The sequence below is a fragment of the Talpa occidentalis genome, unplaced genomic scaffold, assembly GCF_014898055.3.
Source record: "Talpa occidentalis isolate TD23 unplaced genomic scaffold, MPIMG_talOcc4v2.1 talOcc4.9, whole genome shotgun sequence".
In the NCBI taxonomy this organism is placed as follows: Eukaryota; Metazoa; Chordata; class Mammalia; order Eulipotyphla; family Talpidae; genus Talpa; species Talpa occidentalis.
The window spans coordinates 94,465,122-94,693,367 of NW_023605305.1; the positions used below are offsets into that span (position 1 = coordinate 94,465,122).

At 40.5% G+C, this 228,246-nt stretch overlaps 5 protein-coding genes, 1 long non-coding RNA gene and 1 pseudogene across 10 annotated transcripts; 3 read left to right on the forward strand and 4 right to left on the reverse strand.

Annotated features, from left to right (window-relative positions):
- Positions 1-16,712: 16,712 nt before the first annotated feature.
- CUNH1orf146 (chromosome unknown C1orf146 homolog) lies at positions 16,713-35,729 on the forward strand. Its single transcript, XM_037500119.2, has 6 exons — positions 16,713-16,810; positions 23,902-24,012; positions 33,161-33,254; positions 34,062-34,230; positions 34,585-34,663; positions 35,566-35,729. Exons 2-6 carry the CDS (start codon positions 23,944-23,946, stop codon positions 35,698-35,700), a joined length of 546 nt encoding a protein of 181 aa, XP_037356016.1. The 5' UTR covers positions 16,713-16,810; positions 23,902-23,943; the 3' UTR covers positions 35,701-35,729.
- On the reverse strand, positions 26,294-27,995 carry LOC119236322 (protein sprouty homolog 2-like; annotated as a pseudogene).
- A 999-nt stretch (positions 35,730-36,728) lies between the features above and the next one.
- Positions 36,729-66,102, reverse strand: GLMN (glomulin, FKBP associated protein). Of its 3 annotated transcripts, none has more exons than XM_037498652.2 (19): positions 66,063-66,102; positions 65,158-65,232; positions 64,626-64,751; positions 58,482-58,601; positions 57,280-57,388; positions 56,039-56,273; positions 54,636-54,738; positions 52,571-52,758; positions 50,500-50,553; positions 49,105-49,135; positions 48,918-49,007; positions 47,969-48,010; positions 47,792-47,865; positions 46,882-46,966; positions 46,333-46,439; positions 44,953-45,016; positions 37,758-37,869; positions 36,972-37,054; positions 36,729-36,879 (listed from the first exon to the last, which is right to left on the reverse strand). In XM_037498652.2, the coding sequence occupies exons 2-19, from the start codon at positions 65,194-65,196 to the stop codon at positions 36,763-36,765; spliced, it is 1,779 nt and encodes a 592-aa protein (XP_037354549.1). In that variant the 5' UTR covers positions 65,197-65,232; positions 66,063-66,102; the 3' UTR covers positions 36,729-36,762. The 3 variants fall into 3 exon arrangements, with proteins under 3 accessions (XP_037354549.1, XP_054546980.1, XP_037354550.1); XM_054691005.1 differs by lacking the exon at positions 66,063-66,102 and adding an exon at positions 65,746-65,768; XM_037498653.2 differs by lacking the exon at positions 66,063-66,102 and adding an exon at positions 65,638-65,739.
- Positions 65,598-66,473, forward strand: LOC119236883 (translation initiation factor IF-2-like). Its single transcript, XM_037500827.1, has one exon. It carries the CDS (start codon positions 65,598-65,600, stop codon positions 66,471-66,473), a length of 876 nt encoding a protein of 291 aa, XP_037356724.1.
- A 128-nt stretch (positions 66,474-66,601) lies between these two features.
- RPAP2 (RNA polymerase II associated protein 2) lies at positions 66,602-144,748 on the forward strand. Its single transcript, XM_037501397.2, has 13 exons — positions 66,602-66,816; positions 66,911-66,953; positions 71,466-71,580; positions 73,310-73,408; positions 73,939-74,004; positions 76,971-77,059; positions 91,977-92,012; positions 93,991-94,915; positions 99,351-99,433; positions 102,879-102,959; positions 109,710-109,778; positions 140,518-140,656; positions 143,087-144,748. The coding sequence occupies exons 1-13, from the start codon at positions 66,804-66,806 to the stop codon at positions 143,090-143,092; spliced, it is 1,764 nt and encodes a 587-aa protein (XP_037357294.1). The 5' UTR covers positions 66,602-66,803; the 3' UTR covers positions 143,093-144,748.
- Positions 127,249-179,974, reverse strand: LOC119237248 (uncharacterized). 3 transcript variants are annotated; one of them, XR_005123232.2, is made up of 5 exons: positions 160,197-160,246; positions 147,925-148,138; positions 139,088-139,277; positions 127,959-128,183; positions 127,249-127,390 (listed from the first exon to the last, which is right to left on the reverse strand). It is a non-coding gene; the product is annotated as an uncharacterized LOC119237248 (long non-coding RNA). The 3 variants fall into 3 exon arrangements; XR_008550431.1 differs by lacking the exons at positions 147,925-148,138; positions 160,197-160,246 and adding an exon at positions 179,924-179,974; XR_005123233.2 differs by lacking the exon at positions 147,925-148,138.
- A 22,837-nt stretch (positions 179,975-202,811) lies between these two features.
- Positions 202,812-214,421, reverse strand: GFI1 (growth factor independent 1 transcriptional repressor). The gene is given in 9 exon segments (XM_037498651.2): positions 202,812-204,141; positions 206,420-206,585; positions 208,187-208,324; positions 208,425-208,626; positions 208,628-208,763; positions 208,766-208,909; positions 211,319-211,501; positions 211,804-212,018; positions 214,371-214,421. Coding segments are annotated over 8 exon segments (1,263 nt in total). The 5' UTR covers positions 211,919-212,018; positions 214,371-214,421; the 3' UTR covers positions 202,812-203,962.
- Between the last annotated feature and the right edge of the window lie 13,825 nt (positions 214,422-228,246).

Consider the following 228,246-nt stretch of genomic DNA (forward strand, 5'->3'; position numbering starts at 1 on the left):
TTATGTGTTTAAATAGTCAACACCCCAGGACTTGGTAAGCATTATGTCTCCCTCCACTATTTGTTCATTTATTTTTATCTTTTCTGAAGTGGATAATCTGTTTTTATTTACTTGGGAAATAATGACTTAAAACTTCACAATGGATCGTTATCAAAGTTGCTTTTTAAGTACTAAAGTAACATAAAAGGTGTCTTTTAGAAAAGTAACTGTCAGCAGTAATAAGGAGGACCTGCTTTGGAGAATTGCCTAAATATCAGAATGTAATTAGAATAATTTTATCAACTTTAGAAATGGGAATAGAAGAGGATTTGGTATCAGATATTAGATAAACTGAGATTATAGAAGTTGATGAATGATTAGTTTGTGGAAGAAGACAGGAAGAAATTTTTCAACTTATCAAAAATACCAATTCCACACATATTTGAGAGTCAAGTATAGTCCCAGAACTATGTTAGTACTGCAGTTAAAAAGGTAAGTGGCATAGTATCTGTCTTTGGGTGTTATAGTCTAGTGAGGGGATATTGTTACACAAAAATTGCAAAATTTTGATGTTAAATGTCATAATAAGGTATAATCGGTGTATAAAGAAAAAGGAAGCAATGGAATGATCCTTGGATAGGAATCATAAAACAAAGGAAGAGGCATACTCTTGGCAGAAAAAGTTTACAGGCAATGGGATATTCTGGTTGTTCCATATGACTAGATAGGAGATGGGTAGAAATGGAAAGACGAGATAAAGTTGGGCAGGGACACAGAATCTAGACAATAACATGATCAGATTCGTAAGACCTAAACTGCATTTTAGAGAGATGACTCTGGAAGTAGTACGGAGGATGGAATGGAGGATGCTAATGAAATTAAGACTAGTGACAAGTGTTACAATAAAAACTTGAGCTAGAGCAGTGGTTGTGGAAATAGCAAAGAATGAGCACATTTGAGAGATTTAAAAGGTGGAATTGAAGAACTTAATGACTGATGTGGGGAATGCGAAGAGGGAATCACCTTAAAATACTCAGGTTTCTGAGTTACGTACCTGAGTGGGTGGTCAGTGATTCATCAATCAAAAATTGAAGAAATCTTAGAGTCAGGAGAACTTTAATTTAATTAGGTCATAAGTTTGAGATGCCTATGGGACATTCAAGGGAATGAGGACAAAGTGCTGTGGAATAATAGAAAAAAAAAAAAAAACCTCAAGAAGGGATCTGTGAAGGATTATCAGAGGTAAGAGAATTAGGAGGCCAAGGTGAGTAGAATGACTATAATCTCACTAATTAGAGAAGAGCAAATAAACACTGTAAGATTTTCCACCTATCAAATTGCAATGATTTTTTTAATGCTTTTGTTTTGTTTTGTTTTGTTTTGTTCAATGTTAGCCAGAGAATGATAAGAGGGATTCTCAAATATTGCTATGGGAGTGCAAATTACCTTTCCAGTAAGTAACTAGACAATCTGTTGATATGATATAACAAGAGTATTTATGCTTTCCTTCCACAACCTGGCCCTTTCACCCCTTGGATCTAACATTAAGAAATAACCTCTGACAAATATTTTTCTGTAAAAATGATTTTTGGAGATCCAGATATATTTAGTGAAAATTTGAAATTAGTTAAATGTCAACAGCAGAAAAGCTAAATAAACTGTGGAGTACTTCTATATAACAGTGATATGCAGTGATTAAAATTACTTCAAAAAAATCTGCTTAATGCTAAGGAAGGTGCTTGTAAGATAAGAAATTCAGAATATACATTTATTAATCTATATTACTGAGTTTTCTATGCTTACAGGTACCTAGAAAAAGAAAGGAAAACATTTCAATGGTGTTACACGTAAGTAGTGCTCATTTTTATCTTTTAACTCATATTTCCATGCTTTCTGCAAATCACAGAAAAATAGGTGGATTGGTTTGTTTTTAGGTAAGCAGTGATTAATAGTATCAATTGCTGCTTGAGATATCAGTAAGATACATATTTGGAATAGAACACTGGATTTAGACATAAGGACTTTATTGGTAGTTATTGTCAATTTTCTTTTTTCTAGCAGTGGCTAAGTGCTACTAGACTACAGTGGGTTGAAAAGTGAGCAGGAAGTAAAGAACTTAGTCCTTAAAAAAGTGTGACTGAAAAGAGGGGGTAGTCACTTGAAGATACTGCTTTAAAAATAAAAGTAACTAAGACACTTTGAAAATAAGTTAGAAATAAACAATGGATCAGGGATCATGAAGGAATAGGCAGAAGGAGGTAAATCAATCACAAAGAATACTAACTGAATCAGGATTGTTCAGGTCTTTAATGTAACTCAAGCACCAAATGCCTTGGGAGATAAAGCTGGAACAGTGCAGGCAGGCCAGGCTGTGAAGAAGCCTGTCAGCTGTGCCAAAAATCTCAGCATAACATTTAGGCAAAGCATCTTGGAAATTTTTAAAAATCAAAGGTAAACAGGACTGTTACTAAGATTACCCTTGCTGATTGGTATGAAAAATATCTTAAAAAAGAGCTAGCATAAAGGCCTCTATGGGAATCATTGGAGTAGCAAGGATAGGAAGTAATAGTAAGGCTAGAGTGCCTCCCTGGTAGCCTAGGGGTTAAGTGTCAACTCTATCACTGCAACAGCCTGAGTTCCATGCGATCCCAGGCCAGGGAGCTAACACACTTATGGTGCTACCGACCTCTCCCATCTTGTCAGCTACTCTCCTTGGCAGTATATTTCAGTAGATTTGCCTTTCTGCTCCCCACCCTATCTGATGAACTCTCTCACCACCACCCCTCCACAATCCCCTCCCCCTAGCACCTCTAGCCTACATCCCAGTTTTTCTACACAAAAATAAATAAATAAATAATAAAATCTTTTTAAAAATAGAGCTGTTTTAGAGTTGAAATTATCTACACACTCTTTTCCAGTGATATTTATATTATGTATTGTGAATTCTGATACCAAGACTACTTTGAATCCAGCTTAGAGATGAGACAGTTCAATCATGTTAATATTGCAAGAGTTGCTTTTAGTGCCCAGAGTTAGTCTCATACAATGGTTTCTTAATTCTAAATTTAGTCAATATTACCATACATTTTTAATTATTTGAGAATTTCAATTCTACTGATTCTGGGTTTTTTTTTGTTTTTGTTTTTAAAGATTTATTTATTCATACATACAAGAAATGGGATATAGGTCAGACACGTGGGAGGGTGAGAGGATTCACCAAAGACAGAGTGGGGAACAGAACAGGCAGATTGACAAAGTACACTGCTGAGGGGAGCAGCGGGCATGACAGGAGAGGTCTGCTTCGCCATGTGGGACCCTTGCTGGCTGGCCGGGATCGAACCTGCACTGCAGAGGCTGCGGACAGCTTCACAGTGTGGTGCTCAACCGCCTGCACCACCAGGGGAGGCCCTGATTCTATGTTTTTATAAAAACTTTTTCCCAATCAATTAAATAATGAATTTCCAGATCAGGAAGATATTAAGAAAAAGTACGTGGACACAAAGTTGGTACTTTTTGTTAGTAGGATTTTAATATAAAATGTACTGAGGTGACTACTTTTCATTCAATTTTTGCTCAATTTTAGCATAACAAAAAAGCTTAGTAAGTCATTGAGATAGAAATACATTTGCAATTAAATAATTACATGCTTAACAAGGGACTATGATGATGGCACACAGGTGAACTGGTGGTGGGAATTTCACCGGGACTACACCTGAGAGGAGAAAGCATATGTTGTACAAAAATGAAGAATGATGTAAAATATATATAAAATTAAAAATAATTAATTAATAATTATATGCTTAAAAGATGTCCAACACCCTTGCAAAACTGACCTTTTACTTAGATCCATGCAGCTCTGAAAACATGCATAATCTACCTTTATTTTACTTCTTTTTAAGATTTATTTATGCATAAAAGAACTAGGGTACAGGCCACATGTGTGGGGGATGAGAGGATTCACCAGAGACAGTGGGGAGCAGAACAGGCAGACTGGCTGGAATACACTGCTGAGGGGAGCAGCAGGCAGGAGATGTCTGCTGCGCCATATGGGTCACCTCCCTGGCAGGCCGGGGATCAAACTCGTGCTGCAGAGGCTGCAGATAGCTTCACAGTGCTGTGTGCTTAACTCCTTGTGCCACCAGGGAGGCCCCATAATCTACCTTTAAAGTCAAGAAAGTAAAATATTTTCCTACAACTTTCTGATTTAGAATAATTATAGAGAACACTTAATTCAAGAAGTTAGAAAATTAGCATCAAATTGAATTAAAAGAAAGAAGTTAATAGAGACAATAGTGGAACTTAATTAGAACTGAGAAAAACAGCACAACTGATAAGAGCTGATCCTTAAAAACAAAACAACCCACACACTAGCTTAAATGGAGCGAAAAGCCTAAATACACATTAGAAAGGAAATAACAGAAATTAACATCATAAGGTAGTATTTTGCAAAAGTGCATACAAATTTCATCCAGTTGAAAACATGGATGAAATGAATAAGTACTAGAAAATAGAAGTTACCAAAACAGACTAAAAAATAGACAGAAAATCTATCTATTAACAAAGTATTAACCTTGGATAACACTGAGAAAGCATTCATAATTGACCCTTAAGGGAGTGCTATATGTTATCACTGTTTACTTCTTTAAAAAAAAAAAAAAAAGATTGGGGCCTCCCCGGTGGTGCAGTGGGTTGAGTGCTGTGCTGTGAGGCTGTCCGCAGCGTCTGCAGCGCGGGTTCAATTCCTGTTCGGCCTGGGAGATTCCCACATGGCGAGACAGACCTCTCCTGTCACGTCCACTGCTCCCCTCAGTAGTGCTTTCAGTCCGGTCTACCTGTTCTGCTCCCCACTCTGTCTCTGGTGAATTCTCTCACCCTCCTGCACCTCTGACCTGTACCCCAGTTCTTGTATAAATAAATCTTTTTTAAAAAAAAAGATTGATTGATTGATGCATACAAGAACTGGGGTGTAAGACAGGTGCTGGGAGTGAGAGGATTCACCAGAGATAGCGTGGGGAGCAGAACAGGTGGATCTACTGAAATACACTGCTAAGGGGAACAGCAGGTGAGACAGGAGAGGTATGTACCATATGTGGGTTAGCTTCCTGGCCAGGGATCCAACTCAGGCAGCAGTGGTGATAGCGCTAAGCCTTATCCCCTAGGCCACTAGGAAGGCCCTTTTTACATAATTTTGAAGAATGGATAAAGGTAAAAAAACCTTGCAGGTGTATTTTAAGAAGGCATCATAATGTGATCACCAAAGTCTGAAGATATAATAAAAGAGAAATGATGGAATAATATTGTCGTGCCCAAGATCAGCAGACTTGGCAAGCATAGCCTCTAAGAACCCAAAGACAGCCGATGCAAAAGGGAGTTTATTACAGACTCGAGTCTGGGTTCACGGCACCTACTAACACAGCGGCAGGTATTGAGAGCCCAAAACAAAGGAAGCAGGGGTTTTTTAATAAGGTTAAATTATGCTGGCAGTTACTCATTGGCTACGAGGATGCATTCTCCAACTTTGCCCGGCTATAATTCTAAGCTGACTGGCCCGGTCAAGATGCAGCTCCAATTACAGCAAGTTCGCCCTCATTGGTGACCGGAGGGAGAGGGTGGAGTGAGGGTCGAAACTGTTGAAATTATCTCTGGAATGCAGTCTTTCCCGGGACAGCAAAACCTAAAATTCTAAAATGGCAGTTACACACAAAATGACAAAGCAATGGCTAAGAATACTTATGCTTGGTTCCACAAATATCACTCACTTAGAGTAACCAATGCAAAAATCCTGAGATCCAGAAGTATGTGAAAATGGTATGTGGCAATTTATTTAAGGAGTACAAGACAATTTAGTGTTGGTAAACCTATTCATATATACATATATATTAATAAAGCAAATCAGAAAAACAGTATCTCCATAGACAGCAAAACTTAACTTGAAACAATGAAGCCAATGGAGTATTACAAGAAAACATGAGTGATATATTGATATAATCTTGCTGTAAGGAAGTACATAAACTCAGAAAAAAATGCATGGAACTCTGAAATCATGGAACATAAAACTGATAATTTGGTTATGTAAAATGCAGAATTTGGGCTTACCTGGTGGCACGAGGGGTTAAGCACAACACAGTGAAGCTATCCACAGCCTCTGAAGCATGAGTTTGATCCCTAGCCTGCCAGGGAGCTACCCACATGGCGCAGTAGACCTCTCCTATCTCACCCACTGTTCCCCCAGCAGTGTATTTCAGTCAGTCTGCCTGTTCTATTCCCCACTCTGTCTCTGGTGAATCCTCTCACCCCCTGCACATCTGGACTGTACCCCCAGTTCTCATACGCATAAATAAATAAATCTTTTAAAAAAATAAAATTCAGAATTCAAATATGTCAAAAAAAATGAAAAAGCAAAAGGTAAACTGGGGAGAAGCTTGTGGTTTTTAACAAAAATTAAAATGCAAATAGCTGATAAACAATGGAAAGTTTTTTTTAACCAAACTGGATTAAAGAAACATTAGAAAAAGAACTTTGAAAAAAAGGGGTTTTGAAAATATGAATTGAACACTTCTATTACTATTACTTATATTTACTTGTAGAAGTAATAAATTTAGATAGTGGGCATATAAGTAAATAAGAAAATATTCACTAACCCATTTTAATCACTTAAGAATTACAAATGAAAGCATTACAGCAATAATTGGAGTTAATGAGTTTAACTAAACAATTAAAATATAATAATGTAGAAAGATAGTAAATACCAAGTATTACTATATTATATAAGCTTAAATTATTGGAATTCAATTTCATTTATAATTTTGAAAATCAAGCAAAAATTCTGGGCAGGTTACATTAAAACTCAATCCAAGAACAGTGTGTGGGATAATTGTACTTTTCATAGTCAATGAGATAACAAATTCTAAAAATTACTAAAGAGGAAATTGACAGTTTTGAGCTGTCATATGTGGCACAAATGCCTCATTCCATTTTTATCACCACATAGATATATTTGCAGCATGTCAATGTCATGCAGTTTCTCCCATCATAGATATAACACACATATTTACTGCCTTTTAATTTCTTTAGAAAAATGTAAGAAATCATAGTTCATTCTCCTATAAATTTTTTCTTAAAAATACAGATCACCTTGGGGCCTCCCCGGTGGCGCAGCGGTTGAGCGCTGGGATGCGAAGCTGTCCGCAGCCTCGGTAGCGCCGGTTCGATCCCCGGCTGCTCTCCGGCCACCAGAGGAGGGTCCCACATGGCACGCAGACCTCTCCTGCCGCCCGCTGCTCCCCTCAGCAGTGTACTTCGGTCCTTCTGCCTGCTCTGCTCCCTGCTCTGGCTCTGGTGAATTCTCTCACCCTCCCGCGCTTCTGACTGTACCCAGTGCTTGTATAAATAAATAAATACACAAATCTTTAAAAAAAAAATACAGATCACCTTAAAAATTTATTTAAAAATAACACTGGCTTGTCACTTCTTAGAAACAATAATTCAGTCCATAGATTCTAAATTTAGTAGTACTATTTTGAAGAAAAACATTACATATGTAAGAATTCTTAGGGAAAAGTAATTCCCAAAGTACTTTTTTTGGTAAGACGTGACTAGTTACCTGAGTCATCCGTGGGAGTGATACTTTACTTGTGTATGAAAATAATCTCATTTCCATCTTTTACTTCCCTTTATTTTAGTCACCAATGAAATGATTATATCTTTATTAACTTTGATTGACTGTTTACCCTAAGTGAAAATATGAAGTATGTATAGTTTCTTTCATCAAGTAATTTGTATCCTAAAAATCTTATAATATGAAAATTGTAGGAAAGCAAATTAGTAATCATATTGCAAGTTATATGACAAAGACATAGCCTCAGCATATAAATACATTATATAGTATTTGGAAGTAGTGAAACTAGGCAAAAAAAAAGGCAAAATTAACCAAAGAAGAGATAGAAATAGTCAGTAGCAATGCAGGGAATGACAAAATGTTTTATATATTAGTTAAAGAGGTAAAAAGCAAAATGCCCATCTATTTAATTGATAAAGATAAAATTATGAAACCTAATGCAGTTTGGAGCACAGTGAGATTAGTATTGAATTCACATAATGTTAGTGTAAGTATAAATTGGGTTCAAACTTTCTGGAAAGCACTTTGGTAGTAGAAATAAAGGCCTTAGAAATCTTTATCATAATTAACACAAGAATTTCACTTTTGAGAAATAAAATGAATAGGGGCCTCCCTGTTGGTGTAGGGATTAAATATCAGTGCTATCACACTATCACCACTGTGTTCCCAATTAGGGAGCTCACCCACATATGGTGCAGTAGACTTTCCTGTCTCGCCTACTGCTCTTCTTTGCAGTATGTTTCAGTAGATCTGCCTATTCTATTCCCCACTCTGTATCTGGTGAATCCTCTCTCTCTCTCTCACACACACACACACCCCGCACCTCTGGACTACACCCCAATTCTTCTATGCATAAATAAATAAAAAGAAATCTTTTTTAAAAAAGAATAACTATTTCTGATTATTCATACACCTATGAATAAAACACACACCTAAAACATACACCTATATATGTATATGATGTTTAAAGTCCTGAAATGTAGGAGTGGATAAATAAGTTATTTTATTCTTTCCATGTTATGATATTAAACCACTTAAATATTATGTTTGATAAGAATATTTGATGAAAAGAAGCGCACAACAAAATAAAGGAGTTAGGACCTCTGTGGTGGCGCAGGGGTTTAGTCTCAACATTGTCAATCTATCGCCAGTCACTGCTGCATGGTTCAATTCCCAGCCAGGGAGCTGGCCCACATATGGTGCAGCAGACCTCTCCTGTCTTGCCCACTGCTCCCCTCCCAGCAGTGTGTTTCAGTAGATCTGCCTGTTCTGCTCCCTGCTCTCTGTCTCTGTCTCTGTCTCTGTCTGTCTGTCTGTCTGTCTCTCTCTCTCTCTCACACACACACACACACACACACACACACACACACACACACACCCTCTGGCCTACACCCCAGCTCTTGCATGCATGCATAAATAAATCTTTAAAAAAAGAGTTAGATGTTAATGTATATGTAGTATAATCTATTTATTATAAAGACTGCTGTGATTATCTTATCTGTCACTTTTGCTAAATAATAGTCCTCAGTGATTTAACCACATAGTAATTTACATGTTGCTGTGAAGATATCTGTTGATGTATTTAATCTTTACAATCATTTGGCATTAAGTAAAGGAGACCATCCTTCATAATGTGAGTGGGCCTCATCTAACAGTTGAAGACCTTTAAAGCACAAACTGAGGTTTCAGGGAGAAGCAGAAATTTTGCTTTAAGATTGAAACATCAATGTCTACCTGAGTTTTTAGCCTGCCCTAGGAATTTCAGAATTGCCAGCCTCCACAATACCAGGGGTCAACTCTTTAAAATAAATCTCTTAATTTATATATTAAGTTCTGCTCCTCTGGAGAACCCTGACTGGTACAATTCCTAATATCCTGTCCTAATAGGTATTCCTCTCCTTTCCCTTACTGGTAAAGCCTTGAACTTTTTAGGTGTGGCTGCTCAGAATGAAGACATACATATCTTTGCATTTTGCAGCTAGTTGTAATCATGTTGCCACTGCAGCCTGGGATCTGGCTGGGAGACTAGACCTGGAAACCTGAAATTAAGATATCAATATGACTAAGATCTGACAAATGACATATAAATAGAAGTATTGAGTGGCACTTCCTAAAAGTTTCTCTAAGGTGGATGGGGCTTCCTTCTTTCTGCATCCAGCTTCCTGAAGCACAAATGTGATGACTGGAGCTCTACCAGCCATCATTTATGCCACAAGGATAAAGGTGACACCCTCGAGCTGGTAGAGAGGAAGCTGGCAGGAACCTGGTCCCTGAATACCCCAGAAGACCCCCATACCAGCTTTGGACTTTCCATCTCCTGGCTGCTATCCAATGAGGGGAAATATGTATGCTAAACTTAGTATTATAAACTACAGTTGATTTGAATTTTCTCTTATCTAGCCAAACCTAATTCTACTTCATATACAACATATGAATATACAACTATAATAAATATACAAACATAATGGCAGTGGTTAACCTTGGGTTTGGGGATTTATTGTTGTTATACTACTCTTATTTATTTTCAAAAAGATTTATTTATGCAGAGAGTAACTGGGGTGTAGGCCAGAGGTGCAGGGGTGAGAGGATTCACCAGAGACAGAGTGGGGAGCAGAACAGGTGGCTTGAAACACTGCTGAGGGGAGCAGCGGGCAAGACAGGAGAGGTCTGCTGCACCATGTGGGTAGCTCTCTGGCTGGGGATCAAACTCATGCCTCAGTGGCTGGCAACAGCTTGATAGTGCCCAGACTTAACCCCTTGCACCACTAGGGAAGCCCCAGATGGTTTCACTTATATGTGGAATATAGAAAAACCAAAGGGTCTAAGAAAACCTTGAAGACATGAGATATCCATGAGGAGAGGGGGAAGGATATTATATGGGAAGGTGTGAAAACAGATGTGGGAAGAGCACAGGGGAGTATGGTGATGGAGTATGGGTGCTTTGGTGGTAGGAGAACTACAGTGATCAAACCATTGGACAATTTTATTGCCCAAAAATGAATGATGTAAGAAAAAAGTACTACATTAAAATTTTTTTTTAATATAGAAAAAAAGGGGGGAAAAATTAGGTGCACACCAAACAAATCAAATATGTTTAAAAGTGAGAGCTAGGAGGAAAAAGACCCATTAGTTTTTATTTTTATCAAAGTTGTATGTACATATAGTTTAAAGAGTGATGTGGTACTGCAAGTTTTAGTAAAAATCAAACAGAAAATGCTTGTTTAATATTTGTAATTGATTACAAGGGGAAAATATTGAAGTACATTTATTATCATAGATCTATCAAAGTAAAGAAGCAAAGAAACCTCTAAGCAAATAGTTGTAAAAAGTCCCCTGAGAAAAGCACCCTAACACAGGAGCAATTAACACTTCAATACAAATACAATTAACAAGTTTGTTTACTTACAAATCCTTCCTTAGAAGAATTCATCGCCAGGGCCTCCCTGGAAACTCAAGGGGTTGAGCTCAGCACTGTGAAGCAGTCTGCAGCCTCTGTGGCATGAGTTCGATCCCCCGCCAGGGAGTTAACCACATGGCACAGCAGACCTCTCCTAGCTTGCCCGCTGCACCCCTCAGCAGTATACTTCAGTTTATCTGCCTCTTCTGTTCCCTGCTCTGTCTCTGGTGAATCCTCTCACCTCCCACACCTCTGGCCTGTACTCCAGTTCTTGTAATAATAAATAAATATATCTGAAACAATCTATCAATGTAACAATTATGTATGAAAAGGACCCTCTGTCTTTAGCCAACTCTCAGACCTAACAGGAACTTACTGGTCTGGGTCCACATGCATGTGAATTAAAAGCTTTCCTGACCTCACCATTCCTAAAGTATTGCTTGTCTTTTCCTCTGCCCGGGTAAAAGCCAGATTTCTGCTACAAAAGCAGCAAACCACGAAATAGATTAGAAGTTCACTATGCTTATGAAATTAAGGCATCTTTCAAAACACGTGAAGCTATTCGTTGTAGACTAGAGCTTGTTCTTCTGCAACTAAAGTGGCAATATGGCACTGCAAAGTTTCTGAAATACGTATTTTTAATTGATTCTGTTTTCAAGTTGAAGTTTACTTTTTCAGTCCAAGAATCAATAATTTATGGAATTAATTTTTCATTATAACTTTCTCACAGCTGCTGAATTAGGAATGTTCTGACACTAAGTAGGAGTATAAACTGAACATATTTCTGTGTAGGAATTCCAGTGAGTAATGAATCAGGGAGTTGAGCTGTTATGAAATGCCAAATATATTTGTGTATTCAATTTCAATATATTTGGGCCTGCATTGTGTAACACCTTTAAAAGCACAGCTCAAGCAGCCTTATTTGTTCCAGTAATGAATGAATCATAATACATAAGCCTTCCAAATGAAAACTTGTTAGCAAAGATAGCTGTTAAAGGTTTATTTCCTGCAAATATTTCTCAGACAAATTAGTTAGCCTGGACCTGTTACGGGGCAACCCCGATATAAAACAGGTTGCCTGACTGTGGGTCCTCACGTGCGCTTAAAGGGTACTTAAACTGCAGGCACACACCAAAGATTAACAAAGGTCTGTTTACAAGGGAAAGGGAAATGAGGAAATGTACAACTCAGGGAGAAAAGAGGGAGAAAAATTCTTAAATGTGTCCTACCTGTTCCGACGACCTGGAATCCCAAATGACCAGCCGAGACCAAAGCTGCCTGGCCAAGAGCACCAGACAAGTGCCTGAAACCCCGCTAACATGGCTAGTTTTTATTTACAAACAGAGAAAATGGTTGCTTAACTCCACCCTTAGGTCCTCGCAACTTCCCTTTGGGGCTCATGGGATTTGTAATTCCCAGTGTCTTGATGGAGTAGGGGTGGCATCTACAAACCCTGTATGGAGTTTGCTCAGGACATCCTTTCCCCCTAACAGACCCAGAAGATCTAAGCTTGAAATAAACTAATTCAAGTTTGAAAATAATAAGCCTAAGAATTTCAATAAAAATAGATGCACTCATTGGCACTATTTATCTTATAGCTTCTAACATTCAGTGAAGTTTGATATGTCACCATTAAGACAGAAGGAATTTAAAAAAAAAAGAAGGAATTTATATGTGAGGGTGAGTGATATTTCAACCTTTGACTAAGTTTATTAATGGTCATTAATATAACTTACTAAGTACCAGACATTGTTCTAGGGGCCAGATTCATTAGCAAAACAAAACACAAAAATCCCTTCCTTGTGTAGTTTATATTCTTGTGAAAGGAGGTTGTAACATTAAATGTAATACTTATATAGTATGTTAGAAGGTGACAAATACTATGAAAAATACAGTGCAGCCTAAGAGGGATCAGGAGCAGCTCCAATTTTATTTTATTTATTTATTTTTTAAAGATTTATTTTTATTTATTCATATAAGAACTGGGGTGTAGGCCAGAAGAGCAGGGGAGGGGGAATGAGAGGATTCACCAGAGACAGAATGGGGAGTAGAATAGGGGATCTACTGAAATACTCTGCTGAAGGGAGCAGCTGGCAGGACAGGAGAGGTCTACTGTGTGTAGACATGTCTGTTGGCTCCCTGGCCGAGGATCGATCTCATGCTGCAGTGGCTGCTAATAGCTTCACAGTGCCCACAAGTTCCAATTTTAAGTGAAGAAGTCAGGGTGGGCTTTACTGGGAAGATGAAATAGTTAAGCTAAGATTTGGAGGAGTATTACATGAGATACGAACATATCTAGGGGAGAGGACTTTAGACAGAAAGGCTGGTACAAAAGCTCTGCAGCAACAGCTTGTCAAGCAGGTAGAAGGAACAGGGAGGGGGCTAAGGCTGGGATAGCAGAATCAAGAGAAGAGCCCTGGAAGTGTTCAGATAGCTGTCATGCACCATCCGAAGCCAGATAGGTTCATTGTCACTTCTCACAGATGAAAAGAAAAATTGGGAGTCTTTGGTAGATTTTTGTAGTCCTTTAATGCTGAGCCAAGGGACCACACACACAGGCAGGCAAACAGAGCAATGGAAACTCCAACAGAGAAGCAGAACAACTCCCTGCCTAACCGCTTCACACTGTTAAATGCCCATAGCTGCACAACTGACACACTGTTGCAAACACAAGGCCCATCTGTTGTTTGTTGTTTTCCCAGCGCTGGAAAACAATTTTTTCAAGGTATGGGCCATCTGCCATGTGCAAGGTGAAAAATAGCCTGTTTTTAACTAATATAATAGCTAATAGGGAAATTGGGTCACGCCAAACTTTGTAGGTCATCATGAGGACTTTAGCTTTCTCAGAGGAGAGCCATTAGAGAGTTTTAATCAGAAAGATATAATCTGACTTCTATTTCAACAGGATTACCTTAGTTGCTATATTTGTAAAAGGACTTCAAGGGGCAAGGCATAAACAGGAAACCTGTTGGGAGGCTATTGTAATGATCCAAGTGAGAGTTGACTGTGGTTCAGAACAGGGAGAGGTTAAGCTCTGGATCTATTGGAGGCTACCAACAAGTGGGGCATGGAGGAGATAAAGTACGTAACTTTAAAAACAAGGAAAAAAACATCATTAACTGAGATGGGGAAGAGCATGGTGGTACAGGTTTGCAGAGGGAAATTAGAAGGTCAGTTCTGGGTGTGTGGAATTTGAGATATTTGTTAGTGAAAATATTAAATAGGCAGTTATTTATCAATTTGGAGTTTGGGGAGCGTCTAGGGTGAGAAATAAAAATTTGGGATATCTTAGAATATGGAAGATTTCTAAAGCCTCTAACTCATGATTTCACCAAGGGAGTGAGTAGAATCAGAGAGAAAAAGGGGTTCACTTGGGGCACTCCTAAGAGGTTGGGTATTGAGGAAAAAACAATAAAGAATGTTGGGAGTGATCAGAGAGGTTAAAAGAAAATTTTGAGGCATAGGAAGAAAATGTTTCCAAGAGGAAGACGTGATCACCTGCAAAAAAACAAAAACCAAAAAACCAAACCAAACCAAACCAAAAAAAAGCACAACAAAACAACTGCTGATTAGCCAAGTAAAATTCCTATTGAAAACTGTCTGCTGGATTTAGCAATGACCTTGACAAGAGTAATTTATATGTCATGATGGAAATGGAAAAGCTTGATTGGAGTACATTTAAAACATGGGGGAAGGAGTATTAAAAACAAATTATAGACAATGTTTTCAAATTTTACTGTGAGAACAGAGAATGGGATGGTTAACTGGAGTAAGAAGTGGGATCAAGAGATTTTAAGGTGAGAGAAATAATAGCATACTTATTTTCTATTGAGAATGGTCAATAAAGAGGAGAAATGTGATGTTTTAAGAGAGACAAGAGAGAATGGTTGGAACTATGCTTTTGAGTAAACAAGAAGCAATGGGATCTAATGTTGAGGTGGAAGGTTAGACTAATATATGAATATACACAGTTCAGCTAGTATAATTGAAAGGAAAACAAAATCTGTGGGTACAGTTGATGGCAGATGTGCTTGTGGGCATCCCTTTCTGATGTTTTTATTGATATCAAATGACTTAAGATCTTCAGTTGAAAGTGAGGACGAAGAAGAAAGGCTAGCGATTTGAAAAGAAGGTATGAAAACTTTATCTAGGAGAGTGGGAAATGAATGGACTAGGTAGATATAGTACAATAGCAGAGATAACATTAAGAGAACACTTGGATAATAATAAAAATAGGTTTATACTGAGTGCTTCTGTTTTAGGCACTGTTCTAAAAGGCTTATATATCAACCTATGAACTGGCACAATTATTGTCCTTATATTAAGATAGGGAAACTGAGTTGTCACTTATCAGTGGTCACATAGCTAAGTAAATGGGGACACATGATTTGAAACCTGGCAATTTCTTCTACACAGATGTTTGTTAATTGAATGAAGAAAGGAAGGACAAATTAAAGGGAGGAAGAGAGAAGAACAATGAATGCCATCTCCAGCGTTTATAGCTTTAAGTCCTTTTTGCTTCTCGTGTGACTTACAGTGTCTCCTAGATCTTGTAACTGGGTTCAGGTGTGGAGGAGTTGCTGTAGAGGTTAAGGATATGGCCTAGATATCTGATAGCCTTTGGTTTGAACCCCAGCTCTTTTTTCACTGGCTGTTGTTTAGACAGAATGACATAATGTTTTTCAGTCCCAGTTTCCTTATCTTTAAAATAAGAACATATACTTTACAGCATTTATGGAAAACATTTATAAAATCATGAATGTAAAGTATCCATCATAATGTCTGGTACAAGATAATTTGTTAATGAGTTTTCTTCTCCCTCCCTATTCTGAGTATCCTCCTCAGAAAGCACTTTTCTTTGCACTTGGCATTTTCACTAGCAGAACTGAAGTCCTGGCCCTCAACCAAACTAACTTTCCTTGTGATACAGTGGAGAGACGGATTTACAAATCTGTGCATCTACCCCGCCCGCACCCCTAACACCGACCGCCTTCAGTCAATTCCTCGAATCCTTTAGTTTTCTGATCTGTCCTGGTTTCCCGTAACAAAGTCAACAGAGGCAGCAAAAGAGTGCATCTAATTTTAATAATGTAAATTATACGAAACTCCAAATTTAAAAAATGGTTACTTCAGAGATTAACAATTACGGCACATGACAAACGTGCTCCAAAGGATTTTTCCTGGAGCACTTTTTTGTTCAGTTATACATATTTTATAAAGCGATACTAAGTAAGTTTTGTATCCTAAACATCAGGCTCCAGGCAAATGATTTTACTTTTTCTGCCTTTTAAAAATTTTATAGTCCTCAGCACCGGTATCTAATAACTTGTGGAGCTCCAATTAAGTCTGAAAACAATGGAGCCCTGAAGAACAAACACATGAGCAAACACAAATATTTTTATAGCCATTACTGAAAATGTGAGTATTATCTTTCATGATATGGAAACTCCATCATTTGATTTTTATGCTTTTAGTAGTAGCAGTACAAGAACTGAGCCTACATTTTTGAAGACTCTGAAAATTCCAGTCCCAATTCCAGTCAATTAAGTCTACAACAAATAAAAAGCACGCTTTTACTTAACCACTTAGGGGCTTCTGCAAACTGCATTCTAAAGAGGCAGAAACGCAGGGGCGGGGCCAGAGGGCCTGGGCGGGGCCAGAGGGCCTGGGCGGGGCCAGAGGGCCTGCACCTGCGCAGAAGCCTCGCGGGGGCGCGCTCAGAGCGTCGTCTGCTGGCTGGGAGCTGCGCCAGGTCGCTCGCGCTGTCGCGGCGCTGGTGGAACGTTCTGGAAGCTTGAAAACTGCTTGCTGAACAGGTGTGTTTGCAGGCGTGGGGATGAGGCTGCTGAGAACCCGACTCATCAACTGGTTTGGTTTTCTTTTTTCGATTTTCTCTCTTCTGCCAGTGTTGTTTTTTCTCCAGGCTTGCCCAGACCAAGTATTTACCTCAGGGCGGCGGCGTGAGCGGGGACCCGCCTCACCTTTTTCTTTCGTTGAGACCTCGGGCCTCAATTCTGTGTGGGAAGGGGTTTCCTTTCACGAAACATTGTGGAACTACTTCCCTTTCAGAAGACCGGTCTTCCATCCTGGGAATTTATATATTATTTACTTCAGATGTGGGTCCTGGCTTCCCCTCCCCCTCCTGGGGCGGGGTCCAAAAAGGCAAAGAATGGGAGGGCCTTTGAAAATTGAGACCTAACCTTTTACGTGACGGGTGAGGCGACTAAGCGTGAACTTTCACAGGAGTTATTGTGCAGTATTAGATTGATTTAGGCTCCCTGCTGGCCTGTTGGTTGCATCTCAGCACTGTCACGCCTTTGGCTGGAGTTCAATCCCCGGCCAGGGAGCTGACTTCGTCCGCTGCTCCCCTCAGCAGTGTATTTCAGTCAGCCTGGCTGTTCTGTTCCCCACTCTGTCTCTGGTGGAGCCTCTCTTCCCTCCCCCATCCCCTAGACCTCTGGCGTACTCCCCAGTTCTTTTACGTGCTGGGGAAAAAAAAATTGAAAACTTAAGAAAAATAAAATTACAGCAAAATCCAGAATACTAGGGTTTTGTGGCTGGTAAAGGCTTAAGAGGCATTGGGGTGAGGCCTCTTTTTTTTTAAGATTTATTTATGCATACAAGAGCTGGGGTACAGGCCGGGAGGTGTGAGGATTCACCAGAGACGGAGTGGGGAGCAGAGCAGGTGGATCTACTGAAATACACTGCTGAGGGGAGCAGCGGGCGAATCAGGAGAGGTCTGCTGGGCCATGTGGGTAGCTCCATGGCCGGGGATTGAACTCTTGCTGCAGTGGCTGCGGATAGCTTCATAGTGCTGAGACTTAACCCCTTGCGCCCACAAGGGAGACCCTGAAGCCTTTTATTTTCGGATGAGAAAGCAGGCTAGCTGGGGGTGGAGTGGTTTGCCCAGTTACATAGGCCTGAAGTGGATGAGCCTTGCACTTGGCTGCTAGTTCTGGAGAGTTCCTCAGGTTCCCTTGCTGTGGTAACCCCAATTTTCTGATTCATGTGTAGTCATTAGCCGTATACTGTTGGGATCTACTTGACCCCAGTTCCTTTCTCACTTATTAACGCACAAAATTAGCTTTATTTAAATTGCTTATAAAGGTGTGAAGGTTTAGATTTTTATTAATTTTTAAAATTTATATATATTTTACATCACTGTTCATTTTTGAACAGGGCATGCTTGTATGCGTTCTCCTTTCAGGTGTAGTCCCGGTAAATTCCCACCACTAGTTCAGCCATGAGCCATTACCATAGTCCCTTGTGCTCTTCTCATCCCAGTTTTTTGATTCCTCTACCTCCCCTTCCCTTCAGAATGTCACTGATTTATAGTTGCCTGCTAATTTTTTCATTTGGTTTTTCCCGATAAGGGTGTGAAGACTTAAATAACTGTATATTGTGTGGGTGTTATCGGGTGGGTTTTCTTTAGCTAGACAGTAAGTTAAATTGTGGGAGGGGAAGGGAGATGGTGAATAAAAATTGCAGCTCTTTCCCAGCCAGCTAACCATTCTAGTCATTCCAAAACAAATATTTTTTGATTGCTGTGTGCTAGGTACTGGAGATAGAGTATTAGGTAAAACAAAAGGTGTCCTTTCTCTCATAGAGCTAGTTAACTTATTCATTCATTCATGCAATAAATGAGGAAATTATAGAGCAGCTGGCTTCAACCCAGCAGGAAGAACTTTCTTATTAGAGTTGCTCAAAAGGAGAATAAAACTGCCTTAGGAGAAAGTAGCTCACCATCTCTCAAGGTGACTTTCATATGGATTAGTTGGTTTCTAAATTTTACTTCAAACTAACTTTGAATTAAGTAACATGGAGAATATGAATTTGGCTGGTACTTTGCTTATGATTTAATGGGGGAAATATGGTACTCAACAGAGGTGGTATAAGGCAGAGTCCAAGGAAAGAGAGGCCTCCTTTAGTTTGAGGGGATTAAGGATAGTTTCTTGTAGGAGATTAAGGACCTTGAAGAAGTAAAATAAAAAAAACAAAAAACCCTAGTTGTACATTTATAGAAAATTTGAGAGTATAGAGTATGCTCACTATTCTTTACCTAGTTTCCCCTGTTATTGACATCCTAATTAGTATAATACATTGTTATTATTATGAACTAATATTACTATATTGTTACTAACTGAAGTCCATAGTTTGCTCATATTTCCTTAGTTTTTAATTTTTTTTTTCCTGTTCTAGTATTCCAACCAGTATGCCAAATTACATTTAATGGTAAATTGTCCATAGGTTTCTCTTGGTTGTGCTAATTTCTCAGACCTTTTTTGTTTTTGATGACCTCAACAACTTTGAGGAATGCTGGTCAAATATTTTGTAGGCTGCCTTACCATTGGCATTTGTTTGGTGTTTTCTCATGATAGGACTGGGGTTATTGGTTAGTGAGAAGCAGACTACATCATATCAATAGCACATACTATTGACACAATTTATGATTGTTGATAGAGACTTTAACCACCTGGCTGAAGTAGTGTTTATTAGGTATAAAAGATAAAAAAACTCAGTTTCATTTCTTCATATAGGAAAAATCCCAGCTCTTCCCTATGGTGTGTTTCTTTCCTGTGGGTCTCCTTTACTACTTATATAAAACACTTTACTTTTTTTTTTTTTTACTTTTTTTTTTTTTAAAGATTTATTTATACAAGCATTGGGTACAGTCAGAAGTGCAGGAGGGTGAGAGAATTCACCAGAGTCAGAGTGGGGAGCAGAGCAGGCAGATGGACCAAGGTACACTGCTGAGGGGAGCAGCGGGCGGCAGGCGAGGTCTGCACGCCATGTGGGACCGTCCTCCGGTGGCCGGGGAGCAGCCAGGGATCGAACCAGCGCTGCAGAGGCTGCGGGCAGCTTCGCAACCCAGCGCTCAACCGCTGCGCCACCGGGGAGGCCCCAAAACACTTTACTTCTGGTCACCAAATGTGTGATGGTTTTTTCCCATACCAAGCAATTCTTACAAATACCAACTGAGCTGGAGGGAGTCAGGGAATGGTCGTCTAAAGAAACAGATTGGATCACGTGTCCTCACGTAGGCTTAAGCCGGGTTATTTTAAACACCTGCCATCCTACATCTCAGGGCTGAAATCAAAACAAATGAACACTTGTATAAACCAGAGTTTAAGCACCTGCAATAACAGGAGCAGATACACACAGTCTCAGGATAAGGCTCTGTGCTAGAAAAGAGGTATTTCTGGTCTGTGACCCCATATCAACTATATGTGTGGAAAACTACATCTTGCTCAGAAACAGTCTCGAGGTGAATCACTACCATGTAAGTTGGTATCCACAGCACAGTAGGGAGCTTGAATCCCTGCTGCTCACTGGAGGTGATCCTTTGCTGCCTATTCAGTCCTTCTTTTTTACCTACTGTCCCTTATTGGTACCAGTTGTCTGATTACTTCAGTAGGTTTAAAGGCTGAAATTTGAACCGTCTATCCCTGTTACAACCCATGAAAATTAAAAATGTAGAGACAGAAGATGATGTTACAAATGTTGTAGAAAAACATTCCAGGAGGAGTTACAATCCTATGGAGCATGGCTGAAGAGGTGCTCAAGGTAATAGTTATAACACTGTCTGGAAATCAAAAAACAATGGAGAACGTAAAACAACATCAGAATGAAGGCCAAAAAATAGATGGCAGTTAGAAGTAATGAAGTCAAGAAATACTGAAACTGAACTAAAAAATAAAGTGGAGGACCGCAACAGTAGATAGCTGCAAGTAATGAAGAGATTTAATGAACTTGAAAACACGATGTCAGAGAAAACACAAATAGAACAATGGAAAAAATACGAAAATAGTGAAAATGCCTTTTGGGATAACCTAAAGAGAAATAGCATATGGGGATCCTAGAAAGAGGTGACGAAGAGAAAGATAGAAAATTTATTTAAAGAAATAATTGTTGAGGGCCTCCCCGGTGGCGCAGCGGTTGAGCGCTGGGTTGCGAAGCTGCACGCGGCCTCTGCGGCGCCGGTTCGATCCCCGGCTGCTCCCCGGCCACCGGAGGAGGGTCCCACATGGCGCGCAGACCTCTCCTGCCGCCCGCTGCTCCCCTCAGCAGTGTACTTCGGTCCTTCTGCCTGCTCTGCTCCCCGCTCTGGCTCTGGTGAATTCTCTCGCCCTCCCGCGCTTCTGACTGTACCCAGTGCATGTATAAACAAAACAAACAAAGAAACCAGCAAACAAATAAATAAAGCATGCCTCTATTAAAAAAAAAAAAAAACTTTGAAAAAAAAAAAAAAAAGAAATAATTGTTGAGAACTTGGGAAAGTTGGAAGCAAGCCAGATATTCTGAATCCCAAGAGGCCCGAAGAGCCCTAAACAAGATAATACTAGACAGACACACATCAAGTAACACTGTTGAATACATGACAAGGGCAGAGTACTAAAAGCATCAAGAGAATAAAGGGTGACTTAAGAGGGAATACCAGACTGCCAGTGGACTTTTCAGTGGAAACATAAGCACAAAGGGATTGGCAGAAGATATTTAAAGTACTTAAAAGAGAAAGTTATCCAACCCAGAATCCTTTGCAAGATTAAAATTCAAGACCGGAGTTTCACTGAAGAGCAAAATCTAAAAGAATTTATCAACACCAAGTCACACTTCAAAGTCTTAAAGGGTTTATTATAAAGAAACAAAACAATGAATTTTTTAACCTTAAGTATAAAGTTTTATTTTTTAATTCATTTCCCATGGTTTATATGGCCATCTTATGCCAAAACTATAGTCTCTCGTTTGTGGTGCCTTTATGTTTAAGTTTTGAAATTGAATTTTCCGCTTTTTTCTTCTTTTTCAAAGTTGTCTTGATTATTCCTGGTTCTTTACATTTCATATAAATTTTAAGATCAATTTGACATTCTATAAAAGTCAAAGGGAGACAATAAACATAGGAAGAAAGGAAGAAAATTTACTAGGCTTTTGGTAGTACTTTAATTTATTATCTGTAGAGATCAATTTGGTGAGAATTCCTTTATTGAGTATCTAATCCATGAACTGTGAATATCACTATTAGATCTTCCTTAATTCATTTTAGCAATGCTTAGTTGTTCTCAAGATATATCTTGCACTTCTTTAGTTAAATCTATTTTTTAAGATTTTATTTCTTTACTGTTGTGAAGGCAGTTTTCCTAATTCCATTAAAAATTATTATTTGCTAATATATATTGATCTTATATACTTCTATCTTATTCATTCTAGTGAATTCATTCATTCACACACAAGTGTGTGTTTCTTAGGACTTTCTAATACAGATTCACGCCATCTGTAAATATAGGTAATTTTCATTTCCTTCCCAAAGTATATTTGAAATATAAAGTGTCCATAGCAGGTATCTTTACCTTATTTCAGAACATTAGATGAAAACAATGAGTTCTTTCACCATAAGTATGATATTAGCTGGAGTTTTTTTTTTAAAAAAACAGATGCCTTGTATTAGGCTGAAATTTCCTTCTAGATTTGTTGAGTGTGTTGTTATGACTGTATTGAATTTTAGCAAATACTTTTTCTGCATTTAATCAGGTGATCATGTAATGTTTTGTCCTTTATTTTATTAGTATTGATATATTACTCTTATTTATTTTTGAACCTTGAACCAATCTTGTATTCCTACCATAAATTCTACTTGGGCTTAAAGGTCTTTAATTCTTTTTAAAAATTGTATCATTTTTTAAAATTGAGGTAACATTGGTTTACAACCCTGTATGTGATTTAGGGGTATAGCTTCACACTTCTTCAAATACATGTTACCACACCACACCCATCATCAAAGCACCAATAATCCTCCACCATACTCCATTGGGTCTTTATCCCCCTTTTCTCCTTCCTACCCTTCTAAAAGGTCTATAATTCTATTTATATATTTCTGGATTCTGGGTGCTGATACTTAGTTAAGGACTTTCAGGTCTTTTTTCATGAGGGATGTTTATCTCTAATTTTTTTTTAAGATTTATTTTTTTATGCATACAAGAGCTGGGGGACAGGCCAGAGGCGCGGGAGGTGAGAGGATTCACCAGAGACAAAATGGGGAACAGAACAGGCAGACTGACTGAAATACACTGCTGAGGGGAGCATCTGGCGAGTCAGGAGAGGTCTGCTGTGCCATGGGGGCAGTAGCTCCCTGGCTGGATGGGGATCGAACTCATGCTGCAGAGGCTGTAGATCGCTTCATAGTGCGGTGCTTAACCCCTTGCACCACCAGGGAGGCCCCTTACTCATTTGGTTGCTAGTGTTCAGTGCTTGCTGTTACCTGAAATGTTCTTCCTTCTCTTAGTGGGGTGGTTATTAAAGTGTAATCCCAGACCAGCATCAACAGTGTACTTGTTAGAAACGCAAGTATCCTAGCCATACCCCTAAACTGTCTTTTCAAGGATGTTTGTATAGTAAATGACTATATAAGTTAGAGATAGTAGTTCTATCTAGAACAGAAAGCAGATTTGCTTGTGGCCCATTATAAAAGATTGGGGGTTCCTAAGCTTGGGAGTCATGCACATCAGGATGTGTATGCTGATTTTATCTGGCCTTTGCTCCCATCACCCTGTGGGAATTGGATTCAGGAAATTGTTGCAGGAAAATGATACTCTTATAGCTGTGAGTATAAAATTATCTTTTGTCTCTAACTCAAAGAGTCTTGTTTTTTGCTGTATCCATGAAACTCTGGCAGGCTAACTTTTTAGCTTTTAAATAGGTTATAATCTCAGACCTTTCATAGTTCTTGGTACCACTGCTTTTAATAATTAATAGGAAACATAGTATTGAAAACCTTAATGCATTACAGTAGGGATTTTTTCCATGTCAGATTTTGACTTTCAGTTACTCTTTGGAATGTCTACATTTCCCTAGTTTAATTTCTCTCTTTTTTACTCATTTATCAAACATTTCATGTGCTCTTATTTTTGCTCAGGTTGTGGCACCATTAGAAACTGGTTGATCCAAAGACAGACAGATGGCTGAAAGTGATGGAAAAGAAAAAATAAAATGGACAACCACCATCATTATTAGTTCATCACTTAAGGTAAAGAGGCATTTGGGCCTCTAATTTAATTAAAAGCAATAGAACAACATATTAATGCATCTTTATCTTGATTATACAAAATCAAATGTTTCATCAACTACAAAAGCTAAATGTATATGAAAGATAAATTATAAACTTTACTGCATCCATTTTCAGTATCTTCCCTAAATATTTGAAATTTGGAAATATTCTAAAGTTCTTTTTTTTCCCTTTTTTTCTCTTCCAGCCTCTTCTAATAGAGATGTTAGAAAATTCCAGAAACACTCATACATATGTACATCTGTATCACTTAAGGATTTTTGAGAGATAGACAACAGCTATGTCTAGCTTTACTGGCATTGGGAGGAAGCTATCAACCTACAGTTTGGAGGGGTAGGGATGGGAATTTGACTCTCTGAAGGCAGTTGGTCAACCCACAACTGTTTATTTTTTTAATTTTTGATTTTTTTTTTAAATATTCATGCATACAAGGACTGGGGTACAGGTCAGATGTGCGGGAGGGTGAGAGGATTCACCAGAGACAGAGCGAGCAACAGAACAGGCAGACTGACTGAAATACACTGCTGAGGAGAGGGAGGCGGGCGAGACAGGAGAGGTCTGCCACGCCATGTGTGTATCTCGCCGGCCAGCCGGGATCGAACCTGCACTGCAGAGGCTGCGGACAGCCTCACAGCGCTGCGCTCAACTGCCTGTGCCACCAGGGGAGGCCCACAACTGTTTTTAAATCCTCAGCCAACAGGAATTCTCCATTGCCCTGGTATTTATCTGATGGACACTAGATAACATCTAGAATGAATGAATGGAACAAATGAATGTTCCATGTAGGAAGAAGAGAGGCAAGAATAAGACTTTTAAGATTTTTAATGCTGCCTCAAGCTGCATTTTGCCCTGTTGGTTTTAGAGTATGAAGCACAAAGGAGTTGAAACATTACCTGAGGTTTTATTTGGTGCATTAGGACAAGAGTCTCAGTGAAAGGTAATGGGAGCCAAAAGGTATAATTGCTGAGGTTACACTTTACTCCAAACTGGGATCATCCCAGGACCAAATGTGAATTATTCCTGATTGCACAAATGAGATTATGGTCTCAGTATAGCATCCAGTTAAAAAGAAGCAAGGGACATTGGAAGGAGAGTTCAAAAATTTGGACTCAGTGGGAAACATGCAAGATACAGGGCAACCCTTGGCACCACACCAAAGGTTCTTTTCTATGAATTTCCACCTTTAGTTTAGCAGATTACCTTGTTTTATATTGGAAGCAAGTGTTTGAACTTTAAGTGGTAAATCTTATAAATTACGATGCTGGGTTTGGTGTAATATTACAGGATAATTAGAAGTAGTTTAAGAGGGTAGTCTTAGTAGCAGTATCAACAGGATAGCTGCCTCTGCTATCTGGGTCATCAGTTTTTGAAAATAGGGCATTTATTTTATTGCTCAAGATTTGGGGTTTTGTATAATATCCAAAAGGTCAAGGACTCATTGCTTGCTTATATGTTTTTTTGTCAAACATTAGTATATTTTCTATTTTATATGGACCATATGTTTCTGTAAACCCATTATTTGCAGCAACTATCACATCCTCATAAAAGGGGCAAAATTTGTAAGATGCCTCTTAAAATATTCTTTTTTTACAAAATAAGAAAGTATTTTATAAGAAAGTATTTTTATAAAATAATAAAGCTTCACTACACTGAACAATATGTTGAAAAAATTAGAAAATAAAGATTTTTACTGTGACTATATAATAAAGTCCAAAGGGAAATCAGTCTTACAATAAAAGCTTTCTGTAAGGCAAAATACAATCTAAAAACATACTGAGTGATTGACATTTTTCCGAATGTACAACATGTTAGTAAAATATGTTGTGACTGTGCCATGTAGTATGGCATGACTTGTTTTTCATAGTTGCAAATGTTATTGTATATACAAAATTATAGCACATTATTTCTGGAGAAAACAATGGAAAAAAGTCATTTGCTAACTTACAATTTTTGCAAGTATTATTCACAAACAAAAACTTTGCCTAGGTGTGAGCTGTTGTAGCTTATGCAACATGTGGGTCTCCAACTTGTGTATTCCCATACTTTTGAGTTCCATTAGCTGTGCTCTAACAAGCATATCAGTTAAAATGGTACGTGAACAAAAGGCGTTTCACTGCATATAACAAAGAATATTCTAATCCTCTATTTTAGTGCTAAGATTCTAATTATTTAGTCAGTTGCATGTGTGTGTTAAAAAAGAAAAAGAACAATCCCATTACTGTAATATTCCCAATTAATGATGCTATGTTGGTTTTTCAGAGTTTTGGGGCAAGACAGTGGGAACTTTGCAACAAACTGTGTTTGAGTTTTTACAGTAGCATCCAGGCCTGTTAACTGGTCATAACAACCCATTTAAAGTAACCCTTGTCTGGAAGGTAACACCATAAACAAGGCAAAAAGAGGGACATGGCACCCAGGGCCGACCAACCTGTACAACAGTGAGACTGGCTGCAAGAACACAGGTTGTCAGCACAATTATCCTCGTCATCATTAGAACAGTAATAGGAGAGACCTTTCACAAAGGTCCCATATTCATTTACGTGATGGGCTGAGCACAGGCACTGCTTGTCACAGATCCATTGATGGCAGAGGCCTCGGGAGGTGCACTCCTTGCACTTATACTTGCCACAGTCCTCATGCCTGTGGGCATGCAGGCTCAAATCTTCCTTGCTTAGTGGCTTTTGCTCACCTAGCTTGAGCTCTGATTTGGACTGCACCTGGATTATACCATCAGCAACAGGTACTGAGAAGGATGATCTCAATAGTCTGTTCTGAGGAACTGCTGCTGGTACGCGCCCTCATACTGCAACAAGACCCCAAGCTGGACCTGGACAGAGGGACTTGTGCAGAAGAATGGACCTGTAAGTGTTGGAGCCTGGGAGGCTGGCAGTGCTCAGGCAGCCATTGAGTCTCTCATGTTGATACAGTGTGGCAGTGAGCACTAAAACTGGCCAAGGACAGTGCCCAAATAGTTTACTGGTCACTGTCTGAGTTCTTCACCAGCATGCACAATTGCAAGACTACTCAAGTTCAGAGAACAACAATAATGGGATTTATTTAACAAACAAGGAAAAACAAAGAGTCGCTGAGGCCACAAATGGCCATTGATCTCACCCAAAGCAGTGTCCGGTGTTTTATAGTCCTAAACACAAATGCTCCCAAGATGGCATCTTCCTGTCACTGAGGACCTGGAGTATGTGGCAGCCAAAGTATAGGCCAAGATACAGCTCTTGATATGCAGAAGACACAACAGGAGATGCTCATCGTTGCTGCTGAGATGTGCCATCACAGCACCAGACAATCAACAGCAGCTGCAGTAGCTGAACAACCTGACACATGGCCCATATGCAGCTCAGCGAGGTGTCTTTTCCTTTTCTTTCCAGGCTCTAACAGCAGCAAAGCTGGGAACAGTTTCAGTCACTTGGCTACTTGCAAAGCCTCTGATGTTTTCTTCAGAGATTGGCTGCTAGAAGTCTCTGCATGTCTTTCAGAGTCCTGCAACAACCTTCTGGAAAATTGGTATGGTGGAAGCAGAAATGGCTAATCACCCCAACGCTCAATCCTGGGGCTGCTGCTGCAGTCCCTTATATTTCTAATCAGCGTCTCTACCACCACAGGCACTTTGTTCGCATCCCCCCTGGGGCTATCTACCCTCATCAGCACCACCTTCTAGGAGACGACACCTGTAACAGTCATTGGCTTCAGCCACCAGTTAGTGTTTGTGCTTTGTGGAGAGGAAAGGTGAAGGCTTCAGCCCAGGTCTTGGGACCACAGTGAGTCCCTCTGTGTACTCATTGGTGTTTCACATGGCTTTGATCTGATCCAGAGACAACATGTACCTGCGAGATGAGGGTTTCGCAGGGGTTGGACTCCCCATGCTGCCTACCATTGGGTGCCTGCAGCAAGGGCTGGGAACCACCGCCACTCTGACCCCTGGCCTCCATCAGCTCTTAGAAATATGGTCACTCCAGCAGGCTTAGAATACATCTGAATTCCATGATAGATTTGCAGCAACCCTTCTCTCTTGAATTCTCTTCTTCCTGCAAAGGATGTGCAAATCAGCCCCGATGCAAACATTATCCTCTTCTTTCCGAACTCTGCTTCCGTCTTAACTTCCGAGCAATTGGCGGGAAGGAACATAGCAAAATCCAGAGCCAAGTCCCAGCTGATGAACACTGGGTTGGGACTTGGTGGGGGGACCCCGCTTCTAGATGCATAGTGGAATATTTACTTTTCTCAGTGAATTGGAGGCCGAAGCACCAGTGGCAAGTCTATTCCTGGCAGATGAGTGAATGAGAAAAGCAAATGGTCTTCCAGAGCACCTAAAGCCAGATGGCCAGGTTGGATGGTGGCAGCATCAGATTGGAGGGGGCGAGGATGAGCGGCCCAGCTGAGTGGGTGTGGGGGGCCTGGGCGGCGTGCAACTTTAAGCAGTGCAGATTCACTTGTTGCTTATTTTTAATGGTTCAGCCAGTTGAGTTTAAGTAACACTGCTGTATAACTTTGCCTTGAAATCATGTGTGATTCCAAATGCGTATGTGCCATTTGTATAAATGCTGTCTGTCTTTCCCTGAGCTAGTTGATATGTCTGCATTAATGTGATCAGTTTGGCCTGTTGGGCAGAGGTAGCAGAGAGAAAAGGGTTGCTTTCCATGATTTCAGAGAAACTGAAACGGTGCCAAGGTGGAGAACAGGTCACAGTGGGTTCTTACATGTGTGGTCATAATTATAAGGATACTACTCAGGCTTATTCAGGCTTAGGGTGCAGCAACAACAGGGTTTACTTGCTGGGGACCAGCCTCTGGCAAAATGTCGTGTCAGGGGTTCCTGAAAGGATGAGGCGGCGTCGGCGAAAACAGAAGGGCTAAGGGGAAGGGGATGAGGTAGAATGAGGAGACACTGACACTTGGTGAGGTGTTAGTATCTTTTCTCTAGAAGCTCAGCAGGTTATTTTTTGCAAGCAGTGAGATTACATTATCATGTGCATAGAAACAAAGCAGAAACAATCAGTGCATCTCTTTTTCCATAGGCTTTTGGCCACTAGGTGCTCTCAGTAAGAAGGCAGACTTCAAGGTTAATAAAAAACTAAGCCTTACACTAAAACTCATTGTTTCAGCTAAACAATAACATAAGACAGTAGATAGCCGCCAGTACATCCCTATCAGCCAAAGCCTAAGCAAGAAAAGACTTTTTTTATTCGCGTGGCCTTCAGCCGGGGACCGGCTACTACTCAGCTATCAGAACTTTTTCTACCTAGAAACTCCTAACTCAAATAGCTTCATTTAAAAACTTTCCCAAGAAACTTCAAAAGAAGGCAAAAGAAGGACCCACTACAACTTGTGCTGGATTGCTTGTCAGGCATGCACAACAAACCATCTCCCATTGTCAAGTGGGCCAAACGGCCCAGCAACTAATTTCTTTCTTTTTTTTTTTTTGAAATATTTATTTGTTTGTTTTTTGTTTATACAAGCACTGGGTACAGTCAGAAGCGCAGGAGGGTGAGAGAATTCACCAGAGCAGGCAGCAAAGCAGGCAGAAGGACCGAAGTACACTGCTGAGGGGAGCAGCGGGCGGCAGGAGAGGTCTGTGCGCCATGTGGGACCCTCCTCCGGTGGCCGGGGAGCAGCCGGGGATCGAACCGGTGCTGCAGAGGCTGCGGGCAGCTTCGCAACCCAGCGCTCAACCACTGTGCCACCGGGGAGGCCCCCAGCAACTAATTTCTAAACAATTTTCTGTGCCATTTACTTACAGTGTGCTGATACATATAATTAATTGCCTAATATACTTTTTGATAAATTTTTCTCTATGACCAAGAACAAAAAGCAAAGGGATGTCAGATCTTCAGTCCCACGGTGTGAGGCCCTTTCTCTTAGCTGCTTGTCAGTATCCTATCTGGCTGGGGCAACAATGCCTCCTGCAGCATTTACTAACAAAGGGGAGATTGGGAAGAAGGAAAGGGTTTCTAAGACCATCAATGGTCAGCTGGTTCTGCCCCAGATAGCATCTGCAGTGTCCGCTAGTCCAAAACAGAGGCTGCTTATGCAAGATGGCACGGTGCCTTTGACAAGAGCCTCCAAGCAGGGGGCACATGATAAGTGGTGGACTAAGCTCCAACTCACAGTGGCAGTTGGAGGTGATCACAGAGGCACTGCTGAAGTGACACCACAGCAACTAACAGCAGCAGTCCCAAGGCTGAACTGGACAGGACTGCATGCTGGACCAGTTATTGCTGGATGCAGCAGCACCAGGAGGTAGTACTGGAGGATCAGGAGAGGTGGACAGCTCGCTGAAGTGGCCAGACACAGGTCAGCAGTGCTGGCCAGCACCAGTCAGCAGACAGGAGTGCCAGAGACAGGGTTAAAACTTTGAAAGCTCTTGGCATTAGCCAGTAGCAAACAACTCTGAGAGACACTGAGGACAGGCTGATGGTGCTCTCTACAGGCAATATTAGGGGCAGGGCTGGAGGCAGGTGCAGTGGTCAGGTTTCTGCAAAGGTCTGCAGAGGTTTTGAAGTCTGGGAATGTCTCTGTGAAAGTCTTTCCAGGAGTCCCAATGAGTCTGTATGTGAAGGTTCTGATGAGTGGATCAAGCTAGCTGTTGCTCTGGCTATATCCTCTTCAGGGTCCCCACCTTTCAAGCCTGATTGGTTTGATTGGTGCAAGTCAAGCTCTGATAAGATTAGTCCATTTACAGTTTGCAGTTGCCTCAAAAACCTTGAATGCTTTTCGAGGCTGTCAAACCTGATTGGTCTGTTTATAATTCTATACAGATCTGCTCTCAGTTTTATTGCCTTTCATTTCTGATGGTTCTTTTTCATGTAATCTTGCCTCTTTGTATGTCTGATTACTTTTCATGTATATTGGAATTTGTATTTGAAAAAATGCTAATAAAATTTGTGACCTAGAATTTGTGCTTTTGGTTTGGTTTTTTGTGTGAAAAAAATTAGTCATAATTTGGGAAGCCTTAGTTCTGCCAGAGAGTTAAAAGCCTTCAAAGCCCTAAAGTATGATTACCAGATTAAATATAAGACATTCAGTTAAATTTGCGTTTTAATAAAATAATGAATTTAGAATAAATATGTACCAAATATTGCATGGGATATAGTAATATTGAAAACTTAGGTTTATCTGAAATTCATGTGAATGTTCTGTATATTAGTGCAATCTGACAACCCAGGACTTAAGGCACTTATTGTATATAATACATGGACTTACCTTCTCTGTATGTAGAATGATACATAACAGAAAATTGAAAGTATAGTCATTCAAATGATTTTCTTTATTCTGCAGTTCAAATGAGAAGATCTGCATGAGAAAGGTTGCTCTAGGAAGTGCTTTTGCAAGGTGTTGGGAGCACTAGTAATACAGTATCACCTTAATAGAATTTCAGGATTGAAATGGTTTGATGCTAGACTATACAGTTCCTGGGAGAGCTGTTCTACTTTTGTCACAAGCTTTGTTCAGCCTCTCATCTGTCTCTTCCTGCATTGGCAGATGCCCTCAGGGAAGAAATGGCCTAAATGCTGGGCTTATATCTTTGAATTTCTGTATAGATCTTGGCTTTGTAATTTTTCACTATTCTACTAGCTCTTTGATGCATTCAAGGAAATTTTTTAAATTGTCCAGCTTTTCTAGATGCCTTCAACTGGAGGGCTGGCCTAAACTGCTTAGTCTGCCATTGTTAGAAGCATTGTGTTTGGGGCCTCCCCGGTGGCGCAGCGGTTGAGTGCTGGGTTGAGAAGTTGCCCGCAGCCTCTGCAGCGCCTGTTCTATCCCCGGCTGCTCCCCAGCCACGGGAGGAGGGTCCCACGTGGCGCACAGACCTCTCCTGACGCCCGCTGCTCCCCTCAGCAGTGTACTTTGGTCCTTCTGCCTGCTCTGCTCCCCGCTATGGCTCTGGTGAATTCTCTCACCCTCCCGTGCTTCTGACTGTACCCAGTGCTTGTATAAATAAATAGATAAATAAATCTTTAAAAAAAAAAAAAAAGCATTGTGTAATTTTACAACCGCAGAAAATTCAGAAGGGCCATAGTTAAACTCTAGCTTAGGATCTCTTTGAGTGGCATAAAATACTTTTAGGAAGGAGAGGAAGCATCTGTTTTATACATCATTTTAGGCTGTGTTCTTAAATTATAGATATTGTGAGGTATAATACTTAAGGTATTTTTATTCACTTGAGAAAGACCACCTTGAATTAGCCATCTGGGAAACACTATTAACTACTTATATTTTTGTGTTTCGGGTTATATGGGGTGATTGAGTGGAATAGCAAATGAGATTTTTAAAATGGTCAGTATTTAAGCCAGAAGTCTTGCTACTGTCTTCATACATGTTTTCTAGCTAACCTAAGGTTTAAAACATTTTTAAAGTATACAAAAAAATTGCAGTAACGTAAACAGGTGAATTGGAGAATTGGTCATCTACTGTGCAGTATTCTGTGTCTGGAACTTCATAGTTCTATCAACCATCCAAGAAACACTACACCTACCTTCCAGGTATACATTAATGCCTGTCAGAATCTATCTACAAGTTTTCTTTTTTTTAAAGATTTATTTATACATACAAGAACTGGGGTACAGGCCAGAAGTGTGTGGGTAAGAGGATTCACCAGAGACAGAGTAGGGAACAGAACAGGCAGATTGACTGAAATATACTGCTGAGGGAAGCAGTGGGCGAGACAGAAGAGGTCTGCTGCACTATGTGGGTCACCTCCCTGGCCAGGAATCGAATTCTTGCTTCAGTGGTCGCGGGTATCTTCATAGTGCTGCTGCTTAACCCCTTGTGCCACCAGGGAAGCACCTATCTTCAAGTTTTTTAACAAAAAGTTTGCAGTTGCATTGGTTCTTACAGTTCTTTAATACTCCCCTTAATTTCTCTCTCTTAAAACTATAGTACAGAACTCATTTCCAAACCTACAATCAGTGTATGTCAGTAGAGCTAACTAAATTTTTGTTTTTCTTCTTCCAGACGTCACCTTTAGTATTTTTGATAATCCAGTCTTTTAAGTGGTATAGTTATAAAATTTATTGTTATAAAACATTTCAATTAGCTTTACTAAAAAATGGTTATAAGCTTATATTAAGTTTGTATTTCTTAACTTTCTTTAAAAGAATTCTGAAGTCGCAATTGCACTAGAAAATCGAAGCCACAGAGTTCGATACTCAGATTCAGTGGAAAATGGATCGATTATATATTCTCTTTCTGGTACAGTATATCTGCTAACTGCCTTGATTAAATTTCTTACAAAATATATAATAAATTCAGTAAGCTGGTACTTTGCAATCAAGTCATAAGCTTAAGGTGTTAATTTTGGAAGAGGCAGATGTGTAAAACTTTGTTACTGCTGCAAAAGCGGTGCATGTGACTAAAAAACAATTTTTTAGATTACAATTGGTGAACTCATGGTATCAGCAGGGTCAAGTAGATGATAAAAACTGCTTGCTTTGGAGCTAAAATGAAAATAAAACAAACGCACCTCCCCAGAATTCAGTAGAGGCCAGCATCACAGTATTCATTAGTCAAAAATCTGTATATCAATACAAACACATCAATGTGGACAGTGACTTTAGCTGGAAAAAAGAAATGGCTACTTACTAAGTTTTTTCCCCTGTGATAATTAGAATGTCTTACACAAAGCACTTCAAAGAATTACCTCAACTATTAAGAATTTTTTTAAGATTATTTATGCATACAAGAACTGGGGTACAGGCCAGAGGTGTGGAGGGTGAGAGGATTCACCAGAGACAGAGTGGGGAACAGAACAGGCAGATTGACTGAAATACACTGCAGAGGGGAGCAGTGGGCAAGTCAGGAGAGGTCTGATGCGCCATGTGGGTAGCCCCCTGGCCGGGGATTGAACTCGTGCTGCAGAGGAAGGCCCTGTTTAAGAATATTGTGTTTTCTCCTTATGGATTTAGTTCTGATAGCTATATTTTAGCTTTTTTTTTTGGGTGATTTTACTGAGTTTACCAAAAAAATAGAGAAGTGACATGTTAAATTCACCTTTCTTAGGAGTTGCATTTTTACTGATGGATACTAAAGAATGCTTTACATCAACTGAAGAAATATTTCTAGCCAAAATTACGAAGTTTATTAACACTCACCAGAATAGCTTTTTGGTTCTGTGTGCTGCCCTCCATGGGCTGGAGGAATGGAAATTGATGTTCAGGATTCAGCAGAGGTACGGAAGAACAGCACTACCTATTTTTCTTAAGTTGTTATTTCAGTTAATTCTTTCAGAGAGGTGACTGTTTTGCCAAAAGATAAATTTTATAATGTTAACCCATGAAAATGAAGGGTACGTTGTTACCCTATGAATCAAGGGGACAAGTTCTAGAGTTCATGCTAGTTTATGGGATTCTTTTGCAAGATCAACCAAAATTGAACACTTCAGTCAATTTAGTTCTGGCTGAAAAGCCATAGAAATCCTTTGTGGTATAAGAGCATGAATGGACAAATGATGAGGTTTATCTTTCACTCATTTAAAATAACAGCTATCATTGTTATATGATCTATTTAATTAACTGTTTTTCAGATTCCTGGGTAGTAACTTACGGATACTTCCAGTACATAACACAGTAAATGCCATTAATCTTATGTGCACTGTAGCTAAGGTGAGTCACTTGAGGAAACAACATATATGCAAACACAATAAATGCACTTTAAAGTTCTTGATTTTAAAATGCACATGCCTATGCTTACACACTTTACTGTTCTGTTCCTCAGAGAAGTTGCTATTTCATGCAGCTGTTTCCTAAGCCTAAAGTCATCCTCTTTTCTTAATTTACTTTTGGTGGTATGATGATTCATTTTGGATCAGAACAGCACTTGGCCATACATATGTTGTTTGGGGCTTAATAAGTTATTAAATCTCCTTCAAATTCTTTTTTTTTTTAAAAAGATTTTATTTATTTATACAGACAAGAGTTGGGGAATAGGCCAGAGGTGCAGGGGGTGAGAGAATTTACCAGAGACAGAGTAGGGAGCAGGACAGACAGATCTACTGAAATACACTGCTGAGGCTAGCAGTGGGCGAGACAGGAGAGGTCTGCTGTGCCCTATGTGGGTTAGCTCCCTGCCTGGGGATTGAACTCATGCTGCAGTGGCTGCCAATAGCTTGATAATCCTTAAGACTTAGCTCCTTGCACCACCAGGAAGGCCCATCTCCCTTCAAATGATATTGATTAGACTGTAGTTGTGAGCTGTCAGCACATACTATTTTATGAAAGATTCCCCACTAGTTACCTATGTCTCAGGCCTTTAAGCCTGTGCTCCCAATATCTCTAGGCACTGAGGCTTGCCTTGTTCTTGGACAGATTAAAGCAATTGTTATATTTTACTTTTTTGCATTCATGTTTGAAATACCAGAGATCAGGTAATTTCCTGTGTAACTTTAATAACTCATTATTTAGCACACAGTGTTGTGGATACTTGTTGATATGTACAAGTTGGTAATTTTTTAAGTAACTCTCTAAAAGGACTTATTTCTATAATGGTGCATGTTTCTGTCTTTCAGGTCACCTCCAAACCACATATAGATAGTATTTGCTACAAAATGACAACAACTAAAGCTTACATCATTGAGCAAAGTCCTGTTTGGAAAACACTTCAAAAGATAAACCTGAATAGTGATTCATTTTACTCAAAATAGAGTATCAGTTATAAAAGTTTTTAGAATATTAAAACAAATTATAATGTTTAAATATATCAAATTCTTTAAAAATTTGAAATAAAATATAACTGATTTTGTTCTCAGGATTTGCTTAATTCCCTTAATGTTTAGAAAAAATGGGCATATATATGTGTAAAGCTGAGGTCCGGTTTCTTAATGATAAAAGTTGGACAAATACTAAGTAAAAATACAGCACTTTTTTCGTAAGACCCTTAAATGAAAAGCCCTATTTTTCAGTTTTTCCATAAGGGCAACGAGCATTTCTAAAATTAGTCTTTGCAGATGCTTTCATATTGTACCCGCAGTTGAAGAGGTGGTAATGAGACTGAGGTAGAGGAAGAGGGAAATGAAAAGCAATCAACTGGCCTGAACCTAAAACCTCTACTCTCTTAGAATGGTGTGATTTCCAATTTGACTTCAGGGGTTCTAAAACATAACAAACGGGCCTCCCCGGTGGCGCAGCGGTTGAGCGTTGGGTTGCGAAGCTGCCCGCGGCCTCTGCGGTGCCGGTTCAATCCCCAGCTGCTTCCCGGCCACCGGAGGAGGGTCCCACATGGCGCGCAGACCTCTCCTGCCGCCCGCTGCTCCCCTCAGCAGTGTACTTCGGTCCTTCTGCCTGCTTTGCTCCCCGCTCTGGCTCTGGTGAATTCTCTCGCCCTCCCGCACTTCTGACTGTACCCAGTGCATGTATAAACAAACGAACAAAAAAAAAAAAAAAAAAAAAAAAATGCCTCTAAAACATAACAAACATCCAGCTGGAACCCAATGTGTATTTGCATGTTTATGAAATCACAACTGGTTAACAATTCAACTATTTGAAATTTTTAGTTTGTACTCAATTTTCAATGCCCATACATAGACGGGCATTATTTACCGTGTAGGTAATTTTTTTTAAACCAAGGAATACACTGATACATGAGAAAAGCTACATCTAGTTTTCTAGCTACAACTATTTTCACAAGAAAATTTTTAATAAACGTATTAAATGAATCATAATGAAAAAACAGTATTTTATTAGTTTTTATTTAGGAGGAAGAGTTTTCATTTTATCCCAATACTTTCTTCAGAGGTAGACTTTGTTTTTATTTCAATGAGTTCTTCTACTCGAGCCAGAACACTTTCAATCAAATCAAATGTGAAAAGAGCTGAATGCAGAACCTGCAATGTCAAGAAAAATTAGTATTATTAATGTTGCCTTTTAAACAAAATGACTTCATTGTACAATAGCTTAGGAAAATTTTATTATCTACCTTAAGCTGCATTTCTGGAGGCATATTAGGGATCTCTTCCCCACCTACAGTTACGTAACAAAGATCTTTGGACTTCTGGACTTCTGGAAGAGAAAAAAAAAAATATCAATGTGGTCTCACTTAACCATTAAAACAAATTTATAAACTACTTTCATCATTCACTAATTTAAAGTGTAAAATCAAGCTATAAGAATAAAATGAGTATCAAAATGCTACAGTATGTAAATTATGTTTGAGGTGAAAAGCATTTTGTCATGTTGGGCAAGAATGAAGATTTATAAATTTTTATCAGTTATATAATCAGAATTATATCTATTTCACTAGAAAAGACAATTTCTAGGGATGTCTATAGAAATATCAGTTATATGAACAATATAAATTTACTGTAGAATTGCAGACTTTGATGTAAGTTCTTTTTCCTGATTTGTACAGATTTATTACTTAAGGGTAGAGGGGCGGGGGAATGGCCCACCCCATACCAAAGGAAATATATAGTCAAACAAATATTTGTTCAAAAACAAAAATCAAAACCACGAGTTGCGTAATCAGAACTTAATTTTAAACCACAATGTAGTTCCCTTTGGTTTTAACTCTTTGTTAATCCAATTTCAGTGTTAACTTGGCTTATAAAGCTGCTGAAGAATCATTTTAATTGTAAGTAAAATGACCTAGCTGTCATGGTTCCTTGATTCCTCTAAATCAGACAAGTACAAGATAAATTAGCAAACAGTTGTAAAATTTGGCTAATTTTTAAGCCTAACGAAAACAAAATTACACATTACCAACCTTGGCTATTTTTAATTTCTGCTTCATAATGTGCTTTTGACATATTAAGTCCTGTATGGAGTGGCTTTAAGAAATTATTCTCAATCTTTCCAAGCTCTGTCCATAATCCAGTCTGTTTAGAAAAATTAAAGAATTAATTTTTTGGTTCAACATTTATTGGTTACCTAAATATGTACTGAGGCAAAATGAGTAAAACATGATAATTGTTTTCAAGGTAGTTTACTGCTTAATAATACGTTTTTCTAATCTATTTTATACAAATACTAATTTAAGCAAAAAAGTTACTTCGGTCAGTATACTCATTACTATACCACTTGGAGTGCTCCTGGTTTTGAGAACTACACATGATTTTTATACATGAGAAAGCATTTGGGGATAATCCACATAGTCTGAAACATTGCTCCATCCCACTGTAGGCCATCCCTATAAGACTACCTTATATGTCACTTCAACTCTCTATCTTTTCATTGATATCCCATTCACAGATCTACTTTTAGAAGATTCTTTCCCTTCCCCATTGATAAACAAATAGAAGACCTCAAACTACACTATGCTACTTGAAAATAATAGATTTCTGTGCTTGCTTTATAGGCTTTGATTGAGTGGATCTGGGGTTGAACCTAGAAATTTAGCATTTAAAAAAAAAAACCCAAATATCCAGGTGATTTTGATTAGGACCTTATGTTGAGAAAAATGGTCTAGAATGGTCCAATGCCAATGAGGAACAGTTTCTAATTAAAACTTCTTTTCAATTAAAAAATCTAGTCATGTGGCTGTCTATTGGAAAATACAAATCTAGGTCTATAAAACCTGTTTTCAATAGCAATTATTTATTTTAATATACAACACATAATCAATAACACACATGTCAAAAATTAGGCTAAAGAAAATTTATTGCACATTCTGTCCAGCATAGTTCTACATATCTCTTTGTATGAACAACTTATATATTTGGAAGTAAGTAGGAGTAAAGAAGCTGTGGAAATGAGAATATTTTCTTTCTCTGACATTAAGGTGGTTAGAACTTTTTTTAAAAAACACTATAAAAATCATTTTAAGAGTTTTCATCTTCTATGTCTAGATAAACTTAAGATTTTAAATACGTTGTAAGGACTAAAAATTGGAATTGTTCAAAAATGCTTGCTTTTAATTTTTTTTTTAAAGATTTATTTATACAAGAACCAGGGTACAGGCCAGATGTGCGGGAGGGTGAGAGGATTCACCAGAGCCACAGTGGGGAACAGAACAGGCAGACGGACTGAAATAAACTGAGGGGGGCAGCGGGCTAGACAGGAGAGGTCTGCCACAACTTGTGTGTTGCTCCACAGCCGGCGGGGATAGAACCAGCACTGGAGGCTGTGGACAGCTTCATGTGCTGCGCTCAACCGCCTGCGCCACCAGGGAGGCCCCATTGCTTTTAATTTCAAACCCAAGCGGACTCACTGATGGAGTAGTCCTGAAGTCATTTCCTTTCTAAACCTTAATATACATTTCAAAATTCACTACAGCCTATCTCAGAAAAGACTAGGAAGTTCTATGCTCCAATAAAATGTATTGCCAGAACAGACTCTGCAAAAGATAATATTCAACTATGATAATAAATGTAAAGAACTAAATTTAGGTATATATAGTTTTCCCGCTTCTCCTACTTTGTATATGAGTTATATAAGAAGTAACACTGCAGGGCTCCTATAATATGTAATTACTAAAGAATGTGTATCACCTAAGGTCATCTGGCTCTACATATAACACACAAGGGTTATGTTTTAATTTGGAGAGAAATAAAAATCCAAATATAGAGTATACAGAATGCTATATGTATGTATATATGCTTCATGCTTATAATTTTTTCCTAAATGAAAAACATGTTTGCATGTATTACATCAATTCAATTTTGAAAGTTCCTAATACTTGTGGCTTTATAATCTCACATTGTTTCCTTTGACCCTGCTTTCATTCTACATATTATAATTACATATTATTTGGGGGGGGGGGAAATGGGCAAGCAGGCAGATAGGAAAGGATATGAGTAGAGAAGGTGAAGGATAAATTATGGTGAGTCAGAATAAATTATTGCAGTTCAAAACAACTATCAATTAAAGATACCTGCCAAATAACAGAGAACACTACATATAAAACCGAAGTAAGTTCAAGGTTCAGAAAAAGTAACATGAAACTGAAGTGTGGGTGTGAAGGTGCATGTAACTTGTGCAGATATAAAGATTATGAAATAGGACAAGGAGGGGAATGGTTTATGAAAAGAATAAATCAGTTGACAGTAACCCAAAATAGCAGGAAAAGAAATGGATTATTTAATTATGAGTCACTGTTTTGTATTTGAATGATTCTTAATATTCCTATACTTCTCTCTGATTGCTTTCAATCTCTTTATCCTTAGCAGTTACCTTCTCTGCACCTTTAACTGGTCAAAAATAGGTCCTGGTAGGTGTCCTTTTGAATATAACAACCCACAGCTAAGCATCACTAGAGTATCATTTTGTTTTTCCTTTCTTCAAAATTTGAAAGCCTCAGAAGCTGTCATTTCTTGATTAATTATAGCAGGTTTGCCTCTGATTTATATACATGACCTATTGTAATCGCTCTTGGGAGAAATGCTTTCATAATGAACAGGATCTTAAACTACTTCAAAAATATCAGGTTGCCATCTTGGACTGGGTTTTCTGCTAATTTCTCTGGTATGATAATTCTTAGGGTAACTTGCATGGCAGTATTTTGAAATATTTGATTCCTAAGAAAATTTTGAAAAAAACATTAAATAAGACAAGCAAGTCTTATTTTGGTCTCATTATGGTGGTTATAATATCCTTTTCTTCATTTGACAATGTCCAAGTCAGATAAAAGTGAGGTATTTATTACCTGTGGCCATCATGGCAGACACTGCACAATGTAAAACTGTTGGCTCCTTTCTCCAGGCAGAGGTCCATTTGCTGCCCCTGTAGTATACTGCATGGCAACCTAACAAATCTATTACTCTTAATGATTTATCTGTAAGGTAAATCAAATGATCTCTAGATATAGGGTCTTTCCTGGTTACTGAAAAATTAAAAACTCATGGATGGAGAAGACTCCTTGCTTCACTCACAAGAAGAACATCTAACAGTTAACCAGAGGAACACTACAATGAGAAAGTCCCATGGCTTGGAGTAAAATTGTAGTGCCCATTGGGTATCAGAGATAAAGTATCCAAAATTCTACACATTGGACATAGGAAAGTCTCTTCAATAAATGGTGTCACAAAAATTGGACCACTATCTCACATCATATACAGAAATTGTAAAAATGAAAGACTGGATGTATGACCAGAAACCATATACTATGTAGAAGAAAACAGACAAAACATGTTTTAGGGATGTCTTTGGGTACTCCAGCAGGAAGGGAAACAAAACAAATAAAATAGGGACTACATCAAAGTAAAAAGCACCTGCACAATAAAACTGTTACTAAAACATCTGCACATCATACATCCAATAATGGGCTCATATCCAAGATCTACAAGAACTCATATAACTAATTTAAAAAAAAAAAACAATCAAAAATGGGCAGAAGATATGCACATAGAGATGAAGACACACAGGTGGTGAAAAGGTGCATGAAAAAAATGCACAACTTAGAGAAACGCAAATCAAAACCACAATGAGATACCACTTCACACCTGTGAGAATGGCCCCTATCAAAAAGACCAGAAACAGGTATTGTTCAAGGTGTGGACAAAAACCTGTGGTTTTGGTGAAACTAGAGTGATCCTGCTCCTATGGCAAACAGTATGGTGAATACTCAAAATACTAAAAATAAACCTGCCATATGATCTGAAGAAAACCCACTTATCTGAAGGGAGATAGGCACTTCTACATTCACTGCAGTAGTAGTTATAATAGTCAAGTTACTAAGACAACCTAAGTACCCAAGAATGGATGAGTTAATCAAGATGGGGCATACACACAAAGTGAAATACTACTCAGCTATATAAAGATGAAATCCTGCCATCTGCCACAATATGGAACTGGAGTGGATTATGCTAAGCAAAGTAAGTCAGAAGGAGAAAGACAAATACTGGATGATTTCACTCACAGAATATAAAAAGGTCAGACAAAAACTAAACCAAAACAAAACCTTGGAAATATGACTGCAGAATTGAGGCTACCAGAGGGGAAGGATAAAGGGGAGCAAAGAAGAAAGCAGGACCAATGAACTATAATGGAAGACTATGGGTGCTTTGGTGGTGGACATGGTTTAGTAAAGTGTATCCGAAGAGGTGTGAACCTACATCCCTAAATCATATACAGGGTTGTAAACCCATGTTACCTCAACAAAAAATAAATCTAAAAAATGAAAACCAAACAAAAAGCATCTTGCCCTGATAATACTTTCCTCAAACCACAGAACCTTCACTGCTGCTGAATTTTTCCTAATATTTTTAATTTTTATCACGAGCTGTGTTGGGAGTCATGATTCACACTTTGTCATTCAAAGGGTCTGGATACTTCCTGGGATCACAACTCTCTCTGTCACTAGGTTTGTGCCTATGAAAGTTAAAGATCCTGCCTATGTTTATATTACCTATGAAATGTCAAAAATAATTATTTATAGTATTGTTAAGAACAAAAGATACAATAGCACTTGGTCCAAAACAGTAATTGTCAAAAAGGAACTCTTGTGCACTGTTGGTGGGAGTGCAAACTGGTCCAACCATTATGGAGAGCTGTGTGGAGATTTCTGGACCTACTAAACATAGAGCTTCCATATGATCCAGCAATTCCACTCCTAGGTATTTACCCAAAGGACACAGAAACATCAATTCCAAAGAGCACCTGCACTCCTATGTTTATAGCAGCACTGTTTACAATAGCTAAGCTTTGGAAACAACCCAAATGCCCAAAAATAGATGACTGGATCAAGAAGATGTGGTACATATATACCATGGAATATTACTCAGCATTCAAAAAAGATAAACACATGCAATTTGCAGCAACATGGATGGCACTGGAAGGGATCATGCTCAGCGAAATAAGCCAAAAAGAAAAAGAAAAATACCGGATGGTCTCACTCATAGCAGGAATCTAGAAAACTTAAATAAGGGACCAGGAAAATGAATATAAGAAAGTGAAAATCAAAATCAACAAAAAACTATGAACCAGAGACACTTTTTGGGGGGTGGGGGGCGGGAGGGGAAGGATTGGGGTCAGAATGGGGCGTTTGCAATTGTATGGGGGAATATAAAAATAAAATTTAATATTAAAAAAAAAAAAAACAGTAATTGTCACTGACGGGGGGGGGGGGGGGGAGAATTGGTGATTAGATCAGGATTAAGTAGGAAGGGACACAGAGAACTTCTTGTAATGATGATGCTCTATACTTGATAAAGATTTGAATAACAGGGCCTCCCCGGTGGCGCAGCGGTTGAGCGCTGGGTCGCGAAGCTGCCCGCAGCCTCCGCAGCGCCGGTTCGATCCCCGGCTGCTCCCCGGCCACCAGAGGAGGGTCCCACATGGCGCGCAGACCTCTCCTGCCGCCTGCTGCTCCCCTCAGCAGTGTGCTTTGGTCCTTCTGCCTGCTCTGCTCCCCACTCTGGCTCTGGTGAATTCTCTCACCCTCCCGCGCTTGTATAAATAAATGAATAATAAATAAATATTTAAAAAAAAAGATTTGAATAACATAGATCTATGCATTTATTAAAATTTAGTAAATGTATCCTTAAAAATTGTGCAGCTCATTTTATATAAACTTCACCTCAAAGGAACACTATAGACATATGTTAATGAAACATATGCTGAAATACTTAGGGGAAAGTATCCTGATGTTTGCAGTTTACTCTGAAATGCATAAAAAATAAGTGATGGATAGAAAATCAAAGAATGGATAACTGTTAAGAGTAAAATGTTAATGGAAGAATCTGGTAGTAGGTGAAGTGATCACATAAAAATTCCTTTGAAAAACTGAAGGAATTTTTTTTTTTTTAAAGATTTATTTATTTATTTATACAAGCACTGGGTACAGTCAGAAGAGCTGGAGGGTGTGAGAATTCACCAGAGCCAGAGCGGGGAAGAGAACAGGCAGACTGATGAAACACTGCTGAGGGGAGCAGCGGGCAGCAGGAAAGGTCTGCGCGCCACATGGGATCCTTGCCGGCGGCCAGGGATCGAACCGGCGCTGCAGAGGCCGTGGGCAGCCTCGCAGCCCAGCGCTCAACCTCTGCGCCACCAGGGGAGGTCCAAAATTGAAGGAATCTGTGTGTGTTGACAGCATTTTTCTATGCATGAAAGAAAATTTGTGTTTAAAAATTTTCACAGCAAAATGTGGGAGAGAATAAAACCCTGATACAGAGTAAGCACTAGTCAGTGGTAGCAAATAACTATATTTGGCTAAAGATGGATGAATACAAATCATTCAATCTACTAGATTTATCTAGAGGAAAGGAAAATGTGATTTTTCCCCATGAACTTTTCATTCCAAATAATGATTTACTTAAGTTTAAAAAGCCCTTTAGCATGTTAATATAAATATCCATTACTTTAATATTTTGTGAGGGGAAAAAAACCCAGATTCAGGTAATTACAGCCACAAGAGCTGGTACAGAGAAAACAACTATTAGGGTAGGGTAGGTAGAGAGAAGATAAAAGAGATATAATTTTACTCTATGACAAATCTCCCACAAATAGTTATTCTATTTATTGAATACCTCTAATGATACACTGTTTAAAAAAAAAAATGCAACATCCTACACATTATTCAAAAGGTGCTGTTAGCAAATTCAGTTTTAGTACTGAAAATGCTTCAATTTGATGAGGCAACAAGAAAACATCAGATGATTACACTTTATATAGTTCAGCTTTAAATCATCAGTACAGTTGGAGGCAACTGAGGAAGACAGCCAAATATATGTTGAGCTCCAAAAGGTTAGTTAACTTTGGCTGTGCAACTAACTCATCTACCAGAGGTAAGAAAAGCTTATAGCAAGAGAGCAGAAGTATAACAGAAAAAGGGGAAAGAAGCTAGATGTGAAGTGGCAAGAGCTCCTGAGAATTAACTTCAAATTTCATAATAATTGTTGCCACTTTCAGCCTCTATAGCTGGTTAAAATAATAAAAATTGTCTGAAGTAGCTACTGATAAGAAAACCTGAAACGACCCTCACGCATTTTGAAAATACTCAGTTTCTTCTTCAAGAAATCACTTACTTGATTGTCATTTTCATTATCTTTTATAATCAAATACCTCAATAAATTTAATGAAGCCATTATCCTGTTAATTAAAAATATATAAATTGTTAGTTACAGCACACCTTTATATTATCAATAACAATTTCAATGAATAAAGCAAGTTAAACTTTGGTTATATCTTTACAATTGTATGTCAACTCAAACTATTCCCTTCAATTTACTTTTTTAAAAAGATTAATTTATTTATGCATATAAGAGCTGGGGTATACGCCAGCATTGTGGGGGTGTGTGTGTATGAGAGAGGATTCACCAGTGACAGAGTGAGGAGCAGAACAGGCGGACTGAGTGAAATACACTGCTGAGGGGAGCAGCGAGCGAAACAGTAGAGGTCTGCTGCACCATGTGGGTAGCTCCTGGCTGGGTATTGAACTCGTGCTGCAGTGGCTGAGGACAGCTTCACAGTACTGAGACTTAATCTCTTGCACCATCAGGGAGGCCCCTCAATTTATTTTTTGAAGTACTGGGTTGTTGGAAAATTCATGATGTGTTTTTTCCTTTTTTTAAAAAAGATTTATTTATTTATGCATACAAGAGCTGGGGTACAGGCCAGAGATGTGTGAGAGGATTCACCAGAGACAGAGTGGGGAAATGAACAGGCAGACTGACAGAAGTACTCTGCCGAGGGGAGCAGCAGCTGAGTCAGGAGAGGCCTGCTGCGCCATGTGGGTTGCTCCCTGGCTAGCCGGGGATCAAACTGGCACAGCAGAAGCTGCAGACCACCTCATAGTGCAGTGCCTAACCCCCTGTGCCACCAGGGAGGCCCAATGTTTTTTGTTTTTCAAGCAAAAATGCATCATGACTTTGCTGAAAACCCAATAATAATGTCACTCATTTTGCATTTAAATTCACAAAATTACTATTCTTTTTTTTCCTCAAGGGAGAAACTTTAATATTTGAGAGTATCATCACTTGCTTCCTGAATTTTAAAATTCTTGTACCATTTCAAACCATCCATTCTATTATACTGAAAGTGAAATTGCATAGTCTGAGAAAAAGTGATGTCTTGGAAGGAAAACAAAACAACAAACCCAAACACGTATGCCTTTCACTTTATGTGATACACGAGATTCTTAGTTTTTAGTCATCAATGTTGTTGCAAATCTCTGGGCTATATATGGATGTCAAAGGTACAAAGTCTTACTGTTGGTAATACTTCTGGAAAGAAAAGTTGTTTTTACTAAAAGTAAGTATTTAAATATGAAAATGGTTATGCAATTTTATAAATTAACCATAGATCATAAAATCATAACAAAGTGTTTATTAGCTTAGGAACCTTGAGCAGAGATTCCTCATTTCATTCTGAATTTATTATGTGAACCTTAGCAATGGTCAGCTCACCTATCTGAGTTTTGCAGTAGATCTGTTTCAGCACCCTCTGGGAGAAATAGTACTAAATCTAGAAGGGGAATTAGCTGTGGTCCTGTAAACCATTTGTTATGTGTTCTCTGAAAAACAAAAGAAAAGTTTGAAAAGGCTTTACATAATAACTTAATAAATTCATGTGTTTCTCTACTATTTTGATACTACAATATGTATCACATATTTCATATACATTCATTTTAATTTTCATTCACACCAGGAACTGCCAGTCTGAGAACACTGTTGCATTCTCCCTTTTTCTCTTTCTCTATATGAAGTTACTGAGTATTCACAGATTAAAGTTTCCATTAATAATTTAAAATATATAGCAAAAACAAAAGAAGTCATATCAGCTCAAAGAATTAAAATCCATAGTTAACAAAATACAAAAATTCAGTTTTTAAAAAAAATAGTAGACATGGGTAAAAATACCCTAATAACATGGAAAAAGTCCATATGAATGTACTCCAAAAATAAGTACACATATTTTATAAAGAAATTGATAACTGATACTTTAGGTATTCTTACCTTTAATGACATGTCAATTTGATTTTTGATGTTTTGAATAATAAAGGCTTCCACACCTGAGTGATTACTTGTATTCAATAAGCACCTTGAAAGCAAAATTACAATACATTTGGAATTATCCAGCACATTATAGTTAAATGAAGATGAAAAGTCTTACAAATTCCTGTGTTATTTCTAGAAATACAAAATCACATTTAAGACAAGTTAATAAGTGATCAATCAGTTTACACAGTCACCTGTGATGGTTATTGCTAATTGGCAAATTCTTTTTCAACTGGATCTTCCCAACAAGAAATTAATGTTAAGCTAAAACTGAGTATTTTATGCATACAGTTATAGAGATTTAATATGACAATAAGGGGCACTAGTATAATTACTCTGAGAGAGTCGACTAGACTGACTAAATTGCAAAGAAAGGAAACTTAGTACAACAGCTTAAGAAAAAAAGGGAGTTTCTTGGTAGGGATACAGGCAGATCAGAACCAAAAATATGATAATCTTTAACTCAGGGATGCAAGAATCTTTTCCCCCTCAAAATAGTACTACTAATAATCTCCATTATTACAGTGAATAGCCTGTCAAAGTTATTAACTCCAGATCTATTAAGTTCAACTGTGAAAAATGGAGATTACTGACATATGTAATGTTTTAGAAGGAGCAGTCTTTTAATTTCAAAGTATTTCAATTGAGATAGATATATATACTATTACTCATGTAATATATATGTGGACATATATTAATAATATTTGATTAACCCTTCTCTACCCATCACAGAATCTATTATGACTTCCAAGTACAGTTGAATTATTTATAAAACATACTATAATAATATACCCTGGAATAACAACATGGCATTAATTTGGATTGTAATCAGTTACACACTTTACAATTAACCACATTTGGTACATACCTAAATAATGTATATTTGCCTTGTGAATCCAACTTATTAATGTACAGCTGAAGCATAGCTAAACCCTTTTTCCTCTAAAATGGAACAAATAATATTGTTATATAAAATGAATATTCAATTATTTATTCAATTTCCCACTATAACTCCTTATTACTTAGTTCCAAAACACTTACATACCAATGTCTCAGTGGGGCAAAGTGTCATTATTTTGACTAAGCCCTGGAAGAGGAAAAAAAATTCAGTTGTCAGTAGATTAGACTGCAAACAACTATATGATCAATAGTGGCTACTAAAAATTCAGAGAAGTGAGCCTAATAGATTTAACAGTGAAGTAAAATTTCCCGTATCTTTCTTTCCATTATGTCTGTAGGAATCTAAGTATAATCCATTTTTTAAGTGATATTGATTGGAGTGTTACAAAGTGTGAATTTAGACGTTAATGGTAATTTTTGATTGTCTAGATAGGCAAGAAAATGAAATTAAAGAATTTAATTCATTAAAAATAATCAGGCTTAACAAACTAACAAATGTCTTCTTTTTCCTCATTTTGTCATTCACAAACACTATCATTTTGGGGGTATATTTTCACACCATCACCCTATGAACCTGTGTTTCACCCACCCTCCACCAAAACTCCCGTGCCAATGTCCTACCCTCTTTCCACTGACCACTCTTCACCTCCCCTTTCTTTCTGGTAACCAGTGTATTTTTCACAATTTAAGTACTATTTTTTGCTGTACTAGCTTTCTCTGGTTATTTACAGTCCCCAAATATTTGAAACACATATTTTTACATCAACACTTCAGGACCGACCTAGATATGATATCTAACAAACAATACAAGGCAAAATAAATCATAGAAGGGAAAAACAAAATGTCTACAATTGAATCAGTAAAAGTCTTGAGGGAGTCCTGAGGACTTGAGTTATAAGAAAAGTAAAGCAGCTTAATTTTTCAAGGTTTCTACAGTAACAGAACACTTCTATCATCACACAAAGTTCTACTGGACTGCATGGCACTAGAATTTTCAAAGGATAGGAAGAAGAAAATGGGAGAGGGTTTAGAATGGATCTTAAGTACAGAATAGAAAGGGGCTAATTCAGAATTAGAATATATGTTTTACTTACCTGAGGTACACTAAGAAAACTCTTAATCTCTAAGTACTGGTGAAGTAAACTGTTGTCTTCTATTCTCAATAAGCCATTCTCCAATAGATCCTACAGATTAAAATATATGCATAAATAAGGTATGTCAATAGCTGTATTTGTTCACATGTGTATTTAAATTATAATGGGCACAAAAAAAAAATCTTACCAATCCTTTGGAGAAAACAGACTCTTCTGTTCTGGAAAAGAATATTAAAATTTATCGACATGATTTTATAAATTGCATTATAACTATTCTTTTTAGGGAACATAAAACAAAAGTTGAAATTGAAGACCTTAAAAATACATATTAATGAGGAGAAATTCTGTTGAAGAACTTAGTGAAAATCCTTAATCTAGCTCTGATCTGCCTAGTGACATCCAAATCTGACCAAAGTCAACCCATTCAGAGCTTATGTCCTGGTACCAAATTAACAGATCTTCAGCAGCTAGTGCTAAATCAATTAAACTCCATATAATACTATATACTGCAGTTGATAACACTATAAAATATTTTCAATTATTTTTATATATAAAGCCTTCTATTTGTGATATTCTTTTAAAAAGTTTACTATCATTATTAAGTATTTAAGATCTGTGGCACCTCAAAGTTCTTATTCTAACCCTGCAAAGAGGTAAAACCATTGTTTTGGCTCATGACTAAACAGTTTGAAATCTCAACAATATAGAACATATGATTCAAATTAATACGTATTCTCATTGCATGACTATAAAAGAAACAAAGTAAAAAGAATGTAAAATCATTAAGACATACGTAATACAGTAAATTTATAGTTAATAACTACTTTTGCCAGGAGACCCTTAGAAATTTCTGCCTTGTAGGCCGAGGCTTTGGACATTTGCCATGTTACATACAAATCTTCCATCACCTAGAAAGAGTGGGACTGATAAACTGTCACTAGTGTTCCCAGTGGATAGTACTACCAGGCCTGACTGATCTCAAGGGATAATTTAGACACTGCAGACAAAAAAAAAAAAACAACAAAGCATATGGAGTTTTGTAAAGTTCTTAAATATCCACCTGAAAAATTATGCATGCTTATTACTTTGTAATTTTTAAAAGAAACGGCCTTGCTTCCTCTTAGCATCTCAAACAAGAAAAGTTTTTGAAACATATCAGTGTCAAGTCTGTACGTTATAAAAGGTAGAGGCAAGACACCTTTTTCTTTTTGATGCAATTCAGACTGTATCCATGAAACAACCTGGATGAATTTCTTTTACTGATTTCTCTTCCTTAAATGGAGGAGGCTGCAGTAGGATAGAGGTGTTTTAATTTACTAACTTTTGAAATAAGGGGAGAAACCTCAGAAACATGACTGAGAATCTCATAAGATAGTCTAGTATTATCTTGGGTCTAAAAGTAAAGATTTTGTTATAAAACCTCTGACTCATTTCTGTTTCTATTATCAAACTTACTTCACTGTTTTATATAATAACCAATTAATTAATTAGGGTCTGGCAAAGAGAAGGTAGTTTCCCCTGATTTTGACAGAATATTTTAATGCTACTATTTAATTCTGAAATGTGATCTAAATGATCTTACCTTTGCAAAAAGACTTCAATATGCCCCATATTAAATTGCAAAAGGTACAATGGGCTAAAATAGACCAAAAAAAATTATGTACGCATACATATACATAGACACACATATTTTTAGAAAACTTATATAAATACTGATATGGGTTGAATTGTGTTCCCACTGAAAAAAATGTTTGAGTCCTAAATCTTACTATCTCAGAACATGACCTTTGGAGAGAGGGTCTTTACAGAGGTAATGAATGAAAGTGAGGTCATTAGTGTAAGCCTTAATTCAGAACAACTGGTGTCTTTACTAAACAGAGAAAATCTGAACAGAGCCATGGACACAGAGAACACCAGATGAACACAAAGGCAGAGATTGGAATGATGCATTTACAAGCCCTGGAACAGCAAGGATTTCCAGCAAACCACCAGCACCTAGAGGAGAGGTATGGAACAGATTCTCCCTCACAGCTCTCAGAAGGCCAGTCCTGCTCACAACTAGGCCTTGGATTTCTAGCCTCCAAAACTAAGAGATGACAGGTTCTGTTATTTTAAGCTGTTCAGTTTTGGGTGCTTCACTTTAGGGCCCTAGTAAACTAACACTCATACCTAAATCATTTTGGTAGCAGAGTGTAATTAAAAGTATAAGCTTTGGGGGCCTCCCCGGTGGCACAGTGGGTTGAGCGCAGGGCTGTGAAGCTGTCCGCAGGCTCTGCGGTGCAGGTTTGATTCCCGGCCGGCAGGAAGAGTCCCACATGGTGCAGCAGACCTCTCCTGTCATGCCTGCTGCTCCCCTCAGCAGTGCTTTCGGTCTGTCTGCCTGTTCTGCTCCCTACTCTGTCTCTGGTGCATCCTCTCACCCTCCCGTGCCTCTGTACAATAGCCTGTACCCCGGCTATTGCATAAATTTAAAAAAATAAATAAATCTTTTTTAAAAAAAAAAGTATAAGCTTTGGGATCAGAGAATAATGTTCAAATTCCATCAGTCCACCAATTAGCTGTATGATCTTGGGTGGTTTCTTAATTTGTCTAAGTTTGCTTTCACTCTGTAAAATAAGATAATGCTCTATTTCACGAGGTTATTATAAAAATTGGACACTGCACATAAAGCTATCAGTATAGGTTTAATATGGTAAAGATGCAAGCTGTAGCCATTATTGCAATATTTACAGATCAATATTCTCTAGATATATTCATACATAAAATACAAATGTACACACAAAAATATGCCCAGAGCCTACAAGACAAATGCATAATTCCTATCATGAACCTGAAAGTCTAGAAGGTGTTACATTTTAAAATTATATATCTATTTTTAAAATCAACTTTGATAAATTACATGGGAACAGGTCAAGCTAATTATAGCCACAAGATTCAACCTAAGTTGGGAGGTTAAGAGAAGCTTTCCTCATAAAGTCACATTTAAGGATAAAGATGGCTCTAAGTATATCCAAAGGCCTGAGAGCAAGATTTGTGGCACATCTGAACAAGAAACCAAAAGAAGGTCTGTTTTACTGGAGCACAGTAGACAAAGAGAGGTAGTAGGAGGTAAATCAGGACAATCAAGCAGGGAATAGATTATGCATAAACTCATCTCATGTGAAAGCATTTAGACTTTATTCTTAGAGCACTAAGAAGCCACTGAGGGTTTTCAGTAAGGGACTACTCTTAAAGCTTCACTTTCTAATGTGTTGAGGATGAGCTGAAAAAGGAGTGAGGATATGTAATTATTCACTCAGGATAACCATAGTAACTCCACTGAGAAGATGATGATAACTGAGACCACCTCAGGGGTAACTGGCCAGTTCCCTTCCTTATAGTCCAGGATGGGCCCAATAGCTTCAAAATCAAGCCCAGTTTAACTCGTTCTGATTCTAGCCCCATTTATCCCATATATCAATTTCAACACCCCACCCACCACCCTTTTCACTACTACATTATTTACTACAGGCTTTAACGGATTATAGCCAGTATAATTTAGATTTAAAAAAATTTGCTTACATTTAAAAAATATTAGCACACATATTAGGCATTAGATAAGTTTGATAATATTCCTTTTAGAATACATGAATAAGCCAAACACTAACTCCTACCTTAACACCATTGGCAGCTGATCAATACTGATGCCCTGTACAAAAACTAGATATGCCAGAGAAGCCATAGAGTCTGCTAATTGTTTGTCTTCTTCTTCCTCAAATTCAAGATAATTCCAAGTTTTCTTTTTCCTTCCATGATTAAAAATCATTTTGGGTAAAGGGTGTCCAATTGCTGATAAAAATCCCTGTGAAATGGATAAAACAAGGAAGCTATAGCAGACGCTAGTGTGACTCAGATGAAAGATAATCTAGGAACAATCCTCCAAGGACCACTGATGCTGAGAACAGAGTGGGCAGGAGGAACACTGGTCAGTGGCAACAGAAGCTAAAGAAATGTTGCTGGTATCTCAGGTCATATGGGCCCTTATAAGAAAAAAAGAAGCGTTTCTGCCTGAGTGGACGAGACTACTGTTTATTCCCTCCACCCACCCCCCCTACCCCCACCCCATGTGGAGAGAGGAGAGAAAAAGACTTAGGTAACACTTAGGTAACACTCCTACACCTCTCTGCTACGTCTACTTTTAGTACAGTAGAAAGCACCTGACCTTCAGAATCAATGGAACTGAGTTCAGTTTTGGGCTCTACCACTCACTACCTGTGAGACAATGGATGAGTTCTGAGTAACCCCTCTAAGATTCAGTTTCTTTTTGTAGAAAAATGACATAATAATATGTTAAATACTTATTGAGAAGTTCCACAAAAAGTATAAGAAAAGGAGGTAAGGTCATCACAAACTACCATACAGACTCAAAAGGAAATAACAGTAACAGCTAAATCAAAATGAATACAGAAATCACACATATTTGATCACTTATGCAATAAATAATTGCGCTCCAGGCACTAAGCCTAACATTGTGAGGAATTATAAAGTCTAATAAATAACACTTTTCCAGACTTCAGGGAGTTAAAATCTGCTGATCCCAGATGGCTTCATTAGTCATCTCAGAACACAAAAAGGAACCACAGAAAATCATCCTCAGTCACAAGCGACAGCTATACAAGCAACAGCTATTCAGCTACCTATTGCTAAATATATACTGCAGAATTGATTTTCAAAGCCACACATTCTTGTTATAAGTATAAAACATAGTGCTCAGATTCCAAATATCCTCTATCACAAAGCTCCATTTCTTTATCCAGTCAGTGCTACATGTGTCATCAGCACATTTTTTTCCACATTGTTAGCCTATTTATTTAACTATATACTCCTTTTTTAATTAAATTACCTGAGTAATAACAGACATTTGCTTTTATATATATCATTCCATAAACTGCCAGGGAACTAGATGCACTGCTTTGCAACTATTTAGCCTTAAGTATTCTACTCAAGATAATTTTTTAATTGTGTTTACAATGGTTTACAATATTGTACATGATTCAGAGGTAGAGGTTCACAACTCTTCAGATGTATGTTATCACACAACATACACCAACACCCCCCATAGTCTTCCACCAAAGTCCACTGGTCTCCCTGGGCCTCTCTGGTGGTCTAGGAGTTAAGTCTCAGTGCTACACCCACAACGGCCTGAGTTTGATCCCAGGCCAGGGAGCTAACCCACATGGCACAGCATCTGTCTCCTGTCTTCCCCACTTTTCCCCTTAGCAGTGTGTTGCAGTCAGTCTGCCTGTTCTGCTCCCCACACTGTGTCTGGTGAATGAATCCTCTCACCCCCGCACCTCTGCCCTACTCCCCAGTTCTTCTACAAAATAAATAAATTAATCTCTAAAAAAAAAAGAAAAGCAAAGCATTCCTAATACTAACAGCAAGTAGATCACAGAAGAACACATTTATAATAGATCCTTTGAAGAAATTATATACATATATATATATTTATTTATGACTAAGCAAAAAATGTTAATATTTTATATTTGGGTAATGCAATTATTGCTATTTATTTGGGTAATGCAATTATTGTTATTTATTTTCCATGTTTTGTTTATCTGTAGTCTACAAAAATATACAGTTTTAGTAATAAGTATATCAATTTACATGCTCATCTGCAGTACATGAGAATACAAGAAGATAACATTTCAGATAACAGATTAAATCACATATACTTACTATAATTTCAGATGCGAAACACCTTAAAGGATCATTCCCAGTTTCTTCAGACTGGTCAAGGAATTGTGCTGTCAGCAAAGGGCATTTCAAACTTTTGAAACAACTATGGCATAAGAAATGGGTAACTATGAATATGTCACTTTCTGAGTATAAAATATCTAGTTCTATAAACATGTCAAAGTATAAGAAAAACACGAATCACTCAAGGCCCAGTACCTGGTGATGTAAGATCCTTCTTACAAATAATAGGGAGAGCATGCGGACACCTTCATAAAAACTCAATGTGGTGAGATTCACTTCCATGCCTGGACACTATGAATGGATAATGAAAACTAATATGAAGAATAATGCTGGGGCCTCCCTGGTGGCGCAAGGGGTTAAGACTCAACCTATGAAGCTATCCACAGCCACTGTAGCATGAGTTCGATCCCCGGCCAGGGAGGTGACCCACATGGCGCAGTAGACCTCTCCTGACTTGCCCGCTGCTCCCCTCAGCAGTGTATTTCAGTACATCTGCCTGTTCTGTTCCCCGCTCTGTCTCTGGTGAATCCTCTCACCTCCCACACCTCTGGCCTATACTCCAGTTCTTGTATGCATAAATAAATAAATCTTAAAAAAAAAAAAAGAATGATGCTAGTCCATGATGTAGTTTTGAATAGTTCAAGGAAAAATCAGGACAATGTAGAAATTTTTTTCATGAAGCTGTTTTTATTTTGTTCTGTGATCAACTCTTTCCAATTTCCTCAGAATATCTCTTTTCATGAAATAATGGCTTAGAAATTATTAAAAAAAAAAATTTAATGTCCCAACCTGATAAAATAGAAAGCTGAAGTTTCAGACTCCAAAATTTTAAAAATAAAATGACTGGTCCATATAGTTCAGTAATTCGGTTCAGTGGGATCCAAACAGAAATATAATGTAAGTCCTATATATAATTAAAACTTTTTGTGGTCACATTAGAAATGTAATAAGAGAAATTAATTTTAATAATTTATCTCAACCCAATATATCCAAAAAACCATTTCAAAATGTATCAGTATAAAAATTATTGAGGTAGTTAATTTTTAAATGTCTTCAAAATCCAAGGAGCTATTTTACTCTTAGAGTGTATCTAAATTTGGACTACCCATACACCCAGTGCCTGACAGCCAACTGACAGTGCACATTTTTTCTAAGGTACTAGTGGATTTTGGTTTAATTGAAAAAAAAAAAAAAATCAATGACTCATTAAATGTGTGTTTTATCAAGTGAATTCCATATTCTTCTAAAATTTACAATTTCAAATTAGATTTTTATTTCCATGACAAACAAAACAAAAGATAAAACAACTACCAATTTACCAATTAAGTGTACTGTGAAATATTTTTTTATTTTTTGTGTAATATTCTTAAAAATAAACTTACAATTTCAGTATTTCATCCTTTAACTTTTCATTTTCCAGTGAGCTTGGTTTGTCATCCATAACTTCTTCCACAAAAGGCTTAGTGAACTCTATTAAGGCCTTGTAACACTGACAAAGGCCATAGTCATCTGTTTGTTCTTTAGAGTATGGAACAGGAAGGAGAGAGAGCTGACTCCAAAGTGTAGATAATGCTAATCCAACTGAATATGCCTTGTTGTTATGAAGTTTCTGAATCACTAAAGCAGAAACCAAGTTATTACTTGAGGTAGCCTCATCAAGTATGCTAAACATACAGAAGTTCAGTAAATGTGGAATTATACATTTTTTTTCATATTTTTATAACTTTGAAATTAGGATGGCATATCACAGCTTAATTGGCAGTTTGTTCCCCCCCTCCCCTTAGTAGTAAATAAAATAATGGAGCATCTTAACAATCATGGCATCTTAAAGTATATGCCAAAGTATGTTTATAACATATACTAATAAACAGTATATTTACTGTGGTATATAACAGGTTATATACTAAAAACAAACACTTCTTTCCATTTTTTTTGGTAAGTATAAAACAATTTGAGAAAGCTTCTTGTAAACTATAAAGCACTATAAAAATGGAAGATAGTATCTTTATATATTTCTTTTTAGAAGAAATTAAATACTTCAAGTGAGACAAAGCTGAGGAGCATTTACATTTTAAAAAATTTCTGTCTAACTTCTGATTCTGGGTCCTTATATCAGACTCAGTAATACGTAGGTCAATAAGTGAAAAAGAAGTCTGTCCCATGAAAAATACTGTCTGCCTTAGCTGCCACCATCCCTTACTTACTAATATTGTCATTATATTCAGCCATGGAGCCTTTTCCTACCACACTTGTTTCTACCTTCAGCAATACCTTTGCTGTTCCCAACCTCACTATCCCAATGCAGAGGTTGAGCAATACCCTCCTGAGACTGTTCTTAATCCAAGGTACAGTACTACCACATTGCTGCCAGACTGAGTACTGCAATTAACACTGAAGCAATCCTTTAAATGTTTACAAGGAAAATTCTAGATATACCCACTTTATGCCAGCTATTACCATCTTTCTATAAGCAAAATTCAATTGGCATTGCTATTATTATTTTAAGCAGAGTACTCAATAATCATCAAAAACCTTACTTTGGCATAGTGTTGACATTTTGTAGTAATATCAAGCCCTTTACAAATATAGAACAAGAAACATTCAGATATCAAATGCTCATTACCTGTTTGCAATGGCTGAAGTAAAAGAAGAATAATTTGGGATATCTGTTTTCCAGAGGGCTCTTCAATCAGTTCAAGCAAACCCAACAATAATTCCTTTGGATTACATAACTATAAAAATATTCACAATTGAACCTGTTTAATACAAGTTGTATTTAAAGCCACATGATTACTATTTTTAAAAGAAGGCACATACTGAGAAAATATAATTATTTTTGCTCAACAGTAAAACACTTAAGGTAATAGTTTTAAAAATACAGTAGCAAAATACAGAGTGTGTGATTGTCAAGTCACTGTAAAACTAGTAGGCAAGAAGTCAAAGGGTCTTGGCTAAAGGCAAAGACAGAGAAACGGGGTAAGGGAGAGCCTGATTACCAGACCTGAGGTTTCCTTTGTGCTGCGCCTGTATACTTTGAAGAATGCCTTAGTCTCCCAAGGTTTCCAGCAAGTGAGACTTTTCCCAAGGTTTCCAGCAGGTGAGCCCTTTCTAGCTCACACTGCCAGGTTATTTCGATGAGTTGAGTTTTTCTTGTACTTCCTGAACAGAAAAACCGTACTGTCTTCTGACTGGCCATATCTTATCTCTCTTGCCTGTTTTTCAAAAAAGCCCCCATAGGTGATAACTATATCTAAATGAAGTTACCTCTTTCCATGTATTTTTGTATTTATTTGCACTGATCCTAACTTCTTAAAATGTCCTCTTTGGAGAAAAGTTGTCTGTCAAAACTAATTTACTTACTCTTCCTATTTCCTCCCTTACCACTTGCATTCTTGCTGATGCATATTCTTTTAGGGAACATACCAAAGAAGAAAGAGCATTAAGATTTGATTTTAGTTCCAATGTAGACAAAAGATTATTGTGGCCCTGAACTACCTATGTAGACCTTGAATTCCATGTCAATTACAATGGGCTACTTGTTAAAAATACCGCTTAAGTCTTCTTGGAGATTTTGAATCAGTGGATCTGGGATGAGTTTAGATAAATCTTATAGCCAAAAAATTTGGAAAAATGTAAATGAAACTGCCCATCCAATCAAGAGGGTTGAGCCTGTTCTCCAAAGAGTTCCCACCCGTATTTTCATGAACTGAAAGCTTTCTCAAAAGCAAATATTAATGCCAGTTCAAAAATAAGCATTAAACATTGAAAGGCAGTTATAAAACACTGCTGTGTATTATAACAGAAACCCTAGTTCTGTTAACTTACCTTTACCAATAAATCAAGCATCAGAGAATAATGTTTTCTTTTATCATCTTCCTTATCATTCCATAAAAGGCATCGAACAACAGGACCAACAAGATTCCAGCCCATATTCTTGATGATGACCTGCAAAAAACATTTTCAGAGTAAATAAAATACTGCCACCTACAGGATTCTCAAAGTAGTTTTTCTAACTTGGAAGAGCTCAGAATTTCCTCTGAAATAGGAGAAACGAGGCAAGAGAGGTTGGCTGCCAACAGATATCAACATTTTAAAATAGTTTTTAAAATAGTTTTTAAACAGTTTTTAAATAGTTTTAAAAGTATCCCCTAATACTTTCACTGAGGAAAGACACAGACCCTATCAATTAGGTAAGTTAACTTCAACAGTATTTATCTAGTATTTATTTCTAAGTGCTGGAAATAAGGCAAGGAACACATTTGATAAGAGCTGTCCTCAGGGCCTCCCCGGTGGCGCAGCGGTTGAGCGCTGGGTTGCGAAGCTGCCCGCGGCCTCTGCCGCGCCGGTTCAATCCCCGGCTGCTCCCCGCCACCGGAGGAGGATCCCACATGGCGTGCAGACCTCTCCTGCCACCCGCTGCTCCCCTCAGCAGTGTACTTCGGTCCTTCTGCCTGCTCTGCTCCCCGCTCTGGCTCTGGTGGATTCTCTCACCCTCCCGCGCTTCTGACTGTACCCAGTGCTTGTATAAACAAAACAAACAAATAAAATAAATAAAACATGCCTCTATAAAAAAAATTAAAAAAAAAAAAAGAGCTGCCCTCACACCGTTTATATTTTAGGCCTGTTCATAAAAAAACACATGTAGGAAGAAGACAAATAGGTACACTACCCCACCATGGCCTAGTCTTATAATAAAGCTATTGGGATAATAGAATACAGCAAGTCCTTTAATTACAGCACTTATGTCTTTGATAAGGAAAAACAATACCAGCTGACATTATTTATTTGAGGAGTTGATTTGTTGTTTATCATTTTGCTTAAAAATCAGTTTCCAAGAGTTTCCTGGTGGCGCAAGTGGTTAAGCACTGCATTATGAAGCGATCCGCCACCTCTGCATCACGAGTTCAATCCCTGGCCGGCCAGGGAGCAACCCACATGGTGCAGCAAACCTCTCCTGACTTACCCACTGCCTCCCCTCAGCAGTGTACTTTGGTCAATCTGCCTGTTCTGCTCCCCACTCTGTCTCTGGTGGATCCTCTCACCCCCCACATCTCTGGCCTATACCCTAGCTCTTGTATGAACAAATAAATAAATCTTAAAAAATATATAATTTAGTACTTTAAAAAAAATCAGTTCCCAAGAAGCTTACCAACAATGTTAAGTAAGCACATACTTCTTTAGTCACTTCCATCTGGAGAAAGCAAGAGAAACCTTCCAGAAGAGGTGAAGACTAAGCTAAGGTTTGTTGGCAATACAATGTTAGGATATATGAATAAATCATAATTCACAAAAAAATGAAATACTGTCTTACATCATTGCTCATTTATCAACTGGACATTTTAGTGCTTCTCTTATTAATCTTCATGAGCTCTCCCTATATGTTAACATTAACTTTGTTGTATTTTTTTTTTAAAGATTTATTTTATTTATTCATACAAACACTGGGTACAATTGGAAGTGCGGGAGGGTGAGAGAATTCACCAGAGCCAGAACGGAGAGCAGAACAGGCAGACTGCGGGCGGCAGGAGAGGTCTGTGCGCCATGTGGGACGCTTGCCGGGCAGCTAGGGATCAAACCCGCGCTGGAGAGGCTGTGGGCAGCTGCGCCACCAGGGGTGGGGGTGGGGGCGGGGGGGGGGTGGCCACTTTGTTGTATTAATAACAAATAATTACTTGGTTTTGTTGGTTGTCCTTGTTTTTCATATAGTGAAATACACTAATTTATTTCTTTGTTTCCTTTTTTACTGCTTTTAACTCTAAAATGGATTTCCCTTTAGAGACTTGTAAACATTCTTTTAAATTAAAAAAAAATGTATTCTACCTTCTTTTATTTAACAAGATTTATGTTGGACTGTCAATTAGGTCTCTTAAAAAAAACAAAATGTTGGTAACATGACATAAAAGGCTTGACCTATTTTGTTATTTGCTTAAAAAAAAAATCCTCATTTCACCTAAAGGTACTTGGTCTCTCTGAATAATGTTCTGCCCAACACTCTTCTCCCAGATAGTCTTACAGTTTATATCCATTTCCTTCAAATCTCTGTGCTGCTTCACCCAGCACAGCCCATCCTCCAACCCTGCTTTTTTTCCTTAGTATGTATCACTTTCTAACATACTGTAATTTATCGTGTGTGTGTATATATATATCTTCATTAAATTTAAGATTCATATGGACACTGATTTTTGTTCATTGCTTTATCTCTCTCCACCACGTAGGCTAGGGCCTGTTATAAAATACATGTTCCATAAATACAGCTTGAATGATCTTTATTACTTTAAGTCATAATGAATTTCTTCCCTGAAAAGATTTGATATTCTGTTTTCTTTTCTTTTTCTTTTTTTTTTGGTAAGGCTTGACTTAATATATATATATATTTAATGATTTATTTATCTATGCATAAAGAACTGGGGTACAGGCCAGAAGTGCAGGAAGTGAGAGGATTCACCAGAGACAGAGTAGGGTGCAGAACAGGCAGACAGACTGACGTATACTGCTGAGGGGAGCAGTGGGCAAGTCAGGAGAGAGGTCTGCTACGCCATGTGGGTAGCAGCTCCCTGGCCCGCCAGGAATCAAACACGTGTTGCCAAGGCTGCAGAAAGCCTCACAGAGCCACCAGGGAGGCCCAGGCTTGACTTGGAAATGCCTTTACTAGTTGGAAATGTTATTAATTTTTTAAAATTTACTATTAACTCCACCATGACTTATTATGTAAGACTGAAATCACTTTTTAAAAATTAATTGTTCCCAAAGACTCTACTTTTCCAACTACACATTTCTTTCCTTCCTCATAGGCCTACTTCTACCCTAAAATTCTCTGAAAACTGTAAGAGGAATTTGACTGATTTTGCATATCTGAACTAAAAAAAGAGAACTTTGATAAAGTATTTTACAAGTATAACCCTAGGTACAAGTATAATCACTATGTAAACAATGAAGCTATGAGGAAGGGGAATACTACCCATAAGCTTGTTTAACTTAATGCTAACAGCAATCTTACAGAATAAGATTATTATCCCCCACTGGCAAGTGAGAATGCCAAAATTTAGGGATCGCTGACTTGCCCAAAGTCCAAAATGCAGTAGAGCCAGGATTTGCATATAAATTTTGCAAACCAGGGATTTCCAATGGGGACAATTTTGCTTCCTACCCCCTAGGGGTCATTTGGCAATGCCTGGAGACACTTTTGACTTTTAGTATCAGGAAGTGTGGGGGAGGGGAACTGCAACAAAATGTCAATTGTGCAATGTTAAGAAGCCCTGCACTATAATTTCTTAGGACAAATTACTATTTATATGGCTTAAAAAATAAACAAAACATTTACACAAAGCCAACTAGTAGTAAATCTTGATCTATCTTGATAGTGTCACCTGGCAAGAAAATGTAGTTGCAGAGTGTTTTAAACACTCCTACCAATAACTGAACCTTTGCATTTAGCAGACTATACATTACAAAGGTGATCCTCAAACTATTAAGATTAAGCCTCACTATTCTTAATCACCTATCTCTAAATTATGCACAAATCTACATCTTAACCTATTTCTCTGCTGAGCTACAAACTCTACTTTTCAATTGCCAGCTGCATCTTAAAAGTTAAGATTTCTAAAAGTAAACATATTCTCCTGTAGCAAACTGTCTCCTCTTAAGGTGCCCTTTTTTTTTAGGATAGATTATCCTGTCGGAGAGGATAAGTAGTCTTCTTTGATGCCTCACTTTCTCTAAACTCTCCCCTCCCCCAAAATCAAACAGTTTCCTCTATTTTACCCTAAATAGTAGAGAGCAGAGAGCAGATCCTAACCAGAGACAGAGAAGAGTAGTTTAGACCTGATACCAGGTACACAGGTCTGAATCCTGGGTGTCACATAAAAGTATTTCTGTGCAAGTCACCTATTTTTCAGTGACTACTTCCTATTTACAAAGTAAATTTAATACTTGTGATGTCAGTTTGGAGAGGTGTTGGGTTCAGAGTGTGGGGTCCTTGGGTAACCTCTAAGAAGTTTCATGAGAGCTCCCCCTTAAGGGCACATGACGAGTTTCCCACAAGGCAGACATTTATAGTAATTATACCCAAAAGGGCATGTTTATTATAGACAAGGAAAGGAAAAGACACTTGCACAAACACGTGTGTGTAGAACATGCTGTCCCTGAAAGGGGCAGGTTAAGAGACACTGGCATAATCACAGGGTGGGGGAGAAGACAACGTTGGGAAGAGAGCTGCATCTGCTTCCCCGCAAAGGGAGGTTGGTGAAGAGGAACACCTGCCTTGTCACAGGTGCCAGGAGAGCAGCCTCTTGCTAGTGCAGAAATTGCACTGATACAATCTTCTCTTTGGGAGGGGTTCATTCTTTTGTGGGCTAGTAACTGCTGTTTGATTACTTCTAGGGTTGGTGCCTAAGGATATTTTTCTATATTTAGAGATCTGAAAAGACAGGTGATTTTTCTTTTTTATAAGGGCCCTCAACCTCCATGTCCTCTGTCTCTGTCTTTTTCTGGGCCTCAGTTTATTTTTCTATACCTTGTTTAATATTATTTCTACCTCCACCTCCAGCTTCTGGTCTTGTGATGCCTCCTTCCCAAATTTTCTACTCTTGGCCTCTTCCATCAGCTGTCTCTATCTTAAGGGTCCTGGAAAGGCTAAATGAGTTAGCAGATACAAGGCATTGAAGACCGCATCCAGCTCAGTAAATACTCAATATTTAACTATTATTAGCTGTATTATTTAAAGCACTCTCTAAGGTTATCCTCTGAGAATTCAATTGGGAAAAATTAAGAGCTTAAAAAAACATGTTAAATTTATTTTGGGGATACAAAGGTACCATAAGCACATATCAAAAATAAATATATTAAATTATTCTAATTTTTCTTAAAATTTTTTTTATTAAGAAAGGGATAAAGTCATTGAACTATTGCCCAAGAAATTCTAAAACAATATGATTTAAAAGTTTTAGGATTTTTTTTTTAAAGATTTATTTATTTATACAAGCACTGGGTACAGTTAGAAGTGTGGGAGGGTGAGAGAATTCACCAGAGCCAGAGTGGGGAACAGAACAGGTAGACTTGACGAAATACACTGCTGAGGGGAGCAGCAAGCGCGGCAGGAGAGGTCTGTCGTGTCATGTGGAACCCTCGCCAGTGGCCAGGGATCAAAGTGGCACTGCAGAGGCTGCGGGCAGCTTCGCAGCCCAGCGCTCAACCGCTGCGCCACCAGGGGAGTCCCTAAAAGTTTTAGGACTCTTGTACGATCAAGTTGCCCTAGATATAATCAAAGGCCAGCATGACTAGACTATGCTAGCACAAAGGAAACTTTCATATAAAACAAAACTATAAACAATGTATGGAAAATGATCTTCTTTCATATAAGGTGAGTTCAAAAACACAAAATTTGATAGTGTTCCTAACACTGTGCCAGGAAAAATGTTCCTGAGTCCAAAAAGGTGGTTTCCCATTGTGCAAAATGATTTCTCAGACTTTGATACTGGCAAGTAAGGTCATCCATATCTCCCGTTATGAATATATGCATACAATATACTGTTTTACTTAAGGATCCATATGCATCTGGCTGGAGGAAAAGAATACATTAATCATCAAAACGGAACAGCTCACCTGATACCGCTATTTCTCAGTGAAAATTAATGATTCAAATGCAACTTTTGATCCCTAAGCCAGAAACAATCCCCAGAGCTCCTCTAATGTACTTTTCTTATACTTTAACTGTAACTCTTACTTAATTTATTCTGCCTTTTTATTGCTAGTTATTTACAAGTTTCTTTTCCACCAATGTAAGCAGCTAAAGGTCTGTATATGATTATTTCCTTTTTTGTATTCAACAATTTACTGGGGTGCAAATTTGAGTTGATGTTAGATGTCTGATGTATAAATGTCAGATGTCTGGTAAATAAATGAGTGAATAGCATAGTGAAGTTATCCTCTTCCTAGAAAAAAGTGAAAAGAATACACACAGATTGTACTTACCTTATTTTGTTCATTTTGAATAATTTCTATTAGCTGGTCTACATGCCCTTCATCTATGCATTTTTGGCCTGCTAACTGAAATAGGCCAAAATCTTCTTCTTTAAAGTCCTGTTCTTCTAGTATTTGCTGGCAGAAACAAAATTTAAAAAAAAAAAATACTTAGGGAAATAAAAATTTATTTTATCTCTGAAAAATAGGAAAAGTTTAAATTCTAGATATAATTGTATATAAGCATGCATATGAAAATTATGATTAACCCAGTTAATACTTTAATGGAAGAGCTAGAAATCCACTCTGCTAAAGAAATCTACACTAAGTATCAGTATTAAAATTTCAAAGGTTATTTAGACAAGTATTTCACTTGGAAAAATATAACAATCTGTCTTCCTGTTCTGCTATTTATTCACAGATCATAAAAAGCAAGGATTAAAGAAGATAAACATTTTAAGTGAAGGCAAATGTAATTAAAAATAATCTGTGTCTTTCCATATTTGGAAAGGTATTTAACTTTACGAAAACAAAAACCACTTACACATCTCTTTATTATGGATTGAAGTTCCTCCACAGCCATTCCTTGATATTTTTTCTAGCTTTGAACTGAAATATACTAACATAAGACACACTTGTTAACTATCACTGATAGTAAATTGAAGTATAAGCAACCTGTTTTATGCTGATGAATTATTAATAAACATGAGAAAATGGAAAGCTTTAAAACTGAAATGCTATTACAAGTATGTTAGCCTACGAAATAAAAACATCAAAAAAAAACTTGGATCTTTTAAGTTTTCTGGGAGTATAGATTAGAAATAAAGTTTTGAGAGTTAAAAAAAAAAATCTTGTCGAGCACTCACAAGACAGCGCAAACATGTAGCAAAAAGGGTTTTAAAACAGCAAAGCATGCCTTCCCTGAAAAAAATTTCCAAAAGGGCCTGAAATCGGTTCTAGCCATCAGATAAATTTTAAATTTTAATGTTTCACTTGACAAAAATTGGTGTGCAACTCCACTCACCCGAAAGGGGTGTCCACTTACGTGCCCTCCACCCCAAGTGTGACGGGGGCATTTCTCTGCCGGGGAAGCAGCCTCCAAAATACCCAACCCAGCGCGAGAAATCACTACCTCGCCCGGGGACGTGGCAAGCGGCGGCCTTGGAGCAACCCCCGGCGCCCGCAGCCCTCGGCGCCCGCGGCAGGAAGGCCGGCCCGGCCCCGCAGAGGGGCGCGGGCCCGCGGGGTCCTCGCGGAGACGCGCTCCAGCGCGGACGGAGCCCACCGCGCGCGGGCGGCATCCCGGGAAGCCATTGCTCCCGCCGCCGCCCGCCGCGGCGTTCGGGGCCCACCGCCTCAAGGCTTCGTCGGCCGCCCACGCCGGCCCTTCCGCCGCCGCTCGCAGCCCGCGGGTCCCCGGCGCCGGGAGCTCCCGGCCGGGCCACTTACCCGCCGGCCTCGCGCCCCTCGCGCCCTCCGCCGCCTCGCCCCGCAGGCCGCGCTCCCGGCCCCGCCCGCCCGCGGCCCCGCCCCGCGCGACGCCAGGGCGGGCGGAGTCTCGGGCCGAGGCCGGGCCCCCCTCCCCGCCGCGGCGCGCCCATGGCTGACTCGGCGCGGGCCCGGGCCGGCGGCCTCCGGGCCCGGTCTCCCCGCGCCTCCCGAGGAACCGCAGGTAGGACGGGCCTCCCGCCACGTTTGCGCGTGAAGAACGAGCCCCGGCTGGGTCCCCAGCGGAGGCGCGCGGGGCCCGCCCGGAAAGGGGCGGGCTCGGGCGGAGAAGGCCCGACGCTTCCTGCGGAGCCCCCGGCCGGCGCCGCTCGGCCAGGACTTCCCCCTGCCTGGGCTGTGCCCTGTTTCTGAGGGGAGGGGGAGCCGCCGTGCCGGGGCGCTAGACTGGGGTGCCAGAGGGTGGGTGAGTGGGGCGGCGGCCGCGGGCTGCCTTGTAGCCGCCCTGACGGAGCGCGGGTCTGGGTCGCACGGGGGTCCCTCCTTTCCCGCTCGCGAGCCCGGGGGCGTGGAGGGACGCGGCCTCTACAAGCCGAGTCTTGGGCTTTCAGGAGCGCTTAATGATGTGACACGAGGAAATTCAGTCCCGAAAGAGAGATACTTTTCAACCAAGAAAAATTTGGGAATAATTAAGTTACAACAACAAGCTGAATTCCTTGTTTTGGTTTACACGCAGGGTTGGAAATGAAGTGTGTGGGTAAGAACATCGTCTGCCGTCCTCTGGGGCAGCTTTCTGTTGTGTAACTTACTGTGTGTGGACTGAACCTGTTGTTTGTTTTTCTTAATTGTAGATACTAGAAGGACAAGTGCTTTGAAACAAGATGCTTCTGAAAGGTATGAGAACTACTTGAACAACTGCATTCACTTATCTGTTTCTTAGGGGAATCATTTTTTAAAAACTATAATGTGTGTACTATCTTAGAGAAAATTATGAGAGAAAAGGGGCAAACCTGGAAACACTAGGCTATGCATCCCTCTACTCCAGGCTTTAAGAAAACCAAGTTTGACTCTTAGATTGCTGGTGAAGGTATGAGTATCTGTAGTAAGGTGCTATGAGAATAAACATTCCTGAAAAGCAGGTACTCCCTTTTCATTTTTTCAGGTATACTCTCCTCTTTTTGCTTTGTAAGTCAAGAGTTCAGGAAACCTTTTCTGTGCTTTGTTTACATCATGTCCATATTTTCAGCAAAAAGTAGCACTGTACTTCTGGGCTTCTCCTAAAAGGCCATTTTATCTCCTGTGACAAAGTTTTTACAAAGATTATTAAAAATATATACATTCATGGTGTAAAGGCAGGACAGGACACAGGGCAGGTTCTCTGATCCCATGCAGACCGGGTAAAGGAGGAGTCAGAATCCTCAGTAGTTTTGCAGGTTTTTTATTGGGGTTCACCAGGCATATGGCAGGCAGGGGTGCTGGCTGGGGGGCTGGCAGGCCCCCCCCAGCAAGTCTTCACTCTATCTGGGCTCTCTGGCGTTCGTTCTGCTGCTTCTCGGCTTCTCTTTCGGCTTCTGCTTCGGCTTCTGCTGCTGCTACTGGAGTCCCCGTGACGCCGCCCTTAAAAAGCACAGTCTAGCTCAGCTGAATCCCATCTACCTATGCCCACACCCAATTCCAGGTGCCCGCCATCAGGCATGCATTCAGGACAAGGATCCATCATCTATCCTGATGGCGGAAGGGCAGAAAAGCCTGATATTTTCTTTACCCTACACATGGTTTATCATTTTATGAAATGCTCATTTGGCCTTAATTTACTCATTCTTTAAAGAGTTATTTACTGAGTGTAAGATATGCCAGACCTGAGTTAGATCCTGAGGATATGGTTTCGAACAGAATTGCCACAGTTCCTGTCCAGTAGAACAGAGAAATACCAATTACACAAATAACTATGTAATTATAAATTGTGATAAGTACTATAAGGGAAAAGACTGATACTCTTAAGGAGTATCCGCTTAGTTGTGGATTGGCAGGGCAGGTGATGGAATTTTCAGGGAAAGGCTTCTCTGAGGAATTAAGCTGAGGCCAGAAGGCTAAGTTGGCATTAACTAGACAAAAGAGGAGTAAGAAGAGACCTCTAGCCAATGGTGACAGTATGTTGAAGACTCTTGAGACAAGACATATAATGGTCAGTTCAAAGAGAGGAGAGACGCCCATGGTGGTGTGCAGCATTCTGAGTGGAAGAAAGGAGCACAGGAAAAGTTTAGAGGGAGAGGCAGGTTTCTATAGTAATTGGTAGGCCATGGTGAGAAATTTAGAATTTCTAAGCACAAATGGGAAAACTTATCAGAAAGTGATGGAATTTAAATTCTGGAAGTTTTAAGCACTTAGGAATGATGATCATCTGGGAATGGTGAACTGTTTGGAAGAGCCTTTCCCTATGAAACACTGTGGTTATACTGACTTGGCTTCAGGAAATTCTCCATGAGTAAAGTTTAGTTAATATTAATGATAGTAATTTGTGGCTTTCCTCAATATTGATCTGACCACAAACTGAGCAGATTATATTTTATCCTGGCCACTACAAGTTGAGAAATACAGATATACTGAAATGTATTTTCAACTGATCATCCAGGATGTTGTAACAATTAAAAATGCAAATAGTTGTTTAGGAGCATGATCCTTTATCAATGTATTCCAGCCGAAAAATACTTCTACATTCAATCCAACTGAGTACTATTAAGCCAGAACGTAAAGAACTTTGCAAAAATATAAACAATTCCACTTGCTAAAATTTCCATTTAAAATTATGTTAACATTTGTGGGCATATTATTAAATGTTTTCCCTTTTAATTCTATGGTAAATATTGACAGATATAATCCACATAAGCAGAATTGCTAATTTTAAAAGTATAAAGGAATCCTGAAACAAAAAACTTTGAGAACCATTGATCTGTACCAAAATACCTGTTACACTTGGGGCAGAGGGCAGCGATGAGACAGACTGTCCATGAGAAGTAGTTGTGAGTACCCGTCAGTTAAAGGGAGTATCCCTATTATCTGTAGGTTGAAGTAGTCAATGGTTTTAAGTCTGCAATTCCTGTCTCATGATATGGCTTTTATTGGTAAGCAGCAAAATGAAAAAAATAAGAATATTTTTCATATTGAATATCAAGAATCACCTTAGTCTATGTTTACGTCTTATTCTTTTTTTGAGAATGGCCTTTACTTGGGCCTCTCTGGTGGCGCAGCGGTTGAGCACTTGGTTGTGAAGCTGCCCATGGCCTCTGCAACACCCGTTTGATCCCCAGCCACCAGGCGAGGATCCCACATGGCGCGCAGACCTCTCCTGCCGCTTGCTGCTCCCCTCAGCAGTGTACTTTGTCAGTCTGCCTATTCTGTTCTCTGGCTCTGGTAAATTCTCTTACTTTCCCGTGCTTGTGACTGTACCCAGTGCTTGTATAAATAAATACATAAATCTTAAAAAAAAAAAAAAAAAAAAAGAATGGCTTTTACAAAATGGTGGATGTAGGGTAAATGAAGATTGGTCAAGTCTGCGGCTATTACCTGTGACCTTGATTGTGCTAATGCAGGAGACACTTGGGAGCGTGGCCTTGGGGTACTCTTGCCTGATTGTGGACACCTGGAGTATGGTGTGGGCATGCACAGGTGTGCACACCTGAGCCTGAGGTTACAAGGGTGGCGTCACACAGGACAGCTGCGGCAGAGAGCGGCTACGGCAGCTACGAGAGGAGACCACAAGAGAATGCCAGAGAGAGCCCAAAGAGAGAGTAAAAATTCACTGGGGGCTGGGAGGCTTGCTAGCCCCTGCACCCCCAACCCCCCCAGCCTCCCTGCCTTGCCAGCCTATGGGCTTGCCCCACGACAGTTGGCGTAGAAAGAGCATTAAAGACTGAAAAAGCCACTGAGAGCTCCAGGTCTCTCCTTTGCCTGTCTACCTTTATCGATAGAGAACCTGCACTGTGCTTGCTGGCACTACAGTGGGAGAACAGGTGTTAGTTGTGAATTATTTTACAACTTATTTTAATGTCTCTATTTGGTAAAATAAGTGGTTAGCAATCCTGTATAAGTCCTTCAGAATCTTTTTGCGCTTTAAAAATTTTTTTTGTTTAAAAAAACTTTTTTTACAGATTGTTTTTGGTAAAACATTGCTCCACCCAAGGAATTAAATGTTGGAAGTCAATAAAAGTAGGGAGAGTAGGTGAGTACTCTCCAGGTGGAGAGTCAAGTCAGGGTTGAGGAGACCAGCAACGGTTATTCTGGTAGGCAAATAGAAACCAGAAAAGGAGCAAATAAGTCCCCAAGATGGGGCCTCCCTGGTGGTGCAGGCATTTGAGTGCACACTGTGAAGCTGTCCCGCAGCCTCTGCAGCGCATGTTCTATCCCAGCTGGCCAGTGAGAATCTCACATGGCACGACAGACCTCTCCTGTCTTGCCTGCTGCTCCCCTCAGCCATGTATTTCGTCAGTCTGCCTGTTCTTTTCCCCACTCTGTCTCTGGTGAATCTTCTCATCCTACCGCTCATCTGGCCTGTACCCTGGTTCTTGTTTAAATAAATAAATCTTAAAAAAAAAAATATCCCCAAGATGGTTAATATTTTTGGTTCTCTGGCAGTGATTCTCAACTCTGTTGCACATTAAGATTATTTGGTACACTATTAAGACACAACAATAACCAATCCCTATTTTCAGAGATAGGATGTGCTGCTGGGATTGAGAACCATTGTCCTGCGGCTTCAGCTTTTATGTTCCATGGTATAAGGGAACCAGCAAAGGCTGACAAAGTCCCACTCAGGACAAGACAATGCTGTCCTCCCAGGAAGATTGTTGTTTTCATGAACGACATATTTATGTCAATACAGTTATTTAATGAGAACTTACAATAAAAAAATAAATACTTCTTGCAAATGCAACTCTGTCCTACTTCGTAACTTCAGTCAGCTTTTATCCTCGGGTAGCTTAAGATTTGACAAAGAAATTTTTACTTGTAAGAACAGCCAAAGTCATATTTTTCCTCTCTAATCTTTGATGATTTCTAAGGATTTCAGCGAAAAAGCCTGTCTGTTTAGGATTACACAGGAATGATAACGTAGAAACTAACTGGCAAAAAGATTTCACCTACTTTTTTTTCTATAGTTCTCCCTTGTTCTCTGAGCGGTAGAAAGTATTTAATCCTCTAATTATGGCAGATTTCTATGTGTGTGTAGTGCAACAAGTGGCTTATTTCTTTTTTTTGAAAAGTGTTGGATCAAAAGTAATAGTAGTAAAAAATACATACTTAATTTGAATAGCAAAATAGCAAGTTATTTTAGTATTTTACTTTAAAACAGAAAATTGCTATGATAAACTTACAGGTAGAACAAATTTAAATAATTGTCTTTAATTTCAGGAAAGCGGAACTAGAAGCAGCTGTGAGAAAGAAGACTGAGTTTGAAAGAAAAGCTCTACATATTGTTGAACAGCTTTTAGAAGAGAATATTACAGAAGAATTCCTAAGAGAGTGTGTATGTGTTGACTAATTACTTTTAGTATAAGATCTTTAAATCTGTGCCATCCAAAACTTTTTTGCTCTATTAAAATCTTTAAATCTGTTCTCAGTCACTAGATATAGGTAACCAAAAATCATTAAAAAATTATCAGCTAGGGCCTCCCCGGTGGCGCAGCGGTTGAGCGCTGGGTTGCGAAGCTGCCCGCGGCCTCTGCGGCGCCGGTTCGATCCCCGGCTGCTCCCCGGCCACCGGAGGAGGGTCCCACATGGCGCGCAGACCTCTCCTGCCGCCCGCTGCTCCCCTCAGCAGTGTACTTCGGTCCTTCTGCCTGGTCTGCTCCCCGCTCTGGCTCTGGTGAATTCTCTCACCCTCCCGCGCTTCTGACTGTACCCAGTGCATGTATAAACAAAACAAACAAACAAACCAGCAAACAAATAAATAAAGCATGCCTCTATAAAAAAAAAAAAAAAAAAAAAAAAAAAAAAATTATCAGCTAGTATGTATTCGTTGTATGACTTTAAAATCTTCTAATGAAAAATAACATGCATATTTTACCTCTCAGTAGTAGTTCATTTCTCCAGTCTGCTAATCTTGATTTTCATCATGTTTGCACTAATGATCATGTCATTTTTCATATTCTTTGTTGACCTACTATAGTAACAAGATTAGTTTTATGAGTGTAATTCCATTAATTTTGATTTTTAAAAGCCTGAAGTACGCCATTTATGATTTAACTTATAAAAGAATTATATTTGCATTTTTTATTTCTTTAATAACTATTGCAGTGAAATTTGGAATGGAACTTTTTATTATATTATAATCCTTAAGAGAGAAAAAAGAAAATTTAGAATGTAGAGCTTCCATGGTAAGCTTAATCTTTGTGTGGCTCTGAGATTTTTCTAAACACTAGGAATGTAAACATGACAATATTTAAATTTGTATAGGTAATTTCATCAGAACATACATATGTGATAATACTAAAGAAAACAAAGACAAGCCAGAAATGTTTTTTGTAACAAATATCTATATCAATAAAAAGTATTTCACAATGCAAAGTACTAACCCCTATAAGATCACAACCAATAAAAAGTATTTCAGTCTCTGTGAAAACAGAAAAACTTGTTCAGAAGGATCTCCTCCAGGTTATGGGACATGAGTTGAGATTATTTGAATATGAATATGTCAAAGGAAAATATTTGGTGTTAGTGTGTAATCATCACTTCACTATTCTCCTGTATAGTTTGTGTTTTAAGCTGGTAGATTTTGTTCAGGAGTTATGACATCATCAATATACTTTGTTTTTTAAGATTTGCTGGAGAGAGGTGAAATTATTATTTCATTTTAGAGTAATACTTAAAACATATATATAAATATACACTAATGCAGATATACTATCAGTATTTTGCTTTGGTAAAACAATTAGCTATAGCACCACGTCTTCCTTCTGACTCAGATTTTTTCATGAACTTTGTAATCTACAAAGATTACACTCTACTGTGATTATATGGTCTCCTGGCAGAAGTTTTTTGGTATTTTTTTAATAACTGGTGACATTGAGTGCTTATTCTGTCAAGCACTTTTCTAGGTGCTTTGCCTTATTTCCTCTGATTCTAACACCAAACTTTAAGATGGGTACTGTTAAACCTATGTTTTCAAATGAGATTGATAAGACTTAGAGAACTGATAAATAAAAGTTCCCAATAACCTGGTTGGGGGGGGGACTGTTCCTCCCATTTTATTATAGGGGAAGTTTATCACACCCGCTCACTACAGTGATGTCGTCGATGAGCGTTCCATCATCAAACTCTGTGGTTATCCCTTATGTCAGAAGAAGCTAGGAATTGTAAGTAACTAATTTTTTTCCTTAAAAATCTAGTTTTTTTTTTTTAATAACTAGCAAAATACTTGTAGAAAGAGTAAGAAAGGGGCCTCTCTGGTGGCGCAAGGTGTTAAGCACCGCACTATGAAGCAATCCGCAGCCTCTGCAGCACAAGTTCGATCCCTGGCCGGCCAGCCAGGGAGCAGCCCACATGGCGGAGCAACCCACATGGTGCAGCAGACCTCTCCTGTCTCTCCCGCTGCTCTCCTCAGCATTGTATTTCAGTCAGTCTGCCTGTTCTGCTCCCCTCTCTGTCTCTAGTGAATCCTCTCACCCCCCTCTCACCACCTGTGCCCCAGCTCTTATATGCATAAATAAATAAATCTTAAAAAAAAAAAAAAAGAGCAAGAAAGGAAACTGAGGTCTGAACGAATTGAGGTCTGAACGAATTGACATGGATTAGTCAAAGATATACTATGTCAATGAATCTTGTAACATAAAGTTCATGTTTATTACTTGAAATTTTTTTGTAAGCTGTACTTTCTTTTCTTTAGGTACCAAAACAGAAATACAAAATTTCTACCAAAACCAACAAAGTCTATGATATTACTGAAAGAAAGGTAAGTTTTAAGGCTATTTTCAGTGTGATAGTTAATTTTTAATATTATACTTTAAAAAATTGTTTAAAATGTTATTTTTTGGAAAACAGCCACATTAAAAGTTTGTTTTTATTATTATTTCATTCAAGGTGTTAAAAACTTTGAATTAATGCATTTGAACATTTAAAAATTAAATGTGCATATTGGTACAAATATGGTGAGTAAATCATGGATCAGAATAGATGGTCAGAAACAGATGTACCTCATATAAAAATGCTTAATTGTTGACAACAGGAATCTTGTAGATTAATGGGAAAAGGATGAGTTTTTCAATTATAATGGCAAAATTATCCATATGGAAAAAATAAAAATTGACGCCTAGCTCAGTACATACAGAGATCAATTTTAGGTAGATTAAAGATCTAAATATGAAAACAAACCTTTGAAGCCAAGAAGGAAGAGAGTGTCTTTATAAACTTGCACTAGAGAGAATTTCTTTTTTTTAAAGATTATTTATGCATACTAGAACTGGGGTACAGGTCAGAGGTGTGGTGGGGTGAGAGTATTCACCAGAGACAGAGTGGGGAACAACCGGCAGATTGTGAAGTACACTGCTGAGGGGAGTAGCAGGCAAGTCAGGAGAGGTCTGCTGCGCCATGTGAGTAGCTCCCTGGCCGGGGATTGAACTGGTGCTGCAGTGGCTGCAGACAGCTTCATAGATTGCGTCTTAACCATTTGCGCCACCAGGGAGGGCCTGAGAGAATTTTCTTTAAGAGAAAATTATAGACCATAGTGGAAAAATTGATCAATTTTCTAAATTAAAATTAAAAACATTTGGTCATCAGAACTTCTAAAAAGAGTAAAAGAGAAGCTACAAATCAGTTATATTTCTCATATATATGTGAGCACAGATTTATAATCAAAATATATGCTCTATATGAAAAAAAAAAACACCCTAATAGAAAAATGTTATAGAAGGATTTAAATGGCCAGTGAACATGTTCAACCTTATCAGTAGTCAGGGAAATAGCAAATAAAAAAATACATTGAATTATGTTTTCACAGCCCCCAAATTAACAAAGATTTGAAAGTGTGTGTGTGTGTGTGTGTGTGTGTGTGTGTGTGTGTGTATTTCTTCTTAAAGATTTAGGGCCTCTCTAGTGGTGCAAGGGGTTAAGACATAGCCTGTGGGGCTGTCCGCAGCCCCTGCGGCATGAGTTCGATTCCCGGCAAGTGAGCTACACACATAGCACAGCAGACCTCTCATGACTCGCCCGCTGCTCCCTTCAGAAGTGTATTTCAGTGGATCTGCCTATTCTCTTCCCCACTGTCTCTGATGAGTCCTCTCACCCCACACACCTCTGGCTTGTACACCAGTTCTTGTATGCATAAATAAATAAATCTTAAAAGATTTATGCATAGAAGAACTGGGATGTAAGCTTGAGGTGTGGGGGCTGGAGTGAGAGGATTCACCAGAGACAGAGTGAGGAGCAGAACAGGAGGATCTGCTGAAATACACCGCTGTGGGGAGCCGTGGGCGAGACAGGAGAGGTCTGCTGCACCATATGGGTTAGTTCCCTGGCTGGGATCGAACACAAGCCATAGCAGTGATAGTGCTGAGACTTAACCACTACCCCCACCAGGGAGGCCCTTAAGAACTCTTTATATTGCTGGTCAAATGAAAATTGAAATGTTTGACGTTATCTACTAAAGTCAAATTTGCATTTTTTTTTTATGATTAGTCCTTTCTATTCTTTGCTATATCATCTAAGGAAATCCTTGCCCATGTGCACAAGTACATATCTCTATATATTTTCCCAATTGTATAAACAAGATAATGGTAAATACATAAAAAGGATTATTGCTCAGTCTGAAAAAATAAGGAAATTCTGACAAATGGTACACCACTGGTTGAACTGTAAATACATTATGCTAAGTGAAATAAGTGAACACAAAAGGACAATTAGATGATTTCCACTGAGATGGGGTAGCTTGAGTGGTCAGATTCATAGAGACAGAAGGTAGAGTGGTGGTTGACAGAGGAAGCAGAAATGGGAACTTATGGCTTAATAATTGCATATAGTTTGCTTTTGCAAAAGGATAAAAGTTCTGAAAGTGGATGGTGATGATGGTTGTATACAGTGCAAATGTACTTGAATAATAAACTTTGCACTTAATGGTTGAAGTGGTGAATTTTGTGTATCTTACCCCAATTTATGTGGGGGGGAGTCATAATGACATTGCAGTGATAATAGAAAATTACAAACAGTTCAGTTCTCTATAAACAATATAACAGTGAATATTTATACTTTGGAATATGATACACAGTGAATAAGCTGTGGCTGTATGAATGAATTATGTTCTGTGAAACATAAGAAAACAAGAATACATAACAATGTGATTCTGTTTAGACTAAGTTTAAATTAGGCAAAACTGATATTTTATGAGGGTATGTATATATTGGTAGCGTAAGTAAAGGAAAGCAAGGGAATGAGTAACAAAATTTATGACAGTGGTTACCTCTGGGGAATGAGGAGGGCTTCAAAGATATTCTATTTTTTTTTAACCTTGGCTGGTATATTCCTTGGTTTTTATTTACTTATTTTTAAAGATTTTATTTATACATACAAGAACTGGGGTACAGGCCAGAGGTTTGGGGGGGCGTGAGAGGATTCCCCAGAGACAGAGTGGGGAACAGAACAGAGAGATTGATGGAAATACACTGCTAAGGGGAGCAACAGGCAAGTCAGGAGAGGTCTGCTGCACTATGTGGGTAGCTCCCTGGCTGGGTATTGAACTCATGCTGCAATGGCTTCAGAAAGCTTCATAGTGCTGTGTTTTAACCCTTTGTGCCACCAGGGAGGCCCTCTTGATTTTTATTTTTACCTTCTGAACTACGTATTTATGTTTCTCATTCTCTCCTGTACATTAGTTAATGTTTCACAATAAGAAAAAAAATTTTGCTAATTTTAAAATGTTCTTTTCAGTGTTTTTGCAGCAATTTTTGTTATAAAGCATCTAAATTTTTTGAAGCACAAATTCCTGAAACTCCAGTATGGGTTCGAGAAGAAGAAAGGTAACTTATTTTATTATGTGTACCTTTGTTCATGTATTCTAATTATTTCTTTCGGCTTTTTGAGATCTGCAGAGAGCAGGCCTCGTTTTCTGTAGAATGTTACCACTTATACGATGTAATTGTGGGGAAATGGTAATTTTTTTATTGTAACTACTGGGGATTTTATACTTTGAATCAGAAATTCATACAAATCTTGTTTGCTGTTTTAGCTTTAATCACAAAGCCTGAACATTATCTCTGGCTTCCTACTATGCCAGGAGTTAATGCTATTAATAATCTTGGAGTAAGAATGTTACTTTTTTTTTTTTTTTTTTTTTTTTTCAGAAGATGCAGGATCTTGTAATCCAACTAAACTCATTTAGTTTTAGGAAACTATGTACTAAGTTAAAAAGTTTAGGTTACTAATTCATTTAATCATTATTAAAAACCAATACAAAATCTTATGAAGTTAAAGCCAATTTAGTGTCACTTTTAGTAAAAAAAAAGTTTGTGGGAATTCCTTGGGAAATGTTTAAATATTTAAAACATTTTACTGTTTGTTGAGTTTGAGAGAAAATTTATTGTTGAAGGGCAAATGGTATAAGTAACAAAATTATATTTGATTTGTATTATCTGAAAGTTCCAAAGGCTTAAATTAATGAGATGTCCCAAATAACTCATGTTTGGTAGAGAATATTAATAACGCAAGGCAGTATTATTTGTGGTTAGATAGGATCTGTGCTGAATAAATCTAGTGATGTAAGTTTAGTGAGATGTAAGTTAACTTAAGATGTTTGCATTTAAAAATCCTTAGCAGTTTTACCTAATAAATAAGGTAAAATGACTACTGTAGGTTCAACTAGCATTGACTGTACCGATGACTACCTTTGCTGATTATACCTTTAGCTGCTTGATCCATCCTGTGTAGTTGAGAATATGTTAAAACATACTACCCACTGGTCTTTGTTAATGGAATCAAGCTTAATGAAGACTGAATTGCTCATCATTTCTCTGCCAACCTGTCTGACTTTCTTGTGTAGAGGACAAAAGATTTTAGTATTGTTGAAAGTGAGTGGGAAACTGACAGCACTTTTTAAACTATCACTTTCTTCTCCTATTTCACTGGACCTGCCCATAGCCTCCTCAGCCCTCCAACAGCAACATATTCCATTCCTTTTTGTTAAACCGTACTTTCTAAAGTTATCCTTAACTTTGCTCCCAAAGATAGCTTCTCTGCTTAAATTTAGCACTCTCATTTAGCTAATCCTCCTATCTGCTTCAAAACCTCTAGTGGATTCATTAATTCCTTGAGGAGTGTCGCTTTATTTCATGAATCCACTAGAGGGCACTGTTTTTCCGCAAAGAATTATTTTGTTTAACATACTAAACACAATTCTAGAATTCAGTGTTCTTTTAAAAAAAACTTGTCTAGCTGTTGCTCATATAAATGCTACAGAAATGTGATGATTAAAATAAAGTTTGTTCACATATGCTATGGGATATAACATTCAGAACCTATCTTTTAAGGGAAAAAAATCACAATTAGTATTTATTTAATGCAGAAATTTTTATTAGCTTAAAGTGAGTCATAATAAGTAATAAATTGCATCATTATAATTTTAATAATCACAGTTTTAAAATAAGAATTTTAAAATCCACTCATAGAATTAGATGTTTTATTGCAGTGACTTCTAAACAGTTTGACCACTGTATAAATGCATTTCACATTATGGTCCGAACATATATGTAACTGAAACAAGAGTTTTTATGAAATAATCATATCCTCACTACATGAAAAACCTCAAATATTTTCTACTTTTTTTTTTCTTCCTTAGTGCTGATAGTAGCCCACTGAATAGGTTAGTTCCAATTTGCAATTTTAAGAACACTATTGTTGGTTCTAACTCAGCTTTTAGTTGTTTTACTATAGGAAAATTTGTTATCCATAATAAAACTCAGTTTCCTTTTTTCCTTTTTTGTAGAGTATAAAATTGCGTTTAACTTCTTAGTTCCTTTTAGTTCTAATGTTTTTCAGTTCTAAGTCAGCTACTATAGTGAAAGTTTTCTAGATAAGGGAATGTTTATTTATAAATATGATGAAAATTAATATTGTTAGTATAAAACTAGGGAAATTTAAATACCTTATAGGGAAGGCTGCTTCACATAAGAATTTAAGAGAAAAGTTACTGACTCAAATAATTTGAACTTTTTAGTAAGGTAGAGGCTGATAAAAGATCAGATCAAAGTTTTTAAATTATGAAAAGCCAGAAATGTTTTATAATATGTGTGGAACCACTTGAAGTTGACATCTTCAGGTGATCTTACACATCATTTGAAAATAGAATATTGAATTTGGTTCAGTTTGGTCTTTTAATGTTATGAGAATGACATAAATTTATTCACCCTGTTCTGAAAATACTAAAACCTATTGTATCCCTTAAAGTTACACCACAGCAAACTCACTACATCATTAAATATATATAAATACGTATATTTAAGAAAGGCTTAGACAGGTTCATGAATTCTGCCTCCATACACCTGTCAAAGCTTTAGAGTCAAGAAAAGGCCTCAACGGTTTTCTAGTCCCTCGTTTTTATTAAGGCGTGAAAAAATAGCTGGTGTCCTATCAGAAAAAATCATTGACCTACATGGCCTGGATCGTGACACATTATGATGTTTCTCATCTTGTGAGTTCGAAATTTTTCCCCCATTTGGTAACCAGAAACAGACCACATATAGTTTTGTTGCTGAGACTGTGTTCATTTCGATAGTCACATAGTTGTATTTATAAATCCTGCTGGTTGGCTGTAAACTCCAAGAAGTCTTTGAAGGAGGAGAGTTTTCATGAATTTGTAACCTACAAAATCAGGAGTTCAACAAGAAGGAAGGACAAATGTTAAAATCAAAACTATGATTTAAAAGATCAAATTGAGGTGAATGGTTAATGCTGACAGAGCTAAAAGCGCCATCATGTGGCCCAGAGTAGGGGATTTTCACACATGCTTCTTGGCAATAAGCAGTATAATCTCAGAGGTGCGGAAGCCAAAAACCTCTGCAGAACAACTTCTATAACCTCTTCCTGAACAGTCACCTCAGTTGCTTGTTATACAGAATAAAAACTTTATGAAGCAGGATATGTTATATATGCCTTAAATTATATTTGAAAAATTTCTATCACAAGGGTAATTGTAGTCTGTTGTTTAGTGTTAGTTTACATATCACTTGCTCTAAGCAATATATATATGAGCATACTCATATGTACATGCACACTTAGACATGTTTTTTGGCATGTTATTTTGCTAACGCTACAATTAATAACCTATTTTAATGAAAATGTGAAGAACCAGTTTGAAGTTATGTTTTAACTAAAGTGATTACCTTTTTTGTTTGTTTGTTTAGAGAAAAAAGTTTATTAAGGAGAAAAGGAACAGAAACTGATAACTTTTGTTCTTAAAATTGAGTTTATCTCAAATTGAGGATTATCACTAGGGCAATATCAACTTTGAAGGAAATGCAAAATAGAGTAGAGTTATGGCATTTTTAAATACAAAAAGCTTTTGAATTTCACTTAAGGAAGCATAGAAAATAAAGAACAACATAACTTAGTGCCTTATCCTTTCTCAAACAGCACATAGCAAAAAGAAACTGTAGTTTGTATTGACCCTTTCAATTAATACCTTATTAAACTCAAATCTAGTTTGTTTTAGTGTCAGGTACCAATCTCCATTTCATAGATTGGGAATCAGGGAGGGTATTCAGGTCACTCATAAAATATGTAGAGACAGTATTCAGTGTAGTTTTCCATTACCACCTTTACTTAAAATCAGAAAAATGAAGCAAAGGAGAGAAAAACAGTAACTTGTAAAGTATATTGATTTTTTTCTTTAAAAAACCAAGTGTCTCATTTTATTTTATTTATAAAGATTTATTTATTTATACAAGCACTGGGTAGAGTCAGAAGCACGGGAAGGTGAGAGAATTCACCAGAGCTAGAGCGGGGAGAAGAGCAGGCAGACTGATGGAAGTACACTGCTGAGGGGAGCAGTGGGCGGCAGGAGAGGTCTGCGCACCATGTGGGACCCTCGCCCAGTAGCCTGGGATCGAAGCAGCGCTGCAAAGGCTGCAGGCAGCTTCGCAATCCAGCGCTCAACCGCTGCGCCACCAGGGAGGCCCTAAAGTATATTGATTTTTCCTAGGAGAAGGTTAAGCAAAGGTGGTGTCCTCAGCGTTTTTTTTGTTGTTGTTTTTTGCATAGAAGATCTGGGGTGTAGGCCAGAGGTGTGTATGTGGTGGGGGGAGGAGAGGGAGTGAGAGGATTCACCAGAGACAGAGTGGGGATCAAAGCAGGCATTTACTGAAATACACTGCCAAGGGGAGCAGCAGGTGAGACAAGAGAGGTCTGCTATGCCTTGTGGGTTATCTTCCCTAGCTGGAGAGAGAATGTGGGCTGTCATGGTGGGCCATCATGGTAATAGTGCTGATACTTAACCCCTAGGCCACCAGAGAGACCTCTCACAGCTTTTTTGATCTTTAATTAGAAGACAGTATGTTGTACAAATCACTTAGACTTTGTTTTTTTTTTTTTTTTTTTCTTTTCATGTAGATGAACTGGGGTGTAGGCCAGAGCTGTGTGTGTGTGTGTGTGTGTGTGTATGCGCGCGTGTGAGAGAGAGAGAGAGAGAGGATTAACTAGAGACAAAGTAGGAAGCAAAACAGGTAGATCTACTGAGCTACACTGCTGAGGGGAGCAGCGAGTGAGACAGGAGAGGTCTGCTGCGCTGTATGTGGATCAGCTCCCTGGTGGGGATCGAACTCGGGCCATAGCGGTGATAGTGCTGAGATAAGTCTGGGCCACCAGGGAGTCCATGAAAGGGCTTGGGCTTTGACAGACCTAAGTTCAAATCATAAATTTATGCTTGCTAGCTGTAGTGACCTTAGGAAGTCAGTTGACTTTTCGGTGTCAGTTTCCTCACCGTAAAAATAAGTTATTTGAGATGGCTTAGATGGTAAATTTTATGTTAGGTGTTTATTATCACAAAAGCCCACTTTGCACATAGTAGACGCTTAATATATATTCTTATTTTCCTCTTGCCTTCTTTTTTTAAGATTTATTTATTTATGCATACAAGAACTGCAGTACAGGCCAGAGGTGTGGGGGGTGAGAGGATTCACCAGAGTGGGGAGCAGACAGGCAGATTGTGAAATACACTCCTGGGGGGAGCAGCGGGCGAGTCAGGAGAGGTCTGCTGCGCTATGTATGTAGCTCCCTTGCCAGGGATCGAACTCGTGCTGCAGTAGCTGCAGACAGCTTCATAGATTGCGTCTTAATTCCTTGTGCCACCAGGGAGGCCACCTTTTGCCTTCTTTAGAGATTCAATTTTCTTTTTATGTCTGTGTTTTTCTCAAAAACTTCAAGTTGTTCAGCAGCAGATTTCTCACAAAACTGCCTTGGATTGTATTCAAGACTTAGAATAATGCTAACATTTTGATTACTCCTTGACTGAGTTATATTTGAACTTCATTCTTATTTGGAACTATTCTACCTCCAAGATCTTTAAGAGCTTCCCGTCTCTGACCACAGCCTCTATCTCATCTACAGTTGTTACTCCTGAGTGTGCTTTGTGACCTCATTTTGACCTCCTGTCTCCACCTTAGCTCTAGTCTAGATTTGCAGACCCTCATTAAATTTGTTTTCTTAAGTCTGCATTCAGAAATTACAGTATTGTTCTCTTAAACAATACCAGTCTTTTTTTTTCTTTCTCTTTTTTAAATTTTTTTACATCATTCATTTTTAAACAATATTAGCTCCCCCCCCACCCCTCAGGTGTAGTCCCCATAGAGTTTCCTTCCCCAGTGCACCATCACCTCAGTCCCCTGTGCTCCTCCCTTCCTCCCTCTGACCCCTCTCTTCCTCCCCTGCAGTATTTCTGTGATTTATAATTGTCCGTTTTTGCTTTGTTGTGTTTTGTACTGTTATTTTTTTACACTGATGTCTTATTTGGTTCCCCTTTATTCCTGCTATAAGTGAAACCATCTGATATTTTTCTTTTTCCTTTTGGCTTATTTCACCAAGCATAATTCCTTCTAGCTCTATCCATGTTGCTGAGAATGGCATGAGTTTCTTTTTTGATTGCTTAATAATATTCCATTGTGTATATGTACCACATCTTCTTTGTCCAGTCATCTATTTTTGGGCATTTGGGTTGTTTCCAGGTTTTACTTACTGTGAATAGTGCTGCAATAAACACAGGGATATAAGTGGTCTTTTGAATCAATGTTTTTATGTTCTTTGGGTAGATCCCTAGGAGTGGAACTGCTGGGTCATATGGTAGCTCCATTTTTAGTAGACTGCGGAACCTCCAGACAGCTTTCCATAGTGGTTGGACCAGTTTGCACTCCTACCAGCAATGTAGCAGAGTTCCTTTTTCACCACATCCTCGCCAACATTTATTGTTGCTAGTTTTTTTAATATGTGCCATTCTTACTGGTGTAAGGTGGTATCTCAATGTGGTTTTGATTTGCATTTCCCTGATGATAAGGGATGTTGAACATTTTTTCATATGCCTGTTGCATTTCCTTTTTAGTTCTTCTGCCCATTTCTTGACTGGATTGTTTACTTTGTTTTTGTTGAATTGTGTGAGTTCTTTGTATATCTTTGTGTTCAGTCCCTTATCAGTTGTATGGAGTGCAAAAATTTTTTCCCAATCAGTGGGGTGTCTCTCTGTTTTGGTTAATGTCTCTTGCTGTACAGAAGCTTTTCAGTTTGATGTAATCCCAGGTGTTTTTCCTTGACTTTCTTTGCTTTGAGTGATGAGTGTTTAAAGATGTTACTGATGGGCCTCCCCTGGTGGTACAGCGGTTGAGGGCTGGGTTGTGAAGCTGCCCGTAGCCTTGCCGGGCAGACCTCTCCTGCTGCCCACTGCTCCCCTCAGCAGTGTACTTCATCAGTCTGCTTGTTCTGCTCCCTGCTCTGGCTCTGGTGAATTCTTTCACCCTCCCACGCTTCTGACTGTACCCCAGTGCTTATATAAATAAATAAATAAATAAATCTTTTAAAAAAAAAGATGTTACTGAGATGTATGCTTTGTAGTGATTTACCTATATTTTCTTCTATATATCTTATGGTTTCAGGTCTTATATCCAGGTCTTTTATCCATTTTTGAGTTGATTTTTTTGTGCATGGTGAGAGGTATTGGTCTAGTTTCATTTTTTTTCATGTGATGGTCTAGTTTTCCCAGCACCATTTATTGAACAAACTGTCCATGTTCCATTTCATATTCTTTGCTCCTTTGTCAAAGATTAGTCGTCCATATAAGTGTGGCTTTATTTCTGGGCTCTCTGTTCGGTTCCATTGGTCTGTGTGTCTGTTTTTGTTCCAATACCAAACTGTTTTAATTATTATGGCTTTATAGTATAGCTCGAAGTTTAAAAGTGTGATACCTCCTTTCTCTTTTGTTTTCATCAGTAGGCCTTTGGCTATTCGTGATTTTTTTGTGGTTCCATATGAATTTCATTAGTATTTGTTCTGGTTCTTCGAAGAACATCATTGAGATTTTTATTGGAATAGCGTTGAATCTGTATATTGCTTTTGGTAGGATGGCCATTTTAATAATGTTAATTCTCATCCACTCCAGTGGCGCAGCGGGTTAAGCGCCGTGCTGTGAAGCTGTCCTCAGCCTCCGCAGCGCTTGTTTGTTTCCCGGCTGGCCAGGGAGAATCCCACATGGCGAGGCAGACCTTGCCTGTCTCGCCCACTGCTCCCCTCAGCAGTACCTTCGGTCAGTCTGCCTATTCTGCTCCCCACTCTGTCTCTGGTGAATCCTTTCACCCTCTCACAACTCTGGCCTGTACTCTAGCTCTTGTATAAATAAAAATAAATCTTCAAAAAAATAATGTTAATTCTTCCAATCCATGAGCAAGAGATATCTTTCCATTTCTTTGTGTCGTCTTCTATTTCTTTTAACAGTGTTGTATAACTTTCTTTGTATAGGTCCTTCACCGGTGTCTTTTGTTAGGTCCTGGTGTTTTTCTTCCATATCTTCTACCATATTCACCGTCCCATCCTTGTCTTTTTCTTTTCTTTCCTGTGCTTTTGCTCATATTATTGGGTAAAGTTGTCAGATGAGACCATTAGCATATTAGGTAAACTTTCATTTAAGCCAGTCTCCACAGCATCCCTGGGAAAATACTTTTTTTTAAGATTTATTTATTTATTTATTTATACAAGCACTGGGTACAGTCAGAAGTGCAGGAGGGTGAGAGAATTTACCAGAGCCAGAGCGGGGAACAGAATAGGTAGACTGACAAAATACACTACTGAGGGGAACAGTGGGTGAGATAGGAGAGGTCTGTGCACCATGTGGGATCCTCGCCAGCAGTAGCTGGCGATCGAACTGGCACTGCAGAGGCTGCAGGCAGCTTTGCAGCCCAGTGCTCAACCACTGTGCCACCCCCCCTGGGAAAATATTTTACCAATTCATGGACAATGGAAGTAAGGCTCAGACTTAGGTTTAGTGTGAGTTACCCACTGAGAAAACTTGGCAAGTGTGTGTGTATGGTATGAAAGGGATACCTGGGATATAAACCCAAATCTGTCTGGCACTGCAGCGTGTGCTCTCTGTGCTTCTTTGACCCTGTTCCAGTTCATTCTGTCTAGGCTCAACTGTATGCTCATGGAGTTTTTTTCTTTGCTTCTTATTGCCTGGTATGTTCAGACCTTCTTTTCTCTTTGAACCAGATTTGTAGTAGGTAATTTAACTTTCTTAACTGAAATGATTAAGGGCATCCAGCAGTCTCCTTTAACATATTTTTTCTCATATGTTCTCCCATTTCTTTGCTTCCCCATTGCTAATAATAATAATACCCTCTATGTTGCTGATTCCATCCTCTCATCAAGGCCTTGCTCCATGATTTATTCCTATTTTATTCCTCTTTCAGGTTCTCTTTTCATCCTGATTATTTTTTTCTTCTTTAATAAGGAAAAATAAGAACTCTTGAAAAACATCCATTAAGTTATCAGTCCTTTGGTAACTGGTGATGTTAGCAAGAGCCATTTCAGTTGAGTGTAATGCATACAGATTGCAGGAGGCAGAGGGTTGATAACTGAACAGGAGATATGGAATTGAAAAACGACAAATGCAAATTTCTTTTAAGAGACCTTACAAGGAAAGGAAGGAAAGGGTGAAAAGGTCCAATTGAATCTGAAGCTTTTCTTCATTGCTCAGCTTCTCTAATTTCTAGTAGCAGCGCTCTCTCACGGTACCTACCACATAATTTTGCATTATGTGATGCAACAGTGTAGTTCTTATGAACCATATTGTCTTGATTTAATTACTGGCTTTTCTACTTAGTAGCTGGGTGACTTTCAGCAATTTACTTAACTCTGAGTATTCAAGTGCTTTGTCTTTAACATGGGGTCATATAGTAACTGCATCATATTTATGAAGATTAATGTTTGTAAAACTCTCGGAACACACGTTTTTCTTATACTACATAGTATGATCCTTGAGAATAGGAACCTGTTGTTTCTATTATTTAATATACCCAGCATAGTCCACACATATATTGTAATGGTTCAGAATTATATTTTTGAAAGAATTTGTTGAATCACAGTACATACTCTGTGGGTTAACCATTGAGTGTAAGAATCCAGCTGAGATTCACATATCTACACATACTTCCTTCTGTACAGTGTTACTCAGATCCTGGTGTAGACCCAAATATTAGCAGCATGGCACTGAATTATTTTAGCCAGGAAAACTTAGGTGAGGATGTGGTTTAGGAGAACTACAAATGGAAGTGGTAGAGTTGAAAGTAGTCAACAAGATAAAACACTGTTGTAAAAGTAAGCAATTATTTAGGCCAAAAAAGCTCTTAGTGGGAGTTATAAATATCCCTTGGAACAATCAAGACTAATCACCAAGCCAGGCAGTGTCATTTGTTTTCTTTGAGCAACAGCAAAGCAAGGTAGCATGTATGACTAGAATTTTAGTGAGTGAGAAGGAGTAGGGTAAACAGAATAATTTGGATTATTGAGAAAGGATATGCCTTGATGAACTGAAGGACTAAAAAAAGAGGAAAAGAAATGGTTAAAATTTTGCTCTCATGCAACTCACTGCCCATTACCTTATTTTGTCTTTTCCTGCAAAATAATTTGTTGGTCTTGGAAATTCCTGAAACTGAAACAACAGGGGAATTTTTAAAGTTAGCATGGCAAATACTGGTATATTGATATGCCTCCTGATATATGATATTGAGAAAGACTTTAATGGGAAAGAATGCCTTAAATCAGTTAACAGTGCCTCCCACAAGTAAGAGGATTGGCAAGAGAGTTCACACTGCAGTGCCACCTGTGCTTGAGACTGAACAAAAGATGAAATGTAGGTAGTAGTTATATATGGTTGGCACAGTGATATTTAATTATATAGAAAAATATTTGCATTTCAGGTATTTTTGACAGCCTTTAAATGTCATAACTCATTACTGGTTTCATCTGTCCATTTAGCTTGACTTTTTAAAATTGAAAATTTTTTGCAACATCATCGTCTTTACTGCAGCCCTGTTTTGCTCTTTGAATAAGGATTTGTGTTCAGTGCCTTAGCTTCTCTTTAGGGCATACCTGGTTCCTTATATTTACTTTTTAAATTTATTAATACATTTTATTTTTTTGAAGCAATTTTAGATTTGCAACAAAATGGAGAGGAAAACATTTCCTGCGTATTTCCTGCCCCCACACATGCATAACCTCCCCCATCATCGACACCTCCCACCAAAATGGTGCATTTGTTTTAATTGAATAGCCCCCATTAATGCATCATCGAAAGTCCAAAGTTTACATTAAGGTTCACTCTTGGTATGTTCTGTGGGGTTAGATAAAATGATAATGATTTGCATCTAGCATTACTGTATTATACAGAACAGTTTTATAGCGTTAAAAGCCTTCTGTACTCAAGTTATTTCCCACCCCCACAACTCCTGATCTTTTTCCTGTCACCATAGTTTTACCATTTCTAGACTTTCGGTTCCTTCCAAGTTTTACCATTTCCAGACATCTTGGGTCCTTCCAAGTTTTTGCTGTTATTAATAGAGTTGCTACAAACATCCACATGCAGGTTTTTCTGTGGGCATAAGTTTTTCAGCACCTTTGAATAAATACCATGGAGCACAATTCTACATTATGTGGTCAATTTATGTTTTGTAAGAAATCATCAGACATAAATTTATGTTTTGTAAGAAATCATCAACCTGTCCTCCTGTAAGAAATCATCAACCTGTCCACTAAACCTGGCTGTGCCGTTTAGTGCTCACACAAACAATGAATGAGAATCCCTGTTGCTCAATACCCTCACCAATATTTGGTGATGTCAGTGTTCTGGATTTTGGCCAATCTGATAAGTATATAGTTTCAAAGGTGTTTCATTGTTTCAATTTGCATTTCTTTGATGGCATATGAGGTAGAACATCTTTTCATATGCTCATTTGCCACCAGTATATTTTCTTCGGTGAGGTGTCAAAGTCTTTGACCCATGTCTTATTCTGCTGTAGCAAAATACCACTAACTGGGTGGCTAATCAACAATTAGAATTTCTTTCTTGCAATTATGGAGACTGGGAGTCTGAGATTAGGGTGCTTTTATGATTAGGATCCTCTTCTGGATTATAGACTTCTAACTGTAACTTTTACTTTGTAGACTGGAAAGGGGTCTCTTTTATAAGGGTACTAATTCCACTCATGAGGACCTAATCATCTCCAAAGGAGGCCCTACCTCCTGTTATTATCTTAATGTATTGGAAATTTTGATATAGCAAATAAATGTTGGGTGGACATACTCAGATCATTTGTCAGTGGTCTGGAGTTGGGCTATTCTAAGAGTTGTAGGGTGGTATCTCATTGTTTTAACAACGTGTTATATCTTTGGTGATATATGTGTTCAAGTTTTTGGCTTATTTTTTGAGTTGCTTTTTATTTTTTTATTTTTTAAAGATTTATTTATTTTTACAAGCACTGGGTACAGTCAGAAGTGCAGGAGGGTGAGAGAATTCACCAGAGCCAGAGCGGGGAGCAGAGCAGGCAGAAGGACTGAAGTACACTGCTGAGGGGAGCAGCGGGCAGCAGGAGAGGTCTGCGCGCCATGTGGGACCCTCCTCCGGTGGCCGGGGAGCAGCCGGGGATCGAACCAGCGCTGCAGAGGCTGCGGGCAGCTTCGCAACCCAGCGCTCAACCGCTGCGCCACTGGGAAGGCCCTTGAGTTGCTTTTTAATTGTTGAATTTTAATAGTTCATATAACAATCCTTTATCAGATATGTCTTTTGTAAATATTTTCTCTTAATCTGTGCCTTATCCTTTTATCCTTTTACTGTCAAGAGGACAGTATCTCAGAGCAGAAATTTTTATTTTTATTGAAGTCCAACTTAGTAGTTCTTTCATTGATCTTGCCTTTGGTGTTACAGCTACAAAGTCATCTAGGTTTCCTCCTCTGTTATCGTCTAGGAGTTTTATATTTTTCCATTTTCCATTTAGGTTTGATCCATTTAAAATTAGTTTTTCCGAAGAATGTAGGGTCTGTATCTAAATTGATATTTTTGCATGTTGATGTTTAGTTGTTCCAGCACTATTTTTTCCATGAGTTACCTTTGCTCCTTGTCAGAGATCAGTTGATTATATTCATGTAGGTCTGTTTCTGGGCTCTCTATCATATTCCATTGATCTGTCAGTCTGTTCTTTCCAGTGCCACTATACAATATTTTAATTACCGTAACTTTATAGTAAGTCTTAAAGTCAGAAAGTGCTAGTCCTCTTGTTGCAGGGCAGGGAGAGGGGCAGCCCAAACCCCGCAAACCTGCCTGTTCTAAATGGGTTCTGCCATCCACCGCATCAACACAAAACGTATGAGACTTTAATGGGAAGGAACTTCAATACAACTAGGAAACAATACAGGAAAGGCAAAGAATCTAGTTTCTAAATGAAGCACCCAAAGTTACCCGTCCCCTCGTGGGTAAAAGTCCATCCATATGGGATTGGCCCAGAGCAAGGCCCCAAAGCCTGCCACAAGTCTAAAGCATCTTCCAGTGGGGACCCACAGAAAAGGGTCAGAAACAACCAGACAAGCCCAGAAGGAAAAGAGCAAAATCAAAATCAAGATAAAAGCTGCCATTCACACCTCCCCACAGGTCTCACCCACATCTGTGTCATCCAGTCCACAACCAAAAGGCAAGCACAGTTTCTTCACATGTCTCTCCATTCCATGTGCCTCCTCCAGGTCTCCTCCTGGCTCTCCATCCTGCTTCCTTCCTTCCTCAGTCTCCTCTGCAGCTGCTTCTCTCCCTGCTTAGCTCCACCCTCCCTTGGGTGGGGTAGGGAACCTGGAACCTCCCCCTTTCCTGGGGACCACCCTGTTACACTCTGACTTTGTTCTGCTCCTTCAATACTGTGTTTGCTATTTTGGGTCTTTTGCCTCTCTCTAAAAACTTTAGAATCAACTTTTCAATATCCACAAAATGATTTGCTGGGATTTTGATTGGGATTGAATAGAAACTATGAAGTTGAGAAGAACTGACATTTTAACACTATTCAGTCTTCCTATCCATGAACATGGAATACTCCATTTTATTTACTTTTTTTTTCTGTTTTGTAGTCTTGAGAAGGTGCTTTATATGAGCCACTTCACAACTGTTTTACAATTTTCTTGTCTTCTTGATTTCATTTGCTGTTTGTTCCTCTTTATATTTGGCTTTCTAAGAGCTTTCCCTCCTCCTTTTAACGTCCATGACTCCCAACCAGGTTATTTCTGGTATGCATAGCAGAGAGTTGTAGAAACAACTTAGAGTTGTACAGAGCAGAGAATTGTAGAAACAACTCTCATACTTCATATCTATACAATAAAACAGCTTGCTCAGAAATTAGAGCAAAAATTCTAATCACAATATAAAGGAAATACAAGTGAATCATAGCATATAATCTCTGCCTTCAAGGAATTTGTCTCAATAGTTAAGAAATCAGACTCAAACTATGAAAACTAAGATGTTTAGATATTAATTCTAATATTAAGTCGTAGAGGGAATACCTGATTAATATATATTCATTGTAGAGACAATGACAACTCTGGGATTTAGAGAAAGGAGTGATTTGCTTTAGTAAGGTTAGTCAGGGAGAATTATTAGACTTGTAGAATATAAAATTAGTAAATTTTTTTAAAAATTATTTATGCATACAAGAACTGGGGTCTAGGCCAGAGGTGCAGGGGATTCACCAGAGACAGAGTAGGGCACACAACAGGTGGATCTATTGAAATACACTACTGAGGGGAGCAGTGGGCGAGACAGGAGAGGTCTGCTTTGTCATGTGAGACACCTCCCTGGCCGGAAATCAAACTCATGCCATGCCACAATGGCTGGTGCTAGTTTTATAGTGCTGAGACTTAGGGACTCTCTGGTGGCACAAAGGGTTAAGATGCAACCTATGAAGCTATCTGCAGCTGCTGCAGCACGAATTCAATCCCCGGCCAGGGAGCAACCCACATGGCGCAGCAGACCTCTCCTGACTCACCTGCTGCTCCCATCAGCAATGTATTTCAGTCACTCTACCTGTTCTGTTCCCCACTCTGTCTCCGGTGAATCACCACCCACATCTCAGGCCTGTACCCCAGTTCTTGTATACATAAATAAATCTTTAAATATATATATATTTGTATAGTGCTGAGTCTTAACCCTTGTGCTACCGGAGAGGCCCTAAAATGAGTAAATTTTTGATAAACGAGATTAATCCAGATTGCTTGTGGATGAGTTTCACAATGCTTTGCCCTTTAATTTTTTTCTTAAAAAATCTTAGTAGGAACTACTTCCTTTAAATTATATTTCTATCCAAAATAGTTATAGTAAACACTTGGAAGCATTTTACATATCAGTTGCCTTCAGCTTTCTTTTTTATGTTTTTGTCACAGACATCCTGATTTTCAGTTGCTACAGGAAGGACAAAGGTATGGTTGAATCAGTATCACTTACCTTCCATATATTCATGTTAATGTACACATTAAAAGTAAACCAGGTGGTATGAGCTCTTGAACTTCCTGTGCTGATGCATTATGTAAGTGCCCATTCTAGCCCACACAAAGAAATATTTGCCTTGTACAGCTTTTTCTTTTGTGATGGTAAGATGATGGTTTTATCTGTATGATTTATGTACAGCTGTTCCTACCAAGAAAGTCTAATTGAATGTGTTGAAATATGATACAAACACAGCTTCTATCTGATAATACTGTCCCTCTTTGTCAACTGTATTATGCCAATTACATTTGTTGAAAGGTTTTTGTAGTCTATTTTACAGGATTTCAAAGTAATGTAGTACCATTTATTTGAAAGCCTGTCTGAAGCACTAATGAAATCCCAAGTTGTGATTTTTTCCCCCTAAACTTATGTTGCTTACCCAACCACAACCATCTCTCGAAACATACCCTTTTCTCTTCCAGAATAAATTTGCTGGTTACTACGTCAGTTACATGGCATTGAGCATAAGTGAGAGATTATTTATTGATATATATGTATATACTTTGTAGCTTCAAAGTATATGAAAGTTTAATTGTTCTAATTTTCTTGAAAATATACTTACTTCAGAGACAAATGATAGTCCCATAGCTATTAAAACTAGATTCTTAACTAAAAAATGACATCTAATACTTAATAAACTTACCATCTTTTCTCCATTCCCATGTACAACCTTAGTTTTTACTCTTTGTTTTTCTTTTTTTTAAAGCTTTTAAAGATTTATTTATTTGGGAGAGTAGAATAGGTGGATCTACTGAAATACATGGCTGAGAAGAGCAGTGGGCAAAATAGGAGAGTTCTGTTGCACCATATGTGGACTATCTCCTAGGCCAGGGATCAAACTCAGGCCTTCATGGTGATGGCGCTGAGACTTAACCCTTAGACCACTAGGGAGACCCCTGATTTTCTTCTTTTATGTTCTTCCTCCCCACCCCCAACATGCTGCCCTTTTTGGGACTGTAGGGAAGGCAGCATCGCTTTATTTTTGAATTTTTTTTTTAATTTAGTTGGCTTTTGGGGAAGCAGTTTCAGTTTTACAGAAAAATTGCACATAAAGCAGTTTGCATATTCCCTTTCATCATCACCCCATCATGTGCTGCTTGACCCAGAATCCTGCTCATCCTGATCTTTAAAAGTTCTGGTTATGTGTATTTGCTTAAGAGTAACTACACACCTATTCTTGTCTATCTCATTTTGTAAATAAAGTGAAGTCTACTTTTTGCTTACACTCTTTCATAATTAACTTTTTAAAAATCTTATCTGAAAATTAAAGGAACATAATCAAAGACAAAAATATTTTTATTAGCATTCTGTCGTAACTCTGAGTTTTCAAATGTAAACATTTTTCACTTATAATTGTTGATTTGCCAACTGTCTTTTCTGCTATGACTTTTTCATTTTTTTTTACTTTTTCATGTTTTTTATTCCATTTATGGAATTTTCTGTTTAACTATCAACCACAGTTGGAAATATTTAAACATCTCTTTTTATCTTTCAAAACCTAAACAGAGTTCCCGTAATACAGTTTTTTGAGAAGCCAGTAATGAGATTTTCAAAAGAAAACCTTTTTTTCAGAAAGGATATGTAAACTAGCCACAGAAATAGACCAAGCAAAAACCAAAATAATTCAATAGAATTACCATTTTTTTCTTTTTCCTATACTCTTTTGAAACTTTCAAAATAGTTGGGGAAAAAGAAAATGGGACGAACTATTTCAAATAAAATATAGAGAAATTACAAAACTGTAGTCCTCAGAGAGAGGGAGAGAGAGAGAGAGTGTGTGTGTGTGTATGTGTGTCCATGTTTATTGTTTAGGGGAATACAAATTTCTACCTTGAAAAAGTTAAGAAATACAAATATTCTAAGATATTTTGCTTTTCTGTTACAGTTTTTTTTTTTTCCTTCTTTTTACAGTGGCCATTCTGGAGAAGAAGTACAGTTACGCACTAAGGCCATTGATACATCAGATATTGACAATCCTGGCCATTTTGTGAAGCATTATGATTCTAGTTCTTCTAGCACTCATAGTGATAGTAACAGTGATAATGAGCAAGATTTTGTTTCTTCCATTCTACCAGGAAACAGACTAAATACAATGGGTATAAGACCACAGCTGCACAAAAAAGGGATAATGAAAAAGAAAGCTGGTCAAAAAGCTAACTCCAAATGTGAAGACAAAGAACAGACAGTAGTAGGTGTCACTGAGCAGTTAGATAATTGCAGATTAGACAGTCCAGAGAAAGCGACTGCTTATGAACTTCCCTTGCAGAAAGTAAATACTCAGATTTCTTCACATAGTCTTTTGCAAGAAAAACTAGAAGCTTCAGAAATTTCTGAAAATAAATGCAATAGTTCAAAAATAACACTAGTAGGTATAAGTAAGAAAAGTGCTGAGCATTTTAAAAGGAAATTTGCCAGATCAAATCAAGTTTCTAGGTCAACTTCGAGTTCAGTGCAGGTGTGTCCTGAAGTTGCAAAGAAAAACTTACTTAAAGCCATGCAGGAGACTTTGATTGAGTGGAAGACAGAAGAAACTTTGAGGTTTTTGCATGGCCAAAATTATGCTTCTGTGTGTCTGGCACCCTCTTCTGCCCCTCTGGTTAATGATGAAGATGATGTAAACTCTGACTTCGAGAGTCATTCCCCTGCCTTGAAGGAATCTCAGAACAGCTTGGATGAGTCTTTGCCTTTTAAAGCCTCCGATACAGCCATTAAACCATTGCCAAGTTATGAAAACTTGAAAAAAGAAACTGAAACATTAAATCTGAGGATCAGGGAGTTTTATAGAGGACGATATGTACTGAATGAAGAAAACACCAAATCACAAGAATCAGAAGAGGTATGTCTTAGTGTTAATGAGTTTTCCATGCTGCTAATATATGGAATACTCACAATAGTAAATCTTAGAGCAGGAAGAGAAATCCCAAAGACTTAATTGTTAAATTTTCAGCTTGCTTTAGTCATTCAGTCTTGAGGTTTAAAATGTCATCTCTAGTATTGGGATTACTATTTTCAAGATAAGTTGAAGTTTGCCCCCAGAAAAATTTCATAAATGTATAACATTTTTCTCTACTGTAGAAATAGTCTATAATCATGGGACAGTTTAAAATCTAGTACTGTATATACCACCTAGATTCTCTGAAAAGGTCTATTTTTCTTTGTTGATGTATATCCTTTCAGATCTCTACATGGGATATATATCTTTATTTTATTTCCAATGGAACTGTGTATAGTAGATTTGCTAACTGCGTAATAAAATATTTGACTATTTAAAATATAAATGACAATAATATAGTAAAGGGGACTTATTAAGAAATAACGAACCTAGGAGAAAAGGGAAAGAGCATATCATAACATATCTAGCTTTGAATGTCTGCTCTCATTGACTAGATGTATGAAAAGTTAGTCTCGAGTCTAATTGCTCACATGTAAATGGTACTATAAATAGCTTCGCTTGCTCATTGTTGTGAGGTTTACAGATAATGTAAAACATTTATTCCAGCGCCTGGCATTATTGGTACTTAGTTGTACGAAGACATTGAGTGTCTGCCACTGAGATTTAGGGAGTTTCAGTATTTCTAGCACCCGTTTTTGGTTGATGTGTAGTCTGGGAAATGAAGTCATTTGGTGTGAAGAGGAGTAGCTGATAACGTCGTTTTTACCACAAATCTTTGTTACTAAAGATTTCTGAGGAAGTGTGGCTCAAAATTTAAAAATACATTTGAAGATTTATCAAGAGAGTACATCATTTGTTTTGTCATTTTTGTGCTTATAAACCATAATCCCTAAGATTTGACTCTTCCCACCTTACATAACATATATAGCAATTTATAGCTCATTGAATAACAAATGAATGAATTTCTATAATCCCTGACCAGGCCCAGAAATTTGAGTAAACTGGAAACCTCAAATTTTTCTCTTCCTAATCATTACCTCATTCCAAAATTTATAGACAAGATTTGCCACCTTTGAACTATGAGCATATATGTGGATTTGCAATTTATTTGATTTCCAATTTATTTCATGTAACATCATATTTGGAAGTAATTTATATTGCATATAGCAGTAGTTCATTCACTGAATAGTATTCCTTTACATAAATATACCACAATTTATGTTAATGAGCACTTGGGCTATTTTTAGTTTGAGGCTGTTACGAACTCTGTTGTCATGAACTTTCTTCTATATGTTTCTTTTCTAATATGCATGCATTTCATTTGGCTATGTATTTTGGACTGGAATTTCTGGTTCATTATGTATGCATATATGCAGCTATCATAGATAATGCTAAACATTTTTCCAAAATGGTTCTGCCAGTTCATATTCCACTACCACTGTATCAGTTTCCATTACTCCACATCAGTACTTTACTTTGTTACTTTTTATCATTCTGGTGATAATGCTCTTTGGCTATAATACATTTCTCTGATGATTAACGAATTGAACTGTTTGCTTATTAATCATATGGGCAGTGTCTTTTATGAAGTACCTAGTCAAATCTTTTTCTGTTAATTGGATTATATGGGGATTTTCTTTCTTTTTGATTTCTTATTGATTTATGTTTTCAGGATTCAAGCCCATGATTAGCTATATATATTGCAAATCATCTTCCCTCTGAGTCTTGCTCTTTTCATTCTCATTAATGGTATCTTGAATCCATTTTATTAATTATTCCCTTTCATGACTTCTTTAAGAAATCTTTGCTTAGCCCAGATTATTTCATGTTCTAGAAGCTATGTTGTTTTACTTTCATATTTATATCTGTAATTCATCTGGGGTTGATTTTTGTTTATAGTGTAGTCATTTTTGTATATAGTGTTTATAGTGTGTCTGGGGTAATAGGTGCAATTAAAGTTTGGAAAACACTATTGGGTTTTCTTTGGGAGGTGGTTTGCTCATTCCATTAGTTAGATGGGAGAGGTGGTCAGAATCTCACCATAATTATGAATTTGATTATATTAGATTTGTGAATTTAACTTTTAATATTTTGAGGTGTTATTGGATACAAATGTTATATCTTTCTGGTAGATCAAACTTCTTTATCATTGTGGAGTTACTTCTTTCTCCATTGATTTACCTCTCCCCCCATTACAGTCTGTGTTGCTGACACTCATTAGTATTTTCAAAGATTGCTTATTTGTTTTCTGTGCTGATAAAATTTGTTGTTTTGTGTGTGTGTGTGTGTGTGTGTGTGTGTAGAATTTATTTACATTTAACATCTAATTGATATATTTTAAATCTACCATTTTGCTGTTTTTCATGTCTCCCATATTCCTTTGTGTTTTTTCTCTCCTTTTTTGCTTTCTTTGCATCAAATATTACTTCATTTTTAGCCCTCTATTAGCTGGTTTTTATACATTCAATAATTTATTATTAACATTACAATGTTGTTAAATGGTTAACTTAAAGATTAAAAGTTGCTTTTTTGTCATATATTTTTACTGCTTTCCGGATAATTAGTACCTTAGAAGCTTTAACTCCATCTAACCCCTCTTGACTTATGTAACCTTATATATTTTTATTCTCTCTATTTTAAATCCTACACAATTATTTATAGTTAGTATTCACTTGGATTTATCCAATTAATTTCTCTTTCATTGTTTTTCATTCCTCCTTGCATCCATTTTCCCACCTGGGAAGATTTGCTTTGGGTGTGAAGAATATCTTCCATTTTCATTAGTGCCGGTTCATTGGTGAATATTCTCATTTTTTGTGAGAAAACTCTTGACTTTTGAAAGGTGTTTTCCTGGATATTTTAAATTAACAGTTTTCTTTTAGCCCAATGAAAATATTTCTTGTCTTTTGACTTCTATTAATTTCTCTCATTGCTGTTGCTTTGAAAATAATGTTTTCTTCCTTTAGATACTTTTAAGTTTTTTTTATTTTAATGCCTTGCCTAAATGTGATTATGTTTGTAGTATTCTTTTGGCTGTTGTAATACTTAAGTGTGTGACTTGATATTTCATTATTTTTGGAGTTTTCTCAGTTATTTCTTCAGATGTTGCTTCTTTCCAAGTCTTTCCTCTCTTTCTGGTACTCCAGTTACAGCTATAGCTCTCGTTTTCATTGTGACTTCTTAGTCTTGTATTTTCTTTTGTGTTTTGCATTATATGTGGGAGTGGGGTTGCTGAAAGTTGTGTGCAAATTTCTGGATATTTGCCAAGCCAATATTCATTTCTACTATTTTATAAAAACTGTACATTGATTTCCTACTTTTAAATAATATATTTTTCAGTTCTGAGATTTTTTTGTTTTATTGCAAAATCAGTCTAGGATTTTTAGTTCTCTATTGAAATTCTCAATTTTGTCATTTTTTCCTGAATACATTCAGCATAGTTATTTTAAATAAAGCTGATGGCTTCATTATCTGGATTCCCGTAGAGGCTGATTTCTATGGGCTACTGTTTCAGATTTTTATCATACGTCTTGTTTTTTATTGTTTTATTATGATATTGCAAACATTGTATATTAAAAATTACAGAGATAACTTGAGACCTAGGCTGATGTTATATTCCTTTAGTATGGATTTATGTTTGCTTCTCACAGATAATTTGTAGCAGTACCAAATCAATTAGCCCAATCTGGGATTCAGGTGATTTTGAAACTGGTCTTCAGTCCCCCTATAAGAGGCAGCCTTTGTATGGTCATTCTAAGATCTGGTCTCAGCTTGGGAGAGAGTTGCCAATACCCTTTCCTTCTTGGCATGCCCCAAACTTGAGTGTTTATTAAAAAATAATGCTGGGGTTCTCAGTATCTAAATTGCCTCTTCTAGAATTAGTCAGTACCTTCTCTAGAGTAACCTTCTTCAGAATCTCAGGTCACAGTTCTTACTGCTTTTAAACAAATGTGTTTTTTTCCCCAGCTTTTTTATTTCCAGCAGGAGAGGTGGCTTGAGTTACCTTGCCTCCCATTTCTAGAATTGGAATTTCCCTTAATATAGTCATAGTATATGCTAGTATTAATCCTTGAGTTACCTACATTTGTATAGCATTTAGAAGTTTACGAAGTTCTGTACTACACTTGTGTTCTCACTTAATAAAGAAGGTATTAGTCTCCTTACTATGAAGGTAAAACACTCAAGAAAGGACAGATGATCAAGTTCACATCAACCTAATGACTGAGCTCATATTCCAATTTAAATCTTGTTTCTCAAGACTGGTTTTTATTCTGATGTGCCACATCTGTAAACTTTTGTATTTTAATGTTTATTATTCTTGTCAAAGAAAGAATGTAAATTTATTATTCTTTTTGCTTTGTTTAAAAATGTGATTCAGCATGATCCCACCTTTCCACTGATAGACTCAAGTTCTCAGAACCAGATCAGAAAACGCATCGTACTTGAAAAATTGAGTAAAGTGTAAGTATAAATCATTATTCTACTTTTACAATATTTTTAAATTAACTTAGCATTTATGGGTTCATAATTTATACGTATTGTCCTTGAATTTTGAACAGTTTGAAAATAATTGAAAAGTTTACATGAATTTCTTCACCTGAGAAATTTAGACATTTAAGGATATTGTCCAAGGAATATCTTTTGTTTTATGTAGAGGACACCGACACATAATAAAGAGGAAAATAGAAAATATGGGAGTAGAAAACCAAAGTACCTCACTTCTACTTAATCAGGGAAAAAATAATCAGTGAAATAAATTAAAAAATATCAAAACTAAACCCATTTAAATAATGACTTGCGGTAAATGTGTCACATTAGTTTCATATGTGAATTATGTGAATAAAACTTGGTAAAGTTTTAATGGTCAATTCACCCACTTTACATGCATATTCACAAACACATGTCAGACTCAGCAACTTGATTTTTGTTAAACTCAACTTTGCACTTCACTTTTAAGCTTCCCGTGGTGGAAATTGTTGTTCTTGTAATTAGCTCAGTCATAAATGACATTTAAAAATTGCAATCTTGGTTTCTCTTTCAAAAGGGGGTTGAAAATCTTTTTTATGAGGGTGTGAGAGCTGTCTTGAACTTTTCAACTTGCATTTTCGCTCTTTAGCAGTAAAGATAGGAAGGTGTTTTCAGTCATTGTTTAAGATGTTGTGCATATAGAGAGGTTTTAATTTTGTAATAGTTCAAAAATTAAAATATGTTTTCTGAAAGTCAGAATATTTTACTTCTCTTTTATATATTAAATAAATGCTTAAGTTCATATTTAATGAGTGCCTATTATTTGTTGGACTCTTAATACAGAGTAAATACTATTTTGCCTTTTATCTGCTCCTCATGCTTTACATTTGTTTCTCTTAAATATTAGTGTAGAACACAGTATAAATCATCTTCTCTCTGATTCATGGGACAAGAAGAGATCCATGCTTGTTTTAGTTGCTCAGATTTTGAAAGTTGGAATGGATTGTCTATACTGGTATGTAGTCAGTAGACAGGGATTTATGTGAAAATAGTTTTCTAGGCTTCTCAGCTAATGCAAGTACCCAGTTTTAAATTTAAAACTACATAGTCATGTCATTGAAGGATTTCTGTTCCTTCTTGACTTTGTAACAAAAGGCCAAAAGGGGGCCTCCCCGGTGGCGCAGCGGTTGAGCGCTAGGTTGCGAAGCTGCCCGCGGGCGCCGGTTCGATCCCCAGCTGCTCCCCGGCCACTGGAGGAAGGTCCCACATGGCGCGCAGACCTCTCCTGCCGCCCGCTGCTCCCCTCAGCAGTGTACTTCGGTCCTTCTGCCTGCTCTGCTCCCCACTCTGGCTCTGGTGGATTCTCTCACCCTCCCGCGCTTCTGACTGTACCCAGTGCATGTACAAACAAAAAACAAACAAATAAATAAATAAATATAACATGCCTCTATTAAAAAAAAAAAAAAAGGCCAAAAGAACTCTGCTAACAAACCTAATTGTTGATATTAGTGTAAGAAAAGAGTTGTAATAAATTTGAAAAGAAGTATAATAACCTCAGATTCCTAAAAAGCATAAAAATAATGAAAACAAAATAATTACCACGGTACCAGGATAATTTTGGTTAGTTGGTTTATGAAGACAGTTGAGTTTTTTCTCATTATAAAAGTAACACCTAATTGATTATAAAAAGTAATATCTTTTTTTGATTTCTGGTAGGAACAAACCAATTGTAAAAAGATATTTTAGAGAAAGAAAATGAAATATGGGGCCTCCCTGGTGGCACGAAGGGTTAAGACGCAACCTGTGAAGCTGTCTGCAGCTGCTGCAGCACAAGTTCAATCCCCAGCCAGGGAGCTACCCACATGGTACAGCAGACCTCTCCTGACTCACCTGCTGCTCCCCTTAACAGTGTATTTCAGTCAGTCTGCCTGTTCTGTTCCCGACTCTGGTGAATCCTTTCACCTCCCACACCTCTGGCCTGTACCCCAGTTCTCATATGCATAAATAAAAAAATTTGAAAAAGAAAAGAATGAAATACATACTGGGCATTAGATGGTATTAAGAAGTTATTAATTTGGTTAGGGGGTAATTTTATTGAGGTTATATAAGAAAATAACTATTGCATTTAGAGATATATAAAGAAATAGGGATCAAATAACAAGTCAGGGATTTACTTTAAAATATAACTGGAAAGGGGAGGAAGGAAGAAAAATGAAGTAAATATAGCAAAATATTAGCAGTTGAATATAGAAATAGATATATGAGGGCCTTCCCCTGGTGGCGCAGTGGTTGAGTGCTGGGCTGCAAGGCTGCCTGCGGCCTCTGTAGCACCGGTTCAATACCCGGCTACCAGCGAGGATCCCACATGACGCGCAGACCTCTCCTGCCATGCCCGCTGCTCCCCTCAGCAGTGTGTTTCCTCGGTCTGCCTGTTCTGTTCTCCGCTCTGGCTCTGGTGAATTCTCTCACCCTCCCATGCTTCTGACTGTACCTTGTGCTTATATAAATAAATAAATCTTTTTAAAAAGATGTATGAGGTTATTATTACTATTCTATTTTGAAACATTTGAATAACCATTAATCCCGTCACTTCAATAACTAGTATTTTAATGTTCATTCCTGACGTGTATGTGATATATATAGTGTATGTATATTTATCCCTTTTGCTTTCCTCTCTTATAGTATTAACCTAGAAGAAATGAAGTTTATTTGCTATATTGTGAATTCATACAATAGCGTTATATATTTCATCTTAGTATTAAATGTCTTAACATTTATCATGTCTTTCCATATTAAAAAATACATTCACATTATAATTTTAAATATTTTGTTATATTCCATTACATGGGTATATCATAATTTAACCAATGACCGACTGATGGACATTTGTTTCCAGGCTTTCACTGTTAAAAATATTCTCTAATAAGAATCATTTTTTATGTTTATCTGGTTATTTCTTTAGGGTAGTTTTTCATTATAAAACTATTGGTAACCACATTTAAAATGTTAATATACTTGTCAAATTTCTCTCCAGAAATGTGCCAGTTTTCACTTCTACCATAGGATTTAATAGGTAGAAATTGCTACATTCTCCTATTGGGCCAATGGAGGGTAATTTATCTGGCCTTGTGTTCATTCCATTTACCTAATACTTGAAAGTAAAGAAATTTAAAAAAAACCCAAAATCTAAAGAATATAACAGATGGTAGCCAAATTGATATTTTTGCATTCCCATGCCTCACACTACAGCATGGAATACAAAGTGAAGTGTGGAATTAGTATAAAATGTTTCCTTATGATCTCACCAATGATAACCTAGTTTAACTGCCTCCACCTATGTGTCATTATTACCTATTTAGAAAATCTAGATTTAGATAAAACACAAATAATATATCTATGTGAGTAAATTATATTTAAAAAATTAATTTTTAATTTTCAGATTGCCTGGACTTCTAGGGCCTCTTCAGATAACACCAGGAGATATTTACACACAACTTAAAGAACTCGTTCGAACATTCAGGTTAGTGTTAATTTTTTTTTTTTTAAATACCACCAGTTTATTTTTTTAAGATTTATTTATTTATTCATACAAGCACTGGGTACAGTCAGAGGCACGGGAGGGTGAGAATTTCACCAGAGCCAGAGCGGAGAGTAGAACAGGCAGAGTGATGAAGTACACTGCTGAGGGGAGCAGCAGGTAGCAGGAGAGGTCTGCATTGCCATGTGGGACTCTCGCCCAGTGGCCAGGGATTGAACCGGCGCTGCAGAGACCGCGGGCAGCTTTGCAACCCAGTGCTCAACCGCTGTGCCACCGGGGAGGCCCTAGTGTTAATTTTTTTTTAAATATTTATATAAGAACTGGGGTACAGGCCAGAGGCACTGGAGGGTGAGAGGATTCACCAGAGACAGAGCGGGGAGCAGAACAGGCAGATAAACTGAAAACAGTGCTGAGGGGAGTAGCAGGTGAGACAGGAGAGGTCTGCCGCACCATGTATCTCCCTGGCTGGCCAGGATTCGAACCAGCCCTGCAGAGGCTGCAGACAGCCTCACTGGGGAGGCCCAGGTTAGTGTTAATATTGTGACTTTCTTTCACTTATTTTGACTTCATGGATTGTCCTACAGAATCCATAGTTAGACTAAGGCATGAAGAAATTGACTTTCCTCCAGTGCCTTACATGTAAATGTAGTGCTTTTTTTCTCCTCCACTCGTCAACATTAGTTCCAGTTTTTGTTAAATGCAGCCTTTATTTGCTCAAACCTTGATATTATTAGCTTTGAATAGTTTATTTATGGAAATGCCTGAAGTTAAGATGGAAAATGATAATCTGAGGCACAAAGGTCAATAACAAGTAGCATCTTGGATTTTAGTGAATCAGTAAATAAATATCACATGATCAACACTTTGCTGGGCACTAAAGACAATGCAGAAGAAGCCACAGTGTTCATCCTCAAGGAAGAACATTCCTGTTAGAAGAAAAAATGAACACAGTGAACAGCAGAAAACAGTGATAAATTTAATATTGAGATGTGTGGAATAGACCTGAAGTGGCAAAGAGTACAAAGAAAGGTAGAATAGACAATATCAATCACGAAGTAGAGCAATTGATATATTTTTTAAAGATTTATTTATTTATGCTTACAAGAACTGGGGTACAGGCCAGAGGCACAGGGGGGTGTGAGAGGATTCACCAGAGACAGAGTGGGGAACAGAATAGGCAGATGGACCAAAATACACTGCTGAGGGGAGCAACTGTCAAGTCAGGAAAGGTCTGCTGTGCCATGTGGGTAGCTCCCTGGCTCGTAGATCGAACTCGTGCTGCAGTGGCTGCAGGCAGCCTCATAGGTTGCGCCTTAACCCCTTGCGCCACCAGGGAGGCCCAACTGATATTTTTATAAAATTATCGAGGTAAAAATATTCAGGCTAGGACTGGGTTTTTTACTAAGAAGCATAGGGATAGGTCTCTAAATACTAGTAGAGATTAAGCATTTTGGCCAAATATTAAAATAAATAAAGCCAGGAAGTATCAACATAGGATGAATTTCTAAAGTAGCAAAATTATCCAGAAATTAATTACTGTAATTTATCGTCAACAGTAGTAAGACTTAAGTTTAAAATGATAGTACAGGAACAATTTCTTGGCACTATCAGCTGTTACATTTCTTATGCAGTCACTGTACTGGACATTAGCTACACCAAATTGACACTTGTTTTCAACTAATACATTTAAAAACATCACTAAACTTTTTCTGTGCCACAGAGCCATTCAGGAAAATATTTTTCAATAAGATATTTGCAGATAGAATGAGGTGGGATTTATAGTTGACACAAATCTTAAAATTACTTCATCTTTGGCAACAGAAAAAGATAATTTTTTTCATGACTAATATTGTATTTAATTTTCTCGAGGTTTGTTTGTGATTTAGAGGTATAGGATCTTCTCCTTTAGGTGCTGTTACACACCACACCCACCAACAAAACACCCGTAGTCCGTCATAGTACACTGTTCACCCTCCTCATTTTGTTCTCTCCTCCCCTTCTGATAGCCTCAGTTCTACAGTCAGAGTTCTAGGATTTGTACTGGTTTTACTTCATTTGACACTTTGTTTTTGTTGGTCTATGTAAATGGCATCCATGTAGGTGACACCACCTGGTATCTGTCTTTCTCCTAACTTTATTTTGCTGAGCATAATCTCCAGTTCTATCTATGTTGCTGCAAATGGCCAGAGTTTATCTTTTTTAATAGCTGAGTAGTAGTTCATATATAACACATTTTTTTAGATAGATTTTTTTTAATACTTTTTTTTTTTTTAAAGATTGATTTATTTATGCATACAAGAACTGGAGTACAGGCCAGAGGTATGGGTGGGGGTGGTGAGAGGGTTCACCAGAGACAGAGCAAGGAACAAAACAGGCAGACTGACTGAAATACACTGCTGAGGGGAGTAGCGGGCAAGTCAGGAGAGGTCTACTGTACCATGTGGGTAGCTCCCTGGCTGGGGATTGAACTTGTGCAGCAGTGGCTGCAGATAGCTTCATAGGTTGCATCTTAACCCCTTGCGCCACCAGGGAGGCCCTATGACACGTCTTTTTGATCCACTCATCTGTATTTTGGCATTTCAGTTGTTTCTATAGCTTAGCTATTGTAAATAGTGCTGCAGTGACTATAGGAGTGCGTGTAACCTTCAGAGTAGTGCTTCTGTATTCTCTGGGTAGATAACCTGGGAGTAGAATTTCTGGGTCACACAGTAGATCCACTTTTAATATTTTGAGAAATCTCCATACTGTTTTCCAAAGGGGCCAGACCAGTCTACATTCCCACCAACAGTATAAAAGAGTTCTTTTCCTCCACATCCTTACCATCACTTGTGGTCTTTTGGATATGGGCCTTTTTCACATGTGTTATCTCATGGCTTTGATTTACATTTCCCTAATGATAACTGATAACAATCATTTGCCTGTTGGCTATCTGAATGTCTTCTTTGGAGAAGTGCCTGTATAGTTGTTCTGCCCATTTTTTAATTGGGTCATTAATTTTCTTTTTTGTTGAGTTGTAAGAGTTCATTGTAAATCTTGGCTAGCAGCCCTTTGTTGGATATATGGTATGCAAATATTTCCTCCCACTTGGTAGGGTGTCTTTTTGTTTTAGTGATAGTTTCTTTTTCTTTTGCTGTGCAGAAGCTTTTTAGTTTGAGTAGTCCCAATTATTATATTCTCTTTTGTTTTTCTTGCCATTGGAGACAAATCCACAATGATAAAAAGATCATTTTTGACACTTTATATATGTAGCCTACATAGACTCAAGCTAGTTGAGTTGTCTTAAGACAATCTTGTAGTTTTTTGTTGTTTTTGTTTTTTTTTTTTAATTTAGGTTTGTTTACTTTTTTTTTAAAGATTTGTTTGTTTATACAAGAACCGGGGTACAGGCCAGATTTGCTGGAGGGCGAGAGGGTTCACCAGAGACAGAGCGGGGAACAGAACAGGCAGACTGACGAAATACATTGCTGAGGGGAGCAGCGGGCGAGACAGGAGAGGTCTGACGCGCCATGTGGATCAAACTGGCGCTACAGAGGCTGTGGACAGCTTCACAGCGCTGTGCTCAACCGCCTGCACAACCAGGGGAGGCCCGGTTTTTTGTTGTTTAATTAAACAAAATGTGGTTGGAGTACAAGTTTCTCTCAACAATTTTTATTTCAATCTCTGAATTTTGACATCATATTTTGACTTTTGTATATCTGTTTCCATAATTAAGATTTTTTCCAACTCATGGTATTTTGAGGTGACAATGTTTTTAATTCATCATAAGATGTGAAGAATTCCCCAAAAGAACTTTTTTCTTGAGAGATTTATGAATTAAAAGGAAGTAAATAACTGAAATTTAAATGCAAGTTTTAAAGGTTATTTAATTTTTTGAATGCTGGTATGTAATCCATTCTGAAAAGATGAAATTACGATAAAATGTAATCTCTTATTTTTTTTAAAGATTGATTTATTTATGCGTACAGGAACTGGGGTACAGGCCAGAGGTGTGGAGGGTGAGAGTGTTCACCAAAGACAGAGTAGGGAACAGAACAGGTGGATGTACTGAAATACACTGCTGAGGGGAGCAACGGGTGAGACAGGAGAGGTCTGCTGCGCCATGTGGGTAGCTCCCTGGCCGGGGATTGAACTCGTGTTGTAGTGGCTGCTACAGTTCCATAGATTGCATCTTAACTCCTTGCACCACCAGGGAGACCACGTAATCTTTTATTTTCACATTAAACATTTTTCAAAGATACAATATTAAAGTAATATATTCAGGATCTCCCTGGTGGCAGAAGGGATTAAACACCACACTATGAAGCAATTCGCAGCCTCTGCAGCACTTAGCATTATACTTTCAAGCTCCATCCATGTTGCTGCAAATTGTCTTTTTTGATTGTTGAGTAATATCCCATTGTATAAATATACCACACTTTTTGATCCATTTGTCTAATTTGGGACATTTGGGTTATTTCCATATCTTGGCTATTGTATTAATAAATAGTGCTGCAATATCATAGGAATGCAGATTTCCTTTCACATTAATGTTCTTGTGTCCTTTGGTAGATTCCTACGAGTAGGATCACTGGATCATGTGGTAGATCCATTTTCAGTGTTTTGAGGACCCTTCACTTAGCTTTCCATAGTGGCTAGACCTGTTTGCATTCCTACCAGCAGTGTAAGAGTGTTTCTTTATCTCCACATCCTCTCCAGCACTTATTGTTTCCAGTTCTTTTAGTGGTCATTCTCACTGGAGTGAGGTGGTATCTCATTATGGTTTTGATGTGCATTTCCCTGATAATCAGTGATGTTGAACATTTTTTCATATGCCTGTTGGCCATTTGTGTTTCGAGAAGATGCTACTTATATAGCAGTAAAAGTTGGTAAGGGAGCAGGCCATGTTGCGGTCTGTGAAAATATATCAGATAGGGGAATAGCAGGTGTAGAGACTCTGAAGCAGAAACAGAGCTGGTGTATTTACAGTATACTAAGAATGTGGAGAGGCTAGAGAAATGTGCCAGGCAAAGATACAAAGATAAATGGTTAGAGGAGTTTAGGGCAAGGCGCAGGTATGGCATGTATTACATTGGCTTTGTTGCCATAGTCATTCTTTCACTTACTCCAGGACGGAGAACAGTTAGTGGGTTCTGGACAAAGGAGTGATCTGACATAGATTTTTAACAGCTCAGCCTGCTGATTTGAGAATTATAATAGATTGGCAAAGAAAAGAAGACCATTTAGGACTGTGATAGTGATCTAAGCAAGAAGTGATGTGGAGCAAGGTGAAGGAGTGGCGGTAATAAGTGGTCAGATTCTATTTCAAAGTTAGAACCAACTGGATTTGATAACTGGTTGGATATGGGACATGAAGAGACTCAAGATTAATCACAAGATTTTTGACCTGAGCAACTAGATTCTGGAAGGATTGGGTAACCATTGCCTGATGTCAACATTGCACAAGAAAGAAAGGTATAGGGCCTCCCTGTGCTGCAGGGGTTAAAGACATAGCCCTATCAAGCTAATACAGATCCTGATCCCTGGCTGACCAGGGAGCAACCCATATGGTGCAGCAGACCTCTCCTTTTTCGCACACTGTTTCCCTTAGCAGTGTATTTAAGTATTTCTACCTGTTCTGCTCCCCACTCTGTCTCTGGTGAATCCATTCACCCTACCCCAACCCGCACACATACATCTCTGGCCCACACCCCACGTTTGTTTTTTTTTTTTAATGATTTATAAGTTTGAGACTTTTTTTTTAAAGATTTATTTATTTATACAAGAGCTGGGGTACAGGCCAGGGGCGCAGGAGGGTAAGAGGATTCACCAGAGACAGAGTGGGGAGCAGAAAAGGCAGGCGGACCAAAAGCACTGCTACTGGGAGCAGTAGGCAAGACAGGAGAGGTCTGCTGCGCCATGTGGGCATCTCTCTGTCCAGCCGGGAATCGAACCTGCGCTGCAGAGGCTTTGGACAGCCACACAGCGCTGCTCTCAACCTGCTGAGCCACCGGGGAGGCCCCACCCCAGTTTTTCTGCGCAAAGGTAAATTTAAAAAAAAAAAACTTTAAAAAGATAGAAAGGTGGGCCTCCCTGGTGACACAAGAGGTTAAGCACCACTTTATGAAGCAATCTGCAGCCTCTGCAGCACGAGTTCGATTCCTGGCCAACCAGGGAGCAACCCACGTGGCACAGCAGACCTCTCTGTTTCGCCTGCTGCTCCCCTCAGCAGTTTATTTCAGTCAGTCTGTCTGTTCTGTTTCCCACTCTGTCTCTGGTGAATCCTCTCACACACCCCACCCCCGCCCCGCATCTCTGGCCTGTGCCCCAGCTCTTGTATGCATAAATAAATAAATCTTTAAAAAAAAAAAAAGATGGAAAGGTATAAAACACAAAATTTCTTATCATACAAGATTTAATAAAGTATTTCATTGGTGGAAAGCATAGAGGAATGGTTACAGGAAAGGTGTATGTATGTTAGTAGACCATGCAATTTAGTTTGCCACATGTCTTCCCATCTTGTCTAATAGTAATATTGTTATAAATGTTAGTACTAGAGCACTTCCTTTTCAGATGGATAGATGGTTATTATCAGATACTGAATATTGAGCCACATTTTTATACTATTAACTCTTTCTTACCAAATTTAACAATTTAAAAATGATGCTCTTTGACACGTGTTATAAATCTGATTTTATCTAAAACTAGATTTATGTATTTATACCAATACTTTTATAAATTTTAACTATCTTTCAGATTAACAAATAGAAATATCATACACAAACCAGCAGAGTGGACCTTAATTGCGATGGTGTTGCTGTCACTGTAAGTACACTTTCAGATTTTAACTCTAAATGCTAAATATGAAGAATTTTGATTAGGGAAGAACAAAATATTTGTTGATTTTGTGAACTTTCTTTCCAATTTTTAGTATATGTGCTGCTGAAGCAAGCACGATTTTGTAAACTTTTTTGTACCTATGTTCTATGGCTTATTTATCTTTCCCATATGATAAAATGATTTTCATGTAAAGTGATACGTAATATTTATTTCTATTGTATTTTTTTATTTTTATATTCCCCATACAATTGCAACCCCCTTATTTTGACCCCAGTGATATGTAATATTTTGATAAGTTGTAATCATTTTGTATTATAGCATCTTTTATTTTTTCCCCAACTACCATCCTTTATATCCCCTTGACCCTTTCTCCCTCTGTCTCCCTGTCTCAGAAACCTCACTTAATTTATTAATATCACTATTTTTTTAAGTTATTTCTGTCATATCATCCACTATGTAAATGTGTATTTGTCTTTGTCATTCTGACTTGCTTTACCACATATAATTCCATTGAACTCCTTACATTTTGCTCTAAATGGCAAGATTTCATTTTTTCTTATGGCTGAATAATGGCCCATCATGTGGTTTTACCACATTCTTGATCCAGTTCTCTTTCACACATGGGCATATAGGTGGGCATATTGGTTCTTTGTCCTAGTTATTGTAAATAGTGCAGCAGTAAACCTTGTAAAGCATACAGGTTTTTGGATTGATCGTTCTTTGGTTAGATGCCCAAGGGTGGGAATGCTAGGTTGTATAGTATTTCCATTCTGTGTTTTTTAAGGTAAATCCTGATTGTTTTCCAGAATGTTTACACCAGTTTATATCCCCATCAACAGTGTAACAGGGCTCCTCTTTCTCCACATCTCTCCAACATTTGTTGTTGGGGGTCTTTACAATGTGTGCCATTCTTACATGTCGGAGATGATATTTCATTCTGGTTTAACCTGCATTACTTTGTATAGAGAGTGATGATGAACATTTTTGCATGTATCATCCTTCTAGATACCCTTTTAATTGAATTGTCTCTTCAGATCTGCTGCCCATTAATTGATTGGGTTGTTTGTTTTTTTGTTGTTGAATGCTATACATTTTTCATATATCTTGGATACTAATCCCTTGTGAGTTAATGTTAGGTATTAATATTCTCCCATTCAGTCAGATGTTTTTTTAATCTACTTACTTTTTTCTTTTGCTTTATAAAAACTTTTTGAGGTAACCCTAATTGTTTTTCCTTTTGTTTCCCTTGCCATAGGTATTGTCTTCAAAGACATTGTTATCACTGATGTCATGAAATGTGTTGCCAGTATTTTCTTTCATATGTTTATTGTTTCAAATCTTACATCTATATTTTTAATCCATTTGGTATTTTTGTAGATGGAGTTAAAATAATACAGCTTCATTCTTTTCCATGTAGTCTTCCAGCTTTCCTATCACATTTTATTAAAGAGGCTCTTCTTTCCCCATTATATGATCATAGCTGCTTTATTGTAAACTAAGTATTGATATGTATGTGGATTTATTCCCGAGCAGTTGATTCTGTTCCATCAATATGTGTCTATTTTTATACAGGTACCATATTGTTTTTAGTACTGTTGCTTTCTAATGTACTTTAAAAATCACATAAAGTGATGCCTTTTTTTTAATTAGGACTATTTGGCTATTCTACCCCTTTAATAATTTGAAAAAAAGGTCAATGTTTTTTGTTCATTTCCTTTGAAGAATATTCATGTTTTGATAGGGATTACATTAAAATTAGATACAGCTTTATTATAGAATGATGACTTTAATCATGTTTATTCTCCCTATTATGAACATGAAATGTCTTTTCATCTCCTTATGTCCTGTCTGAATTGTAACATCTTGTAGTTCTCATTATCTAGGTCCTTCGTTAGGTTACTTCCAAAGTATTTGATTCTTTCTGAAGCAATTGTAAATGGAATTATTTTCTTAATTTCTTTTTTTTCTCAGTCATTGATTGTATATAAAAATGCCATGGATTTTTATGTGTTGTTTTTGTAACCTGCCACTTTACCATATTTATTGTTTTTAGTAGTTTTTCAGCAGAGTTGTGTGTGTGTGTGTGTGTGTGTGTGTGTGTGTGTGATATCTTTGTATAGTGATAGTTTCACTTCATGTTTTCCAATTTGGATCACCTTTATTTCCTGTTGCTGTCTGATTGCTCTAACCAAACCCTAAATGTGATAACAGTGGGAATCCATATATTGTTTCTGATCTTCAAGGAAAAGTTTTTAGTTTACATCATTAAGTGTTATCTAGTATATATGTAGTGTTATGTTGTATATATGGCTCATTTAATATTGAGATAGGTTACTTCTTTTCCCATCTTCTTGAGTCTTTCTTATAAATGGGCAACAAATGCTTTCTCTGTGTCTGTTGATGTTATGTGTTTTATTTGTACTTTTGTTGATAAAACATATTATTTGATTACTTTATACCTGGTAAAACATCCTTGTATCCCTGGGATAAATTCTACTTGATCATGATGTACAATCCTTACATATATTATCAAGCTCAATTTGGTAGTATTTTCTTTAAGATTTTTATGTCGATGTTCATCAGAGATACTGACCTGTAATTTTCTTGTGCTGTGTTTATCTGGTTTTCATATTAAAGTGATGTTGGCATTATAAAATAAATAAGAAGCATTCCCTTATGTATTTTTAGAAATAATTGGGCCAGGATGTGCATAAGTTCTTCTTTAAAGGTTGGTAGAATTTGTAAAGCTGTCTGGTTCAGAGTCTTTGTTTTGGGGGAGATTTTTATTGCTGTTTCAATTTCCATGTTTATGATCAGTTTATTCAGCTTTTCTGTTTCTGCCTGGTATAGACTTGGTAAACTATATTATCTAGACTATTTTCCATTTTACAAAGTTATTGAATTTATTGGTGTATAACTGTTTATAGTAATCTCCTGTGATCCTTTGATATGTTTCCTTGTCTTTCCATTTTTAGTTTTTATAGGCTGTAGTAGGGACAAACCTTCAAACTGCTGTCTTTTACCTGTTCAGGTGGCCAGAGAACTATCAACAAGGGATATTAAGTAGAAAGGATGTGCTGTAGGTACCACTGTAATGTAATGGGGAGCCGCAGTGATCCCCTTTAGGCCAACTCCTCAGCCTGAATATCTTGTATAATCTCAACCTCTAGGCTATATTTGAGCACTAGATGAAACGCTGAGCATGAGCATGGATTGTTATTGAGTCAGTGGCACAAGCTTAGCATTGTTCTCTTTTTCAGTGCAGAGTCTGTGCCTGGGGTGTTAGTCCCTATTCTTCGGATTCCTGTGCTTAAGCTCTGGTTAATGAAAGCATTCAGTTGATGTCATGGTTTTGGGCCCTGGGTGGGAGGTAGCATCTGTTGAAAGCAGCACAGCCTACTGCTGCAAATAATATTCTCTGCTATGAGGAGATACAGGTGATCCAATGTGGATCTTCCCACCTGTTCAGGTTCCAGCTAGTCTCAATCAGAGGCTTTAGGCTCAAGCCAGTTGTTGTTCTGCACCCCTGCTCTTATGGTTCTCCAATAGTGGACCCTCTGTCCTGGATACCAGCTCTTCATACCCTCTATCCCACACAGTGCGAGGTCACCCAAAGTGACTCAAAGTCCCCCAAATGAGTGTATGTCCTTGAGTTAAATGGCTGTAGAGGGGCTCTGTATGCAGCCACCCATACCTCTCATGAGTTGTACTGCCACAGTATAGCTGCAAACATAGTTCAACAAAGTTTATCCTACCCCTTTCTGCTAGACCATTGCTCATGTTGTATGCTGTTTGTCTCTTAGGGATTATTAACTTTGTTCTGCTGCAGTTTAGTTGTGACTATATGAAGAAGCCAATCCCAGTGTTTGTACTTTACTGCCATCTTGCTGGACTCCTAAATTTGTTACCTTTGATAGAGAAGAAAATCCCCATGTGGGATATATACAGACTAGTCCTTTAATTTCATTTTTAACATTGAATGGACCTCAGTATTTTACAGTTGCATTTTTTGCCAACATATTTAATTTCATTTTCCTTCAGCACTTTTATCATTAATATCATCAGAAAAGTTTCATTTTCAAATTAATGTACAATCTTAAAATCAGTCAGATTTAAAGGAACTAAAGTAACTGTTTGCTATACAAGCACTTACAAAACATTTAATATTCTTTCACCTTTGAAGAAATCACAAGTGGTTTCTAAGCGTTGTCTTTCTATGGGATTAATACCATCCAGTAAGTGTAGTAGTTTTCAGCTTGAATTGCAAAAAAGTCTTCTTTTGAGAACCATTCATTACTGTATTACCGTTGCTACTTGATGCTTGTTAGGTCATTAAAGCCCATAGGACACTGAACACCTACTGGACTCTCACAGGTCAAGAAGTGTTATGAGTCAACCTCATAGCATCTCCTGCCCTGCTTTTTCTTTGATACTGCTTCAGTCTAACATGTTATTCTGGCCTCATTGTCCCAAGGAATGCTGAGTTGGGAGACATTAGAGTAGGCTCCAGTGAGCCAGCATCTTTGTCTCCCAACCAGATATAACTCACACGATTCATTAAATCAGAACACAGAAGATAACTTTACTTGAATGCCCTGATATAAATTTTTTATGAGCCTTGTGAACAAATCTTTTGTCATTTCTACTATTCAGTGTTCCAGATGAACTGGTAATTTATGAAATAGATCTTACTAATTTTTTAGGAAGTTCTTTTTATTTTATAAAATTTGTAAATATTTTGGTCACTGGCCAAAAAAAAAAAAAATAAATAAATAACAGTATCTCTGCTCACCCACCATATCCTATGCCTGCTAATGAACCCTCACAGATAACTGTTTAACTGTACTTCTGCAATTCATTATACTAAAGGGGAAGTAACTTTCTTGGTTGACAAGTCCGAGACCTAAGCACAGCAGTAATCTCAGAATCTTGCTTTCTAAGCCAGTAGCTGGAAGTATTATCTTAATAAGCAGCTGCTTACTGAGGACACATGTTAGCTGCTAATTATTTTTCTATCAAAGTCCTGCCACATCGTCTCTAAAATACATAGCAAGAAACAAACAAAAAAGGTAGTATGGAAAATAAAGGCTACCATTAAAATTTTAGATGGTTATTTTATACAAAATATAATCTCTAGTGTTTTATTTTTAATAGAGATACCCCTGTAGCACAAAATACTGAAAGCTTTGCTACTCCTTTTAGGTACTATGTGACTTCCCAAACTTTGGAATATAGTACAGGGTGTCTCTTATTTGAAGAATCAGTGACCCCTGTCAGTGGTAACTTAATCGAATTCAGGAAACAAACTATAAGTATTCTGGGTGTATTGCATCTTTCACATTGTGCAGTCTGTCCTGAGGTAACAGTAAACATACTGACTTACCTCTCGTTATTTGCTCCAGATCCTTCTTTTTCATTATTTCCTACTCCCTACAGCTAAGTCTCCCCATCTTGAGTCTGTGGTCCTTTTAATCTCTGAAATACTAAAATAAGTCCCATTTAGAACCCTTTCAACTTGTTTTAAACTAAAAATCTTGTTCACTATAGATACAAGTCAGCCAGTACTTCCTTCGGTTTTACTTTTCATATCTTGTTTTCTCATAATTCTCTCTCTTTTGCCAGAGGCCCTCCTTGACAGTTATCATTTGATCCTTTCCATTCTACATTTGCATATTGTTTCTTCACTCGCTGAATCCTCATTCTTTGGTTATCACCTTCTAAGACCTCTATCTCCTGCCTCCATATTATTTTATTTATTTCCTCTTTTCTGAGAAAGTCCCCTCTAACTTTTTTTTTTTTTAAAGATTGATTTATTTATACAAGCACTGGGTACAGTCAGAAGCGCAGGAGGGTGAGAGAATTCACCAGAGCCAGAGCGGGGAGCAGAGCAGGCAGAAGGACCGAAGTACACTGCTGAGGGGAGCAGCGGGCGGCAGGAGAGGTCTGCGCACCATGTGGGACCCTCCTCTGGTGGCCGGGGAGCAGCCAGGGATCAAACCGGTGCTGCAGAGGCTGCGGGCAGCTTCGCAACCCAGTGCTCAACCGCTGCGCCACCGGGGAGGCCCCCCTCTAGCTTTTTAATATTTCTGCCTGCTCAGGAATCTGTGGCTCAACTGATACCCCTTTTCATTCATATTTTTATCCTTTTATCACACTTTAGAGTAAATATTGAATAAATTTAAAGAATAAAGTTAAAATACATGCCCATCAGGTTAAAGCTAATCCCATTGACTTCTATACAATGTAATTATACTTCAGTTTATATTTGCACTCCTCTTTCCTCCTATTTAGAAGTTCACAGTTACTTTTTAGAAAAGACAATTTATTGGGGAGAGAAAAAGCAAGCATGAGGGCCAGCAATGGGTAAAGAGCGTTAAGCCCAATGAAAACTAGGGAGACTTAAGATACTTAAAGAGACATACATGAGTGAAGAGAAAGGTAACAGACACATATTTATGAAGCAGTAACCCCCCCCCATTCAGCCTTTCAATGTATTGCCACTAAGATTGAACATAACATACATGGAATTATCTTATTTTTAAAATTTTAAATAATAATCCCATGATTTGGAAGATTTTCACATCTCAAATTTCTGATGAGTTTTTTTGTCATTACTTGTACACTTTCCTTAAATTCATGTTAAACAAACTTTATAGCTAGAAAAGAGATTCTGAAGTCAGAATCTTTGACTTTGTCATTAAAGATGACTATCAGATAATATGTTCAGTTATTACTATAACAATGGTACTATTCTTTTATATAAACATTGTAGTTTTATATTACTAGCATTTAATGCCAAAAACTGTTTTTAGAATTCATTAGAACCACTTAAAAGAGGATACATGCACACAAATAATTTTATTAGAATTTTGCTATACTACCTGAAGTCCAACTTTTTTTTTTAAAGATTTATTTATTTATGCATATAAGAATGGGGGTATAGGTCAGAAGTGCGAGGGGTGAGAGGATTCACCACAGAGTGGGGAACAGAACAGGAAGATTGACTGAAATACATTGCTGAGGGGAGCAGCGGGCAAGTCATGAGAGGTCTGCTGCGTCATGTGGGTTGCTCCCTGGCCGGGGGTGCTGCAGTGGCTGTGGTAAACTTCATAGGTTGCGTCTTAACCCCTTGTGCTACCTGGGAGGCCTCTGAAGTCCAACTTTTGTTAGAGGGCAAAAAATCACATTCTGTATATAATAGTCCAAAAAATACAAAGCTGAGCCTTGAGTTTTCACATCTGCATTCTTACAAGTAAATAAGGTTTTTCTATAGCTAATCATCTTTTCTTAGTAACTTCCCTTACGCTTTCACAGATATATTAACATTTAAAAAACCACAGGGCATAATTAATCAGTAGTATACTGATGGGAATTTTATGCACATTTATTGAAAGAGTTGGTATACTTGATCTTTGTATACTCCATGAGTGCATCGGTATATAAAAATATTCATGACCCATTCCCAGTTTAGATTTCTCAATATGCAATCTCATAGGAACTCCCAGTGTGACTGCAATATTTATTGATGTATATCAATAAATCACACACACACAGTATGTATTCATGTGCTAAATAGTTACCAAGAGCATTGCCTTAAGAAAGATGGCTGAAAGCAATATTTAACATTGACAGTTTATTTAACAATGAAGGATTGAGGTCCTTTGAATCATTTCATTTTTATTTAATAAATATTATAATGAACACAACCTCTCAAGAATGCCTTACACACAGAACAAAATCTATAATAGTGCTGATTCATCCAGATTTTTGTTGTTGCATTAATAACTAATCAGGGATACAGTAACCTGGTTAAACACTTGTTATAGCTTAGTTGAATTTTATCAGACTTTATTCTCACATATGTTGAATACAAAGTTGAATCTGATTTTCCACATAAGTTATGCTCCCAAAAATAATTAGGCTATTTATAGTCTTGATGCATGAGTTTTAATACAAATGTGCATGTAGTATGCTATAAATATTTTAGTACCTAAATAAACTTTTAATGTGCAAAGCTTAATGTAGTTATATCTTTTGATGTGTTTATATGCCAAATTAGAAATAATTGTGTTCAGGTACATTTTATAATGCCTCCTCAATATATCATATATTTGTTTTTATATTGCTCATAATTCTCATTTTACCACTAATATAGAAAACCAGAAATTAAAGAATCACTTCTCATCACGGTCACAGTATTCAGAATAGTTTATTTGAAAAGGTTTTGACTGGTATTTTGGAGATTATGTAGCCATATATGCTACTTCTGAGCTTTCCCTTTTCTCCTTTCTATGTTCCCTCTGCTCTTGTAGTTTCCCATTCTTTGACCTCTGTTCTACTTGAACCTATAACATAAGAGGGGACTGTACAAATGCTGATCTAAAGCTGAGAAATCTTAGGAAAGGTGCATTCCCAGGCTGGCAGCCAAAGAGAAATAATATTAGAAAGATATTGAGAAGCAGACTGACTGCATTATGTGCAGGCCACATATCAGAAATAAGAAATAAGTTTCCTCAATGGTTGCCCTTATTGAAAACGTAACTTTTCACCCAAGTTTAACATGGAGCCCTTGTAAATAAGTCACTACTTTATATTATGATGATGTATGGTTTATTGTAACAAAAGAGTCAAATGTCTCTTAGTGAATAACCAGGAAGAGAGAGATTTTGTGTTTCATGGAAATTATTTGGTTATCTAATAAAGGTGATGAATACTTACGGTGTATTACTTAGAAAGAATAGAGAGTAAAAAATGAAGTGGTTGAACATGGACATAATGCTATTCCTAGTTTTATCCCTTTGGTGTTCTCTGATGGAAAGCTTTCAAGATTATCTCTAAAAATGTCTTTCATTTTATTTATCTGAACTGTGTTTTCAATGAACTGTGGCCCATTTCCTAGACAGAGATCATGCAATAGTTTATTCCTCCTAAAAGCTTTATGTTTTCTTGTTTAGGGAGTAGTATGTAAGTCCTTGGAAATGTTATTTTGACAATCTGGATTTGACCATGATCAGTAAATGAAGCCATCACCAGACATGAGCAGCCACTTTAGGTAGCTGTCGTACAGATAGATCTGGGGAAAGACACTTCCCAGGGCACCAGGCATAAATGGAAAGATGTCACTAAGTCTTTTGCCTCTGCAGGTTGTTTTTTTTTTTTTTTAAAGATTTATTTATGCATACAAGTGGGGGGGGGCCGCGGGGGTGGGAGATGAGAGGATTCGCTAGAGAGTTGGGAGCAGAACAGGCAGATCTACTGAAATACACTGCAGGGGGGCGAGACAGGAGAGGTTTCCTGTGCCATGTGGCTAGATAGCGCTGTCTTTAACCCCTGTGCCACCAGGGAGACCTCTGCAGGTTGTTTCTTATAACCCACCTATTGCTAATTTTCTAGAGAAATTTGTGAGCAAACCATGAAAGATGAAAAGGTGTTTACTTAGAAATTGATTGGTTCTCAGAAGTATTGCAAAGCTTTTTTCTAAACATTGACAACTTGGTTTTGAATATTTGAGACCATAACAGAAGATCATGAAATAGGTTTTTATATTTCCTTTTAATTGTGAATTTTTTATATTTAATTAAAATTTTTATTGAGATATCATTTACAATGTAAAAGTCACTATTTTTACATGTACAAGTCACTGGTTTTTAGTTTATTCAACTATATGTGCAACTGTCACCCTAATTCTAGAACATTTACATTACCTCCAAAAGAAACCTCTTATCTATAAACTTACTCCCAATTTCCTCTTTCCTCATCTTCTGGCAACCAGATTTACTTGTTTCTATGAACATTTTATATAAATGGAAATTTATGTGGCCTTTTGTATGACTTGACTTAATGTTGTCAAGGTTAATACATATTGTAGCATGTAACAGTACTTCATTCCTTTTTATGGATGAGTAATTAATTATTCCATTGTATGGCTATACCACATCTTTACCCATTTATCATTTGATGCACATTTGCATTGTTTTCATTTTGAGCTGTTATAAACATTTCTGTAGAAGTCTTTGTGTGAACATGTTTTCAGTTCTCATGTATATACCTAGGAGTGGAATTACTTGGTCATATGGTAACCGTTCAATCTTTTGAGGAACATTAGGACCATTTTCCATAACAGCTGCACTGTTTTAAGTTTCCATTGGCAATGTATGAGCATGCCATATATTGATCCTTGAACCTTAAAGGTCATCATTCTTGTCTCTCACACAGTAGTAATTTTAGAAGCTTTTATTGTAGTTTTTCCAAAATTGAAATATGCTTATTCTAATTGATTCTAGAACTCCATGGCCTTTAACATCAATTTCTTATGTTCAAGGAATTTATACCACATATACAATGAATATCTATGAATGCCACTACCAATTAAAACATCATAACGTTGAATATGAGGCTATATATTAAATGTCTGAACTATAACTGGTGGTATTTATTTTGAATTCCTTGGCATCCATAATTTTTTTTTGTTTGAATAAATCTTGGATTTTCACTATGATGTTTACTATCACAGAACCTTTGCATTCTAAAGTAGTTACCTATTTAGGGATGATAAAACAATAATTATATTATTCCTAATTCCCCTATACTTATTGCTGACATTAACGTAGGAAAAATATATTTTACTTGAAGTAACTTCACCCTTAGACAGCAGACCATGTGGAAATCCAAATATTTTCTAAGGAGAGAATAAAACTTGTTTAATTTTTAACCAAAGCATACTTTCAACAGTTATTGTCCCCTCAGAATTCCCCAATTTTTGACAATTTGTAATGCTAGGTTTCTTCAGTCCATATGTAGCTGAAAGTTACCCACATCAGACCACTATTCATAGTAGTCACAAATGATCTTCTGCAAAAAGGCATGCTCCCCAGCTTGCCCATCCCAAGTAGCAGCAGCAGTGGTGACAGCAGGCAGCAAGTATACCACTTGGCACTTAACTAATCATAGCCGTGACTTAGTCCATTCTCCAGATCTTCACATCTTGACAGAGGTACCTCAGAGGACAGGCTGGGAGAGTCTTGGAAGCTTAAGGGTATTATTGCCCCAGCTTCAGGGTTCTGCACTACGAAAGTGTGAAAATCAGTGTATGTAGACACCACTGGCAAGTTCCCTATCAGTCTTCAGAGGGGGGTGGGGTGGGGGAGGAAGAAAACAATTCTGAGAGAATTGTTACATAGCAGTAGTTAGGAAGAAAAGCTTTTCCAACACTCAGCTAGAAAGTTGCTCTAAAGATCTGTCTCAAACAGGATTTAGATATAAAGTTTAAAAGTCACTACAGCCCAGCCCTTTAAACAAACCTATGTGTAATATACCACTACAAAGTGAGTTACAAAGAACTTGTTTCTTTTGAATTAGAAATATCAATGGAAAGCATCCCTGCTTCCTTATTAATAGGTAATCCTAAAGCATTAAATGCAAACATTATCAGGGCATAAACCATCTGTTATAAGAAAAACATTTTATTTTATTTGGCTATCATAGTCTTTTATAATCAAAGTTTTTATCTTAGTTTTCTAGATAATAGTTCTGAAATAGAAACCCACAATAACATACTTTTTCATTGTCTATTCTTGTCTATTTTTCTTAGAAGTCCTTTTAGTCTCAAATGCCTCTTGGTTTTTCATATTTTGGGACTTTAGCTTTGTACCTAGATACAATTAAATGAAATTTAAATTTATTTAGTGTTTAAAACAATATATTTTGTTAGATGTAATTCCTTTACCCCAGAGACCACCTGTTGCTATGCAAGAAGTTTCTTAAACCCTAAACTCAGTCTTGTTCTGGATTGTATCCTTTTGTCCCCTTGTACTATAAGTGTAGTCTTGTATAAGTTTCCTAACTTGATTGTACATTTTATTTTTTCTTACTGGCAATATGAGAGATTGGACTAAATAGACCTTAAATCAATTTAGCAGAGCAAGCTCAACTATGACATGTTGTGAGAAACTCTTCTAATGCAGTTATGTCAAAGACTACAGAAAGAGATGAGTATATTTAGCTTGAAAATTAATTTTGCTGATAGCCATCAGTGACACTGTCCAATCGTCACTACCTCGTTAGGGATCCTCCTCATTAAGCTTGGTAAAGCAGTGCTTTGAATGATAGGGCTAGTGACATTCTGGGAAAATACTGAGAGTATTTGTTAAATGGAAGACACTTCCAGGACTCCTTTATTTTCTTCCCACCAGACTTAGCTGGCTTTATATCACTTCCCGCGTCAAAAATGAGAGACTCACTCTGGATGCAAAAGTATCTCAGCATTATGCTGAAGTTGTCATAAAGCAAAATAAATGTGTACATTGATTATTTTAATGTAAAAATAAGCAGCTCTGTGTTGCTTACAGAATCGTCACTACTACTGTGGGCCTCCCTCCATTCCACTTTGTTCTTTTTTTTTTTTTTTTTTTTCTGTAAATGAATCTAATCAGTGAGTAAGGACATGTAGAACAGTGAAAGTTTCTGATTTCTTAAGATCACATTCAAGGAAAAATTTTAAAGTACTAGTTCTAGAATCAAGTTTTCCTTTTTTACTTCCTTCCCCCCGCCCCCCATGAAAAGATCCCAAGTGTTCATTAATACAACTTCTTTGAACTAAATATGGTAATTGCTTTTCTGAGATAATGCCATCTTGAGAGGCAAATCTTCCTTTAACTAGTTTCCCTGAATGTATTTTATTAACAAGTCTTGCAAACCTGGCTTAAAATGAGAAAAAGTTATTATTCCCAGGTATGAGTGCTTATTAGATTCAGTAATATACTTATTATTTCATTTGATCCTCACAATTCAGTGAGGTCAGTGTTGGTAACCTGATTCCAAGAGGAAGGCACAGGTTCTGGGAAGACAAGCACTTTATCCAAGGTCATGTCCAAACTGGGATTCAGATTCAGACCTGTCTGACTTCACAATGTATGTACTTTCCACCACACATTGTACTTCAGAAAGGTGTGTATACAACTAAAACAGTATCAAAGGAGGTTTGAGGTTCAAGATAATGTAATTTTCTGAGAACCAGGCACTTACCCTGTGCTGACCAAGGCCAAGGCCTGAAAGTAAAGCCTGTGGTTTTGGCAATAAGATGATTGTGGCTGATGTCTGAGAAAACATTTTTCATAGAATGATGGTGTGGAGAGCAGACTGCAAGGGCTACTCTAGTAGACAGGTGTGGCGATACTAGAGAAAGCAAATGTTGACCACTATTTTCATATGGTTGATGGGAGAGGGACCGTAACTTGAGATGACAGGGTAAATCTTCAGAAGACTTCTCAGGATAGTGAAGACTTGAACATTTTGGTAGCAGAGGGGAGATAGGTAGGGTGGAAGAACTAAAGACAGAAGGTAACTAAGATGTGGCCCATGAAGAAACTGGGAAAGTCATTAAAAGTGTTTTTGCCCATTACCTCTTCTTCCCTAATTCCTATCACCCACCCTGCTTTCCCACTGTTCCCTCTATGTATTTCTCTCTCCTTTCCTTGAATATCAGTGTTACTTGGTAACATTTTGTCTCCTGTACTTAATTTCAAAAGTGCATAAACCAAATCCTGTATATTATTATTTCATTACTTGCTCTGCTTGAATTCTTACCTGCCTCTACCATAGCTCTGTGATCTGACCTAAGAGGATTAAAATTTAGGGCTGCATTTCTAAGCTTGATGTATGCAACCACTGTGTTAAATTCTATTAACTTTCCCCCTCCATATTCATGATTTTTATTTTCTCTGCCACATTATCTATCATGACCCACAGATCAGCCTCAGGGACATATACCTATACTTCAGCACACATGCACACAGTTTTCTACATGAGCACAAAAGACTTCCCATCCATCCAAATTTGAACAATGTGTAAATAGGACTAAACCAAGAAAGGCAAGTTTGAAAAGGTTTTCTTGCCAAAACATAATCTCCTTGCAGCCAAAGACATTGTCTAGATTACTTTTGTTTCCCAAGTACCAAGCACTCAAATGAATTAACAGTAAGCACCCAAAAGAATTAACAACTTAAGGGCCTCCCCAATGGTGCAGTGGTTGAGCGCTGGGTTGCGAAGCTGCCCGCAGCCTCTGCGGCGCCAGTTCGATCCCCGGCTGCGCAGACTTCTCCTGCCGCCCGCTGCTCCCCTCAGCAGTGTACTTCGGTCCCCCTGTCTGCTCTGCTCCCCACTCTGTCTCTGGTGAATTCTCTCACCCTCCCGCACTTCTGACTGTACCCAGTGCTTGTATAAATAAATAAATAAATCTTTAAAAAATAATAAAGCACAACATTATTAAAAAAAATTACTACTTTTAACCAAACCTAGTGTTGGCAAATAGATGTTTATATAAAATCTTTAATAAAATTAATGAAAAATAAAGTTAGATGTGAAAGATTATTTTTAAGTGATGTAATTATAAAATTAGTGAATATTTTAATTTTTGAGTATTTCTTTGATTTAAAAACTGTATTCTAAATACTACTTTTATCTTCCTTAGACTTATTTATCTTTTGTGAGGTGATAAAATTAGAATTTGTTACAGATTAGTTAATCACCAAGCATGTAGATATAGCACTAAATTTTTTATTTATCTGATGTATCACATACATTCTAGAGAATTCTTTAAATTTTTTAAATTTAAATTTTTTGATATTTGTTCATTGAATTGGAAGCATCTGTCAAATATTAATGGCTCCTAATGGAAAATTTCACTTTAGAGGCAAACTCTTTCTTTAGTTTTACTGAATATATTTTATTAACTAGTTTTGCAAGATTGGCTGAAAGTAATGAGAAAAATTATCATTCCCGGGTATATGAGTGCTTCTTAAATTCAAGATCCCAATCTCTTAGTGTGTTTTTTCTTGTCTTTAAACACTTCCGTTTAGACTGTATATTGTTGAGACTTAACACTTTTTTAATATTCTTCCTGCCTCTGACTTTTCTTTTCTCTTTCTGGTAATTCTAGTTAACAAAACTTAATGAGGCAAAACTCAGTGCTTCCACTTTACTCCTTGTTTAAATATTTTTACAAAGTTTGAGAGCAGATTATAATGGTTTAAGGGTAAAACGAAGCCTCTATCCGTTTTGCATGAGGTGTTTGAGAATTGACTACTTTTCATATTAGTGCAACTCAGGTATATTCTGCCTTAAAAGATGGATACACAAGGCTTCAATTTCATACAAGGTGAAAATTCCAGTATAGCAAATGCAATGTTTGGTGAACACCTCCATTTTCTATAGAGGTTTTCCACAGAAATTGAATTGCCTGCACTATTTCAGTTTCGTTTATTTACTGATTTTCTTTCCAGTGAGTTTGCCAGGCCTCACATGCTGATGATATGTTCATCATATGGAGGTCTTTCATTACAGTGAGTGAGAAATCAGCAAAAATATTTCGAGAATAAAGCAACTGTCAGGTTATAACTAGTGTTCCTGTGGTGTCAGTGCAGAGGAAAATATTGCTTATCTGAGACACTAAGACTTACACAACTTTTACATGACAAAAATTCCCAAACCGTAAAATCAAATGACATTAATTCCTGCAGCTAAGTTTATACAGTAAGATAGATGGTTAAACAGTGAAAGTAGGGCTAAAGATACACATTTGGGAAAAGAAAAAATTTTGTATATAATTTGAGGAAATATATGCATTTCTTTATCCCAGGTTAAAATGAAGGGGAGTCAGTGAGTATAAATTTCTGAGAAACTTATTAAGAGTAGGAGAGAGATTAAACATAACAATTTGTTTTGGACAAAAAAACATTTAAGCATGTTTGTTGGCTATGGATAAGAAGCCAGTAAAGAAAAATAATCTGAAGGTAAGGGCAAGGTGGAGGGGTAGGTACATAGAGGAGGCACACAAAAAAGGGATTATGGTTACAGACAGATGGAGTAGTCTGAACAGGAGAGAAAGAGAATACAGAAATAAAATAAGTGAAGAATAATGTGGTTGGTTTGTAAGAAGAGAGATTTTTAAAATTGCATTTGACAAGCCCATTTTTCTATTGATTATGAGGCTGTGTTCTAAGAATAAAGAGGTGGTGGTTGGGTGGAGTGAAAATAGTGTTAATAGTCATTTAGCGGATCCAGAAAAAGAACTAATCCACGGCTAAAGAAAATTGACAAGTGACTGAGTACTCAGATGAGACTAGAGAGCACAGATTTATAGTAGTATCAATCTTCAGAGTTCCTTCTTCCTCCACTCCCCCACCTCCAGTAGTTTTTAGCCATCCTATTGGTATGGAGAAAGCAGGTTGTTGTATTGATCTCAGGTTGTATTTCTTATGAATAAAAAACCTAAGATAAGAATGCACAAGAGGGGGAGGGAAGGGCGGGGAGAGGAAGGACTAGAGTCAAAATAAAGGGGGGGGGCAATTGTATGGGGAATATAACCAAAATGAAAATGCATACATTGTGCAAAAATGAAAAAAGATGTAAGAATTATATAAAATAAAATATTTAAATAATAAAAAAATGCAAAAGATTCAGAGAACTGCTAGCAAGATTAGTTCAAGAAATCAGAATTACAAGAAATCAATTACAACTATAATTGTTAGTGGAGTTACGGTAGGAAGAAAGTTGTCATCCTAATCAGATACTACTTGTACCCTCACTCCTTCACTCCCCCAGCTATAACATAGGTCGCAGACCAAAATTTTTAATTTTTTTCCTGGGCAACTACATTTGTATGTCTCTCAAGCAGTTCAAACTCTTAAATCTGAGACCAAGCTCATCTTCCCTTTCAAATGTCTCATTTCTTTTGGTACCATCTTCCTCATTACCCAGAATTGAAATGACTTGTCTTTGGTGCTTCTCTTGTCCGTCTCTCTCTCCTGTGTAATCACTTGCTAAGCCCTGCCTTTGTAACATCTCATAGCCATGGTTTCTCTCTTTTCTGACTGCTGCTAACCCACATCAGGCCTTTATTACTTGCCTGCACTGCTGCCATTATAGTCTTCCTGAACTACTCCACCATGTGGTCTCTTCCCTCAGTTAGTCCATCCTTCCTCCATTTATAAGTTTAGTTTGGCTTTGATGGGGCAAGCCTTTGTTCAGAAACCTCAGGATGCCCCTGTCCCTACCACATAATTTTGAAATTTAAGGCCCTCCTAAAGTGGCCCCAACCTGCCTCTCTAATTTATTTTCTATGTGCCCTTACATTGTGTCCACTGTTTCTCCTACAAGCATCCCTGTTAGCAGTGACCTGTGCTTAAATTTAAGCCTTTCCTTTCTGTATTGCTGTTCTAGTTTTAATGCCCAAGTCAAATGTCACCATCTCTTAGAAACCTCCTTTAACTTCTCCGCAGGTAGAACTAATACCTGCCTTGTATAAATTCCTGTAGATGAGACCTTTCTTTTGGACTGTGTTTCCTTCTGCTTTGTCATGTGTCTTTGTAAAGGTCTCATTTACTTTGTTACTTTTGTTAACACTTGGTCCCCATGTGATTAAAATCTACGCAGACATAATTGAGAACATGGCCCTTAATTCTAATGCATTTATTAGTGTGGTAGGTAGAGGTGTGCTGAATTAGTTGCTTTAGCTGTTACCGGGATTTGTTCACTGAGATATTTCTTAGGTTTCTTGTAGTCTTCTTCATTAGTTAATGATGTTGGAAGGCGATCCTTGGCTGTGACAGAGAATGGATGAATTAGAAGCAATAGAATGGTCAGTTTTCATTAGCATGTATTTTTTTGTAATGACAGATTTGAAAGCTCTTTGAAGAGCATATACAAGTGAGCCTTTGAAATCCTAATGTATAGTCAGTTCTTAAAATGAATCAGACGTGAGCGTGTGTGGTATAGTGGTTAGAGGTATAGACTAGTGGGAGTACTTTTGGGGTTATTTGCTCATCTCTTGCTAACTTACATGACCTTAAGAAAGTCACCTGAGCCTCATCTTAGAGTTAACACTTGCTGCAACTTCACAGAGAGGTTGAAAGACCGACAAGTTAGTTTCATAAAGAAAAAATTCTTTTTACAAACTTTGAAATCACTGTAGCTTATGTTTAACTCAGTGGTTCAGATCCTGCCACAAAGGAAACAACTAGGGAAAAGATCTGGTACTCTTCTAGGGAAATGAATTCCTTTGCTCCAATTTAGAAAGCCACCCACCCATCCATTTTGAAGTATATAAATTTTACACTCCACTCTAATCTCTTGGCATTTGTTTCCTTGTCAATCATAACACATACTTACTCTTAGCAACATCAGCAGCAGCTGCTAGCCCAGTGCCATGGAGTAGTCTGGGTGGCCCAGTCCATGTCATCTTATGAGAAAGGAAATGCTTTTCACAGAGTGGCTGTTTTGTTCGTTCTTGGTGCCTTGGTGGCCGTTGTTACTTCTGGGAGGAAGCCAGGAGCCACAGATTAAACAGATGTTTTTAGAGAATCACTGAGAGTTGAATCTTCTTCTGCCTTCCTCCTAGTAAGAAACAAGAAAGGTGGAAAAAGAGTAATGTTGAAAATGAAATCCTAGTGACTTGTATGCTAAGGAGGCTTGACTACAAAATTCCTTTTGAAACCATGTTCTAGATTTTTGAAAAATATCTGAGCGAGGCATTTGCAGAATGTCTTGGGTTTGTGTGAGCCCTCAAATTTCTGAAAATAGATGACATTTTGACCCATTGTGTTATTTACTGGTCACAGCTCTTTGTTTCAGTTTTGAGAATGTGTGCAGGCAGAGGTATTCTGGTTTAATCCTTTATCACTTAACACTTGTTTGTAGAGAAGGAGGGAAAATCCCAACTCACTTTTTAGAAGAAAACAAAATTTGGGTAAAACAATGATTGTTGCTGTCATGCAGAAACAAAAGAATATTGAAACTTGTCTGATTAGCAGTGACACAGGTATCCTTTTCTAGCACTGCTTTTAACAAATGTGACCCTGGACAAATCCTTTAACCCATCCAAAACCTCAGATATTTTAACTGTCAAAAGCTGGATAGGTTGAGATTAAATCGCACTTGAAGAAATTAAGTGATACACCCTTATAAAATAAAACTCTGCAGTTAGTAAACCTCATCCTTTAGATTCTTTACTTACCTAAGTCATTATTAATAAAGATGCCCCATCTATCCCAAAAGACTTTTTCTTTTATTCTGAGCTCCTAAGTTTCAGATATTATATCTGTTCTCTTTTCATTGATTAAATAACAAGTGAATGTATTGCCTAAGCAGGTAAACATTGAAATCATTTCCTCTTTCTCCTTCCCACTCCTAACTTTTGAAGGATGGGAGCATGAGTATTAAAAAAAAAAAAAAGATTCTTTTAAGCTCATTATCTTTTAGCAGTCTGTGCATGTTCATCACCTTTATGCATGGTGATCAGCAGAACAGGTTTCCCTACTGCAGCAGAACTCTGTATGAACCCAGTAATTTCTCAAATCTGATAGGTACAGAAAAGTGTGTGGCTTTTCACTTCCTCTCCCTTCCTCCAACCCCAAACCATAAAGAAGCATGCTTTCTGGTGACATTTATTCACATAGACATTCTCATCGCTATTCGCTTCAAATTATTAAGAGTGATGTTCTTTGTCATTTTACAACAGCCTACCAGTTTGAATCTGTGAGTTTAGAAATCAGTAATAGACACTCGGGAAACTACCTCTAAGAGTTATTGTTTCTCTTAGTTTTGAGGGTCAACTAAGGCTATCTGTGCTATATTATTTCAGGCAAATGCCTAGTATTCTCTTCACAATATTACCCAAATAATTCAGGAAAGGACAGCTCAGACCATGTGTTTCCAGCTGTGTTTCCAGTGTTCTAGGAGCTGCATTATGGCTTCCCCAGTGGGGATGAGTACAGTAAGCAAAGCATAGGCACTCACTGAGACAGACCATTTAAAAATCTAGTTCAGGTGGTGCCTGTTAATGTGATAATATACATCTGAAGGGTACCATCCTATACCTCTTAATCATATACAATGTTGTGAAGCAGAATCATCAATTAAATAAAAATCCTAATTTATTAATGATTCTTGTTGCACTACAGAAGGTGAATAACAGTGTTCTGTCAGTTGTTTAGCTCCACTTGGTCAATAAACTATATAGCTTTCGCTGGTGTTAGGATACAAACCAGTGACCCATGAAATTGTAGGGAACTTACTTCTGAGGCTTAGTTAAGAGTTACATAGCTCTTTATCTTTGGATGTAAGGATTTGTAAAAATGTCACTTCTTAATCAAATACCTCCTTTGTTTCATTTGTTAAACTTTGAAATGCCTCTTACTCTATTGTATATAATATTTCCTGTTAACCAGATGTTGTTTGATGGCTTGGTGGTAACAAATGGAGGGTACCTGTCCTAACCTGACTTGCATTCTCTCCTTTTGATGTGTAGCATATGTGGAGCAGTCAGCTAAATAAAGGTCTTATCAATAAGATGCAGTTTGACAAACTGGCTTTTTGCTTTTGTTGTCAAGCCATTTACCATATGGTAAAGAGTAAGTTATAGAAGGATGCCTGTCTTTTCAGAATAGAGATTTGAATCCACAGAGTTCATGAGAAGTTTCCTCTCGTTTGTGATTTATACATTGCAAGTTGTGTCTTTTTTTCAAGTTATATTCATAACATACAGACTGTGGTAAGCCATTCTTTAGAGGTTTTGTTTGTTTTTTAAAGATTTATTTGTACATATAAGAGCTGGAGTACAGGCCAGAGATGTAGGGGGTGAGAGGACCCACCAGAGACAGAGTGGGGAACAGAACAGGAAGACTGACAGAAATACATTGCTGAGGGGAGCAGAGGGCGAGACAGAAGAGGTCTGCCGCGCCATGTGGGTTGCTTCATAGTGCTTCATAGTGCGGGTGCTCAACCCCTGTGCCACCAGGGAGGCCCAATTCTTTAGAGTTTTTTATCCATACCTAAAAGCACTTGAAGGAAATAAATTGAAACAAAAAATCTTTTGTTTTTATTCACCACACATTTTCTGTTGATTATTTTAAAGATGTTTCTTACATAAGACACAATGTTAAATACTGACTGGTATATCACTGTTTTATTTAAGGAGTAGTTGTTTGGGCCCAGCTTATTGTAGTTTTCTTTGATATTCAGTTACAAGTTGCAAGACTGAAATAGAGGCTTGATTCTCTTTTAGTATATAATTTTAGTTCTTTGGTGAAAAAGTTAAACAGGCAAGCAATTGGCATATCATGGTTTACTAGGGTACAGATAAAGGATTAAAAGAAGCCCAGAGACCTCCCCGGTGGCGCAGCGGTTGAGCGCTGGGTTGCGAAGCTGCCCGCAGCCTCTGCGGCACCGGTTCGATCCCCGGCTGCTCCCCGGCCACCAGAGGAGGGTCCCACATGGCGCGCAGACCTCTCCTGGCGCCCGCTGCTCCCCTCAGCAGTGTACTTCGGTCCTTCTGCCTGTTCTGCTCCCCGCTCTGGCTCTGGTGAATTCTCTCACCCTCCCGTGCTTCTGACTGTACCCAGTGCATGTGTAAAAACGAAACAAAAAAAAAAAAAAAAACGACCAAACAAACAAATAAATAAATAAAACATGCCTCTATAAAAAAAAAAAAATAAAAAAATAAAAAAAAAAATAAAAGAAGCCCAGAGAACCAGTTTAACAAAAAAGGTGAGTATTTGCTAAGAACCTGAAATTTTACTTGAAAAATAACTTAATGGTGAAAGATTATATTTCATGCTATCTTTCTGTGGACCGGGAGGTGTGTTATGTTTTGAAGTGTTTAATTTCAACAATGTTTATATTATGGGCACTGTATTTTAGGAAATGAGAAGTTAGAACACCAATCTAAATAAGAAGAAGGTATGAAATGATATATAAGAGGAAAGATTAAAAGGATTTGGAATATGAAGGAATTAAAAGTTTTTAAGAACTTGCCAAAAAGCAAAGTTCTATGAAGGAGAAAATAAAATTGTCCAGAAGACATTGATCATATGAGAAACAGGTGTAGAATATAAAGTTTGTTAACCTTTGCAACATACATACACAGGGATGTGGAATACTCTTTCAAGATGGTGGAAGAAGTTTACTAGCAATCTCGTGTAAAGGGACCAGATCAGGGCCTCCCCGGTGGCGCAGCAGTTGAGCGCTGGGTTGCGAAGCTGCCCGCAGCCTCTGCAGCACCAGTTCGATCCCCGGCTGCCGGGCGAGGGTCCCACATGGCACGCAGACCTCTCCTGTCTTGCAGCTTCCCTCAGCAGTGTATTTCATCGTCTGCCTGTTCTGTCCCCCGCTCTGGCTCTGGTGAGTCCTCTCACCCTCCTGTGCTTCTGACTGTACCTAGTGCTTATATAAATAAATAAATAAATCTTTAAAAAAAAAAGAATGCGGGGACCAGATCACCACATTAAGAAAGGTTCTTTGTCTTGGCCCTTTGTCTGGTTTCTCTGTATTCTACACCTAAATGACACCAGCCATTATTTGTCTTTCTCCTGACTAACATCACTTAGCATAATCCCTTCCACCACCATCCACATTGCCACAAGTGGCATGAGTTTATCTTTTGTAATCACTGAGGAATATTACAGTGTGTGTGTATGTACACACCACATTGTCTTGATCCATTCATCTGGTTTTGGGCACTTAGGTTGTTTCCATAGTTTCACTATTATAAATAATGCTTGAACTTGGGAGTGTAAGTTTCCCTTCAAATTAGTGTATTTGTGTTCTTCAGGTAGATACCTAGGAGTGGACATGCTGGATCATATGATAGACCCATTTAATCTTTTTTTTTTTTTTTAAGATTTATTTATTTATACATACAAGAGCTGGGGTACAGGCCAGAGATGTGAGGGGAGAGAGGATTCACCAGAGACAGAGCGGGGAACAGAACAGGCAGACTGACGAAATACACTGCTGGGGGAGCAGCAGGCGAGACAGGAGAGGTCTGCTGTGCCATGTGGGATTCTTGCCAGCCGGCCAGGATTGAACCCATGCTGCAGAGGCTGCGGATAGCTTCACAGCGCTGCGCTCAACTGCCTGCACCACCAGGGAGGCCCTATTTTTTTTTTTAAAGATTTATTTATTCATGCATACAAGAACCGGGGTACAGGCCAGATGCGTGGGAGGGTGAGGGGATTCACCCGAAACAGTGGGGAACAGAACAGGCAGACTGACCAAAATACATTGCTGAGGGGAGCAGTGGGCGAGACAGGAGAGGTTTGCTGTACTATGTGGGTCACCTCCCTGGCTGGGGATTGAACTTGTGCTGCAGTAGCTGTGTATAGCTTCACAGTGCTGCATTTCCTTTTTCTCCACATCTTCGCCAGCGCTTGTTTTTGGTCTTTTTGATATAGGCCATTCTCACAGGAATGAGGTGGTATCTAATAGCAGTTTTGACTTGAATTTCCCTGATAGTAAGTGATAATAAGCATATTTTTCACGTGCCTGCTCACCATCTGTATATCTTCTTTGGAGATATGTCTATTTAGCTCTACTGCTCATTTTTTGATTGGGTTATTTTCTTTTTGTTGAGTTTTATGAGTTCTTTGTGTGTCTTTGCTGGCAGCCCCTTGTCATATATGTGGTGTCCAAATATTTTTCTCTCAGGTAAAGCCAGATTCAAAAACTAGCCCTTGAAAGCAGACTAGAACTTCCCTGGGTGAGCACAAAGTGGAGAGGGAGTGCAACGGACTGTGGGCGTGTTGGTGGTGGGAGTGTGATGGTAGCATCACCAGAAAGTGAGGAAGGAGAGGGGACGCTACACTTCCAAGATATAAACAACAGTGTAAGCCAATGTTATCTTTGCAAAAATAGTTTAAGAAAGGGCCTCCCTGGTGGCACAGCGGGTTGAGCTCTGGGTTGCGAAGCTGCCCGCAGCCTCTGTGGCGCCGATTCGATTCCCGGCTGCTCCCCGGCCACCGGAGGAGGGTCCCACATGGCGCGCAGACCTCTCCTGCCGCCCGCTGCTCCCCTCAGCAGTGTACTTCGTCACTCTGCCTGCTCTGCTCCCCGCTCTGGCTCTGGTGGATTCTCTCACCCTCCCGTGCTTCTGACTGCACCCAGTGCTTGCATAAATAAATAAATAAATGTTAAAAAAAATACTTTAAGGAAAAAAAAAGGATCTTGAATCTCTTTTGGAGACTGAAAGGGAGGTACCAAAACAATTGTCCTTGTTTTGCACTCTCATTGACCAAAACAGAAAAATATAACCTATTCAAGAAAATAACAGCTAGAAATATACAAAATCAAGACCTGTACGGGTTGGGGTGTAGATAACCTAAATTGTTCTTCATTTTGGTCAAGTCAGTGTCATCATTTAGAATGCAAACAGTTTACTCTCACATTTTTCCTGAAAGGTGCTCCTTAGGAAGGCACCAAGCACCCACTTCAGGATCAGCTCCTTTTCCACAGTTTCTTCTATAGGACAGGAAGTGGATTAAAGCTACAAACTGAGCCGGCTCAGTGGCCAATCTTAGTGCTTCCCTGTCATGCTGAATACCAGATAATTACAGGGAGGTAGAAGTGAGGAGGGGAAATGTAGAAACAAGTAGTAGGTCTTGATTTGATGCTTGGTCTGCCTGATTTCAGTGCAGTGCTGCTCTACATCCATTAGGTCCTCAAATCCCAGCCTGACAACACCTATCTTAGGGTAGCATATGCCCTAAAAAGAATCCCAGCCAAAAAAAAAAAAAAAAAAAGAATCCCAGCTGCTTGTTAGTAGCATCAGTTGGCTACAGCCAACTCTTACTGACCAAAACCATAACAGACTGATAACAGACTGATAAAACATGATTTTATTGTTAAGTAAAACAACAACAAAAAAAATATGGATGAGCCAAGGAATCTGGAAACCAGATTATATATAGTCCTTATTCAAAGTGTAAATTACTTGGGAGATAGTTCTTTTGAAATTTGAAGTGCATAATTTTTTATTTATGCATACAAAAGCTGGGAAACAGGCCAGAGGTGTGGGAAGGTGAAAGGATTCCCCAGAGACAGAGTGGGGAACAGACAGGCAGATTGACTGAAATACACTGCTGAGGGGAGCAGCGGGCAAGTCAGGAGAGGTCTGCTGTGCCATGTGGGTAGCTTCCTGGCCAGCCGGGGATCAAACTTGTGCTGCAGCGGCTTCACAGGCTGCATCTTAATCCCTTGCTCCACCAGAGAGGCCCCATAATTCTTTTGAAAGAATCATTCATAAATTTATGCTTTGAGATTTTTCAGGTTTCAGCATCTTTCCTGACATACTCATTTTGAATTTATAACTTATCAAAAACATCCTTCAATTTTTGTATTCATGAGCCTGGTTTTTAGAGAGAATAATTTTAAAGAAAAAATACAATTTTTAAAAATTCATTTATTTTTAACTGAGGTAACACTGGGGTATCCCCATCAGTTATTACCACCATAGTGCATCCACCACCATACTCCACCCCCACAGGCCAGTAAGCCTCCCTCCCTCCCTGTTCTCTCCCCTTCCCCATCTCCTCCCAGCCTGGTGTCTCATTCTGTAATCAGCTATCAAAGGTTAGTTTTTCAGCTTGTCTTTATCTGACTATTTAATGACTTTATAGTCCACATATTAGCACCACCATCCAGTATTTACCTTTCTCCTTCTGACTTATTTCACTTAGCATTATCCTTTCAAGTTCCATCCATGTTGCTGCAAATGTCATATCTTTTTTAATCACTGAGTAGTATTCCATTGTGTATATAGACCACATCTTCTTGATCCACTCATCTGTTTTGGGGCACTTAGGTTGTTTCCATAGTTCAGTTATAGTAAATAGTGTTGCAATAAACATGGGAGTTCAAGTTTCCTTGCAAATTATTCTTTTTGAACTTTTTGAATTGATGCCTAGGAGTTGTATTACTTAGTCAAATGGCAGATTTTGAGACACTTCTGTACTGCTTTCCATAAGGGCTGGACTAGTGTTCAGTCCCACCAGTAGTGTAGGAGGGTTCTCTCTTCTCCACATCCTCGCCAGCACTTATTTCTGGTCTTTTCCATATGGGTCATTCTTACAGGTTTGAGATGATATCTTATGGTGTTCATGATTTGCATTTCTCTAATAAGAAGTATGAGCATTTTTTCATGTGCCTGTTAGCTGTTCTGATGTCTTGTAAAAAAAAATTTATTTTTATTTATGCATACAAGAACTGAGGTGTAGGCCAGAGGTGTATGAGGTGAGAGGATTCACCAGAGACAGAGTGGGGAGCAGAACAGGCAGATCTACTGAAATATACTGCTGAAGGGAGCAGCGGGCGAGACAGGAGAGATCTGCTGCGCCATGTGGGTTAGCTCTCTGGCTGGGGATCGAACTCAGGCCGCAGTGGCTAGTGATAGCTTGATAGCGCTGAGACTTGACCCCTGTGCCACCAGGGAGGCCCTGATGTCTTTGGAGAGGGGTCTGTTTAGCTTTTTCCCATTTTGAAGATAGGTTATTTGTTTTTATAAAGTTTTGATTTCTTTGTATATCTTTATCAGTCCCTTGTTAGATATATGGTATGTAAACATTTCCTCCCATTCAGAGGGTTTCTTTTCATTTTAGTTATGGCTTCTCTCACTGTACATAGCGTTTTAGTTTGATGTAGTCTCTCTCTTTCTCAACTGTTTGTTTTGTTTTCTTTGCTGTTGGGGATGAATCCCTAAAGGCATCACTGAAGCTTATGTCATGAAATGTTTTGCCTATGTTTTCTTCCATATATTTTATGGTTTCAGGTTTTACATCCAAGTCTTTGATTTTCAGTTGATTTTGGTATATGGTATGAGACTGTGGTTTAGTTTCATTCTTTTGAATGTATCTGTCCAGTTTTCCCAGCCCCATTTATTGAAGAGGCTATCCTTGTTCCAGCACATATTTTTGGCTCCTTTGTCATAGATTAACTGTCCATAAATACACGTGGGTTTATTTCTGCGCTCTCAATTCTATTTCTCTGTATGTCTGTTTTATTTATTGTGGCTTTATGCTACAGCTTGAGGTCTGGAAGTGAGGGGGGATATCTGCATTCTCTTTCTTCTTTGTCAAGATTGCTTTTGCTTTTCGGGGTCTTTTGTGATTCCATATGAATTTCAGTAGTATTTGTTCTGCTTCTGGGAAATGTGCCATTTACCAATATGCCACTGGTATTTTTATTGGGATTGCATTGAATCGGTATATTGCTCTTGATAGGATGGCCATTTTGATAGTGTTGATTTTTCCAGTTCATGAGCTGGGGATATTTTTCTATTTCTTTGTGTCTGTTTCTTTCAACAGTGTCTTAGTTTTCTTTGTATAGATCTTTTACTGCCTTTGTTAGATTTGCTCCTAGGTATTTAACTTTTGTGTGTGTGTGTATGTGTGTGTAATTGTATGTGGGATTACTTCTTTCTCTCCTATCTCATTGCCTGTTTATAGAAAGGCAACTGATTTATGTGTTGATTTTATACTCTGCCACTTTGCTTAAACTAATTGTTTCAATTAGTTTTTCTGTGGAATCTTGAGGGTTCTCTAAGTATATTATCATGTCATCTGCAAATAATGAAAGCTTTATTTTTTTTTCCCAATTTGGATTCCTGTTATATCTTTCTCTTGTCTGATTGCTCTAGCTAGAACTTCAAATACTATGTTGAATAGCAGGGGTGAGAGTGGACATCCTTGCTTTGTACCAGATCTTAGTGGGAAAGGTTTCAGGTTTTCACCATTAAGAATATGGATTTGTTGTTCATAGCTTTTATTATGTTCCATTTATCCAGTTTTTCGAGATTATAATGTTTAGAACTACTTATTTATTCATTTACACTTTACCTATTCCAAAAAGGATTTATGTCAACTTAAAATGTTTAGAAAGGTTAATATTTATATATTTATGTGATCATTTACATTCTGGTAAGTGACTGAAAGATGAGGAAGAAGTTTTTTCATTTATAGATTAAAAGGAAAATACAAGGGTATAAGTAAGGGTAAAGGGAATCTCTTTGGCTTACTTTCTAGGAATATAATTATGCAACAACATTTACTGCTCAAGTGTTTAGCAGTCAGGAAATCCTGGCTCCAGATGCCTAAGGATTGCTATCTGTCTGATCACTTGCAGCAATCTCCAGGCACCAATTTGATATTCCTGTCTCCTAACAGACACCAGACCTTGTGTGATTTCTCTATCAGCACTTCCTTCTGCCCACCAACTACTTGCCATTTTTATATTTGTAGACCTGTAGTTCTCTAAAGCAAATTTAAAAGTCTGTTCCTTCTGCGTGCTCAGGGCTCACTACACATCAAGTCAGGCAAATAGGGATTAAATTTAGAGCACGCTACATCCTACAAAGAACGTAAGTTACGAGGTTAGCCAAAAGCAGTGCTTTGGGATAAACCGCCTAGCTTCAAAGCCCTGATCAGCCACTTACTATCTTTGTGACCTTGGGGAATACTGGTTTTTTTTTTTTTTGTGCCTTTATTTCCTCATCCATAAAATGGATTCCTAAGCATCTTTGTGCAGTTAAAGGAGATAATTCATGCTTGGAACAAGGTATATAGTAACTCAGAGACTGCATCTAATGTCAGTTGATATTATATAATTGATTTTTTAAAACCTATTCATCTATAGTATTGTACTTCAATTTTATAATAAGGAAAATAGTATTAGATCCTAAGGTTTTGTTCAGCTTGCCCTAACAGAGCTAGGATTACAACTATGTCATGTAGAGTCAGAGTTTTGCACATGGATTACAGTTAGAAGGACGGAGTGAATATCTTTCATATCAGAAGTCAGCTCTGAACAATTGAAGGGGTTGTTCAGAGCCCTGTTTTGAGGGTTGTCAAAGCAGCATTAGGCTAAGTAAGGAAATAATGCATGGCTGATTAGCAATATTTGCCATGGGGGGGGTGGGGAAGGTGGTAATTGGTGTAGTGGCTTTTTTTTAACTCAAAGTTTGTTATTAACCCTAGTTGGTTTTTGTTTTGGGGAGTGGGGGGAGGGATCGGGGGTGGTGGTGGTTTCCCTAAATTTATCCTTCTGAACAAATTTTTTAGGTAAATTTTAGCACGAAATTATTAATTTATAATTTCGACCTTCTAAGTTCAGTAGAGAAGGGTTACTATTCCTAAAATGTTGTCTAACTATTTTCTAGTTAGAAGGATTCTTATTTATAACTCTTTATCATATGAGCACAAAGGTTGAAAAAATCTAGTGGTCACCAATTTCTAATTTGAAGGTAATATTTTAAAATACAAGAATGGCACTTTGAGAAGTAATTGAGAAAATTTTATTTTCACATATGAACCCAGTAACAGTTTCTTTGAAAGTCAGAAAAGGTTTTGCATGTGTCATGTACACAAGCTTGTTTTCTAGGAGTTAACATTATGATCTGCCTGCTCTAAATTCTTGGTTTTATTTTAGCCAATGTTATCCCCACCATCTTTTGTCCTGTTGAGGAAAAGCAATACCTTTATATTTTAGATGTTGACATTCCTAAGTGTGTGGACAGCCAGAGTTGACTTCTGGGTTCCCACCTTCTCTGCAGGAAGATACCTCAGGAATACAGCGCTGCCTAAATTCATCCAAGTATTCACGTGGACTTGGTATGGAACGATTTAGGTAGTCCAGGTTCACATTACAAACGTCTTTTGAGAGTATCTGCAAACAAAGCTTCTTAAGTATTTGAACCTGCTTCTCCATCCCCTGCTTGTAAAGAAATAAAAGATGTAGGCAAGGAATACATTACTGTGGTTTTCCCTGGACTATTTGGAGTCACCTAGTCTCCAGTTCTTGCTAAGATACATTCAGGGATAGAGAGAATTTACCACCTCCCTGGAAGTTCTGACAGATTTTTCCTTTTACTTCTGCTTTCGGTTTGAGATAAGCAAGGAAGAAATGTTTCCCATTCTACACTCAGTATTACATTACCTCTGAACTGGGGTATAGGCCAGAGTTTTTTTGGGGGGGATGAAAGGACCCACCAGAGACAGAGCGGGGAACAGAACAGGCAGACTGACCAAAGTACACTGCTGAGGGGAGCAGTGGGCGAGTCAGGAGAGGTCATCTGTGCCATGTGGGTTGCTCCCTGGCCGGCCAGGGGATCGAACTCATGCTGCAGAGGCTGTGGACAGCTTTATAGGTTGCGTCTTACCCCCTTGCGCCACCAGGGAGGCCCATGATTTATTGAGCCTTATTTAAATCAGTTATTTATGTTTAATGTGCCCAGAGCAGTGACCAAGTAAACATTTGGAGAGCTTTGTGAGAACTGTTAGGCTTTTTGGGGATAAAAGTTTTTTCCCAAAAACCTTTTCAGGAATATAACTTCCAAAGGCCCTATGAAGCATGCTCTCTGGAGATAAATATGAAAATTAATGTTCTTCATTGAAAATTTTTTAAATAATATGCTGTCAATCTTTAGGAATATTTGCTGGAAACGGCTGGAGAAAAAGCATTTGCTTATTATGAAGTTTATATTAAAGGTGTTATAAATAGATGTAATCCACCTATTTCATATTTTAAAAAAGTGTTAGGATTATCTTATCAATTGGACAAAACCTTATTGTCCTAATTTCAGATGTTATAATCCAAACAAACCGATGTTTTTAAAAGTAATTCTTAACATTGACCATCTCTCCATAACTCCCTTTCCCCAAGTGGAAAGACTTCATTAATGTTCTTTTCTGAGCAGAATTTTGGTAGCTTTTGCTATTATGAACATTCAGGCTTCTTTCCATACTTAAATATGTTCTGTCTTTTCCTGTGATTTCTCCTCTGCCTTTGTTAGTAAAAACAACTCTGTCTAGGAGTGTTGTTAAACCTGACACCTCATTATCCTTATAAAATCCCCTAGATCCTATTCATTTCATGAATATGCATTTAATGTTTTTGATTGTTTCAGACTGATCCCAATTCTTGGTATTCAGAAGCATTCTCAAGAAAATTTAGTGTTTACACAGTTTATATCCACCCTGCTTGAAGAATTACACTTAAAGAATGATGACCTTGAAAGTTTAACCATCATATTTAAAACCAGAGTGGTAAGTTGCATTATGTTTACTTTGTGTTTTCATTTGTTCCATTTAAAATCTTATTCTGTACTTGAAAAATTTACATCAAAGTACAAGCCTTGAGGTGTCCCCACTTGCTAACAAGAACTCCATCTCCCTTCTCAGCTGCCAATCACTTCCTGTCCACTCTATTACTTAGTGCCCATCCTCGTTGCTATTCCTCATTTATAGGCTACCATAGTTCTGTTTCTTGCTGTTCAGGAAACTTCTATCAGCTTTATTCTCAAACCTAGATCATCACATGTGTCCTTTCTGATAAGTTTCTTCCCAGGAAGTAGCAGTTTACTTCAAACTACTGTAACAATCCAGTGAGAACATCCTCATTCCTGCTTCCCTCTTCAAAGAAATCAGCCCCAAAACAGCCATTACCTTAGGCATCTCGTGTGCAGATTAACTTCAGCCTAGCTTTGGTGACTCTGACCTTGTGCCCAGATGCAGACTCTACTATCAGTTTCCTGCCTCTTTCAGAACTGCCCCTCAGAACGCCCCTCCCTCATCCTGCCTTAATGATAACACTTCACCTTTCTCCACACATTCTCAGGTACTCAAATAGGTATTGATTTAATGTTATTATTCAAGAAATTTATCCTAAACCTCAAATGACACCCTCTCAGGGAGTATTTTCTTTTTATAGTTTAAAAAAAAAAATACAAGCTTGATGTAAAAATTAGAATTTAGAATTACATATATAATAAAAAAGGAAAACTTCCCTTTCACTTCTGCCTCCTTCCCAGAAACAGACTTGTGAAGTTTATCTTATTTAGAATTTTTACAGAAAAAGCATATTTCTAACTATATGAGGATATTATGAGAGGTACTTTGGTAGACAAAGAACAGTGTCCCTTTATTGAACCTACTAGAAAACAGAATATAAGGAACCTGCACTCACTCCCTCTCAGCTTATGCCCATTGACTTTTTCAGAAGACCCTGTTCCACTGAGGACCTTGTAAAACAGGCTTTTTCTTAGGGAGTGAGCTCAGGTTGGCTATGCAAGCATCAATGCAAAGGCCCTTCTAAGAATATAGCAGGGGTGGAGTTTTTGGTTTTATTTGGTTTAGATACAAAGGATTAAATCATTAATCATATGCCTTAGTTCATACCTTATTTCCTTTGATTGAAAAGTTTCTTTTCCTGATAGACTGAGAACAAAGAACCTTAATAGGCACCAATTAAGAATCATTGTTAACTAGGTGTTTAAAATTTGTATGTATCACATATGGTGATAAGTACTTTTATCAATAAGATGTTTTTAGTGGACCTAACAGTTCCCTTGTGATTGTTGGTTAAATTTATTTAAGTAGATAATCCAAGGTAAGTCTTTGCCCAGACTTTGTCATTATTATCAGGGATTCTGACTGAACAAGCCCTAATTACATAGTTTTTGATGAGAAATGAAGATGGTGGATGGATTTTTTGTTTATTCTTGTAAACACTAAATTCATTTGCATTTAAGGATTTTAATGTCTAATAACCTTATCAAGATTAATACTAGCTAATATATTCTTTGAGTTACAAATAACAAAAATCCATCTTAGCCTAACTTTTCTTAAGGAGGTATATTATCTTTCAATTGCTTAAATCCTTCCAAAACAGATTGAAAAAAAAAAAAAAAAAGTTGTTTTAAACAATTTCTCTTAGGGCTTCGGACTCAGTCTCTCGTGAGGTTGCAGTTAATATCTGCCAGGACTCCGGTAATTTCTGAAGGCCCAAATGGAGGAAAAACCCCTTTCAAGTTCATATGGTTAGTGATTCTTGGTAGAATCTAGTTCTCACAGGTTGTTAAAACTCAGGACAATCTCAAGTTTCTCACCGCTATTGTGGCTTCCTCCAGTTTCTGGGCACCTTCATAGTGTACTCATAATTTGTCTTCCCTCAAAGATCCCCAAGATGGAAAGCTACAGTCTTTTTGTAACTAGTCTCAGAAATGACCACTTTTGTGGTATTCCATGACTAGTTCGATCTCATCACTGGATCCATCCTATATCCAAGGTAAAGGATTGTATATGGACATGAATGCCCAAGGATCACTGGAAGCTAGCTTTGTCACTACAGATTGCAAAACTGTCTGGTAGTTCCCCGCTTTGTATGTTGTATATCACACTGTCCTGGTGAGCTTTACAAATAACGTACTCCACTATCCTTGAACTTCACACTGATTGAGGGCACCCCTAAACCAATTTACATGGCTACAGGAATGTTATGAGCTGAGCTAAGCTAATCAAGAAATAGAAGAGGATTTTACTCTGCTAGACCATCGGGGCCTACCCCTGAGTGGACTATGAAGGTGGGTCGATTCCACACAGACCACTATTGCTGCATATTGGGAAGACAATCATGTTCCCAAAACCTGGTCAAATATTCTAGGTGTTGTCTTCAAATTGTCCTTTTTTCCTTCACAGGTATGATCCATGAAGACAGAAGATGAACTTCTGTTCACCATTTCTGAAACCCTAGCCAAGATGATGGTTCAGTGGTATCAGATAACTTTGTCTCAAGGCTTTTTACCTCCTGTTTAGGCCTCTGCCTCACAGTTCCTAACTGTACAGAGTAATATCCCAGATGGAGAAAACCTGTTATTCCAGTAAGGATAACCAAGTCCTTGTATCCCTGGCTATAAGACCTAGTATCTTTAGTTATCTGAAAACAAAAGTTTGTCATAAATTGAAACTATCACCACCTTTGATTCCAGCCATCATCAATTAAAAGAAAATCCCCACCTCAATTAAAACTCTAGATTAAGGAATAGTAAAGAGTTAGATCAATAAATGCAGTCTAAGATAATGTGCTTTGGAGGTCCTTAAAGAAGCTGACTCTACTTTAAATGGTCCTGAGCAATGTGGTTAACCTCATGGATCCACCAGAATTTTCTGAACTCAAGATGTATTTTTAAGTAAAATCTGTAGTGTGTTTAAGAGAAATTCTCTAAAATTTATATTCCTTTTTCAAAATGTGCATCAAGTATGCAAGTTACCTGATCCTTCAGAGCAGTTGAACTCAGGTCTTCAGATCATTTAAGGAGCTTAACTTGCAGAGCCCAGAAACAAAAAATTAGATCTATATGCTTAAGACTGGAGAAAATGATAGATGCGTAAACCTAAATGCACAGAGGCCCGAAAGAAGCCTGGTGGAAGGGGTCAGAAATCTGCATGGTTCCGGCTATAATGTCAACATGAATAAAGCAATTATGCTGTATACTAGCAATGAAAAGCCCAAAAATGAAAAATTGGTGCTCTTGAGGGTGGAATTCTTTAACGAAAGTAAAAAGCCTACAAACAATGAAAACTCTAAAACATTCAGAAAATTAAAAGGTGTAAGCACACATTTCAAGCCAGTCCTCCCCAAATTGATCTATGGATTCAGTGCAGTCCCTATCAAAATTCTAGCAGGCTTTCTGAAAATTTGGGAAAGTTCCTAGAATTCTAGGGAAATGCACAGGATCCAGAACACCAAAACAATTCTGAAAATAAACACCTCCTGATTTCAAAAATTACTAAAAAATTACAGTAATCAAGACAGGTGTGCTGCACCCCTATGTTTATTGCAGCAGTATTTACAATAGGTAAGATGAAAACAACCTAAATGCCCCAAAATAGATGACTGGATCAAGAAAATGTGTATATACACCTAGTGGAGTATTACTCAGCAATCAAAAAGATAAACTCATGCCATTCTCAGCAACATGAATGGAGCTGGAAGGGATTACACTCAGTAAAATAAGACAGAAGGAAAAAGAAACATATCAGATGGTTTCATTTATAGGAGGAATATAGGGGAACTAAATAAGGGATCAGGGAAAAAAAAAACAGGCCACTATAAATCAGAGACATTCTGCAAGGAAGGGGTAGGGAGAGGGATCAAAAACAGGGAGGGAAGAGCACAAGGGTCTATGGTGATGGTAAACTGGTGGTGGGAATTTTATGGGGACTACACCTGAGAGGAGAAAGCATATATTGTGCAAAAATAAAGAATGCTGTAAAATATATATATTAAATAAAGACAGGTGTGGTATTAATATAAAGATCAAATAAAATTGAGCATCAATTCATGTTTATGGTCAGCTGATTTTCAAGAAAGTACCAAGGCAAATCAATGAGAAAGGATGCGCTTGTGTACAAATGGTGCAGTCAAGAGACCAGTTCTCAGCACCCCACAAAGTGACACAATCTCAGTATTCCAAAGCCCAGATTTTGCCACATCAGTCTTACCACTCTTGGGGATCACAGACGCCAACTTCCCTGAGGCTTTAGAGCCTTCCAAAAAGGTTTTCAATCTGGACATGGCCTTTCCATCCTAAAACCTTAAAGAAGTGCACATTTAGGCAGATAGGTGACACACTGCTGATAAAGACAGGTCTAGAGGATTTTGTCAGTTGTCTTATACCTTTTCTGCAAGAGTATTTTTGTCCCAAGTAGCCCAGAACGCTTTCCCTTTCCTTTAAACTTTAAATTTTTTTGGTCTTAATAATCCCTTGGACACTTTTTAGTGCCACCTTCTCTTCCTGTGTATATGCCACACCACCACATCCAGGAGTCGGACTGTCTGCATCCTCATGCCCCTAGCAAGAATAATGCCGAGCACAAATGAGACAGAAAACAGTGGTTACAAACTAGGCAGTCAGAAAAGGCACAGACTTTGCTAGAACAGCGCTGTTAAGGAAAGGGTCTCTGGTGTGGATTAATGCAGCTTTGGGAGCACCTGAGGCATGCGAGGAAACTGAAGATGTCTGCTGCTCCACACGGTGAGCCACCAAGATGCATTCCAGGAAGGGGGCGGATGCCAGCTTGGGATTGGAGAGGTTGTATCAACCTCACAAACACAGGAAGAGGTGGAAAGACAATAATGAGAACCCAGGATTCAACACTTTTCCACACCAGACACCAAAGAAAAGTCAGAAAAAAAAATCACATGAGGAAGAATGGAGACTTCCTGTCTCTTCTTCTGCATGTGTGGATTTAAACACACACACACACAGAAATGGTGCCGGGACACTGGCTGTCAGATGCGGAACAGATGACTTTAGATCCTTACTTTCTACCACATGCAAAAACAATTTCAAAATGTATCAGAGACATCAATGTGAGAGCTATAGAACTTTTGGAAGAAAAGGAGCCATCCTAGCCTTCCTACATGACATTGGTGTAGGAAAAAAATTCTTAGATAAGATGCCAAGAGCATAATCCTTAAGGAAAAATATTAAAACTTCCATCAATGTCAAACTTCTGTACTCCAAAAAAAAAAAAAAAACATTAAAATGATTTGATAGACCACACACTAGGAGAAAATATTTTGAGTTATATTTGATAAAGGAATTATGTCCGGAATATATAATCTTAAAACACAGAAATAAGACCAATAGACATTTCAGCAAAGGCGGTATACAAGTGGCGTCGTATGTGAAAATATGCTCACCATCATTAGTGGAACGCAAGTTAAGGCCAAAATAAGATACCACTTCATACTCACCAGGGTAACCATAATAAAAAGGACAGGGCCTCTCTGGTGGCTCGGGGGTTACGTCTCGCTACCACCACGACTGCCTGAGTTCCATCCCCAGCCAGGGAGCTGCCCCACATGGCGCAGCTGACTTCTGTCTCTCCTGCTGCTCCCTCAGCAGTGTATGTCAGTCTGCCTGTTCTGCGCCCCACTCTGTCTCTGGGGAATCCTCTCACCGTCACCCCATCTCCTGCACCTCTAGCCTGCACACCAGTTCTACACAAAAATGAAAAGCAGAAAGTGTTGGTGAGGATGTGGAGAAACTTACAGTCCTAATGCATTGCCGTGGGAATGAAAAACTGGGCAGTTATTTTAGAAAACACTGACCGTTTCTTCCAAAGTTAAATAGAAGTTTACCATCTCACCCATCCATTCTCAGTATTCCGTCCCAAGAGAAATGCAAGGGTGTTCACTAAGACTTGTGGGCAAATGTATATAACATTCATATTAGTCAGACAGTGGGAACCAGGTGACGGTACAGTAAAAGCATGAACAAGACCAGAGAATGGGGTAGTGCGACCTGTTAAAACATGAACCTCAGAAGCGAAGCCTTGTGCGAAGTCTGACACAGAAAACCCCTTGAGGCACGATCCCAGGTATGTGAAATGTCAGAAAAGGAAAATCTATAGCAGCTGCTAAATTGGTGATGACACAGGGCTAGGGTGGGAACAAGGTAGGCAGTAGACACAAAACCTTCAGGGTGTTACCAAGCTAAACTGATTTTTTGCACAACTTCGTAAATGCTCTGCGCACTTATTTACATATTCACCTGTGTGTGTGTGTGTGTGTGTCTCAATAAAGCTCTTGAAGATCACATAAAGACAAGGCCCCTTGCTCTGACCTACCGGTGACAACTCTGAAGTAAAGAAACTGCCACATCCCCCCGTTCCCGCCTCCTTGTGCTCAGAGACACCAGTTTAGTTCCCGCCCAGGCTCCGCAGGTCTGCGGCCCTCTTGTGAGAAGCCAGTCGCTCAGGACAGAAACACTGGGAGGCCAGATGGACTAAATGCCCGAGTGGACCGCTACCACCCACCTCTGCCGCCAGGTTGCTGCAGGACCAGCACCTTTTTTAGGTCCTGCATCTACTTACTTCCCACATACTCCTGCCAGGTCAGTTTGGGAGGGGCCGGAGCAGAATTCACTGCTGGATCTCGGTTTGTAAATGTCACTTTCCAAAAAAAGGAACCCAGGCTCCTCAGGAAAGTGGCTAGTTCTAAGACTGGGGCAGGGGAAATCCAGGCCACGCCTGGAACATCTTCTAGTACCTGAAGGTAAGCAGGTGTTCAAAAAACAAAGCTGCATGTCAAAGGGACACAGCAGGCAACATGAGGTGCCCGAGAGTCAATGCTGAACAATTTCAGCAACAAAATATCAGCATATCATTCAGTTACAACCCAACGGAATGAATGAGGTAGAAGACAAATCCACCTTAAAGACCACTTCCAAAGAATGTATGTCGGGCCCTGCACCCTACACAGAGAGGGGTCCATAGGCCATTGTCCTGGATTCCCAGGATAGCTTGAAGGATTTTAACTGTTCAGAGGTCTTTATGTTCTGCAGATAAAAGAACGATATCCTCAAATTCCTTACAGCAGGAACCACTGCTACCCGGTGGTACCAACCTTGACTCCCAGGTGGACAGTGCCGCCCCGGCAGCCATGCCTAAGCTTGGTGCTTTACTCCTGAAAGCTTTGCTAGCCAGATCCAAGAAGACTTTGCGGAGCCTCATCTTCCGGTGCTTACCGATGCCGGGCTGACCACCAGCCTCTTAGAGGCATCTTCGGTTGGCCTGCCTGCTGTGCCCCGCGAAACCAGTTTTCCTCTGTGGACACTACCATCTGCAACATGCGCGCTCACTCGGCGGGTCTGACGCAGATACTGTCCCAGGAAGTCACGCACGTTCTTCTGTGGGTAACCATGGGAGGCCATGCCCGAGAGCAGGCTGCTGCCGAAAAGGCTGTGACCAAAGAGAAAGCTGAGGGTGAACGAACTGCTCCTGAGTTTACTGCGACTGAACCCCAAGTCACTGGGATGGCGGGCACGCAGGGGCCCTCTGCCCATTCAGCCGGCCCCTACTGGAGACAGAGCTCGGCCACTGCAGCCTGGACCACGCCACCCACTGCTCAGGCCACTGAATGGGTAGGAACAACCACAAGCTCTCAAGCAGAAAATGGAAATAAGGTTGTTAAAAAATAAACACCCGTTTCGAAATAAGTGAATACTATAATGTAGCTACTGCCACTTCCAGGAGGTGGAGCTCAGTCCCTCCTTTGGGAGCGGCTAAAGTTAGTGACTGGCACATAAGGCTGGCACAGGACAAGGAAACACCCCTCTGCCTCCCCACACACCAAGTGCTGACCACGCACATCCCCGTGATACTGTGTGCATGTCATGTGCCCCCCAGTGTGTGATAAGAGGAATACTACCCGTGTTACTCTCCCCCCAGCCCCATAAACTCAGTCTAATCACAAAAATTTAAAAAAAAAATCAGTTTGGGGAATATTTCTACAGGAAACTTGGCTAGTACCCCTCAATACTACCAAGGTCATAAAAAACAAAATAGTCGGGGCCTCCCCGGTGGCGCAGCGGTTGAGCGCTGGGCTGTGAAGCTGCCCGCAGCCTCTGCAGCGCTGGTTTGATCCCCGGCCGCTGGGTGAGGGTCCCACATGGCGCGCAGACCCCGCCTGCTGCTCCCTCAGCAGTGTATTTCTTTGTCATCCTGCCTGTTCTGTTCCCCGCTCTGGTGAATTCTCTCACCCTCCAGCGCTTCTGACTGTACCCGGTGCTTGTATAAATAAATAAATAAATCTTTAAAAAAAAAAATAGTTGTCACAGACCAGCAGAAACATAGAAACTGTGGTATCCTGGTCAACAGAAGATAGAGGCCATTAATGGAAAAACTGGTACTATCTAAGCCAAGCCTGTAATTTAATGTCTTGTACTTTTAACAGACATGGAAATGCAAAATGTAAATGAGGGAAATTGGGTGAGGCATAGAGGAACTCTACTATCTGCAACTTTCCATAAATCTAAAATTTCAAATTAAAAGGTTATTTTAAAAAGTACTGGCTGGACAGATGGAGGGATAAAAAGAGAAGCCAGTCATTGGCCTCCGAATCTGCAGCCTTGCCTGGGAGGGAGGCATGACTAAGGTAATGCCCTGAAAAAGAACACCCATCCAGGGTCTCCCTGGTGGTGAAAGGGGGTAAGACACAGCACTATGAAGCTGTCCGCAGCCACTGCAGCACGAATTCGACCCCCAGGTAGGGAGGGGACCCCCACAGCACAGCAGACCTCTCCTGGCTTCCCTGCTGCTCCCCTCAGCAGTGTATTTCAATCTGCCTGTTCTGTTCCTCCCTCTGTCTCTGGTGAATCCTCTCTCCCCTCAGATCTCTGGCCTGTACCCCAGCTCTTGTATGTATAAATAAATAAATCTTAAAAAAAAAAATCCATCCAGGTTTGCCTGGGACAGTCCCTAGTGTGGCCATATTATGGTCCCATCACCTAGAAAAAGCGCGGGTCAGACGTGGGAGGACACACTTGATGGAATGGAGAGAATGGCGGGTTAGGAGATGGAGATAAAAGCTTGGCAGGACAGGAAGGGGGAGGTATAGCCCAAGTAGGGGCAGCCTTAAGAGGAAAGGCCCAGAAGCAAATAAGACACAGCATGTGTCCTTTTTAAGACACAGAAATCTCAAGTTGGAGAAAACTTGTAGATGACAGCAAGTGTAATTAGGAAGATGGGGTCAGCCAGCTTTTGAGCAGACAGAATGAACTAGAACTAATTGGGGCAATAATGTACTTTCAAGTTGATATGAGGAGAAGTGTCTACATATGCTGCCTGAAAAGCCTTCAAAGTTAATTTTCTTCAGTAAGATCCTCTTCCCCCCTTACACGTCCATTTTTGCCCAAACTTTTACTAGTCACTTGATATACACTAAACTCCAAGTCACCCGTGCTACCTCTCCAAGGCATTAAGAGATTCTTCTTAACACTGATACTGGCATTTATTGGAACAGCTGCCTCCTTAGGCCTTGGGACTCTGACCCAACCTGTGGTTCAGTCATGTGTTCTGCCTACACTGCCTCCTGACAGGAACACTTTTAAAAAAAATTTTTTTTTAATTTATGCATACAAGAGCTGGGGTATGGGCCAGAGGTGTGGGGCAGGGGGTTAGAGGATTCACCAGCGACAGAGTGGGGAGCAGAACAGGCTGATTGACTGAAATACACTGCTGAGGGGAGCAGCGGGCGAGTCAGGAGAGGTCTGCTGCGCCATGTGGGTAGCTCCCTGGCTGGGGATCGAACTTGTGCCGCAGTGGCTGGCTGTAGCTTGATAGTGCTGAGACTTTAACCCCTGCGCCACCAGGGAGGCCCCAGGAACAGCACTTTCTGACCCCTTTGTGGCATTCTTCATTATTGCAGTAAAGTGTCACCTTCAATAAAGCATAACCAAGCTTTTCTTGTGAACTCTGAATTTCAAAGAATGAAAGAGATATTTTTACAAAAACCCTGTTGCTCTTTCAGGGAAGACTTGAAATCTAAATAGCATTTACTTTGAAAAGTAAACAGTATGATTCAGTTTCATTTTCTATTTAAATACTTTGGTATCTACGAATTCATATGCTGTTATAGTCATAGAATGATGACATTTAAAAAAAGTCTTCCCCTTTAAGTAATTCCACTTCTATGAGATTCTTAAAAACCCCACTAGGCTTACTAGACTAGCCTCTTTTAGGCACTATTAGCATCTTCTGCTTAGATTCATGGCTGACAACCAGAGGATCTACTCTTTAAGGAACAGGATCAGTTCTCTAAAGACTTACTAGACCCAAGGAAAGTGATACCATTCTGGTGTTTGAAAATTTTAATAGCCTCGTGTTATAAGCACTGGGCGAAAAAACAAAAGCCAACCAGAACCGATGTCTAGAAGCTCACGCTGCTGCCCTGTGTCACTGCTGATGACACCCTGGTAAAATCTGTCGTTCCTCAATGAAGACTCTTTTCTTTGGGAATGCACGTGTCCTTTTCCAAATTAAACTAGCGAAACAGGAACCTTTACAAACTCTCAGCCATCCAGCTCTCTCCATTTTCAAACCTTTGCATGTCCTTCCCTCAGCAAAAACACTGTTTTGGGAAATGAATTATCAATGAAGAAACCGGGAGGCAGAACTGGATCAAAAAGCCTTCAGATGAAAGCAGCGACGCCAAGCCCTTCCCTCTAAAGTGGGCCCCACCTCTGGGGCCCATGGAGAGAAACCCCTTCCAAGGTGCTAGTTTTCATTTTGCTTCCCAGCACCTCTACAGTCATAACCAAAGCAAAGGAGAATATTCTTCAGAAGAAAGCCAGCCACCTTGCAACATCTTCAGGAAATTCTGCACTCCCCTAGGGCTTGCAAAACTCCCTGTGTTTGCAGACCAAAGGCAAGATCTCAGTACCCAGCTGTACTTTGCATAATTAAATAAAGTGGAAGCTGGTTCTTTTCTGAGGGACTCTTGACCCCACCTAGCTCACAGGGCCTGTGACAGAAAGAAGACAGCAGTAAGACAGTGTTGCCACAGTGAAAGCATTCACCATGTAGATGAGCAGGAAAAGCCAAGCCCCTGAAAGCCCTGCTAGCTCCCCACCTGCTGGGGTCACACAGCCAGGACAGTGTCCATCGAAGGTACTGTCTGTAATGTTACTCTTTTGAAGTTGGCACACACAATTTAATACAATTTCATGTTCTAATGTGTAAGACTTCAGAGAAACAATTCACTAAGACCTATTTATCTTTTCATTTTTTTAAATTTATTTATGCATACAAAAACTGGGGTGCAGGCATAGCTGCAGGGGGTGAGAGGGCTCACCAGAGACAGAATGGGGAGCAGAACAGGCAGATTTACTGAAATACATGGTTGAGGGTCACAGCAGGCAAGTCAGGAGAGGTCTGCTGCGCCATGTGGGTAGCTCCCTGGCCAGGATTGAACTCGAACTCATGCTGCAGTGGCTGCGGATAGCTTCATAGTGCTGAAACTTAACCCCTGGCCCCATCAGGGAGGCCCCTATCTTTTCATTCTTGATGTAGGAAAACATAGCCTGTCATTTGTTAATTCGCTCCCTCCCAGATCCTTAGCTCTTTCTTGTCTTTCATATCCTATTTACATCTTACCCATCTTTGGGAGAAAAACTAATAGTTTTAGAGCCACATTTAAGCTCGGTCACATGGGATAGAGAGAGTCCCCCTTCCTCCTCAAGCAGAGCTGCTTTACTCTCTCCTGCACAGAGCATCCCGATAAGTTTCTTTGTACAAAGAATCCTGCTACTAGGGGAAAGTACTCGAAAGCCACTGAGCTCATCTAAACCCTTCACTTTAAACAGTGCATCCTAAAGCCCGGAGAGGTTTATCCAGCACCAGGGCAGCCGGCCCCAGCAGAGCTCGGGAGGAGGGAGCTGGAAATGCACCTCTTTCAATCAAAGTCCACCTGGGACTAGCACAACGCCCTGTCTGGGTGAGCTAAACTGAGATTCCTCCACCTCCACCCCCACTTCCGCTGCAGAACCAGGGTCATCACCTCAGGGAGAGTTGAACTTGTGGACGGGGTTCTGGTTTGAGTCAGAGTACAATTTGGTTTTAAGGCCCAGAAATGTTTTGTTTGAAGCCTCTGTTAGAAGTTGAGAGCCCCTGGGGCCACCGAGCAACCCTGTGCTTCTCAGAGTTTGGTCACTTTAGCAGTTTCTCAGGAAAAGGCTTGAGGACAGAGAATATTTGCTAAGTGGGAGAGGAAGCTATTACGGAAGACGTTTCTCACACGCCTCTGTAAAGGTTCAGTTCAATAAAACCAGGGAACACACATATCACAGCGTTGTTTTCTTTGCTATTAAAGCCTTGGATTTTTTGTGGACTGTGATAGACACACCAAGAAAACCAGCTGCTCACGCAGGCCACAGAAGAAAAGATGATCTCTAGAAGTAGGTTCTGGGCCATTTTGGAGTGGGCAGGGAGCCTTCATAGGGGTCTGTGAAGGTTTCAGAGGACGTTATTTTCTAGGACTCTGCGGCGATGACTGGATAAATGCAGCCCAAGCACACGGGTGAACACAATCGCGCTCCCAGCCCCAGGCCTACGAGGACAGCGGGCTGAGAGGAGGATGTGGGCGAGCACGCCTGACGGGGCAATGTGGGCAAAGCCGTGAAGCTTTTAGAGTCTCTGGTGAAACTGTCCTCACACTCACAGCCTCCACTCCTGAGGGGCATCTTAATGTGTCTAGGGCTTCAGAACCACGAATACTCTCATTCCCTTATTCAGTCAACAAATATTTATCACGCCCTTCCTGTGAGCTAGGCCTTCCCACCTGTGCAGTTTCTTCACAAGCCGTATAGGACTGGCGCCTGCCTCACTGCCCCCAGGAGCTGGGCTCTATGACGCCTTCAGTGAACGAAGACACCGGAGGCTCTGCTTTGCGCCGAGGCCAGCCCAGCTGAGATTAACATGGGGCCGTTGATAACTAGCTGGTTGATCTGAAGCAGGCAATGAGTGTCTGAGTCTCAACTTCTTTATATGAAAATGGCAAGTCATAAAATACTATTCTTTCAAGGGAATTTATTTAATTAGACATAAAGACAGAGAGATGCCAATATACTAGGTAAACATACAGAGACCACATAATTAGGTAAGAACACTTAGGATTCACCATACTTATTTTCATTGTAAAATTTTTCATATGCCTGTCCATAAATTTTAACAGTAACACTTACATAGTGCTTATTTCGTATCAGGCACCATTTCAAGTACTTTGCAAAGTGAATTAGCTCACCCTAACAACCACCTTCTGAACTAGTACAATTATTACACTGATTTTCAAAAAATGGTGTAACTGCGGCACGAGAGGTTAAGCAACTTGTCTAAGATCACACAGCTAGTAAGTGGCAGCACTAGGCTTCAAACCATGTCCACAGGCACAGTTCAAAAATTCAAAAACTTCAAGACTTACGAAAACAGCCACCCTCTGCATTCCTGTCCCTGCCATTTTCATTATATATATTTAATATGCTTACAAATGATTAAGTCTCTTTCACCACTACTGGAAACCACCATTCACTACCCACACACCGCTATACAGAAGTTCCCCGACCCAATTCCAACGTAAACGTGTAAAAGCTTTCCACACCAACAAGCAATTTCTGGGCACCAGCAGAGTGTAGGGACTTGAACTCAATTCTGACACTATCTAGAGATAGCATCAGATTCCACGGGTTAAGGGTTCAGGTCCCCCAAGACTGCCTTTCACTTCCAGCTACAAAACGAGTTCCTAACCAACAGCTACAAATCAGAACTTCCTATAACCCCCTTTCAGCTTCTGTTAATTTGCTAGAACAACTCACTGAAGTCAGGAAACCTATTTACTCTCAAAGGAGGCATCATTACTTAGGAGGACTGATTAAATCACTGACGATCAGCAATTGAACTCAACTTCTAGGCTCTCTCCCCCCCAGGAAATCTGTATTCATGTTGGCTCCCTGGTAACCAGCCCCCCCCCCCCACCCCCCCCGCTCACGTGTTTTCCAGAAGTTACTGTCATTGACATAACAACTGAATACTCAGGAAATTACAAGACTTTTTGGAGCTGTGCACTGAGAACTGGGGATAAAAACCTAACATGAATGAATGACCAATGCATATATTTTCTTATAAATTGCAATATCACAACCACATTTCCCCTCTTCCATACTTTCAATATCAAATTTCAGTCAGATCACTATTACAGGCAAGTCCTACCATATGCTATTGTTCTCTTTCATCCTTAAAAAACTAATAATTAAAGTCAAGTCTTCGTAATTTGTTTGATTTCTCTGCAACTTGCACTAACAAAACAACAAACTCTTCACAATGTTAATCTTCTCCCCACCTATTCAAACACATCAGAAGTCTATCAATTCCTTCAATCTAGAACGGATGCCACTAATGACGCCGCACAGTCATATCTTTGGAAGTTCTTCCATCACCCCTAGAATGACTTTTGCTCCTCTCTTGGGCTAATTTACCTTTATAAAAGACCACTGGAGGGGCCTCCCTGGTGTGCAAGGGGTTAAATCTCAGCACTATGAAGTTTCAGCAACCACTAAAGCATGAGTTCAATCCACAAACAGGGCGCGAACCCACATGGCGTAGCAGACCTTTCCTGTCTCACCCACTGCTCCCCTGTTCTGCTCCCCACTCTGTCTCTGATGAATCCTCTTACCACCACTCCCCACCACCTCTGGCACCTCTGGCCTACACCCCAGCTCTTGTATGTGTAAATAAATCTTAAAAAAAAAAAAAAAAAAGACCACTGAATGCGTCATGGAGAGGCCGAGTTGGAGTAAGGAGCAGTTGAGAGAGGCAGAGTAAGGGCAAGGAAGTTGTGGGGGAATATACTAATCCAAACAACAGGTGACTAGCATGGAAGCAGATGAGATGGAGAGAAATGGATGAATTTGGGAAGTTTCTTCATATAGAACAGGAAGACTTACCAATGCATTGAATCAACTATTGTATGACATAGTCAATGGTCAGTAAAACAGGGAGCTACAAGAGAAGAAAGTTCAGCATATGCTGTAGAGGTTAAGGAAAATTCTGCTGGAGGTAGAATGAGAGCTGGGCAGTAAGATGAGCTTGCTACAGTTAATAAGTGAAACTAGGGCCTCCCTGGTCATGCAAGGGGTTAAGATGCAGCACTGTGAAGCTAGCCCCAGCCACTGCAGCACGAGTTCATTCCCCAGCCAGGGACGTGACCCACATGGCGCAGCAGACCTCTCCTGGTCACCTGCTGCTCCCCTCAGCAGTGTATTTCAGTCAATCTGCCTGTTCTGTTCCCCACTCTGTCTCTGATGGATCCTCTCACCCCCCCCCCTGCATCTCTGGCCTGCACCCCAGCTCTTTAATGCATAAATAAATAAATCTTTTGGGGGAAAAAGTGAAATTGTAGGTGTCCAATTGCAAACAATGAGATGAGAATAACTGTGTGTCTGGGGGCTCATGTGGAACTACTGGCCAGCTTGGTGCAGGTGTTGGCTATTGCAGGACAATGGAGTAGAGTGAGATGGGATGGGACTGGATTGGGGAAGATCTGGAAAGTCCAGAAGAGTGAATTCCATGCCTACCCCTACCCCACCCCCAGGACAGCTGAACCATAGACTTCCCAGCAAGCAGACAGGGTAAGAGAGGCAGAGCAAGAGCCCTTTCACCACGATCTGGGCTGAAACCCAGGCACCTATCTTGCTGCCTCCCAAATATTAACGTGACCTGTGAGTGCCCCCGACAGGCATGGCAATACTCAGTACTCCATAAATGCCTCACTTACGGGCCTCCCTGGTGGTGCAGGTGGTTGAGTGCAGCGCTGTGAAGTTGTCCACAGCCTCTGCAGTGCCGGTTCGATCCCAGCCGGCCACAGAGATACCCACATGGCATGGCAGACCTCTCCTGTCTCGCCCTCTGCTCCCTCAGCAGTGTATTTCGGCCGGTCTGCCTGTTCTGTTCCCCATTCTGTCTCGGGTGAATCCTCTCACCCTCCCGCACATCTGGCCTGTACCCCGCTTCTTGAATAAAAATAAATAAATCAAAAAAATGCCTCGGGCCTCTCCTGGTGGTGCAGCGGTTGAGCACTGGGTTGTGAGGCTGCCCACAGCCTCTGCAGCGCCGGTTCGATCCCCGGCCACCGGCGAGGGTCCCACAAAAAAAAAAAAAAAAAAAAGCCTCACTTACAAAGCAAATTACTCCAAAAACTCTGAGTTGGAGGCATCAATCTATCTCTCGATAGACTATCTTTGCTGAATGTAGTGGGTTTTGGCCCGTACCAGATGGAAAACAACCACCCCCACCCCCCCGCAAGCCATTGATGCCTAGAGCCCTGCCTCTTGCCTGGCAGCTTAGTGTTTCCTGAAGTCATCAAAGAAGGGGTATGTCCCACACTCCATAAGAGCCCCTTACCCCAGGAGAGGAGCCTGGATTCTTTATTTATTTTTTCTTTGTTTTAAAGATTTATCTATCTATCTATGCACACAAGAGCTGGGGTACAGGCCAGAGATGCAGGCGGTAAGAGGATCCACCAGAGACAGAGTAGGGAACAGAACAGGCAGACTGACTGAAATACACTGCTGAGGGGAGCAGCAGGCAAGACAGGAGAGGTCTACTGTGCCATGTGGGTAGCTTCCTGGCCAGCCGGGGACTGAACTCATGCTGCAGAGGCTGGGACTGCTTCATAGAGTGGTGCTCAACCCCTTGCGCCACCAGGGAGGCCCGAGCCTGGATTTTTCAAATGCCAGACTCCAGCAGGCTAGATCCCAGGCCATGCCCTCTCTGCGACTGTACCAGAGACTTCCTTGCCACACTGTTCCAGCTCTACTGAGCCCCACAAAGCTTGTCCCCCGGCAGCTGACACAGCGAGTTTACAACACATTTTCTGAACAAATGAATAAAAGGCTATGAAGTGGATTTTGGAGAAGGGATGCAAAAAACTACGCAACGCCTCAACAGCTCCCCTGGAGGTGGCTCCTGCCTCCACGGAAACAACTGTTGCCTTTTGCTCTGCCGTGCACATTTCCCACTCTACCTCATATAAACATTCACAGCAACAGCGACCCTCGAGCAGTCTCACCCGCATCTGACCGATGAGGAAGCCGAAGCTTGGACAAGTCAAGGTCTCACTGTGAGCCAGAGCCAGGACTCCCACCCTTGGGTGTCTGACACCAAACCCTTGTCCCTTCAGATCACCGTTCTAGAGTGAGTCCGTGGGTGAAGGTACTGAAGTCACCCCACTGCCACTCTGGGGGGCAATGAGCAGCTCTCTGGCTTGTTCTCCCCCCTTCGCAGGAAGCTGCTTATCAGAGTCACAGCCCTCCTGGCCCCACAGAAGAGCACCAGGCGCTGAGGAAGCAGAACTGGGCTTGGCCGGGCCTTCTCTGAGGACAAGGACACAGAGACAGGGAAGACGCCTTGTGCTCTTGTGCTCGTTCCCTCCCCAAGGGGAAACCGGGATGTGGCCTGTGACCTCGGTGGCAGCGTGAAGTGCTGGGACGAACACAGGAGCTGGAAAGATGTGAGATGGAAAGATGGATGACTCGCGCCAAGCTCCGTGACTGCGAACAAGCCAGGCCGCCTCTCCGCGCCTCCGTTCCTCTGGCTGGACGGCTGAGCGCCACCTTCCGCACGGCCTGTCCCTGTCGCGGGCCTGGGATGAGCTGGCCTGTTCAGGGAACTCGCTTCCACAGCTCCCGCCCCGCCCCCGGTGCTCAGGCACCAGGACTCCCCTGCCAGGACTCCCCTTTCGCCTCGCCAAGGGCCAAGGCCAGCGGCGCCTGTCAGGTGAGGAAATGCACCTGCCAAGAGACTGCGAGCTCGGCAACCAGGGGGCCCCTCTTAACTCAAAATAAGGCTCTTTCTACTGCTTTTTTTTTTTTTTTAAAGCAAACAAACTGGCTTCTCAACAGCAAAAAACAGGTCATTCTCCCCCAAACTGATGGTTTTCCCTTGAATATGGCGCTATCTGGGGCTTCTTCCTCTTCCCCTTGCTCCCCTTCCCCAAATTCTTCTCTCACCCGTCTCTGTGCACACAAATCAGACTGTTCATCATAAAGCAACAGAAAGGACCGTGGGCAGAACGGGAGGCAAACACAGCTCTCTCCGTAAGCAAGACAAGCCCTCACTGTTGGTACAGGCTCGTGAGTCACTCAAGGCCTTTTATGAGGGCCAGGTGCTCAGCAGGTCTAAATTGCTGCGAATTGCTTCTTCGGTATGTGCTGCTGGTGGGGAGGGCAGCAGCCATCTATGTGTATGTATGCTTTTACCAGGAAATGTGTTTATATTGTTTTCCAATCAGGATTTATCACAAGCCAGGAGCTCCCCACCTAATGAACAGACTAAACCCTGCCCATTGTCAACAGAGAAAAGCCCATCGCAAACATAAAAGATTTTTAAATCAAAATGGATGTTAGAGGAGCAGGATTCCTGGTGCCGGTTAGCAGCCAGCATTGTCTTTAATAGTTGAACGAGCAGAGGTGGTTGTTTCCGGTCTCACACTTCATCTAGAAGCCTTAGGAGCGCGGTAAGGGAGGCTTCCAAGGCAGGAAAGGATCTCTGTTTTGGCCTCCAACTGCTCTGCAGGAGGTCTTTGGAAATTCCTGGTGTGGCTTCTGCCCACCCGGAACAATGTAACCCTGAAGACATGTAAGGACTCCCCATGCCCGGATGGTACCTCTTATAGACTAGGTCTTGTCATTTGTTCTCTTGCATTCTCAACTCCACATTGTTCTAGGCCTCTTCTCCAAATGCCAGCTGCTCCTCTTCCCTGAAAAGCTCTGTGCCCACTGGACTCCTTATTCCATGGAAAATCAATCCCTTTCATCATTTACCTCCTCACAGAAGACTCTCTCCTCTTGTACCCTGAGACCAGTCACCCACCACAGGCACCCCTGTAGCCGTGCTCAGAGGTGACTTCTGTTCCCCAGTGACCCGCTTGTGTATCTCCCTGGGTGATCGTGTAAAGCCAGAAGGCTGCGTTAGGGTCCTTACACTCCACGTACCTCAGGACCATGATTCTCCTCCAGTGTCACTACCTTGGGGCTCACACCGTCGGTTACACTGGCTTCCCTGTCATTCTCTGTCCCCAGCTCCTACCACCATTTTGTTTCGTGTCTCTTCTCTGTGCCCGCTGCTGCAGGTGGAAGACCCTCCCCTGCCATGCTTACTTTTCGTACATTTCACAGATCAGACCCCTTTCCACATCTATCACCCACTGGCACTGCCAGATATGCCACTGACACAGCCTCGCAGTCCTCGGCTGTGCTTCTGTTTTTACGCCTTGCTGAGCCCACTAATCCCCTGAAGGCCGTTTCTGCCGATCCATTATCCCCCAACAAGCCTTCTCTCCTGTTCAACCAAACTTAAACCGTTCTCTCGCCCACAGCCTCCATCCATGCCTGGCACTGTAATCCTCTGCCCCACTCAACCCTCCGCACCATGTCCTGCTTGCTGAGAACCACAGAAGAAACACACATACCCCTTCCTCCTGACCAGAGACTGCTGGCTGCCAATCCCAATATGGGTTATCATCATCTTAGAATCTTGATTTAGAATAAACATCTTCACAATCTTTTTTAGAATTTTGATCTTGAATATAAATATTTCCCAGCATCCCTTGGCACTAGACACAGGCACACAATTCAGTTCTGGTTGATAGGATGAGCAGAATTATAATGTGGCAACTTCAGAAAATTTCTTTAAGATATACCTGGGATACAGCCTTTGTCTCTTTTCCTTCAGTCTCCTGCTTGGAATGCAGATGTGAGCCTGGAATTCATCTTGGACTGCAATGATGACGGCCAATCTGAAGGACAGAAGAATGCAAAGTAAGCGGTTTGGGTTCCTGAGACAGTAGAATCTGAACTAGACTTCTTTTATAAGAGCAAAATAAATGTTATTCTTTTTAATCCTATGTTCTAGGTCTGTTACTTACAGCTGCTCACACTGAAAGTGACTCCTAATAACAGTATCCTAAACACACAATCAGTTCTTTTCGTCCTTTATTAGCTTCTTTTCCTGATACCCAGCCCTATGCCCACAGACCCCAACATATACACTGCCTATCCCTCCCCCCGACTCTCACCAAGTGACCTACATTCTCTAGTTACACAAGATAAACATTTAAGACTTCGTAACTTTATTCTATTGGCCATCAATAGCAAAAGAATTGTGATCAAGGGGCATCTAAGGCCCCAAAGTGTTAAGGGAGGGCATGCTCAGAAAGGGATTTGGCCATCGGTGCACAAAAAGGCAAAGGAAGAAGACTCGTGGTGTGAAAGCTCTTTAGCAGAATTCTATGCATAGAGAGAGAAAAGAAAAAAAGATATTCCTAATAAAACTCTGAAAATTACACATCCCTTCATGGGCAAATCCCTAACCAAACAGGGTCAGCCTGAAGTGGTGCCTCTAAGGCCCAAAAGCTTGCCACAACTCTAAGGTACCTTCTGGCAGGGAACCATTAGAAAGGGATAAGGCAAAACTGTCACAAAAGAGGCAAAATCAAAGTACAAATCAAGATAATGGCTGCCACTGTCTACTGATGCCTTCCCATGTCTCCGAGTTCACCCAAGTCTCTGGGTACAAGTGAAAGCTGGAGAAGTAAGAGCGCCTGAGCCCGCATGTGCTCAGGGACATCCCAAGCACGGCTGCTGAACTCCACCCTGGTTTCAGTAGCTCCCTGATCAGGAATCCCAGTTTTTATGGCATCCTGGGACTTGACTCCAGCTTAATGTAAGTGGGGGCAGGGAAAATGGCACCTGTTCTTCATGGAGGTGTCTGTAACAATAGTTCCAATAAGAATCCAAACATATTTTTATTTCTTGTTTATGTGCTTTTGATTTATTTTTATTTTGGATCTTCTGAATCAAGTGTCTCTTTTTACACATATTTTAATATTTCTACACAGTCTATGTTTTAACAAATATGTCTTCCAACAAATCTATTACTATGTTTTATTTGATAAATCATCAAATAATGTTTCAATGGAATCTTATAAATCTATCTTCAAATTCATGTGAAGAATGACTGAAAATAGCTAAGAAAATCATAAAAACAGTTAAAATGTCTTACCAGAACATATTATGTAAAGTCAAATAGAAAAATAGGTCAATAAAACAAAATAGAAAATCCACAATCAATAGCAGTATTTAAACAAAAGTTAACACATGATACACGTGGAAGTCCAATTTGGTGGGAAAAGAATGGACTGTATATTTTTTTTAAGATTTATTTGTTTATACATACAAGAACCAGGGTACAGGCCAGAGGTGGGGGCAGTGAGAGGATTCACCAGAGACAGAGCGGGGAACAGAACAGGCAGAGTGGTTGAAATACACTGCTGAGGGGAGCTGCGGGTGAGCCAGGAGAGGTCTGCTGCACCATGTGGGTAGCTCCCTGGCTGGGGATTGAACTGGTGCCACAGGGGCTGCGGCTAGCTTCATATGTTACGTCTTAACTCCTTGCACCACCAGGGAGGCCCTGGACTGTTTAATAAACGATACTGGTTCAACTGGCTATCCATGTAGAAGTGAAAATAGACCCCAAGCCTATACATGATACCAAAAAATAAATCCAACTGGATTAAAAATTATAAAAGCAAGAGTAAAACAATGAAAAATAGTTCAAGGGGCCTCCTAGGTGGCACAGCGGGTTGAGTGCAGCGCTGTGAAGCTGGCTGCAGCCTCTGCAGTGCGGGTTCGATTCCCGGCCGGCCAGGGAGATCCCCACATGGTGCAGCAGACCTCTCCTGCCTCTCCCGCTGCTCCCCTCAGCAAATTTTTGGTCGTCTGCCTGATCTGCTTTCCGCTCTGTCTCTGGTGAATTCTCTCACCCTTCCGTGCTCTGGCCTGTACCCCAGTTCTTGTGAAAAAGTAAATAAATCTTTAAAAAATTATATAGTTCAAGAAAATTTTGTAAACTATACTATAAACTGAAGATAGGGAGGCCTCCCTAACAAAGACTGGGAATTTAGAGGCACTAAAAACAATGAAAGATATATTTGACTATATAAATATTAAATATTTGTGCTATAAACAAAGGCCATAGAGAAATATGTGGGGAAATATTTGCAACACAGATTTAAATGTTAATTTATATTAAAAAGTAGGGAATAAGATCCAAGGAGCTTATTAAAATGATCCCAGGATGTGTGTCTGCACATGCACACATATGAAGATTATTTGGGGATCCTCCCCTCTTTCTTGCTAAAGGTTCTGGAAAAGTTGAAAGTAAACAAGAAGTAAATATGTGGGCCCAAATGTTCTATTTTTTTTTAAAGATTTATTTTATTCATACAAGTGCTGGGGTACAGGCCAGAGGCGCGGGAGGGTGAGAGGATTCACCAGAGACAGAGCAGGGAACAGAACAGGCAGACTGACAAAATACACTGCTGAGGGAAGCAGCAGGCGAGACAGGAGAGATCCACCGTGCCATGTGGGATTCTCGCTGGCTGGCCAGGATCGAACCCGTGCTGCAGAGGCTGCGAACAGCCTCACAGCGTGGCGCTCAACTGCCTGCGCCACCAAGGAGGCCCCCAAATGTTCTATTTTTAATGGTAGATGCCAAGTCTCAGAGCCTATATTCTCACTAGGTTGTTATCCCTTAGGCTGTCCCTCTGTTAGATTCCAGGCTTTTCATGTCCATGCTGTAGTACCGTCTCCTTCCTCATTCAAGTTCATAGAAAAGGAGATGCCTCTGGTATCAAAGTCTCCAGTTTCTCCAGAGTTCATTGAGCCCAATCTCTGAACTGATCACAGTGACAGGTAAAATGATTGGCTTAAACAATCAGACCCAAGCCTGGAGCCGGGTGGCGGGATGTCATACTAAGTAGGAGGCTATTTATGGGGGATGAGTGAATTTCCCAAACCGGGAGCCCAGGAACTTCCTGCAAAAGAGGAAAATGGAAGGACAGTGCTAACCAGTAGCCACCTACCCAGCCAAAGCGTGAGTTCCCCAGCACTGGAGAGCCAGGGGACAGGCAAAATGAAACCCGAAGAATGACAAGGAGCTAGCAGGAGAAAGGAGGGGTGGAAGGCATTCCAGGCAGAGCAAACAGCAGGTATAACGCTCTGGTGATAAGAGATAACAGATGCACAAAGAAACTGCGAGACTTTCAGTGGGCCTGGAGCACAGGGACTGGATAAAAAGGGTGGGCAGAGAGCAGACAAGCATTAGGAGCTCTTTGGTGATGGGGATAAAATTTGTATTTCCCATAAAATTTGTATTTGACTCAACACAGGCTTGAGTCAAACAGATCTGGCATTGGGTTAAATGGTTGTGGGCAACCTCTGAACTTCAGAGTTTTTTTTGACAATTTATAAAATACAACTATTTAATAGCTTTCTCCAAGTTGGTAGAGATTAAATGACAGGGTGGAAGTATGACCTTTGACATACAGATGGTCTGGATAAAAAAAATAGCAGTTATTAATCCTATCAATGCCTGATATCTCTGGCCTCAAACAATATGTAGGTAGCATCAATAAATATTTGTGGACTGAAGGACTAGTTTCCTCTATGAGTCAGCTTCACCAGTATCCAGAAGTCCTTTAGCAACCTGCCCCTATCCTGCAATGCTCTCCCAGTTATCAAAGTGCTCACAACTGCCCAAGAGCACCAAAAGCTCAGATATCAAAGAGCTGGGGTCCCAGATTAGTGGGCCTGAGAGGATTCTGCTCATAGGTGTGCTCTGGCTGGCAGATCCTGAAATGTCCTAGCAGGTAGGGTTGATCTGAATTGGGAAGGTTCAGGGGAGACTAGGGAAACAAACTCACAGTTACCTGAGGGCTATTTAGGAAAAGCTGGGCTGGTGAGATTTCCAAAATTCCTTGTGGTTGACCTCCTTGAGAGACCTGGGGGACTAAATCACTCCAGTGTAGATTTTAGAAACTTACATTCCTTTCATGGCATTCCTTTCACAGCGGGCCTTCCTGCTGGCCTAAGGGTTAAGTCTCAACACTATCACTGTGACAGCCTGAGTTCCATCCCTGGTCAGGGAGCTAACCCATGTGACACAGCAGGCCTCTCCTGTCTCACTCTCTGCTCCCCCCAGCAGTGTATTTCAGTAAATCCGCCTCCTCTGCTCCCCACTCTGTCTCTGGTGAGTCCTCTCACCCCCTGCACCTCTCCTCACCCTAGTTCCTCTATGTAAAAATAAATAAAATCTTAAAAAAAAAAAAAAAAGGCGCACAGTGTCTGCAGATCTGGATGCCAGGCCTATCACAAGTTACTGGACACTATACCACACCTATCTGACCACCAATATGCACAGTGCCCAAGGGCACCTGCTACTCAGCTCAGCTACTCGCTGTGTGAACCGAGGCAAGGTACCGTACATCCTGCTCGACTTCCACATCTGTGAAATGAGGATGGTATCACTGAGAGAACAAAACAAGGTAACGTATGCAAGGGTGCTGGTAGGAAGAACCACCCTAATATCAGTCCCTTTCCTTCATTGATGTCACCAGGCTCCTCTCCCCACTAATGGGTACTTTTTCTTGTTCTTCAGCCTCTGACTTAGCACCTATTCTTGCTGCAAACTGATTGTCAAGAAACTTCATAGTCCTGGGCCTCCCTGGTGGTGCAAGGGGTTAAGACTCAGCCTATGAAGCTATCCACAGCCTCTGCGGTTCAATCCGCAGCCAGGGAGGTGACCCACATGGCGCATCAGACTTCTCCTGACTCACCCGCTGCTCCCCTCAGCAGTGTATTTCAGTCATTCCACCTGTTCTGTTCCTCATTCTGTCTTTGGTGAGTCCTCTCACACCCACACCTCTGGCCTGTACCCCAGTTCTTGTATGCATAAAATAAATAAATCTTTAAAAAAAAAATAAACTTCACATTCCTGTCACTTGGAACAACTCCCTCCCCAACCCAAGGCACTTGCACTTCAGAAAGTTCGGGCAAGAATAAAGAGCCTCACTTAGTCTGGTGAACTAAGCACTGTAACTGGGGAACACCATGGAGAATAACGCACAGTCTATTCCTCATGAAGCTCCATCCCAGTGGAGACAGCAGCACAAAAGAACCCATCACAATGCAGCATGGTAATGCAGTAAGAGAGGTAAAGTGGGGGGAGCTACCCACAGAGTCAGGGGACATCAGGGAGATTTCACCAAATGAGCAGGTAGTGGCTAGGGGAAGGATGGTGAGGGAAGAACAGGGAGACAATAGCTTAATAGTGTGGAATCTTAATCCCCTATGCCACCAGGGAAGCCCGCGATGGCCTGATTTCTATCCCCAGCCAGGGAGCTACCCACATGGCGCAGCAGACCTCTCCTGCCTTGCCCGCTGCTCCCCTCAGCAGTGTATTTCAGTCAGTCCACCTGTTCTGCTACCCACTCTGTCTTTGGTGAATCCTCTCACACACACTGGCCCCGCCTCCCTCAGCCAACCTCTGGCCTATACTCCAGTTCTTTGCAAAAATAAAATAAAACCCTTAAAAAAAAAGTCAGGTGGATAAAGGAAAATGAAGGTGCTACAGAAGGAATAACCAGAAGAGGGAAGAAAAGCAAGAGGTCAAGGTGCCTTGTGGGAGAAACAGTCTGGAGGCAGGAAATGGTAAGTGTCTACTTCTGAGAGATCAAGGCAGACAGAAAACAAAAGTCACCTTGACATGCCCATCAAGACATCTGGTTTCCTAGGTGTTACTTGAGTGATCCAAGGTAGGAGGGGCAGGCACAGGTGCCTCCTCACGGCCGTGTCTGAGCTGACCTTTGTCTTTTGCTTTGCAGTCCCAACTGAGCAGGACCCAAACCTTGTCACTACACTCTCTCAGCCTGGCCTGGGACATACTGAGTTTTAGAAAGTCTCCTCAAACGGAAAAGGCCTATAAACCAGCAGAACAGCAAACATACCACACCTGAGACTCCTGGGAAAGATACTGGCCCTGGCGTTTTCCTCTCTTTGACCCCAGTGGGCCTTGGTTATCCCTTCAGTTACTTATAGAGAGTCAGACAGAATACTCTTTAAAGACTCTTCCAATCCTTATATTGCATGATATAATAAATCACATGAAAAGACAGGCTCTTGTTTAGCTTTTTCTGAGCAGGGATGTTTGAAAAATCTGGCTTTCTGACATACAAAGCTTGCTCAGAGATCACAGGTTGTGTGTTAATTAACTACGAGCAAAAAAGCACAAGTGACTGCCTAAGTGACGCCCTCACTCTGCACCCAGGTGCAGGACCTCAGTACCTAGCTTTCACACACAATGAAGGAAAGATATCAGCTAAGTAGATATTGAACTTCAGAGAAAGCTGGGTTCTTTCAAAATCCCTTTTTGGTGCCACTGCACAATGAGGGGTAGTGTAAGACCCTCCAGTTTAGCTTCAGATCCTGCTGATGAGCGCTGTGACCTCAGGCAAGTTATCTAGCCTCTCTGTGTATCACTTTCTCTAACATAAACCAGGGATAATAAGAGTGATAGGATTAAATGAGGTAATATTTATAAAGCATGAAGAATAGTACCTGGCACATAACACATGTGATTGTTAAATAATGCTACATACATGCATACATATACTGATTCACTCTGTCTCTGCTGTCTTCCAGGACCCTAGCTTCATCTTTCAGACACAGCCCTCAGAAGTTCTAGTTACTCCTTCATGCTAGAAAGATGGATAAACAATTCTTAAATCTTTATACTGCATCATGTAGGGTAAGACAAATGTATCTTTTTTTATTTTTTTTTTTATTTTTTTATTTTTTTTTTTTTTAATAGAGGCATGCTTATTTATTTGTTTGTTTGTTTTTTGTTTATACATGCACTGGATACAGTCAGAAGCACGCGAGGGTGAGAGAATTCACCAGAGCCAGAGCGGGGAGCAGAGCAGGCAGAAGGACCGAAGTACACTGCTGAGGGGAGCAGCGGGCGCAGGAGAGGTCTGCGCGCCATGTGGGACCCTCCTCTGGTGGCCGGGAGCAGCCGGGGATCGAACCGGCGCCGCAGACGCTGCGGGCAGCTTCGCAACCCAGCGCTCAACCGCTGCGCCACCGGGGAGGCCCAAATGTATCTTTTTTTAAATTAAGATTTATTTATGCATACAAGAGCTGGGGTACAGGCCAGAGGTGTGGGGGGTGGGGAGCGGTGAGAGGATTCACCAGAGGCAGTGGGAAACAGAACAGGTGGATTGACTGAAGTACACTGCAGAGGAGTGAAGCAGGCGAGTCAGGAGATGTCTGCTGCGCCATGTGGGTAGCTCCCTGGCCGGTCGGGGATCGAACTCATGCTGCAGTGGCTGTGGACAGCCTCACAGTGCTGCATCTTAACCCCTTGTGCCACCAGGGAGGCCCCTAAATGTACCTCTTCTAATAGCTGACATAGAATAGAAAGCTTTTCTTTAAAAAACAAAAAACTTTTCTTGCCACTGGGGCAATGATCAGTAAGGCAACACCCCTGCAGGTGGGATTATGGCTCAAGAGTAAGGCAGTGAGGGCCTCCCTGGTGGCCTAGGGGTTAAGTTCTCAGCAGCATTATCACGCTATCACTTCTGTGACCTGAGTTTGATCCCCAGCCAGGGAGCTAACCCATGTGGTGTAGCAGACTCCTCCTGTCTCGCCCGCTGCTCCCCTCAGCAGTGTATTTCAGCAAAATCCACCTGTTCTGCTCCCCACTGTCTCTGGTGAATCCACTCACACACACACACACACACCCCTGTGCACCTCTGGCCTACACCCCCATTCTTGTATGCATAAATAAATCTTTTTTAAAAAAAGAGGACAGGTCCCCAAAGGAATATTAGAGTATGATTTGACCAAAGGATGAAAGAAGTTCACTCCCAGTCTCTTCTAATGACAATGATCATGCTACTCTCTGGGGTGATAAGCCTCTAAGTCACAGTTTCTGCCCTGCAGGAGCTCACAGCCAAGAGAAAGAGGCAGAAAGTTATAGCACAGCACAAGGAGAGAGCGTGAACTTGACATCATAGAGGAAGATTTCTTTATTCGACCATACCAAGGAACAGAGAGACATATAAAACTGGAAGTATGGGACTGTTGTGGAGCCTCCTCAAAAAGGTGACTTGTAAAGGGTAAGTAAAGCTTTATTGAGTGAAGAGAGAAGAAATTAGCAAGCACAGAGTACTGTATGATCAAAGGCATAGAAAATGCAAGTAATTCAGAATGACTGAGTCATAAAGCATGTGAAGGCACAGGGACAGGAAGCAGCAGCTCAGGAAAAGTGGTCAAATAGGAGGCTTGTGAGACCACCAGACCCTCAAATCAGGCAACACTTACGCTGAGATCTATGTGGCACTGGATTCAACAGTTGAAAATCTGGGATGAGTAGAGAGTAAGAAAAAGGTCAGGCAAAAGAAAATGAACTGGGCCTCCCTGATTGCACAAGGAGTTAAGTCTCAGCACTATGTAGCTATCCGCAGCCACTGTAGCACAAGTTCAATCCCTGGCCAGGAAAGTGACCCACACAGTGCAGCAGACCTCTCCTGTCACGCCCACTGCTCCCCTCAGCAGTGTATTTCAGTGGGTCTGCCCGTTCTGCTCCCCACTCTGTCTCTGGGGAATCCTCTCACCAACCCCCCCTCTGACTTACACCCCAGCTCTCTTATGCATTAATAAATTTAAAAAAAGAAAAGGAAACAGGAAAGAGCCCAGCAATGTGTTAACACAGAAATAGGACTCAGCTAAATTAGAAGGAAAAAATATTTTGAAAGGAAAACAGAAAGTAGGAGTTGTTGCAAAAAGATTAGGCAGAATAAGGCATGAGAAGACTTGTATTAACAACTGACAGAATTGACCTTGTTCTCTGACAGAATTACTTCAGTGATGGGAGAAGGACCAGGATTTCTTAGAATTTAATGAACATGAATTAAAAGTTGAAGTAATGACAGTAGGTTACTCTTTCAAAACGTTCACATTCTGCAAAAAATATGTATCCCTCCCCCTACTTAAAATATGCGCTCAAGAAATTCCCTTCAGAATTTATACTAAAGGAATAATCAGCAATATATACAAAATTTATTTACAAAGATTGTACTGTAATGTTAATTTTAGCCACAAATTGGAAATAACCTGTCATTATGCTTAAAATGACTTTAAAATTTACAATGCATGCATAGTGTGGAAATTTTAATGCAATTATTAAATTTATGTTTGTAGAAGAATAATTATATAGGAAAAGTGTCAGGTTACAAAACAGAACATTCAGGGGCCTCCCTGGTGGTACAAGGAGTTAAAACTCAGCACTAGAAGCTATCTGCAGCCACTGCAGCACGAGTTTGATCACAAGCCAGGGAGCTGAGCCACACGGCACAGCAGACCTCTCCTGTCTGGCCCACTGCTCCCCTCAGCAGTGGGTTTTAGTCAATCCACCTGTTCTGTTCCTCACTCTGTCTCTGGTGAATCCTCTCACCCCCCACACCTCTGGCCTGTACCCCAGTTCTTATATGCATAAAAAAATCTTTAAAAAAATCAGAACGTTCAGAATGCTCTCAATATTGAAATAAATGACTAATAAACATGCATAGAAATGGTTAGAAAGTACAAATTAAAATGTTAACATTGGTGATTATCTCTAGAAATGTGAGTTGAGTGTTTGAAACATGTTTGATTATTTGTACTTCCCAATTTTCTATTACTATATTACTTTTAAAATGAAAAAAAAAATTAAGAGCTTACCAGTGATAAAGGAAAAATTAATCAAGGGAAATACAGCTCAACTTCTATAGGTGAGGAAGACTTGAACTTCTTTATCGGTAAAAGGAAAGGCGGCAGAGAAACTGAATCTAAGAGAAGGGAGTAAATTAAGGAGCTAGGGCCTGAGATATCAGGGAGATCTGGGCTAAGGACCGCAGAGAGGGCCTCCCGGTGGCGCAGCGGGTTGAGCACAGCGCTGTGAAGCTGTCCACATGCAGCCTCTGCAAAGCGGGTTCAATTCCCGGCTGGCCAGGGAGAAACCCACATGGCGCAGCAGACCTCTCCTGTCTCGTCTGCTGCTCCCCTCAGCAGTGCCTTCGGTCAGTCTGCCTGTTCTGGTCCCTACTCTGTCTCTGGTGAATTTTCTCACCCTCATGAACCTCTGACTTGTACCCCAGTTCTTGTATAAATAAATCTTAAAAAAAAAAAAGGACGCCAGAGGGATGAGGTGGTGGAGACAGCAAAGGCCCTAAAGGCAGTGGGAAAGAGAACTCATCACCAAGGCACGATCACCTGCTGCTTGGTGTGCAGAGCAGGGAGCAGATTAAGGGCATGAAGGAGAGTGGAAAAGGTTTGCAACAGCTGCTGTGGGGAATTAGGAAGTCAATTAGCAATAAGTGAAGGGATTGTAGAGGCTCCAAGGGAGAGCCCAGCTGCCACTGAGGAGTAGGACTTGATCCTGCTGCCAGTTAATTTATTAGCAGCAAAGAAGAAATGTGTGGCCTGGATTCATTGAATGAATATACAAATTATAACCATAAAGTGTGACTCACAATAACTACAACCAGTAAGGACTACATCAAGGTATTACCTAATTTAAGCCCTTCTTGCCTTTTCCAGTATGGTCTCAGGCAGTTGCACATCTTCATGGTAATCATTTTTTTAAAAGAGGAAATAAGCAACGATAGTAAAATGGAGAGGTTTAAGGAAATGATACTTTACCTACCGAAATGATGAAGTTTTAGAACCTCGCTGTAGTGCCAGCAGGCGCAGGGCAGCTTCTCTATTGACTGGCACCGATGGATAAAGGCGAGTCTTGGCCCCTCAGAGGAGTTTCAGGCTTTAATGCTCCTTCTACGCCATTGTTGTGGCACAAGCCTGCAGGCTGGCAAGGCAGGGAGGCCGGGGGCCGGGAGGCTGGCAGGCCTCCCAGCCCACCCCACTCCCCCAAATCCGTACGGTTTTCTCTTAGGGCTCTCTCTGGCGTGGCGTCTCGTGGTCCTGCCTCTCAGTAGTCACCAGTCCCCGCGCAGCCATTCTACCCAAGCCGTCTCTGCGTGACGCCAACCTTTTATAGCCTCAGTCTCTAGGCTCAGGTGTGCCCATTTACGCATGCCCACACCATACTCCTCAGGTGTCCACAGTCAGGCATGCGTGCCCCATGCCCACGCTCCCAAGCGCCTTCTGCATTAGCACAATCAAGGCCACAGGTGATAGCCACAGAGGCCAGCGGCCTCTGTAAAGGCCTGACTGATTCACTCACCCTACAATTCTAACATATTGTACAAAAATACATAGCCACATGTTCCAGGGATGCTGGTACTTGTTCACTTCCTAGATGAGCGACTGGCAGTTTTCCTAGCACTCTGTTAGTAAACAACCTCTACTTTGGCCTTGCAGGTGGGTGATTACAAGGTATTCCTGTCTCCTAAATAAATGGTATCAGACTTTCCTATCTGACCAGTATAATCATAATTCAAGATTGAATTGAATCTTGATTCAACTGAATTCTGACAATAGGAGATTGTCAGAAACAAGCTTCATATAACGTAATTTGTGCCCATTGAAATCATTTCCTCAACTGGAAGGAGTTACCATCCATTAAGCATCAACCACGTGCATACTCTTGCTGGGCCCTCCATGCTCACTATTCTCATATAATCCTCAGAGCAGTTCCGCAAGACTGATTATTATTTTCTTCATTTTACAGACAACAAAAGCAGCTCAGAGATGGTAAAGTAGTGAAAATGACAGTAACTACCTCATAAAACTGCTCTGAGTATTAAATAATGCATGCAAAACATTTAACATATGACATCACTTTTTTTAATTTATTTATACACGAGCCGGGGCACTGGCCAGATGCTCGGGAGGCCAAGAGGATACACCAGAGACAGGGCAGGGAACAGAACAGGCAGACTGACTGAAACACACTCTGAGGGGAGCAGCGGGCGAGACAGGAGAGATCTGCTCGCCATGTGGGTTGCTCCAAGGCCGGCGGGGATCTAATAGGCACTGCAGAGGCTGCGGACTGTTCCACAGCGCTGTGCTCAACTACCTGCACCACCAGGGAGGCCTGACATCACTCTTCTTATAAACAGTAACCACAATGATGACATTAGCATTTATGCTACTGATTAGCAAAACAAGATTGGTCTTCTTATCATCATCCCCATTTCATGACAAACGAAACTGATTTAGTGGAGGCTCCACAAAACTCTCGATTGTCAATATTTCAGCATGCGCTTTCACCAATTTTTGCTGGCCACCTTGCTTTTGTACCAGGTTGAGTTCATTCTGTCTCCCCTGTGGTCCAAGTCAAATAACTTTACAATCGTTTGAGTACACTAGAGAGAATGAGGACACCCCCTCCCCCACAGAGGCTTCCTGGACTCCCGTCAGAATAAACATGATATTTAAAATGGGATTGCCCATAGAAAAAGAATAGTCTTTTCAACAAATGCTGACAGAATAACTGGAGATCCACATGCAAACTACTTGAAACTGAATTCTTATCTTCCATCACATACAAAAATTAACTCAAAATGGATTAAAGACCTAAACAAGACCTAAAACTATAAAACTCTTAGAAGGAATCATAGGGGAAAAGCTTCACGCTGTTGGATTTGGTAATGATTTCTTGGATATGACAGGAAAAAAAAGATAATAAAAAAATCTTTAAAACTTTTGTGCATCAGGGCCTCCCCTGGTGGCGCAGCGGTTGAGCGCTGGGCTGCAGAGGCTGCCCGCAGCCTCTGCAGCACCGATTCATTCCCCGGCCTCCAGTGAGGGTCCCACAAAAAAATTTGAAAAAATTTAGAAAACACAAAACATTTGTGCATCAAAGGACATTATCAATAGAAAAAGTATACTTCTGCACAGAATGGGAGAATGTATTTGCAAATCACGTATTTGATAAAGGATTGCTATTGAGGCTATATTAAAAGTTCTTGCAACTCAACAAAAATGACCCAATTTAAAAATGGGCAAAGGAATTGAATAGACATCTCTGTGAAAAACATGTACTACAAGCTAACAAGCACATGAAAAGGTGCTAAACATCACAGATCACTAAGGAAATGCAAGTCAAAACCACAATGTGATTCCACTTCACACCCATTAGAATGGAAATTATTTAAAAAAATGGAAAATAACAAGTGTTGGTGAGGATGTGGAGAAATTGGAACACTTGTACACTGCTACTAGGAATGTAAAATGGTGCAGGTGCTGTGGAAAATAGTATGATGTTGTTCAAAAATTAGTCATAGAATTAACATATGATCCAGTAATTTCACTTCTGGGAATATACACAAAAGAACTGAAATCAGAAATTTGAACAGAGCAGATATTTGTACACCAATGTTCATAGCAGCATTGTTAACAATAGCTAAAAGATGGAAAGAATTAAAACGTCTGTTTATTTTTTTGTTGTTGTTTGTTTTTTATATTTTATTTTATATAATTCTTACATCATTTTTCATCTTTGTACAATATATGCATTTTCATTTTGGTTATATTCCCCATACAATTGCACCCCCCCTTATTTTGTAAAACTTCTGTTTATAGATTAATGATAAACAAAATGTGGTATATGCATACAATGAACTGCTTAGCCATGAAATAATGAAATTCTGACACATGCTACAACATGGATGAATCTTAAAAACACTATGTATGTTAAGTGAAATAAAGTGGACAAGGGACAAATAATGTTTAATTTCACCTATACAAGCAAGGTACATGAGTAGTTACATTTACAGACAGAAAGGAAAATAGTGGTTACCAGTAGCTGGGGGCAAAAATAATGGGGAGTTACTGTTTAATGAATATAGAGTTTCAGTCCGGGATAATCAAAAAGTTCTGGAGATGGATAGTCACAATGGATGCACAATAATGTAGAATGTACTTTATGCCATTGAGTTGCACAGTTAAAAATGGTTAAAATGATAAATTTTATGTTATATATATTTTAGTCACAATTAAAAATATAAAAAATATAAAAAATGCTGCACATAGGAAAAAAAGATGCAAAAGAAGTACATTTAAAGGCTATCTTAAGGGCTGTGAGATTATAGGTTCTCCTTTCTTTACCCTTTCTTACTTTCCACATTTTTTTCAATGAACTCTTGAAATGAGAAAAACGTATTTATTTCTTGGACCTCCCCTGGTGGTGCAGAGGTTGAGCACTGGGCTGCGAAGCTGCCTGCAGCCTCTGCAGCGCCGGTTCAACCCCCCCCACCCCGGCCGCCAGTGAGGGTCCCACATGGTGCAGCAGACCTCTCCTGTCAAGCCCGCTGCTCCCCTCAGGAGTGCATTTCCTCAGTCTGCCTGTTCTGTTCCCCACTCTGTCTCTGGTGAATCCTCTCACCTTCCTGTACATCTGGCCTGTACCCCAGTTCTTGCATAAATAAATAAATCTTAAAAAAAAAAGTATTTCTTTAAACTGCTAAACCACCACAGGATGACAATGGAGGTTATATGTCATCAGGCACCAATTTGTAAAATATCACTAATGATTTTCTTCAAAGCAAACATGGAGTTTATCTTAACATTATGCATTGAAAAGAGTTAAGAATAGGAGACTTCCTGGTGGCACAAGGGTTAAGTCTCAGCACTATCAAGCTATTGGCAGCCAGAGTTCAATCCCCAGCCAGGGAGTTACCCACATGGTGCAGTGAACCTCTCTTGCCTCCCCTGCCGATCCCTTCAGCAGTGTATTTCAGTAGATCCACCTGCTCTGCTTCCCACTCTCTCTAGTGAATCCTCTTACCCCCCCACACACCTCTAGCCTAAACCCAGTTCTTGTATGCATAAATAAATAAAAATAAATCTTTTTTAAAGAGTTAAGAATAGTCTGAATTTAAGAGAAATGATTTTGATACCTTTGGGGGGAAAGCTAATTGGGAATAATTATTTTTTAAGATTATTTACTGTGACACCAATAAACTTTCAACTACTAATATATACTGAAGTTATGATTCAGCTTCTTAATTCAGCAAACATTAGTTGAACACTCAGATGTGTTGGACCTGAGCCACACTGCTCTTAAAACCTTGCACTTTGAGTCTAAATGTCGTAGGGAGATCTTAACTGAATGAATGTTCTCTCACTTTTGTTAACCCCAATCATTGTTAATCATTTGAAGTAGATGTAATCATTTGAAGTAGATGTTTCCAAACTTTTTTCAATGCATTTTATATTCTTTTTACAAATATAGTCACAAAAATTACTTTTTTAATTCCAAACTGTGTTACTTACATTTTTCCATGTTAGTACAAAACAGTAAGAGTTATTTCAACTGGGTTATTTATTTAGCTGTTTCCTTACGATGTACATTTAAATTGCCTACAGTTTTTTGTACAAGGAAACAAGAGAACTCCTTCAATATTTATCCGTATAGTCTCCAGTAACTATTTCTTTTTTTAAAAAAAGATTTATTTATGCATACAAGAACTGGGGTACAGGCCAGAGGTGTGGGGGGTGAGAGGATTCACCAGAGACAGAGTGGGGAACGGAAAAGGAGGATTGACTGAAATACACTGTTGAGGGGAGAAGCAGGTGAGACAGGAGAGGTCTGCTGCACCATGTGGGTCACCTCCCTGGCTGGCCTGGGATCAAACTCATGTTGCAATGGCTGCGGACAGCTTCACAGTGCTATGCTCAACCCCATATGCCCCCAGTGAGGCCCCTCCAGTAACTATTTTTGAAGGACACATACTGAAAGTGAGATTGCTAGATCATATCATACACTATTAATTTATGCTACTTCATCACATTTACAATCCAAGTGGGCTACCTTAAATCTTTCCTGGAACAAGGTAAAAGCATGTAAGGGGAGATTTTACTTTCAAAAAACACAAAACTGAAAGAGGGAACTTGGTGTCTTTTCAGGAAGCCCATAGGAACTGGAAGTGGGTCAGGAATGATTGGTGAAGGTGGGGCCAGTGGAAGGATTTTAATTCTTTGTGTCCTTCACTCTCATGTGTACTTCTCTTTTTATTTAGACAACATGAAACCATTCTGTACAACTCTCTATGACTTGAGACAGCAAATAAAAGGAAGGCATTCTAGCTAATGAAGCTGCCCAGCAAAAAAATGGGGAAACAACTGGAAAAGTTTGTCATCACTAGAATTGTTCAAGCTGCGGCAAAATGGCCTACGAAAGAGGCCACAGAGCATGCTGGTTAAAAGCACAGACGTTGGTGTCGGGATACCTGGATTTGAATCCTGATTCAAATCAGGATGTTGGGCAAATTATCAGAAACCTTGAACAAGTTACTTGACTTTTGATTCTTCAGTTTGTTCATCAGTAAAATGAGAATAATGCTGCCTCCTTGATAGCGTTGTTATGCATCACTTGTTCTGTCCACATTTAAAAATACCTTTCAAAAGAAATAAGGAGGAAATAAGCTTTTTAAGATTACATACCTAGTAGCAGTTCTTAAAAATCCCTATAGAAATCACCCAACATGAGGGCCTCCCTGATGACACAAGTAGTTAAGCACCACACTGTGAAGCTATCGGCAGCCTCTGCAGCACGAGTTCAATCCCTGGCCAGGGAGCTACCCACATGGTACAGCAGACCTCTCCTGTCTTGCCTGATGCTCCCCTCAGTAGTGTATTTCAGTCACTCTGCCTATTCTGCTCCCCACTCTGTCTCTGGTGAATCCTCTCACCCTCTGCCACTCTGGCCCATATCCCTGTTCTTGTATGCATAAATAAATGAATCTTAAAAAAAAGAGTAAGACAATGAACAAGAATTGGCTCCAAATCCCTCAGGTCAAGGTGAATTTAGAGTTGTTTCGGAGAGCAGCATCATAATGAAGAAGCTAGGAAATCACAGGAATTGGAGAGACTATTATGAGAGAGAATTCAACTCACTTTTAGGAAATTCTCTGGTGGGAAGTAGAAAGGCAAACATTGTATTTCATCATGGTGAATTGGAAGGAACACTGGACAGCGGTCAGAGGCTGGGATTTTTGTTCTAAATCTGTCACTGTGTCATCTTGGCCAACTGATTAAACTCTCAACAACTCTCAAAATCTTTTATCTAGCAATCAGTTCTAAAGGCCCTCATATGAATACAGATGAAGGACTACAGTGGACAACGCTCCTCCATTGAGAAAGCAAATCAATGGGTTCAAGGGATTTGCTCACTCAGGGCTCTGTTCTCTAGGAAACAATTTGATTTAGCCACCTCTTTCAAAGTCACAGAAACATAGAATCCCAGAACTGGAAAGTCTCACCCTCTCATTCTGCAGATAAGAAGCAGCTCATCCAGCAGAGAATGGTAACACCAGGACTAGACTACCACTCTCTTGACAGATTAGAGTTTTCCCCCAATATTTGTGCTGTCCAAAATGTGGGACTCAGGAGCTAGCACACAAGGAGCAATCAGTTACATTGTAATTTTAGTTGAATATCATCTGGGACACAAACAGGGCTGGAGCTAAGGTGAGGCAAAGGCATTAGTGTCTGCTACAAAATAAAAACAGAACAGGGGAACAAAAAGCTCAGCATTCAAAACTAATATTTTAATATACTATTTTAAAAATTAAATATCCATAAATAAGAAAATATTAAAATTTTAAATAAAGACAGGGCCTGACCCTGAACTTCTGCAACCAGGCCTCACGTACCTCTCATCCTAACCCTGGCCCTGGTTCCAATATACTTTGTTTACCAAAAAAGGTGACACATGACAGCCATAGTTTTCAGATTTGATGTTTAAAATATTGAAATATTGAGCCTCCCCGGTGGCGCAGCGGGCTGAGCACTGCGCTGTGAAGCTGCCCACAACCTCTGCAGCGTGGGTTCAATTCCCAGCCAGCCAGGGAGAAACTCACATGGCGTGGCACACCTCTTCTGCCTCACCCACTGCTACCCTCAGCAGTGTCTTCAGTCTGTCTGCCTGTTCTGCTCCCCGCCCTGTCTCTGGTGAATTCTCTCACCCTCCTACACCTCTGGTCTGTACCCCAGTTCTTGTATAAATAAATCTTTAAAAAAAATTAAAGGCATTAAAAAACAAATGCTTTAAAAATAAATAAAATATTGAAATATTATTTAGCACTTGATTCTTTAAGCACTGAAACAATACTTGCCTTGATTTCTGAATTCTTTGATGCATCCTTAAATTTTGTACCCAATTAAGTCTTGGCTCTGGGCAAGACAAGGAATCTGAGAGTCTTCAGATTCAGGCCTTGCTATACTTAAAATCCAACATTTCCTAACCCGGGCTTGATGCCTCCCCTATGGGAGTCTGTGGGTGAGTTCTGAGTATCTGACAATCTCCTCAGATTATAGGCAAAACACTATGTTTACAATTCTTTTATTGGGTAAATAAATGGTCCTTAGTTTTTTTTTCCAATCTCACATGGATCCCAACAAGGTTAAGAAACCCTGCCACAGAATGATATGTTTGCTTCACCCATTCAACTCCCCATTTTTCTGTATCTTTGCACCCCATCCTGCATAAAACATGACACTTTTTTAAAAAGTCTAATAGAGGGCCTCCCTGATGGCACAAGTGGTTACTATGCAACCTATGAGACTATCTGCAGCCACTGCAGCACAAGTTTGATCCCCTGCCAGGGAGCCACCCACATGGTGCAGCAGACCTCTCCTGACTCCCCGCTGCTCCCCTCAGCAGTGTATTTCAGTCAGTCCACCCGTTCTGTTCCCCACTCTGTCTCTGGGGAATCCTCTCACCCCCTCACCCTCTGCACTTCTGGCCTGCACCTCAGTTCTTGTATGCATAAATAAATAAATCTTTTTTAAAAATCTGGGGCTTTTCTGGTTGTGCAAGGGGCTAAGATGCAACCTATGAAGCTGTGTGCAGCCACTGCAGCATTTCAATTCCCCAGCCCACTAGGGAGGTGACCCACATGGCGCAGCAGACCTCTCCTGACTCGCCCACTGCTCCCCTCAGCAGTGTATTTCAGTACACCTGCCTATTGTGTTCCCCACTCTCTCTCTGGTGAATCCTCTCACCCCCCACACCTCTGGCCTCTACCCCAGTTCTTGTATGCATAAATAAATAAAATAAATCTTAAAAAAAATCTAATAGACATATTCTTACTAAAGTATGAATGATTTGATAAGACATTGTACCAGACACGGTATATTCACTGTTGCTCAAAAAACTTGGGCCAATGTTAACAATGTCTTAAGGTAGCAATTTTAGCAACAGGCAATGGCCTCTGGAGACATCTCCTTGGCCATCCACCTCAAATCTAACAGGTCATCACACATTTTCTAACCCGTTCTTGGACTCACTACATCTCCAATGGCCACAGGCAACACCCTTCAGGGAACCAGTGAGTGTGAGCAAAGGCAACACCTGCTGAAAGAGAAACCGCCATGGAGTAACTGACATTGAGCTCCAGCGCCTCCCTTCCCCTGACTCCAGGTGAACATATTTCTGAAATCCCAGGTTCCAGGTGAGACCGGAAGTGCGGGGGCGGGACCCTCGCAGGGGCTCATGGGAAGGGGCGGGGCCAAGCGCTCCAGCAGCTGCACCGGCTCTGATTGAAAGTTGATAAATGGCCGCCTGTCCCATGCTTCCAATGTTACTGCAATCGAACTATCAAATATTTACTTTGGAATCTGAGTGACTGAAAATATTTGGTTGGAGCCAGATGCGTCGCGTGTCTGTCCCTGAAATATTAGCTAAAGGAGTGATTTAGGAAAATAAAATGCTGGGTGGGGCACCTCACTGCCCATGTTGTTTACTTTCCTCTGCTGGGCTCCGCAGGCTGCAGAGCGTCTGACAGTCCTAAAGGGAATGTGAACAGCTGGGAAGTAGGCCAGAGTAGGAGAGAGAGAAGGTCTGTTTTGGTTTGGGGTGGATAGTTTTACATAAATCAGAGATGTGGAAATAAATAGTTTCATAAAGGCTGTTAGGAATACTCTCAAAACCATTGCTCCTGGAGAAGTAAACTGACTTTGTTACCTTTTTCTTTCTGGGGTTTATTTAAAACATGGCACTAATTACTTGGGTACCAACAACTCTTAGAAATGCTGCTTTTCCCTGGGTGCTACGTCTGCCCTGAGGTGTGGGCGAGGTAATTCACACAGCTAGATGTTGAACAAGGTGCTTCCTACGGCCCTGCTACTGTGGTCAGCTCTACTGGCACATTATCTAGCAATTCTCTACTAATGCAACCCCGGGATGAGTTATTATGAGCTCCATTTTACAAAGGAGAATCAGTTTAGAAGCGCACACCGACTTACCCAAGATCTCACGACTCAAGTGGCAGTGCTGGGATGAAATCCAGACAGACTCCACTATTCGCCTTCTCTTTAGAGCCCTGGTGATTGCGAGTTGCAGCTCTGGTTTGCAGTTCTACAGGTGTGGGGAATGAGACTCTTGCTGCTTGATTGTGAGGCTTGGTGTGTCACGGATAAAGGGAAACTCTTTCATTAATCTGTTACTAGCATATGTGCTACTAGGAAATGCTGCTTGTGAGGAAAGTAGAATTATAAATAAATGTAAATAAAATAAGCCTATCATTTTACAAAAAATAAATTTTTACAAAAAAATTTTTATGCAGTCAATAGGTCATCTCTTTTTCAAATGTTAAGAGACTATAAGGTATAGGTGGGCATGGACTCAAGTGATAGAGTCTTCATCTCCCACGAGTAGAAACAGACTCACAGGAAGCAAATTAAGCTTGTAAATATTAGGTAGAATTTACCATTGAAGACAAGTAGAAGTAGAGTTTCTTTGTGGAAAGATTTTTATCCACAAATTAATCTTAAGTAGATATATGGCTAGTTCAAGTATATCTCCCTGAGTAAGCTTTGGCAGCTCTGTCTTTCAAGGATTTTGTTTACTTCTAAGTTGAATTTATTGGCATAAAATTACTCATACTATTCCCTTATTACCTTTTAATATGTGGAATCCTAGTGATGTCATCTCTCATTTTTTATTTTTTCTACATCAAATTTTTAAAAAAGATTTATTTATGCATACAAGAACTGGGGTGTAAGCCAGAGGTAGTGGGTGTGAGAGGATTCACCAGAGATAGTTGGGGAGCTGAACAGGCAGATCCACTGAAATACACTGCTAAGAGAGCAGCAGGTGAGGCAGGAGAGGTCTGCTGCGCTATGTGGGTGTTCCCTGGCCTGCTGGGATTGAACTCCTGCTGCAGACATTGGTGACAGCTTGATAGTGCTGTCTTTAACCCTTGCACCACCAGGGAGGCCCCCACATCTAATTCTTGATATGGCAACTTGTGTCTTCTCTCTTCTATAATTAGTCTCTTCTGTGATTAGTCTTCCTGGTTAGTCTGTCCAGAGGTTAATTTTTTCTGTTTTCCATTTCATTCCTTTCTGTTCTTTTTACACCTTTCTTTTGCTCACATTAAGTACAATTGGTTCTTCCTTTTCCAGTTTCTTAAAGTGGGAACTGAGTGCTTAAAGTGGCAGGATTTTCTTTTTTCTTTGCTTAAATTTCCAAGTAAGCATTGTTTTTGCTGATTCCCACAGATTTCTATATTTTGTATTTTCATTTTTATCATTCATAGTTGGATAAAGTAAAATATTTACAAAGTAAAATATTCCTATTAAATATCCATTTCTTTTAATATATTAAACAGATATTTTAATTTCATGTCAATAATTCCAACATCTGAAATATTTGTGGGCCTATACTTGCTAAAATTTGTATCCAGTGGTTCTCATTCATGATCTCTTATTTTCATTGTTTTGTGATTTAAAATACATATATATATATATATATATATAGAGAGAGAGAGAGAGAGAGAGAGAGAGAGTCCATCATTTTTCTTGGAATTTCAAGCTATTCTTTGAGACCTGAATTAAACTTAAATTCCTCCAGAAAAACTTATATTTGTTTTTAGTTGCCCAGGGTGCTACCAATCTGGAACTACCATTAGATGAAAATTTTAGCTTAAAATTCTCTATTCAAATTAAAGTGAATTATGACAGAAAACAGGTGTAAGGAGCAACTGGTTTTATGAACTCCCAGAGAGATTTTTGTCCTCTCCCCAGCCCTAAGGTGAAAGTATTTCTTCATTATCTCCTGTGCTGTGTTATTTCTTTTTTTTTTTTAAAGATTTATTTATTTATGCATACATGAGCTGGGGTAGAGGCCAGAGGTGTGGGGGGTGAGAGGATTCACCAGAAACAGAGTGGAGAACAGAACAGGCATATTGACGGAAATACTGCTGAGGGGAGCAGCGGGTGAGTCAGGAGAGGTCTGCTGCACCATGTGGGTTGCTCCCTGGCCGGCCAGGGGATCGAACTTGTGCTACAGTGGCTGCAGACAGCTCCATAGGTTGTGTCTTAACCTCTTGTGCCACCAGGGAGGCCCAGTGTTATTTCTTATTCACCTTCACACTCAGGTGGAATGGGGTCTCCACCTTAGTCTCTGCCTTAGGCTTCCTCTTGACTGCATGCTTTGCTTCATGCAGCCGTCAAGGAGGAAGGACTCTGGAGCTTGAGAAAAGTCTCAGTGATGAAAGCTTGGCACTTGTTTCCTGACCAGATTTCCCTCTTTCACTACTAGTTTTGAAATTAACAAATTCCTTACTCTGATAATAGAGTGGGATATATTCATGATTATTTTAAAATATTATACTCAGAATTTTAGTTTCTTCTATCTAGAGGATTGTTTGAGGTATCTAGTCTACAATACAGCCAAAAATGCAAGTTTCCTGGCCTTGTTATGTTTCACATTGGGTGCTAGGTGATAAATACTGATTAACAGTATGGTAGGATAATAATTATTTTGTGTTGAATACCTATGCTGGTTCAGGCATTTTGTATGTATAATCTCTAATCCTCACAATAATCTATAAGTAGATATTGTTCTTTCCATTTAGCGGATTGAAAAACTAGGATTAGGGGCCTCCCTGGTGGCGCAAGGCATTAAGACACTACCTATGAAGCTGTCAGCAGCCACTGCAGCATGAGTTCGATCACCAGCCAGGGAGGAGACCCACATGGCGCAGCAGACCCCTCCTGACTCGCCCGCTGCTCCCCTCAGCAGTGTATTTCAGTCAATCTGCCTATTCTGTTCCCCACTCTCCCTGTGGTGAATCCTCTCACCCTCCACATCTCTGGCCTGTACCCCAGTTCTTGGATGCATAAACAAATAAATCTTAAAAAAAGAAAAAGAAAAACTAGGATTAAATTGTCCCAAGTCAATTCTGAAGTCAGCAAAGGAATTTGAACTCTGCTGTTGGCAATCAAGCTGCGGAGTCTTTTTTTCAAAATATTGAGAGTCTATTAGCTTTATATTTAATAGCAGGCACTAAAAGACTGAGCAGAGACTATAAGGGGTAAGTTTTTCCACTTTAGTGTCCTAAACTATAGGCTCCCATATTCATGATGTGCTCCTTCTTCAGATTCAAAATACTCTGCAGTGAAATAGGTGTTCGAAGCTAACTTCATAACATTGGGAGACAGAATTCTCAGATCTCCCTCCTCCCCAGCTAGTTCCAAAGCTCCAGATGATCTGTATTTGCATGTGACAAGAAATTAAGCACTTCATCTGAATTCTGTTTTAGACCCTGATGTATCTAAAAGAATTCTCTTTTAGACCCTGACTTTCTCACAACTGCAGCCTTTAAATGTCGTTTTTCTTCATTTTTGGGGTTGGTGGCTTTTGTCCTTAGCAGCTGTGGCCTTCGACTTTATCTGGGTTTGCAATCAGGAAGCCGTGATACTTCCTGAGACTGTTCGGGGTACACTTTACACAATATGCACTGAGTTCACTTTCTTCACATCGAAATCTGTTAGGCTCCTAAAAGGGCTAGATGCGCTTTGCCCATTTTCTACAGCTTGAATCCAGCAGTTGGTAAGAACCAGCATCTGTGGTTTACAACTACTGGTGCTTGCTGAGCAATATCTGTGGAGAATTTGGAAAGAAGGCAATGATTAGGATTTGAGTCTAGAAAACCGTTATGAAGGAGGAAGTTTATCAACTCAGTGGGAGTAAATCTCCAAACCACCTTCAGAATGCTAACACGCACACAGTTTCTCATCGCCCTGACCAATCAGCAGGTTGTGGAAGAAAAGCAACCCAATACCAGAGGCAGAGAGAAGTTGGAGAAGAATCATCATTTTAGCTATTCAGATCCTTGGACCAAAGAAATAGTCAGGGATGGTATGGATAGCCATGTGTTACACAAAAGCTTTTTCATTTGTGAGATGCCTCAAAGCTATGACCTTCATTCTAGGTTTAAAAGTTGATTTCTTGGGCCTCCCTGGTGGCGCAAGGAGTTAAGCATCACATTGTGAAGCTAGACACAGCCTTTGCAGCACGAGCTTGATCCCCGGCCGGCCAGGGAGCAACACACATGGTGCAGCAGACGTCTCCTGTCTCGCCCGCTGCTCCCCTCAGCAGTGTACTTCAGTCAATCCACCTGTTCTGTTTCCCACTGTCTCTGGTGAATCCTCTCACCCCCCACATCTCTGGCCTCTACCCCAGTTCTTGTATGCGTAAATAAATAAATCTTTTTTAAAAATAAATAAAAGTTGATTTCTTGCTGGCTGCACTTGAAATTCCATGATGTATTAATTACAGAATTATTACATTTATTGATATAAAATTTAAACATTATTGAAATTTTTATGAGCTTTTTGTTGACTTTGTGGGAATCTCACAAGAAACAAGGACCTTCCCGCAGGGGCTTGTCTTTGTATCATTTGGTGAGAAGACTTGGAGGCAGAGGTGAGGGGCAAATATATAAATTAGAGTTTGTCTGAGCAGATCTGATCAATGGAATGGGATCATATCAGCATTAAAAGTGTTTGCTTTTGCTAGTTTCCTCAAACAGTGATCTGGTCACTGCCTGACCACCTGAATAAAAACATAAACAGTACTTTTGATCACTATAATATCTGTCTTCTGTAACTCAAAGTATTATTTCTCTAAGTACTATAAAGTCCATGTGAGGTGAATGGAATTGGCATTGCTATTTCCATAAGTTGGGGGCAGAGAGGGGAGGTGCAAATGTCCTGCATTCAAATCTTGGCTTTACCACTTAATACTTGTGTAACCCTGTGAAATTACCTCTCCATGTATCAGTTTTTCCCTCTATACTGCAGACATAATGACAGTCATCTAGTAGGAATTCTGAACTGGGAAAATACTGTCCAAAAACTTGACACATTACAGGCCATCCCCCACAGTTCAGAGAGCCTAAAGTGTCACTGCATGTTTTCTGTTCTCAGAATGGAACAAAAGTGTCCGAATATCCCTGAAGCTGGCAGACCTTCAGCTCAACCACACTCCATTGAAGATGTGCTAAACAAGGTATTTAAGAAACTGACCACATGGGGGAATAAAAGAGACATTTATAATGGCAACCAAAACAGAAAAAACCCACAAGGACACAATGAAAACTGAAACCACAATAATTTCTAAATAGAGAAGTAATAATTGTAGCCTCTATTTAAGTGTACGGGAAACAAGGGTTTGGGGAGAGGGGTGCCTGCCATGGAGCTCATGCTTAATAGTTCAGAGTTTGTAGAGGGAACTAGACGTGATTTTTTTTTTTTAAGTCACAAAATACTTCAAATCTTTTGAGTCTTATGAAAAATAAGTATATAAGTAGAAGAAGTAACTTAGAGTGAGACTCCAGAAGGGATAGAGCCGGAGTGTACAAGTAGAATCAATGATATTGATTAAAAAAAAAAAATCCTAGCTTTTATGCTTGAGCTGGGATCATGATTCAATTTTATTATTATCCTCACAACTTATAATTCTGTTACATATATTCTATATAAAACAAATGTTACATAATAAAATTTTTATTTGGAAGTTGTCAGTGAGTTCAACTGTAATAAAAAAGAATGATCAACATCTGTGAGGAGATTCTGTCTGCAATCAACTATGTTATGTGCAATCACACTTCCCAATGCTGCCAGGAAACTATGTGCTTTTATGATTTTGGAATCAGTAAGTTAGTGAACAAAGAAGAGCATAATTTACCTCTGGACATCACTAAATTGCTGGCTCGGGTGTCTCCTACAATTGTGCTTACTAAGGAACACGGAGAAAGCTGGTCTCCATCAGACAAATGAAAACAACTTGGGTGATGGCATCAAAGGACATCAGGCAATGTAATAGGCTCAGGCTTGGGAAAGGTGGTTTGTAAATTGCAGCCCTTAGTGATGAGTAGATTGTTTCTTATATATCCTGGTGAATTGATTGAAAGAAGAAATAAACTGCACTTAATTGAATGTATGTGATTTAATAGTAAGATTAACAGGATTTCCAGAGTAGAACTTTGTTATGATCTAACCCAGTAGTAAAATCAACTAATAACAGGGGTTGGCCCAAAAGAAAGACACAAATTATCTGAGATCAGCCTTGAGAGCCAGACTGCCTGGGGTCAAATCCCAGCTGTGTCACATACTATGTCACCTTGGAAAGAAATTGGTGATAATGGTGATAATGATAGATACTTGTGATGGTCAATTTTATGTGTCAGCCTGACTGACCATGAGGTGCCTAGATTAAGAATTATTTCTTGATGTGACTGTGTTTCTGGAAAACATTTGAATGCATAGGTTCAGTAAAGTAGATTGCCTACCCACATTAGGTGAATACTGGTCTGAATAACACAAAAAGCAGAGGAAGGAGGAATTTGCCTTCCTGCTTAAAATGGAATAGCTTCCATCCTCAGACTGGAATTTAAACCATTGGCTTTTCTGGTTCTCAGGACTTTGGACTTGGATAGAATTATACTGCCAGCTTTCCTGGGACTTGAGCTCCCGGTGGAAGATCGTGGGACTTAGCCTCCATAATTATTTAAAGGGAGAGAGAGAGACCCATCGATCTATGTATTTGCATACTACTGGCTCTGTCTCTCTGGAAAACGTGACCAATATAATATCTCATAAGAATGTTGTTAGAATTAAATGAGAAAATGTATACAGAGCACTTAGCACAGAGTAAAGCCTTAATGTAACAGTGTAATCCCCATAGGGGAGGTTCTGGGTTCCCCACCCCACCCAAAGAAGGGTGAGGCTGAGCTGTGAGGAAAAACAGGAAAGACTGGGAAAAGGGAGGAAAAAGAAGGAACTAAGGCCAAGAGAAGAGTTGGAGGAGGCAGATGGAGCAAAGACTTATGAAGGAGAAGCTGCACTTGCTTCTGGCTGTGGATTTGTACCAGGACTTGGAAGGAGACACTTGAAAGAGACAGAGACATGGGTGAGAGACCTGTGGGGAGGCTGACAATGGCAGCCTTTATCTTGATTTGGATTTTGAATTTGCTCTTTTCCATCCAGACTTGCCTGGCCCCTTCTGCCCCCTTTTTATGGGTCCCCACCAGAAGGTGTCTTAGACTCATGGCAGGCTACAGGCCTCAATGGCCCTGCTTTGGGTCAACCCTGGACAGGTAACTTTGGGTGTTCCATGGTGAAACTCTTTTACTATATTCTTTCTCTTCTCTCTATTGCACACTAATTCTATTAAAGTTTTTTTTTCTATTGAAAGTCTTGTGCACTGAGAGTATATATTTGTCTTGATGCAGTGGATGGCAGAATCCATTTAGAGCAGGCATGTTTGAGGGTCATGGAGTGCCCCTCATTCTGCCTGCTAATAAAAATAAGTGGCAGTTACTAATATTAGATATCAATAATGATAAAAAATATTAGTGATCATAGGGCCATTAATTGCTTACTTCGCATCCACCATATCTTGATATATACGATGATAGTCTTGTTTTTTTTTCCTCCTACAGATTTATCTTAGAAATCATGTTTAATTTGTAAGCTAGGGTAGTGAATAAAGGAAACCAGACTTTTCAAAGATGATGACAGTGAAACTGAAAGCATAAGCTAAGGAGAGATCAATCATATCTTTTTTTTCAGGGACAAGAAGAGTTTTAGGACATCTAGATTTTATTTGATCCACACAGAAGGAACAAAGCTAATTTCTATGTTCTCTGGGAATAAAAAGAGACAACCACAGTTTAGAAATGCCTGCTCACTTTCTGAAACTGAACATTGTCCCATGTCAATACAGTTTGCAACATGCTCTACCATGATAATGTGTAGAAAGTGCAGATTAACTGAATGCTGACAGCAGATGCTTCCTGGCTCAGAGAAAAAGCACTTGTACTCTGTTTTCAACTTTCTGGGCCCCCAACTTTGGGTTAAACCATAAGGGATTGTCTGTTATTGGCCTCTTACTCAGTATTCTGAAATTCCTAGTGTTGACATTAGATTTAGATAAGATTTAAACATTACTTAGTAGGTAAATATATAGATATATAACTAGAATACTCTCCCCAAGAAGTCCTATTGCCCTGAACTTAGACTAAATTAAAAATTTTAAGTAATATTTATTCAGTCAAAAAATAGCTATTTTTTTGCCAGGTACTGTTACAGCAGTGACAGGGTAAATAAAGCAAACAAGATCTCTGATTTTGTGGAGCCTGAAATCCAATGGGGAGTCAAATAATAAACAAGAACACAAGCATAGGAATTGCAAATAATCAGGAAATGCAGCAAAGCAGATAACTTAAGAACACAATCACTCTGTACACAGCCCAGCCTTTTGTGAAGTGTTCTCAGAGGCTAAATAGGACTGGGAAGATATAGGCCTGACTCCTCTCTGTTGTTATTCTGGGATCTTAGAGAAGGAGCCTAAGGGGTCATTACTTTTCATAGCATGGGAATTGGAAGAAGAGGCGCTAAGAGGAAGTTTCATGGCCACATTAGTATTTGCATATAACACACCCAGGGGAGGGAGGGTGCTGGCATTATGACCTCGGGTAAAGCTGTACCCCGGGGGGAGGAGATCATTTTTATTTTTCTGAACTTCAGGAAGTGAATAAACTTCCCAGAGGCTCCAGGTATAAATGGGAAAATATTTGGGGGAACCCTGATTACTGTTCTTCCCTCTTGGGTAGGAGAGATCCTCTCCAAAGTGAGAGTTTCTAGGGCTCAGCAGGGTTTTGATAGAATATAGAACTTAGATGGTCAGAGCTGGAAAGTCCCTAGAGAACATTTAGTCCATCCTCCTCACTTTACAAAGTAGGAAACAGACTCCGAGAGAGGATAAGCCCAATATTAAACGCTGGCCAAGCTGGATGCTTACAAGTTCCATTTTCTCTTCCTTGGTACAAAGGAAGGTTACAGTCTTAGCTTCCTTTGCCGTTAGATTAAGATCATTTTTTTTTTTAGAGGCATGTTTTTATTTATTTATTTATTTGTTTGTTTGTTTTGTTTATACAAGCACTGGGTACAGTCAGAAGCGCAGGAGGGTGAGAGAATTCACCAGAGCCAAAGCGGGGAGCAGAGCAGGCAGAAGGACCGAAGCACACTTAGATTAAGATCATTTGATGGTGTTCTGACCAATAGAATGTGAACAGAAGTGATCTAGCCACTACCCAATCTGTCCTTTTAAGGACTCAATGTGATCATCAATATATGCTCTATTTTAATTCATCAGTCAACTGAATTCAGAGAATTTTGCACAGGAACTCCAAGAAATTCCTAGAAGATGATTGTACCTAGAAGATGAAACAACCACAAAATAGAAGGAGTTGAGATCTCTCAATCACTTATGATGGCAACAATCTGAACACACCCAAAGTGTAACATGCATGACTTTATTGTATAAGCCACGAGATTTTGGACTTGTTTGTTATGTTCTGTACTCTGACAAATGCTCTGGAGGCTAAAACCGTTCTGGTGGCTATGATGGTTAATTTATGTGTCAATTTAACTAGGTCATGGGATGTCCAGACATTTATCAAATATGGTTCTGGTTTGTCTGGGAGAGTGTGTTTCTGAATGAGATTAACAATCGAATCCGTAAACTGAATAAAACAGGTTTTCCTTCCTGATGTTTATAGATCTCATCCAATCAATTGAAGACCAAACCAACTGAACAGAGCCAAATGACTAGAGGTTAACTTTGGCTGACTGGGGCACTGGTATTCTCCTGCCCTTGAAATGGAACTGATACCATCAGTTCTCCTCATTCTCAGACCTTTGCACAGGACCTATAGCGCAGACATTCCTTCTTGGTGTCTACCTTGCTGATTGTTCATCTCAGGACTTCTCAGCCACTGCCATCACATGAGCAAATTCCTTATTATAAATCTTGTATAACACATCTGTTTATATAAAAATACGTGTAAGTATATACATACACACATACATAAAATAATATTTATAATCTTATTCTTTTTCTCTGGAGAACCCTAATACAGGCTATATATCAGATACTCCCAACTCAATATTGTTTTTCTTTTTTTTCTTCTTTTTTTTTTAAAGATTTATTTATTTATTTATACAAGCACTGGGTACAGTCAGAAGCACGGGAGGGTGAGAGAATTCACCAGAGCCAGAGTGGGGAACAAAACAGGTAGACTGACGAAATACACTGCTGAGGGGAGCAGCGGGCATGACAGGAGAGGTCTGTCGCGCCATGTGGGACCCTTTACAGTGGCCAGGGATTGAACCAGTGCTGCAGAGGCTGCGGGCAGCTTCGCAGCCCAGCGCTCAACCACTGCGCCACCAGGGAAGGCCCATTGTTTTTCTTTTTTTTTAAAAGATTTATTTTATTTTATACAAGAACCAAGGTACAGGCCAGATGTATGGGAGGGTGAGAGGATTCTCCAGAGACAGAGCAGGGAACAGAACAGGCAGAGTGACTGAAATATACTGCTGAGGGGAGCAACGGCGAGACAGGAGAGGTCTGCCACACCATGTGGGTATCTCTGCAGTTGGCTGGGATTGAACCAACACTGCAAAGGCTGCAGGCAGCTTCACAGTGCTGTGCTCAACCTCCTTCTTTTTTTTTTTCCCAAATATTTATTTATGAATGCATGCAAGAACTGGGGTATAAGCCAGAGGTGTGGGGGGTGAGAGGATTCACCAGAGACAGAGTGGGGAGCAGAACTGGTGGATCTATCGAAATACACTGCTGAGGGGAGCAGTGGGTGAGTCAGGACAGGTCTGCTGCACCATGTGGGTTGCTCCCTGGCCAGGGATTGAACTCGCACTGCAGTGGCTGGGGACAGCTTCATAGTGCTGAGACTTAACCCCTAGACATGGTACGTGGAATCATAGTCCATTGATACAAACTGTAAGCACCTACTGACTAGAATTTTTTATTCTTATCCTCTCCAAATCAAAGATGGAGAGGTAGATGACCAGATGGAGTAGCTGGTCACAAAGCTTCCACCCTTGAGCACTTGAAATGGACTAATCTGGACCTCATTTCTATAGCTTCCTGATGTTAATTCTCTTCTGAGTGAAAGAATTTACTTGGATACAACTGAAATATGCTTCTATGTTGTCAGTTTAGATTGTAAACTATTAGAAAAGAGAAAGGATAACTTGCGCAAAATCAAAAAAACTTTGGGGCCTCCCTGGTGGTGCAAGGGGTCAAGTCTCAGCACTGTGAAGCTATTGGCAGCCACTGCAGCATGAGTTCAACCCCCAACAAGGGAGCTAACCCACATGGCACAGCAGAGCTCTCCAGTCTCGTCCGCTGCACCACTCAGCAGTGTATTTCAGTCAGTCTGCCTGTTCTGTTCCCCGCTCTGTCTCTGGTGAATCCTCTCACCCCCCAACACTTCTGGCCTATATCCCAGTTCCTGTATGTGATACCGGAATTGTCAGGCCTAATCTCCCAGCCAGGAACAGACCCCAGGCTGCAGGGGCAGCGCTGAGCCCCAGCCACTAGACCCCCACGGGTTGGTGTCTCACGAAGCCGCAGCAGGAACTTCTCAGACTCTCAGGCGAGCAAGCAAGAAGAGGCAGGTTTGTTTATAGAAAGAAAAAGTTTATTGAGGAGAAAAAGAGCAGAAATAAAGTGGGACTCCCAGGCCAGGAAACCAGGTCTGGGAGGGGCAAGGAAGCCAAAGTGGAGTTGTGTCTCAGGGAATATAGACCTTCTTTCCCTCATTATTCTAAAGCTCCACCAGTCTCTTTGTAATTGGTTAGTTCTCGGCTGTCTCACTTAATTTGCTACTGAGTGGGGGATCTTCACATTCCTTATCTAACAGCTTTCTCTTTCCCCATTTGTTACATCTTTATCTTTATGGCCCAGTCCTCTGGATGAGCATCCCTGCATTGAAGTTAAACAGCTGCCCTTCTAAGTTGTCCATAAATTAGACCACTCTCCATTTCTCCAATCTCTGCCTCCCTTTACCACCTGAAGGAAACCAGGACCAGTGTTAACAATGTTGTCCTTGGTCCTGGCATGTTTGTTTTTCCTAGTGGAATTGGTTACATTCCCTTGGTTGTCCTTATCTCTGAAGCCTCCCTAAATTCTCCAGAGGTCCCCTCCTGCACTGTCCCTAAAACTGCCTAATTCCTAGCTTGCCCTGTGTCTCATATGCATAAATAAATAAATCTTTTAAAAAAATGAAAAAAACTTTGGATTGAGTTTGGAAGTTCGTGTGCCTTTAACTTTTCATGTTATATATTCTTTCATCTAGTTCCTAAACACTTGATATAGCCGATGACCATACAAAGATGAGTCAAAGAGATGGCATGCAAAAATATTATAATGTGGTTGGATTCTCTCAGTTAAGAACTTATTATTCTTGCTTATTAGAGTCCCCTGAAGAGTTGTTTCAGTACATGGAAAGAGGAAGTTGAATTTGTGTGAAAGCTCTGGGAAGGCATGTCCAAGAGGTGAAATACAGACAGATCTACCGAAAGATAATGAAAGAATAGTTCCTGACTCCTTCAAAAAGTCAAAGAAGATAGCTAGTTAGCCTTCCTTACCCTGAGAACAACCCAGGAATTGCCACTGCAGCAAAATCTTCTATAGGCATGCCAATCAGTTCTACTTCTCAGAAAGGGTAACCTAGGAAATTGTCTAAATCATGTTAAAAGAGAGAATTGAAACTATGCTTCCTAATTTACCAAAATTTTAAAAAATTCTGAATGAAGCTTGTAAAACTAGCAAATCTAACTTCCTGCTTTTGTTTCTCTTCTATCGTTACAACAAATTCAGACTGAAAAAAAAAAAAAACAAAAAACCCTTGCAAGTTAGGATCTTTCCTCGAATACCAGAAAATGAACTGGTTGTTGTAAACAGTATCTTATTCTTTTGGATAGAGAATCTGAGTATTTTTCTCTCCCAACTGTGTAGCTGTATATATTTTTTATTAGAAAAAGTTTACTGGAAATGAAAAAATGACGAACAGATTCCCATTAGATTAAGTTGCTCAGAAATCAATGCTTTAACACACCACTATAAAATAAAACAGTATCAGAAATTAAATTTTCAACTGGAAATTATATTTTCTCATGTCTGAAAGGCTTTTAAAGGGTAAGCAATAATACTGTTGATGCTGTTACCAAGATATACATATAAATGTATCCTTAAGGAGAAAGATTTAAAATAAAAGGGTGAAAAAATACTACGTAAAAACCAACCAAAGGAAAGTTGATATAACTGTATTATCATGGGACAAGATTAAAGTAAAAAATAATTGTTAAAAATAATGAACATAATAGGGCTTCCTGGTGGCACAAGAGGTTAAGTGTCAGTACTCTGAAGCTATCCCTTGCCACTGAAGCATGAGTTCGAGTTCCATCCCCAGCCAAAGAGCTACCCACATGGCTCAGCAGACCTCTCCTGATTCACCCACTGCTCTCTTTAGCAGTGTATTTCAGTCAGTCTGCCTGTTCTGCTCCCCACTTTGTCTCGGTGAATCCTCTCATCTTCTACACCCCCACACCTTTGGTCTACATGCACCCCAGTTACTCCATGCAAAAATATAAATAGAAAAAAAAAACCTTAAAAAAATAAATCTTATTAGGTAATATATAGAAGAAATAATATGGCAATGAAAATATACTGCAAAAACAAATAGAGACCTTTGCAAAACTGATCAAGAAAGTAGTAAAGGCACAAATAAACAATACTGCAATGAAATATTGAACATAATTATAGGTACAGTATAGTTGTTTTTTTTTATAGAGGCATGTTTTATTTATTTATTTGTTTGTTTGTTTGTTCATACATGCACTGGGTACAGTCAGAAGCGTGGGAGGGTGAGAGAATTCACCAGAGACAGAGCAGGGAGCAGAGCAGGCAGAAGGACCGAAGTCCTCCCCTCTGAGGGGAGCAGCGGGCGGCAGGAGAGGTCTGCGCGCCATGTGGGACCCTCCTCGGGTGGCCGGGGAGCAGCCGGGGATCGAACCGGCGCTGCAGAGGCTGTGGGCAGCTTCACAACCCAGCGCTCAACCGCTGCGCCACCAGGGAGGCCCTTCATATTGATTTTTAAATACTGTGGCAATTAATTTGAAAACTTGATGAAACAGAAACATTTATTGAAATATATACTCTATTACAGCTGGTTTCAGAAGAAAGTAAAAACTTGAATAGACTTTTTTTTAAAGATTTTTTAAATTTATTTATACAAGAACCAGGGTATAGGTCAGAGGCTCAGGAGGGTGAGAGAATTCACCAGAGACAGAGCAGGGAGCAGAACAGGAACAGAACAGGCAGATGGACTGAAGACTCTGCTGAGGGGAGCAGCAGCTGAAGCAGGAGAGGTCTGCCACGCCATGTAGGTTTCTCCCTGGCCGGCCCGGAATCAAACCTGCACTGCAGAGGCTGCGGACAGCTTCACAGCATGGTGCTCAACCCACTGCGCCACCAGGGAGGCCCGAAAACTTGAATAGACTTATGGTCACTAAAGCTACCCTTTCCTCACCAAAAAACTAAAACAAAAACAAAACAAAGAATCCAAGTGATTTCTAGCAAACACTCAACAAATAATGCCACTCTTTCACAAGTTGTTCCAGGAAACAGAAAAAGTGGAAATGTTGCCCTATTCTTTTTGAGATGAGTAAATCTTGGTATCAAAACTGTATATGGACAGAATGATAAAGAAAGATTATAAGCCAACTTCTCTAATGAGCATAAATGCAAACAAACATCCTAAGTTCAATAAACCATATTCAAAATGTAGTTTTCAAAATGACTAAGTTGGGGTTTGATGCCCCCAGCAACACAAGGGCAACTAAGCTTTAGAAAATCTATATGTCATTTACTACAGTGACAAAGAATAAAAGTCATAAAATTTTCTCAATAGATGGCAAAATATCATACAATAAAATCTGATACCAATACAGACAAACATCTACCAAATAGAAATAGAAATGCTATTTTTAAGAGGAAAAAAAGCCAAAAAGAAGTGTAATAATAACATGCATACGGAACACGAATGAGTAACACCACATGGCTTCAGCCACCATCTTAAATAGCTTAGCTAAGACCAGGGCATTTGTGGTAAAAGACAAAAAGGGAAGATCAGCTAGGGAATTTACCAAGGACAACACAGTAAATGAAGGTATTTAAATTTAAGTTCTCCTTTCTCCATTGAAAAGACATCATCAGAAGATCAGATCTACCCACTACAGTGTGGGAGATACCATTACAGAGAGAAGGTTACATATACATGTCTTAGAAATAGAAATTCTTAACCTGATTTTCTAAAAGTTATCTGCCAAAACATACTCAAAAAATCACAATGAATTGTTAAAAGTTAAAAGCATTTCCCTGGAAGTTAGGAATATGACAAGGAGGGCAACCTCCTTCCTGTTCAATAAAGCCATGGCTAATATAGTAAGTGAAGAAGAGACATTGAAAAGACCAAAACCAAGTTATAATCATTTGCACATTTCATGACTCTCTTACATAAAATTCTAAAATAATCTGTAACATGAAAGAAACAAAGCTAAGGGCCTCCCTGGTGGCGCAAGGGGTAAACCCAGAGGCAATCCGCAACCTCTGCAGCATGAATTCAATCCCCAGCCTGCTAGGGAGCTACCCACATGGCACAGCAGATCTTTCCTGTCTCACCCACTGCTCCCCTCAGCAGTGTATTTCAGTCAGTCCACCTGTTCGGTTCTCCACTCTGTTTCTGGTGGGTCCTCTCACCCACTGCTCCTCTGGCCTGTACCCCAGCTCTTGTATGCATAAATAAATAAATCTTAAAAAAATAAAAAGAAACAAACCTAAAAAGAAGTTTCAGTAAAGTTGGAGGACACAAGACCAACCAACATACAAAAACCCCAGTAATTTTGTTGCATATATCAGCAGTAGATAACTTTGAAAGGCATTTAAAAAAAAAAAAAAAGTGGGCCTCCTTGATGGGGGCAGGGGTTAATTTCTCAGCACTATCAAACTATCAGCAGCGACTGCAGCATAAATTCAATCCCTGGCCAGAATGCTGACACACGTGGCATAGCAAACCCGTCCTGTCTTGCCTGATGCTCCCCTTAGCAGTATATTTCAGTCAGTCTGCCTGTTCTGCTCCCCACTCTGTCTCTGGCGAATCCTCTCTCACACACACCCTCCACTTCTGGCCTATACTCCAGCTCTTGTATGCATAAAAAATATAATCTTTAAAAAAAAAAGTTCCTTCAACAACTTTAAGTATAAAGAGCATACTTTGAAGTATTAAAAATGTCATTAGAAGAGTAGTGAATATTAAATGTTACTATAGTTGATACAAGGTCAAGGCAAAATAATTTCAATTAAATATTAAATATAATACAAATAAAAATCCCAAGTTTTTCAACAAGCAAGAGCAAGGGGCCAAAGGTAGCTAAAATATACCCAAAGATGATGAAACAGGTCAGAAGGACACCTCCCTCCTATTTCCCTATTTGTGACTAAGAGCTTGTTATAACTTTAAGACACTATGGGGCCTCCCCAGTGGCGCAGCGGTTGAGCGCTGGGTTGCGAAGCTGCCCGCAACTTTGCGGCGCGGTTCGATCCCCGGCTGCTCCCGGTCACCGGAGGAGGGTCCACATGGCGCGCAGACCTCTCCTGCCGCCCGCTGCTCCCCTCAGCAGTGTGCTTCGGTCCTTCTGCCTGCTCTGCTCCCCGCTCTGGCTCTGGTGAATTCTCTCACCCTCCCGCGCTTCTGACTGTACCCAGTGCATGTATAAACAAAAACAAACAAACAAGCAGACAAATAAATAAATGGAACATGCCTCTATTAAAAAAAAAAAAATTAAAAAAAAAAAAAAAAAAAAATTTAAGACACTATGGCTTTGGCATAGGGAGAGACAAAACCAGTGGGATGGGCCAGGAAACCCAGAGACAGAATCACATAGAAAGAGAAGCTTGACAGAGGTGCTATTACAATCAGAGGGGAAAGGATGAAATTTGTAATAAATTTTGTAATAAATATTTTGTAATAAATATTGTTAGAAAATTGCTTATCAGTGTGGGCAAAAAATTATTTTTGACTGGCTCCTATTTCATAGCATACATATATTAGTGGATTAAAAAGCTTTTTTTTTATGTTCCAAGTACACGTTTTATTGTTTTTAGAAGAAAATATAGGTGACGAGCTTATAACCACCAATTAAGGAAGGGTTTATTAATTAAGATATAAGAATAAAACAAAAAGGAGGGCCTCCCCGGTGGCGCAGCGGTTGAGCTCTGGGTTGCGAAGCTGCCTGCAGCTTCTGCAGTGCCGGTTCGATTCCCGGCTGCTCCTCGGCCACCGGAGGAGGGTCCCACATGGTGCGCAGACCTCTCCTGCCGCCCGCTGCTCCCCTCAGCAGTGTACTTTGGTCCTTCTGCCTGCTCTACTCCCTGCTCTGGCTCTGGTGAATTTTCTCACCCTTCCGTGTTTCTGACTGTACCCAGTGCATGTATAAACAAAACAAACAAACAAACAAATAAATAAATAACATGCCTCTATTAAAAAAAAAAAAACTTAAAATAAATAAATAATTAAATAATTTTTAAAAAAAAGGAAAGACAGGGGCCTCCCCGGTGGCACAGCGGTTGAGCGCTGGGTTGTGAAGCTGCCCGCAGCCTCTGCAGCGCCGGTTCGATCCCCAGCTGCTCCCCAGCCACCGGAGGAGGGTTCCACATGGCACGCAGACCTCTCCTGACGCCCGCTGCTCCCCTCAGCAGTGTACTTCGGTCCTTCTGCCTGCTCTGCTCCCTGCTCTGGCTCTGGTTAATTCTCTCACCCTCCCGCACTTCTGACTGTACCCAGTACTTGTATAAATAAATAAATAAATCTTTAAAAAAAAAAAGGAAAGACAGAAATCTTTGACTACATTAACACACAAAAAGAGCAAAAACCAAAATGAAAAGTCAAGCTACAGACTGAAAGATGTGTACAACACATTAGCTAGCACAGTAGTAGTGCTTACAATTAAATTTTTAAAAATAACTCGATTAAAAGTAAACAACCCAATTAAAATATGGACAAAGTACATGAAGAGGCATTTCACAGGAAATGAAACCTGTCAGGTCAACAAACTTATGAAGAGATACTCAACCTCACTAGGAATCAGGAAATGCAAATTACAATAGTGTTTCACATCCATCTGATTGGCAAACATTTTTAAAGTCTGACAATACCAAGTGTTGGTAAGATATAGAGCAACAGGAATTCTCTATACCATTAGTGGCAATGTAAATTGGTATAAGCATTTTGGAAAGTAATTTGGTCATGCCCAGCATTTCTACTCCTCAAAGAATCTCTTTCCCTTTATCTTTCACAAAGAGATATGTGAAAGTTAGCTTGCTTCAGAATTGTTTGTAGTATGGAAAATTGGAAATCAAAACTTTTCAACAGGATATATAAATAATTGGCAAGTATTCATTCAGTAGAATTCTATATGCAGCAGTTAATATAAGTGAATGAAACTGTATGCACCAACATGGCTAAATCTCAGAAACAGAGTATTGAGGAAAAAATACAAGATACAGAAGGATATATATATATATATATATATATATATATATATACACACACACACATATATATACACACTATATCATTTCCATTAAGTTAAAATATGCTATATAGTATTATCTATTGTTTATGGAATATGTATAAATTAAAAGTATAAAATTATCCATAGCAATGATAAAGACCAATTTTGGTATAGAGGATGCTTCTGAGGAGAGAGGAAAAGGAATTGGGTTAGAAAGGAACATATTCCAGAAAATATTCAACCATGTCTTTAATATTTAATTTCAAAAATAAAACCTAAGGTAAATATGGCAGAATCATGGGTACATGGTGTTTATTATTTTCTGTAATTTCTAATATGCTTGAAATGTTTTATTTAAAGAGTGAATGATTTTAAAGTAAAACTTTAGAAAAGAAGTTCCTGATAAATATGGATTTCAAATTTAAGCATACAAATGGTCAAAATTCTCATTTTGTATGGTCAAAATTCTCATTAAGTATGTGTCCCTATAACAGATAAATAAAAGAGCTATCTAAACATAAACTGTAAACGCCCTGATCATAGGGTGAAAATATATGTATATAAATGCCACATGTGGGTAACCATTGGAAAGGAACACTACAAAAAGGAACAATAACTTTTAAGCTAAAAATATTTGGGGTAAAATTTCATTTTACTTAATGAGTAAAACATTTAAATAAATGTATTATGTACTTCCTGGAAATTTTTTCCTATTTAAATACTATAGGAGCAGAGATTTAAGCATAGAATGCTCCAGAAAGGAGTCAAGTCCTTTTAAGCTTTCCTTTGAGTTCATTCCTTTCTGTTAAATGATCAAGTTAAACTCACATAAACATAACAAAATGACTTGGGCCAAATCACTATCGGCCACCCAATTTGCAAAGCAGTGGCAATCAAGAACCTGCCCTAGAGTCATACTTTGCTGTCCCTTTAATTAAGGCGGGGCCTTTAAAACTCAATTGTTCCATTTGCATCTCAAATCAATCAGATGAAATTCACCTTTTACGTGGCCTGAATCCTGATAGCTCAGCACACTCGATAGGTAATTTAATCATCTCTGGTGTAGATGAAAGCAAACTCAAATTAGCTGCTGAAAGGGTTGGTCTTTTCTGAGATAGCTGTGCTTTTCCACTTTTATGCAAGAGCTGAGCTTCACCAACTGGCTAGCTGGAGGTGTTATTAAAAATTTAGTGAAAGAAACAAAGGTGTGCGCTGGTGTCTCTTGTTACCCTTTCTACTGTTACTCCAGCAGACAAAAGGCATAGAGCCTATCTCATGAATAATGTGACATGGAATATTCACAATCTATTTTTAATGGAGTCAAGTAATAACATTAAAGGAGATATTTGCAATCTTCAAATTTCACACAGTAACAGGCTAAGTAATTTGTTTTGATTCTAAACTGGAGCTATCAAGATATTTTTTTTTCTAAAAACATGCACTATTAATATCAAAATTACAACTCCTCATTTACAACATACACAGGAAATATGAAAATGAACCAAAAGTTCTAAGTGTCCTAAGGGAATAACAAGGCAGAGCAGATACCTAGATTTCAATCTGTTCTGCTCCCTCCATGTAACTTCTTTACTTTTCAAACCAGGTTGGAAATAACCAACCAATGTGCACACTGAATTTTGTAGAAAGAGGTTTTGTCCTTTATTCACAGGGAACTTTCCCAGGACATTAGAAAGGGGTCCTAATGAACCCATCTGTTCTGGAAAATGATCATATCATTACCTTATAAACTGTGATACAAAAAATTTAAATTGTGAGGGCCTCCCTGGTGGCACAAGGGGTTAAAGCACTGCACTGTGAAGCAACTGCAGCCTCTCAATCCCTGGCCAGCCAGGGAGCAACCCACATGGGGCAGCAGACCTCTCCTGTCTCGCCCGCTGCTCCCCCCAGCAGAGTATTTCAGTCAGTCTGCCTGTTCTGTTCCCCCTCTGTCTCTGGTGAATCCTCTTACCCCCCTCCCCTGCATCTCTGGTCTGCACCCCAACTCTTGTATGCATAAATAAATAAATCTTTAAAACAAATTTAAATTTTGAATGAGAATAAATTCACATGAAAAAACCATGGTATTGTGGGCCTCCCTGGTGGCGCAGCGGTTGAGCACTGGGTTGCAAAGCTGCCCGCAGCCTCTGCAGCGCCGGTTCGATCCCCGGCTGCTCCCCGGCCACCTGAGGAGGGTCCCACATGGCGCGCAGACCTCAACTGCCGCCCGCTGCTCCCCTCAGCAGTGTACTTCGGTCCTTCTGCCTGCTCTGCTCCCGGCTCTGGCTCTGGTGAATTCTCTCACCCTCCCGCACTTCTGACTGTACCCCAGTGCTTGTATAAATAAATAAATATTTAAAAAAAAGAAAAACCATGGTATTGTAAACCAAGTTAGGACAGCCAAGGACTGAGATTTAGGGATACTGCAGAAAAGCAGCATCAAAGCTCCCCTTCCCCACCAACTCAGAAAAGTCCTGTGTTCTATTTGTTTTTAGGCTCTTTCCTCTGGGTTGTAGAGAATAGAGCTAACCATGATGAAGCAGGAGTTTATTTTCTGTTTATTCACTTACCACCCAGCAAATATTTATAATCTACTACTGTGTGCCAGGCCCTGTTCTGAAGTTGAAGTTCCAACAGTGACCAAATAAAGTTCTACAGGACATGGTACTCACTGTGGTAACCCCAGCACCTAAAATAGTGCCAGATACACACTAAGTGCTCGGTCAATGTGTGAAAGTGGTTTGAGTAGAAATGGATGACCTGCTGCTGGTGACCATGGGCCAGGAATGCCCTGATTCAGATATTAGGAAGAGCACAGGTAGCTGGGATTTAGGCCAGGACCTTATTCTAGTTTCATTCTCCTATAGGACTAATTTATGCAAGAATTCATTCCTACAGGCGGGATAAAGCAGAAACCACCCAGATCCCAATTTTACTGCCCTCCCTGACCATGCATCTTTAATTTTGTAACTTCCCTTAGGTGAGGCAGCTAACCAATTTGATTCTTTGCCCTCCAATCTCCACAGAATGACTCAAAGGAGTCAGGGTTGGACTGAAAGATAGAACTGTATCTACATTTTATATTCAAGGAAACTGGTATCAGGGAGTTCAAAGTATTTGGTCAAGTCTGCCACTGACACATTCTGTGACTTGACCAACTATCTTGCCCTGAGACCTGTGATTTCTTTATTTATTTGGGAGCCTTCTGGCCTGTGAAAAAATCTGAAATTCTCAGAAAACGAGCTTATGTACATGTGGGACCATTAGGGATTCTACAAACCAAGGGGTTAATTTTGTAAATCTAGTTTTTCTGTTAAAAAAGGGCCTCTGGGGTGTAGAAGGGAAAAAAGCATATGAAAACCAAAAATTGGATTTTACCATTTCCTGCATCTTGGTTTGTCTGCATGGCTTTTGCTCTCCACTGTAGTTGCCATCAGTGCCCACCCTCCTTACAGACAAAACCAAGTCTTTTCCAAATTCCCTGTCTAAATGAAATGCAATATAGAAGAGTCTTAATACTTTATTAATTTAAAACATCAATCTAATAAATATGTATTAACAAACGTAATGCACTCCCAAAGATCTAAAAACATTTACAAACCTCACTATGGTAAAAATGCCACATTTTCCCTCATACAATTGCCTGCTAACTTAGACATCTTAAAAATATCAGCTTAATAAAACACTGAATATACACATGAATCTTTGAAGTATCTGTTCAGCTATTTTTTGTTCAGGCATGATAAAATCCAAATGGGTGAGAAGGGAATGTTCAAGAGAGATTCCCATTTTGTCTTCTCAGAGTTTCCTTAAAGGGAAAGAACAGACCCAGCCACTGGAGGTACAACTGTCAGCTTTTGAAGGGCAGGAGGTGTAGGGGTTCCCTGTACCTAGCACAGGGGCTTGGGACCATAGTAGCTGATGGTCATCACACAGCTACTGAGGGAATGGCTGACAGCTCATCCAAGGCATTGCCTTCTGATTCCACCTCCTCTGTAGAAGCTTTCACAGACCTCGGATCGCTCATCTCCAAGTTCATTTTTCTTCTGCTCTTTCTTGAGGCAGGCTCAATGGTGTAGCACGTATTTTCAAAAGTATAAAACTCCCCCCAATGACATTTCTGAACCAGTCTTCACTCGGGAGAAATGATTTCTCCAAGATTTACAGGTAGCACCCAACAGAAAAGGGTCAACAGACTCCCCAGAAGTAAAAAACAAAAACAAAAAAAACCCCACTCATTCTTCATTCTAGATAAAAACATTAGCATAAGTCTGTCTACCTTGCAAATGGCGATTCCTCTTCTTCCACACAAGTGCCTGGAGTAGGTGAGGAGGAGGAGGGAAAAACCCTCAAGGACTTTCCTGTCTGTGGAGCAAGGCGGGGAATAGGAAGATTTTTTCTGATCCCCTCTTGACTTCTAGTCTTCAGATGTACAGGAAATTATTCCATGTATCCAAATCCCAGTGAGTCATTTGATTCCACTTCAGGTTGAACTTCGAAAAGGTAACTTATCCCCCTGGCAGTTCCAGGAAGGAAGATGAGGGTGTCACCCTAGAGGGATCAGCAGACTGAAATAGGGGACCTGAGAGACTGAAGTGGGTGGTGCAAGTGGGGTGGATGCCCTCTGTAGTGTTGTGTAGCCGCAGCTTGAGGCCCTGCAAGGCACTCATTTGAGCCCATGCTGTGTCTCCCGGTGCCGTCTGAGGTCCACCTTCCTCTGGAAGCCCTTCCCACACAGATCGCAGCCAAAGGGCTTGAAGCCTGTGTGTTTACGGCTGTGGGTGATGAGGTTGGAGCTCTGACTGAATGCTTTGCCACACACCTGGCACTTGTGGGGTTTTTCACCTGCAGGGATGGAAGGGGGGAGAGGAGGAAGTATGAGTCTGATAACACTAAAGGGGCTCACTGTGACCCACATGCTCTTGGCACCAGCTGGTTGCACAACTTGGAGGGTGACGTTTTGCAACACAAGTCCTGGGAAGCGATGGGTGCACCAGGTGAAAGACTTTCAGAGTGGGGGTTCCCAGCCCAATGCCTCAAACCGTTTCCTGCTAAACGGAAACAGAGCAAAGGCCATGTACCCTCCCCAGACTTGCAGCTGAATCTACCCTGAGAGGACTCCCCTAACTTTAGAAGCAGAAAGCTCCCAAAGCAGGTGTTCAACGTGAGGGGGTGGAGGCTGTCTTTCAAACCATGTGACTTCTAATTCAGAGGAAGTTTTCAAATCTGAGTTTCCAAGTGGGTGTTGGTTTGTATGGATCAGTGACTGTCTTCTTTCCTGCTCTTGAAGGACAACAGAACATATCTGAAGCATGGCCATTTCTCAAAGTCTCATTTTTTAGAAATCCACATTTAGCCAAACTTCCTTAAGGCTATGCAAATTTCTTAATGTAGATGATCCTATTTTCTTTCTTGATTTTATTTTCTTTTTATGAGGTTAAGTATCAGATTCTTTATGTACCAGCAATTCTTCACCACAGATCAATACATAAAAAACAGGAAAGGTTTTGTCTTTTCAAATAGTATGGATAAATAGTATGGATTTCCAAATAGCCTCAGCATGGTCTGGGCTTAGACTTGGAAAAAATGTAAAATAGATGAAGTTTATTTTTGATGAACTCTCTGTCTCTCTTGCTGTTTCCCTTTCTGTCTTTATATTTCAGATTTCCTTGATAAGGAACCAGCCATCAAAACTTAGCTTATCTCCTTAGGGTCAAACAAATCTGAGGAACAAATTCCAGCTATAGTAAATGTTTGATAAGTGCTTACTATCTCATTCAGCCAAGATCCTACTTGCATTTTGGTTAGTGTCTTGAATACCTTTACTCAAAAGGAGCGAGTTACATGGAAATTTCAGGCAAGAGGACATGATTAAAGTAGGATATTATCCTGGATTTTCTGATAGGGCATCCTGACTGCTCAAGCATACTTATAAATATCAATGGTGGGTGTTTGGAACACATTGCAATTTGTTCTAAATCAGTACTCATATACTGGAATGAAATAGTCAGAATTCTGGGTCTAGAGTAAATTTCGTTGACTATTAGAGAGTGCTCCCTGCAATAAAATGGCCACACACATACAGTTAAAACATTAGGGAAAGAGTTTAGGATTAGAAGCAAAAGCATTCCATAGCCCCATGATTTATTCTGTATGCTCTTTGGTAAAGGATTCAATCTCTCAGTGTTTCAGGATCAAATAAAGTGTTAGATTTGAAACCATTTTATAAACTATTAAGTACTATATTAGGTAAAAAGTTATCACTACTATGGCATGGACTTGTTAATATGCTGAAAAGGACAATACGTGAATAGAAGCTTTCTATATCTACCAACCCACATGATTCTGAAAATAGAATACAGTAAACAGTGGTTAAGAGCATAGACATTTTGAGGTCAGAAGACATGACCCTGCCCCTTGCTAGCTATGTGACCCTAGGCAGGTCACCTAAGCCTGTGTACCTCATTTTCTTAATCTCTGTAATGGGGATTAGGAATAATCTTTACCACCCAGACTTGTGAGCATAGAATGAGATGATGAATTTAAAGAGTGCTTAGCAGAGACCTTAGTAATATTTATCATTATTTTTTTCCTCCTCCATCAGAATAAGCTTTCAGACTCCTAAACAGGTAGCTAGAGAGGCCACATATAGTCCCTCCTGCAAACGGCTGGGTGGGAACCCTAGAGAAAGTCCTCAATCTCTAGGTAAATATTTAGAGCAATGCTCTGAGAGGACCCTGCAGCTTCATATTTCACTGAGAGCAGGCAGCAGTTGGGGCAGCTGCTAAACTAAAAGAAAATATTCTTTGCAAGGCTAGAGAAACTGCAGCTGACCTGCTGAATGGTTCTTCAGACACAACCCAAATCAAGCCCCTATGGGGACAACAACTTTTATGTAAATGAACCTAAGTGAATCTGCTTCCTTGATTTCTTTAACTCGTTGCAGTGATTAACTCCATCTGGAAGGTCTTCTTCATCACTCACACTGGGACCAAACTATCACCTAGAAGGTGTTATATTGGCCTGGGGGTGGGGGGTAAGAATAATGCTGTTCTCCACCCTCCATACACACACACACACCAGACCACCCAGTGTTGCCTTCAATCAAGAGGGTTCGGCTTACCAGTGTGAATGAAGGTGTGTTTCTTCATGTCTGACTTCTGGTGGAACCTCTTGCCACAGTACTGACAGGGGTAGGGCCGGGTGTCTGAGTGGATGAGCAAGTGGGTGGACAGAGTAGAGGACCTTTTAAAGCTCTTGCCACAGATCTTACAGTCAAAACTCCGTTCCTATGTAGAGAAAGATGGGGCATTCCTACTGCATCATCTGACTGTTAACTCTCCTCACCACCAACCAGCTTGATCCTAAAATCCCCAAAGCCAAATTTCCTTCTCTCAGGACCCCCTTCCACATAGCTTGCCTGTTTATCCCCTCTGTTTATTTCCAACCTCCACCCCCTACCCTTATCCTCTTCCCCTTTAACACTTTTTCTACCAAAACACATTTCACCCACAACCCTCTACACCCCAAGTCAAAAAAAAAAAGTATCCCCACCCTGATTTTTTGACACCCATTTACAAACACTTCTCCACCCTCAAAAGGAGGCTTAGTTAGACTTGAGTCTATTCAGACTGCCCCCTCCCCCGCGGCCGTGTGGTTGCTGAAAGAGATGAGAGGATACTCTTCTTAGTAAATAAGTCTTTGTGAGCATTCTCCGGTCTTGGTTACTTTGTACTTATTTGTTTATCTCTGTTGCTCAGTTAACTTTTAATCTCCTTGGGGGCATCTTGCCAGGGGCCTGATGTGGTGGTAATTCTAAAGTACCTGGCACCTGGAAAGTTGGGCTACAAATATTTATAGAACGAATGAAGGAAATAACAGCAGGACAAATAAGTCACTGGATGCTCTAAATGAGCTGAGAGCCTCTTTCACTCGGGAGGGGTCGATGCAGCTGGGTGACAGCCATTTGGTAAAAAGAAGTGAGGCAAAGAAACAGAACTGCTAAATCTTGATGTATCAGCAGCGAGATGATAGGAAGCTCTTCTCAGACTCAAAAAGTAATGACCCAGATTACCCTCTGGAAGCTCAGAATGATGTGACACCGAACTCCAGGGCTGCCTAGAGGTGCGAGCCCCCGCCCACCTTTCCCCAACACGCCTGCAGGTGAGCAGGGGCTTATGGAGGAGACCGGGGGCCAATTCTGGGAAGTCCAGGGGGAAAGTTGCTAGTCCCAGAGTGGCTGGTGCTGCACGGAGAAGCAGAAGATCCCCGAATTCGAAAACGTGAGGGCCTCCCTGGTGGCGCAAGTGGTTAAGAAGCAACCTATGATGCAATCCACAGCCACTGCAGCACGAGTTCGATCCCCAGCCTGGGAGTTACCCACATGGTGCAGAGCAGACCTCTCCTGACTCACCCGCTGCTCCCCTCAGCAGTGTATTTCAGTCAGTCTGCCTGTTCTGTTCCCCACTCTGTCTCTGGTGAATCCTCTCACCCGCCCGGGCCTCTGGCCTGTACCCCAGGTCTTGTATAAATAAATCTTGAAAGAAAGAGGGCCTCCCTGGTGGCGCAAGGGGTTAAGATGCAACCTGTGAAGCTTCCGCAGCCTCTGCAGCTCGTGTTCGATCCCCCAGCCGGCCAGGGAGAAGCCCACAGGGCGCAGCAGACCTCTCCTGCCTCGCCCGCTGCTCCCCTCAGCAGTGCATTTCAGTCAGTCAGTCGGCCTGTCTTGTTCCCCGCTATGTCTGGTGAATCCTCTCACCCCCCACACCTCTGGCCTGTGCCTCAGCTCTTGTATGAACAAATAAATAAATCTTTAAAAAAATTGAAAGAAAGAAAGAAAAGAAAAGAAACCGAGAGCAGGGCCTCGCACGGCCGGGAGCCCCGCTCTTACCTGCGAGTGCACGGCTTTGTGCTGCTCCAGGCTCACCGCGTGCCCGAAGGTCTTGCCGCACATCTCGCACGCGAAGGGTCTGGTGCCGCTGTGGGACCTGCGCACGTGCACCTCGAGCCCGTGCGGCGTGGAGAACACCTGCGGCGGGGGGGGCCGGGAGGGCGCGGCTGAGAGCGCGGCGGGGCGGGGCGGGGCGGGGCGCGCGAGGCCTCGGCGGGGCTGGGCGCGGGAGCCTCACCTTGCTGCATTTGATGCACTTGTAGGAGCCGCCGCCCAGCAGCAGGCGGGTGCACAGCAGCTCCGACTCCACCTTGACGCCGGCGCCCTTGTCCGCGTGGAGCGCGTGGCCGCGCTCCGGGTAGAGCCCGCCGGCCGCCGCCGCCGGCCGCTCGTACAGCCCCGCGGCCGCGGGCCCGAAGTCGCCGTAGAGCCCAGGCCCGAGCCGCCCGCGGCGCCGCCGCCCGCGCTGCCGCCCCCGGGCGCCCGGCCCCCGCGCCGCCCACAGCCCGCTCGGGCCCGTACAGGGCGGCGGGGTGGCCGGGCTCCGGGGTGCGCTCGCAGAAGAGGCCCAGCCCGCGCCGCGCTCCAGGGCCGCGCACGGCCGGTAGCTCTGCACCAGGTGCCGCAGGTCAGAGCTCGCCAGGCTGCTCCAGGAGTACGGCTTGAAGGACAGGGGGAAGGGCTGGGCTTCGTCCAGCGACGGGCACACCGACTTCTCCGAGGCTGTGCAGGCACAAGAGGGCGTGCGGTCAGCGCCTGAGGCACCGGGTGGCACGTGCCACTCGCATGCGTCCGCTGCTGCCAGGCACCGGGTTTGCCGACTGCCCGCTGCACACTGCTGGTTGCGCACCCCCTGCGCTGGGCGCTGCCTCAGGGGCCAGAGAGCCCCAAGAATAAAACGGGGGGGCTGGTTCCTGAGACCTCGGGGATCTCGAAGGCAGCTAAGGCAGCAAGCGGTTAACATGACCCGGGTGAAGAGAACAGTAAGTTATGTGAGTGACAGGGCAGCAGCAGCAGCGCACGGCGTGAAGGGGCTCTTTTCTGGTGCACGGGAGCACCAGGCGGTCCCCTAGAGAAAGGCGCGCCACCCGGTCTGGTCTGGTTAATAATGTTCTTAGCCGAACTGTGCGGGACGAGGAGACCACGACCATTTGGGCCCTGGACAGCGATCGTGGGTAGAGATCGCCGGCTCTATCTCCGCCCCTGCAAGTTCCCTCTGGTCTTTTCTCTTTCGTGGAATCGATAAGGAGGAGGGAGAGGAACGATAAAGGGCGGCTCAGCCAACCCAAGACGTGTTTGTCCGGGGGGAAAAACCCCCAAAGACATTAGCATTCTTCAAAGGTATTAAGTATCCTTTTGCAGGCAAAGAAAGGGCAGAGAGCAGGGAGCTTGGGGCTTGAAACTACCTGCCAAATATTCCCCATTGGGTGGGAATCCGAATTTCTTTCTTTCTTTCTTTTTAAAGATATTTATTTATTTATTTATTTATTTATACAAGCACGAGGTACAGTCAGAAGCGCGGGAGGGTGAGAGAATTCACCAGAGCCAGAGCGGGGAGCAGAGCAGGCAGAAGGACCGAAGCACACTGCTGAGGGGAGCAGCGGGCGGCAGGAGAGGTCTGCGCGCCATGTGGGACCCTCGCCCTGCGGCCGGGGATCAAACCGGTGCTGCAGTGGCTGTGGGCAGCTTTGCAACCCAGTGCTCCACCGCTGCGCCACTGGGGAGGCCCGGAATCCGAATTTCTTAAGAGATCATACTGTTAAAAGCTAGCCACTACTTGCAAGGATAATAGATCTCCGAATTCAGTTGGCCTTCTGCATCCCCATCCACATAAATTTTGCCAAAATCAGATATGCAACATACTTTCAGTGCATACAGATTTACAAATCTGTACATGTACACACACATGTCAGTCTTCTTCACTGAGAGGCGGCACCTGAATTCTGACGGAGACATAACAGGTGGAGCCCAGTCCTTGCACTGCACAGTTAAGAACCCTCCAGTCCGGGGCACCCTAACACACTCGCTGGAGCTAAGATTTGGCCAAGTCAGTGCTCTGAGTTTGGGACAGAGCTGTGGGTATCTTTTAAAGATAGTAACTGCAGGGCCTCCCTGGTGGCACTAGGGGTTAAGTGCTGCACTATGGAGCAATTCGCAGCCTTTGCAGCACAAATTGGATCCCCCTCCGGCCAGGGAGCAACTCACAAGGTGCTATCCACATGGCGCCCCAGACCTCTCCTGTCTAGCACGCTGCTCCCCTCAGCAGTGTATTTCAGTCAGTCTGCCTGTTCTGTACCCCACTCTGTCTCTGGTGAATCCTCACACAACCCGCCCCCCCTACCCCCCCCCCATCTCTGGTCTGTGCCCCAGCTCTTGTGTGCACAGATAGAAGAATCTTTTAAAAAATAATAAAACTAGTAAACGCAACCAGGAAATATTCCGACCTTAGCCAAGTCCCACAAGTCTGCATTCTCCTTCCCCAAACCTGAACCCCAGACTAGACCTCACCCCACAGTGCAGTCACTCAGTTTGCGCAAAACTCATTGCTGGAGGGAAAAGAAACCGGCGGGATGGCCCCAAAGACCGGGCCAACCCCGCAGAACGAAAAATGAAATGGGCCCCCAGTACGGGTCTGCAAAGACCCAGCCTCGCCTCTCACTTGACACCCTTCGCTGTCAGGCCCAACGCCCGGGGAGCGAGCTTAATTTTTACAGGCAACGACACTTCTTTTCTCAGACTACTCAGATCCCCATTTATTTGGGATTCGCGGGATCTGGATTCTGGGACCCAGGTTCTTTCTGAACAATAAGCTCTGGTCAGAAAACGAAATGTCGACGTTGGTGCCAATCAAGATGATCCCTTTTTTTCTGACCACCGAGAGAGCGCAAACGAACGCCAGGTGCCAGCAGCCGAGCCGCCGCCGGGGTCCAGGCCGCGAGCTCCGCGAGCGCGCGCCCCGGTCCGGAGAGGCCCGACGCCGACCCGCGGGGCCCCTTCCTCTCGCTAACTCCCGCCTCTCGGAAAGATTCTCCGTCACCCGGTTAGCATTTCTGCGCCCACAGCTGCGCCACCTCACTCCTCACAGCAGGGGCCCTGCTGTCCCAGCCCCAGGAGTTCCCAAAGCGCCCCTACCTGGAGACACCGAAGGCGAAGGAGGCCTCCAGAAATCCTCAAACTCCGAGCTCCGGTCGCAGATGCTGCCCTCGCCGCTGCCTGGCGAGGCCGAGGCTCTGTCGGGGGCCTCGGTCAGCTGCGACTCCGGGGACGAACGGTCCCTGGACTCCGCCTTCGCCCCGCCTGCGCTCAAGGTGCTGTCTGCGGAGAGGAGCAGGGTGCGGGCTCAGGCTGGGTTTCGACGTGGTGCCCAGGCCGTGGCACCCGGACGTCTCCCCCCCGCCCCCAGACCTGGCCAGGAGCCCTCCCGGCGCCGAGGGCGGGGGAGAGAGGCCGCGGCACCTGGGCTGTAGATCCGGAAGGAATCCGGACGGTAGGAAATAAACCAAAATAAAAAGGCAGTAAAAGGGGATGTCGGGCCGCCCTTCCCGCTTCCTGGGGGATGGCGGGGCGCAGCGCGCGCCCCAGGGAGCAGCCCCGCCCGGCCTTCGCGCGCCCCGCACCTGCTCGGCTCGGCGCCGGAACATTCTCCAGGCGGAGGGAATAGTCCGGTCCCGGGGAGCGCGGCTGGTGATAACTGTGAGCCTTTTTGCTCTTGACCAGGAACGAACGCGGCATGGTGGTCCGGTGCGCTCCTTACTTTGCTCCAAGGGTCCCTGGAGCCGTCGTCAGCCCACTGTCACCCCGGATCTTTGCCCAGTCCCGGCGGGGCGGAGAGCTGAGAGAGAACAGGGTGGAAACGCGGGTTAGTACCCTCCGGCGCCCGGGACTGGGCAGCGGGGCGGAGAGCAGAGCCCGGGCCGGGGAGGAGCGAGGAAGGGCCTGGGAGGAGGGGCTTGGCCCTCGGCGCCGCGCTCACCAGGTGGCACTCGGGCAGGTGGCGCGAGCCGCCGTCGCCACCAAAGCTCAGAGTAAAACTCGTCCCGACCCGGGGCTCAGACTTCTTCCTTCTGCCCTGCCCACAGCTCTGGACCCTCCCCTTCCACAGCAAAACTCGTTCAGATAAGCAAACCCTGCGAAATGCCTAAGTTCTCAACGGCCAAATTACCCTCTCTGGACCGCGCACAGCCCGTGTGGCTGTGCTTGCGCCCGGGGAGGTGCACCCGGGCGCGCGGATCCGTTTGGAGCTGGGGAGTGTGTAGGTGGGCGAGGACCGGGAAGAGGCCAGGAGTCAAGACCTCAAAGAGTCAGTTGCAGACTGAAGGGGGTGCCAGCGGGGGCGGGAAGCGCTGGGTAGGATAAGGGGCGCGGTCCGGAGGGCAGCAAGCGAGGGACAGGAAGAGGGGTGGTGGTGGTGGCAGCAGACCGACCCGGGTCCCCGGGAAAACTCGCCTCCCGGTGACCTTGCTCGTCCCTCACTCGGGCCCTGCTCGACGCAAAAGTTGGCCCCAAGACGTGGGTGCGGCGTGAGCAAGCAGGGTCGGGGCAGACACCCCAGACCTTTAAGACCTAATGTCAAAAATCAAGTCCCAGGGAAAAGCTCTTTCTGTTACGCTCACCAAAAACCTGCTCCTGGGGAAGCTGAGCTGGATCTGCGCGCTCAAACGAAGACGCGCGCGGTGTTGGGCAGTCGGCGAAGAATCCGCCGAGGCCGGAGTCAGGGTCCGGCGCGGGTCTGGACGCGAGCTAGCTGCCCGCTGCGCCGCTCTCATTAACCCCCAATCAGTTCACCTAATCCCGAAGTCGAAACCTGAGCCCGGCGGGGAGGCGGGACAGTGCCTCCAGCTCCGCCGCGGGCCAGCCTGGGGGCGGGCACAGGCGGGCTGGAAGGTCCAGGGAAAACCAATCTATATCCTTAGAGCGCAGGCACCGTGGGCCGCGTCCACACGGCAGCTGCAAGTTCCTGGGGCCCGTTGGGCTAGTTCAGAAACAAGGGCCCTGGGGACCCTGGACCCGGGTAGGACCCCTTCTTCTTGGGCTTTGCGTGGTTGTGGCCGCCACACCGGAGCCGAGAGGCTCCCGCTGCAGGACGCAGGGCAGCTCTGAGTCCTCCCGTGGCTGCTCCCGGGTCAAAACCAGTCCTCGGGGACTCATTCCCTGGAGAATATTCCACGCCCCACTGTGTCCCCTTTCTGGGGTGGGGGAGGTTTGGGGACACGCTTGGGAGGAAAGACACCTGGGACATTTAGCGGAGGCCCAAGCAACATTTCCCGCGGACTAGGCGTCAGAAGGTCCCTAGGGCTGCGGGTACCTCCCGCCCCAGCCCGGGTCGGCCCCTCGCGTCCCGGCTCCAGGTTTCAAGCGCTGCGCTGCGCTGGGGCGAGTTTCCGCCGCTTCAGTTTCCTTGCGACATGGTGAAAAGACGCCTTTTTAGCGGCTAATTAGAAGCCACGAATGCAAGATCCAATTCGTTAAACTAAGAAACTCAGAGAATTAGGAAAACGGGACAGAAGGGTCCTGAGGGCCCCGCTGCGTCCTGGGCCGGCGCTGGCGCGGAGCTGGACCGGGCGCGGAAGGGCCACGGAGTGGAGGCCCCAGCGCCGCGCGGGGTCTCCGCCGGCAGCTACCACGCGGGACGCGGCGCGCGCCGAGGCTCAGGGCTCACCCTGCCGCCGCCCCGCGCATCTCTGGCTTGCTCTGCCGGTTTCTGGAAGGGTGGAGTGGATACGGGGTGGGAGGGCTGAGGGCTAAGGGCTGAGCGCGTGGGAAGGTGGCCTAGTGCAGCAGCTGGTGGCCCGGGGAGGGGGGGCGGCCCCCTGGGTGCACCCGGGTCGCCGGGGCCTCATCGCCGTCAAGGCCTGGGAAGGCTGGAGCTGAAGGCGCAGAGGGGCAACTTCTTGAGCCCAGCTGCCGCCGTCTCCCCAGCAGATGTTTCCATCCCGAGTGGCTCCCGCTCCCCCGCAGAACCACCCAAGGGCCCGACGCGCTCCCCCCGCACCTGATTCCCAGCTCAACTGTGCGGGTCGCTCCAGGACCCAACCGCCAGAGCTCTCCTGGCAATTGCTCGGCGGCCTGCGGCGGCCCCAGCCCATGAGCACCCTCAGGTCGCCCCCGCGCAGCCGGTGCCCGGTCAGCCTCCGTGGCCGCCCCGGATTGGGAGGGAGCAGCAGAACAGGCGCCCGGGACCTACCTGCGGGGTCAGGACGCGGGCACAGCGCTCGGAGAGTTCTCAAACTGAGCTGCTCTCAGTAGAGACCGCGCTTGTCTGACTTTTTTTTTTTTTTAATCTTTTGCCGAGTTCAGCCCCCAAAACCACAGCTTCACTTCCTGAGCGTTGAGGAGTAGCTTGCTTAGACCTCTCAGACCTACTCCACCCCCCCACCCCCAGTCGGACCTCGGGGCGCGCTCCTCTTTTGCGCAAGGATAAGTAGGGGTGACACCGGTAACCTGGCCTTTCCAGCTGCACCCCCGGGTGGCTCTTCCCAATTTTTCTCTGGGGATGGTGAAGGATAGGGGGCCCCGGAGGCCCAGACAACCATGCACTAGAAATGACTCGAAAGAAAATGAACTATTCTTGGCTCCTGGGAGACTTCCGCCGCGAGAAGAAGTCACAGATTCAGGACACAGATTGACTGGAGCGCCACAGAGTGGGAGCGTCCACTTCCCGGGGTGCCTCCCAGTCCCCCGGTCCCGGGACACCCCTCAACCCCGCCGCCTGCTCGGACTGCGCCGCCCCCGGTCAGGGCCGTGAATCACCGGCCCGCGGTGCCGCCGGCCTGGAGCCCGGCGAGTGGCCACAACGTCCGCAGAGCGAAACCTGTCCCGCGGCCCCGAAATAGCTTGTTGTGGAAACACTTGGGGATAAATACGCCCAACGAGGCTGAAAATACCTTGACACCCAATCCGAGAGGTTTGCTCATTTCCCTTCGGATTTAGGTAATGGTTAAATTTGGAAGAGGTGGGCGAGCGCCGAGCCCCCAGCAGAGCGGGCGCTGGCGGCGCGTCCCGCGGGCGCCGGGCGCAGCGGAGGGTGCGCCCCCCCACGCCGCGCCGCCGGCGCCCCTCCTGGTCCGCTCAGCCCGAGGCTAATTTCCGGTGGTCGGAGCCCCGAAATTAAAGCCGGAGAGGGAGGGAGCGCGGGGGGTCGGGGCCGGGGGGGGGGGCGCAAGGGGGACTGCGCGGTCGACCCCGCCCTGTCCCGGCGCCCGGGGGGGAGAGGTAGCTCCGGCGCGGACTCCCCCGGCGCCTGAGGTCAGACCCAGGCGAGGGCTCTGGGGCGCAGCAGTAAAGCGCGGAAAAAGCACCACCCTCATGATTATTGATCATGAAATCTTCGCTCGGATTGTGTTCCATGCGGGGAGACGCTGGATCTTCAGCATTATGTCCCTGGTAGGCTCATAACAAATGTCTGTGGGCTGAGTAAATGAATAAATTGCATTAATTAACTAAATAATTCTATTGATAGAACGGGAATTAAATCTTATCCGGAAATATACAAACGCAGCTATCTCCAAGGCTACACTGCATGCCGTGATCGTACTGTGTGGCCCGTGTTGAATAGTCTATGCTCTTTCTCGACAGGGAGGATATGGTTGTAATTATGTTACTTTCCTAAATGAATTGAGTTAGATTTTGATCACTACTCGCACTATTACTACAATAAATCTCTGGTGTCAAATGCTGGGAGAAGGGGAGTAATTCTTGCTAAATAACATACCTTATTTTAGATTTATCCAAAGTTGTCATTAAAAAAAAGTCCTATGGGATGCTTTTTAAAAGTGATTTTAAATTTGCAATTAACTTAAATTTGCGGTTAAATTAGAGCTTTCAAAAAATTAGATTTTTCAATCGAAAGATTTGCCAGAAATGTTTGGTGATCATGGCAGTGCCTTAAAATGCTTTCTTTTTGAAAAATTATCATTTTTTATGCATACAAGAGCTGGGATGTAGGCCAGAGGTGTTGGGGGTGAGAGGATACACCAGAGACTGAGTGGGGAGCAGAACAGGCAGACTGACTGAAACACACTGCTGGGGGGAGCAGCAGGTGAGACAGGAGAGGTCTGCTGTGCCATGTGGGCCACCTCCCTGGTCAGAGATGGAACTTATGCTGCAGTGGCTGGGGATAGCTGGATAGTGCTGAGACTTAACCCCTTGTGCCACCAGGGAGGCCCTTTAAACATGCTTTAATAAATTAAACTTTTTTTTTTTTTAATAGGTATAGAGGCATGTTTTATTTATTTATTTGTTTGTTTGTTTATACATGCACTGGGTACAGTCAGAAGCGCGGGAGGGTGACAGAATTCACCAGAGCCAGAGTGGGGAGCAGAACAGGCAGAAGGGCCGAAGTACACTGCTGAGGGGAGCAGCGGGCGGCAGGAGAGGTCTGCGCACCATGTGGGACCCTCCTCCGGTGGCCGGGGAGCAGCCGGGGATCGAACCGGCACCGCAGAGATCGCGGGCAGCTTCGCAACCCAGCGCTCAACCGCTGCGCCACCAGGGAGGCCCAATAAATTAAACTTTTATACAGCGATGACTATACACCTATTGAGTGCCAGGCAGGAGACTAGACTAATACGTCTTAATTGTCTCCCTTGCTGTCTCCATTACACTGCTCATTTGCTCAGTCCACCCTTTTCTGATTAACAAATGCAGAGGAAAGCACTCTTAATCAGATTAAAACTATTGAATTGGCTTAAGAGAAATTGAAGATATTTTGTTAAATTTTTATTTCTGTGCACTTTGTCCAGAACTAAAGTAGAAAAATTTCAAAACAGCCCAAGACAAAATTTTTCCTAATTTTCCTTCTATTGCAACATCAGAAAAAGCAAAATTCTAAATGAAAATATAAATATGACAAAGGAAAATCAATTATCAATCAAATTCTAGACAAATGGCTGAAAAATTTTCCTTTGGGCATTAATTAAGTTCAAAGTAAAAATGTCTTGAAAAGGCACTATGACTATTTGGTAGTTTAGTTGAGTACTGGTGCTGGAAGTCTCAGAAAACATGGAGAAGGCTATGAAAGGGACAATCACCTTGAATATTATCACCATAGAACAATCCCTTTCATATTTTATCTACTCATCTTGTTTTATTTGCCCTTCACAGCAAGTTTGCAAAATAAAACGGGACTACATCAAGGACACCTGGAGAGGAGCTTGTAGGAGGGAGACAACATTGAATCCCCATTTATATCTTTTATGTTTTAAACCATGTGAATATATTACCAATTCAAATAAATACCCATTAAAAATATTATAACTAGTGAAATCAGGTCATTTCCCAGGTGCATAGTGTTGAACTGTAACTTCCACACCCATGGGGAGCAGAGGAGAAAGGCATCCAGAGGCTAAGAAACTTAAGAAGGAGCAGTAAAGAGTAGGATTGGAAATGATGATTCACTGAACATGACTTCCCTCTACTCCAAAGTACCTCTCATTTACTACTAAACTAACACCAAGGCACCCCCACCCAAAAGCCTCACATCTTTTAAAAATCTAGAAAGAATTCTTCCTTGGAAATGTTCCTTTGGAACTGAAATAGATCTAATGGTGAGCAGAATGTACACTTGGGGCATAATTTTCTATAAATACCTGCTTTCCCAAAAATGTAATTAAAATTTACCAATTTTGTCAGTAATTTATTGTTATTAAATAAGAATAATGTATCTGTACATGCCAATTAACAAACAACCTTCATGTCACAAATATTTCCAAGACTAGCCAGTGGCCCATTTATTTGAAGCATCATATCATTGATCAGAATTTCCCTACAACAAAAGATTTTAATATTTTTTTAAAAGAAAATTGTAATGGGTTATGGCTAGTGTCTTGTTTGTTTTTTTTCTCAGAGCTTTATAGTTGCCATTCTCTGTTCTTTTGGGGGGAGGCATAGGAAGAGTAGGTGGCCTTGTATATGTACCACATCTTCTTGATCCAGTCATCTATTTTTGGGCATTTGGTTTGTTTCCATAGCTAAACTATTGTAAATAGTGCTGCAATAAACATAGGGGTGCAGGGATATTACTCAGCAATCAAAAAAGATAAACTCATGCAATTTGCAGCAATATGGGTGAAGTTGGAAGGGATCATGCTCAGCGAAATAAGCCAGAAAGAAAAAGAAAAATACTGGATGGTCTCACTCATAGCAGGAATTTAGAAAACCTAAATAAGGGATGAGGAAAAAAAATAATTATAATAAAGTAAAAATCAAAGTCAACAAGCAACTATAAACCAGAGACACGCTGCAGAGGGGGTGGGGTAGGGGGGAGGGATTAGGGTCAAAATAGGGGGGTTGGGAATTGTATGGGAAATATAACCAAGATGAAAATGCATACTTTGTACAAAAATGAAAAATGATGTAAAAAATAAATATAATTAAAAAAAAAAGAGTAGGTGACCCTGAAGCCTCAGAGACCAGCCATGCCCCCATTTCCAGCCTACATTTTGTTGTTGGTTTTTTTTTCTCCCTTGTTTGATTTTCACAGTGATCATAACAGGAGGGGGAAGAGTCCAAGATTCTTGTAGTCAGTTATTTGTGGGAATCAATCTCTGTTTTGTCACTTAGTAGCCCTGCGACCTTGGGTAAGTTAGCTTAACTCTCCCAGCCTTAGTTTCTCACCAGCAAAGGCAAAATACCAAGCTACCTTGCAAAATTTTGCAAGTGCTTTGATTGCCCCTCATCACATGTTCATCTGAGTGCTAAGTGTGGACAAATCTCCCAGTGTGGTATCCTAAGTTTAACATTCTTGTTTCATGTCCGAGTTCAATTTATTCAACATTACATAAGTAAACTGTGACAGCAATTTGCCAGAACTTGAATTTTTTTTTTTAAATCAAAGATCAGGGGAAATACATTAATGATCTATTTTTCATTTCTGAATATGTTATGGATTTATTTTGGGAGAGAGTTAAATGAGTGACTAACTTGTTTCAGGACTTAGTTTATCAATATTTAAAACAGGAAATCCCTTCTATGTGTCAAATATTATAAGCTATTGGCTGAAGAGTTTCTCGGGGAGATACAATAAACTCAAAATTAATATTTAATAAACACAATAAGAAAATGTCACAGGTTGGGACAAGGAATGAAGCTTCTTTGTAAGCCAGACAAGAGATTTTATTCCTAAGGAGGTGGTGTTTTATTTTTTAAACAAAATTTTTTTCATTATAAATTGTATTATAGTACATGTAATTTGGTAAAGGAGAATCCTTAGTAAAACAACTTCAATAGCTTTTTTTTTAAACAAAGATTTAATTGTAAGCATATCATAGCTACAAGCGTGGGTTTTTTACACTAAATGTTATCACTTTTTTCTATTCTCTTCATTTTCAGATTTTCTTTAATCAAAGAAACCTTTTATGATAAAAGCTATGTAAGTAAAAACCATGCCAATCATCTTCCTTACTTTAATATCTTATTATTCTCAACTGTTATAAAAATGATTCTTTCATACTTATTTTTTACTACAGAAACATTGGTTCATAACCTGTGTATGATTCAGGGGTGTAGGTTCACACCTCTTCAGATTAAAGTGTTCTATCCGCTAGATTAATATCATTTACTCAATCAGTCCTGTCTCAGTATTTAACTTTTCATTTTTTTTACTATTTTAAGTAAAATATGAACATTTTTCTGGCTATAGCTCACATGTTAAATTATTTCCTTAGGATATATTTTTAGGATATGGTATTTTAGGGGTGGAGTTTCTGGATCCAACAATAAGGTTTTAATTTTTAATTTTTTTTTTTTAATTTTTTTTTTTTTTATATAGAGGCATGTTTTATTTATTTATTTGTTTGTTTGGTTTATACATGCACTGGGTACAGTCAGAAGCGCGGGAGGGTGAGAGAACTCACCAGAGCCAGAGCGGGGAGCAGAGCAGGCAGAAGGACCGAAGTACACTGCTGGGGGGAGCAGCGGGCGGCAGGAGAGGTCTGCGCGCCATGTGGGACCCTCCTCCGGTGGCCGGGAGCAGCCGGGGATCGAACTGGCGCCGCAGAGGCTGCGGGCAGCTTTGCAACCCAGCGCTCAACCGCTGCGCCACCGGGGAGGCCCCCAACAATAAGGTTTTTATGGCTCTTGATATATAACAGAAAAAATATTTTGGGTAGCATAAGCCAAAGAACTCATATCATTTGACAGTTAAACTATTATAAAATCAACCATGGAGATGTTAGACCTAGATTAATGACATGGAACTTGTCTTTATTTTATATACAAGAAGCATTTACTGGACAGTAGCTCTAACCTATCATATTTTATGGTGGTTTTGTCCTACTTCTATCAAAAAATTATTAAAAATTTTTGTCTGTAGATTCATTGCGTTGGGTGGGTGTATTCAGAGAGAAATGAGTTAAATATTGTTTTCTAAATTGTATTACTTTAAGAAAAAGAATGTAGAATAATGATTGTGCGATTCTTTAATTCAAGTGATAGGTAATATAATTGTTTCCTTTCTACTCTTACAAGTAGTAGGTATCAAAATACAATCCAAATGATACTAAAAGTCAAAATAAGATTTGATGGTATCATCACTTATGGAAAATGAGTAATGCTTTTTTTGCAACAAATGCAAAATTTGGGAAATGAGGTAAAGAACAAGTTTGGGGATAAATTAATACAAGACATGCTATGAGTAAGAAAGACTCAATCTTGAGCTAATGTTTGCAACCTTTTCAAACATGAGAAAAGACACTATTTAAATAGCCACTTTGGGACAATCTTATCACATTATAAGATAGATTTTATTGCTATAGAAAATCTGAATTCAACTTTTACATCTGAAGAGGCAGGGGGCTGCCAGCTTTGGTATTCAAAGTTCAAACAAGAAAATTGTTAACCTCACCACAAATATATTTTTACCTTGTTCCTAAGAACAGATTGACTGAATCAAGTGTCATCTTTTGTGTGGGCTGCATGAGATGACTCTTCATAGAAACATACTCAGTGTGAACTTTTATGGAAAAAAAAGGAGTAGATTTTACTTGGTGAATGGAAAATGTAACGAGAAAGAAAACATAAAATTATTTTTCTTTTAAGTTTCTCACCATTTCCTCCAGGATGTTTGGTGATCATTTTACCCTACCCCAGATTAAACACTTCACTTTAGAACGGTAAAGGCTATATAATTAAAAAAAAAAAAACTCATAAAACACATCTCCCTTAGAGGGAATGTCTACCTCCTTACCTAGAGCTAAGGTGGGAGTTGAGGTTCCTGGAAACTTCCGCTTGGCTTTGTGGAAATTTCTGGCTGGGATGCTAAGAGGATCAGCCCACATGGTCTCCCTGAGAAGCAAATCCCTGAAGAAATAGAGCATGAATCAGTCACAACTGACTAGTCCATTGGGTGTTCTAGCTTCCCCACTGTCCTGGCCTCAAGGAGAAGGAGCAGCTGAGAATTTTTTTAAAAAGATTTATTTATTTATTTATGAATACAAGAACTGGGGTGCAGGCCAGAGGTGTGTGTGTGGGGGGGTGAGAGGATTCACCAGAGACATAGTGGGGAGCAAAACAGGCAGAGTGACTGAAATACACTGCTGAGGGGAGCAGCGAGGGAGACAGGAGAGGTCTGCTGCGCCATGTGGGTAGCTCCTTGTCTGACCAGGGATCAGGGATTGGGATCGAAATGGTGCTGCAAAGGCTGCAAATAGCTTCATAGTGCTGTGCTTAACCCTGTGTGCCACCAGGGAGGCCCAGCTGAGAATTTTGGGGGCAGACATTGTAGTCATTTCTGTTTCCTGCTTAAGGGCATCGGTAGCTTAAGAAGTTCAGGTTCTGATAAGTAGACTTTTTTTTTTAACCCAACCAAATCTGTTGATTCCAACTCTTGTCTCCACGAAACCACACTTTCATACGCAGCATGAAGAGGAAAAGCCTTGAGTCAAAATCCCTGTCCCTGCAATAGGCTTGGGAGGTGATGAGGATGGAGAAGACGAAGGCACACTGAGTTTTATTGGTAGAGGAGCGAGAACACATCCTCTCACCTCTGGCCACAAGCTTCTAACCAGACAGTGAGGGGTTAGCTGTCATGCTGTCATCATGAGCCCAGAAAATAGCATTAAATAAGTTACTGAAAGCAGCATAGCTATATGATAGAACATATGATACATGAAAGAAAAAATTAAACACACTTCCAAATTCCACCACCTTAGTGTAATACTAGCAATATTTCAAAGTGTTTTTTCCTCATGTTAAAAAAATGAGTCCAGATGTAGATCCCGCATACTCTGATCATATTGTGTGATTGTGCATTTAGTTGATGTGTTATGATCTTTTTTTAAACATCTTTTTTTTTTTTTAATTTTCTAGAGGCATGTCTTATTTATTTATTTATTATTTGTTTGTTTGTTTGGTTTATACATGCACTGGGTACAGTCAGAAGCGCGGGAGGGTGAGAGAATTCACCAGAGCCAGAGCGGGGAGCAGAGCAGGCAGAAGGACAGAAGTACACTGCTGAGGGGAGCAGCGGGCAGCAGGAGAGGTCTGCGCACCATGTGGGACCCTCCTCCGGTGGCCGGGGAGCAGCCGGGGATCGAACCGGCTGCAGAGGCTGCAGGCAGCTTCGCAACTCAGCGCTCAACCGCTGCGCCACCGGGGAGGCCCATGTTATGATCTTTTTATTCACCTTTTACTGGACAGTTTTTTTTCCCCTACTATAAATGATGCGGTGGTTTCTTTAAAACTGCATTTTGGGTTTTAATGTAGCATTATTCTTTCTTTTGGCATGAGTTTTAGAAGTGGAATTATTGCATTATATTGACATTTTCCCCCCATTGTAATAATTATACCCCATCCTGGGAAATTATAAACACTGCAGTAACTGAGGGGCAGAATAGAGTAATGAAGGCATGGATGCTGTGCCAGATTTCTATAGTCTAGAGATTCCAGCTCTGTCATTTATTATCCTTAAGTGAGTTCCTTAATCTCTTTGTAGCTCAGTTTCTTTTTCTGCAATGATGGTTATAAAAATAGCACCCACTGGCACCCCTGGTGGCACAAGGGGCTAAATCTCAGCACTATGAAGCTATGGCACAGCAGACCTGTCCTGTCTCACCGGCTGCTCCCCTCAGCAGTGTATTTTAGTAGATCTGCCTGTCCTGCTCCCCAGTCTGTCTCTAGGGAATCCTCTCACACACTGGGCACCTCTGGCCTACACCCTAGTTCTTGTGTGCATAAATAAATCTTTAAAAAAGATAACAAAGTAGCTTATTTTCAATTCAGCTAGTGCTAAATCACCAAGGTTGAAAGTTTGAAAACTCTCAGTCATCTCTCCCTCTTAACACCCTGACCACCTCAATCTGACTCCAGATATTATGGCCCTATGGCAGGGATGGTTTTAGTTAAGCCAGAGAAAAGCTAAATCTATATGAAATCCAGAGTATTCATTCGGAATGGTTAGAAGTAGAATAACAGTAATAATTATGTGCTATAAGTATAACCTGTTAACCTATCAGATTACAGAGAAAACTTTCCTCAAAATATGTTCAATACCACGTTTCCATTATAATGAATATATATATATAGTTCAAATTAATTTTTTCTGTTTCCAAAAGTAAAGTGTATTCTCTAAGGAAAATATGCACTCATTTATGTTACTAAAGGGAATGTTAATTTATGGATAATATGTATTAAGAAAAAGAATTTAAAATACACCTTTAAAATACCTTCTGCTTTAAGAATTCCACTTTTAGTAATATAGCACATGGAAATAAAGATGTGTATTACAATTTCTTCCTTCAAATCGGTAACTATTTACTGGGTGTCCAACTATTTGCTGGTTCTGGAGATACAGGGAAACAAAGCACCAATCTCTCTTCTCGCTTTCAGCCCCTACGTGCCAAGCCCTTTTGGTCTGTGGTACGCACATTGTCTTTAGTCTCACCAAAGAGCAGTTTGGTGGTGAACAAGAGGCTTCTCCAATTTTGACCCACAGATAAACAATTCTATTTTAGAGAAATTAGTGAAGCAAATGAAAGGCTGTGGGATCCATTTAAAATAGCTACAGAGTGTCATGGGCTGTGAGCCAGACCAAACAGCACACCTTCCCACACACCCCACTTGGCCCTGTGATTACTCAAATCCCAGCACTGGCCTGTGTGCTGCCCGCCAGGAACATCCCTGCAAAGAGCACAACTAGAAGGCAGTTTGCCAGAAAAGGGCAGAACTGGCCCCGGTTTTAGTTTTTGAATGGACTAAGAGTTAACGGAGAAAGGAAGGACATTTTTCTTTATATATTTTTTCCTTAACATCACAGCTCCCCACTTTTTCAGTTTGCCACCTTTTTGCAGTTCTGGCAATAGCTGACCCAGCTGGACTTCGGAGGCAGGAGAGGGGTGTGTGGCTTGGAGACTCCTTTGGGCTAGCAGTGCGCCTGGCAGTTGGGAAGCTCTCGTATGTGTTCATGCACCGAAGCATGAAAATTCTTTATTGTGGAGCATGTTTGGTCCAATCAAAGGGCACAAGGGTGAAAGCTGGACTTTAGGATATATGAAACAGCAGTGACAATGCAGGGCAGTGAGGAATAAATGTCATGTCTTCTCTTCCCATGTGGAAGAATCAGCCTGACTGGGTTTAGGTAGGTCCACTCACAATTGTTTTGAAACACCAAGGAGGGGCGAGCCTGCCCTGAGGAGGGAAGGGTCCAAGTGACGCCGGACACCAGGGGAGCCTTGGCCTGGAGGAGAAGAGCCCTCGGTAGGAAGAGGAAAGTCTGAGACTGGGTGACCTGACTGCTGCACGGCTCTGGCTGCCTTGGGGCGGGGAGGGGGGGCTGTGTGCAATGGCCGTCAGTCAGTCCCACCCCTTGAATGAAGCAGAGGCAGGGAACAGTTAGGAGCTCCCAGGTGCATCTCAACCGCCATAGCATCTCTCAGCCTTGGAGTCTCTCATGTGTACAGTATGCATTTCCTTTAAAAAAAAAAAATCAGAGAAACAACATCTTTAAAGTCAACCAGTTTCTTTCCACCTGGCCCTGCTCTCCTGTTCCTGAGAGCAGTCTCAGATACTTGATCTTAGCCAAAAGGCTGAGATGTGATGAGAGCAGCCTCAGATAAGACCTTTTAGAGTCTCTGAAAAAGTGACCAGTCTTGGGTGACAAGGGGGTGGGGACGCGGTTGTTGAATGATCTTACTGTGGACACAGTAGCAGCTACCTCTTGGGAGTCAGAAGTCAGGAGGATTTCTTTGGGCCTGAAATCCCACCCACTGGTTTAAGAGGTTTCATTTCTAGACCCTTTGGTAAAATCTGGAGTGCAGGAGAGATGAAGCCATACACCCAATTAGGAGGCTTCAGCACCCATGTAAGAGCAGGTTGTGGGGTAGGAGACCAAGAGCCATGTAGTTGTCACAGGGTGGGGGTTTTGGGAGGGGATACAAAGGTCCTAGTCGGATGTAAACTCCAAATGCTCACGGTGTTGTATCTGTATGCTCGTATTTCTCACTGCATGAGTGAGGACAGGAGCTGGTCTGATTTGTCTCCGTCTCCTCGTCAGTGACCGGCTGACGCCTCGTGCCATGGCAGTGTCTCCTAGTCAGCAATTAGGACTCTGGAGCCAGGCCCGCAGCACTGGGATTCTGGGTTTTCCCCTGACATTTGTGCTTCACAAATGTTGTTTACCCCATTTTATTAGTGAACAAACTGAGGTCCAGTGATTTAGTCAACCATTCAGTTATTCAACAAATATTGCAAGTGAAGGCACTGTTCTGAATCCTGACATCACAAAGCTTGCATTCTAGTGTGGACAGACGAAAACAAATGAAGATGTAAAATACATAGGCTGCCAGCAGTCATCAATGCTGTGGAGGGTCATAAAACCGAGCAGGAGGTTTTTAGAAAGGTCCTGTGCAGGTGACACTTGAGCAGAGGCCAGAGGAAGTAGGAAGCCTTGTGGGTCCGTGGGCATAAACGCCATTTCAGGAAGAACAAGGGCATGGCTGGGAGTCTGGTGGGCAGGAAATAAGGTCACAAGAGTTCTGTGATTTGTTCAGGTTTTAATCCATAGCTTACATTCCAATTCAGTGTCAGAATTCTACACCAAAAAATTATTTTCATCTCATGGGCACAATAAATTTTATAACCCTTCAGGTTTTGTTTTTTCCCCCATTACACACCTTTATTTGAACATAATTTATGTGTTGACTCTATGTTCGTAACAAGGTTCATTTTTAAAACCATTTTTAAGTGTACAATTCAGGGACATTAAGTATGTATAGTGTTGTGCAAACACAATCACCATCCATTTTCAGAACTTTTTCATCATCCCAAGCTGAATCTCTGTATCTGTTAAAAAGTAACTCCCCTTTCCTTCACACCCCTATTCTTTGGTAATGTCTATGTCTATGTCTGCTTTATTTCTGTCTCTGAATTTGCTATTCTGGGTACTTCCTATCAGTGCAACCATACTATGTGTCTGGCTTATTCACCAGAAACATTGTAGCCGGTCATGGAATTTCATTCCTTTTAACAACTAAATAAAATACTCCATTGTATGTATATACCACATTTTATCTACTCATTCACCTATTGATGGTCATGTGATTACTGTAAATAAATGCTATTATGAATACTGGTGTGTGAGTATATGTTTGAGTCCCTGCTTTCTTCATCTTTTTTTGTTTTTTTTAAAGATTTATTTATTCATTTATACAAGCACTGGGTACAGTCAGAAACGTGGGAGGGTGAGAGAATTCACCAGAGCCAGAGCAGGGAGCATAACAGGCAGAAGGACCAAAGTACACTGCTGAGGGGAGCAGCGGGTGGCAGGAGAGGTCTGCGCACCATGTGGGACCCTCGCCCAGGGGGTGAGGATAGAACCAGCACTGCAGAGCTGCAGGCAGCTTCGCAACCCAGCGCTCAACCGCTGCGCCACCGGGGAGGCCCCCTGCTTTCTTCTAAGAAGACATCTAAAGTGGGGTTTCTGGGTCATGTTAATTCTATGTTTAACTTTCTTTAAAAAAGATTTATTATTTTTTAAAAGATTTATTTACTTATACAAGCACTGGGGTACAAGGCCAGAGGCGCAGGACGGTGAGCGAATTCATGAGAGACAGATCACGGAGCAGAACAGGCAGAAGGACCGAAGTACACTGCTGAGGAGAGCAGCGGGCAAGACAGGAGAGGTCGGCCTCGCCATTTGGGTATCTCCCTGGCCGGCCGGGAATTGAACTGGCACTGCAGAGGCTGCAGACAGCTTCACAGCGCTGAGCTCAACCTGCTGCGCCACCAGGGAGGCCCTTTAAAGATTTATTTATTCATGCATAGAAAAACTGGGATGTAGGCCAGAGGTGCAGTGGGCTGGGTGAGAGAATTCACCAGACAGTGAGTGGGGAGCAGAACAGGCGGATTGACTGAAATACTGTTGAAGAGAGCAGCGGGTGAGATAAGAGAGGTCTGTTGAGCCATGTGGGTAGCTCCCTGGCTGGGGATGGAACTTGTGCTGCAGATAGCTTCATAATGCTGAGACTTAACCCCTTGCACCACCAGTGAGGCCCTTATATTTAACTTTTTTGAGGAAATGCCAAAACTTTCCCACAATGGCTGCACCTTTTATATTCCCAATAGCAATGCACAAGGTTTCTATTTTTCTATATCCTTGCCAACTCGTTATTTTCTGTTATTTATTTTCAACAACAGCCATCCTTGTGTGAAGTGGTACCTCACTGTGGTTCAGATTTTTACTGTTTTCACTGACCACTAGAAAGAGTCAAATTTGTGATCCAGTTTCAATGGGTGTATAGATTTTTAGTTTTGGTTCTCTGGCTCTTTGTTTTTTGATCCACTTCTAAATTTGTAACAGAGATACTCAACCAAGAGTGACTGTCATACTCAGTCCTTGCTACTGGCCATAGCAGGAGACATTTTGTTACAAATGAAAGGGGGTGGGTGGTGCTACTGGCATCTAGTGGGTAGAGGCCAGCAATGCTGCTAAACATCTTTACAGGACAGCCCCCTGCAACAGTTTGGCCCCAAATGCCCAGAGTATCAAGGTGGAGAAACTAGATTTATAACAATCTTGTCATACTTCATGTAAACTGCCTTAAATCCTTTTGGGAATAAAGCAGAGTTTA

What these genes read in the sequence shown, in the direction of transcription:
- GLMN (XM_037498652.2), bottom strand. Translation starts at nt 65,196, where the DNA reads ATGGCTGTGGAGGAACTTCAATCCATAATAAAGAGATGT. An exon ending in AATCCATAATAAAGAGATGT is followed by an intron (nt 64,752 to 65,157) that starts GTAAGTGGTTTT and finishes TGTTTCTGCCAG; the next exon opens with CAAATACTAGAAGAACAGGA. An exon ending in CTGTTTTCTCCAAAGGATTG is followed by an intron (nt 49,008 to 49,104) that starts GTAAGATTTTTT and finishes TTTAATCTGTAG; the next exon opens with GATCTATTGGAGAATGGCTT.
- CUNH1orf146 (XM_037500119.2), top strand. Translation starts at nt 23,944, where the DNA reads ATGGCTGAAAGTGATGGAAAAGAAAAAATAAAATGGACAACCACCATC. An exon ending in TTATTAGTTCATCACTTAAG is followed by an intron (nt 24,013 to 33,160) that starts GTAAAGAGGCAT and finishes TTTCTTTAAAAG; the next exon opens with AATTCTGAAGTCGCAATTGC. An exon ending in ATGTTCAGGATTCAGCAGAG is followed by an intron (nt 34,231 to 34,584) that starts GTACGGAAGAAC and finishes ACTGTTTTTCAG; the next exon opens with ATTCCTGGGTAGTAACTTAC.
- LOC119236883 (XM_037500827.1), top strand. Translation starts at nt 65,598, where the DNA reads ATGTTTCACTTGACAAAAATTGGTGTGCAACTCCACTCACCCGAAAGG.
- RPAP2 (XM_037501397.2), top strand. An exon ending in AAACAAGATGCTTCTGAAAG is followed by an intron (nt 66,954 to 71,465) that starts GTATGAGAACTA and finishes CTTTAATTTCAG; the next exon opens with GAAAGCGGAACTAGAAGCAG. An exon ending in AAGAATTCCTAAGAGAGTGT is followed by an intron (nt 71,581 to 73,309) that starts GTATGTGTTGAC and finishes ATTTTATTATAG; the next exon opens with GGGAAGTTTATCACACCCGC.